The following is a 281,727-nucleotide window of genomic DNA, read 5'->3' on the forward strand; positions in this document are numbered from 1 at the left end:
CTGCCTGGGCAGCCTGCTCTGGCAGGGGGGTTGGACCCGATGATCTCTTGAGGTCCCTTCCAATCCCTACAATTCTGTGAAAAGCAGTGTGTGGTCCAAGTCTGGAGCTATATCGCCTCGTCTGTGCCCATACAGCTGAAATAAGGCAAGAAAACAGAGTATTCTCTCATCAGAACACATGACTCGTGTAGGTATTTACAGGTCACCGTCATTCTGTAAGATTCAGGCCCAGAGAGCTGCCTTTGTTTGCATTCATGCTCTTCATGTGCTCATACATGATGCATAAAGACATGCAAATGCCTTGGGGGGGAGGGGTTACGTCATTAGCATGCTGGTTTAATTATGTTCTTTACCACAGTGGTCGCTTGTGTCACCTCAGGACGTTCAAGCAAGTTTTCCTGACGTATGTGTGTATACATACATCTGCCATTAAACAGAACCCGATGTTTCCAAGGGTCATAAAGGGTTTCGCACTGTTAAAAGAAAGAAAACACCGGCTGCCTAGGAGTGACCGTTGGATACCAGGAGTGAAACTCCGGACTGAAAAAGCCCTGAGCAGCCCGGCCTGGTGTCCCAGCTGACCCCGCTCTGAGCACGAGGCTGGACTTCGTGCTCCAAGCAGAATTACCGGTGATTCACTGCTAGCTCACGTCAGGATCACGTCGCCTACATTACCAGTGCTTTAGCTGAGGTGTTGGATACTGGCCATTGTATTGCAGAATTACGCCTGCATGTTCAATCTCCTTCCTTTTGGCCGCTTGCAGATCGTAGGAAACATCCTCTAATTTAAAATCCCTCCGCATATAATTGCGTCGCCTGGCTGCTGACATTTTGTTTGGCCACTCTCCTACAAGTTTGTTGGTTTATTTAATGAGTATTGGTTAGTGGCAACTAAAATTTCATATCCTGCAGAAAAACGGTTGACACGCACCTGTGTTGTTTAAAATGTACATCCAGAGACTGTGTGTTGGTGAACTCCTAACAATTGAATGTGCAGAGCAGGCTGACTCATAGGAAGAGCAGGTTTCTGGTCGTTTAAACATTAGGCTGCTGAAATTTATCTTGGCACGCAGCAATATTTGAACTGCCCCAAACGAAGGGCACGATAATATTTTAACAGGGGAAGGGATGGAAGTAAGATTTTCAGTCTTCAGTTTTAGTGACTTCAGAGATGACAATACTTGTCTTCACGTTCCCAGCAGGAGGCTGAGTTTAGAAAGCAGATTATTGTCTACGCTCCCAGGCTGCACAGTCAGCAGCTGCTCGTAGGAGAGGACGGAGAGGAGGGGAACCCTCGCCATTTATCAGCGGGCAGCAGAGTCTTCAGATTTGGCTGGCTGACACGAAAAGACGGCTGTCCCAGTCCTCAGGATTTGCTCTCATTCCCTCATAAATCATAGTAAAATAATTTTGCTGCCAGCTTGGTGTAAAAGTGGATCCCCGCTTTGCTTTTTTTGGTTAAAAGGTGGAACTTATGTGCTTCATTCTCCTCACACTTGGAATATTTGCTCAGTGAGCACAGGACCGGCTGGCTGCTGACTGTTTAATATTGTTAATTAGGTAGAGTTAACCCCAGGGTCTTTAAAATGTCAGCGCGTGGCTTGTTTGTCTTCAGCCCAAATGAATTTTTAATTCACTGCTAAGGTATTTAAATTTTCCAGCTAATTAAAACTCCCCGAAAAGTTGTTTGCAGGTGACACGTCAACGACAGTCTGAGTTAGAGCTAGAAACAACAAACGAAACCAACTGCCGTGTATATAGCAGGAAATATAGCAGAAAATACAGCAGTACCAGCTTGGTGAGCTAAGGATGTAAAAGCAGGGAGGAAAAGACAGCCCAAAAACCTAGGAGAGGAGCAGCGCTAGTTCAGAAAGTCTTTCTCAGCATCCTGAAACATGAGCTGGAGGAAGGAAAAACCAAAGCTCTGTTAAGATGTCAACGCTCCTCAGCTTTGTACGAGCGCAGCCCTCGGAGCAGTTGGAAATAAATCTTTTTAGAGCCAGCATTTCAGCACAGAAACCCTTTGCCGGCTGCTTGGCTCCTTAGCTGCATCCCTTTTCTCTTCCAGGCCTTCGGCTAACTCCTCACCTGTGGGTCCTGGTCCTGCCCTGCTCCCCCTTGGCAGCCGTGCCCCGTCCCTCTCATTCCCGTTGCCTCTGCGCTTCTGCGTTCGCAGTTGCTTCGCTGTCGATTGTTCTGGAGGGGGTTGAATGGTGGTTTGAGACAATATTTTTACTTTCCTGAAACTACTCCAGGGTTTTGAGTTTTGGCAGCTGATGAGCTTAGCGTCTGCAGGGGACTCATCATCAGTTACCACTGGGGAATGTTAGGGATTGATTTAACTCAGCCCATGAGCAGTAGGAAATGACAGACTGGTGACAGCCTCCCCGGCAGTTGGTGCTGCAAATAGTTTAGCTGTGAGCCTAGACTTAATCGTTGCTAGGTGCTTCCCAGCCGGAGGAGGCAGAGTGTCCCTCGGCTGGAAGATACTGGGGAGAATCGCAGGGACCAGGTGGAGAGGGGACTGCGGCTCTCAACCAAAACCAACTGACCAAAACAACAAAAAGAACCTATTTTCTAACTAAAAAGAATCTGTTTTCTAACTAAAAAGGACCTGTTTTCTAACTAAAATACACAGGGTTGCTCTTCAGACCCCCTAGCTCCCAGCTCTTCCTCCCATCCCGCGCTCCGTGTACGCTTAAGCTGCTGACTTGAAACAAAAAGCGGAGAGATCAGGCAGCTTCTTGTAATGTGTGACCGAAGAAAAGGGTCTTTGTGAAGCTCTTGAAAAAGAAGAGAAGTGCGGCCTGGCGGTGGGTTTTCAGCGCTCCAGGAGAGCCTGCCTCTGGTCCTGCTGGCAGGTGCCGTGAAGTGTGCTTTTTATTGAAAGTCCTTTGGCTCTGCCAACTGCAGCAACAAAGCCGCTCTCCGTTCTGTTTTTGCCAAGGGGAAGGGATTCATCTTGTTGATGCTGCGCCACGGCCACCGTCTCGTTAGGGAGACCGACCCTTGCTCTGTCGAGGGGGGAATTTACAAAACCGCGGTGACTGAAGGAGAGGGCAGAGCTACAGCCCTCCCACAAGCTCCGTCCCTTGTTCCTCCGGTACGTTCTGTCCGAGCTCGCTTCAGATCACACCGAGCTGCTGAAATCCCTTTGTTTTCAACTGAGCAGCAGAGCTGGTGCAGCCCACCCTTTCCCCCTTTAGTCTTTACCACACCACATAAAAAGTACAAAGAATAAATAGAGTGTCTAGAAGCCTGTAAGGGCTTAGTTGTTGGGCAGCTACTTGTGCACTCTCTCCACTGTTCCCCTTTCCAGAAAATAAAATGAGGCTGTTGTAGAAGAAAAGTGTTGTGACGTTCTCAAGGTGGCCATCGCAGCTGCAAAAACAGAGGGGCTGAACCTGCGTCTGGGATGCCCAAGCTGGTTAGGATAAGGATGGGGAAAATAGAGGAAAAGCATAGCATTTTTCTTTCTTTTCTAGAGTGGTTGGCATTTTTTTTTCCTTTGTAATTCGTATCAGCATGCAGAGAACCCCCTAAATGTTTTTTAACAGTTCTGAGGAGCATGACCATTGAAATGCTTTCTGCAGGTCAATATTAATGCGTCTTCGTAAAATTCAATTTTATGCCTTAGTACAGAATTACTTAAGCATATGCACTCTGGGGGGTTGTCAGTATTTTTAAAATTAAGCCCTGCTATTTCTGTGTTTATGTGTATGAGTTGGCAATTTTAATGCAAATTACGGTTTCTTAAAATAACTGAACCTACAGAGGCGACGGTGAGCTGCTTTCAGAGGAGAGCCTTCATCTCAAAGACCAGGTGTGTTGCGAAGCTGCCGAAATCACCTCTTTACAGCCTTTCTCACGCTTCTTGTGCGGACTGGGGTTATTATTTGCAGAGCATCTCAACGTGGACCTATAAACACCACAGGTGCGAAGCACAGCGACAACATACATGTTTTCCAGGAGGTGCACTGCTCGCCCTTGGCTCTGTGGGGTGTGCTGCCTCCCCTGGGCTCCAGTCTCAAGGTGAGGGTGCCATGGGCGCAGGGGGATTTGGCCTGGAGGCAACCCGCAGACCCCACAGGACAGGTGGCAGCGGGCCACCAGCACCTCAGCCACCCCTTCCCGTTCTGTTACCTCCAAGCTACCCAAGCGCTCCGCTGGGTTACAGCTAGATAAACGCTTGTAGCTAATAAAAAGCCCCCATCTGGGCTTTAACTCGCCCAACCAAAGCCATCACGCTCCCGTTTTGCCCTTCCTCTTTATTTATTCAGCTCTGAACTCGCCGCCTAGGGCGGCCTCAGCCCCGCGGCACCCGAGGCACCGCAGCCCGGGCTCGGCGGGCGCGGCCGCCCCGCGGCGCTCGGCGGGGGCTCCCCGCGGCCCCGGGGGAGGGAAAGGGGAGGGAAGGGGAAGGAAGGGGCTGGAAGGGGAGGCCCCAGCCGTCCCCGCCCGCCGCCGTGCCCTCCCCGCACGTCACTTGTTATGTCTCCGCCGGCGGCCGCGGCTCCGCCGGGGCGGGGACAGCGGCGGGAGGGAGGCCGGGGGCCCGCAGCCCTCAACGCCCCGCGGCCGCCGGCTGCCGCCCCCTTCCCTCGCCCCGTTCCCCCCTCGTCTTCCTCCTCTTCCTCCTCCTCCTCCTCCTTCCCCAGCCCCAGCCCGCCGGGAAGATGTGGCTGAAGCTGTGCTTCTTGCTGCTGTATTTCCTGGTGCTCTTCGTCCTGGCCAGGGTGTTCGAGGCCGTGGTGTGGTACGAGACGGGCTTCTTCGCCACGCAGCTGGTGGACCCGGTGGCGCTGAGCTTCAGGAAGCTGCGCACCATCCTGGAGTGCCGGGGGCTGGGCCACTCGGGGCTGCCCGAGAAGAAGGATGTCCGGGAGCTGGTGGAGAAGTCAGGTAGGGCCTCCTTCCCTCCGGCCTCCCTCCTTTCCCTCCTGCCTCCCTCTTGCCACCCTGCCTCCCTCCTCCCTTCCCTCCTGCCTCCCTCCTTCCTTCCTTCCCTCCTGCCTCCTTCCCTCTCTCCTTTCCCCTCCTGCCTCCTTTCCTCCTTCCCTCCCTCCTGCCTCCAGGCCTCAGGCGGCCACGAAGCCTCCGCCGCCTGCGGTGCAGGCGCAGCCCCAGGGGCTCCGGCCAAGGGCATCAGGGCACGGCGCCTGCAACCGGGGGCTCGAAGCCGAGCCCGTGTTTAAAAATATCTCTATTTATGCGTTTTCACCGCTCTTTGCCACATCACTGCACCCAGGGAGAGGCCTGGCGTGACCCCCGCCTGGGCCGCTAGCCCCAAACTCCGGCGCACGGCGAGATGTCACAGCGGGTAAATGGAGGAAGGCTCGGGGAAGCTCCGGGCTCGTGACGTGAAAAAGCTCCGCGGCGTTTGAAACGCTGATAACGCCACACGCCGAGCGGGGAGAAGGCCTCCGCCAGGCTGCCAAGAAATGGTTTCTTCCCCCCCCGCACCCCTGGGGGGAAAGGGTTTTTTCTGATCAGCGAGCTCGGCCTGGCTGTGGGTGGTGTGGGTCGCAACGTTAGGTTTTGTTTCGCGGTTGAAAGCGAGTGTCATCTGCCGTGAAGAACGAGGAGGCAAGGATCCAAATATATGCAGGCTCGTGGGTTACTATTTACAGCTGCGGCCGGCTTTTGCTGCGTGCTCCTTTCCCTCCCGGCTCGCTCGTTTTCTTCCAGGTCTCGCTGTCAGGGTGGGCGCTGAGGGAAGCGGTGCTGCTGTAGGTGAGGAGCAGGAGAGATGGGCGCGGAGGAAGGCAGTGCTGTTGTAGAAGAGGAGCAGAAGTAGATCCTGCGTACTAAAGATGGCTTGGGAAAAGGCAGGGAAGCGTTTCAGAAGTTGGCAAAAAGCAGGTGAAAGAGGTGGGCTTTTGGGGGTTGCTGAGTAGCGAGGGCTGAGGAAGGATAAAGGTGGGCAGAGCTGCCGAAATGCCTTGAAAGTACGGCTCTTGGCGTGGGGCAGGCAGAGGGAGATGGCCCAAAGGGCTCGGGAGATGGGGCTGATGTAATAACTGTAGTGCCAGCCAAGCAGGAAAGCGTGAGTAGCTGCTGTTAAATCGATGATCAAAGGGCTGCCGATAGAGGAAAGAGAAACGTGCTGGTGCTCTGGGCAGGCAGCAAGGGGACTCGAAAGTCCAGACAGAAAAAGAGAAGGATTTGGATGAATATAGGCAGTGCCATAACCCTAAAATGCTAACTCGTTTTAATAATTGATATTAATGCTGGACACTTAAATCTAATTTGCTTTTATTGTTCATTGTTTATTTATGTTGTTTATTCACTTTGCTGCTTCCACAGTAAAAACCATTAGGCAGTTTCATTTTTGTTTCCAGTCACTTTCACTCCCTGGCTGTCACGTACTTCCATGATGTCATTATGTTTGGGCTGCAAATGCTGCAGGGAAGTGTTTAACTCCAAACAAACTGTATTAACTGACTTCTTGAAATGTCATGGAAACAGTTCTAGTACCGATAGGCTTTGCAGGTTTTTTTTTCTATAATTTTAAGTTGTATGTAACGTCAAGTATTTAATGTAAATTTTAAGTTCTGTGAATACTTTTTGAAAGCTCTCGAGGGTTTCCCCTGTAACACAACACTTTTTATTTTTGAGCATTTTGTAGGAAACAGCCTCTTTGAACAAGACTTCATTTCTTCAAGATTAATAGATTAGTTACCAAAATGCTGGTTGTCATTAACGGTGTTTGTAAGAACTGTGAAACAAAGCATGGGAAGGAAATGAGATTATGGAGGAAATATCAGAACGATTTTACCATGAGCTACTTCTGTCACTAGGACGGAGCTGACGGGAACTTTTTTGCAACTTTGCAAACAGAATCCAGCAGCTAAATTGTTCTGTGTTAGATTTTTCCTTGCGGTGGGACAACCAACGCGTCTTTCAGTACAAAATTATTGATTGAAATTCTGGAAGTCTGCTTGAGTTATCAGCGTTAAGAATTTGCTTGCTGCAAAATTATTGTCCTGTGAAACGAAAGCAAAGATACATGAATTAAAATTGCTGTCTGCCACTGAAATACTGTTATTTTCAGGTAGCGAGGCTTAGAGAATGTTCATTTACTCTTTGTGTGCTCAGTTGTGTGTGTGGTACATCTGTGTAACCAGAAGCGAAGTCAAATTGTTCACAGTCACGTTGCTGTGGATAGAATTAAAATAACTTTATAGTAAAGTTCAGTTGCCTTCGTACTGAAAAGGGTTTTGAGAAATTATTTTAAGTATCTCTAGAGAAACTGCTACTTTCTGAGATAAAATTGCCGTTAGTGGTAGGATTTGTCATTATTAAATCATCTTTCATAAGCGGCGTTTTAACTGCATTTCTCCAACTGTCTCTTTTTCAGGTGACCTTATGGAAGGAGAGCTTTATTCTGCTCTCAAGGAGGAAGAGGCCTCTGAATCAGTTTCAAGTACAAACTTCAGCGGCGAAATGCACTTCTATGAGCTCGTAGAAGATACGAAAGATGGGATCTGGCTGGTACAGGTACAGAAATTCTATCATTTGTTTTTATGCATTTATCACGTTCAATATATGTCTGGAAGGAGGAGTTTATGGGCGTGGTTAACTAGCAGGAAAAGTGGGCAACAGAGAGGTGGAGGCAAAGATGGATGATACCAGGAAGATCATAAGGAGCAAATCTGTTCTAAAAACCAAGCAAGGCTGGAAGTGACCGGGTTCCTACACAGAGAAGAAGAAAACCTGTTGTTCTGTGGACTGCTTTCTGAAAGCCAGGTACTTTACAACCAGAAAACAAACAAAGCAGCACACGCTTAACTCCATGAACTATGCAGGTACTTGGCCCTCGTTTGTGTGTTACATGAAGTAGGTGCACTAAGGATAGATGCTCCCAGCTGGCACAGGAGGGGTTCCTCTGGTTTCGCTCTTCTTTTGGTTTCTCCATGCTCAGCCCCAACTGGTTTAAGCGTCCGATTATCTCAGGGGCTTAGAGCACTTCTACAACCTCTCTTACCTCTTCGCGAAGGCAAGATCTGTGTGCTACTTCCCAGGCCAGCAGGCTGTTTGCACAATGTGTCCTGGTGGCTTGAAGTTTGCCTTTCCCCAAACCTTGTGGACTCGCTGATTTATGGCATGCTTCGCTAGGGCTGCTTGAGAATGAGAGAACATTTGGGGGGGGGAGTGGGGGAGAGGAGACACGGACTTCTGCGGATGGGGTTCTGAAACAATTTATCATCACTGCTGAGAACATACGAGAACATAAGATGAGTAATCCAGGCCAAAATGTAAAAACTACTTTTCTTCATCAACTTCTCCATTGATAAGAGACTTTGTTTAGGCAAAAGGTCACTGCTACCGGCCGCATCAGGCGACCAGAATTCTCCACCAGACCATTCATTGTTTAGTTGAGAGCTCTACTTCCTGGATTTAATGGTTTGTCTGGTCTCCTCTCTTCATGTTTTCTGTTTAAATAGATTTTCAGGATTTAATGACTTGCTGGTACTAGAGCTGCATCATTAACCACATCAGAGCTCACCCTAAAATAGATAACAAGAGGACAGACAACCTTCATGGTCGAAATGGCATTTGTATTTTGGAAAAGATCATTGAGACTAAGTTTCAGGCTTAAAGCATACAGAAGGGGATTCTTAAAGCAGAGAGAAGGTGTTGAAAGGAAATTTAGTTAACGTCTCCCAGCTTGCTGACAAATACATTTACAAATATACTATGAAAAACCTCCTCTCTTCTCAATACTGTTCACAGGAGTAAAATATGGCACTTCTCTGTTGTCAGTTGTTTGCAGAATTTTAATCATAACATATTTTCAGCTAGCTTTATAATAGCCAATCCAACAGGCTGCATTTTGATATCTCAAGTGTGATAAATGTTGTCATCGTTCTGGAAATATTTGAACAGCTATTCACTTGGTCACAATAGCTGTGGAAAAAAAAATACTGGAATTTACTGAATAATTTACTTGGTGAACGCTATTTGTCTCTTTGTCGACAATAAAACCACTAAAGATATCAAATTTCTTCTTTTCATTCTTGCCTTCACTCAAGTTTTCATCGCTGAGTTTTCGTTTGTTCCCTTCCCTACCCGAACTTCTCTCCTGCAGTAGATTCTTCATGTCCTTTCATGGATCTTTGCCTGCTCTTTTCACATTCCTCTCCTCTGCAAAGCTTTTTTTATCATCGCTTTCCACTTCTGACTCCGGATTGCTGTCCTCTGTCACTCTCCTTTACCATGAGGCATGCCATGGAAGCTTCACAGCTAACGAGCTCGGTGCTTAGCCAGGGGACAGTATGAGAGGAGGATGCCTCACGTCGCGGTTCAGTGAGCGCAGAGCCTTCGTTCCCCTGCTCTGTTGCTGCTGGCTGGGAAGCAGAAAGGAGCTCCAGCTTTCAGGATCCTGGCTGGGGATCTGTTCCACACGGGCTGCGAAAGCAGTGAAGGGAGAGGATGAGTTCTGGCTCGGCCGGTGCAGTGGTGGTTGGTTGAGGTGGCGTTGAAGGTTTCATGACGCTATATCAGAACGTGGAGGCTGGGAAGATGATTTTTGTTTTCCAGCGCGTGTAAATGAAATTTCTGGGGTGGCACAAGCTGGTGGTGTGATGGCAAACACTGTCTGCAGAGAATCAAAGAAAAAAGAGGAAACAACAATTATTTCCTGATATGTTTGACAAAATCAGAAGCGAATTTACCATTTAGAGCCAGGAAGGTGGATTTCATGGAGAAAGTTGAAGTCCATACACAAGTCAACAGAGTGTTTTGTGGCTGTGTTTCTTTCTCTGGAAGTCCCCAAGCAAAGCAGCCAGGTTCGGTGGTGATTTGTTTACCCACGTAGCTGTTCACGAGTGCCCTGTGCTCCTGTATGGAGCTTCCACAGACAGCAGCAAGTTCTCTCTCCTATTAGCTCATGATCTCAACGCTTTTCCTTTTATGTTTTTCGTCTTGCTTGCCAGCTGCCGTTACGCGCTTCTCTGGCTGGCAAGGAGAATGAGTGGTGGTTGCTGGAGCAGGGGCTGGTGCTGCTTGGCCTGGTGCTAGAGGAGTAACACAGAGCACTGGCTTTTTCACGGTCTGCTGTGGCTTATGTCCGGGGCTAGTCTCTGGAAGCGACATCTGACAATGTCATAGCCATTGTGGCTTTTTAAAAACGTACAATAAATGATCTACAGATAAAAATCCTCTTTGAGTGAAGTTAAAATCTAAACTTAGGTATGTTCTTTAAAAAACAGTCCTTGTTGTAACGTGGCAGTAGAGAGAAACAAAGGGAACTTTATTCCTGGCTTTGAAGCAGCAGGACAAACACCTTCAGCATGTCTGGAAGAGGTGCAAAGGGGATGTAAAATCACAGAATCATCTTGGTTGGAAAGGACCTTAAAGATCACCATGTCCAAGCATCGGCCTGACCTGCTGAGTCCCAGCACTAAACCATGCCCTTAGTGCCACGTCCACACATCTCTTGAGACCCAATCTGATCTGCACCTGAGCTTCTTGTTCAGGCGGTATAATCGCAGAGCGAGGGATGTTTGTGCAGGGGACAATGTAGATTTTTGCTTGTGTAGAGGAGTTTTCATATTTGCCTTTTCAAATGTGCCAGGTGACTGGCTGTTCTTGTTAGAGGGAACTTAAGTGGAAGCACTTAGCTAATTTCTAATACATTGTTCAGTATTTGTGCTGTTTCCAGTAGCCCTTCAGGACCATTTACCACAGGATACCCAATTTTAACTTTCAGTAGCCTTCTTGAGTCATCTTACCCAGCCAACGGTGTAGAATACCCTCAGCTAAAACATAACAGTTCTCAGATTGCCTTCATATGTTTGTTAATTGATTATGGCAGCTCATTCATTTTCAGCCTCTGTTCAGAACACCCCACCTTCCTTGAAAAACACATAATTATGAGGTAGTTAATTTTTGCATGCCACAATGGATTTAGTCTTCCATCTTTGCCCATTTTGATCAAATTTCTCATAGTCTTTCTCAGAAGAGAAAAGTTAAAAATAATAATAAAAAATCAGACACCTTTAATCCATATGGATGGATTCTGAGCCAGTTGTGAGTCCTTGGGACAGAGTGGCTGGGGAAATGGTTCCATCAGCACAATGCAGAGTAATAATCAGCGTGTGAAGTGTTTCACAATGAGTAAAGGTGCAGAGAGTCAAGCAGAAAGTATTGATGTTATCTTGAGTAACATAAAGGGGCCTTTTCCCATGCTTCTAATAAAGAACACACCAGTTCACTTTTAATTAGATGTATTTCTAAATGTGGATTGTCCCAGTATTTCTGCTTCTGTTTTGTCCATGGAAGGGTAGAGATATAACAGTTAATTACAAAAGGTTCTGTGAAAAATACATAGGAAGTTTAATAGACGAATGCTTTTTTTATATCTTTGTGGATACAAAGTCTTTCAGGGAGTGCATGGACTCTTTACAGCGATATGAAGCTTCCTCTGCTCATTTACCCTCTGCAGGCACCTTGGAAGAGTTCCTGGGCCTCCAGGGGTCTGGATATCTCCAACTGGAAACTGCTGAACCGGCCTGACAGCTCTCACACACACACAGCCCTACCAGTTCGTTAAATAAGTTAGAAATGAGTTTTGCTTTTGGCGAAATCAGGCAGGTTTTTCCAACTGGGATAGCTGTAGCGCTTCGTGCAGAGACCGACGTGCTGAGGCTGGGCGAGGGCTGGCTGCTCCTGGGAGGATTACCTGCATGTGTTTGTGTGCAGCGGGTAATGGTGCCTCTTCCCTCCCAGGTTTTGTTCTTCCTGATGATTTCAGCCTTGTTACAATTCCGTAGTGCCCGGTCCTGATGAGCACTTGGAGCTCTCCTTGTGGCCAAGCTCGAAAACCGAGTTTTGACTATTTGTGTGAACCAAGTTTTGACTGTTTGCGTGCATTCAGAATTTTGTGTGCTCTTAGGATGAGCAGGTGTGCCTGACACCTGGTGTCCTGGCTGAGTTCCAGCTTGGATAATGTCGGAGCTTCCCTTGGTGCTTTCACTTGGATACAGTTTTCTCTTCCTTTAATGGCACGTACTCGCATCCCATAATGGCTGAGAGATGCTGCCAAGGTGAATATTTTTCCATCACAGAAAAAAAAATAAATTAAAAAACGCATGTGCATCACGTAGCTCCGAGCTTCTGTTGTACTGTGACGATCTCACAATTCTGCCTTTCTGATTTGATTTCTTCTTTTTAGCGTTCCCGTCTCTGGTGCCACGTAACAAACACAAATAGCACGGCACTTAATCAAACCAGTGAGGCATGAGGGTTGTTAAATGTGCAAAGCAAATAAATCGTCGGGATGTTTTTGCTGTTACTGAGGTTGCTTTAGGTTTCTGAGACCATGAGACCGGGTAACAACTAGTTTTAAGGACTGATTTTTGGAATGTCCTCTTTAAAAAGCTGCTTGTGAAAAGCGTTCAGGTTCCATGTGAAATTACCCTTGCGTGTGCTGTGGTTTGCAAAGTGCTCAGGTTGCTGCAAGTTGTTGAGGTGGAAGCAACTTGTTAAAGAGTGTTGTGTTCATTCCAGGGCAAAGTCTTGTGTGTGGTACATGGCAAGGATTATTCCCCATTTAAAAAAACACTGTTTAATCCTATTTAGTGTCTTTGATATCAGGGTGTGTAGAAGCTCTTTCTTCCATCACGTGGCAGTAATTCTTATACATCAAGTGGTTAGTACGTTTCTGTCTCCTGTATGACTTCTCTATCAGAGGAGGAAGAGACAATAACTGAAGGAACTAGAATCAATTAAAGAAATGAGAGTTGGAATACCACGAAGTGTTGTTAGCTCTTCGTTTTGCCAATCTGACTCGAATTCTCGAGCCTTGTGATACTCAAACAGTCTCAGTCGTAAGCTTCAAGACTTACAGAGACCAATTCTTCTTATAATGACCCGCTTTGAAATCCCTACGTACCTGTCTAAAAGAGATTGAGCAAAATCTGATTTAAATGAGCAGAAAAATAGAAAAGTGCTCATATGAGGCTGTTACCATGTTGTGCTCAAATACTGCTGGGGCACCAGAAGAGGAATCCGTCTTTGCGTATTGTTAGAGCAAGCTCTTCAACAGCAGCAATGTGCCGTTGAGTCTCTTCGATATCTATGTCTTTTAATGGCATTTTAAGAATATGTTTCATAAAATAACTTATAAAAGACTTAACAATACCTGGGAAATCATGGTGCAGCTGCATCAGTGACAGTTACACAGTGGTCAGGGCGATATCTCTGCATCTACCTGAGAGGCTTTCGTTATGGATTAAGCAAGAGAGGCACGTTGCCCTATTTTTCAAATCATTTATATGCTTCTTTTTCTGGGATATTTATTTTTAAAGCCTGTTTGCTGCTTTAGTGTCATAAATGTGGCTATTTTAACATACAGATCAAATTGATTTTAATAATTAGGTTCTTGATTGGCATCATTTGGGACTGTTCTGCCTAACTCAAAGTAAGGAGAGCTCTTCACTGTGAAAACTACCTATGCAAACACCTGTTGAAATCATTAGGATAATACTTTCAGTATTATATGTCCTTAGATTAGGTTTTTGTTTTTTTTACCTGTTGTGTCTGAAAGTCGCCTTTCCAGTTATTTTGATATGCAGTGGAAAATAAAGAAGAAAATTAGAATACATGGATAGATGGGGTTTGGGAAGTCTCCTTTATTTCTGTTTGCTTTGCACATCTTGGTGGGATATCTTACCTGCAGTATTTCACAGTATTGAGAATCTTCTGACCTTTTGGTGTATTTTCTGGTCCTCCCAAATCCACAAATGCAGTACAAAGAGACTTGTGTCAGATTTCACAGGAAGCTTGTGGAGGGGTGCCCATTGAGAGCTTAACCTTCTCTCCAGTTCCTTCTTCAGTTCTAGTTCTTCCACTAAAACAGCATAAAATTCATACGTAGAGGAAGAATAGTAGTTCAGACCCAGTCCTCTGGCCTGGGTTGGGTGTACCTTAGGCAGCAGATCTATTCCGTGGTGTGGGATTGTGAAATGGCAGGGTTACTTTGATCCTATTGGATTCTCTTAGCCCGTTAAGATGATTAATGGATTAATTGGATTATCTCCATTGTATTATTTGTCACTCTGACAGTTGATATTTTGCAGAACGTGAAGGCAGCTAATAACGAGAGAAGCTTGAAGGGCTCGTGTTCCTGTAAATGTCAGAGTTGTTTCCCAGCAGTGCTAGTTAATTGCCTAAAAGATACCTGAGTTTTGTTTTGTTTTGTTCTGGATGAGCTTTGTCTTGACTTCTTCAATATGAAATAAAGCATGTGACTGAAAGGGGCCGTCTTGATTAGCGACTTCACCTCTGCCAGACCGTGGAATATGTGTTTATAAAACACCTTGCTCTCTCTCTTAAATCATAAGTTGCCCGTGTGTAATACTCCTATCGACCGTTCCACTCTTCTTGGAAATCTATCTGGCTTTTGGCCTGAGAGTTTTCATGGCTAATTTGTTCTTATTGTGCTTAAATTGACGTTACCCTGTGGTTTCTGTGACTCCTAATGCCTGCCCCGCTCCTCCCGATACCTGAGATCAGTCAGACGGTTTGTTTTTGTCAGGCCTAATATTTCCTAGGATTTGCTTATTTCGCAGCCAGTTAATATCGATGGCTTACAGTTCCTGTTGGATCAACTACGAGACCCGAGCTTTTCCTCTCGCCGTCGTTTCTAACTGATGAACTCCCCGAGTGTCCTGTTCATTATTGAATTCAATTTCATTTCTGACACTCTGCATTACGAGATTTGTGCAGCTCTTGCTGGACGGCATTATAATCCTCTTTTGTACCTAGACGTGCTTCCCAATTTTATGTCATCTACAAATGACTTTGGGAGCCTTCAGCTTTCTGCAGGAAGGGCATTAATAGGAATATATGCTCAACCGATCGCCGAGATAAATCCATTAAGAAGCCTGTTACTACCTCTCTGGCATTTTGATATTTTCTTGCCTTAGCCAATTTCTGATTCACTTTCAGATTTTTTTTTTTTACACACTATAAAAATTTATCTCCAGTCCTCTAGAAAATTTTCCACGTGGCATAATGCTAGACCCTCTGCCAAGATTACGACGTTTCCTTTGTCTTGAAACTCGGTTCTTTTTCTCCAGGAGAAGATTGATTTTTAACTCGCAGCTTAAGCAGGAATGATACAACTTCAGTAATTCCGTGCTGGAAGGGGATGGAAAATGTAATCATCTCTGTGCCTTTACGATTTGCCCTACAGTTTTGCATACCGTTGAGATCAAAGTAGTGGGATATTTTTTTTCATTCGCTCTTAAATATAGTTGCTCGCTCTCCGGTCAGAGCGTCAATTACCCTGACAGTGTTTTTATACAAAATCTTTGCAGGTGCATCTGCGGCTTTGCGTGCTGGGTGTATGACAGCTCGGTGACAGATAGCCTGCTTACTGATTTTAAGTGCATTAAGTTCTGCTTCCATCTTCAGGTGATAGGCTCTTTCCATACGCCTGCTGACCTGTCCATAGCCATCTCCTCATCATCTGAAAACTGAGCCAGAGCATTAATTTCACTTCTGAGACCCAAATTACCTTACGCTTCTACCTTCACTGTATCTCAAGCCTGTTTCTTTTTCCCATGTTCTGTTCTTATTCAGTTGGTTGAAAAGCCTTCTGGTGTAGCTTCTAATGTTTCTTTGCATAGTCTAACTTAAATTGCCCTTTGCCTTACTTGGTTTTCATTTCTTGCTTATCTTTCTTTGCTAGCTCTTCCTTTTTAATTAAATAATTTATTTATTCTGTTATTCCTTGTAGATTCTGACTGGTTCTAACATATTTTTGGAAGTCTTTGCTAGGAAGAAATGCAGGATTTGACATCTTTTCCCCCCTTGCTTAAAATATAAAATCCTGATAGCTTTGCCACCTTGGACTTGAAGAACTTGCAGGCATCTCTTGCATTCCAGCTCCCGGTTTCTTCAATCGCAGCTTTTTTTTAAGTTACATTTCTTAGCTTACCAAAAATCACACTTCTTAAATAAAGCCTGTTACAAGTGTTTGCAAGTTATCTTTAATTTCAACCGAATTACACTGTGATTGCTTAACCTCCAATTGCTTTCTCTGACCCCCCCCTTCCACAGAGACGATTGCTTTCCAAAATCCCTTGTCTGTGTGGTGCACTCCCAGTGCTGTAAGTGGGCGTTGTCTGCAACGAGCAGCTGCAATAGATGCCTCTTTTATTTTTTTAACTGTAATGACATAAAGCATGAGACCAAGACATTTTGCAAAGTGTGCAAAACCATAGTAAGGTTCTTGCTATCTAGTTTCTAAACAAAAAGTGCCAGTTCTGGCCTTGTCTTGCAACATAAACAGCTTTCTCCAAGGGAAACAGGCTTTTTTGGAGGATGGGAATTCATCTGATTTTAAAAAATACAAAAAAATACAAATAGCCCAATAACCATGCTAGGTTTTTGCTGAGCTCACGCAGGGTTTGGGGAGCAACTGATCTCTCAGTAGTTGTTCCAAAGAGTAAGAGCTACCAACGTTTTACTTGGATGCTTACTAATAAAGCTTAATGATTCCTTTCCATGTCAGGCGCGTTTGTCATGCTGTAGTGGCTCTGCAGATATATTGATATAAGTGTCTTAAGGTGTCCTTAGGAATGTGGTCTCTTTGTGGAAGCATACAAAAGGAAGACATTTAAAATATCCACGGTAATCGCTTCAGTTACAGTTCAGTTTTAGGGGATGTAAAGGAGCCTCAATGGTGCAGGAGGCTTCCCCAGCTGGTTATCTTGGTGCTTGAAGGTTACATTAAGCTAATCCCTGGGGAAGCAAGAAGCCTTTTCAGACTGACATGTACGTTTTGATAACAGCTTGAAGGACTGCTATCTAGATGTTCACCTGTGATTTCACTTAAACACGTTGGGCTCAGAGGAAGGGGAGTGTGATCTCCAACTGAAGTTTCACTTTGTTTCCCTATATAGGAGGTTGTGCTGAGTGAATCCTTACGTTTTTGGTTTCTGGGTGGATGCTGCTTACCACAAATCAGATAATTTTTTGAGCCTCAACAGCCAGACATGCTTTCCAGCTGTGTGTCTCAGCCTGTACGCAGAGAACTGTTAGTCGTGCTGCCAACATGACTTACCGAGGAATATTGACATTTCAGGTTATTAAGTCTGAGAACGATTGGGAGAAGTTTAATGGGGGGTAAACAAATACCTAACAAATGGAAATTTCAAAACTTAATTTAAAAACACATTTTCAAGTGGTTGCCAGTCAGTTTGCATAAGCACGTGAGGCATTTCTAAAATAGAAAGTGTGACTGCTGATGGAATAATGCATGATCGGTCATGTCATTCAGACTTACCTGCCAACTAAAGGCAGGCAGGTTTTTTTTTTCTCCCCCCCCCCCTTCTCTGTACAGTTATAAGTCAGAGGATGGTGCTTATTCGTTGTCATTTGCATCTGTAGAAGCTTACGTCTAGGCAACCAGAAGTACTTTTTTAATGTACTAGGTTATAAGGAATTAGACCTTGGGATCTATCACAGTGAATTATCATCCTGAAATTGCAGATGGGACATTTGGAGTTGGTGGAACAGTCACGTGAACTCACGGAGTGAGTCACTGGCAAAGGTGTAAAAAATAAAGATTTTTAGGCATTATCTGGGAGTTTGATCATTAGTTTCTGCTGCTCAGAAGCGGTTGTTGGCAGTCTAATCTGGTATCAAGTGCCGACATTATAACACATTTTACTTGCTCTGAGACAAGATTTCTTTGGTATGCTGTAACTTTAATGGAGCGTGGCGATAAAATAATTGTCTTTTTTAACTGCAAAGAAGAGGAACCTGCAATACAATTTCCCTGTGTCTCTTACAATGAACCAGTTAACAATAGCTTTGTTGTTTTTCCAAAGTTTTTAAGTGTCGCTGATTTTATTATCTTAGCAGGTACTTAAAATGATGGTGCACTTTTGCCTTTCTGCAGAAACTGTCAGCTTCACTTTCCAGAAACACTTAGCGTGATTACCTGTTGTGTGTTCCTATTGTATGCCCTAAGGGAAGGGGAAAACAGTAGGAAGGGTGACCAGATCTTTAATTTTGTAATATTTACTCTTTATTTTGGGAAGCAAACTTACTGTGATACTAAATGATTACCTCTTTTGTCACTAGGTCATAGCAAACGACAGAAGTCCACTGGTGGGTAAAGTCCACTGGGAGAAAATGGTGAAGAAAGTATCGAGATTCGGCATACGTACGGGCACTTTTAACTGTTCCAGTGACCCCAGGTATATTCTTAAAGGATTACCTAAATCCCCAGAACGTCTTAAGGCTTAGCCGTATTCTGGCAGCGGGGCTTCCTGCGTTGTAAAAGTAGCTGTGATAGAGGGTGGCTTTATTCGTGGTTTTTATCTCTGCTAAAGGCTGTTCTGAATATTGCATTATTTATCAACATCATCAGCACAGATCTGCAGCTTCCTGAAGCATCATGGGGAGGCGCGTGGTTAGACTCTGCAGAGCATAGTGCAGCAGTGGAAGGGAGTGAACAGGAGAATCTAGCCTTGTAGTCAAGGCAATCGGGGACAAGAGCTGTGCTTTCTTAGCACAAAGCTGAATATAGCCCGTACAGAAGAGCTGTATCAGTTGTAGAGTTGCTATCTTGCCATCTGGAAAGGGGAAACACAGGTTAGCGTGAACCTTGGAAGCGGTGCCTGCTTCTCAGGGTTGCTGACAAGCCCCGTTCCCTGACAAATACGCCTATGTTTATATATAAACCTGAACACGCCCTTTGACAACATACAGCGTGCTCTGCAAGACTCACTGATGTTTGCGTACGATTTGAAATGAGAAAGAAAAGCAGATTCAAAGAAGCTATTCATAATTCTGTGCCACCGTAAGAGCAATTGTTTCTACAATATTTTGCTGGAAGCGTTTGCTTCACATGACAAGAAACCTTGTCTAGAATTCGAGTCATATGCGTGGATATGCGCGTGTGTTACATATCTTAATCCTAAACGTTTGCAGAAATCATGAAGTTAATCATGAGGGAAAATTGGTAGACTTTGCAGTGTTTAGCAAAATAATCTTGTATAATCAAAACACTCACTGGTATTTGAGCATTTTACATGTTTGGCAGTGTTTCTCTTTGCATAGCTCCTAATTAGTCTTAGTATTATGATAAAATATTATATTTTAAATTAACACATAAATGGTATTTTTTGTAATACAAGAAGTGTCTTGTTTTCTTGAGTCAATCCTTGTGAATAGTTTTCATTAAGTTGCAGCTGAAATGCCAGAGAACACCCCATGCGATAGTAGACAGGATACCTTTACTAGGGGGCAATGTCGTGGGGCTCCTTCTGAAAATGCTACATTCAGATTCCTGAAATGAGGAGTTGTGCTTTTTTAACGCGATGTTGATAGACCCAGCCAAGAAAGAGCGCAGGTCAGTTGGCTGGTGAACGAGGCGGATGGCTCACGAGCTCGTCTCATCTCCGCGCTCTGCCAGGCAGTGAGAGTGTTCTTTCAGCCCAGACCATCTGGTGGCATGTGCCTGCTTCCTCCTCCGCTGGTTTTTGTGGTGAGCTCTCACCACACCTCTCAACCAATTCTTCCAAAGCAGCCCCGCTAGGAAGTGCATACCGGTCTCAGCTTCACTAAAGCAACTGTGAACAGAGCAACATCTTTTTAACTTCATCCTGCTGCCACCTGGCAAAAGTAGGATGGAAAGAAGCACTGGGAAAAGGTTATCTGCAGGTTTGGGAAAGCAGCGGGACGCTGACTTGTATTGTAATGGTTGTTTTCTTGGCCGGAATGCCTAGGAAAAATAGCTTCTCATACTAAAGCTTTGTAGTGAAGAGAAAAGCGTCTGCTAGCGTACTTTGCAAAGCCAGTTACAAAGCGTGAATGGCTGATGTATGGCCTCGTTTACTCTAATAACTGATGGAAATTAACACCACTCCTCTCCAGTGTTTACAAGTATATGTCTCTTTACAGCCTTCCTGTAAGATAGCAAACATAAAATAAATGTTCTTCGTCAGAGAATATTTGGGTGCCTGCATTTCCTGCTGTTATCTGTAAGAACTCCCAGGTGCTCACCGTGTTTAATTTTGGGGCTCATTAAGGAAATGTAAGGACTGCAGCTCCAGGAGTAGGAAACCGTAATCTAACTTGCCGTTTTCTTTGTAGGTACTGCAGGAGGAGGGGTTGGCTGAAATCCACCCTCATCATGTCAGTTCCGCAAACCAGCACCTCCAAGGGCAAAGTAATGCTCAAAGAATATAGTGGACGCAAGATTGAAGTGGAGCACATTTTCAAGTGGATCACAGCCCACGCTGCTTCTCGGATCAAAACCATCTACAACTCCGAACATTTAAGAGAAGAATGGAACAAAAGCGACCAGTATCGTGTCAAAATCTACCTGTTTGCCAACCTCGACCAGCCTCCGGCCTTCTTCTCTGCCCTAAGTGTAAAGTTTACTGGAAGAGTAGAGTTTATTTTTGTGAACGTGGAAAACTGGGACAACAAAAGTTACATGGCAGAAATCGGTGTCTACAAGACGCCGTCCTACATACTTAGGACTCCTGAGGGGATCTACAGGTATGGAAATAACACTGGTGAATTCATATCACTACGTGCCATGGATTCCTTTTTGCGCTCGCTGCAACCAGAAGTTAATGATTTGTTTGTTTTAAGCCTAGTTTTGGTTAATCTGATGGCTTGGATGGACCTGTTTATTACACAGGGCGCTACTATAAAGCGTTTTGTGGTTCTTATAAGCACTTTAGGGACGTATAATTCACTACTAATTATTTCCTGGCTACCCGTGTTGGGTTTTTTGCAACTACCTTACTTAGACAGCTTTTACGAGTACAGTTTAAAACTCTTCAGGTACTCTAACACAACTACTTTGGCTTCTTGGGTAAGAGCCGACTGGATGTTCTACTCCTCACACCCAGCCCTCTTCCTCAGCACGTACCTCGGTCATGGTTTACTCATCGACTACTTTGAGAAAAAAAGAAGGCGCAATAACAACAACGACGAAGTAAACGCGAATAATCTGGAGTGGCTGTCAAGTCTGTGGGACTGGTACACCAGCTACTTGTTTCATCCCATTGCTTCTTTCCAGCACTTCCCTTTTGACTCGGACTGGGACGAAGACCCAGACTTGTTCTTGGAGCGACTGGCCTTCCCCGATCTCTGGCTTCACCCTCTGATACCGACTGATTACATAAAAAACTTACCGATGTGGAGGTTTAAATGCCTCGGCGTCCATTCTGATGAGGAGACGCTGGAAACCAGTCAAGACAGCGAAAGTGACTCGGACAGCGAAAACAAAGAGGTCTTCAGCAGCGAAAAAGAAGTCTCGGAGGACGATGAGCCAAACGCATTTCATAGGCCCGGCGAGGGAGAGCGGCGGTGCCGTGCCGAGACCTGTTCGTGTGCCAGTAAATATTGTCACAGCGAGCCGTATGAACGGAAAGCGAGGTCGTACGGGTCGTACAGCACCGCAGGTGACACGGAGCCAGACTGGTCGGCGTGGCCCCCCGAGATGTTGCACTGTACAGAATGTGTTGTGTGTCTAGAGAATTTCGAGAACGGCTGCCTGCTCATGGGCTTGCCGTGCGGCCACGTCTTCCACCAGAATTGCATCGTGATGTGGCTGGCCGGGGGGCGGCACTGCTGCCCCGTCTGCAGGTGGGCTTCGTACAAAAAAAAGCAGCCATACACACATCCGCAGCCTTCGTCACACGATACCCCATCTTAGCTGTGCGCTGCCGTCCTTTGTAAGCTTTCAGGATATTACTGCTTGCCTTTTAAATGTTAGTCACTTAAAAGATTATGTGGTTTGAAGTTTTAGTTTAAATGTTAGTGCAGTGAACTAAAATATACATGATGCTAACGTTAACGACAGAATCATTTGGTTGCCTTGTATGTCGAACTGAATGCATACTTAATCGTACGGTAACTCTTCTTTTCAACATCCGGAAACTCGATGCTGTTTTTGTAAGCACAAAAATCAAGCCTACAACAGAAGCGTATTCCAGCAAACGTTTACACGTCAGGATGTGGGTGAAATCGAAATTCGAATCAGAGACAATTGCTTAATTTAAGTGTTTCTTATTTTAGAGTCTGTTCAGCACATCTTTGTTGAATAATGTATGTTGTAAGACAGTACCATTTAAAAAGAAATCCGTGAAATAAATTATTTTAAAAGGAGATTTGTAATGTTAATTGTTTTGATAAATATTTTGTGTGTATGGTTACAGATGTCTTGCTGGTCTGATTTATCTGTGAAGACAATAAAAATATAACACGACTTTTGTGACTAATAACTCGTCTCCTAGTGATGCTGGAATTCCTTCCTCCAGTGTTTGCCGCTGACCAGGCAGAAGGCAGTGGTGTTACACTGCAGGCTTCTTCATCCCTAAGTTTTCGGGGTTGAGGTGCTTCTCTGCTTGACCAGGGCTTTTCTAATTAACCACAAACGGCTTTATCAGGCAGAGATCCTCTTCTGAACCAACTGTCTCTCCAGTACCCCTAGCTGCAGACATCTAGGAAAACTTTAGAGCCTCCCTCTACAGCCTCAGAGGGAACCGTCATGAAGCAGCAGAACGGGATGCGGTGCCTGAAGCAGCTCGTAAAGGTAAAATTTGCCAGATTCCAAGTGGTTTTTTGGAAGTGACTTCAGATTTCTTGGAGAAGAGTGAGATGTTTGATGCCAGGAAAAAAAAAAAAAAAAGCAGTCTGGTTTCTTTGTGTTTCAGTAAGAAACTCTAGTTTTGGTTGTACCTTTCAGAAATTATCTGACTAAAATCTGAAGGATTTTTTTTTTTTGGGGGGGGGGGGGGGAGGAGTGATAATTTATGATGATGAAGTAGAAGAAAAGGTTAATAAACCAGAAGGGGGTTTTAATTTGTTTAACGTGTTAGAAGCAAGAGTGTCATTTTTATTTCCTTCCTGGCTCTTGCCCATGTGATACAAAAAGATAAATAAAGGTGTTGGTGGGAAATGTAAACGCAGGTCCCTCTTGCAGTTAGGATCTCTCTCTTTGCTGTCTCCCTGCAGCCATTTGGGAGGTTTGCGCTCACAGAGCTCTCTGGCATTGCTTCCTCTGTGCGGGAGACCCGGACACTCATTTTTTTTCCTAATCAACAAATGTTTCACACCTCCAGTCAGTCACCAGGTGTCATCGCAGGAGGACACTCTCCTAATAACCAGAGGAGCTGTTTTTAACTGTGAGTGTATTTTCTTTCCTCATTTCCTATTGCAGTAGAGAAGCAGGGAAGTAGAAGGGGCACGGTATCCGCCACCTCCCTCCTAGTGCAGACGGGAATTTTTACTCCATTTGAGGCCTGGCAGTACACGGCCTTTATCCCTCGCTGCTGAGGCAGAGCAGTGACAAGGCGTAACGGGGGCAAAGAGCACTTCTTTTAGCAGTGCATGAGCAGTGTGACGCTCAGTCATAGTCATGTGCCTCATTTAAAAAAAAAAAGGGGGGGAGGGGGCTGAAATCCACATTGCTGCACCTCACAGAGGCTTGGCCACCTCAAAGGAGGAAAACTTCAGTGAAAATAATTAATGCTGTAGCTGACGTACAAAAGTACACAAGTGAGGGTTCACTTTAGCACTAGTTTTCCCTGGTACCTCAGCATTTTGAAACACCACGAGGGGTGAGTTCAAGCGAGGCCGTGTCCTCGGGCACCGCGTGCCTCTGCTGCTGGAAATCCGACAGCTCCACGTGGGTGCGCGGGTCTGGCTTTATTTGCAAACTTCTCTGCACGCCCGGTTCAGCTGAAGACTGTTTTCGTGCCCTCCGTTGCTCTACCGATCCATTTCTTCTGATAAATGACACAAACTGCCGTTTAATTAGCAGAAAAGCCACGGAGGGCGCATCCATATGTGCGGATAATTATGACCAGTAGATGGTAGCGATGGAAGGCTTCGTCCCCTCGTGTCGGCCAGCCTGCCTTACATAAATTGTTGTGATCCAGTTCCTGCTGAATACATCTGCTTCAAAACCCACAGCAGCTGGCACAGCGTGTTGGTGGTCCCAGCAGCAGGGGTGTATTTCTTTTACCAAATGTTTGTGCCAGCGGCGGTGTCTGAGTGGGGGTTTTTATGGAGCGCAGGATCTCAGGCAACCCTTACCCAAACCTCTGACAGTTTTAAGGCTGGGGAGGAGAGAAAAGGGAGGTCAGGGTGTCACTGCTGGCTTGTTTCGCTGCGGTGTGCAAGTATTTAGGTGCCTTGAGTTATGGTGTGGGGTACGGGGCTGTGCCCTCTGGCACCTCAGGCCCGAAAGCTGGTGGCTGACTGACCACAAAATGGCGGATGACAAACCCACCAAGGGCTGCGCCTTAGTGAGGGGTTATGGAGGTGTGGGGCCGTCCCTCGGTTAGCAGGGGACGGATTTGGGTTGTGTTGGGGGTTCTGTCTGAGCCGTGGTGTGGTGCGCTGCCTGCTTGGTGCCGGGTCCGAAATGGTGGGCAAAGCTTGGGGGGGGGGGAGGAACGACAGGGGTGGGCTGGGCGTTACTGGGGCTGTTGGCGAAGTGGGGGCTTCGCCAGCAGGGTGTCTGTGGGGGCGAGCTGTTGGGGCTGGCGTCAGCTAACGGCACTTGGTCCTGCCTCGCCTTCTGCCCTGCGGCCCGCACGGCGGGCCCTGGCCCGGGGCTGCAGCGAGGGCGTGAGGGGACGCCGGGAGGCTGCTGTCCGGCCCCAGTGTGACGGGGGGGGCTTCTGCTGCCATCTGATATTTTATTTTAACTTATTCTAACTTTTTTTTAGAACTTTTTTTTAAACTTATTTTATTATTATTATTCATTTTATTATTATTTTTCTTCATTTTATTTTTCCCCCCCTCGCTTTCTCTTTTTTTCCCCCCTCGCTTTCTTTTTTTTTTCCCCGTCGCTTTATTTATTTCAATGTTCATCTATTTAATTTTATTATTACTGTCATTATTTTCAATTTAATTCTTTTTTGGCTGGCGCCGCCCACCGCCGCTTCCCGCCCCCCCCATTCCCTCAGCGAGCAGGGCGGGGGCGGGGGGGCGCGGCCTGAAGGCGCAGGGGGGCGTGGCCAACCGGAGGGGCGTGGCCGCTCGCGCCGTGCCCTCCCCGTCCCCGTAGCGGCGCTAGGGCGGTGCCTCTGGCGCACGCGCAGCCGGGCGGGGAGGGGCTTTGGCGCATGCGCAGCGGGCCCGCCCGCGGCCCGGGAGGTGAGGGCGGAAGTGGCGGGCGCTGCCATGGGGCTGTTCGGGAAGACCCCGGAGAAGCCGCCCAAGGAGATGGTGAGGGGCGGGGGGAGGGGGGGGTCCTGTGAGGGGGGGGGGTCCCGTGAGGGGCGGGGGGAGGGGGGGGGGTCCCGTGAGGGGCGGGGGGAGGGGGGGGTCCCGTGAGGGGCGGGGGGAGGGGGGGGTCCTGTGAGGGGCGGGGGAGGCCTCGCGGCTCGGCCTGACGGGGAGCTGGGGGCGGCCTCTGCTCACAGGTACCTGTGACAGGAACGGCCTCAGGCTGTGCCAGGGGAGGCTCAGGTTGGAAATGAGGAGACATTTCTTCTCAGCAAGAGCAGTCAGGCGTTGGGACGGGTTGCCCAGGGAGGTGGCGGCGTCACCGTCCCTGGGGGTGTTCGAGGAGAGGTTGGGCCTGGTGCTTGGGGACTTGGGTTAGTGGTGACATTGGTGGTTGGACCAGGTGGTCTTGGAGGCCTCCTCCAACGTTAACAGTTCTGTGATACTCTGTGAGCGTTGTCTGGCTTGAGTGAGCTGCAGAAGCGGCTCCCCTCCAGCCCAGTCAGAGCGGATTATTTCAGTTTATCGCTCCTCTGCCCCCCCGCTGCGGAACCTGTGTTTATCAGCACGGCAGGCAGCGAGGCTTCGCTCTTCACCGGGGGTGGTCGCACGCTGGAACAGGCTCCCCGGGGAAGCGGTCACTGCACCGAGCCTGTCTGAATTTAAGAGGAGATTGGACTGTGCACGTAGTCACACGGTCTGAACTTCTGGGCAGACCTGCGCGGTGCCAGGAGTTGGACTCGATGATCCTTACGGGTCCCTTCCAACTGGGGACGTTCTGTGGTGCTCGGGGCGGTGAGCCTTCCCCAGCTGGCCAACAGCGCTTCTGCCCCCAGCCCTCCGTGCTGCCGCGGTTTGCACCACATCCCCGCTGCCCTTCTTCGCTCTGCTGAATTGCCGTGTCTGATGCTCGAGGAGGGGACAGCGGCGTCTCCTCCTCCTAGACGCAAACCTGGTGACGAGCATCAGGAAGACCAGGGGACGCGGGAGCACCCAGCTCCGCACCTGCGAGGACAGTGGTGTAGGGAGGAGCTGGGGGTGCTGCCTAGGGCTGGCAGGGCAGCCTCTCTGTGGGAACGGGGCTTCTGTGGGCTTGGAGAAGAGAAGGCAAAGAGGAAAGCACCTAAAGCCTTCTGCTGCCTCTGGTGGGGTTATGGTGAGGGGAGAGCCGGACAATTTTGGGGTGCAACCGGTGAAATGACAAGGGGCTGCGGCCCCGGGTCGCCAGAGGAGGATTTTGAACTGGACGGGAGGAAAGCCTTTTACCGCAGGAGTGTTTAGGTGCTGGAGCAGAGTGCCAAAACTCAACGGATGAGGCCCCGAGCGACCCGTCTGAGCTTTGGGGTGGTCCTGCCTTGAGCAGGAGGCTGGCCGGGAGTCCTCCCCTGGTTCCTCGGTGCTCTCATCCAGGGCCAGTTTCTGCCTTGTGATGAAAGCCCCGAGGCGAGTTCCCTCTGCAGTGGCATCGGTTGCTGGCTCTGATGTGGAGGTAGCAAGGCAATCACAGGTCACGTCCTCCCTAACCCCTTGCCTAAATGTTAGGAGGATCGCAGTAACTGGTGGTATCTGATTTATTTTTTTAAAATTTGAATAATGAAATCTTTAATTGTCACTCATAACTTAAAGCTTGTACGTTTTTAAGTGCTTTCTTTTGATATTGAGTGGTTAAGTGGCAAGAAAGTACAAAAGGATAACGTTTCTTTTTAAGCTGAATTCCAAGTAACTCTCACGCTTTTCCTTTTTGAGGTCAATGAATGGTCCCTGAAGATAAGGAAAGAAATGAGGGTGATTGACAGACAGATCAGAGGTTTGTACTCCTGTCGCTTTTTTGTTCTTCCTTTCCCTGTCCTCCTTCAAGTTTTTTGCCTTAAAGCAGGGGAGGGGGCCGTGAAGTCGAATAACCCCGGGTACGTCACTGCCTCTGGAAGGAGGAACGACGTGATCCTGGGGCCAGGCTCGATCCGTGTTAGGAGAACGGCGTTGCCGTGGAGTTCTCCAAGTAAAATTTTCAAAAGAACCTGAATGTTGTTTGCTTCCAGTGAGACGTAACGTACCTCAGTCCCATTTGGTAAGAATTTGACTCGTCATGCAGAGTTTCACCTAGAAGCCCTGCGGGAAGTGCTGGTGAAGGCTGCTTTGTGTCAGCAGCCGTGGCCGGACGCTGCCTGTTTTGAGCGACTCCTCGAGGACGATGTTCTCCGTCCTCAGCCCCACGCCCTGGTGCGAGCTGGCAGGGTTCGTGTTTCCCCCCCCCTTGGCGGTTTGTACGAGGCGGTTGGAGGGAGGTGCTCGTGCAGCACAGTCCGGCTTTGTCCTCGTCTGTGGGATGAGGACAGGGCTTGTGCCTCTTCCGGGAACACTGATGCGTGGCGACGTTCGTTGCGCTTGTGAATCGTTTCGAGCTCGCCGAGGCACTTTGTGCGGCTGCGTCAGGCGCAGGCCAGCTGAGACGCGAGGCTGAGCGTGCAGCGAAGTGTTTTAGAGATCACATACTTCATGGGAACAAAGCACCCACGTGTTTGCTGCCGATGGCTTCGTGGACCTTGGGTTTTCTCTCAACTTCATGCCTGTTGTAGTACTTTCACCCGGGCAGTGGCTGTGCTCTTTGAGTAAGGATGCCGAGCTGGGACCTGCCTTCGTTTCCCTCGGAAAACACGTGGTTGGAGGCAGCACCACCCCAGTGCTCTCAGGCTGCTTTGTGCCGCCGTGTTGAGCTCGGGGGTGTTGCCACCCAGCTGCAGAGGGACCGACCGCCGCCGTGTTGGCTGTGTCTCCTGGGGGGGTGCAGGGCTGGCATTCACCCTCAGTTCACCATTCCGGCATGTTTGTGCCACAAATCTCGTATTCAGCAGTTAGTCGCACGAGTGTCAGCGTTCGCTCAAGTACGTGGCCACGCTGCCCTGGTTTGGATGTCGTAACAAAATATTTGTGGTCGTTTTTACCCTAACAAAGCGAATGCAGTTAATTTCTCAGTACTGCTGGGTTACTCCTGGTACTTTTTCTGTTGTAGCACTTCAGCTGTTTGTCTCACCTGGTCTGAGGAGCTGGGACTTGGCTCGCTCCCGTGCCTGACATATGAATGTCTGTGAGGTGGTGAAGTTTCTGCAGATAATACTGAGGAAGCAACAAGGAGTGTATCTGTCTGATTGCGGTCCTACAGATCTCTGCTGGTCCCGTAGGATAAAGAGCCGCTGAATGAGCCTGGGAGGGTGACTCGTCCTGAGTACAGGCAGGGCGCCTGAACTCCCATGGCAAAACCTATGCCAAAAAGTGTGTTTTGATGCTTTTTGTTTTTTGTAAAAGGTCATCTTTTAGTTCTTGCCTACGTGTAGCTTCTGGTATAAATCAAAAAGACTCGAACAAAGACATTTTGTTGCGGTCGTTTCCTTCAGCCCTTTGCAGGAAGGTGTGCCTAGCCCTTACTTACCCGAGTTCTTCCTTTGCTTTAGGACAGTGTTGTGCAGGCTGACTTAGCGCCGTGTTTCATCACTGGGTAACTCACTGCTGAGCCTGGAGAAGGAAGTAGCCCACGCTTGTTCCTGCATCTCTTACGTTGAGGTTTTTGAGGTACCTGGCTGCTTCTGTACGCAGCCAGCCTTGTCTCGCGAGGCAGATGTGTGGACAGTCACCACAGATCTGCTAGAGAAACCTTTATTGTTTAAGGACGCCTGTTTAATTTCAATTCCAGCTCTTTGTGCTCACTTGAAACAGGCTCAGTGCAGTACTCCTGCTCCAGCATGCCGTTATCGAAAGGTTTCGAATGAAGCTGGATGCTAGGAGAGTTTGAGCAGGCTCTTTAAAACTATACGTAAAGATTTGTTCGCATGTTTCCCCTGCTAAATATCCGTGGCTCTGGCAGCAGCCAGGCAGCTTATAATTTGTGTGCCAGCTCACACCTAATGCAGGTGCTTAAAGTACGAGCGGTGGAAACTCAAGACTGTAACTCTTTACGTACGAGTACAGACTTGGCTGGGTACCCACTTCAGGCTTAATGAGCTGCGCCTGATGGAGGGAATAATTAAGCTTGTCTGCAAGTGTGAAGAGTTGTGTGGCGGTAATGAAGCATCTAGTGGTTCCTTTATAAATTCGTTGTGTAAGTGGCCATGCTTCGTTGTTGTTAAGGGTAACATAAACCTTTTAGCCTCCGCGAGATCAGCCTTCTACAAACTTTCAGAGCATATTTTTTTCAGATAAATACGTTTCAGGGATTTAGAAATGGTGAGAACATTTTTTTTTTCCTCTAACATCCCTCAAATTCACACAAAAATAGGCATATTGGTTAAGCTTCGAATGTGGAGTCTGACAGGCGAGTATTTTCACTAATAACAATTCCTGTCCCTCTTCTGAGATAGTTTTTTGTCTCCTTGTGGTAACTTTGTTCCTTCTGGGTGAAGTGGAACAAGCTGGTGATGAACATGGAAGAGTTAATCTTGCAAGCAGCAAATCAGTATAGTAATTAAAGAGTGTGTATGTATATATGTGTATATATTTGTGTCAGGCTGGTGTAATAACGTAATCTCACTTGGTACGTAAGGTACTCATTTCACAGGGCTTTGTTCTTACTGGACCTTTTTTCCTTAAGAATTCATCTTAGCTCAGTTTCATGCAGTAATATTCTGGGCAGTCGTTTACAGTACTCTAATTACAAAGGAAATTACAGAGGTTGATGTTGAGTAAAGAGAATTTTGCTATTAATATGTAGCTGAATTAATCAGCTAATATGTAAATCAGCCTAGAGCAAGGTCTTTCAGTAACGTGAATCTGAGATTAACTAGAAACGATTCTTTGCACTGAAAATACGCTCCAGCAAATGACTGTTTTCTCTTCCAAATCCTCAGCAGCTTGTAACTGTTCGCTGTGTCTGTTTTTCCGTGCTCCAGATATTCAGAGAGAAGAGGAAAAGGTGAAACGGTCAATAAAGGATGCTGCCAAAAAGGGTCAGAAAGACGCGTGTGTGATCTTGGCAAAGGAACTGATCCGCTCTCGGAAGGCCGTAAGCAAACTCTACGCATCCAAAGCTCACATGAACTCTGTTCTCATGGGGATGAAGAACCAGCTTGGTAAGAACTCCTGAGCCCAACCACGGGAACTTTCCCCGCTCTAGAATTTCTATTTTCAGAACCACGGTTAAATACAGGATGAGCTGGGAGAGCTTGGATTTGGAAGCAGACCTGCTCTTGTTAAAGGCAGCTGCTACTGCTGGGCCTCAGGATCCAGGGAAATTCCTCCCGTGCCAGGCCTGCAGGCGTACGGCTGCTGCGGGTCCGCGTCCCCACGGCCAGCCAGGCTGGGCATGGCTCCCAGCAGGCAGGCACCCACACACTGACAGCAGTGACTTTACCCGTAATCACACACTGCTTTTGCACAAACCTGAGCACCACTGACAGCCTCGTCCTGGTGATATTCCTCTCCAGTTGATATTCACGAGTAGAATGAATACACATATACACATGTTTATATGTATGAACTCATACGGGGAAAGAATCCAGAATTGAGTCTGGAGTTTGTACTAACTTGCTTTTCAGCTCAAGCAATGACTGCAGAAGTCAAGATTTCTGTCAGTTCGGTAACATTTTAAGTGTAAGGTTCTTAATGCTAGAGAAATGAAGGATTAGTGTGAAAAATAACATGCTGTAACTTCATTTGCTTCATTAAGTTGTGACCATTTTAACCACAAACAGGTAAGTTATCCAGGGCTAGGAAGCTGCAAGTTCAGATGACAGAATTCAAGAACCTCAAAGAAGTGTTAACCATTACATTTTGATCGTTGTGTGTCAACATGCGTGAGAAAAGCCTATAAGCTATGGTAAGAGAACAGCTTCTGGAAAGGCTTTTTGTTAAATCCAGCTTAAACTACGCATTTTTAGTGTATCTACTTCAGGATTAATTTTCCAGCTTATCCTTTGCTGTGAAGCTATTTCACTAGAACTTCTGCCACAGCTAGTTTCCACTATACAGGCGGAAGGTCACTGCTTTGGTCAGCAGTCAGACGGGGAGCTGGACTGCAGCAGCGCTGGTGGACACCTCCGTAAGTCCTCTGGCAGCTGAGGAGTACGAGCAGGAGCTCCTCGGGGATCCCTCTTCTATGAACTGCGTCCACCTGGGCTGAAATCTCTGCTGGCAATCTGGCAACTCCAGCTAATTGTACAGGAGCACTTTGCTCGATGCTTGGTTTTTCAGATGTGTAAGGAGTTGAGCTTTTCCAGGAAGGCAGACAAGAACAAAACAGCAGGATATACCTTAAAGAATGCCCAAATGCGAATTTCTATCTACGCAGGGAGGATATAGTTTCTCTGCTGTCAGTGGTGCCCGGATTGTTCAAGATTTTTCTGCCTCTCCTTCACAGCCGTCCTCAGAGTAGCAGGCTCGTTGCAGAAGAGCACAGAAGTCATGAAAGCTATGCAGAACCTAGTAAAAATCCCTGAAATCCAAGCGACAATGAGAGAATTGTCCAAAGAGATGATGAAGGTAAGATCTGTAACGTAAATGAGACTTGGGTGAACAAGGGGTGGCCGAGCGGCGCGCTGGAGCGCTGTGCGCCTGCTTAGGTGGCAGCTGTCCGAAGGAGGGTGTCTGGTGTAGCTGTAAGCTGCAGAAGTGAAGTAGCACGTTACTAGCTGGGAACTTCGCGGTAAGTTGCTGTCTGTGGGGAGAACCGTGACTCGGTGACATCCGCAACGTGCTTGGTGCGAAGCTTAAAGCAGAAAAAAGCTGCTGAAGTAGAGGGTGGAAGGAGGAGGAATGGTTCCCATACACGGGGGTTGTGGTTGGTGCTCCTGGTCCCAGGGGCTTGGGGAACCAAGGCTTGAAGCAGGCTTCACAACTGCACCCCAGTGACTGCCTTTAACCCTGAGCTGTTCTGAGGGAGACCAAATTTCCTGCTCTCAAGGAGGACAATGTTTGTTACGGGACACCCACCACGGCCTGTTGTGGAGTGGGAACGTGAAAATCTATCCCATCTGAGGCAAAATAGCTATTTTGATGCTGGTTTTAGAGCACCTAGCATGGTGTCTCCATCGGATGGAAGTGCTCTGACTTTAAAGTATACTAGTTTATTGTGGTTATTTTCAACTGTCAAAATTTTGTTCTTTTCCCCTCTTAAATGCTGCTTAAGATTGGCTAGGTTAAACCAGCTTGTTTCTTAACAATTTTACAACTATGCACCAGAACAATTTGGCCTTATGCAGGCTGCAGGCCCTGCAGGGGGGTGTTTTTAAATTCAGATGGAAAAAAGGGAAGTTTATGTCAGACCTAAGCTGTAAAACAGGCTGTAAAATGTATGCTTTGTGACGGAAGCATGTGAAATACAGCTGCATCTGTGGCTGCACACTTGCAGTAACCGGGGTTGTAGATATTTAGAGATCTGCGCGGTCTGAATGTGGGAACACACAGGTAAGCTTCAGTTCTCTTACTGCTTTTCTTATGCACCAGTTGTACAGGTGCAGGCTTAAACTGTAGGCGAGCGTGTTGGGCAGCCCTCGTGCAACAGAGCAGCCTTGTTCAGGAAAGCTCAAGCAGCACATGAGCAGCACGCCTGCGGCCGTTGTTAAATGCCTGGGTAGGCATAATCTGACACTGACAGCGGGGCCTGTCCTCCCTGCTGCTTCCAAGGACATCACGTGCTGCCCTTTTGTTTCCTGGTAGGCTGGCATTATAGAGGAAATGCTAGAGGACACCTTTGAAAGCATGGAGGATGAGGACGAAATGGAGGAGGAAGCAGAGATGGAGATTGACAAAATCCTTTTTGAAATTACAGCGGGTGAGTCTGCGTGCATTTGCGGAGTGAGGAGTCTTGCTCCTGCTCTGTTAACTAAGAAGGTGCTACGATTTAAACTTTCGTCTGTCCTGACTTAACAACTGTGGCCTCCCAGAGGTGCCTTTGCCTTCCCTAAAGGCGAAGGAGTGCCTGGCAAACTGGTTTCAGGGAACGCGGGCGGTGCAGCCAGCGAGGTTCAGCGAAGCATAAAGCATCAGCTGAAGTCTGTGCAGTTTATCAGTTAGGCTTTAACAGATTCGTGTCTGTCTGTGTTGGCTCCTTTTATCAAGGTAAAATGTGTGTGCCAGGACAGATAGATACACCACTATTAATGAAGCCAGGAAATCAACTTTGCCTCGTTGCCTCAATTCCTAGGCTGCCCTGGGATTCCCGCCTGTAAAATGCTGTTAGCGACTTGAGCTGTTGAATAATAAATAAGCGAACAGAGCCTCCTGGCTTACACCTCACGAGGTGCTGGGCTGCTCTTTTAGCTGTTTGACGTAGGTAATGCTCAGACTGCTCTTCACCTGAATTTCTTGTGAAATGGGCTGGTGCCTTGAAGCGCCAGAGCAGTGTTCAGCTCTAACATCTTGACTGCCAAGTGGCCCAGCTCCTCACCTTGTGAGCTGCCGCTGGCATGTTGCCCTCGCTCGTTTCTTGTGTCCTGCTTTGCTTTCTTGCCTCCTGTTCCTCGCTCGGAGAAGCTCCCTTCCTGCTGGGCAGTGGGCTGTTGCAGTGGGGCGGTGAGGAGAACAAGAAGAAACGCAGAGCAGGAGCTCTTCTTATCAGAGCGGTGTCCTCAGGAGCCTGACAAATACAACAGCGTCAGCAGCAGGGCCTATAAACACAAACTGGCTGAATTATTTCAAATATCCATCCCTACAACATTCTGGCTATTAAATGAAGAGTTAATGCATGCTAAGGGGTCTTTTTATGTTGTTCGCAGGGGCCTTGGGTAAAGCACCCAGTAAAGTCACAGATGCTCTGCCGGAGCCCGAGCTCATGGGAGCGGTGGCTGCTGTTGACGAGGAGGAGGACATCGAAGCGATGCAGTCACGATTAGCTACCCTCCGCAGCTAAGGAGGGAACAAACGTGTACAGTTTGCCTTTTGTTTTGTGGTGGGATGTTCTGTCCTGCCTTCCAAATGCAAAAACTTAATACGTGAGAATACTTTGTGTAATATATATATTTTTTTTCTGCCTGGGGACTATATTCTCCAAGAAACTACTGTAATATACTTCTTGGGGACTGCAGTCTGGAGAGATTATTTTATCGTTTTCTGTTCAGCCTCTATCACCTGCGAAAGGTTACAGTGAAGTGGCAAGGGTGTTGTAATGTTGTGTGTTCTTAGTTATAAAGTCTTGGGAGTCTAGTCTTAGCTTCAAGTATCGTCTTTCCCTAAAAGGCACTTTGGCATAGTCTGCTACCAAAAACCCTTCAGTGGTGTAAGATCCGTGTTTTTCTGACTCACTACAACTTTTATTAAAGCTGCTCTTAAACTGATGCACAGGAGCAACCGTTAGTTTTCATGCCTTTAAATTCCCTTCACAAAACATGCCCACCTTTAACAGCTCCCTCTTGGTTTTACAAAACCCAATGCGTTTAGGATGTCACGGCCCAGTTAAAGGAAAGCTTTCAGTCAGAGCAGCTGTTAAATGGGTTCTCTTCCAGTGCTGTTCAGGCATCATCGTATGCGCACTGGGGGAGTCCTGGTTAGCGGAACAGCGTCAGGATGCCAGGTTCTACAAGTGTGTTTATTTCTCACTCCAGGCTACACGTGAATACGCAGTACTCCTAAGAGGCAGCTGGCAGCCCTTGGCACCAGGCTGGTAACAGGAGGAGAGAATCCGCACTGGCACAGGCCTGGCTTTCCTCTCCCTCAGCCCTGGAGGCGTAGGGACAGGTTAACACCTCCAGCTGTCCTTAGGTAGTCAGAGAACGGTACAGAGTGGGGGGCTGCACGCTATGAGGGGAATATCAGTGCTCTTCCCCGCCTCTTCCCCAGACGGAAGGCAACAAGAGCAGCCCTCTCCTTTCTGTTACCCAGCCCCTTGCACATGGGAGGAAAAAGGAGCCAAGCTGAAGAAGAGCAACACCTGGAACGGGCAACCTTAAACAGTGCAAAAGTGATGGTCAGTGAGGTGACAGAGGTAAAAGACCCCCCGCACTTGTGCTGGGGTTAACAGTTACCACCTCATCAGCCCCTGTTGCAGCCAGCAGTTTACCAGAACTGATCCCATCCAATTTAATGTTTCAGTCCTTCAAGGTTTATAAAAATTAAACCTGCTACCTACAAGACCACTGAGAAGAGCTGTGCCTTTCCCTGTCCCCCCGAGCAGAAGAGCAGCACCTGTTACCCACTCTGCTCATCTGCAAGTCCCGTAACTGGACAGGGCAGTTCTACAGCCAGTAGCCAGGCTGTAATAATTCACGTGGCAGTGTGGGACAGCGACTGAAGTGAAAGGGGAGCTCACTTCAGCTTAGTCATGTCAGGTGCGGCTGTGTCACCGCCCCCACAACCACAGCATGGTGTCAGCTGCTCTTTAAAGGGCACATTGCTAGGGCCAGAAGAGTCCAAAACACAAGGAGAGGGCTCTCTCCTCCCAGAGAAAGACTTCAGGCAGTGCTAGCATCTTGACTCACCAAAGGCAGAGTGCAAAGCAAATATCCCCTCGGTTCATCTCTCACCTGAAGAGGCTTGTGGTGCTCCTGCGGTGCTGACAAAAGAAACACTTGCTAAGACTTGCCACAAGAAAAGCCTGTAATGGTATTCCTACAGCAAGGGCAGAGGAACAGATAAGGCACACAAACAGAAACCTGGATGCTGCCCAACAATGTCCAGTTTCAGCCATAAAAGCAAGGAGGCGCCAAGCACCCTTCACTGTCATGCTGGAGAGTAGCAAAAGGTACCAGAGCAGCATAACCCTAGTGCTTCAGGCTTGGTACACCTTTGGAGTAACAAGCTCAAAGGTTCCCTCTTTGCTGCAAAAGTACCAAGAGCTGAAGCAGGACAATTTGTTTCTCCTGGTCTTAGCACCGCAGCCAGGACAGATCCCAGAGGAAGAAAAAGCACTTGGAGAGTCAGTCAGTAGGATGCCGGAGTTGAGAGCTGGGATAAAAACAGATTGCGTAACAGCAGTGGTAAAAAGGTTCAAAATCCAACTCCAGCGATACGTCTCTTCATACATCTGTGCACATTTGCATGCATAAAGTCAGCGTGACTCACTTCACTCGCTGGGTGGTGAGATACCTGTGTGCCAGCTCCCCACACATACTCTAACGAAGATCCAAGAAAAGCAATTAACTGCTTTATTTCATTTACTTTAAGCTTGCTACTGCACGAAAGAACGTTCATCTGAAACACTGCCTTGCCTTGAAGGATACGTAACTAGCTCAAAGTGCCAAATCAACCTTGTTTTTCCGTGCAGAAGCCAGCTCAGGCAACTAGGAACAGGCCAGGCTGTTTATTATCAAATAGAGACGGCAGCAAGTGAAGAGGGAGGGACGTGGAGTAGCTCAGCTGAATTTAAGCTCACAGCAGAAGCTCAGTGAACTGGAACGTTTCCCTGCCCCAGGAGCAGCACAGTACTGGTACTGACTCACAACTACCTAAATTCCTCACCCAGCGTTAGGGATCCGCTCCTGTCTTTTTGAATGCCTCTTCCTGAAAAAAACCAAGCAGCAGGAACCACTGGCTACCCCAGCTCTGAGTGGTCACAAAGATTGGTACAAGGAACTCCACCTAGAGGCAATAAACACAGGACTGAGTTAATTACATCTTCATTTTGCTTTAGTTCTGGGTGCCTCCTCCTGCCTCAGTTTTGAGGCAAAGTAAATGTACCTATTCGCAGCAGAAAAACCTTTCATCAGCCCACTGTACACTAAGTTGTTTAAGAGACTTACTCCCTGCAAGTCAGTACAGTCTCAGCTCCAGTTCCACTACTGAAGAATGTGTAAGAGGAAGTTTCTCTGGAAAAAAAAAAAAGCTGGCACCAAGACAGAATAGTTAACGCTGATCAACAGTAGCAGGTGAGTGTTGTGGGGAGGGGAATTTCCAGTTTGTCACCATGTAACAGGGTTCCCCTCCCTCCTGTCTCACCCCAGCAGCTATCCTCTGCATTTCAGTGCTGAAAAGGGCACTGAGGAACAGAAAAGTCGATTTTATTTCAGCTTGTTAGATGACAGATGCACTTCCCCTCTGCTTCTTTTTACAATTCGATTTTTTTTTTCAGTCTAAGTAATTTTAGAGCAACGTGCTTTTTAAGACTGAATCTGCAAAACTCACTTGATATAGACCATTGTACCAGTATTGGTTGAGAAACAGTAATCAAGCTAAACCACGTTTCGGTTAACCAAAAAAGCTATAAACAGATCTATCGCTAAATTAAATACCGTAAGCTTTCAGATAGTTAAAAAAAATGTATGAACAGTATGATACACAATTCGCTTTTGCATTTCAAAGCACTGCACGAAATTAATTACATTTTTCAAGAGTCAACTGAAGAAGCTGGGCAAGGAGCAATATCTGAAATAGAAGAATTTTATGTAGACCATTCAGTGTTAAAAACCAGAGAATCAAACATAAGTTCAAATTAAAGATCAGTTTCAAACAGAAGACATTTGATTAAAAGTTTCTTTTAACATTTAGAAATTTAAATACATTTACCTAAAGATGGTTAATCCCCACCTCTATGTTACTATACAATAGCTTAAAGCTACTTTTAAATGCTAGTTCTATGTTAATGTGAAATTACAGAACTGCATTCTTAAGTTTATTTTTATGTAAATCGCTTAGTAAATTGGGTGACTCCATACTTCCTCCCACCCTAAAATAAATTTTAAAAATTGGAGCTTTACAAGTCTTGGGTAATATTTTTCAAATGAGTAATTTGGAATAGTTTCCGACAGTTCTATAGGAGGTATTTTGTACAGTTTGGAGAGCAACTCCATATAAAGTTCTATTGCAACTGAGCATTCACAGTATGCCACAGTCCATACATATTACTACATATACATATCAGGTTTGTAAACATTGGAAGAATACACAGAACATAGTACCACGATCCTCTGGTACTGCTGAAAGGAAGATGAGGTAACATTCATATAATCTCAAAGTCCACAGAGGTCCTGACTGAGTAGTTAAAACAGCTGCCAGCGCTTCTGTTTCATAGTGTGTGGTTAAGGCTTTCTACGTTATGGTCTGCTAAGGCTGGATTCGTTCGCTCTCAGTATCCCAACTGCATCTTTAACCGCGTGGTATATGACATTCTTCACCTAGGAGGGAAAGAAAAGGCATTTAAAGTTAAACAGCGTGGTTTGGGGCAGTCTGGAAGACACTGACTGACACACAGAAGACACCTGCACAGCTTCCCCACCTTCTCTGCGCCCCTTGTGGCTCTCCTTTCAGGATCAACAGGCTCATCAGCACCAGCTTCCCTCACATCACTAACTTGTGAGAACAAGGTTCAAGTTCTAACAGGTTATAAACCGAAACTTAGTAGCCTGAGGAGAGCTTTGTGGGTTCAACCAGAGGAAAAACAGCCGAAATGGAAGAAGGTAACACTTCAAAAATCTCAGAAGGCCTCCTCAGAGCTACTGAACATGCGTAACAGTCCGTAAGCCTACTGAAATTCCTTTTTGAGGTCCACTGCATTAAAGCTGATCCAAACGTGAAACATTCTATAGATAGCTAAATCATTACTGCACGGGTTTGGTGAGGATATTTTTTTTAATTATTTTTTTTAAAGGGAGAAAGGGGACAGGGTTGTCCTTGAGCACTGGTACCTTACCTGCAATTTATCTTCGTGGTTTGTATGTGTATGTGACAGATATCTAAATTCCTGAGTGAGCCAGAAGCAATGCTTGACGTGCTCTGGGGATACAAAGTCTTCTGCAACTTTAATACAACTGTACAAGTTATGAACCTAGAGAGAACAGACAAGTATTAGCCACATGTGCAGAAGTCTGCCCAAGCAGTAAGACTGTAAACAGCATCACTGGTCCTTGCCTGGTGTGGAGCTCCTGCTGGAATGAAAACTACATCTCCTAGAAACTGTACAATAGCCCAGCCTTGAACTCCATACTCCTGGTGAAGGCGTTTTCTTAGAGATCTGTCCAAGTACCAACTTTGATCATGAATAGGATCGTGATCGACAGGATTTTCTTGACCTTGTTCTTCAGCAACCTGAAAAGTCAGGAAAAGAAACTTATTATAATATACCAGTCCTACTGGATAATCAAGGTGTGTGTGTGGTATGACTTATGCGCGCGTGCCAGATAGAGCGACTTGCACCACGTGGCCAGGTGTAAGAGTTGTCTGCAACTCCTGCTCAGTCCTTGGTTTGTGAAGGCTGCAGCAGTTTGCATTTCCACTTGCTTCGCAGACATGTTGCAAAGGTGGGTATAATAAATGCAAATAATTCCAATTTACAGTAAGAAAGAAGAAACAGAAGGGTTAAGCGACTCATGTTCACAACTTACACTACTATAGCCTGTCACTGGAAGAAAACATCATCAAATTCAGCAGGTGCCTGCCCCGAGGCCAGCACTAGCCAGCGTGCTCAGTGACCAAAACGGAGGACACTCACACAATTTTCAGCAGACACCATGCTGGGAAGCACAAGTACTTTGTAAGAGAAGTTTGAGGGGTAGGAGGATGCCGGGAGAGAACTGGACTGCAGCATGAAAACTCATTTGTTAGGAGCTGAACAGCTTCGTTCTACCCTAAGGTGAGCTGCTGAAAGCCTCACACCTGCAGGCAAGTAGACTGAGAAGAGGTGTGGGATACAGGCATCAAAACAGAAACCACCACTACTTATCAAGCTCAGCATCAAGTATATCACGTATAGCATTGTATAGTATTAGCAAAGAACAAATCTTAAACTGCTCTGGATTTTGTCCAAGACAGCAGTCAGGCTGACAAAGCCAACAGTTGCTCAGACCATTCCATTTATCTTAAACATTATTATTTTTTTTTTTTTATCTTAAACATTTTTTTTTTTTGCTTTTAGTGTGCCAAAGGAGTTCCAGAATTAGGAGGACCAAGAACTCTGGACCATTTGCGATAAATTAAATACTGAAACAAGCCCTTTTGGATGTAGTATCACATTCCTTTCCTCCGTTAAACCTTTTCAACCTTTTCTCTCCCATGAAAACCATCTGAAGAACCTTGTACTTCTCCCCTCAGTCCAAACCTCATAAAGGTATGGAAAAAAAAGTTGGAGAAGTGAAAGAACAAGGGAGAACTATAAACCACACATTACTCTGAGTAAAAGCATCTCATATACATGTTTTTTAAGACAGGTCTAGTTTAAAGTTAAACTTTTTGCTGAAATCTAACACCAATTCATCATCTAACATCAATTAATTCATTGCTTGTCCTATAAAAAGTGTGGACTAAAGCAGCGTATCTAGGTCCAGGGTAGCTTCAAACTTCATCTCATTACCCTCCTCAGATCCAACAAGATCCATGTCACCCAAGAATTTTTGTCTTTGATACAACCCAAGTACATTTGTTTCTGGTTTCTAGAATAAATGGGATAGGAAAGAGGTTTTAAAAAGAGTCCAAGGATGTATTTGTTAGTCTACACAGACAGCAAAACAGTTTCAGATATAATGTTGCCTACCTTTTTAAGGAATTCCCGGATCTTCTCTGTATCTTTAGCAGCATAAATGTGCCACAGAGCTCCAGGTTTTTCTCGACTTTCAGTGAAACGCTTAATTGTCAGTTCATCAGAATCACCATCTTGTATGGTTTTAAGCACTTCTGTTAAGAGTAAACACAAGCAGTTACAATAAAGTCATGCTTTCCTCCAACCACAGAAATAATCCCCTTCAGAAGGAAAGAAAGACTTTACCTTCTTCTTGATCAGCCTGCCCTTTGGGGATACCCACATAAACCATAACGTTAGCTGCATCAGACACATCTAAATGGAGATTTGTCGTGCCGTATTTTCTATCTTCTGGCGTTATTAAGCCTGAAAAAAATATCCACTATGTTAGCGAGACAAAAAGAAATGTTACACCACTCTAAGCAGAACAATCTGAAAAGCCCAGAGAGCTTTCATTTCCATAAGCAAATGCCCAAATGCCTCCAGGACAGCAATTTACTTTATTGCCAGGACCCTGCACCATACTGTTTGTGTCTTCCAGCGTTAAATTCATGGACTACCACATCAATCTGCACCTATACCCAGGCTGTATTATATATAAAGTCACATTTATGTCCAGCTACCAGAAGGTTTTACCAGAGCAATTTAGAATGAAGTATACTCAGCAACAGTTTCTTGTTCACTAAAGGCAGCTGCTGCAGCATTTACCAGTCAGAATCTCTTTACTGGTCGTGATCATACTGAAAGTTTTAAATGTTTTTTGTTTGTTTTTGAGTGACAGCAGAGGAGCCAGCCATGGAAACAACTTCTCAGGAAGAGACTGAAAACTAAATGATACAACCCAAAAAGGGGAAGTGTGCCAGAAATAACAGAACAAATAGCTATGGCCAGCTATAAGAAACAGAGGTATATACACGTGGAGCAAGCTGGAAGTTACTGGGAACAGGCTGTGACTGGCTTGAGCCTACCCAGACAAAAAACATTTTACATAACTACATAATGCTCCTGACATCAGTTAAAAACAAGCCAAAATTAAGTTTTCCGATTAAGTAATTAATCGGATGATCTACTACTAGGATTCTTCTAATTTATAGCAAGCTTATATGCAAATGTGTGTGCAGCATCACCTATAGTGTGAAAAACTCCTTACCGTATGCATTGTACATCTTGGGGCCCAAATCTGGTCGTACAAAGTAGTTGGGAAGGCGAGAGGCAAGGTTGAGCTTGCCGCCTCTCCTAGTGTATTCTGGCAATGGAATATTTTTCATCAAGTCATCAAACCTAAAGGAACACAGCACGATTTAGTGTCAGGAAATGATAAGAAGGCGGCAGACTGAAAAACAGCAGCAACAAAAACTTTCTTCAGTCAAGAAACCGTACTCCTTCCTCCAGTGGTAGTGGACAATGGTACACCAGGAAATGGAATTAAACAGGTAAGACAGGAGGAATTCAACAGGTGTACAATTTTTTTTATTGCATGTTGTAACTGCAATGTTGTTTTCTTGTGCAATTATCTCAACAAATACCAGATAAAGTATGTCAGAATACTTAAGACAGGTTGCACAAAAACCCTTCAACTAAACTTCAGCTTTTCTAGAAGCCTCATTTTGAAGTTTCGCAAGTTTAAGCGATCGTAACCAATTTTAGGCACCCATTTTATTTATCAATATATACAATTAGCTACTTAAACATTAATCATAGAACTTGGTTAGCATTTCTAGCTATGTCAGGCATCTCTGAGAAACAAAATGGTTCACACGTGACCAACTGCTTTTCAAAGCTGAAGCAGGTGTCAAAATGTAACAGGATTTCTACATTCTATTATTTTGGGGCTATACCACATAAATGAACAGTTTCTTTGTAAATTCATACCGAGAAGGCATCATGTCTCTGAAGTCTTCTCCTGGAGGCCAGTCTTTAAGCTTCAACACCATAGGCTCTCCTTCTTCTGTTCTCAGACGACCTATGATCAAATATTACCAAATCTTAGTTTTTACTTAGTTTTCAATAGCTTGTAAAACTCAAAATGTAAAGAATCAACTGCAGCGAAACCCAATTACCTTGTGAACGTCAACCTTAGACACGATTTTGTTCCGCTGTGCTGAGCAAAAAGCTAAGCGAACCTACTCACTAGGAAGATCCTAAACTTTTTCAGAATGCTTCCCCAAAAGACTAAAGGCAGCCAAACATGGCCCTCAAGGAGAGTCCTCAACGGGGCTGGCAAAATTTCTACCTAGTCCATCATCCTGCAGGCATACATGGTGAGAATTTCTTGCAGACACTGTCCGTGAAGACAAAGCTTGGAGTGTCTTTTATTCGGCTTAAGGCTGCTAAAGGACGGCAAGTTTATGCTAGGGCAAGATTACTGCTGCTGAATATTTTACCTACCGGAAAACCAAAACAACAACAAATAACAAAAAGCATAATAAACGAGCAAAAAGAACAAATCACACTTACTTGAAATATCTTCAAATCCATCCCAGAAATCCCCCACAGTAGCGCCAGTGATGATTTCGTTGGTCCTGCAGTTGACCAGATCTACTTCCTGTTGGCCAAATTCCTTCCTAAAGGACTCTGGCCTCCAGAGGTCTGCATTTAGCTTGTGATGCACTCCCGACACCATTACAGGCTATAAAGAAGAAGAAAGATATCCTGAAGAATTATTAAACACCAAAACCACTAATCCCAGACAAAATAGGGTAATCCATAAAAGATACTGAACGAGTATTAAGATCTAGATCCTTAGATAAAAGTATGGATAAACGTTCAGGTATTACATTTTATAAAGTTTTGGTGTTGGATATCATTGCAGTAAGTTTTAACCTGCCTTTTACATAAAAGTGCAAAGGATATGACTTGAAAATGGCCAAAGTAGCACATCTCAAATACCTGTCCCTGCTTCCAGCACTCCCTGAAGACATTCCAATTACTTTCATTGTTGGGATCTTGAAGACATAGCAAGCGGTTATCACACAGCCAGTAGTGAGGCGTATCAAAGCCCATTATTGTAGGCTTTATAGTCAATCCTTGAGGTTTCTTAGGCAAGTCTGTAAGGGTTCTGTTTTGCACCAGGGAAGCAAAAATGTCATCAAGGATTTTGGGTGTACTCTTGAGTCCATTGTCTGTCTGATTTAGGGGAAAAAAAAAAGAACAAAAAAAGTTGGTGTACTTCTGTCGTCTTGTTCTTTGTACTGCAGACTTTAAAGATGATATATTTAATGTTGCTGAATTGATAATATTTGCCACTTCAAAGATTTTTCACTCCAGCTCACAATCACAGAGCAAAAGAAACGCCTGCAGTAGTTCTGCTGTCTAAAAATTCACCATCACTAAATGCCAGTGTCACTTCTGATACTGACTACAGCGCTCTGGCAGAAGTAGTTCTACCCCGATTTCAGCAACAATGCAGAAACCAACGAAGTACAGCATGGAACAGGGCTTTCTTTATATCAAAGAACAGAAATGCAGGTTCATCAAGGAACCCTCCAGGCCAATATTTTACCCCACCACTTTGAAGTTGCATCTGTAAAAGCAAATAAAGCCCAGGAGTATCTGAAGCAAACCAGTCTGCAAGCCAAGTACAAGGAAGACAGTTACCCACCACAAAAAGTTTTTAGCTCCATCTCTAAGTTCCTTGATGGTTCTCTTTGAGATTACTGAGTGGACACACCAATTAATGCAGCTGCCTGACATTATCCCGAGTAAATTTGTCAGCTTTCTCACTTAGTTCTTAACTCTCGTCAAGCAAGACTTCCTGATAGCAGCATTAACTAACTGGAACACTGCAGCAGACACTCAATGAAGTCCTTTTTCCCAAATTAAGAAAAAAATTACCTACTGTGACAAACATCTATGATAGTTGATCACAGACTTAGAACAGTAACCTAAGCCTGGTGTCAACTCAAGCCACTAAAGCAAAAAAAATCATATACCTTTCCTCCAGAAGAATTCAGGAGATTCCGCAAGAAACCTGTGTTGTTGTTGCTTACAGGTGTTAATATTGCACTGTTGAATGTCTGCAGGGCTGCAGTAGGCTTGGCTAAACTAGGGAGTGTCTGAAGAGGCTTATTTTCATTCTTTGAAACAGGTACGAGGAGTTTTTCTGCAATGAAGAAAAGAAAGAAACATCTGAAAATGAAGCAAGGATTAATCCTCTGAACCACAACAAATTCTGTGATAAAAATTCAAAGCATGTATTTGTTATTTTATTTTTTTTTAAAGGAGGTTTAAGGAGATGAGATGCTCACATATACATATACGTATGTACATATATACACACACATCATCTCTCAATACACTCTGATGAATTATTCCTTTTGCTAAACTTCCTTAAAGATCTCAAAATTTTAAAATGATTATTTTAAAATAAACACCTACTCAAACTGAATTTGGAAAACACAAGCATCATTGGGATGTTAATCCAGTTTTCATTCCAGCAGGCAGACTTTATCGTTCTCAACATGACATACTGCTGCACCTTACCTATGTTTTCCTAACAAATAGGCAGAAAGGGTTTACTTTTATCAGTTCTGCACAAACCTTTGTTTTCTTTATTCACGTTTCCACTTGTTAGATTTGATAGCCAACTCAACGAAGGAGAAGTATTCACTGAAGCAGTTTGTTTACTTCCAACCGTCGATTTTACAGGAGGATCATGTGTAGTGACTTGTGGGCTCAGGACTAAGCTGGTATGCTGAAGGCTGGTCCTCTCTCCAGGTACCAAGTTCTGAAAAAAAAAAACCAAAGTGAGAACTCGATTAAATAAAAACACTACTCAAAAAGGGGTAAACCAAGCAATGACAACTCCTATTTTGTTGTTTTACAATAAATAAGTCAATAAAATAAAAGGGTTTGGCCCTCCATTAAGTAATCCGATCTCCACAAGAGGTCAGCATCGCATCTTCGTATGGGCGAGAGATGAAGATCCAGAAGAAACTGGCCTCCGAACTTGAAGAGCAGATGGAGTCCATCGCTCCTCAAGATAAATAAAGATAACTGAGTTTCCCAGATGCATTTTCTGGGACTACTTTGGGAACTAGATACAATTTTAATAGCTGCTCTCTCACAATGCTAGTAAAAGCTGATGTTCAGACCAGGGCTAAGCTGGAGGTCTACTTCACTACATTAAACGTGTATGTAGAGCTTCTAATTTTTTCTTAGGAAAGCAGCAAAAATCCACTTACCTACCAGGTCTAAAACACAGCTGTACATGAACGAGTGCAACTCTGCCCTGGCCACCAAAACACAAGCACAGGACCCACTGTGTATCTCCTAGGTGGCTGAGTTATCTATTTGTTTGGAACTTCAACATTGCCAGGCTAACCACAACTAGTGCTTTAGCCTGGGATTTCTGGCTAAATTTCTCTTCTCTGCTCAAAGACATCCAATCAAGAAATTATTCTTCACCTGCATCTACTTATTGCTACATTTATTTCACCTTTTAATGACTGCTGATAGTCGGTAAGAATTTCAAATATGGCATAATATAAAATGCCTCAAACTGTAATAAGCTTATCCCCACACAACCCGTGCAACAACGTAAAACAAATATTTGCCTCATTTTACAGAAAGGGATGTACAGAGAAATTTCAGTGCTGCTGTTTGTTCAGGGTCACATGGGAAATCTTGAGAACCAGAAGACCGGGGCTAGGTCAGTCATATGCTAGCTTTTAACTACATAACCAACTTTCTTGCTTTTAACACTTCACAATGTTCCTCACCTCTCCTGTGGATTACTACCAACACCAAAATCAAGGTCAGCCTGCTTCTCGGACTCAGGATACCATATTTATTCTCAAAATAAAGTTATAAGCATACAGAAAAATGAAATTACATAATTTAAAGGACTTAGCTTTCTTGCAACTCTTTGCAAAATTAAGTAATTCATTTGTGCGTATTTTGGAAAACCCTGGGTTGCCCAAAGCCCCATGCAGTCTGGCCTTGAACATTTCCAGGGATGGGGCGTCCACAGCTTCCCTGGGCAGCCTGTGCCAGTGCCTCACCACCCTCTGAGTACAGAATTTCCTCCTTATAGCTAAATCTAAACCTACCCTGTTCTAGTTCAAAGCCACGGAACAAAAACCTACATGGTGAGGTTAGCAGCAGCGGTCAGGACTGGCATATCTGTGGCAAGCCAATTACCACTGACTTCGGATATGGGTAGACTGAGGCAAACCTAGGGATTATTTCAGCAATATAGAAAACAGACAGTAGCAATACCTGTTTTGAATCCTCCTTTAGAGATGGCTTTGATAGTGCCTTGAATTGCTTATTTGCACAGGGACAATTTGCCTTTATTCCCCATTTCGTTCTTACAGAGTGGACAATATCACCAACATCATAGAGTGCTGAAGGAAAAGAGTAATTAATGAAGCTCACATTTAATTAGAACATTCAGCATTCAGTAACATTTTCAAAGTTGTCTAACTGCATGGTACATGCAATAGTACAGGAAACACTTCATCTTTACAAAGAAGTCACAAAACTTCATGTGTAAAGGTCAAAGACAATGGAATCGTACACAAGCAGTTCCAGGTTATGAAGTGAAACCTTTTGACAATAGGTACCAAGCTTTAACTACGTTTATATATCAAAAAAGTTGCTTATTGCAATATCAACAACATACAAAAGACAGCAGAAGCCAACAACCTTCTTTTCCCCTCCCAATCAAGTATTTTAAATACCTTTTCCAGGAATTATTTGTGTAGGCATTAGATTCTCTGGCTCATGTACCTGCCCCTTCACACATTTAAACCAGGAGAAAGTATCTGAGTCATCATCTGTAAAACAGAACCATGAGGTAGTTTTATTAGTATGCCTTTCATCTTCCTCTGGAAAGCTACAGCTTTTCTTACCCACCTCCTCCCCTTTGTGTAACCTAGCGATATGCATTCTCACCTTCATGTAAGCTTTTTTTCTTCATCCTGTAACAATCGACGCACACACCAAAGCCACACTTGGAGCAGACCCAGTGAAGGTTGAAGATTGTGGTGTCGCACACGTCACACATTTCTCGAACTCCACGAACTGCACGCTTCCAGGCTACCTGTTCTGTGGTAATCGACAGGTTAGGCAAAGCATTAGTTTAAACAAAGCCAAAGTTTGAATGCTAAATGTAGCAACATTAAAATACTTTGCTGATACAAGAAAGACTCGGTCTTGTTCTCTATCGGAATTCCAAAACAAATCCTTTGCAGTCACAGATTCGGAAAAAGCACGCCCAGAACAGTCTGACTAATCAAGACCATTTTGCTTTTTCCTTCGCAGCGCCCAACTACACCTATTACTCCCGACATGCTTTTGCTCGTGTTAACATGAAAATTGTTTACACTCTCCTAATGGGAAATTCCACAGCTGTCCTAAAAAAAGAAACCTAAGCTGCTACTAGCAAGCTAGGCTTAATGTCTAGCTTGTCACAGTCAGCTTGGACTTGTCCCTCTACTCTGCAGTAGAGAGAGCGTGTCATTCTCTCACTTTTAGTAAGTTTTCTACATGTTATGGTGTGTATCAGACCTTCTCAGAACAGCTACCTGCCCAGTTGTTCTCTCAGTTGTGCAATTGACCGTTCTGTTTAGGTTTATCACATACCCAAAATAATTCATCTTTTCTCGCTCCATGTCCCTTCAATTCCCACAAAAAATCCCAAATGATGACAGTGTCTTCCAGAACACTGCGGGCCCTCCCAGGGCTGCGTTATGTACATACTATTTATGCCTGTACTACATTTCGTCATGCAGACAGCTAGAAAACTAGACTAGACAAGAAACATCTTCTGCCTCCTGTCTCCTCCACACTTGTAACTTCTGAAACTTTTCTACCACGTTTCTTAATGTTACGAGCAAGCTATGACAGAACACCTCCTGAAGTCTGAAGTACGCTTTACAAAAAAAAGCAAAGAACACAAACACGCCAGGATTTAAGACATCTGTTCCTTTTCCTCTGCATATTACTCATTAACTATGTATGGAATGAAAGTAGAATAGTTCGGCACAAGTTGCTCTTAATGGGAGGTAAAAGTTGTTTGACTACTTGCTTCAAGATTCTTCTATAAACCCGAGGCCTGTCACCAGTTCCTTTCTTCTTCACCTCTTAAAAACTGTGTTACATTTACCATTTTCTATGCCAATCCTTCAATTCCCCAAACAGAGGATGAAGGTTTTTTTTTTTTTTTTTTTTTTTGCTATTTTACATATAATTTGACATTTCAGTTTCCTGACTTTGTCCTTTTACACTCCTCCCGTTCTTTCATTTCCTCCCTGTCATCTCACCCTGCCTTCTCTTTCTGTACGCCCCCTTTTTGCACTAGGTTGCCAAAGAGCTCTGTGACCTAACCAAGCCGTTCTTTCTACACTCAGTCTCCCACTACACAGCAATAATTGCACGGGTGCTTTTCCTGCTAAAGGAACTCTTTAAGGAAACTCTCTCAAATCATTTTCTCTCTCACGATTGTCTTGAGGCTCTACATACCTACCACCCCTGCCTGAAGGGCTGCTTTGCCCTATCCTCTCTATTGCTACATGACCTCAAATTCTTTCTTCACAGTCACTCTTACTCAAGCTGCCTCATACCTGGGTCCAGAAGCCTGTTTTCGAGAACCTTTTCCACCAGTGAACAGCAGCTCTTTTTAGAATTTGAGATTGATTACCTGCAATCAGCAGCAAATTCTGCAGCACCTGGCACAAGACAGAGGATGAACAATTCTATCTATGCCTTAAAAGCAGTAGCTCAGAGTCAACCCTTCTCTCTAACCACTAAGAAATACTGCAGAATACAAAAATATCCAAGAAAAAAGGACACCCCCCTCCAATGTAGTATCTGATCAAAAAGACTTCTACATTTTGGAAGAGGCCAGTTTGTCAGAGCCAGAATTTCTAAGAGGTATCACTTCAACTGAACTCTGCCAAGAGAAGTTTACCATAGCTTCAAATAAGGGTGGCAACTTTTTCTGATGCCAGCTGAGTGAGCAATCATACACTTGTCTTTGAGCAGCAAAAAGTTAGACACTAAACTTTCCTTCCTGCCCAGGGCATTAAAAGTCTCCTCTGTTTTCATGAAATTGAATTCCCTTACACGCACCAGCCAGGGCTATAAACAAGCAAAGAAGAAATCAAAACATTTTGCTCCTTTGAAATCAACTCCAGAACTGACATGCTGACATGTTTATTTTGTTGTTTTTTTTTCTTTTTTTTAAGCAGAGTGTATTTGTTGTTTGTATGCTAACAGATGCATTACCTGCTACTAAAAATACACACATACACCCTTTGTTTCATGATTTCCCCCCCCAAGATTTCATCCCTCCAAAGCTGTTTTGGTATTCTAGTCTGTATCTGTCACCCTAGCTATTGACACACCAACTCCAAAGGCCTGAAAGCATTCCAGTTCAAGTGAAGAGCAGAGCTTTCAGGTTCCAAGTAGCCCAGGGCAGGACCCCACAACAAGCATTTCTGAAATGTTTGAAGTCTTTCCTTCCCCTTTTGAAGGTATTAATACATATTTAATACAGTTCATTTTTTTTTTCTTCTATTCCAAACCTTGGAGTGACTGGTAAAACGACGTGACGTTTACGTAATGTCTACGCCACCCAGCATGCAGAAGAGGTCGACAGTTTTCTAAGCCGTATTGCTTCTGTCATGTGGTTATAACAATAACTAAAACCAAACAACACACACTCATAAGTTTAAGAGCCATTCTACTCTGAGGAGTGACTGTTAGCTCTCATTTGCTACAGAGGGATTCTGATGTGACCAAAGAGCTCTGTAATACACTGTGAGGTTAGCCCTGTCTGCGCCGATGGAGCTCTAGAAGCAGCTGCCCCACCAATAACATCTCTGGCCTGTCCTCAGTAGGGCTGGATTCACAGCTGCTTCAAACAGACCTACTGGAAACTGGTACTCCGCTTTTAGATGGAGGAGAAAGCTTTTTTTTTTTTTTATTTTACTGACTTGACAGGCAACGTTAGCTCCATAATGCACAAACAACAAAAAAGGAGCAAAACAACCTACCAGAATCTGTGCACTCAACAGGAAAGCTTTATTTTACTTGCATGCTAAAAATAGACGGTTGTCAGCTGCCTGCTGCTCTAGCTTTTTTTTTTTTTTTTAAACACTTCATTTCATAACAGCACTACACTTTCTCTGTAACATGAAAACAGAGTATTTCTGACAGAGAAGGGTAGAACTATGGTTTCCCCCCATCATGAGCAAAGAGCTGATAAAACTAGTCCATGCTAGATCCGAGCCTTCCTCTGAGAACAGAGGGCAACACTCGAGTCTTAAATGGCGTTACCAAATGCTTGCAATGCATTTTCACACAGGTCAAAACTTGAAGTTTCACGTAAAGTTATTAAGTTAGAGATATTTTAACACAAATGGCTCTTACTGTGTGGTTCGATCGTAGACATAACTTCCTTTTCAGATATTACTAGCTGACAGAAGTGGTCTCCGATGTTGGCTAGGATGTACTTCGCTGTGTCGAGATCCAGACCCACAACGTTTTTTGATAAAGGCAGCCACAAGCTAATAGCCTCAGGGTCATATTTGTTCGGAGTTAAGAAGCCTTCCTCACGCAGTAACCCATGCTTATTGAACTGCAACCTGTAGAAAGAGGGGGTACGGGGAAAGAGAAAAAACCCATTACTTCAAATATTTCATTACTTCACATTCATTCCAATGAGTCAATGTCTATACTGTAAATGTGTACACCGTATGTCGAGTTGAACACTTAATGATAGCAAAAGACATGAATAAATATACTTGTCATAAGTGCTAGACATGCTTAATATACTGCTCATTTAATGAAAAGGAAAAGGAGACTCATAACAGTTTCTGTAGTAAGGTAGGCTTCCTAAAGACTTTGTTTAATCACCCCAAATTATCAGGTTTAACATCATTTTAAAAATTGTGCTTGCTCTAAGTATCATATCCAGAGGAAACAATGGTAAGAGATTCATCTAGAACCAGGTACAACTCATAAATTAGAACACAAGTGTTACTTAAAAATACTATATATTTAAGTAACCATAGGTTTTGAAGTAGCTGCCAAAAAGGTTCGAAGAACCCATCTCTTTTCTACAGCAAAGTTTGAAGATATATTCTCCAGTGATTCTGACAGGCAGAAAGAATGAGATCTGCAGTTGTTAGTAGGTTATTAAATAAAAAAAGTGATCTAGAGTTATGCTTATGTTTTCAGGAACCTTTTTATTAAGTGCTATAGGGAAGTTGACTTCTGATGACAACACCTGCTCACTGTATCACTGTGAGTGGCTAGAAAACATGCTGGTAACTGATATTACATAGAACAGCAGTTTTCAGACTCTGCAGATTTCATATTCAATAAACACGGATTGTTCCATTGGCTTTGCCTTCCAAACTGAAGGATTCAGCTGCAGTCCAAGTTTGAATCTTCTATGCTGAGAAGATGAACTAACATGGCCCTGTTGTTACACACGTTTGAGCATTTCAACTGATGTCACAGTTATCCCAAGATTTACTACAGTAAATCTCTACCTGAGGATAAATCACAGATTAGTAATGCATCTTCATGTTTTTTAAGCTTTTAGCTACATGTCCTGTTGTTTGGGTGTTGAAGAAGAGAGAAAGAAACCTCAAGAAACAAACAAAATGAAAACGAACATTTTCTCGCCAATAAATTGTCTGTAACCTTTCCACTTCCAAGTTTTTCTCTTCAAAAGCTCTTCAGGCACATAGCTTTTTTCTTCTACCTAGAGACCCCCAAAAGAAACCCATTCCTCTGAAAATCAGAAGTAAAGCTAAGGATTTGTAAGCTTTCTGTCTCCCTTGGGGTAGCTGGTATTTGTTTTTCTTCTCTTATATAAGAAGCGTTACTTTTTCCCTACATAACACAGCCCATATCTCAAAACTTAAATGGGTTGGGGGAAAATAAGTAGAAGCACGCAACATCTGGACTTGAGATCAAACAGTTCATGGAAAAAATTTACACAACTTGAAAACAAAGGAAAGGACACGTTAAAAACAGCCAAACACAACAGTTTGACAACATCCACCCTGGGCTTACAAATGTGCTTCAAATAACAGCTTAAAACCCTTTTTGAAAGGGTTCCTTATGGTGGCTTAAGAACTAAAGAGAGAAAACAACCAGGGGCCTTGACTGTTCAGCTCAAAAAAAATAAAAATAAAAATCAGGCTCATAGGGGAGGATCTGAAGCTGCAGATCAGGTTTGGAGAAAGCGAACAGCACTCAGCAGTCACCGGGTTTTCCTCAAAGTTGCCTTGCTTCCCCTCCCTACGTACTCCTTGAAACCCAGTAAGCACGCTGATTAAACGTTTTTATAGCAAGCCTAAAGAAACAAACTCCCGAGCATAAAGTGGAAAAAAGAACGGAGCAACACAACATTAAGCCAGGGCTTTGCCCATCACTGTTCTATTGTTCTGGGCTGAAAGGCCACGGTCACTTACTGTAACTCTTCCCCAGCTGTAAATGTGCCTAACATTTCACGTGTCCCACTGCTGAACTCTGGGAGACACGCATGGAGTCTAACCTCTCGATAGCACCTCCAATACTACCAAGCCGAAGCACTCAAACTAAACTCCAGTTATCCCACTGGCATTCAGCCCAGAACAGCAAAACAAACAGCTCAAGCTCCTGCCAAAATATTTTCTATTCAAATGAAGTTGTTGTAAGTTTTCTAAGTGCTAGAAAAACACACGCAACCTCTCCTTGGTTAGGTGTCCTGGCCCTACAGCTTAACGGCTACACGCTGACAGCCAGCAGTTTTAAAACAGAGCCCTAAACGGGAACATGTCAACCACAAAGCTGTTCTTCACCTGGCCCAGAAAAAGAAGATCCATGTTACAGCTAACAGTGAGCACTCAACAGCCCTCCTTTCAGAGGAAAAACAAGGCGACAGATGCCCAACTCCTACAAGTGACTTGTTGTTCACGTTTAAATAATACCAAGACCTATACAGGGAATATTTCTCTTACCTTCTAAAGTGAAAGAATCGACAGAAGACAGTGGACTCTCTCTGATCTTTGTTCTTTCGGTAACTGTCCAAACGGCATTCCCTGCATTTATGCAGGTGAGGTGCGATATTATTGCAGGAGCCATCCTGCACAAACGCCTCTCCGCTCTGCTGCAGCTTCTTCACTTTAGAAGCATCTGCTAAAATTGACTTGCGAACAATGACTGTGGGGAAGAGCAGTGAAAATTACACAACCTTTACTAATTAGTTCATCATATAAAGGTACAAGCGAAGGTCTTCTCATGAAGCAGACCTATGTCAACCTTTCCTATACATGTCACATAACACTGAAACAAAGTAATCGTAAAATATTTGCTGTCTGTGGAAACTTTCTCAAGGTGGAGACCCATTTAGTCAAGTCATACAGCCTGGGGACCCAACCTTAACAGCCCCATTCACCCCTCACAGAAAACTATTTTGAAAGAGCAGCTGCTTGCAACAAAACTGCTTCTTCCACTATCAGGGCTTGAGTACCTGAGCACGGAATAGACTTCAGAAGTACCGAGGACAGAAGTACAACCCATCCATTTTGCAGCCCTCAAGGTGCAATGGATTTCAGCATCTCACCATAAGAGACGCCAAACATCTCCCTTCCTCCCACACTGCAGGTGAGACCCAGCGGTGACTGCTTGGCTGGCTGCCCACCCACGGCAGTTAAGGAACAGCACGTGGTAACGCAAGACCAAGCAACATGAGACTGGAAAGGAGGAGGTGGGCGTGCAGGGAGATTCCCAGAAGCCACGGCGATCAGCCGCACCATCTGATGCACAGCACAGACACATTTAAGGAGCTGGACTCCTGGTGAGAGCTACAGCAATTCCCATTCTGCCACTTGTGGAGTTCAGCAAGTGGAACCAGGCCACAAATAACACAAAGTGGCCTTTTTTTTTTATTTTTCTTCTTGACAAGTTATTAAAGGAAAGTCCCTTCTGAACAAAGCTGTGTTGAGAACATCCACTTCTCATTGCATTTACAAAATGTAGGGCCACAGCTAAAAAAGCAGTCTCATTACACCATCAGCTTCTGCATCCCAAACAGAACTGTGTTCCTGTAACCTGTTTTGCCATTCTGTTCTTGGAGATATTTTATAAAAAAACTTTATTTCTAGGAATTATTAGTCCTTTTTTCCTTTTTCAGGAAAAAACATTTCTGTTTTATTGCATTCACCTTGTAAAAGAACCCACAAATGACTCAAATACCAGATCACTCACTCGCTCAGTCTAAATTACTGTTTTTGTGTACGTTACAAAGGACATACTTGTTTTTGTGTGACTTCATACGACAAGGAATTTCAAATGACAGGAAGTTTTAAAAAATACTTGCCGTTATCCTGGACCTTGGCACTTCCAGTCCAGAAGTTTTCAGTTTCACTTCTCTCAAAAAGAGCCTCATTTGAATTTCTCCTAATAAAGCATTCCATGTCTGTGTGTTCATCAATCTTGTTTCCTTTTTGGCTGTTCTGGCTGTTACAGTTGCTTTGCGATTTAACTCCAGACTCAGGAAAAGAGAGAAGATGAGCATCGGAGGTTGAGGGCCTACAATCTAAAGTCCTCTGCAGTTCAACAGTGCTATTGACTCTTGGTATTGCTATGGGAGAGTTAAGGTGTTGCAACTGTTTTGCAGAAATGCATTCTTTTGGAAAGTTTGTTGTGGGCTTCATTAGAGGTTCGTTTACGTTTTTCAAGCTGGTTTCTTTTCCGTTAGCTGAATCAGTCAAAGATGAAGATCTTGAGGTTGTCAAAGAGGTATATTTACCATTCTGATCATTAGGATTTTGCGTTTGTTCTTTAGATATATACGTCACTTTTGGAAAGGCTATCAATTCGTCCTTCAATGGTTTAACTCCAGCGTTAAGACAAGAAGGATGAGTTTCTGGTAAGCTCCGTCTACATGTGCTGAAACATAACATGAAATACTTAGAGAAGTAGGTGTCAAATGAACCACAGCATCAGCTCTTCAAATCCAGTCAAGTTTAGATCTTGAAAGAAGAAATTTAATCATATACTTTTAATTCTGACATTCGAAGACGTAAAACTGTATGAAGTTCAATAGATTTGGGCCTGATTTTTATTATTATTTTTAAAAGCTGAAACCAAATGATAGAACTGTACAAGCACAGATGCACACACGTTTAGCTACTGCAGCTACTCCACTACCTTCTGACAGCTACAACTACTTTCATTTTCTCCATGTAACTGTATAACCAAATGCATTTCACTTGCATGCCTGTATTAGAAGGCTCCGATACTCAAGAAACTTCAGCAGGGACTGTGCTTCTGGCTGACACTACAAGACAGTAAAACTGCTCCCCCACAAAAAGAGCAGATGAAAAGTCACGTTTTCTGCAAGCCAACACCACTTCTTGTAAAGGAAACCCAAATTTTGTGTATCAGCTATCACACTGTTTGTACTATATACATTAATCTTTGTGACAGAACCGGGGGTAAAGGCACAACATTCTAACCTTCAAATTCTGCTTTTGGAAAGGAGCTGTGGTTTACACTCAGGAAAGAACAGTTACACGCTACAGTACAGTTCCCACACTTGCTCTAGTCAGAAAGTTGAATAAAGCACAGCTTTCGTTTCAGACCCCAACTGCCTTTCCTCCTGTCACAGCTGCTGTAGTAATTTGTATTTCAGAAACACCGATCTGATCGGAAAATGCTTTGACCATGAGTCTTAGAGTTAGTTTTATCACAGAAATGCAGCATCAGCTCCAATTTGCACAAGGAAAGTTTCGAGTGGTAAACTCAGTACTGGAAGGTTTTAAGCCCCATTGGATATCTTCTGGGCTCCAACAGATAACAAATAAGTTTAGAGCCAACATAAATACCTGTTGAACAGAGAAGTAATTGAGGGCCTGTACTTAATCTGCAAGTGGCTAGCCTATAAGACACCTGCTTGAAGGTGTCCTGTTTAGTTTTTCTTGGGAAGGCAGGTGGGGGACATGTCTGACAAAAAGTAGACACCAGACTCCTGTACTTCCCATCGGTCTGTGGATGGGTACAGTGACACAGGAACACCAGCTTGCAACACTGAAGGGCAACTACCTCAAGGACTTAAGGACAACCCCCCCCCCCAACACATACACAGACACATGGCACAAGCAAGAAAGTTACTTTAAAAGTGCAATTAAATCTATCACTTTTCTATGCCAATGTTACAGAAGACTTGAGTTACTACAGTTCCTTAAAAATTACTTCTGGGTTTACTCTAAGAACCTGAATTATTTTTGGAGGAGAAAAGTCCATGGAAGTGTAAACTGATTCCTTACCCCTGAGGAGTTTCTGCACCAAGATTGGGAGGAGAGTTAGCTGGCAGGGGCAAGCCTTGATGCCTTTGGTCTTTATTAGCAGGAGTACATCCTAGCAATGCTTCACCAAACACTGTTGGTACTGACTGCACATGTCCCTGACTCTGAGAAACCTGTAAGATTTTAACAGTTATAAATACTTAAAACACACACACACACAAAAAAATACTGCTTTACAGGGTTAAGCTTAAAAAGAAAAGTACATTAATGATTGTTTAAAAGCTTGAAGACCATTCCTCACTCCATCCAAAACACAGAAAGACCTTTTAAACCTTATAGCTTCTAAGAAACATTGTTCCTGTTAATTTGTTCCCTCCTCCTCCCAGTTATCATCATAGACTTCAGGTGGTACACGTAACATTAAGGTGGAAAGGAAGATAGAAAGCTCTGCTCTTCCTCGTTACCATTGGTGCAATGATCTTTCAAAGCTGGTTGCAGTAATCAAAATTCAGAAATAGCTTTCAGAGCTCTTCTGAAAATCCCAGAGGAAATTAAAACTGTGAAGTTAGAGTTTACCAAAAATCTATACGTGAACTTCCCTGCAGTGAGCAAGTCTTTGTACCAGGATTCTACGGTGTTAAGTGAAGAGATCTTGTGCTGATTAAGTAACCAGCTTTATAAAGCTATGCTTCGTTTAGGAATACAACAGGCCTATCGAATTAGCAAGAGTCCTTAGAAACAGTTGTTTTCCATGAGACTCCCTCCTCAGCTCTCAAACCCATAGCCCACTCCCACATGCTCAACTTACTGCTGGAAGTTACACTAGGCTCATTAACATCAACTCTAAAATATTTCCTTTCTGCTTTGTACAACACAGCTGTCAGACATCAAGGCAAGCTCTCAGAAAAACCCTGGAGTTTATTAACTCCACATTACAAGTCAGAGTACTATCACACAGTGAGTTTAAAAAACAAGTTACAGCTTCAGCTTACCAATCCAATACATTCACTCCACCAAAATCAAAGAAAGAGAGCTTATTTTCCTTATCCAAGTACACTCACTTGCAACTATTTGCTCAAAATGCTTACAAGGCATTTCCCGAAGAGTAAAAAAGTGATGAAAGATCCAGTCCTTAGAAGGAAGGCAGACCAGAAAAGCAGAACTAAATAAACAGCAGCACCGCTTTAAGGAAAAGCGAGCCATGAATTCAGATCATGGTAACTCTGCTGTAGTACATTTGGAATATGAAATAAAGACTGGCTTTGTATGCATTGAGCGCGTGGCTCAATGGCTGGATATGCAGAAAGCTCAAGAATGGCAAATTGAGTGCCTGAAAGACACTAAAGGTACTCAGGCATGAGCTATAGCAACAACATAAGCAGAGTATGATTGCAGTGCGCGAGCTACTTCATGCTGATTTGTGGCACAAACACTCTTCCACCTCAGTAAATACAAGACGGATCACTCTTGTCATTGAGGAATCTTATCTCGTACTTGCTACCTCCCTGCTAAGCTGTTGAAGATTTCTAATAATGATATCCAGGCATTAACTAAATCTACATATTGACTCAGCACAGGATTGACCGCACAGAAGCCAATAATCAAAATACGAAACAAAAACACAAATAAAAACCTCCGCTTCTACCACCACTGAAGAGCTTCCACAAGGCTAGCCCCACCTACAATGCGATTTTTGAAGCACCAGGGCAAAAGTATAGGGTAAGTCTGAAGTACTGTTCTTTAGTCAAGCCAGTATGTTTCATTTACATTTCTATACTGAAGTTACTCAGGTCTTCTCTTGGCCTTTCAGAGAGCTTTCTTACAGAATCATCTAGGTTGGAAGAGACCTCCAAGATCACCTAGTCCAACCTCTGAAGGTTAGGACAGATACCTCCCAGCTCACTCACAAAATAAAATAATAAATATTGACACACAGGTACCCATATTCCCTTTTTGTACTGACACAACACTCTTCCAGACCATTGTCTGCGTAGCTTGAATCCTCAAAGCACGCAAGTGTCGCTAGAGTTTTGGGGCTTACCTACAAAACTAAATAGTTAAAGAATGAATGCAAAAAGCAAAGGCTGCGCACCTGAGAACTGCCTTGTGTTTAATTGCACTACAGAATACGTGACTAGGCAAGCCGATACCTGAGCACAAGGAGGAGGCAAAAAATTCAGAAAAAGAAAACCTGAACGTCAAGGTTTAGTAGCTTTCTCTCTGATTACTGCAAGGCGAGATGTTTTTACCCATGCCTAGACAAGTTTCAGTGAACACAACATATCCTCCCAGGGATTAGGTTCATTATTCCACTTCTATACCTAATCCTTATTTAAGGCCATTCTGAGAAATGGCATGACTCAGTTATATAACACAGACACATGCAACACAGTAAGACATTACCTCGAGAGAAGATTTTGTGTGTTTAGCATCAACACTTCCACTATTCTCTGTGGATTTCCTTTTCACGCCCCCGATTTTTTTAGATTTATCTGCAATGGCAAGTCATCAAGATTAGTCCATTTTAGCACAAGTTTCCAACTTGGTATCTGAAGTACAAACATTAACAGCTCTTACCACATCTCCCATTATTGTCATATATGATTTCGACGTGAATCAACTCTGGATCAAGAGTTTTTAAAGCTGGAATCTTGGAAAGGAACAAAAAACACAGGAGTCAGATGTGAAAGTTACAGTTTGAATGTATTTATCTTAGGTGTTATGGTATAGGCTATGCTTAGATACTTGACATTTGTTAGTTGACAGTTCTACCAGCAGCGTGAAGTAATACAGAAACACTTTGGGGTAGCAGATCGCACTGCACCACATTGATCCCTGCTTTCTCCTAGCTTAAAACACAAAGGACAGAATTACAACTGGTGCTGGTGGGGGTACAAATAGAAGATCCCAGCTGTTCCCCCCGCTCCATCTGTAAACCCACCTCAGCCAGTTCTTACCTCCTCACAGTTGACTTCTAGAGTTCGCGTAGCTGGATTACCATTCACAACAACTGCTGTGAACCACTGGGTAGATGGATCCAGGCTATAAATTCTAATTTTTGAACCAATGATATTTTTTCCACCTTAAAAATTGAAAAAAAAAAATGCTTAAGAAAAAGGGTGCACGAAGACCATCACGTTATCCAGATATCAACATGAATTTGCCAACAGTACTGGATGCAAGATGAGTACGTAAAACAAACGGAGAACCTTGAGACAACTTCCGCATAGCTGAGAGAGTAAAATAAAAGCATGATAAAACTATGTTCCAGCTATCTGCTTCTCTCAAATAGTTCAATTAAGCTTCCTGGCTGTTCCGACATGCAGCAGGAGCCAGGCCGACCTCCAAATTTCAGGCAGTAAGACAGATCAATGGACAGGGAAGCAGAGATTCTCTGATTAGATGGGGAATTTTCCCCTCTTTACAGTATTGGAAATGACAACTAAGCCGTAATATTTTCCTTTCCACAAAAGCAAGATGTTTCTCGCATAAGCAAACACGACTAACAAAGACACTTGTATGTATCAGTAAGCAAGAATTTGAGGCCAGCAAATCTAAAGACAACAATTTCAATTTGACTAATTAGCAGCCTCTGTGTAAAGCTTTGAAAGTTTAAAGAAATCACTACTTGAAAACAGCAAGTAACTCCCAGTAATTTCAGAGGGAATTGCTCCACATTTGATCTCTTTCGCAAGTGTCAGGACACCTATACATGCCTAAATTATGCACCAACTCTTACAACAGAAAGACTTAACATTGAATTCTCCATAATTCCTCACATTTTCCATTCATTGCTGCAAAAGCAGAACCAGTATTTTTTCTTCTACAAAAAAGCTTTCATTCCTAGAACAGACTGTTATAATTTATACCATCAGCGCAAAGATTTCCCTTTTGATTTCGGTATTTAGTGACGAAGTTTTTTGCTACAGAGCATGCTCATACCTTGTACCAAGCGTGTTTCATCTAAGTGTTTCTTCACCAAAGCCTGAATTTCCTCATTAACATTTTGATCGTCCTTAAGATGAAGCCTGGAACTGTCCACATCCTATTTAGAAGCAAAGTACAGAAGTTGGTATTAAGGATAAAGCTTTTGATTAACAAAAAGGCGTGAGTATTTAGAAACAAGACAGCAGCAATTCATACAAGTCCAACAAGTTTCTCATTGTTCCTTCAGTTCCCAGGATATCATATTTATTAAAGCAGACATCACTTCCTTACCACTAACCTGGAACAACGATCAACAAGCCAGCCTGGAGGGAGCTCTCCAGATCCACTTTAATATTGCTCTAACAAACAAACAATCTAGCTTGGTTTTACTACATCGCTAATGAGAACTAAGTTTAACCAAACTATGTTTTAATTTAGGATTAGGTTCTTAGAACCAGCGGATACACATTTTATAGTAGTCCCAAACAGTTGTAAATGCAGACACTTCGAGTTTTATGTTTCTATTTATGTTATGGCAATAGCGCCTGGATCCAGTGCAAGGCAAGACACCATTATACATTATAAAACGTTCATATGAATGAAAACAGAGGCAGCTACATTTAAATTGTTCATAATTGTTTAGCACCATGTATTTACATCCCCTCCTTCTATTTTTTTTTTAAACTAAAATAAGCTCCTCAACAACATTTAAAATTCCTAAATCGGAAGTTGAGAGTGAGTTTTTAACAATGGCTCAGAGTACCAGTAAAAAAAAGATTACTTTTTTTTTTTTTTTAAATATCCAAAGCACTGCTCTGGTATTTGTAAGAAGCAGAAGGCTCGACAGCCAGCAGTGAAAGAACTGTTATTCAAGATGCCAGAAAATTAGCTTTCTCCATTGCAATATTGAGATGAGGCTTCCATATAAAGAAATCTTTACTTGCTTTTTGAGCCAACGCAGGCAAGCTGACAATCTGCAACTCGCATTTAGTTTTAAGACGGTTTTTTGTCAGTTCCTCAGAAAAAGTGGTCTACTTGCTGACTGGTAACAAGTTAAAGTAGTAGAACATTAATGGTGGCACTACTAGCGGGCTCTACGTGGGACATCTACTACTAATTTCACTCAGGGTTTCATGGGTCTTTTCTAGAAAGGTTGAATCCTTTCCCAGCAGCAGATCCTATTCCTCGTAATGCCTGACCAGTCAGTCACGCAGGGCAATTGTTTCAGCCTGCCTCTGCCTAATTTTCACTAACAAATTTTCCTCCTGGTGCTCAACAAAGGCATTATAATTCAACCACCTCATTTACATCCTGCCCACTTCCACAATGGTTTCAGATTAGAAGTCATGTGTTTCCATTGAGTAGCAAGATTTATTCCAGACATCTCTGCGATTCTTTTCACAGCAATGGCAGTCATGGTCACAAAAGGGAAACATTCCAGATTATCCCCTGCCAACAACATGCTGCAACTGCTGCCACCTGAGCTGAATCTCCCTCCTGCTACACTCCCTCATCCAGCTGCCTTACGTGTGTCCTGGACACACACATCACACCCAGACTGATATTTACGAGTTGTGGCAATACACACCTACTCCAAGTTTTTACCCGTCTAAAGCCTTGCATTTAGAATACATTAACTTCAGATATCTTAAATACCAAGACGAGAAGATTTACATTTCACGTTTATGATGCCATACAAAGTTACCTGGATGGGTGTCAAAAGGTCTTTAGAAAGAAAAACACATCTCTCTTCGCCCAGGTAGCGCACCGAAACCATTGATCCCAAACCAGCTTTGTCCACTAAGGATTTGTAAGTCTAGAAAAGTGATAAGCATTTTCTTAGAAGCAGAGTAAGATCTCACCATGTCTCACGTTCGTTTTAATTAAAATAATTTTAGCTTTGCATCTGTTACCCTGTTAAGGTCTCCCATCTACATGTGACTCTTGAAACAAAGTAAGTGTCTAATAAACTTTCTCATACAAGCCTAATAAAGACGTTACTGGGTTATACTTGAAATTCATTTCATTTATTAGAAAGAGTAAAGAATTGACTTTAGGTGGCTGTCATTAACAATCATTACCAGCTCATCCCAACATGAATAATTTACTAGCATGAGGAGTTCCAACTGGGGACATGTTCATGAAAACCCCTCCTCATGGTAGGGCAGGGAGATATCTAGCAAAGCACTGCAGGGCTGCTGCAGGGCTTGCAGGTAAGTTCACAAAGCTCACGCACCACTGATAACACAGCAAACCCTTAGTTTAGGCACGTATGACGACTTAGAGAGCCTCAGAGTTATACTGCTCCAGTCCAACGATGTTGTCTTCAGGTAAACCGAAGGCTTTAAGAGCAGCCACGAAACAAAGACTTCCTTAAGAAGCTTCTGAACTCATCTTAATATGCGCAAGATTAAATTTTGTCTAGCCCTTCAGCTAACAGACCTGAGTGGGTACATATGTGGAGCCTGGAACGTCACAAGCAGCAAGAATAACTCCTCTATATGCATCTTTTTATGCCCCATTTAAAAAGAAGAGAAAAAAAAATCATTCTGATAGAGTATGTGTGTGGGTTTCTGAAGGACTGGTCATGCAAAGAAAGATTTTCTTCCCCTTTGCTGCTTTAACTTGAGTTACAACAGCACTAGGAAAGGGGCAGTATCACTGTAAGAACAAAAGCAGTCGCTCCAGGAGCTACTGGGCATTACAAGTTTTGCAAAGCCATTCTATTTGTCAGCAACATACTCTCCTATACACTCAAATCAATTGCTGTAATCAAAATTTAAATAAATAAATCCCCATGTGCCTTTTGTGACCTTTCTTTCATCCCTTCACTGGTAGGAAAGGGGGGAAAAACATCCTTGCCAAGGTAAGTTCCAACATCGTGCTTTACTTTATCCTACCTCACTCCTACAACGAGCCACCTAACAGGTACACTGCATGAACTGACCCCTTAAACACAGCAGGGAAGGAAACCTCGTGCATAAAATGGAGGTGAGAACTGTTCAGATGCACGTAAAGAGACAACAGCTACGTTGAAATAAGCAGGATTTCAGAACATCGTATCGGCAAGATCTAGTAGCAGATATACTGATATTACTGCAAGGGGAAGGAAATAAAGTTAAGGACTCCTCTCTCCACTTCTTCTCCCACCCTGTTTAGCTCTATATCTGACCAGTATATCTGTTTAGATCAGCTTTGCTTAAGACAAACCTCAGCTAAAACACAGCAATATGAACTACCCTGTGCACATTATACCCAGCAAAGTTAAGAGTATTAAACATGGCCTACACCTTCATCATAATTAAAGTACGGCAAATTTACATCTTTGTTTATTTCACAACTACCCCAGGAGTAGCAACATCCAAAGCAGTCAAGTAAAACTATACTGCCTGAATATATTTGCAAAGACAAATCCTCTGTTCACCTCCGCTGGCTGATCTGCACTGCCAGCCATGCATGGCACTTGCAGGAAGCTTAGATTTCTGGCTTGGGAACTGTAGCTCAGGTTTTTATATGCACAAAAACTAGATCGCGCAAGTGATCCGTGGCAGACAGCCATCACGTCAGAGTCATTCAAATTATTTTTGTCTCAGATCATGAATTACTGAAGAATTAGCAGTACTTGAGGCAAAGTACAAAGAACCTAAGATAAAAGTACAGGCTATCCTTAGAAACCTTAGAATTTGTTCTTTTTCTCTCTATTCTTAACCATAATGTCATGAAACAAGAAACAGAAGGAATCAACATGGTACAGAACAGTAGCTTGGGAAGAAAGCAGTGTCATAAAAACACATCCCTGCATCTCTAGGCACAACATAGTGACTCTGAACACCGACAAGCTCTGTCTAGCTCTCGCTGTACCAAGAGTTTTTACCCTCCCTTCACTTTACACATGCGGGTGCACAACACGAGCAAAGCTGTACTTGAGAAGCCCCCACTCGTAGCGAGCAGAAAGCCCTGTGCTTAGAAGATGGCCATGCAGAGCCCAAGCGAGTCAGGCCAACCGTGTACTTGCCATCGCAGGCCACTGGATAGGCGTTATAGAACTGCCTTGAGTTTTTCTTTCGGCCAGCACCAGCTTCTGCTCCACCAGGAATGCTTTCATCTTATGGCAGTAGACCTCTATCCATCTTCTTTTTTCCCATGACTCATCATCAAATTCCACGCAAATCTACAAAAGGAGGAGAAGTAAATAACTTAATATTCCATCACATACAAGATGAACATGATAAACGACAATTTCTTCTAAAAAATTAATTAGAAACATAACGAAAATAAGAATATTGCCCTTCTGTCATACAATTAAGCGATCACTAAAGCATATTGGACTGACTTAGTATTTTATAAGTGTAGTTAAGGTTAACTGGCTCGTCAACATTACTGTCACATAAAACATTCCCATTCCTATTTAACTCGATGACCTTCCCATCTCAAAAAGCCCTCTATTGATCAAGGCCAGTTAACTGGGTTAGTTGGCCCACCAGTGTTTACAGTCAGGGGAAAAAAGCAAACAAGCAAAAACAACCTTTAAAGGACCACGCGGTACAGTAGCACATGCATTTTCCACTAAATTGAGGCTGTCTGATGACTTGTTTTTCCAGAAATATTTTCAGAATAAGAGTCCCAAAGAATAACTTCAGTTATTTTATTGGAAGCCCAAGTGAGAGTAAGCCAGTAAAGGAGGTGAAATTATATAGCGTGGTCACTTCCTGCCTGCTTTTAATTGGTATTCGTCTCTACAAATCTCTGAAGCACGTACACAAACTTTTCAAGAGGAAAGCAGTTGTCACTGTGTGATGAAAACATGTTTTCTCGGCCAATTTCTTTGAGGTGGCATTGCCATTCTTTGATAAGCAACATAGAGATGATCAAAAGATTGGGAAAAAAACACACATAAAACCCTGCCTGACTACAGGGATTTAAATAACTCAGTAGAGAACGACACCTTCAGAGATCTCTCCTCCTTCCCATAAAATATCACTGTCCTAAATATAGCACCTAACTCATTTACCCTACAAGTGGAGAAGCCTTAATTGAGCGAATCTTAGAAACTTCCCCTTGTGTTCAGCTTCCCTGCGAGGGGAGAGGCAAGGAAGAGCACGCACGCCGAGTGGCGTTATCGCAGGCAGGAACCGCAGACCTGACGGGTGCAGAACCGAATTTAGTCATTCTGAAGTTCACGGAAACGGTGAAAGAGATAAGCAAACAGCACAACTACCAGAACCAGAATGGCTTGTTCTGGTTGGAGTATCAACACTGCACAAACAGGAAAATAGGGTTGAGAAAAGGCTTTCCAACATCGCTAGCAGTCGTTCGTTTCTGTAGCTCGCTCCTGACATTCTATGAGAAGCAAGGTGGGAAAGATTAAGGATTTCTACTCTTCTGGATGCTTTTTTCAATCCATCACTATTTCGGGCATTCCTAGACATTCCTCTTCCTTGCGACAGAGGAAAGGAGGTAGCACGTATTTTGGTACGAGAAGTTCATTACGCCTCGATTGTCTGCTTCACAACTTCTACACTTTTACCAGAGAACGCACGAAGGTAATCGCTTCTGGCGGCACCGTAACCAGCTACAAGGCACACAGCAGAGCACTGAAGTCCCTGAGAGCACCTGCTCCTTCTCCCTTTTAGTCCCAGAGAAGGCCCCGAAGAAGTTATCTGCAACAACATCTTCCTCCACACACCAAGCAAGGGATGGGCACGGCCCCGTGGGGCAAGCTCCACCCCAGGTACTCGCATGGGACAAGAAGCTCAGCCTCCAACAACTCGGGACTCTCCACAACACACCCCAAAGTTTGCACGCTCAAGAAATAAATGTAAAGCTGAGCCGCCTTCTTGTTCAGAAAGGTGCTTCCTCGGTTAACCAGGGGTCACAAAACTCTCCCCGTTAATAAAAAAAAAAAAAGGGAAACAATTTTAATGGGAAGACCTGGTGTCACAGGACAGCCTGCCCAGATCCCCTGCAGAAACAAACGGGAGTACCAAGATTCTGTTACTGTAATGGAGTTTTGGCCTCAGCAAATACTTTATATCCTAAAAATACTTTTAGACGTGCTTGGATAGCTTTCCTGGCTACAGTTCCTAAAGAGGTGCTTACGAGCTTCTGTCAGTCTCCGATTTCCCCCCAGAACATACAGTTAATGAATTACACCAAGCCTGCAATAATTGATGGTGCACACAAGAAGCCCACCAGTAACCGTCATTAAGACACAGCCACCACACGAGAAGAGCCTGAGGAGCCTCCAACCCCACACACACATTTGCTACGTCTGCGGCACTGATTGAAGACAACAGAAACATTTGTTCCTTATCGCCTTCTCCAAAGAAGAAGAAAGGAGAGCCACCACTCCAACAAGGAGCATTTCAGTTCCATAAGCAGCTCCGGGGAAGAAAACTGTTTACAAACAAGGTCTCCAACCATACTTGGGAAACACGCAAACAGAAAATCTCTGCAAATGGGTTACAACAAAAAGTTCTGAAAGCGCTGGCGGAACGCAACCCGTCTCCAATTAGTTTGGGGCCGTTTCCGGCAACAGCGCGAGCACCTCGGGGACTTTAGCCGGGGGCGCACATGTCTGCCGGCGTGCCAGCTGGGCAGGGGGCTCCCTGGGTCAGGTCTTCTCCTTCTTCCAGCGACCTCTCCCCCCAAAAGCAGGGGGTGTTTACGGGCTGCGACACCCCGCGTGCCTCGTACCCAGAGGCACGCAGCGGGTCTCCAGGCGGCGAGGCGAGCAGCCCGGCCTCCCGAAGGCCTCTGGGCCGGCTCCCCATTACCTTAAGGTCAGGCTTGGATATGTCGGTGTGCGAGACGGCGCGGATCCTGCCCGCCTTCCAGGGCCATTCCGCCACGCGCTCCGTGTCCCAGGGCCCGTCGTCGTCGCCGAGCAGGCTGAGGAAGCGCTTGCCCACCAGCAGCGACCAGCTGCCCTCCAGCCTCAGCACCATCTTAACTCATGGGGGGGAGGATGGGGCCGAAGAAACGGAGGCGGCGGCCTCCCCCTTCCTCCTCGCAGCCCCCCCCTCGTTAATTAAGCAGAGCGGAGGGACCCCCCCCCCCTCAAAGCGGAGGCCCCCGCGGCCTCTTTGTTCCTGCCTCTCCCCTCAGGAGCCCCCCGAACGGGGAAGGAGGCGGCCGGGCTCCCCGCCGAGCGCCCCTCAGCCGAGCCTCGCCCGCTTCCTCCCCTCAGCCTCGCCTCCCCCCCCCCTCCCCGCCCCCCCGCGGCCTCCACACAGCGCCGAGCGCGATCGCGCCGCTCCCCCTCAGCCGCCGCCGCCGCCGCCGCTCCTTAGCCCCGCCCCCGCCGCGCCGCCCGCCGCGCCCATTGGCTGCCCGTCGCGGAGCCTCCCGCTGCGATTGGTGCGGAGGGGCGGCGCCCGCGGCTCGCCGGCCCCGCCCCCAAACGGTCTCCTCGATGTGTGTGGAGGAATGGTATCCCTCCGCAAAGAGTCCCCCCGGACAACCGCCTCCGCGGAGGGGCTCGGGTGGGGCCCAGAGGGAAAACCGGCACACTTGAGGCCGTTCCGCGCCGCAGCGCTTCTATCGGTGCGGCAGCCGAGCCGAGCTTTAACCCACAAGTGCCTTTTTTGGAGCCGGCGGAAGGATCCGTGGCAGGCTGAGGGGCGTGCTGCGGCCCCTTATACGTGCGATCCGCGGCGTACTCAGATATAGCACGGGGGGAGGGGGCACCTGGCGGGCGGTCGTGCGCATGCGCGCGGTGGCAAGGTGCACCTGCGGGGGCGCTGCGGGACGCCTGCTGCGCATGCGCACAGGGCGCGGGGCACCGCCACCTGCCCACCGGCCGCTCCTACGCATGCGCGCTGCGGCCCAAGGGCGGGCGGGGGCGCCTCGTGGCCGCCATCTTGTGTGGTGGTTTGGGGCTGGGTGGAATGGGGAAAGGGGGCTCGTGGGCGGCAGGAGCACGTTCAGGGGGGGAAATTAAGTCTTCTAGAGGTTCCTTAAGGGTGTGGAGAGCTTTTCGTGTGGTTTATGTAGCCATGTTTAAAAGCTAATGGGTTCTGTCACCTCACATCCTCTGTTCCTTTCATGGTGGACCTCCATGCTGTTGTGAAAGGCTGTGGCAGAGGTCATGAAACCAAGAAGTTCAACTGATAAAATGGTGACAAGCAAGCTGGTTGTGTCGTGAAGTAACCTAGCAAGACACAGCACTCATCTTTTACCACAAGACTTTCCTAAATGATGACGTGGGAGGAAGAAGAACAAAAATGAAGTACCTAAGGCAAAGAAGCTATTGAGTCATCCTGCTCGGGGAAAGCAGAGAGCATTTACCTCATGTTTTCTGCTGGTTCCTCCCATGACCAGGAACTTACCTGGCCCCGAACACCCACCAGCTCTGCTGCAGACAGGTTGGATGCTCCTGCCATGGTCAGATCTCTTCCACCATTTTCTCAAGAACGTAGCACTACTTGTGCTAAGTGTTTTCACAGAATCACTAAGGTGGGAAAAGACCTTCAAGATCATCTGGTCCAACCACCAATGTCACCACTAACCCATGTCCCCAAGCACCAGGACCAACCTTTCCTCGAACACCCCCAGGGACGGTGACGCCGCCACCTCCCTGGGCAACCCGTCCCAACGCCTGACTGCTCTTTCTGAGAAGAAATGTCTCCTCATTTCCAACCTGAACCTCCCCTGGCACAACTTGAGGCCATTCCCTCTAGTCCTATCACTGGTTATCTGTGAGAAGAGGCCGACCCCCAGCTCTCTACATTTAAAAGCTTTTCCCACCAGTTTGCTGTAGGATTCTGCATTGGACGCTTAACTACTACATTCAAACACTCTCACGTATGGCACAAAAATTCCTTGCTCACCATGATGAGGGAATTCCTGTCCTTCGCACTGGGGATCAGGCAGCCCAAATACCCCGGTAACTTTAAGACTTCTTCAGTGATTCCTAGCAGTGAGATGAACTTGGCACTGTGCAGCATTTTCAGCAGGGAAAATAAACAAAAGTGGATAGTAGAAAACGAATCTAATATATGAGCAACCACACAAAGCCTGGAGAAATACTCGTTAACAGCCATGAAAAGGAAGAATGGGTAAGTTTGCTTCTCAGATTTAAATATTTAGCATATAGACCAGGCCTACAACATGGAACTTGCGATGAGATACTGTATAAAGCAAACTGTATTTGAAACTACCAAATTACTTGTTTTGCTATTGTAACAGCAGTTGTACACAATGTATTGTACATCCTACAGTGTGTATTGTATACCCTCCTTATTTAAAGCCCTTAGTTTTTATGCATGGAAAACACTTGGCCTCAAAGGGTAGCTGATTAATACAGGAAGAGAAGTGTTAGGCAATAAAGAAACAGTATTAGCTGATACAATAGACCTAACTGTTGGTAGCATACCAGTTGCCGAAGGGTAAACATTTTCTGCAGGCACCATAAGAAAGAAAAGCTTTAAGGAGGGATTTGAAAGACAACAACGTGGGTTTTGTGAATAGCCAACTCCCACGTGCAAAGAGTAGGGTGAACATCAGGAGTGGTTGTTTGAAAAATGGCACGGTTTGGGTAGGATACCAGCCTGGAGGGCCAAGAGTAAGAGAGTAAGGACAGGATGGCAGCTGGGGTGATGTTGTCCATGAATGACATTGGAAGTTAACTTACACTTTTGAAGTTAACTCACATTTTTGAAATAACAGATGAGCCAATAGCAGGGTGCTAAGAGAAGAGTCATCTGACCAAAATGCAACATTCTGAATATAAATAAAGTAAAAAAATCAGCAAAGACCAGATGAGAAGATGGCAAAGTAGACAAAGTACAAGTTGAGAGGAGTCTGGACAGGTTAAGTAAATAAATAAATAAAAATCAAGCATTCCGGGTGCAAAGAAGCTTTCCATCCTGGAAGAGCAGAGGTATCCAAAACTCGGGGGCTAGAAGCTGAAGGCAGTTAAGTTTTTTATTATTATCATTATAAGTAGGGAAGATAATTAGCTACTCGCTTCACTTCCCTAGGATTCTTTATCCCTTGAAGGATTTAGATCAAGACCAAATATATTTTTAAAATTATCTATACCCTTTAGGAGATATAAACTTGGGGTAACCAGTGAAATTTTACAAGAATTGGAAGATGTAAGATGTTAAATTGTGGCTATAAATATCTGTGAATTTGTTGCATAATTTGAGAATATATTTCCCAATCTACTTAGACAGGATTTTAATCATACAATACAGAAAAATAAATACTTACGGGTTTTTTAGCCGATTATTTTATCGCTACTCACAATAGTCTCCACAAAAGCTTACATCTACTAGAAAAATTGAATGTATAAATGTATACTCACTCACACCGTGTGCCAATAGAAATACCAAAATGTTCAGAAATAGCTTTCAAACAGACTATCACTGTGATAATGGCACAGATGCAAGTATCTCACTCTGGTTTATATACCTCTGAGGAGCAAAATGCTATTCGAAGTATCTGCAAAACAAACTCTTGCTATAAATACGCAGAACCGATTAAATTACAAAGCAGTACGTTTCCACCTGTTCTGCAGCCTGCACGGAGTCTTTAACATGCTTTTTTTACAGCCAGTTCTACCTACTGGGTTGAGATGCTAATAAGTAAACCTTTACCTCCTATTTGAGCAAGGAGTAATCTGTGCAAACAGGTGCTCTTTAAACAGTAAGCGCAGAAAACACTTGAATAAATTCTTTCTTTCAGCCACCATTTAGTAGGTAACAGCAGGTTTCTCTTGTTTTAGTAGGAAAAAAAAAATGAGTAAGAGGCTTTGGGTGAAGAGACTTTTGCGTTTAACAGTACGCGTGGTAGAAGTTCTCAATAGCCAATTTTGTAACTTTCAATGCTGAAAAATTTCCATATTTAGGAATTTAAGCCTACTTCTCTGCATATAATATCTGGGCATGCTATTCAAATATTTGTGCTTGAAAGTTGGGGTCCCACTATCTAAAAGTGTTTGATATCATCAAACACTAAAAAAAAAAATCTAAAAATCTAAACCACTAAAAATCTAAAAAAAAAAAAAGTCTACGCTAAAAATCTAAAAGTGTTTGATATCATTCCCTGATAAATGAGGGCAGGTGGTTTTTCAGCACTCTCCTCCTGCATTTCCAAGTTCAGCCTTCAAGTCTGCATGCAGTTCGGAAAAATGCTTAATGGTCAGCGCGAGATCTTATGGATGCTGTTTTTACTTAAACCTCTCCAGTAGCAACATTTAAAGGTCTAAGGTCTCAACCAAGTGCCCTTGGGTAAAGGGCTGTACAAGCAGAGGAAAAGAATGTGAGTACTTCACCTCCTCCCGTGATTAATGATGAAGGTGTAAGGACACGTACGAAAAGATGAAAGCACATCTGGTCAAACTACTACAGTGCCGGTCAGGCTAACTAGAAGCATGGATTTGGGGGATGCTTAACAGCTTAATTTCCTCAGCGTGTCTTGAAATAAAGCCCTAAAGAACGAGCGGTAACAGATTACTAGAGGCTTTGTTATTCACTAGCGCCCAAACTGATGTAGTTTAATTATTTCTTTAACAGATAAAGTCGGTTGGTTACTGCTCCTGTTCAATCCAGCTCTAGCTGTTGGGTGAAAAGATAAAAGCCTGAGTGATCTCATTTCTGTGGCTCAGTCACGTTACCTCAGCACATCTCACACGGATGAGCTTTGCAGAGTAGCAGAACTAGTTTCTGCTCTTTTTTCCATACTGCTCTCTTCACCATAAGTTAAAGTGAAATAATTTGCCTTACGTTGGTTAATACCCTCTCCTCATGTAAAGGTAAAGGAAGCTTGTATTCGGGCACAAAGTGCATTGCAATGCTCCACAAATAAGTTTATTTACTTATCGAAAAGTCCCATAAGGAATGTTAAATTCACTCTTTTCCATTGCCATACGTGCTCTGTAGTGGAGGGTAATTTGCTTTTCTTTTGCTAACGATGAGTTAATCGGGTTTAGATTTGCTATCACAACTGTAGAAACAGGGAATTGCGAGAGGACTTTTAGGATAGCAAATCAGGATTGACTATTAAGTTTTGATTGACCATTAATGTAACATTTAATTATTAAATTGGATGTAAAGTAATGCCCAGGGATTGGGACTGGATGTTAATTTTTTTTCAGATGAATTATAAAGTCAAACAGGTATTCATAGACAGAGTGATGCAATAGCAACCTTTAAAAAATAACCATGAGCAAACATTAGACGTGAGAAGTGTGGTTAGTAGTTACGTGCAGATTTGATTTTTCTTTGGAAAAAAAAAAGGTTCAGGATATAATTATTTTAATTAAAGAATGCAAATCAATATTGCCTTGAGGCATAGAGTTGGATCAAATCTTAGAGAGCAGCAACGCAGCAGGAACGTCGTGGTGATATCGCTACCCGTGTACGCAATGAGCTGAGAAAGCTGAGGCAAGTTATGCCGTGAACTGTAAGCAACGTTATTTAATGAAGTGAAGGAAATTGTACTTTGTTAATTATTCACTTCCAAGAGCCCCACAACAAACTGAAAACAAGTCACGTTATTCGTATTCTGCTTCTTAGCAATGTCCAGGCTCTTTCACTGCTGAAATAACTTACCGTGGGGTCGGTGAAGGCCAGTTAGCCATTGCTTCATTCCCTGCCAGTGCTGGAGAGGCTCTTAAGGTATGTTACAAAGTGCTGCCTCCTGTCTCTTTTAAACAACACTCTCTTGTGACTGAGTTTCTTCCCTTGGCAAAAAAGTTACACCTTTCCCTAGGACAGGAATTTTCAGCAACTCAGGCTCGTGGGAGGTGTAGCAAGGTCAGTGAATGCTAGTGTGCTTGGTAGGAATGTTACTCATATTGATGGAGCCTGCTACGTACTTCCGCAGGACTGCTTGGACAAAATTTGTAGTGCTGTATTTGTTTTTTGAAAACTGTATCTGTCTTTTGTTGGAAGTATTTGGGATGCTTTTGACCTTAGTAATTGGATGTAATTTTTGACAAAGTAGTAAACACAAAGACGCAGTGATTGTTGTGAATTACAAAGTATGTGCAATTTGGAGAAGAGCTTTGCTTGGTTTTGAATGTACGTTCACTAAAAAGAGGCTCGACGTGAAGAAGGCAGTAGGGAGTCATCATCGTGGGTATGTTGTTTATATTTGAACCTTACCTGACGCGCTGTAAATCCTTCTGCTCCCCACAGAGGATGCTGACTTTTCTTGACTCTAATTCTTTCATCCAGCCACTTACCAGCTGTCCTTTGAACTGGAGCAATGGGTGTTTGGTAGAGAGTGTTAGCTCTTTTATCTACTAGCGTAATACCTCTGATTCCTGTAGGAAAATACAGGATCTTCTAACGTCAAGGGTCAACTGAGAAATAGCTTTCTTGGAAATTTTTCATGCGGTGCTGCTACCACGCTAACAAAGTAATGTTGTTAGCTTCAGTGTCACTTAAAAAAGGGGGAGAGAGGGGGGGAATATAACGATCCTAGGTACTGGTGAATGTAGAAGAACTGGGAAGATTTTAAAATTGTAGATTTCTAAATGTGACCTAGTTGCTATAGCACAGAACTGGGAGCCAGATCTGGAATCTAACACTGAGTGTATTATTAGGCAGATAATTTAATTCATTTCGTTTCTCTCTAAGATGGGGATGACAGTAATCATTCTTGAATCTGTAATTCTTATGAATTGCTTTGTGTTGTGCACCTGAAAGATGATGAGCTACTAATTAAACATTATTTTAATCCTCAAATTTCCTTTTAAACTTTAATAAGTGTTTACACTCCCTAATGGCAGGGAGGGAAAAAAAAAGCGTGATTGTGAAGCAGCTGCTAAGAATTTTTCCCCGAAGATGTTTAATATTAAATGGGGATTGAGTCATCTGTTTCAGATACAGGGAGGACGCAAGAAATAATATATAAGCAAGAGGAGAGATGGATTCAAAGCAACAAAGAAGCTGGAACCCCTGTCCCTTCGAAGGAGCTTCCACCTTCCCCCTGCTCTCAGCCCGAGCTGGAAATACGCCCCGTGACTGCTCGGCAGCTTAGGTGCAGCTGGGAGTTTTGGGGAGTTTTTCGGTCTCACCTCTCCTGCCGCGTGCTGTGGCCAGGCAGAGGGGAGCCCTGGCCAGTCCTAGGGGATGACAGCTGGGTTCCGACCTGAAGCCTGCGGCGCAGCGGGGCATCGCTGCTGGTGCTGGTAATTCTGATGCGCTTGGCTGTGTTTATCGCTGTAAAACTCGCAGTAATTTCCTGCTCCTCGCTGTGAAGCTCCCCGCATCAATCGCACGTCAGTAAAACTAACAGATTCCTCAATCATCGCTCTTCACAGTTGTCAAAGACTAATGCCTGTTCTCCTAACGCTAGATTTTTTTTTTTTGCCTAAAGTTAAAACAACAGATTCAAGGCAAAATCCTGGCTTCAATGAAATCAGGAATTTCATCCGTGTTTTTTTTAAGAGGCTATGTTAATCCCGTCTTCTCCTGAAAGGAAGATTGCAAACTGTCTTGTCCCTTATCTCTTCTAAAAAGCGCAAGAACTCAAAATTGAACTTCTGTTGCTTCCTAATATCTAATGCTCTTACGAAGCATGGTTACTAAACTGCAGTTCTCAAAAACAAAACAAAAAACAAATAAAAACATGCAAAACAAAGCAACAACAAAAATCAAACACCACCTACATAAACAACATTTCCCACTTTCCTTTGCAGAGGACCTTGTGCTGTAGCATAGGCTTCTAGTGCTGCTTCTAATTCTTATTTCCTATGCGTAAATCATCACAGATTAAAATGTACAGTTGAAGTTTTCTAATGAACATGTAAGAGGCACCTCCGAGTCACTCCCAGCTCTCTGTTGTCCGGCAGACTTGGACACACAAACAATAAGGTGTGGCTTAAAACCTGCGTGTCTGCCTCGGGACAGCCAGAGGTGGATTGTGGGTTTGTCTCAGAAGGAAGCAGGAAAATACTTTAGGTGATTGGAGATGCTTGGTAAAGCTGAAGGGGATTTTATAAAAGCAATGTTGGAAAAACACAACTCAGCAGATCACTGAGGACTTTGAATTTTGGAGGGCACGGCTGCACGTCAGGTGCTGGTTTCCCTGCCTCCCACCATGGAGCTGATTAGCAGTTGTGCCTCCGGTTGCAGCAGCCGTAGGATGTGTCTCACTCTGTGGGACGTGTGGGGCACAAGCTGCCGATACAAAAAAAAAAAAAATGCACATTTAACGAACTTCATCTGCCGGCAGGCATCCAGTTGTCTGGGCATACTCCGTAGGGAGGGGAGGGAAGCGTCTCCAGAAGGAGATTCATGCTGAAATAGGTGTCTAGAATAAGTGGGACAAATCACCCCCTAGAGATGTCTTATCTTCCCCAGCTTCTGCAGAGGTCCCTGATTACTGACTTACGCTCCACCCTTTCGTTTAGGGTAAATGCTGAACTAGATGCTAACATAAGGTGGGATGGAGTCGGTGCAGCTCTTAGGTTCAGACATTGCTGCCTGAATTAGGTAGGCACTGAATTCATTTTCTTTGTCACTGAAAGCTTCTGTGAATGAATGTCAGTGCGAGACGCTGGTGAGCAATACAGTGTATTTTCAGGGCAATACAGTGTATTTTCAGGGCAATACAGTGTATTTTCAGGGCAATACAGTGTATTTTCAGGGTTCACAGGTTTCCCGTGGGACAAATGACCTTATGAATACTAGAAGAATGATGTCTTAAGACGGGAGTCACAAGAATCGGTTGTGGCCATAAAAGATCTTTTAAAGAGGGAAAAAGAGAAAGCATTACTCTTAAAGTTCATTCTTGTATCAGAATATTTCAAACCACCTCTACTGTTTGTACGCGGAGTGCAAAATAGTAATTTATGCTCACAGGCTATAAAAGATACCAAATAAATTAATCCCATGTAAGAATTCTGAGCACTTATGTTCCCTAGCACGGTGTGTTTGTTAGACGTGCTGCAGCATGAAGGAAGGAACCTTTTCGACGTTTGCCATCTTAATCCAAAAGTTTGCTCCCCAGATTTATCTTCTGTGGACTTTCAAAGTTAACAAAAAGTGAGTAGGGAAAATGGAAGCTTAACTAGCAATAGAAATAGTGCTCTGTAAGCACGCTGTTAGCGTAAGAGACCAGGATGTGCTGTAATTGCTAGGACTTCGTGAGCTGGTCGTGGCATCCGATGGCTTACAAATGCTGCGCTCGAGCATGCGACAGGGCTGTTGCTACACGTTCACCCTGGGACTGGCGTTATTTCCGAATCTCTTTGCACTTTCATTTTCCTCTCTGGGATTAGCAAATATTTACCCACCTTTAGAAAGTACCTTCCCTTCTTGAGAAAAGTACCGAATTAAAGCAGGGCAGCATTACCGCCAGCAGCAGGTAATCCTGTTAATCTAACACACGCCCTATGGGTATATTAATTATGCTCAATACCACTTGATCGCTGTGGTTAGATTTACAAAGGCTATTAGAGGGATTAACTCTTCATGTCTGCAGCTGCCCACCGTGCATGTTTACTGTAGCCCCAAACCAAGGACTGGAATCCTCCTCCTCGCAGCGATTAGGAGGAATGCACTCGACTTCTGCAGAACCAGTTTTCCATTCAGAGAAGCGATGTCTTGACCCAGTTGCCAGCAAGAGGCTCGTCACGCAGAGGGTTGCGGAGCTCTCCGATAGCTGCCACGCTGCTGCCACCAGGAGAGACAACTTCAGCGCTAACTTCTGGTCTCCGACTGCCGTACCAGTTCTGCAGAGGTGTTGTCAGGTTAAAACTGTCTCACGTTGCACTCTGCTGCGATAGCCGCAGCTCCCAAAGTCACGTCTAGACTGCTTTATAAAATCTTAGCCGGAGACGAGGCTCTCTCCAGCGTGCTGTAGCTTCAAAGCTGGCCCTGCTTTGAACTAGAGCTCGGAGCAGATGACCTCCAGAGGCTACTTGCAGCCTAAATTATTCAGATATTCTACAAAGTCAGGTGTAGCCTCAGCGGCGTGGAGCTCAGCATAAATTGAAAATCACCCCCTGGATACCGAGGACGTACTTGTGTAGCTGTGTCGGAGAAAGCTCCGTGTTGCTACAGCAACACCTTTATCGGTGCCCTAACTGCTTTCAGGGTAATGCTGGGAAGTCGGTGTGATTCGCTGGCACGTTTCTCGTGGAGCGTAGATGCATTTTCACAGTCCTGCCGTTGGCAGTGAGAGGTTCATTGGCTTTCTTTTGTCCGTTTCATTCCATTTCAGTGGTACTTGGGAGAATCTCCAAGCTGTAATAGCCACTGGAAGTATTTTCAACAGAGGGTGGCTGAAATGGGGTCTGAGGGAGAAGAGAGTACAGAAAAAACCACCACCTGCATGCATTGCAATTAAGAGTCTCTTACTGGAGCTGGGAGGGAGGGTCTGTGCTCGCACATGCTTCTCTTAGCAGCTCGAGAGGTTAGATCTCGTAGTCTTCCAGCTGGAGCATGGCTGGAAACTGATACGAAAAATGGAGCTCCAGAACTAAGTCTTCTCTTGTTCTGGTTTTGTGGTACCAAAGCAGAGACTTTCAGGAGTCCCAGTTTCCGTTTCCAGCTGTAGGCTTTTGCTAAGCAGTCAGACTGGAGGACTCTGTGTGTGGGAAAACTGCTGTCACTTTCCTTGGGCAGCCACGCGTCGCTCAGAGATGTGTTTGAACATTATCACGTCTCAGTACCAAAGGCTGGGAGTGCTCAGCGTGCTGTTCCCACACCGCTCGCTCTGGCCGTTGTTGTAAGCAGGTACAAGCCAAGAAACCATTATTTGGTCCCATTAAGACTGGCATTAAAGCGAGTTGTTACAAGTCTTCAAAATGGAGGAACGTTTGTGGAGATCGGGTCCTCTCTAAATACCCCCTAGAAGATGACTTGGAAACTCTTATCCCAGTAGGTGTATTTTCCCTTTGTTTTCTGAAGCCTTTCAATTGTTTGTTTGGATCCTGCCTTTGTTCCTTTTCAGTTTTGGAGCTCAGCCTTGTAATCCCTGGGAAGGCTATTAATTCTTGTTTGTTCTGCCACGTAACGACAGAGAGAAGCAGGATGATACTGCAAGTTTTCTTATCCCCTGACTGCGGGGAAAAAAAGAAGTTATATAATACATCCATATAAAGAAACTTTTTCTCTGGCATCGCTTTTACTGTTTCTATGATTAAATAGAGCTGGATCTAGCTGCTTTTAGGGTGTTAGGATTTCATACTCATAATTACATTTATGGTACAAGAGTCAGCATCTTTAATGTGCCCTGTGCTCTGACACTCACCATTTCTCTTTGCACTTATAGCTGAGGAGAAAGCAGGCATAAGGCTTACACACCTCGAGAGGAACAAAACGAGGCGCCCATGGAAGAGGCATTGGCGTACAGGAAGAGATGGCAAGCTGTGCTAGGAGGACGGGAAAAGCCCTGGAGAAATTAGAGCTCTCCCAGCGAGGTTGCTGCTCACCTGCAGGTACTCCCGAGTAGCTGCCGTGGGGAGGCACCTCGGGCAGGTGTGCCCGCACAGCTAGCTCCCTTCTGCCTCCCCAGGGGCTCTTTGCACAAAATTGAAGTCTGGAGTCGCCACGTCCTGGTTTGTGCTGGGATTTACATTGAGCCTGAGGGCCAGTAGCAGCTCTTTATTAAAACTCCCAGTGAAGTAGCACACAGTTACGAAAGCTTGATTTTACAACCCCCCGGTAGTTTGGTAATCGCTGGGTAATTTCACCTGTACAAGGAGCACCTCTAAGCAGAGCAGTGCCTGCGATATCACACGGGTTGGTTAAAGGCCATCAGCAAGGGCTGGCGAAGAACCCCACTTTGCTTTCCTCTCTTATTGCCTTCAGTTCTTTTATTGCATCAGTCTGTGAAGACAGCCTGTCTCTAGAAACTGCCAAGACCAGGCTGCAGCAGTCCTTTAGCTTCCCCCTGGCATAACTGAGGCTGTCCATAGCCTCCCTCACATTCCTTGGTTTCCTTGGAGGAAGCCTTGTCTCTTCTGCCCATGAGAGGGGCCCCTTCACTCATTATTTACAGCTTCTGGTTATCTTTAGCATTCCCATCTGCATGGCGCCTCGGTGAAAGCTCAAGGCCGTGCACTGACCATATTTCTCTCAACATCCCTCTTTAACGAATCTCATGTTCACACTAATGCTTAATTTCCTTCCTCCTGTCTCTCCGTGTCTGCTTTAAGGGCAGGAGCGCGGATGAGTCATCCTCTGGTACATTCACTGTTCTCTTGTAGTCATTGTTAAGCACTGTACAGGAACAAAATTAAAAAATCTCATCCTTCCAGTGCAAGAATATAAGAATTGATACACTGGATCACTCTGAAGCTCCATATGTCTTGGTATCTTCTCTGTAGCTGATACTTGGGACTCAGGAAGGCACACACCAGCAAATTCAGAGAGTAACCTTCCCCTGGTCTTGACTCAGTACGCATCGGTCACAGCAATTCGCCCTTTCCTTTTTCAGAATGATCAAATGTCCCTTTTTAAAACAAAATAAGCTTGGTCTTGCTGCTGATTTCCAGCCTTGAGAGTACATCTTATTATTAGAAGTCACTATTGCAGTTCTCCTTTTAGCAGTTTCCTTTCCCTAGCAGGATGAGCACCTCTGTCACACACGACTCCTCACTCCAGCAGCCATGCAGACGTTTTGTGTTCAAGAAGAAGAAAAGCCTAAAGAGGAAGATGGTCGGGATCTGAACCTGCTACGGGGAAATCGCAAGCTGACATTCCCCAAGCACCCAACCAAGGTATCTGAGCAGCTTGTCCTCTGTTTGTAGCCTTTGTCAAATCTGTATGTCCTTGTGTGGCAGGGACAGGGGGAGAAGAACTTCATAAAAATAAGGGAGGTGTATGTCACATCCCTGAGAGGAGGTGGCATCTCTTCTTTCCTGCTGTAACAGGAGGCTCTATGCTTTGATCAGAAAACAGTTTGTTGGAAGGGAGATCATTTCCTTTGTTCATGCATCATTTTTTTTAGTGATGTTTTCTTTCTTTTTTTTTTTTTTACATTCCTTTTGTGAGCTGTCCACAGCAGAGTGTTTAGGAGTGACAGGCAGATCATTTGGATACCTGGAGTAGACCTGTGGGTGTACATGCCTGGGCTGAGGCGGAGAGGTGGCGGTAGGTAACAAGGGGCAAAGAGACTAATTTGACTGTCGGAAGGACTCTCATAACAGTGGTAACTTATTAGGGTCTTTATTGGAATTCCAGGCAGAAGGAATGAGTTCCTGTCCTTTTTTCACTGATTTATAAAATGCTATAATCCAAGAATTTTCTTCATCCTGAAATGGCCGAATGGAAAACATGCTAAATTGGGATAGTTTTCCACAGAGCTGGAGGGCCTGCAGATGCCTCACAGTCACTAATGAATTAATCTAAGACACATGGATATATTCCAAGGGAAAGAAATCTTGTAACGTGTCAGTTACAGGACAGGGCATGGGGAACACAGAGCAGACTTCTCAGAAACTTCTGGTGCACAACTTGTGGTGTTCTGAGCTTAATACTCGGAGATACTGAGCACCACTCGCTGATCTTCGTGCAGTAGAGTTTCATACGAGAATATCTGGGGCCAAGCTGTCTCATTTTGGTTACCCAAAGTTAAACGATACATTCAGGCGTGCTGGTCTCCACGTTGTGTGGATCCCCAAGCTCTTGTAGTGAGTCACTGAGAGCGCAGAGTGGTTCTTAGCAGTCACAGTTCCCAGCGCGAATGCCAGACCACATCGCTTTTCAGTCACATAGGCATTTCTTAATCTCTCTTTGCTAATGGCCATGGCTCTAAAGCAAGTAATTCAATAAGAAGGCTGGAAATGGCAGCCAGGAAATGCTGACTGTCTCCTCATGCTTTAACAATGCTCCCCGCAGAATATTATTAACCTCTCATACCTAGTTCATATCTGTTGGTGTGAAGCTATAGTTTAAGAAACCGGCATTTTTTCCTTGTGTTGAGGAGCTGCATTCTTCTTGGATTTTGCTCTAAATGTCCACGTTGTCTTTTTAGGTTATTTTTTCCTTCTTACGCTTTGCAAGTGGAATTCAGGAGGTAAATTGAAGAGGTCACTGAGAAGAAAACATCTCTCTTCCCAAAGGCTGGCTAAATGTATCTATATATGTGTGTATGTGTATGTATATATATCCACATGATCTTTGATAGGTTGCAGAATGTCTATTTCCTCATCAAACTGTCTTTCCTCTTCTGGTACTTTTTAGGTAGTGTAGCCATCCTGTACAGGATAAGTATGCATGGGTGGTACATGTATACTTTATTTATATTTGTATTCATTTTGTTTATTATTTTATTTTCTTCACACGAACCTCAGCACCTAAGCATCACCACAGGTTTCCTGTCTGGTATTTTTCTCTATGCCTGGGGACGTTTCCTAACTAGGTCATTCGTTCATCTCAAGATATTCTGAAATGCCTCTAGAATCATCTAATCTTGTGTAGGTTTGATCTGTTGAAGGATTCTTTGTCTTCCTCTCTGCACTGGCAATTTCCTGACCTTTTCTGGATTTGGTAGCCAGCTGAGAGCCCCACACATATATGTTAGGCCCTCTTCTTGTCATGGCTTGGCAGTTGCTGTTCAGCTGTGAGGCTGACATCCCCTCTCCCTGGAGCCAAAGAGGAATGAGTCTGATTCTCATCGTGCTTTTTGTGGGGTCTCTCTTTTCCATGGCAGTGAACTCCTTGGGAAAAGTAGTTGCTGTTAAGAGAAGGCTGCAGAGTGTTTAGGGCGGGGTGGTGGCTCTCCCATCCCTAACAAAGCTGTTTTATTTTGTTATTGTATTTGGCCAACAGAGCTGAAATCATCCAATGGTGCAATCTGCCTAAGATTTTTTTACTGCCTGACCTTCTTCCACTTCTAAAGCTGTTCCAAAATGTTCCATTAAGCATCAAGTGGCATCACTACGCAGTCGGCTGAGTAAATTAATTCATATCTACCCCTGCAGCTTTAACTCTTCTCGTGTCTCTTCATTATTTCTTTACAAACTGTGTCAGGCAGCGTAATAGCAAAAGAATCCTCTTTGCAGGATGCTTGGAATATCACGCGCATAGTCATGGGGCTGCGACTTATCCTAAGACAGAGCCCATGAAGAGAAGGTAGGGGGCATTGTCACCCTTCCACTGGTGACTCGGTGGCGTTTAATTTCTCCCCTTCACCTTCTGTTTACCAAATAGCCCTTGAAGTAAAGCCCCGTGCGTTCCCATGGACAGGCTCATTAGGTTCTCCATCACCAGACCTACTTTGTGACCCATCTCTGCGCATTTGTTTGAGGCCCAAGATCAGTCCGCAACCATCAGGTAGTGATGGTGTCAGCTGCTACAAAGCGGCAGCGCAGGAGGGGTCTGTGTGCTGCTTACCCTGCTTACACAAATATTTGTGCACAGAGATCTGTGCCATCCACTTGATGTTATCACGTCATTAGCTGTCAAAATGTGCTGGAGTGTCTGCCAACTTCCAGTCTAAAATCCCACGCTAAACAATCCTGATACATGAAAAATCTTTGATAACAGGTTTCTGAGAACTTCTTTGGCTAGAATATACCAGCAAGACAGCTACAGGCTGATTCACTGCCTTAGACTTTGGGCTAGATGGCCTCATGGCTTCTTCTGGAGAGAAGGCAGTTCTTCCAGAGAGCAGTTTTGTCGGAGAAGATGACTAATTTACACTTGCTCGTAGCAACAGACCACCCGGTCCCGTCTTTGTGATGCCTGCAGAGCAGTAACAATGCCGTCTGTAGCGACGCTACCGCCGCATGCCCGGCGGCAGGGATGTTTGTTGGTGGCCCCAAACCCCATTTGTGGTTCCCAGCTTGTCCGTAACCGGCAAATACCGGCGTTTCTCCTGGAAATGCTGCTGCGAGCCAGTGGACGAGGAGGTGGGAGCCTGTTGTGGGGCCCAGCGTGGGGTGGAAGTTCCCTCTGGTGGAGGAACGCACCCACTACAGAGGTTAGAGCCGCACGGCGGTGCAGGTGCGTGACTCTTTGAAGCTGCACCTGGAAGATCGCTTTTCAAGGTGCCAAACTTCACGTGTGTCTGTACTGCAGCTTTAGCTTTTAATAAAACTATAGATTTTCTGGAAATCAGGTTGAGAGAGCCTACGTGGGACATGATGGGACAGCCGTTATGGAGGACTTTGAGCTGAGAAGGGGAAAGGTGTTGGGTAAGGGCTGGGTGCTGCAAGATGAGCTTCCCCCGGCGGAGATGGACAGGAGGATGGCTGGGGCTGACGAGGTCTGTGATCAGCTCCTCGCTCTGCTGCCTCCACTTTGACATATTGAGTGTCGCCCTAGTTCCTCGCAGTTTATTCATGAAGCAGGAAATTCAGTCGCTTTCTGCTACGCTGTCCCAGGATGCTGGGGCAGCTGGGTCCCTGGCCTCCATGCCTGACTATAAAACACACCTTGAATTTCCACAGGAGGGTCGTGTCTTTCTGGTAGAGGAAAAAATCAAAGCAGAGACAGATGCTTTTTGACAGTCTAGTTGCATTTGAAACAATGTGCCGATGCAGAGAAGGACAGCAGAGCCCAAACGAAACCCAGGGAAGAACGAGCCTTCAGGCTAAGCCAATGTCTGTTGATCTGCATGTGGGCGAATGTTCCTGGTGGAGATTGGACCTGAGAGCTGCGCGAGGTGCCGCGAGGAGAAGCAGTGTGCTGGCTGCCCTCGTTTGGCAGTGACGGGGACTCACCTGGGCTAATGCCCTTGCCACTTGTGCCTGCTGCCTTTGGGCTGTGGAGAGGGATCTGCCTCTTCCTATACATCCAGCACTGTGTCTTAGTGTAGGGGCTAGTCTGACATGAATGGTTTGTAGGGTTTTGCGTGGTGTCCTGTGTACAGTGCTGGGCCCCCCAGTGCAAGAGAGCCATGGGCATACTGGGGAGAGCCCAGCAGAGGGTCCCTGAGATGATGAAGGGCCTGGAGCACCTCTGCTGTGAGGAGAGGCTGGGAGAGCTTGGAGAAGGGAGGCTCGGGGGGTCCCATCCGTGTCCCTAAACCCCCGAGGGGAGGCTGCAGGGAGCACGGGGCCAGGCCCTTGTCATGGAGCCCGGGGCCAGGCCGAGAGGCGCTGGGCACAGCCCGGGGCCCAGGAGCTCGCTGTGAACACCAGGCAGCCCTGCTGGGCTGGGCGGGGATGGAGCCTGGCACAGGCTGCCCAGAGCCTGGGGGGCTCCTCCTGGGGGGCTCCAGGAGCCGCCTGGACGTGGGGCTGGGCCCCCAGCTCGGGCTGACCCTGCTGGGCCAAGTCTCCAAGCCCGAATCCCCCCAACCCCCTTTCCCACCCCGTTAGAGCCCCCCCGCACCCCAACCTCCCCCATCCCACCGGGGCTCCGACACCGGGGTGGGGGGGGGGCCGAGAGAGCAAGTCGTTGTGGGGGGGCTCGGGCTCCTCCTTCCTCCACCTCCCTCCACCTCCTCCTCCTCCCGGAGCCCCGGGGCCCTCCCCGCTCCCCTCGGCCGGGCCCCGCCGCGCGTTGGCTGCCGCCGGGGCCGCCAGTGAGGCTGCGCTGCGGCTGCGGGGCCGGATGGCCGAGCCCGCCCGCCCCGCTCCCCTCACTCGGGCGGCGGCCGGCGGCGGGCGAGGAGCCGGGGCCGGGCCGGGAGGAGCAGCGCCATGGTGTCATGGATCATCTCCAGGCTAGTGGTGTGAGTAGCTGCCCGGGCGGGGGGGTGGCAGCGTGGGGACACGGCGGAGGGGGTGAGCAACGTCCCCTTGGTGTCCCAGAGGTAGGGGACGCGGGAGGCAGCGGCTTGTGGGCACCTTTGTTGGTGCTTTCCTTCCCTCCTCCCTTCTTTCTTTCCTTCTTCCCTTCTTTCCTTCTTCCCTTCTTTCCTTCCCTCCTCCCTTCTTTCCTCCCTTCCTCCCTTCTTTCCTCCCTTCTTCCTTTCTTTCCTTCCTTCCTCCCTTCTTTCCTTCCTTCCATCCTTCCTTTTTTCCTTCCATCCTTCCTTTTTCCTTCCATCCTTCCTTTTTTTCTTCCATCCTTCCTTTTTTCCTTCCATCCTTCCTTTTTTTCTTCCATCCTTCCTTTTTTTCTTCCATCCTTCCTTTTTTCCTTCCATCCTTCTTTTTTTCCTTCCATCCTTCCTTTTTTCCTTCCCTCCCTCCCTCCCGCAGCGTCCCCCCCCCCAGCCGCAGACAAGGAGCGTGAGGCTCCCCGCACCTGTCCCCCAGCATCGCCCTGGCTGCTGGGTGGGAAGAGAAATAGCCCTGGAAATGCTTCCCAGCAAACCGGGGGGGGGGGGGAAAAACAACACGCTCGAGATGTGCCATTCGCCCGCCCCACCTGCCGAGAGATTCAGGGAGAAAAACGGCGTTTTCGATGCCGCTAGCAGAAGGAGCGAGTGGTTTGTGCACAAGGTGGGGCAGCGGGATGGCCGACCTGTCACACACGCTCCCCTCTGGAAACGTGGCTGGGCAAGGCTGGGACACGCAGCCACGGCCATCGCTCGCCCCTTTTCTCCGTCCGGTAACACAGCCACCAGCCCAGAACATCTGTTGTGCTCTGAAGGCATTACGGAGGATCTGCGAGGGCCTGCCACTTTTCTTTGTCTGGGAGAAACGTGCTGTGGGGTTGCACCGTCAGCACGGCCCCAGGGAGGCGTTTGCAAGGTCTCCTTTTTTGCCTTACAAGATGAAGCATCAAAAGAAAAAATCGGCTTGATTTTAGCTCTTGATTTAGCTCAGAGGTGTTGTGTGGCTGTTGGATTTGAAAGATTTGGAGGTTTCTAGAGGTGAATTTAGCCCCCGGAGCTTTATGATCTGGATTCAGCTGCAGCTGTTGCTGGCCGGTTTGGGGTTTGCACTTCATTCCGAGAAAGCATCTGAAATATTTAAATGATTTAACGTGAGCAGTATAACTCTGCAGATATCTCTGTTGATAGCAATGCAAGGTGTAGCGTGCGTTGCCCATGGCTGCTTTCCTTTCCTCCCTACCAGACTAATTTCCACTTTGAAAATAGCTGTCATCATGTAATCCGAGTAATCCTCAAGAACAAGGCGTGTCTGAAGAGAGACGGTAATTGAACTTGCCGTAGTGCACACGTACATAGGTGATTTCATCTAAGGCACATGGACGGGGTAAAAATCAGGTAGGGGCAGGACGAAGAGCAGTTGCCATCTGCATTCAGGTAATTAGCTGAGCACACGAACCCTCCCGATCTCTTCAGCTGTATCCGAACAGCATGTCACGGCCTGAAATATCTGTGCAGAGGGTGGTACCAATTGTTTGTTATACCTGAATGTCACTAGCAAATAATGATTTGAAAATGCAATTTAAATGTTGGGCATTTAGTAGTCACAGTCATAATTTAAAAGGAAATCTTGTGCAAGCCAGGCTTGGTCAGCACTTTCTTTGCACCACCACTTCGTATATATCCATCCTTTGGGGATGTTTTGCACCAGGAGGTGCTGGTTTGTTACGATCCCAGCAAGAAACTCAGATGCTGTGTTGCTTCAAATGCCGCTTACGGGCAGTAACATTATAAAGAAAAAGAGGAGAGGGTAGATAACCTCATGTCCCCTCAGTGCGGGCGGCTGTGTGATGCGGAACAGCCCTCTGGTCTGGGTAGATCTGTCTGGGAAGAGCTTACCTGGCAGTTTGGTCTTCTGAGCCCTTGGGGGATTCCTTTAGGGGGGAAAAAAAATAATAAAAAAAAAAAGCAATTGCAAATTCATCATTTATACTGTCAATACATTGCCAAGTGCAAGGGATGTTCGCAGGAGAACCTGTTGCTGCACCTTTTGGGTGACCACAGGGACAGGTGCTGTAGTTGCTGGTGACCGCTGTGAGCTTCCTACGGGCTCCTTTGTTCCAGCTAGCCAGCCCTGCTCCTCCTGCAGCCAGGGGCCGAGGACAGCTCAGCGCGGCTCCTTGGAAGGCCGCGCTATGCGTGCCCTGCAGCACAGGCCTGCACCTGGGTTAACTGTTGTGCGGCCACGGGCTCCTCTACACGCGCCGTCTTCAGATGAGGATCGCTACAAAGATGTCATTTATCTAATCCGATTCCCCCATCTGATTATGAATCGCCAACTCATCCATCACCGCGGCTGGCTCTAAGCAGAACGGCCACCTGGTTGGGCTTTTCTTTTCCTGCCCATGCCTGTTCAGCAGTTTTTTTCCTCCAATCTTGTTAGCTGGTAAGGGTTATGAGGGGAAGCGTCACGGGGTGGTTTAGTCCTGCTGTGAATCCTGCCGTCTGCTCTCGGGGCTTGTGCTTATCTCCGGGGGGGGGTTTGCTGATATGACTCAGGAGCCAACCTCAGCTTTGGCTCCTGAATGCTTTGTCACTTCCGTTATCCCCGTCATTTATCTGTGCCATTTATTTATTATTATTTTTAAGTAGCGGCTATGTGTTCCAGTGCCTTTTTACGTGCGGGGCTTGGACACAGGTTCACTGAGCAGACTGCTGCGGTGGTTTTGGGCATCGGTAACACCCGTGGTTTGATTGTTGCCGTCTCAGTCCTGGCGATTTCTATTTGCAAAATGGTGCTGAAGGAGAGGAGGGCTCCTCACCGCCTCGGTGTGAAGTCAGGCAGGTGACTGCAGACCATCTCCTAGGTCGCTCGGCGTTTAGACTTTGCGCTAATGCTGGTTGGGAGTGCTTGCTTGTTCTGTCCTCCAGCAGAACTGATGGCTGGTAGCCTCCAGAAGGGAAACGATAGACATTTTGGAGCAACACCTTACACTGCCGTGGCTGTGTGCTAAAGCCGAAGGCTTTATTATTTTCGGGATCTGCTCTGGGTACCGTACAAATACCAGACAAAAAGATAATCATATCCCTGGACACCTTTTCCTTTGAAGACCTCAGGTCTCAGCCTAGCTGCAGTCCAGGTGTTTGGGGTTTTCTTCCACTCGCTTCAATGACTACAAAATCAGGATGCCCTTTTTCTCGTGGTGGCAGATTACAGGTGACAAAGGGATGTCTGGGGTTACTGTAACTGCAGTTGTTGCATCTTGGAGTTCTTTGATGCTTTGTCTCTTACAATGACTGGAGTGGGGCAGCATCGGTGCCCAGGGGTTGATAACAAACCCTTATTTATTCATCCTCTCTGAGTACATCTCCAAGGACATCCTGACACACCCGTATTTCGGTTTATATGTTTGGCTGTGGTCTAAAAGTATCTCAAAGTTAGAAGTGGCGTATGTAAACGAAGCCTGCTGTGCGACATGGAAGTTTTATTCTTTTCCAAGAGCTACGGAACTTGCTTGTTGTGCCCGGGCTCGTACAGAGCACAGGTACAGCTTTGTGGAAGTCAGGTGTCTCACGTTGCCCCTGAGAGCCTTTCGGCCGGGAAGACGTGGCAGAGGAAGGAGGCGGCAGTGAAATGAGGCAGGATCTGACAGGTCATCGATACGTGGTGGTGCCGTGGGGCTTAAGCGTTTGAACTCCTGCTGTGACGAGCTGAAGGGTGCATTGCAAATGTATGTATGGTGAATTAGCACGCCTTAATTACGCTTTTTTTTTTTCCTGCATTTGTTTTCTTTTAAAGAAAAATGTCAGTAGCGGCTTTTCCGGTCTCTTATGGTTTGCTGTGAAATGGGGTGGAGGCCTCAGGGGTGTTCCCTGGGAAGTCCCAATCCCGTGGGGCAGTGACAGAGATTTGGGGGTCTATCAGAAGCAGCCTTTTGTCCGCCTGCCGCTGCAAGTAGGCAGGGTGAACAACACCAAAGAGGACCCAGAGAATTCTTTAAGCCGATGAGGGAAGCTTCCTCCCGTCATGTCTTCTCAGCTTTCCCTTTCTTGGTTAGCGTGGTGCCGTTTTAGCAAGGGTAGGTGAGATCGGCCACCCCCGTCCTCAGCTGCTGTAAACCCCCGGCACTACTGAGTCAGCCCTTGATTTAATCCACACTCACTGCTCGCATCGGGAATGAGTTTCCGTTACAGACAAACCTGGCGGATCCTTCCTCCTCCCGTTTTCCCTGCGTATGGGAGGCCTGAGGAGATTTATGAATGAAGGCCCAAAGTGCTATAACGGAGATTATACGACGGCAGAAACCGGTAACCTGGGTCCTCTCTACCAGGAGCACGCAGCCGCAGGATCTGCGCAGGCGGGGGAGAGCTGTTCTCGGGAAGGAAAGCAGAGCCCCGTGCTTCTGGTCGTTTTGGTTGGTGATGTGTCAGCGTCAGCCTCTCGCTTGACAGATCACGTGTACGACAGCCCTTCTTTGCAGTCCCCGGCGCTGTGACAACACACGCCACAAAGCGTGAGCTCTCGGCTGAGGCTGCGGGACGAGGGCAGGCGGCCTGCCACGCCTGCAGAAGGTGCCACGAGACGCTAGCCCTTTGGTAAGGTGCTGCAAGCCCTCGGTAACAGATCCTGCAGGCTCACGCTGCCGCTCCCCCTCGCACGAAGAGCCCCCAGCCTGCGGGGGCAGAACCTGCTGGCGCCAGGAACTTGACAGAGGAGCATCCAGCGCAGGTGCGACATTTGCTCTGCCCTTGGTATGAAATGCGAGCGCGCCGGGCGTGCTGCAGGGGGTAACGCTGCCTGCTGCTTCGTCAGCTGTGACCCAGATTTCCCTGCGCGAGCACAGATGTGCTGGAAACGCCCTGAGCCCCAGTGGGGAAGGTTGTCTTGCGTGCACATGGATCCGTCGCAGGTGTTACCAGTCCGGGTTTGGTAAGGCAGGATGGTTTACCAGGCTACAAGTCGTGGATCACTGTATTAAAGTACTTCCAAGCAATAATTTAGGCTTGTCCTCTCAGAGTGGTTTTTACTGTCATTTTACTCGTAAGGGCACTGGGACACAGACAGATCGAGCGGTGTATCCAGTACGCCACAGGAAACCTCTGGTAACCTGTAGCATCTTTCCTCCGTGCTCCTCGAGCAAGAAATTAATGAAAGAGAATCAGGCGTTGGGTTTGTGGCTTGTTTTTAGGGTTGGTGACGGCTGTGGGAGGGGGAGAGCAAAAATACGGACTTAAATAGGTGCTACCTGAAGCAGTTAACCAAGGGCTTAAATCTTCTGAATAATGATGTATTTCCTTCCATTGCTGTCATCAGTGTTAGAGGCAGCAGAAGGCAGTAGCCAAAGTGCCTAGCTTAGGCTACTGAGTCAGGCATCGCACTACCTAAAGCTGGTTCCTGAGTCCCAGCAAGGAGATTCAGGTGCCAGTTACCCAGCCTATGGTCTCCAGATGGCTGGCAGCCCGTGAAAGCACTGCAGCTCTACACCAGAACCCCTCCTGCAGGCAGTTGTTAGTTATGTATAAACCGATTGCATCGGGTGATAATATTTTTTGCTATATTTTAAGTTACAAGGTTTGTAATTACAGCTACTGAATTACGGTTTTATAAAGTGTTTCTGCAAACTGTTCGTATTTCAACGTTTTACGAATTCCAAGTGCCTTTGATGTCATCTATCCTTAAGCAGCAGCGTAATATCAAACGAGCTGTGTGTTTCTGTCAAAGGGTCAGCTGGCCCAGGGATTAGAAAAGGGTGAGGCAAAACTCTTCCATGCTCTTATTGCAGTTAATGGAGGGAGACAGGCATCCCTAAGAAGCTTCCATTAAAGGTAATTAGCCGAATAAAGGGCTGTTTGGCCACAAGGAAACACTCTGTACCGAGAAGATAAGGGAGGGTACGTAATCACACCTCCTGCTTCCAGGTACTGGGCAGAGCATTCGCCTCTCTGCTTTCAGCAGGCAGAGGTGGCATCGTGGAAACTTCCAGGCTGGTCAAAAAGATGGGTGAAGGGTAGAGCATTGCAGGAGTGCTGGCCAGCTTGGGTTGCTGTAGAACCGTCGTATGACGCGATTTCTTCTGTGTCCTCGTTGAGCAGCTAGGATCCGAGTCAGATTTCATTTTGTCTGACTGTAGCAAAAAGCGAGGGCCGCTCAGCAGATTTCGGGTAGTTCCTGTTGAGATGAGATGGCTCAGTGGAGGGAGGCGTCCAAGTAATCAAGCAAAGCACTTACCTGGCAAAATCTCGCTTAAGTCGTCTGTGTACTTGAGCTTAATCACGTGCTGCTTTCTGCAGAGGGAGGCGTCACGTCCTTTCCTTAGCGCTCATGTGCTTTTTAGATTGTAAACTCCTTGGGGTGGGAACCCTCACTTTGGTTGCATGGCACCCTCGGCAATAGGGTTTGGTCTCTGTTTGGTTCTCCCAAGTTCTGTGGTAATATAAAAATAAATAACTTGGATAAATGCAACTGTGCCTTCCGGACAGATCGTTTAAGATCCCGTGCTCCCTGATAATTTTGCTGTGACGTTATTAGTGGTACGGCGCTCACGGTCTGTTTTGGTGTTTCACTCGCGTGTAATGAGACAAGATTTTTGCTCCGAGGAGCTCCTCATGTAAATCATTGAAATACAAAACAGACGGTGAGCTGAGCGATGAGAGGGAACTAGAAGAAGGAACAAAATGAAAACTGGGGTTTGTCTGTCCGTGATTTGCGTGCTCCTGAAGAGAAGGACTGAGGTAACAGGATGCTCCTGCCAATCCTGCAGCCGGACCCAGGAAGGCACTCTGGACCCGGAGCGGCATGCCAGAACTAGGAAATCGGTGGTGCACAAAACAACTCCATCGTTTTGGTATGAAATACAGAGCAGGCATTTCCCTTCAGTGGTTTGTTTTTTTGTAGGCACATTTTGTAGGGTCTACGAGGGGAAGACAAGGGATTTTAATTTGATCTGAGGGGTAAAGCAGGGATCTGCAGACTGGCAGAAGCTGCCAGATTGCCTGAAGAAGGGCAAGGATGGTACTGGAGGAGAGAAGATGGTTGTACAGTAAAAAGAAACGAAGAATAAGCAGTATGTCTCAGAAGAGACGCGTTTATATGGAGGCAGAAGGTTTGATGTCAACTTGGAGAATGACTTTTAGGAGTGACGGGGGACAGCTGGCAGCACAGGCCTGGTGTCATGCTTCGTAAAGGCTTGTTTCTCCTGATGCTGCTCACTTGCTTGCTGCATCCCTTCCTATTAATGCACTAATTGCTAATAAATAAACGAACACCCAATTCCAAAGGAGGAATCAATCAGCCAGTCAATAAGGCTGCATTCTGCCTTTCCCTCTCCTCTCCCACGGAGCCGGCAGCAACCTTTCGCTTTGCAAAGCGACAAATTTTACAGGACAACAAAAACAGTTAGTTATTGAAGAACCTCTTGGTGAGGAGCTAGGAGGAATGCCCCTCACGTCTGGAATTTTCTGCCTTTTTGGACGTGTCCCAGGGATGCCAAGGCAACGTGTGCAGCCTGCCTTTGAGCCGACGGAACAATTCGGTCCTATCAGCATCGACAAGCAGCCGCAGCTCCCGCTCAAGAAGCACTTCTGTTCTGTCCAGTTCATGCTGTTGCCTCCTTTCATTCAGCTCGGTTGAGCTCATTCATTCTCTTCTTTGTTTCCAGCCTCTAAATAAGTATTTTTAGAGAAAACCAGAAACTGGAAGAAACTTCTTGCCTCGTGTTTTGGAGGGAGGCTCATGAGCAATACCAGCTTCGTGTGTGGGAGGAGGGAAGGACTTGTGCAGCAGGTGTTGTATGGGAATAGCGAGAGTCTGCAGGCTCCCTGTGGGAAGAGGGCAGGTTATTTTATTCTTTCTTGAGGTGGTACCTGTAAAATAGGCTTAACTGATTGTTTAGATGGACACCAGTTGTCTTTACATGTGGCGTACCCTGCTGGGGGCACGAGGAGCACTCTCGGGGGTAGAATTGGCATGTGATATAAATATTAATTTTGAGCTGAAATTTTCCAAGCCAAATGGTCAAAAGCTTGGAGGTGCTCTGGGGTGTTTGGTGTAGGCTGGCCTCTCGTGGGGCAGAGCTCTCCTGATTCTGTCGGTCTCTGAGAAGCAGCGATGGAGGAGCGAAACCAGGAATCTCCAACGGCAGCTCATGAAGCAAGAGGAAGACCGTTGGGGAGGGTAGATTGGAAGCCCCCATCTCAGGATTAAAAGCCAAGCCACCACAGGAAGAAGACTTCGTCCTGTCTTTGGCTACCTTTGTCTTGCTGCCTTGAGCATGTGTTGAGAGCAGCTTACCCAGGTGGCATCAAACAGCCGCAGGGGTAAGGGGGCTGTTCAGCCTCGGGGAGATCCCTCAGGGCTGCTCTGGGCCCTGCTCTGCCTTGGGCCCTTCTGTGGAAGAGCAATTCAAGGCTCTCAAGCCACATTCTGCTTGTAGAAGGATTCTGCTTGTCCTGTTGACACGGAAAACCCAAGAGCTGGGCTGCATCTGTGCATGTCTAAGCTTAGACCTCTGAGCCACCCCTATTCTGTGACCCACAAGCAATGATTTAGCCAATCCCCGTTGGTAGATAATCCCAAGTAACACTGTCTGGCTCCTAAGATCTACCTGCAGAACTCGTGGTGACACTTGAAGGAGAAAGATGGATGCTGGAGCTGCGCTGAGGCGGAAAGGCTCTGAGCTTGGTGATGTACTCGGTGGGGAAGGATTGAGTGGGTTCGCTGGGTACGTGTGGCTGGAGGATGAGCACGAGATGGGTGGCTGGATGGAAATGAGTTGGTGGTTAGTGTTTAGATTCCACAGAACACGTGCTTCTGCAAAAACAAACACAAACCACTGCTCCAGCTGGTATTTTTGCTGCAAATCACAGCAGAGAGGCCAGGGACATAACAGACACAGGCTCTGAAATGAGATACTTTCTCCCTTCAGAAGATCCATCTAGCTCTGAGCTGGGGGCTGTTTGCATCTTCCCTGGCTTAATTGCACCCCTTTTGCAGTTGAACAAAGGATTCCACTTTCCGGGTTTACTGTTCTCGCTCCGCTTATAGAGATTTCAGTCAAAACAGAAAGATGTTGCTATTTAGAAAGAACATTAATAATTAAGTTGAGATACTCAAGAGAATATACCCCATAAGGCTGGATTTGTTGAATTTAAGTAGATCATCATTTCCATGGCAACACGCTCTGCTGTCCTATATACAGAAAGGGTCTTTCGTGTAGGATCAAACACAGGGAAAGCTGTTATTTAAAGCAGATACCTTAAAAGCACAGACAATGAAATAAAAGTAAATAGCTGCCTGCACGAATGTTGACATTTTCTCTTGTTTGTAATGTTGGGCTAACCTCTTCTTGTAGCTGTCACCCTGCAATCGGTTAAACCAGTCTTCTTGTAGGAAGAAACCATGGCCTAATGATCCTTTCATAGTATATCATCTCTCTATGGATGTATTATAGATATATCCATACCTGTAGATGTATATAGATATAATTGGCATATATCTATAACAGACTACCATGCTAATCTTGAACAGGTCACCTAGAATCTCTGTGCCTTACTGTCTGTAATTGTGTCTATGGCAGTCATCTCCCATCTCACAGCATTAGATAAAGCTTGTTTCATCGATATTTGGGTAGCCTGTTGAGATCCTTGTGCCTGGTGTGTTACAGCTGACTGTTAGGCGGGAGTCTGTGAGGACAGCCTAGCACCTGAAGGCTTAGAGGTAATTGAATAACCACACGTTCGCTTAGAAGAATTGGAGATTTTTAGAGAGGAACCGCACCAAATCTTTTTCTCTAGTCTAGCGATCAGTAAGTGTATCATTTCATACAGTAAAAAAGGAGGCCAGAGTGATCAGAGTACAGAATTCTTGTGAAATACGAAGACATCAACCGAACAACACCACAGAAAAGGTGGAATTTAATAGAGAAGTTCGCAATGTAATCTAAAAAAAGTAACAGTCAGCGAGGGAAACAAATCAGTTCATCTCTGAGATAATTGCAGGCCCTCTCTTCTGCCAGTGGAGTCAGACTAAGTGGTGCATTGCCAGATGTTAACAAGAACTGCCACAAAAACTCCCAATCCTAGCTTGTGGTAAACCTGAAAGGATCAAGGGTGGATGTTTTGCAGACAGAGGGAATAAATAGCTGGAAAATGCTGATTCAGTGCAAACCTCAATCGTTTTCTTATTCCTAAGGCAACACGAGGGCTTCAAGTTGTATAAGCTGGGGCAGCGAGCGATGTGAATCTGCCCAGGTGAGAATCCCAAGGCTGTGTTTGGTGCCTAGAAAGGAGGATGCCGGCTGGGTCCTGGAGGATTGGGTGTTACGTGATGGAAATTGGCCAGTTCAGGACAACAGAAGACTTTTGTTCCTTCTGAGCCCCAAGGTAATCTGTGTCTTTGGGGGGTGACTGGCTGAGGACAGAGGGCTCCCAAATATACATTTCTGTCGGGACGGTTATCCTATCCTTTTCCCTTAGTGTTGGCAATTTCATCACTAGATTGTCGTGTGGCTTAGCTTGTGCTTCAGCAACCAAAGCCCATCAGGTGTGCCAGCCCAAGCGCTGTCATCAAGACGTGTGGCTTCAGATCTGGAGCTCTCCGTGGAGCTTCACCGCTGAGCTTCTGAAAAGCATTAGTACCCACTGAAAGCTGGCGGGGAGGACTGCGACTGCCTTCTTTTTAAATCAGCTGAAAGAATCGTAATGACTTATTGCAGACCACCCAAGCATGTGTATTTTAAAAACTACTTGATGTTGGACAGGGAGAAACTCTTCATCTCTCACACTTCATCCCTGCACCTTTACACACAGACCTGTTACAGAGGGTGCCACACACCGTGGCGTGCTGGCTAACCACAGCCTGCTGCAGTTTGCTCTTAGCTGGGGTGATTTAAAGTCCTGGCTATCCTAAATCCATCTCAGTGCTGCTTTGCAGAATTGGGAATCACAGGGACCTTCTGACAGCCATTTCCAAGGGCCAAGAGGATGCGACATACGTCACCGATGATACGAACCCCATGCATATTTCTACAGATCATTCCTAGATCAGTGCTGAAGGAGCAGAGCTGGTTAAGAGACTACACAGAGCCAGAACCGAAGGTCTTTCCTGCTCTCCACGAGGCAGGACATGCATTATAAGTGCGTAAACATTACGCCAGATTTTGCATGGTACTGAAATCCGAACTACTTGGCTTTCCTTGTGGTTTGTCTATGATTCATAGCTAATCCCATGTAAATCTGCTCTGTACGACATCTCTCTCTCCCTCCTCTAGAATTTAGATATAGACTAGAGAGTTTTCCTCTTACTGCTTGTAGCGTGCCCTGAGGTTTTTGCACTCAGACGTCCTGTACAGCCCCTGGGATAGCTCTGTCTTCTTTTTCAATTACTATTCTGCTGGGGTTTGCAGATACTTGGCTGTAACAAATCAGATCCCCATTCAAAACACCATTGTGCTTTAGGTATATTCTTGAAACCAAGAAAACCTCCATCCGGGCTGTCAGTCCATAAATGGGTGCAGTCTCTAAAGAGCCAGTTCACAGGGCACGTTTCAGCCCCATGCTGCAGTTGAAACAATTAACCATTTCACTTCAAACAGCAGGGCTTTGTTTCTGGAGAGTGGCAGTGGTCATGCTTCTGTGTGAATCTTCTTGTCTGGGAAGGAGAACAAGCACCGGACTGTGGCATTTAAACCAGCATGTTACAATGGATAAGAAGCGATGGAAAAACATAGATAAGATAGCAGTGTGGGTGTTCCCACAAAAAGTACAAGCTGCCTTCTCAAGCAGCTGCTTGCTTAGAAATTTCTCTAGTGGGCTTGGAAGCACTGGCTGCCTTTCCCTTTGCTTTCCTCTAAAGTTATTTCTGCGAAGTCTCCATCTGGCTCCTAAGCCTCAGTTTATATTTCATGTTATATTCTGAGCAGCTGCCAGCTGCAAGTTATATATGTGGAAGAGAAGGTGAGAAGGGAAAGAAGGTGAAGTCACTATGCCAAAACCTTTACCATTCTGAATTGTACAATACGCTGTTTCTTTATTTTTTTATTTTTTATTCAAGCCCTAAACAAAGAGGTATTCCTCGCAGCGTAAGGACAGAGTGTCACAGGCCTTGCTCTGAATGCATTTGTGTTTGGGGAAATGCAGCGCAGAACAGGGTGCCATGGCTCACCACTCTTACTGCCTAATGCTCTCAGCCAAAGCCTACAATTCAGGAAGATGCAAGAAGTCTGGGAGAGAGCAAAATTGAATGCAAATGGCAACATGACATCTTCTGTCAGAACGACGACTGAATGTCTGGGTAGCAGCCTTGCTATCTGAAGCATTTAAAAAAAAACTTAGTCAAAACCCTGCACCAAATCCTGAGACTGGATTTAAAATCCTGACTTTTATTATGTGTACTTACATATTATGCACCAGGTCCTCTGATTTATCTTCTAGACCTGCAAGAGCGTTTGCATGCTCTTTTCTGGGAAACCATTAAGTCTGAGAATTTATTTTGAACTGAGATGTTCCTATAAGCGCTTCCAAGAAATCACCTGATGAGATTAAATGAACAAATGTGCATCTTGGCAGTACCAAAGTACTAAGCAGGGCTCACAGAGTGAGCTCATCCAAGCCTAATGATGGAGGTGGTAAAGCCTAGCACAGAAGAAGAGCCTGGAAACTGCACCTTCTGTTCCCAAGTTTCACGTTGACTCCACTTGGGCCGTGACCAAGCTGCTGATTTCCAGTGGGGAAAGCATTTAATTTTCAGTGAGATCAGTGGAACCTGTGGATATTCATCATCTCTGAACGCTGCATGGCATCTTGGGCTTCTCTAAAGATTTTTACCTGGCGAATCTCTTGAAGCAAAGTCTCTGAATTCTGGTTGATGTGGTGAAGTTCTCGGTATGAAGCGCTGGGCCATGAGATGCTTCGTGCTCGTCCTCACAATGAAGGTTTTCCTGCACTCTGTGTAGTAGATGGTTGTTAAATTTATAAACCATAATGCAAATGAATAGTAGTAGTGCTAGAAAAATGAGTGAAAGTTGAAAGAACCCCCTTCCTCTGTCTTATCTTTAAAGACCCAATGTTGACTTACTGAACACTGCAGGGACTGAAATCTACAGTCCTTGGTGTAACGGGAATGTGTTTAAACTGGGAGAAGCTACGGTAAGGTAGGAAAGCACTAGGAATGAAACAAAGAAATCAGATGTTGGTCCGGAAGTATAAAACCTGGAGATAGTTAATGAGATAAAAAGATTTGGGAGGAGCCGGGAGTCAGCTTTTTGTAGCACAAGAATATTCACTTGGGGATGAGGTAGGAAAGTTAAATAGAAATGAAGAGATCAGAGATGCCAAGGCTCAGAAGAGAAGCTTTGTATCTTATGAAACACCCCAGAGTGCTGAGGAAATGTGTCTAGGTTCTGATATTTCTATCTTAATGTATACATTTGTACATCCATACTCTTTGTTGAACAAGGAACAAAGGTATTTTGCACAATCCTGTGCAAACCACTTGAGTTATATCTGACACACGTACCTGGAGAGTGAATTGTAAATTAGAAATTTTTAACTTTTACTGTGGTTCTGAACAACATGCAAGCGTTGCTGAGGGAGAGACTTGGATTTTAGAGGCTGCATCTCCTCCTAAGAGGTGTGTTAGGCACGAGATGTTCGCCCACGCAGTATGCTGGTGTGCTCCAAGCGGGAACAAGTGGTGATATCCTGCTCAAAATGAACCAGTTAAAGGCACAACGGATGCCTGTCAGTACTGCGTGATGAATTACTGCATGATGAATGTCCCAGCTGGGGAGTACTCGGCTGAACTTACCTATTTCCCAAAGGCTTGGAGAGAAATAACTGAGGATGGTAAGACTTTTAAAGACATTGATATTTCTGTGCCTGGGGTCTTGCTATGCACCCAGCTATAGTCCTGAAAATCCTCTTAGAATTGGTAGGTGAGAGAAATTAAAGCTTCCTAAATCCTGGGGTGTGGAGTTGTCCTCTTACGAACATAGCTGAACCCTTTCAAAATGCTGAGTATAAATCTTCTTAGGCTCAGTTTCATTTCACCTTTCAGCATTTAACCTGGAAGATACAATTCTCCAGCTTCTAAAGGTTAAATTTAGACACTGTGCTGGAGACGGTCATTTAAGGAAGTCCTTTAAATCCTATTTCTGTTCAAGTGAAGCTTTTCTGGACATTACAGCCCCGATCCTTTAAAAAATGATCACAGCATGGCTATTAGGCACGTGTATGGATAATTAACTTTTGCTATGATGTTCCCAGCTCCAGCAAAAGAAAGGACGTGTCGTTTTATCTCCAAATACATGCCACGGGCTATGGAGTTTGGCACACAAGTGAATAAACTGATAATGACCTCCCGACTGGGGGCTTTATGCAAGAGTAGACCCTGCATTACCATAAAGCCATTACATTTTGCGGTGAAGCTGCCCAGCAAACGACCCGAGAGCTTACACTGTAAATATGTAGTGTCGAGATAAGGGGAAATCTCGCTGTTCTTCGAGCTCACAAGAGAAAGCAAGAAGCGCTCATAAATATTCATTTTATCTCCCTCGCTCCCTTTTTTAATGCTCTTGCTAATGGCAAACAAGTCCGCGTTAAACCCCAGAATTGCGACAGTGTGGGGCTGTTCTTCAAGCATTTCCCTTGGCTGTCGGGTTTTGTTTTACAGGTGGCTGAGGGAGGTTCGTGCGCGGCTCATTTGGAGCAGGTGAAAGGAGCGGTTTCAGAGTCCTTGCAGTACTGCCCCAGCAGGACTCCTGCTTGGCTCCTGCAGGGGAAAGGACGCGGTGTGCCTCAGCGGTCCCCCTAGCAGCACAAAGAGTCTCTTCAGAGGGTCTTCTGCTCCTCTGGAGAAGGGAAGGGTATGGTGAGGTTCTCCAGATGAGGGTACAGGGGTTGGTTTAGTGACAGGGTTAACCAGCAGATTCAGAGATGTTTTTTCCCTTCTGTCTGGCAATTGAGAGGCAGCGTGTGTCTGGAGTGTGTGTCTCCCTGGTACAAGAAGAGTCAGCAATGTGGCCTTCCTGCTAAGGAGGTCAATGGTACTCTTGGCTGCCTCAGCAGAGTGTTGCCAGCAGGTCAAGAGGGGAGATCCTTGCCCTCTACTCAGCTCTGCTGAGGCTGTATACGGAGAGCTGGGCCCAGTGCTGGGCCTCCTAGTACAAGAGAGCCATGGGCATACTGGGGAGAGCCCAGCAGAGGGTCCCTGAGATGATGAAGGGCCTGGAGCACCCCTGCTGTGAGGAGAGGCTGGGAGAGCTTGGAGAAGGGAGGCTCGGGGGGTCCCATCCGTGTCCCTAAACCCCCTGAGGGGAGGCTGCAGGGAGCACGGGGCCAGGCCCTTGTCACGGTGCCCGGGGCCAGGCCGAGAGGCGCTGGGCACAGCCTGGGGCCCAGGAGCTCGCTGTGAGCACCAGGCAGCCCTGCCGGGCTGGGCGGGGATGGAGCCTGGCACAGGCTGCCCAGAGCCTGGGGGGCTCCTCCTGGGGGGCTCCAGGAGCCGCCTGGACGTGGGGCTGGGCCCCCAGCTCGGGCTGACCCTGCTGGGGCAAGACACGAAGCAGAAGGCCCTAGAGGCCCCGTCCCACCTAGTGGGAACAATGGGCACAAATTGCAGCAAATGAAATTCAATTTAGATGTAAAGGAAAAACGTTCTTCAAGGTGAGGATAATCAAACACTAGAACAGGGGTCCAAAACTGATGAAATCTTGAATATATGGAAAATGTGACTGGACAAGATCCTGAGCAACCTGATATAACCTCGAAGTTGGCCGTTTTGGATTAAAGACTTGGATTTTGGATTAAATTTGGATTAAAATTAAATTTGGATGAAAGATTTGGATTAAATTTCTCACATTCCTACCTAAATTTCTCCGTGGTTCTGTCCTAACAGACACGTTTCTATTTCTTGGCTCACACCCACCGTTCTTTCACTTGAGCAATTTCCAGTAGCACACTAAATCGTATCTGTGACATGGGTTTTGCTCTTCTCAGACGGATGAGTGGGGGGCAGAGGGGTGTTTACCCTGGTTCGGTTCGGTGGATGGCCGTTTTAAACACCTGCTCTGCCGTTTGTTGTTGCTAGAGAGAACGCACTAAAGATGTACAGCTGGCAGGGGATCTGTGGATATCTGCCAGGGATCTGGCAGGGGATCTGTGCTGCTCCTTGGGTGCTGGGTGAGCCTGGTTCCTCTGGTGTCCACCCTGGAGGAAGTTCTGCACTCCACCGAGCCCTTAGTGGCGACGCTCCTTGGTAGCTCGGAAGCCATCCCTTGTATTCTTCAGGAGAAAATGAGGAAATTGAGTAGGTATTTTACCTCCTGACCGCTGTGGGCTGCCGAGTGTAGGAGTAAGATGTGAAACAAGACTAAACAGGGTGCTGCTGCACCCTCATGTTGGCTCGCTCTTTGTTTCCCCTGTGAGCCTTAGTCCCCCATCTGCCCGTGCATCCCATAATGAGTCTCATATCCCCATAGGCAGAAACTGCCCTGCTGTAGGGTGCTGTGGAGAGCCTGTCCCATGTATTCCCTGGGATGGGAGCCGATGCTGCCCTGGGACAGCCCCCGGGGTGCTGGGTGTTAGCTGGGCTCCCCCACCCGCCCTTGTGCCTCCGTGCTCCTTTGTGTGTACGGAGCCCATTTTGTTATCCCGAACCCTAACACCGCGACTTCGGGTCATCCACTAAATGGTCGTTTTCCTTCTAATTTATTTTAATTGGAGACAAATAATTTTGCTGGTAGTTGAAGCTAAATTCGGAGGTGTCGCTAGGAGCTCTGATTGATTATTCATTAGCGATCCGTGGCTTCGGTACAGAGCCTTGTTTCCTTCTGATTTCCTCTCCTTTATGCTTGGGTTTGACTGGAAGCTGCTCTGTATCAGCTTAGCTCCAGCTGGGGATCTCTCCCTCCTTGTTTATCTCAGCTGTACCATGCATTTCATTAAGAAGCTGTTATTATCCATATAAAATGGAAGGATTAAAAAGGATGAATGAAATGAGAAATGACCCTAGAGGAAGGAACTCTATTAAATCCACACTAGAAATTCTTGTTAAATGCAGACAAGAAAAGACTAGGAGTCTGTCTTTTTCAAGCTGTATGACAGTATTTAATTTTCCTTTCGTTCTTTTACTTTTTATAAATTTTGCAGCTCCTAGTAAAAAGGTAGGTGCCCAGCCTCTCCCTGAAATGCTGCTGTAGTAGCCAGAAGAAATACCAATCCGTGTCTTTGGGCCATAAAGAAATGTGTTTTGCATAGCCTGTGAACTCCCTGCAATGTCACAGCTGTTAAATATAGCACGTGGCATCTGATGCCACCACTACTGGCAGGGTTGAGGTGGTCTGAATATTGTGAAATTATCTGTACAATCATCTTGCCTTAGTTTTCCTACAGTCTTGCTTTAAAACTGGAGTTTAGAACTGGGTGTCATCCATGTCCTGTATATTTTCAAGTGGGTCTCACTCCCTCTCTCATTTAAAATCAAGATAAAACACTGATGAAATAGAAATAATCAGAAACCAATGAACGTGCTTTGCTTCTCACGTCACTGATATTTATAAAGCACTTTGAAATCCTTCCTTGAAATGTGTTATCAAAGTGAGAAGAGGCGTTTTAAAGGGGTTTCTTGCTTTGTTTTCATTTTTTAAACTTAACTAGGGGTTAGATGCCCCGGTCTGGAAGAACAAAGTGCTTAGGACCAAGGTGGGTCCCGCGTGTTTTCTGCATGGCTGGTCTCTCCAAATGTTTGGTTTTCTAGGTTTTTTTGGGTTCATGTTGTGGAATCATCAGAGATGCGAGAATTTAAGGTCAGTTACTGATGGAAGGAGTTACACTGGTTATTGTTCATTGACTAGCGTATTTATAGAAATGTCCCGACAACAGTAAGACTTTCTCCTCGTGCTGTTTGGCACCAAGCTGACTGTGACCATACCTGATAGGCGTTCCCATACCAAAGTGCTCTTCCGGGCTAATGCAGAGATCTAACCGGGGTTTCATGTCCTCTTCCCACAACTTGTGGAGGTCTGTGTGACCTTGTGCCTCTCAGAGCAGCCTGCTTGATGTGTGTCAGTGGATTGAACCATTGGTAGCCCAGGACTGCTTGTGATTCCATGAGAAATCAACATTTCTCATGGCTTTAGCTGAATATTTGGAGTCTTTTAGTCTCTTTTTTAAATTATATCAGTCAGCTAAAATATTCCTTGCACTTAGTTAAGAGCTTCTGTATTCAGTCTCTGGGAAGGCAGAGCAATGTGACTCTGAGGAGACCACGTTGCAACTAATTTGGATGAGTTATAGTTTGATGTGATGTTTTACTCCTGTTTTCTGTCCCACGAGTACAACACTGGAAGTCTGAAGCTGTCTTTCAGCGAGGAACAGACAAACGGGAGCTTCTGTGTCTCTCACCCTCTCCTCAGCCAGCGGCATTACTTGAGGTTTGATGGCAAAAGTCTTCCGTGCTCTGAGTTTAAGGAGACACGGAGCGTACAATTATGCTCTAAATTAGGATTCCTGTATGTGATTTAAGTGTGCTAACAGTTGATTCGCGTAGCATCCGTTCAAATAACTCCAGAATAATACTTGTAGCACGATCTGTGTGGTTTTATATGAAAATAATTAAGAGCTTCTTTGTTGCTGTGCGTTCCGTGTTTTATAACCCTTTTAGCTTAAAAATTAGTTTGGTTAGGTTATATATCTCTTTCCTTTCCTTTTTGTACCACGAGCCTACCATAAATCTGTAGGCTAACTCACAAAACAGATTTTAAACCATCTGTCATCTCTGGAATTTAATGTCAGTGCTTCTAAAAAAGCCTTTTTCCACATAAACATCCCCCTCTCCAGAGTCAGAAAAAAACCCAGCCCTTCCCATGTCAAACATACTGTTTGGTTTTCAAATTGCCATTTGTTTGGCTTGGAAAAGAAGCAGGGGTCTCAGAGCAGGAAATATGGGGACAGTGCCGAGCAGGGAAAACATCACAGCACGTGGATGCGGAGCCCTGCCCTTGGGGAGCTGCGAAGATCCCGACCCGGTCCCGTAGCAGAGAACGTTTCTCTTCCAAAAGGCACAGGTTTTATTCCCAGCGTCCCATGCTAATGAATTATTTCTTCTCCTCCAAAAAGGTCTGAATGAAGCAGAGGGCTGCGAAGGGCTGGGACAAAGCTCAGCGCTTTCTCCTCTGCTCCCGCCGAGCCGAAGGACCGACAGGGGAGGAGCGGCGACGGGGCGAGTGCCTCCGCTGAGGCCCCCGAAACACTATCTCTCGCAGGCAGCTGCTCAGGGCCTCGTGGCATGTGCCAACACAGCGTTCCTATCGGCCCGCAGCTTCCCACCGACGGCTGGGGGGCCCCACACCAGCCCCGCACGCAGATCCTTTGAAATTTTGCCTCGGTGGCAAACAAATCCCCCTTGCTCCCCAGCAGCCCTTCTCCACCGGGCCGGGCAGCGCAGAGGGGAACAGAGCAGCCTCGCGACCCATCTACCTGCAGTAAATTCGCTTCCTAAAATAGCTGCAGAGCCGTGAGGTATTTTTATGGCAGTCACGCAGCCTTTTTCTGTCCTGAAGGGCTGTAAGGAGAGCCTGGAGTTGTTAGCTTGTGTGCAAACTGGTGCAGTTCTGCCCGAGTCTGAAGACAGCCCGGAGCAATAGCTGGGAAGAGGGACGTAGCTGCTTGATCTTGGTTGGGTTTGAGGTCTGACACCGAAGGGTGTCGGTGTAAATGTCAGCACTGTGCGATCCTGCACTGCTGGTAGGTTCAGTAGCAGCACTCATCAGGTGCATTGTCTTAACGACCCCGATAATTCATAAGGTCTCCCCATCCGTGGTGCATTTTAGCATTTCTGTCTGCTGCGAGTCGAGTGGGGAAAAGGAAATCACGTCTGCCATCCTCAGCCACGTCCCGACGGGGGGATCTCGAAGCCAGTAAATGTAAGAGCAGTGTGAAAGCCCCAGGCTGGCCAAGGCCGCTCTGCCTGCCCGGACCCCTCGCTCACGGCTCTTCACCTCTTTGTGCCTCCCGTGTGAGCAGTGCCCTGGCTGAGCCGGGGAAAAACGTGGCGTCAACTGGAGAGGAGCGTGCTCTGCTTTGGGAGGATCAAGAGAGCTTAAATTAGAAGCGCCAAGGACAGCCCTCGCCCCTGCTATTTCTGCTGTAAGGACAGGCGGGCGGCCCTTTGCCCCGCAGCTTCCCCAAGAGGAGCAGATCGGTTTCACCAGCCCTTTGGTTCCCTCGGCCGGGTTGAAGCGTGCAGTTCGCGTCTGCAGACGCCGAAATCTCCTGCGTGGAAACCCGAGTGGGGACAGTGCCAGCTGTCACCCCCAGGGTGAAGGGGACGGTTCCTGGAGGCACCGTGCAGGACGCATTCTGCTGCAAAATGACCACGAGGGATCTGCAGGAGCCATCGCCCAGGGAATACCAGCCTGGAGCCTCCTCCTCTGCAGCTGGTGCTTCCCGGGCCCCAGTCCCTTCGTGGCTCTCAGGGTTTGGCCTGTCAAGTGACCCCCGTCAGCCCCTTCCCTGACCTCGTGCCCTGCTTATTTTTGCATCTGCAGCTGGTGGATTCAAACCGAGGACCCCGGGCGCAAAGACGGTGCCGTTTATTTTTAATCCGTGGCGCTGTGCGAGCGTTAATTGGGGCTGATAATCAGGGACCCGAACCTACTGGCACCCTTCTCGGCGGTTTCAGCTAGGGATGCTGGCGTGGTGACAGCTCAGCTGCTGCTCCGCGTGCAAGAAGCATGCACCAGCCACTGAACATGCTGAGGAAATAGGAAATATTTCAGCAATTCCTACACGTGTCCATCCCTGCGTTTGAGCAGAAGCTTGTCGGCTTGGCTGCTGGGTGCCGATGATAGGCAAACATGAGTTATTTGGGGGAAAATAAGGGCTGTTGTGTTTAACGCTACGATGTACCAAATGTTTGGGCAGCTCGACCAGCACGGGGGGCACGGTAATTAGACGAGCACAACTTGGATGGCTTGGGATGCGGCTGGTGCTGTGCGGGTATGTTTGTAAGAGCAGGCTGCCGTTCAGAAAATACGGATATGCAGGTGTTTCTGGAGGTTTTCTCAGTCCTGGTCAGTGCCTGTGGGAATTGCTGAGTTTGTCCATGTGTTTCAGTGGCTGCTGTACCGGTGTAAGTTAGTGTTACACGTACGCGGCTGTAGGACCAGGCCCCTGACGAGGAAAGTAGCACCGCCAAGTCATCAGCACTCGAGATGTCGTGTGAAGCCCTGCCAGCCCCTCGCGCCAGCTCCGGTGCCGCTCCCCAGGCTGTAAGGTACGCGCCGTTAGTAGGAGTATTGTCACATCCTCTGAAGGTCAGATCGCTGCACTGGGAGAGCCACAGAAGGAAGAGGAAGGACGTAATAGCCAGGGTGGAGTGTGGCTGTGCTGGTAAGCGGAGGCAGGAGGAGGTTTGGTGGTGGTGCAGCTGCTCCCCTGCAACGTGCCAGAGGCTGCTGAAGAGAAGCCAGCAGTTCAGTTGCTTCAGTATTCCCCCGGTGATCAGGAAACCCCGTGATACAGGAAGCTTTGTCCTTTTCCTGTGTCATTTAGTGGCGAACTTGAATAACGAAAACAAAAAACAATCCCAATCCTATGTCGTGTAACTACATAAACAAATACAGTTGGCTCCACAGATTAACTCGGCGTGATAGAGTTTCTCCCCTCCTCTTTGTCTCAGTTCTCTTGATTTAGTTGAGCATCCCCTCAAGCTGCATCAAAAGCAGGAGCAGTAGGGGCACCTGCATCTCCTTTTCCACGCTCTTTGGGCATTTTGGTGCTTCCCTCTTCTGACCTCAGTTGTCTTTGCTGTAGGAGAAACGATTTGCAGAGCATTTAGCTGCTTTTATGGATCTTCCCCAGTGCACTTGCACGCACTTTCATTGCCCTTCTCCTTTCCCCTTCTGCATCTGTTGTGTCCCTTTGGACAAACACCGACCACAAGTGCACACAGCAGTCCAGACTGGGGCCTGCTGCTGATGTGCCTAATAGGATTATAAGATTTTCAGCATTAATCCTTGTCCTACTCTTTAGGCAGGCTAACCTTTTCCTTAGATTTTTGCCTCCTGTTGCACAATTAGCTGACTCTTCGGCGGTTTCTTTCCAGCTGCTCTTCTGGCCTTTTTCAAGGCAATTGCAATGGGTGTGGACCTCTTCCTACCTCACTGACAAATGCCACAACTCCCTTGCCTTTTCCTACACCCTGAGGGTGTCTGCTATCCCCAGCCTGCAGGGATTCACCTCCGTAGCTTTAGATACAGCAGCTGCCGTGCGAAGCTCTGGGGGTCCCTGGCTGGCTGGTCAGGATGCCTGCTTCTGCTTTTGCACAGGGGGGTGAAAGGGCCGGGGCTTCCCAGGTACACGGCTCGGTCAGAAGAGATCTGAAGGATGGAAATGGGTGGGGAGGAGAGGCTGGCTGTCTTCGTAGCCTGGCTTCCTAAGGAAACGGGGCGTAAGCAGTCTGGTTTATTCCACTGCTCCCAACTTGGATCCGCGGAGCAATTTCAGCCAAACCAGGTGGGTCAGAGAGGTTTCAAATATTAAGTTTCTACGTTATGCCGAAAGATCAGCTGCTCGTAGCAGTGTCCACTGGGAGGTAAGAGCTGCCGTGCTGACTCCGCAGTAGTTCAGGGAACGTCAGGTAGAACTGGAGCGTTGCAGAAGAAGATTGGAGGCACGAGGAGGACCTGGGGAGCAGCAGGGGTGGAATTTGTGTGGTTTGGGCTGCTGCCCCTCAGATTTGGGCTGCCACAGTAACTTCGTCAGGCAACAGCGTGATTTAGGGGCGATGGGTTGGCACACAACGGAGAAACAAGGAGCACGGGAGGCCCAGCACATGGGAGGAGACCCAAGGAAGAGCAGAGTAAGAAGCTGGTGGCACTGCAGCCACTAAAGGAGAGGGGGGACAGAGCGGGACCTGCTAAAGGACCAAGCCAAGGGTTGGTAGGAGTAAAGGTTTTCAGGCACTGGAAGGGGAAGGTGGGAATATTGATCAGCAAAGCACGCAGGGAGGCTGGAAGGGAGACTTAGACAGGGAATGGCTTAGTGGCTCGGGCGGAGGGACAAAGAGTCAGGCTTGTTTGTGTGTGTGCTGTACAGAAGGAGCAATTTGGCAGCGGTTCGAGTGTGGGGATGGAGGAAGGCAGGAATCAAAGATAACTAATTGCGCAGGAAACTTGGATGAGGGGGAAGAGACGAGTATTGTCTTCAGCAGAGGGAGGAACTGGGGGAGGAGATAAAGGGCTGATGTGTGTGTATGAGTTAAATCTGCTGTACTCGAGCCTGATCCAAAGCCTGGCGAAGGCAATAACCTCGGAAGATGCTGGAACACGTCCGTGTGCAGGTGTTTGTCTCCGTAACCCTGAGCGGGCCTTCCAGAAATGCCCGACCATCTTTCGTTTTCAGTTTGCGCGGCGTACACAGAGGTGAAGTGACTCCGGGCCACGTAGTAAGCTGCAGCAGCGACGGGCCGGGATCCAACATTCCCTAAACCAGCTTTCAGGCTGGTGAACCGTGGCAGTTGTGGATGTCCTTATATGCACACAGCACGCTGCAAAGCACATCAGTCAAACTCGCGATCTCCAATTTAGGCAGGGCACATCGTCTTATTACCGCTCCTTTGCTTTGCGTATGCAAAAGTACCGCAGGGTTTCCTTCCCTTGCAGGAATTTTTTCAAGTGTTTATTGTCTGCAGCTAATTCGGGTCTAGCGATCCCATAAACTGTTTTGCTTCTTCGGGATCCAGTTACTTTCTGTTTCCAGCATAAACCGAGGAAATGGATATCAATCACTCGGTGATTATTTGCAGGAAATAAAAGCGTGATACAGCAGCCTGGCCGGGCCAAGAAGGAAGGGCAGAAATGTGGTATTTTTTCTAAGCAGAGCCAAAAATATTATTTATGTCTTTGTCCATTTTTTTGGAATATTGTGGATTTTTTTTTCTTTCGGAGCACTAATTCCTTGGGTTAGCTCCTGCTGCCATTGAACTCGGAGGGAATATTTGTTATTAGCTTCAGTGAGAACAGCATCAAGCCACTGTCTGTGTGTTCCTCCTCGCCTTAACCGATGTTTCTTAAGATATTTCAAGGGTGAACAATGCAGTTGGTTTCCCAAAATCTTTCTGAGCATTCGTATCTAATCCTTACAGATAGCACGGCCCCTGTGGGCGCGAAACAGGTTCGGAGCTGTTTCCAGCAAACCTTTCTGAAGCCAGTGTGAAGCCTTTGTGAAATGCTCATTCCCCTCACCTGGTAGCTGCTTTTCTGAAGTCTGCTTTGTGCTTCAGGTTTTGCTAAGCTATGCTACAGCGGGCATGATGAATAGCAGGCAGATTGTCTTCGGTCGCTGCTCTGGAAATCAAGACGCGTGCTGGCTCACTCCCTTTTTTCACAAATACCTTCTTGAGCTATGGGAAGTACAACGGCACGCCACATCCCGGAGTATTAATTTTTAATGTCTTACGCACAGTAATGGACTCAGCTGTAATTACGGGTCCCGCGGCACACAAACACTCCTGGCAGAATGGAAAAGACAACTGCGGCTCCGCGCGGCTCCGCAATTAGGGGCTGAAGCATTGATCGTTTCCATTCCCAAGAGCGACAGAGCCAGCCATATGGATTTAAAGCAAGAGCTCCGGCGGAAAGGGGGGGGATTTGCAAGCCAATAAACGTTCCCCTGCAGTCTGTTAAATTCAGACTTTGCAGCATCATCCTGCTGCAATGAATAAAACCTGGGCAGGGCAAAGTGGTTCTGACAAGCCTATGCCTACGTCGAGAATAATCGAAGTGAATACGCAGCCAGGCAGCGATGCAGAGAAGAGTTAGGATAGAATTTTTTTTTTTTTCTCTGCGGTGCTATTTTTAACTTAAGGATCCTTGTTTCTTTCTTACATGAAATCTGGAAGCTGACAGCCCCCCTTTCAGACTTGGAACTGGAAGGAAACTATCTGAAAGGAGATCTGGGGGTTTTAGGGGTGGTCCTGTTGGCATATCTTGGGCAAATTCCTCCTTCTGTGATGAGCTGAAATGGACTTTACACAACAGTGCAGAGTTATTCTCTTTAGCAGGTTAAATGTAGGATAAGGCCCCAGCAATCAAACCCTCTGGCCAGTGCCACTTGGATGCTACTTTGTTCTCTACCAGCTTTTCAGAGTTCTGAATAGAGATTTTGAAGGGATTTTAGATAAACAAATCTCGTTTTGTCCTGCCTCTGAAAGCAATATTCCTGCATTCCTGGTGTCACACTGGATTATTTCAAAACCAGGTTTTTCATTTCCTTTTTAAAGCGTGGTGGTGGTCCTTTTTTGTGTGTGTAACTCATAAAGTACAGCTCTAGAAGCCATTCCAAAAGGAAAGACAACCTGAATTCCTCAATTCATGTCAATGGCAACATGTTCTCTGAATGCAATGGTGCAAAATGTGCCTTGTCCTCTACTTAGTGCACTCAAGCTTAAAGTGGATCCTAACATTTTTTACTAATGCAAAAAATACATTTAACAAATCAAAAAAATAATACTTGTCTGAGAGGAAGTCAATTTAATTATTTTTTCCTTCTCTTTTTTTTTTCCAGGCTTATATTTGGCACTCTTTACCCAGCGTATTACTCTTACAAAGCCGTGAAATCGAAGGACATCAAAGAATATGTGAGTAATGAGATCTGGGGCTGTGCTGCAGGGTTCGTTTTCTAAGATTGCTCCTGACCACCTTGTAAAGGTGTCACCTGTACGCTGGGAAAGCTCGCAAGGGGCTGTCTGTCCTGAAGGTGGACTGCCCGACTGCTAGGCAAAGTCTCAAATAAAATGACTTGGGTTCCTGCTTCTGGCTCCTCTGCCGGATTGGTGCGCCCTTTGACAAACGCATGCCATTTCTCTGGTGGTGCGAGCTATATGCAGCAGACATAAAAGGCGTTTGGCACCCCGAGCTTGGCGTGTTTTCCTTTGTTTCTGAGGAGCAGTATAAATCAAAGCCTTTTCAAAAAGCCTTGAAGCTTTAGCTGCTCATTCAAAACAAGGATCAGAAGAGGCAGCTTGAAGTGCCTATGACTGAATCTGCAGACAGAAACATCCTTCCTTGTGGAGTGACCTATTTACGGACACGGCTGGCAGCTGGCTGTGCTGTCTTGTCCTTTTATTAAAAAAATCTTCCTGGGCTCCCAGTTTCTCAAAGCAGAATTTAGGGAAAGTGAAACTGGGGAGAATCAGAACCACTTGGGCGCTGTTGGAGTCCTATAGGATTTGCACAACCTAGCCCCGTTAAGTTCGCTGAACCCAGCTCAGCTTCCTGATCCTGACTTTTCAATCCTCTTAGCATCCCAGGGGTAACAAGGCCATTTTCTCCTCTGGGAAACAGCCGAGATGGCTATCCCATTAAGTCCTTAGTGCGAGCTCAATCTGGGGCTCACCGTGGCTGCTTAGATTTTTCCTTTTTATTGTTCATCAGATAACAGTTTTTGATATTTTGAGGATCAGAAGTGTTCCAGAACACATCAGATACTGAAGGCAAAATGTCCCCGCAGCCCTTGTGCAGCTGTGCTGCTCCAGGTTTGTGCACCCCTGGCGTGGAAGTGCTGAGATCCCCAGTGTCTGCCACTGATACGCAACACCTCCATAAGTCCCTCCTGGAAAATTTTTAGTTTAAGGGTCCAATTCCTGTTAGAAATTCAATTGCAAAAGAGGAACTCACATATGAAGTCATGACCCAAATGTGGGAACAACTGGTCCAAGACCTGGTCTACACTTAAAATTGTTTTTCAGTTGGCACACCAGTTGTGGAGGTAGGTTAGTCAGCAGTCTGCTTAAAAAGAAAAAAAGCTATTTACACTGACACAGTACAAACCCCCATGTACTAGTCAAAACTTCTATCACTGTGGTTTATTTTTATTCTGCTTAGTAACAGCCGTTTTGATAGATGTTGTTTTAGGCCGATCTAGGCCCATCCACACCAGATCTCGGGCAGTGTTTAAAAGCTTTGCTGGCATTAACGTGGAGCTGACAGAACTGTGCTGGCAGCGAGGCTTTGAGGGAGTCACAGTTATGTAAAAAGTCTGGCAGAAGCTGCCCTGGGAAGACAACTCTCCCATGCGTTTGGCACTGCCACTCTACTGCTGTAACACTAAATATAAATATATAAATATAAATGCAGGGGGAGCAGGCATACAGCTGGGTGACCGGTGCTCGGGGAGTAATTTCAGTACTTGTAGCCAGATGGAGAGACACTACAGGCACTGTCCCCACTATCGGGAGGGGCCGGAGCAAGCCGTTTCAGATTTATTGCCATCTCAAGTGTCCTTCCCCAGGGCAGCACCTGGTTTAGGTGTCCCTCTTGCGCTGCCTTCTTTCCAGCCTTCTCTCATTCTGTTGCAGTTATCCCAGCAGTTGGTGTTGGTGGTGATGTGTTTTTTTTAAATTAAAACAGAAAATTCCATAGGAATATACATTTTTAAATATAACCAACTAGACAACAATTTCAGTTAATTTAACAACTTTTGTCTTACCATCGTTTTTTCTTTGGAGATGCAGATTCTTAAAGCTTTCTGAACCGTAGCTTTTACAATTTTTGATTGGAAAAAAAATGTTGAGGGAGGGCAAAAAGTTTCTCTCTCATCCCCAGTACTTGGAAATTACTCCTCACATCCCCTCGGTGGGATGTGCTGCAGGAGAGGAGCACCACGTTGCTTGATAAGAACGAGTGGAAGTGCTGATGGCATGAGGCGGGTAATGTTTCTTTCCAGCCCTAGCAGAACCAGTACCGCAGACATCAGGATGGCTTAGCTGTGCCTCTAAATTTCACTTACTGATCAGTGACCACAATCCCCAGGTTCTTGAATTTCTCAAGACACTGCAGCTTCCCTGACCAAGTCTCCAGAGACCCTTTCCACGTCTGTCGCTGTCAAGGGAGTCAAGTGCAGTCACCCTAGGTGAACACAGTGACGGCACAGCGTGTGCTTTTGCCACCAGTGTGAGGCAAAATGCTCTCACCTAAGCCCTGAGCAGGGGATTTAAGCTGAAGCACTTGCTCTTGTCCCTGCAATGTCCCTGCTAAGGGTATGTACGTGGGCAGGCACCCCTGCTCAGCTGCTGCATGCTAATTCCGTGAGCTGTGCTGCCATGACTGTGCTCCTGAGCCCTGGATCGTGGGCTGGGCAGTCACCTCTCTGCCTCCTCCTGGATACTTTCCCCTGCCTGTAGATATTATGTAAGTAAGTACAATTTGTCTTAATTGCAGTTTAGTCCACACCCTAGTACTAAGCTTTGTTGTTAAGATGAGCCAAGTGAGGTTTTTAATACCCTGTGACAGGGCTGTGGTCCTTTCCTGGCCAGTGGAGCTTCCTCTGTAGGGACTCTTCAGTGTGTCAAGCTGTCCTCCTTGTCATGAGACCAGGCCCAAAGGCCAGATTCTTCCTTCCCAAGGGTTTGCGTGGAAATCTGATGTGTGTTATGAGGTGGGGAGAGCCCTGGCTTCTTGAAGTCCGTAGGGATTGTTAAATATAAAGCTTTTTTTTCTGTGCAGGTTGGTCTCTGCACTTGTGCCTGTACAAGATGCTTTGAGGGTCTTGGGGCAAAATGGCTGTTACTGAAAGCTTCCTGTTTCTTTTGCCAGGTCAAATGGATGATGTACTGGATCATATTTGCGCTCTTCACAACAGCAGAGACATTCACTGATATCTTTCTTTGCTGGTGAGTACCACGTGGGAAGGAGTCTTTGAAATGAGCTGGAAAGAAAATGGAAATGATAGTAAGGGAAAAAACGGAGCCCAAGAGCGCGCTGTCTCCTGAACTTGGGATTAGCACCTCCAGGTGCACAGAGGTGTTTTGCCTAGGAAAGCCATGTTTGCTTTCTCAGTGCTGTCATGAAGTGGAAGAAAAAGGGTAGAACCCCTCAGTAATATCTCCTTAGTAAGAAATCATTATGGGAGTCTCTGTCCCCTGGCTTTAGGAAATAGGCCTCTGTCAGATGCACATCTGATGGCTGAACTGGATGCTCACGGAGATCATCACATAAAAACCAGTAGCTTTAGCTACAGGCACACTTCTGGGCTTGTGTAGATGTGTCCTACTGTAACTACACTGACTCTGGGATCAGGCAGAAACAGCCCTGCAGCACAGGACTTTGCTTCTAGGTTTCTGCATGGGTTGTTGCTCTTCAGATGTCTTGCCAGGCCCTTTCCTGGGCAGGCTGGGTTTACAGTTCGATGGAGAACGGTGACAGTCCTTACTGCCGAGGGCTCGCTAGTGCCAGCGGAGGGATGCTGGTGACCTCCGTCAGGGTGAGAGCACATGAATGCCCATTTACCAGATTCAGTTCCTTAAATTTGGCTGCTCAACTTTGGAAATGTTTTTTGCTTCACTGCCCTTTTTAGTAAAGCCTCTTCTAAGCTAGGGGAAACCAGTGAGCTCCGTAGACTTGAGGCTGAAGGTTTAACGGTGGTGCATGGCCCCCACCACAGCACTGCTTGCCTCCAGTGAGTCCTCCCCGCCAGAGAGTCGGGGGGACTTGGCAGCATGTCAGATCCCTTGAAAAGGAGATAAGACATTTTCTCTTTATCTGATCTGCACACAGATCTACCTGCCCTGTGCTCATCTGGAGTCTTTTTTTTATGGAGGATGTATGATATGGGTCTCTCTGAAGGAATTACAGGGGTCTTGCCCAGCCTGTGAAATCAAGTATGCCACAGAGATCCCCACGGAGGTGCAGGACCAATTTGCCAGGTCCGTGCTCACGGCGGAGCATCACAGAGGCCCATTGGGTCAGGCCTGGATGCTGCGTGGCCCGGCTGGCTCAGTCGTGGTTTAACACACGGCCAGCTGTTTGCTTGCTCCCTACCACAGTGGGAAGGGGGAGAGAATCGAAAAAGGTAAAAGTGCAAGAACTCGTGGGTTGAGATAAGGGCAGTTTAATAGGAAAGAGAGAAGAAAGAGTAAAAAAAACAAACAAGTGAAGCACATTGAAATTGCTCACCGCTAGCCCAGCCAGTCCCCAAGCGACTCTCCCCAGCTTTATTGTTGGGCGTGACGTTGTATGGTGCGGGATAGTCCTTTGGTCAGTTTGGGTCAGCAGAAAAGAGAAGCAGAAAATTCCTTGACCCAGTGTAAGCACTGCTCAGCAACAACTAAAACATCTCTGTGTTGTCAATGCTATTTTCATCCTAAATACAAAACACAGGGCCATACCAGCTACTATGAAGAAAATTAACTCCATTCCAGCTGAAACCAGGACAAAGCAGAAAGGCAGAGAGATGAAAGGTGCATAAATATATCAATGAAATACCGATCTGTTGGTTTGCTCTGTGCTTCCTCTGGCAATGCTATGGAGGCAGCATCTGTGCTCTCTGCAGAGGCTCTTCCAGACCATTAACTAATGGCTCTGATAGCTGAGTAAAGTTAGGACTAGCTGCGATGTGTGCAAAGGTGAGAGGATGTCTTTTGGTCTTTGGATTCTTTGGTGAGCAGAAGCTGCCCAGAACTAGACTGGCCAGTCCCACTAGACTGTGCTGAGCATCTCTAATCAAGAGCAGTGGTTGAACTGGGAGAGGACATTAACAGCTCTTTTTTCTTCTAGGTTTCCATTCTACTATGAACTCAAAATAGCTTTTGTAGCTTGGCTGCTGTCTCCATACACAAAAGGCTCCAGCCTCCTGTACAGGAAATTTGTTCACCCAACACTGTCTTCAAAAGAAAAGGTAAGCCCAGGTGCCCAAATCCTGCTTGGGTGGAAACAATCTGCAGTGCGTTTGCTCCATCTTCATATCACTCCTTTTCATTGAAGGACTGGGAGCTGCTGATTCTCTTCCCCTGTCATTTGATCATCTCTTTTTGGTCGGTGTTTTTGTCCTTTGTGGTGGTTGTTTTTTTTAAATACTGGCGTCTGTTCAGCTCGCTCACACATGTTAGTTCATCTTCATGCACTTGAGAAGCTGGGAGGGAGGGGAATGAAAACGCTTCCTGAGCTGCTTTGCACGTACTAGCTGAATATAGCTGGAGAGCTGTGTTGTGGCTGGACATAATGATTTAGAGAGGCAGGGTCTGGCAGCCAGGGCTCCTTTATTTTGTTCCCAGCTCTGTGCAGCAATGAGACAAATAGTCCAGCCTGCCAGAAAGGGGCTTAGCAAGCACTTGCCTGGCTGGGAGAGATGCAGCTTGTTGAAGTGAGGCACGTAGCATGTTGAGGTCCTGGTTTGAGAAATGGCCTGCTGAAATTCACGATGTTAATTTCAGAGGAGACATCACAGCTTGAATCATTTGCCTGCCTAGGAGACTCCTGTGGCTGTGAACGGGACTTTGTCAGGCAGATCCATTTGGCTCACGTGAATCTGTGGGCTGAGAATAGCTATCAGTCACACATCAACGTACACACTACCAAGCAGTGAATAACCCTTTCCCACATTGCCAGCTACGGCAGTGAAAGATCTCTGTTTAAGCCATAAGCAGTACATGAACAGTTGTATCTCGGTCCTGTCCAAGGACAGTGGGGATCAGTCCCCTTTTTGCTTCCTGGGAACTTCTGCTTAGGCATCTCACAAACAGCACTCGTGCATTTTGGGTTACCACCTCTTATCTACTAGAAATAGGGGAGGGAACACTAATAAGCCAAGAGCTTCTCACAGTCTGCAGCTCTTGCTAACCCAGCACATCTAGTAGCTAAGCACTGAAACTCATTGTCATCCATCATCATTCAGACCCCTGCGTACTGGGGTGGGGAGCACGAGGGCAGGGACTTTCCCTGCATGTTGAGCAGCACCGAAATCCAGAACCCCTGAACCAACCATTTCCATGGGCATGTTGGAGCCGAACACTGCAGTGATGTGCAAAGACATCTCAGATCCTTCTGAGAGCATCAGTCCTGGACTCAGGGCAGTAGAGCTGCAGCTGCCCAGCATCATACCGTGACTCCTTTTTAACCATAGGGCAATCCAATTTGCCTTCAGGCTCTATAGATTGCCACCAGCTCCTGCTGTACCCTGGCCCATTCTGCCCAGGATGTGTCTGTCCTGCCTCCGGGACCTCTGCACAGTGGTTGCATTGTGCAAATGTATCCCAGCTTTGGGTCCTGATCTTCCATTCACAGAATAAGGCTGAAATGGAAGCTTCTACTCCCCTGCAAACCCTTCCTCTTTGCAAATGCTGGCTCTGAACTCTCCAGCCAAGGTGGGGGATATGGAGCACGTCTACCTCCATGACAGATGACCTGGCCCTGCCGAGAATCTGAGGCTGGGACCACTCTGATTTTGTCCCTCATGTGCTTTTTTTGTTCGTTTGTTTATTTCATTGTCTGCTGTGACAGGAGATCGATGACTGCCTCGTCCAGGCAAAAGACCGGAGCTACGATGCCCTTGTGCACTTTGGGAAGCGGGGCCTGAACGTCGCGGCCACGGCAGCTGTCATGGCAGCTTCCAAGGTAAGGGTGTGGGTCGGGGTGGAGGCGTTAACATCTCACCCGCATCCACTGCCAACGGCAGCCACAGTGTGGAGGGGGAGATATAGCGGTGGTAGGGATCCTATCGCCGATTTTGATCATGCCTCCCGCTCTCCCATCACCAGCCACACAGGTGCCCCTTGGGATAAAGACCCTTAAGTACGTGTGGTGCTCAGGAAGCCTCTATGAGGTTGGAAAATGCAGGATTTAAGGCTAGGGGCTGCCTCAGGCCTCTGCTGAATTTTTAAATGTTCCATGCCATTTAGCAGCCAGGTGACAGGGATAGCAATGCTGTTCATCACAGCTCTTAGTTTTCATTGCCAAAATAGGAGCGTGGAAGATGCTGACTCTAGGTGGACACAGCACCCTGTGTGGGGCATAGTTTTTTGGTCAGTACCTTGCTGGGGAAGGGAAAGGCCACCTGCCCTGCAGTTTGTCAGTTGTTACGCTGAATTGTTGAGAAATCTGGAGCATCTGCTGAGCTCTAATTCAGGTACCGACAGGCTGCAAGGTTTACACAGGGCATACCTGGTGTATAATTCTCTGGAGACGTGCTTAGGTTATGTAAGAGTGAATGGGACGTGGCATTAGGTGTTTTTGGAAGAGTGGCCTCATCCGAAGAGGCGTAGCCTGTGCTCTGTTCCTGGCTTCTAGCCAGAACCTGAAAGCAGCTTTTATCTCTTTCTTTGCATAAAAGCTGCGAGGACTTGATAACTGCGTTTGGTGCTTCTGCTCTCTGGCCATGGATTACCATGGCTGAGCATGGACGTGCAGCTACAGCAACTGTACTTTGAGGTTTTGGGGGCAAAACTTGCATAAAAGGTAGAGTTCCTGTGCAGTCAAATACAATGCCTCTTGCAAAAGGACAGTAGAAACATGCGGGCAAGATGGATGTTGATATTAGGAAAAACTCATGAATGGGAGTTGAAGGAAACTATTTTCCTCTGCCAAATGCTTTTTGTATGACCTTGGGCACATCATTTAGTATTTCCTGGCCTTAGCTCCTGTAAAAATGAGTAATACATCCTTGGGATGCTAAGTATGTGCAGGCTATTAAGTGTGTTGAACTGAAGGCGTTATAGAAGTGGGAGCCCCTGGGATATGCCACATACATACAGGATGACAAGGATATGCAAGAACTGTTCCGAAGAAAAGCCCCAAATTGCCACTCTTTACCCTGCTGTCAGGCCTGGCTCGGTTCTTCTGAGCTGTTGCTCTTCAGCGGGGAGGCTCTGCTAAACAGGGACTGCTGGCTAATCCAAACCCGGCCTGAAAGCTAGGATAAACGTGGCGCTGAGGCGAAGCTGTGCGCTTTATGCCCAGGGCCACAACATTTGTGTGATACCTCCGTGACAGCAGTGCTTTCAGTGCCGTTACGTAAACCTGAAGAAGTCACACCACGGACGTAAACAGGCTCTGGGAAAGCCCGTTCTGCAGCACTGCCTTTGCTTCCTACAACGTGTTGCAGACTCTTTGTGCTAGAGCTGTCTTTCAGGACAGAGTGAGAAACAATGTGCGAATCCCAAAGAAACCGATTCCTTTTTGGGTAGCCCCGGAACATGCAAAGCTCAGTGGTGCTCGGGCCCACAGTGCCCACCTGTTCGTCTCGGGACTGAAGCAGTGTCTTCATCGGCTCTTCAGCCTGAAACAAAAGCCAGCACCACAGTTTTATTTCCTACTGTTCCGCTTCGTTCTGCTTTTCTGGCGTATTTCTTAAGATTCTCACTGCCGTGAAATGCGGCTCCAGTGGCAGCAGGAAGCTGGGCAGAAGGGAGAAGACCCCCCAGGGTACAAGGAAGCTGTTGCTTTGCTTGAGATAATGAAGCTCCCTTTCATTGCTGGAAGAAACCAACACATGCTGTGACTCCTGTGGTACTGTTATATGGCACACCTGCCAGCCTAACCGGAGAGAAAACAGATGAAATATTGCTGCCTGTGATGGACCAGAAGAGTCTCTCCTGCACACTACCTTGGGGATGGGAAAATGAGCGAGAGGTAGTCGTTGGATTGAATAATTTATTTTTACGCCAAACCAAGGACTCTTCTTGTCTTTGCTTCAACCTTGAGATTTAAGTGACTGCGAATACCTGAGGAAAAACAGGACTCCTGACTTCCTTCACCACTTCGGCGTGTGGCCTCCAGCAAGTTGCTTGCTTCTGTGCTCCTCAGGGTGCGATGCCAGGGACAGGGTGAGCTAAAAAACAGCTCTCCTCTTCCCAAATGGGGCAATGCTCCTACTCCCAGTGGGTCACGCTGCACCAGCCGCTTGGACCTCCTCAGGTTCTCTCTAACGTATCATAAAGCTAATCCAGAAAGAGAATGAAAGGGAGTTCTGGTTTTCTTAGTAAGCGAAAGAGTCCACAAGTGTGTCTCATGAGAGCCTGAGCCAGCACAAGGGACGGGACAGAGCTGCATCGTGAGGAGCGTGGCTGGAGGAAAGGAAAGCGAGATCCCCCCGTCCTGGTGGTGGGAAGGAGGCAGTTCAGCTCTGCTGCTCACAGGACCACACCCTTAATATCTTTGCACTCTTCACGGTGCAATAGTCAGGAATTGTTGAGACAGTTTCTGTCCCTGCCCTCCTCGGACTGAATTCGCCATCTTTTGGGCAGGGAGAGTTGCATGGCTGTTTTCCAGCCCGATGTGCTGCAGTACAGAACTGCTGAGCTCGGGCTCCTCGAATATTCAGGACGTAAAGCGCGGTGGGTCGGCTGTGGATGTGTTTCCGTGTAGCTGTCCCTGCTGCGGAGCGTGCTGTTTCCAAGAAGGTACGGGTGGGAACAGCTTCTGTTGCTCTGCTTTTCAGCTGCTGTTGAATGTATGTCACCACCCTTCCTTGCCCACTTGAGAGAGAGGTGTAACAGAGGGAGATTATCCTGCGTGAGCGAAGTTTAGAGGACTAATTATCTAGAAAACACTCTGAGCTGGCAGATGCCAAGTAAGACTGCAGTGCTGTCCTCTGGGAAAAGTTTCTTGGGAAGGGGAAAGAGCATACTATTTGTAAGCCTTATCCTGGCTTTCCCTGTGCCGAGGTTTAAGGGTATCCAGCTAGCCTGTGGTAAGGTGGGGTGTGGATTGGGAAGTGAGCTCTGAAGAGAGCCGCTGCGTTTCAGCCTTTAACAAGCCAACATGTTAAAATTGGGACCTAGGGCGATGACCATATATCCAGTGGGAAACATGTCTTTTACCAGCAAGCAAATTGAGGATCTCTCTTATTTCCTACTTCACTCGCATTAATGGGTGAGGAAAAGGATGTTCTTTGATATTAAGAAATGGGCCCTTAGACTTTGCAAATAATCTTCTGCTGGCAAATACACAGTGAGATGTGGGCTGAAAGCGTGCTCTGTACAGGCCTGTTCTGAGTAGATGAGCTTCGATCTAAAGGCATCTAAAATGATCTTAAAAAAGGCATCTAAAAGGATCTAAAGGCATCTAAAAGGATCTAAAGGCATCTAAAGGATCTAAAGGCATCTAAAGGTTCTAAATCTAAAAGGATCTAAAATGATCGTAGATCTAAAGTTCTTGGAGGTACATCTCCCAGCCTCTCCTGTCTGTCTGAGCTGCGGTAACTGATCTTCTTGTGGTCACAGTGGTCCAGATCCATCACGATCTCTTCCCTGTGGTGATTAGATCTTCGCTCAAGGCCCGTGTTTTCATTCTTCTTATCCCCACTGCAACACGGGGAGGCTGGCTCCCCGATCACTGTACATGACAGGCTGCTACTTAGATATTTATCCCGGGCTAAGGTGCTGCAAGCTGAGCACAGCCACGTGCATGTTCCTTATCTCTGATCCCCCGGCCCTTTCCCCTTTCTGTCTTAAACAACAGCCATAGTTAGCCAAGTGCAGGCTTCTTTCCCTTCCCCTTCCTTCTGCTCCCCTCCCCTGCTCTGGTTTGTTTGGAAGCCACAGCTGTGCTAACCCTGGCACCGACCGGTGCCAGGTCATTTTACAGGCTGAGGAGCTGTCAGTGTCCCAAGTACCCCGAGTCTGCCCAGCTGGCTCCCTTGGGTGTTTTCTCTCTCTCAGGAGAATCTATTTTTGATGATCTCTCAGCAGACAGAGCATTAGGTAGCCGGTCTTATTCCCCCTGCGTCGGTGCTCAGCACAGATCCTTTCCCTGCCCCCAGCAGCCCCTCCAGGGAGCATAATCCCATTTGGGGCTCCGTAATCCTGTCCTCGTTGCTTGGTCATCCTGTCACACGCTGTGACTTCAAGTGGGTCAGTGCTAAGTGGCGGGATTAGATGACCAGGCAGTAAATCCTGCTGCTCTTTGCATGTTTTCAATTAGTTCCAGCTCGTTCAGCCATTCCTGGTCTCTCTGGGCACTGAGCACCTTCTTTCCAGCTCAGCTTACGGCAGCGGAGGACGAGCCGAAGAGGAACCTGCTCTGGGTTCTGAGCAGCTCCCCTCCCATCCTCTGTCACGGCAGCAGCAGGACAGCGGCAGGGCTGTTACAGCTCGGTTTTGGGGCAGCAGAGCCATCAGCTGGAGCCCTGGGCACAAACGGGCTTTTTGTCGGCAGCGGTCAGGTTTCTGACGTGAGCATCTGGGACTCGCATATGGCTGCAGTGGGGAGTGGCGCTGATGGCTTCAAGGCAGCATCGGCCTCCTCCAGCACACCCGTATGTGCTCCCTCGCTGTCACCACCCCCAGCACTTGCTCATCCTCCTCCCATCACCCTGAGTTTCCCACCACCCGCTGCCTTGCCCTGTCCCCAGTCCCCAGCTCCTCTCCCTCCTTCCCTTCCCAAGAGCCTGCCAAGCCCTGCCGTCGCCTCCTTTGTCCCTATAACCCTCCCATCACCACTTCTACACTCTCCCCAGCTCACAGACCCTCTCCCTAAGGTCCTGTTTTTCCCAAATTCCCTTATTCCTCCCCCTGGATAAACGAATCCAGCCAAACAGGTCAGTGCCATTTTCCCCCAGGACAAATTAATTAATTTCCCCCAGCTCATTAACCACCTCAAACTAGTCACAACTCTGCTCTTCAAAAGGAGAGCTGCAGAAAACATCCTGCAGCCATCACAAGGCCAGGGTTGCTGATAAGGTACCTTCCTCGGCCCTTCCTCTTCCCCCCTGTGTGTAGGGCAGGGAGTGCTGGCACAGCAGCTGGTGCTGTGGCGTGCTGTGTGCCCCCTGGTGCAGCCTGCCCTCGGGACGGGGAGCGCCAGTGGGCACGGAGCGTCGGCAGGAGATGATAAATGGGGTGGAGGGAGCAGGCACGCATGACTGGTGGCGATGAAAAGCCCGTTTGTGCCTAATAAGCCTGAGAAACCGTCCAGGAGCCTTTCACGCGTGGGGAAATAGGGCTTGCGGTGCTGCCAGAGCTAGCAGTCATCCCGCGTGTCTGGTAGAAGGGCCAGGCATGCAGATGTAGGTGGGAGGGTCTCGGTGCTCACGTCCGCCTCCTTCACGCTCAGGAGTGCAGCATCAGCAGGTCCCAAACTGCTTCAAATCGCAGCCACCCAAGTGCTCCGGCAGCCTGGCTTCCATTCCCACCTTTGGGCTCAGCACCCCGTGGGGGTTGCAGCTCTGCTGGTTTAGGTTCCCCGAGCCCAAGAAATTTATCGGAAAGCGTCACCGTGTGTTTTTGCTGTTTTTTAAGCCAGGAGATTAAAACAAGATAATCATTTGGATTTTATCCTCACCAGCACCACCACCTTTTCCTTAGATTTTAGTACCTGGCTGATGCAGCCAGTGCAACTGCCCAGAAGTCAGAAGTGTTTAGCTCTAACTCCCCATGACGACTGACAGCCTGGTACGGTGAGAATTTGAAGCCCAGACTCGTGGGGGAGAGATGCTGCCTGTGTGCCACGGCAGTGGAGAACTGCACTTCTACTTCAGCTGGGAAGGAGGGAGGCAGGGAGCATCCTTCCCTGTCAGAGAAGGGATTTGTAACAGGATTTCGTAACGATGAGATCCCACTGCTTGCAGGGAGAGCGTTACTTTGCTCACCAAGTGTGTCGTAGGACACTTCTGTCCAGTCTGCTTAGTGCTGCTTCTGGTCTGTAACAGGGCCAAGAGCTGTGGAGGTCAGGAGTGATTCAGAGTACAGAGTCTGAGAAACTTCTGTGGACCTGTCAGTGTTATCTGCGCACTCCTCTTGAAAATAGCATCCTTTAAAGGATCGCCACGTGGGGTCCAAAATCAGCGATCTCTTGGCTGAACTATATTAAACCATCAAAGGGGGATAACACACGGCTTTCTTGAAACGTGGTGCCACTGGTGACTATTTCATGAATTGTTCCTGTCACGGTGTAATGCGTTTTTCACTCCGAAATCTCAAGAAACTGACTTCCCCCCAAATCAATAACACCTCAACGCAGAGCTGCAATCCAAGCGGCTGATCCCAGTTTTTCCATCTCGTTGGCTCTTGCGTCGGTATCTCGAGGAGCAGACAATAGCCAGTGAATGCACAGGACCAAACAATAAATTCATACAGAGCCCAGGCTGGGAGAGACAGCAACAAGCAGTTCCCAGAAGAGGAAATGGACTACGCAAACAAAAAGGGTGGATGAAATTAAGTTTCCACCATCAGCTTTAAAGCCGGCTGATTTCCGCTGGAGTCTTTATTCCTGCCTGACATCCCCAAAGTGCGTAGCTGCTCTCAGCCAGGCGTGGCATGCGGGCCCTGGCCGTAAGGATATTGCTTGTAGGTTATTTGCGTTCGTGTGGTTTGACAATGGCAGAAAGAAAAATTGCCCCCTTCAGCCCACAAAGCCGGTGGGTTTGCTCTTAGCGGGACCTTCTGCAGGTAGGCACCATAAGCTTGGGCGTGAGCATTGCCCCGTTTCGCAGAAGAACCTTCAGTCACCGGGTCTAAAATGATTGCTGAGCGTCCTTCAGCTAACCCTGCCTGAATTAGTCATAAATACGCTCTGTCCTTAATGGTTTTAAGTCTGGAGGTGGCCAGACGCTGGGGGTTTCTCCGGTGGGAAGCGCCTGTGAAGTGCAAAGAGCGGCAGCCCGTTGCTTTTATAATTTGCTGAACTCTTTACGCGCACTTGCTAGGTTACACCCTGTCAGCTGGGGTTGTGGAGTGGCTTCTTCATCTCTCTGGGAGAGCTGAGGAAGGGAGAACCTACGTTCAGAGGTGTAGTGCACAGGTGGGTGTCCCTGCTTGTTGTGTGTGTGTGAGTCCCTGTGCATCAGCGCCCAGCCTCGTGCTCACGGCTCACCTCGGTTACTTGTGCTTCAAACAGATCTTATCGTCAAAGCTCGTATGTTTGTTGCCACATTCGCTCTCTTTTTCCCTTGCTAGGTCTCTCAGCTACTTCATTTGCACTTGTATTTGGACCAGAAAAAAGGGCAGGTAATCTGCTGAGTGCTTCTGTTAATCTCTAACCAACATCTGCCTCTCCGTAGGAGTAGTTTGAGCTGTTTTCAGCTGAGGTTGGTCTGAGGCCAGATGCTGTCTGCTCTGCTTCTCGTAGGTAGATCCTGTGTGCTGTGCTCTAAAAGCCTCTCCTTGTTCACATCAGCAAAACGCCTTCCAAGTCCTCTGCTGGCAATCAGAGGGATGCCAGCAGCCAGGCGGGGAGCTGTGTTTGTGGAAAACCCATCTAACTCAGGTTGTTGCTACCGTGGTGGCCGAGCTGCCGTGTTTGCTTCTGTTTTCTCACTGGTGGGCAAAAGGGAGCCTTGCCCTGCCACTGCTGCGATCCCATTAGCATGGTTGGGGTTGAGGTGGAGCCAGTGAGGCCAGGACTTGGCTCAAAGGTGGAGAAGCATCTCTGCAAGCATGTCCTAGGAGCGTGTGCCACACCTCGTAGTGAACATCTGCAGGCTGGTGGCTGTCGTATGCATGCAGACACGTCTGCTGCTGGGGAGGAGATGTGCTAACCACAGTTACAGCAGAGAGAGACCATTAACAGGGCTAGTATTGTGCTGGAAGTGCAGTGAGCGTGGCTTAGCGTTCCCTTGCCTGTCCATTAACTGCTGATCCGGAGATGCGAGAGGCCAGAAGGTGCCCTCCTGTATTAACACTGAGCATATTAAAAGCTTCTCTTCTATGACTTGACGCTTTTTGATTCCTGATTCGTGTCACTTCCCCACGCTGTTACAGCAGCAAAACGGAGTATCTAGTTACTACATGTGTTTTGAAGCCTAAATAATGTCTACAGAATTCTTTCAGATCGTCAGCCTGACGGTATGATAAAATCTAGAGACTGTTGTTTGTTTATATTTGGATCATAGTTAATGGGACTTTGTTATATAAACAGCAGGTTTTAAAATGATGTGCCTAATTGCATTTTCCTAGAGCCTACGTAAAGCTACCTACATATGTGGAGGAATTTCTGTGAATAATTCCGCTGTATTTAAGCTCAGTTTTTCCAGACTTCTAAGTCCATCTCCCTCTAAAAGGTTTCACTTCAGATGTGAGCGCAGAGATTAATTATAGAAGCCAAGTAATTAAGACACCGCCAGCTATTTCTGATGCAGTGCCTTTCAGAGTACCTGTCGCAGTACCGGCTTCAGCTTTTGGATCCTTCCAAGATTTCTGATCCTTCCAAACCACGTTGGTTGGGTCGGTGTCTGTGGCCTGGGCGTGCAGAGATTAACATCACTTCTGGAGATAAGTCTGCCACGGTTAGGGGCAGGTAGCACGCGGGTTAGCTTGCTTTGAAAGCTCACTATTTGGGTATTTTGTCCCGCTCTTTAAAGCAAAAATAAGGAGAGAATGTGCCAGGTGTGAGATGTAAGGAAAGCCTGTACTACAGCTACTGTTGTGACCGAAGCAGGTAGAGGTGTACCTAAATGAGTTTTAGCTTAATTACTATGCCAGACGGATGAGAGCTTTAACTTCCCTTGGAATCCCAGAGAAGCTTGTGCAGCTTAAAAGGCCACGTGTTGGTGGGCGATGACCTAGTATCTCTGGTAGATCACACCTGAGTGAGGTTGATACCAACTGATATCAGTTACCAGGAGGTGATACTGCCTTTTTACTGTTTGCCTTTTGTCCTGTTCAGTGCCATCGAGGGCTGGCCCTTCTCTGCCCCTGTCCCTGAGAAAACCAAAGCAAAGAGAAAACTGTCCCGCGTACGATGAGGTTGGTGAGTCCTGGCAGAAGAGGTGAAGGAACCCTACAGAGGTCCACTTTCAGCTCGTGCCTTACCTCCACTGTGGGATGAGCTTTCCTAGGGACCAGAAGATCAGATGAATTTGGTAGCGGATGCCCTGTAGTGAACAGGGAAGAAAGACACACCTGCACCCGCTTGTTGCCACCGAAACCTCACTGTCTGGCAAAATACTGGGTCAGAAGTGCCGTGCACGTGGGGATGGACCGTGTCCTACAGGAGACACGGGTGAGGCAGAAGTTGAGTCTAGGCAGGAAGTCTTGTGCCCGGGGGGAGTGAGGCTCGTGTTCATCCTGATCATTCTGACCTGTCGTGGTATTACTCCTCGCTAGCTCACTAGGATAAAACTAGCCCAAGTCCACATGTATGTGCCTGTAAATACGTCTCAGGCCTCCAGTGTAGACGTAACCTCAGGATCTGGATCTTCCCCCTGTGCAGACACACGTTCTGCTGAAATCTCTGGGACATCTCTTGTGTCCGTAGCACTTGGAAGAGCATCTGTGTGATCACGGACAAAATGGTAAACAAAAATCCCCCAAATAGCTGCTCTTGATCTGCCACTTGTCTGTTTTTACCAAACATAGTCCGAGATGTCTGCTATGTTAGATCTATTATGATCTTGGTTTTTCTTTTGTTAATAAGTGATGTCTTATTGTGGATTTATTGTCTCTACAGCTGGATGAAGACTTCATTGCTAAAATATAACTACAGCAGGGCAAGCCCTCGCAGTGTTGTCCCTTCAAATGTTTGTGATTTCATAATACAGCAGCTGCTTATGTGACAGGGAAATTAGGGCTGGTAATGGCATTGCCGTTTTACTTTGAAACTGTCCTGGTTCCATTGTAATGATAATTTCTGTCGTGTTTCCATTTGGGTTCAAGTAGAAATGTGGCAACTGGGAAAGAATTGCGATTGAAGTGTTATTTTGTGCCCTACGAGCATTGAAATCCAGCCTGTTCCTGCAAAGTCTGAAGGTGCAAAAATCTGAAAGAAGAAGACTGGAAGTGAGCAGGATTTCACGTGTTCACTGTCATCGCTCAGCCTAAGCCATTCCTATTCCTGCTGTTTCTAAGGTTTGGACAAACTGTTTCATGGCACGGTAGCAGCGGTAATGTTGGCTGTTACCCGTGTGATAAGCAGCCTTCGTCCTTGCTGTAACAAGCTCAGGTAAAATTAAAGCAGAAATCAAGAAAAGACAGGCGTGTATCAGGTCCTTATTTTAAAGCTCTCTCTGGGGCCTTTGATCATTTTATGCCACTCTATTTCAAGTTGCAATTCGAGAATATTAGTAAAACTTCTTCCTTTTCAATGCAAAATAGTACATTGGTGTCACCTTCCCTGCCAGGTTGGTCCGATGCACAAATCTCATCTCCAGTCTGACTCACGGCCACATCCATCAGTCACTCTCTGGAATTAAGTAATATTTGGGCGAGCCGGCTGAGCAAAGCGGCTGGGAGGAGGTTAAAAGCTGGCGTGCTGCTGACACTTGAGCTGGTAGTGCAGGAGGAATACAGCGCTCGTGTTACAGCAGCTTATCGATTGCTAAGCCCCTGGCTTTGCTGCTCCAGTCATTCTGCAGCAGCAAAATATTGTTTGGTGGTCTGATTGCTCCCAGCTGTCTCTTGCTAGGGACCTGTCTGCTGTAGTCGTACTGCGGGGTAGGATGTCTTGTGTTTGCCTTTGAATCAGAACTGTGAATAGGGTGGCTGTGCACGAGTTCACAGAACCATAGCCACCAAGAATCACCAAGTGAAGGCAGCGTGTGAATTGCTACAACGTGCATTGACCGTTTTTTATTTAGCGGGGCAATCCTCACTGCTCTTCGTCTTCAGACTTTCTGATCTCACCTCGGTCAAAACACCCGCTGAATTTTTCTTAATTGACACTACCAGCAATAATTTTAGAGCCAGGCTCTGTGTAAAACCAAAACCCAAGTGTACTTTTTATCAGTTATGTTATTTATACGCTGAATATCACCTAATGCAGCCAACAGAGAAGGATAGATAGGTTCGGTATTGATTGTAATTCTGGCATTCTTGCTCTGTGGCAGTTGTGTTGTGTGAGGATCACAGAATTCAAGAAGATGTGCACTGATAACCAACCTTTTGATAGGATGTAGTTTTAATATAAGGTGTCCTTTAAGTAAGCCGTCATTTAGGAAGAACAGCTATATTCCTTTCACCAAGGAATATGTTTTTTTCTTGATTGAGAGCTAGTCTAAGAAGAAATGAAATAGGGTGTGAGTTTATTTATTCCTAAACTGCATGAAAAAAGTACCAAAATATTTCTTTGCATTTAAGAATAGCTTTTTATTACCTTAAAATTTCAAATTTTCTGTGCTCTGGAAATTCTCTGTATGTCTGAGAACTGTTGGGCAAATATCATGGGGGATTACCTTTAAAAGGAAGTTATTTTGATGTAGACCATTAAATTGCATTTCTGAAGCTAAGAACCTCTTTATCTAAGATATTAATGAAGAACAGTACCTACTAGAGAGACTCAGCAACATCCTGCTCCTTCAGATGTGGCCAAGGCTGCTCGGAGCTCAAATGACTGCATTGAAGAATCAGAGATGCTGTCCATCAAAATTTTGAATGATCACAATGTGTGTGTAGAACCACTGCAAAAAGAAGGGCAAAGAGAGTGAAATAATGCATTTAACAACCCATTTATGTCCTTTCTAGGTTACTGGACCAGGCAATATTTTCTCTTCCTATTGTCCTGATGGATTTCAATGAGCTAGGGAGGAGAAAAGTTCAAAATGCACTGTTTAATCTAATCTTTGTGTGTGTTATTTGCTTGCTTGTTTAACTAGGGACAGGGAGCCTTGTCCGAGAGACTAAGGAGCTTTAGCATGCAGGATCTCTCGACCATTCGTGGAGACAGCAGCAGCACTGTTCCCCCGTCGGTCACTGTACGAACAAGTAGCAAACAGAGCCAGCCAAAACCATCCAGAAGTGCATCGGAAGGCACTGGCAGCTCAGGTAAGTGCCAGCGTTATTTTCAGCGGTGTGTTGTCTGGAATATCACCCAGCTGAATGAAGTCATGCCGTTGGCAGCAATATATAGAAACAGACATCGCAGGCAGCACATACCAGAACTCACAGGACACAGGCACACTGTACACTTAAGAGAGAACAGTATCATCGTTTGTTGGTTGCTATTCCTGGCTGGTATCAAGGACTGGACGTGAGCACACAAGGGGGCCAGCGTCAGTCTTTGCAACTTGAGCTGTGAAGTTGAAGTGCAAGCAGCGGTGGGTTTTCAAAGAGAGGCGCTAATGGAAGTGCCAAAAGCAGGGGTAAGAATGCGCAGTAGTGGGCAAGGGTCATTATTATCATCAGTGCCTCCATATGGTGATACAACCTCCCTCTGTTATGCTATCTAAACATAAATGCAAGTTGTAATGGATATCTGGGTTGAATTAGTCCCACTCCTTCTTCTGAACTGTACAGTAGCTGTCCCTCAACAGCTCTAGGTCTAGAACTTCATCACTGATGAAGCCTACTGAAAAATAAAACCTGTACAAAGCACTCCTAGAAACAGAAGCCAAGGTCTGACAGCTATTTTTAATATGAAGGATGTCTGCATATGCGCTGTTATGGAAAGCAAGTGTCCCTGAAAAGCAAAGGTTTGTTTTCAGATTCTGAAAAAACAAAGGGAAGAAGCAGCATGTTGGGAATAAAATCCGTTCCTGAGGATTTGGTTGTGAAAATTTATTTCAAGCTCAGTTAAAGAAATCTTAGTGAACCCAGATCCGAAACATTTAATTGGGGATGACTGTGCAGATTAGTTCTGCTAAAAAATTGAGAGATGGAGTGTTGTCCCAAGCAGGAATTCGCAGACACTGCCAAAGATCATGCAACTCGGCTGCTAGGGTGAGAAACCAAAGAAAGTTGCAGGCGTGTCTTGATAGTTTTTGAAATGTGGGCTGGTAAATTTGAAGTTTAAAAGTTTCAGTGTGTTGAAGCCCATGCAGAGATACACTGTGTTTCAAGCCTGTGTAGTTTTCTACCCCTCGTAGTTTGCTTTCATTTTGGAAAGTGTTAGAAATGGGGTTTTCTTCCTTCCTAAAAAGTATCCTCCAAGCCCTTTACAGATGCTGAGAATTATAGCTCATAGACTTCTCTTCAGTTTTTTAGCATCATCTGTTGAATACATTTTCTTTATAGGTAAACTGAAACAGCTAATTTTATTGCAGCTTTGCAGTGGTTTCATTTCATATATTTCATATATTTATGTAGGGTCTTGTGTGCACGTAGCAAATTTTGCTTTCACTTGTAGTAATCAGTCCGAAGGTAAAGTATTCACACAGAATAGAAAACTTCTACTCAAAAAATAAAGATTAAAACCAAATCACATATAATTTAGAGCAAAATAACAAATGGCACAACTAAAGCATAATTTACTTACCTTAATTCCAGGTGTGTAGAGCAGTCTTTGTAGTTTTTTTTTTTTTTCTCAAGGCAGCAATCTCAGCTCTTAACATGTACAATTTTCTGATTTTGATCTGGTTTCCGTACTGCAGGAGGAAATGTCAAAGGGGATCTCTGAAAAATTGATCTGCTCGTAGACTTTTCAAACAGAGTGTAGTATTTATCAGATATTTTTTTTTGATCTGAAAAATTTGAGATTTTGGTTTTAATTCTTCTTTTAATGAAATCGACACAGATTTTCAAAATCTTCCGAGACCTCTCTCTGTCCCATCTCCCTTAGTGACCTCCCTGAGGTCCCTCATCCAGTACAGCCGGGCATCTCCAGGCGGTGATATCAGCCATGGGCGGCTGCGTCGTGCTGGGTGGAAGACTGTGGCCAGAGTTTTGCTGTCACTTTTAATCAGATTAATTGAAAGAAGAGGTCCTGATCTCTCCTGTTTTGTACGGGCACAATTATGTGTGTAGCCAGAACGATTCGAGGGGAGAACTGATCAAAGTCACGACTATTGTGTGTGGGTATGGAAGGGTGTGAACTCTCAGTCAGACTGTATCAGGCCCTGAGGGCCCTATTCTGGGTGAGCCAACATTTTATAGGCATGCCAAGCCCAGACGTGGTCTTATTGCTTCACCTTCCGTGTTACTTTAGATGGATTTTGATGGATTTTGTTTTCTCACTGAAACTTTAGACTTCTCCTTTATATTCCTGGCTTAGAGATAATGGGACTTACTCGGTCTGACATCAGAGAGAGTCAGCAAAAATACCCCGGCCTGTTTGACACGAGGGTGACTCAGCTGAAGGTCTCTGCTTTCTTGAAAAGGGTCTTGGGAGCCACCAGCCCCTGGAAGGTCTGACAGCAGTAGCTGGGATACATAAAACCAGCTTACGTTAACAGAGAGCCCGGCTGGGACCGCAGATGCTGCCTGCAGTAGAAATCCTGCTTTCTGGAGGCTTTTAGGGGAGTCTTGAAGAAACAGGTCCTGCGTATGCAAGAGAGGCAGAGTTGTGCTCAGGAGGAAGGGTCTAGGAGACCTGAATTCAGAGCCTGCTTTATTGCAGTACACTGGAGCATATCTTTGCCCCTCCGTGTGTCTGTAAAGCAGAACAAATTGTAATTCTCGGGGGCAGATCCTGAAAGCCATGTGTGATAGACGATTTTCATGTATTTCAGGGTCAATGCCTTAGAGTATTTCTCATGTGGCTTTCCTGTATACCTGCCTTCAGTGAATATACCCTGTAAAATACCTGATCAGCGGAAAAGTGCTGTCTGTGGATCGATCCCCATTTCTCAAGGAGGTTTCTCAGTCGTAGTAGCAGTGCTCTGTCTTGTCACTACCTCCTGAGAAGTTTCTAGACAACCAAAATGTCCCTTTTTATGTTTTCTTTTATTCTAGCCTTTATTTTCCAATCCAGGCATCCGAGGAACTGCATGTGGGTGTGCTGGGATCTTGACGATTCGGGTGCCGTGCCTGTAGCCCTTCTTCTGCCATTTGTTCATTCCGGTGCTCCCACACTCACCCATTTCCCTGCACCCTCCGTTCCTACCAACCCACTACAATCCTCTGCAAGTGCAGCTCCCACAGCCACTGAGTTTACAAAGGATCAGTAGCAGGGACAGGAACCCGAAGCGTTATTTTGTCTGGATGTGCTGAGAAGCGCTGAGGTCCGTGGGGTTTGCTCGAGGAAGGAGGCATTGCTAGGCCATAGCCAACCTTGCAGATGGGAAAGCCAAGCACCGCTGTAGCAGTTGTAACCCTTTTTACTTTGAGACTGGCATCTCCGCGCCTGGGAGCGTGTGGGAGCACCACTCACTTCTGCAGGGGTCACAGGCTTTGATGAAGTACATACACATACTGCCTGCAGCAGTGCTTTTGTAACGTTTCTGAAAACTCCCTTTATTTCTCTCCTGTGGCTCTCAGGGATGCACAAAGGCTGAAGAATCTGTTTTCCATCTAGCACAGGCTCTTAATTTTCTCAGGATGAGAGGTAGCAGTGCCAAGGAGAGATCAGGAGCCTTACGAAAACAAGAAGTGCTGCCCTCAGGCCATGGAGCAGGCCAGCTGAGGTCACTCGAGACATCCCCTGGTAAAGAGCTATAGGCTTGGGAAGAAATCCTGAAAATGGTGTAGCTGGGCTCCTAAGGCAGCCAGCCCTGCGAATATCAGGCGTTATTTTCTCATGCTGTCAGGCATCTCTTGGGTCCTGGGGAAGCAGTGCTGCTGCATGCCCTCCTATATACACTGCCCCGCACTGCTGCCAGCTGCTGGCAGAGACAGGCCTGACCAGAGCTCTGAGCTGACCTAGCGCTGCTGTTCTTGATTTCTTGAGTGTTCACTTTTCTATTTACACGTCTATATTTTTTCTTGTTGGTTAAGCCAGGGACTTGTGGGACCCGCAATACATTAATTCAGCGTTTGATTCAGATAAAAAAATACTTTCTTTTACAGTTTCTATGGGATTATTTTAAACTCAGACCAATTTGCTGATAAACCTCACAGGGGAGCTCCAAAACGACTCTGTTAAGGCACCTTTGGAGAGATGTAGTGTGAAGCCAAGTGGTGAGGAACGGGAAGCTCCTCAAGCCAGCTTTGCCACTGAACGACTGGTACATGCCTCACTTAAAACAATGTGGCAAAGACAAGAGATGGCTCTGTAGGTCAAGATTACAGTTTAGATGAATCCCTATACCCTAAGCACTGGAAAAACAGCCAGATGTGCCGTGGGACTTGGTGTTACTCAGTTCCAGTCCTGTTGCATGACTGTGTATAAGAGCAGATGCCATATTTAAAGGAAAGTGATTCGGAAGGACAGGGATAGAGAGAGGTCTGCTGCCTTCACTGCACAGAGGAGACAGCTGAAACTCAGGTTTGTTGGTATGAAAACCCGCTCCCACAGTGAGCACTAGGAGGGGCTTGGGTTCTGCTTTCACATCTCTCGGGCGTGCTTCCAAGCCCACCGAGAAAACCCTCCTGACACCGGTGGGCTTTGGCTCTGGCCAAAAGCTGGCTGCAGGACCACGCTATACCCTGACTGCATTAAGTAACTGCTCGGCTTGTTTCATTTCCACTGTTGTGATTCTTTATAACGTGACTGGTGCTGGTTAGATTGATTTGTGAATTCCCTTTTGGCAGAAGGGAATCGCTGTGTGAAGAGCTTGGCATTCGGTTAGCAAGGACCACGGGCAGACACAGCAAAGGGTTATTTTTGCCCGGTGAAGAGTGTCTTGTGAGGTCAAGACATAGAATGTGCCAGAGTCTGAGACAAGGGGAATTAGCTCTTCCTTTCCTGTACCTTTTGCTGCTTTTTCAGTAGCTGCATCCACCCCTTGGCCTGGCACCGAAGGCAGCTGTGCTGTTGCTTGAGCAATAGCTGAGATGCTCGGCGAGCTTAACCCGCCGTCTCTGCTGCCTTTTGTGCCGACAGCTGAGCCATATTCACACCCATCCCACAGAAAGACCCCGCTCCTCCTCCTCCTCCTCCCTGCACCCAGCCAAAAACCACACGCAGACGACACGAGGAGCAACGTCTGCCTCGCCGTGCCTTGAAACACGTGCGTGAAACACGCGCACCTTCCTTCAGCACACGCCGAGGAAACACGGGGGTTGCCCCTCCTGCGTGTAACGGGCCGACCACCTGTCCTCTTGATCTGAGCCCTCACTTTGCTCCTAGCTCAGCGTTTCTCCATTTAGCCTCTTGGCAGCCCGATGGTAGCCTGTGGTATTTCAGCCTCGATGCATGTTCCAAGCCGTGCTTCTCCTCCGGGCAGAACTGCCCCTTTCGTTTGGGAACTGTAAATGTCGCATGGCTGCTCGTCATTATAGAGATCTGGGAGCTCCAGAAAAGCATTTCTGAATACTTTTCAAGGCAATGCTGTTTTTCTGGCAAATGCCCAGGTACAACCCACATACAGATGTGTCTGTATTAACAGTGGGGGCTTTTTGCACTTTATAACGTTGCGTTACTGCCTTGGAGACATCCCGGACAGCTCAGGTAAAACTTGTTCCCTTCCGCTGTGACTTGAGGGGTGGGATGCTGGCCGCAGAGCTCAGTCCCACAGTTGATGCAAACGTACGGGGTGGTTGCTGATGTCAGCTGAAACCTCCAGTGTGGGCTGAGCACTGAAGCCAGCCTTTATTTTGGGACAGTCAGGGGGACATCCTCCAGCAAGCACATTTGCACTGCTTCACGGGACATCGGTGTCCAGAACTGACGCTGCCTGGGCCAGAGTATCACGTCCTCCGAAGGCACCGTATTGCCCGGACCGAGTGCCCTTTCTGCTGAAGCTTACCTCAGGCAGAGATCGTCCTTAGCTGGGGTGATCTCAAAGCAGAAACATGCAGTGTGCCTTCTGACACTCCTCTGTGCAGGAGAGTCAGGGCTTAAGTCCAACTTAAGCTCTAAAGGCTTTGCAGGACAGAGCAGAAGTGTGGGAATATCAGTACTCAGGATATTCCTGGATATCTCTGTCTCCACTCTCCAGAAAAACTCGAGAAAGATGTATGAGAACAGCCCGTATACATACGTTGTACGAGCTCTCCGAAAATAAATTGTCGTGAAATTGAGATCAGTTACCTTCTATGTAAAATCAGAAGCTAAACTCACAGAAATCAAAAATCAGCAGACTCTATGTAAAATCAGAAGCTAAATCCACTAAAAATCCCTTGAGCTGGCCCAGCCTCCTGTCTTTTGTACAAAGACCACTGACTTCATGGCAGCATCAAGCTAATACGAGCCAGCAGACCTGCTGAAATGATACGACCCAGCTGCTTGCTTCTGCCCCGTACTGTCCTTTCCTTTGGACACGTATGAATCCTGTTTGCATACCCTGACCCCAGTCGGGGATTTGGTGCAGATTAAATGCTGCTTCTTGCTTCCAGGCAGCTCTCGGCCTGGGACAGGTCCTCAGACCTGTGAACAGCAGCAGACACCAGCACTGGGGCAGGGAAGGTGGAGGCTGCAGCGGGACTTCTTGCAGCAGCAGTGCTGGCTTGGGCTGGTTTAAAATGTCTGTGGGACCGTGGGGGAGCTGTCAGTGCAGTGCGGGATAATCGGGACCAAAGAAACCACACAAAACTCAGACCTTTTTCCTCCAAAAGCTGCTTTTATCACTTATGTCGCTGTGAGGATTAAAGCGGAGGGCTCAGACTGGACGTGGTTCCTAGGCTGCTTCCTGAGGCAGAAACCAGCCACGAGGTGAAGCTGCAAAGGTCACAAATTTACGACACCTGTGAGTCACCCGCACTGAAGGACACAGAGCAGCTCCCTTGTTACTTGCATTACTGCAATTCCGCTGCAAAGCTCCTCGGTGTGTCCCTGATTTAAGAAGGTCGGGGATCTAGGAATGTGTTTTAAAGGTTGGACCAGATGATCTCAGAGGTCTTTTCCAACCTCAGTGATTCTGTGGTTCTGGGTTCCTTCAGAAGCCATGAGTGACTGCACCAGTGCGTGCGAATGTCCTGCCTCAGCCCACTGAACAAAACATCCAGGCACGCAGCAATACAAGCCCCAGGACTGCACCCTGTGTTTGTCAGCATGCAACCTTATACATTGCTTCTCCACGCTCCCGGTCCCCTCTAGCCAGGAGTTATTTCTGTTTCGTGATGTGAGAGCAGGGCCAGGGTACGCAGTGCCAGCCTCAGCACCCGTTAGCACAGCCTCAGGTGAGCCCCGAGCTTTGTGCTGGCGAAGAGAAACGATCGTCCCCACACAGACAGGAGCCCTGGAGTCCACCTCGGGACTTTCCAGCAGAGGAAGCCACGCTAAGCGTTATCTGAGAGGCAGTGGCTTACCTGGGTGAGTTCCTAATGCTCAGCTCCTCTTTCAGTGTGCACGTGTTGCTCGGTGTGCCGACTCCTCAGAGGTGAGTGCCGGATTCCCTGCGCCCCGATACCCACGCGTCCCTTCTGGGCATGGCCGCGTTCCCCAGCCTGGCTTGCTCCTGCCGCCCCTACTCACCGCGTGTCCTAACACCAGCGAGTGAGCGAGGGGAAGGCCAGGCCGCGAGCCCCTGTGTGAGCCGTGTGTGCGCTGATGGCAATACTGCGGTGCTGCTCACCTTACTGACCCGGGGTACCCAAAGGAGCGTTTCCCTGGAGAAAACCCTCCCTCCTTTCTCTTCTGGAGGCTGTGCCGCTGTCCTCGCTGCACCGGTGTCACTCCCCCACCTCATAGCATCAGTCAGACTAGTGCAAAACCACGGGCAACTCAGCAAGAGCATCCCTCCCTCGGCCCCAGCCCTGTCGTGCTCTGTCCCTGAAGGCTTGGCACACGTTATTGGCAGGACATTTGTGTTTGGGGCAGGCAGGATAAATGGCAAAGCCTAGAAGCAGGCCCTGGTATGATGAAATACACTTGAACGGACTCTCCCTGCTTCGGTTTGTGCTAGAGATGTTTTTGTAAAACGTCCTGCACTGCTCACGTTTATAAACTTAGGGGCGTAGCAGACAGCTCGGCTGCTGGTGGTCTTCTCAGCACTGTGGCAGCCAGCGAGGCTGTGAAGGGCCGAGCCGCAGCCCCTCTGCGTTCTGTCCCCGCGGCAGATGAAAGGAGAGGGAGGCCTCTGCTGTGGGCGTGCCGGAGGATGGGGCTGCCAAGCACATTGTCCGGGAAGGAAGAAGAAACCCAGACGGGCAGCGTCTCGTTGGTGGAAACAGACTTCGGTAATCCCTGCGCACCTCAGCTCATGTGCTTCTTGTTTGCTGTGCACGCTGCGGGCAGCCCGGGGCCTGAAGGCAGCCCGGGGACTGAAGGCAGCCCGGGAACTGAAGGATCGCGGGGCTGCCACCGTGCTGCAGCCGCTGCTGTCCGTGACAAGGCAGTGTCACTCCCAGAGCGGCCGGCTGTGCCGCGCAGCATCGTGCAGCGGTGATGTCTGGCGATCCCAGCCCGACCCTCTGTCTCCTCGCACACCGTGTAGGTGGCGAGCCGAGCCCTGCGCCTGGGTTGTCACCCTCCCTGTTCTCCTTTTCCAACTCTTTGCACTAGCATATCGAGTGTGCCACTGTGCAGGAGAACGAAGCCCGTTTAAAGCTGCATCTGCTTACACAAACCTGAAACACTTGGATTCGTGGGACATTTTTAGTAGCACCCTTCTAATCTGAGCCTAAACCGATTTTATGGATTTGCCTCTTTAGGGGGTATTTATAAAAGAATCGTTGAATCCCTAAGTGCTTAATCAGCACGAATTAATCTCAGGGAAGTCATTCAATGATGCTACAGCGGTAATTAGCCCAGTGTGTTTACGAATCGGGCCCAAAGTCATGTTGGTCTGGTTTAAATTGAGTGCTCTGTCTCTCAGATTGGCCTGCCTTTGGTTTTTTTTTCCTTGACATAATGCAGTCGCTCAGGCCGTGTCAATAGCAATGCGCCGAGGCTCCATCTCCGAGGGTTCATTCTGCCTGCACGGGCTGCCCGCTCTCTGTCTCCAGGGCGATGGAAGCATTAATGCACTCAGACAAAGGCCTGCCATCGCCAGTGCTCCTTTGTCAGGGCGGCTTTGGTCGCTCGGGGACGGCTCCCTGGCTACGTAATGTGAACGTTTTTCCTCAAAGCCGAAAAGAAGGAAGGTGAAGAAAGAAGCCGAGTTTGCTTAGCCAGGACTGAATCGTTCTGCGCTGTTGGCTCAGATCTTCCCTTGGTTCAAACCTTTGTGTGGCCACTTTCAGGACGCAAACTTTACAAGTACTCGTTGCCAAAGAGTTTATAATCTGAGCGGGCAGATAGTCAAGCCTTACATCAAGCAGGATACTAGAGGCTGTCGTAGGGCTGTCAGGCGGCCTTCTTGGCAGGAGCAGTTCCCTCAGTGCTCTTGCAGGTGGAACGGAATTGTTTCTCTTGCTGCCTGACTCACAAAAACCCCACAGCTCTTAGGAGAGCACAGAAGTCCGCCCACCCAGCTCCTAGGTAATATCCTGAGAGAGGCACCGACGTGTTAACAACAGCTTGGGCCAAAGCCCGGCGGTGTCCTGAGGCTGTGGCCCCCGGGTGCCGTGCAGCGGCTGGAGACCAGGCTGAGTGCGGCACGAGGTGTGGGAACAGATCTGTCCCTGTCACGGTGGGCTCCTCTGCTGCTGAAGCTGTTTGCTTCACCAGAGAGGAGCTTTTCGGTGCCCAGCCGGCTCACCACAGCTGGTCTGCACGTGACGAGGTATCGACACAGCTCAGGACGGTCATCTTCTGCTCTGGTGCCTTCACGAAACACAAGCGTGTTCCTCTGGGCGTCCTCCCACATCTTCTTAAGAGCTTCTGTATCAGCTCCTCTTGCTCTTGTTCGGCGCCTTGTTCAAAAACCTTGTTCCAAGCTCCTCCCAAGCCTTTACCCACGTTTCTGACGAATCCCTTCTACGTCCAAGGCCTGTGGAAAGCCAGCCCGCAGCCCTCAGGAACAGCAAGGCAATTCTGTGAGTGCTTGCTTTCCCCTTCGGGGAGGGCAGGGTGAAAATCTCCAGGGATGCCTGTTTGTCTTTTGGCAGTGCCCGGTGAATGCTTAAGTGCTGGGCAACGTCCAGCAAGCCTGCTTGGGCCTTGCGTTTCAGAAATAACAAGTTTTCCAGTCAGCGCTGTGATCGCAACTAACTCAGGTGCTGCTGGGGACGGCTTCCATGGCATGGCTGAGAGGGGGGAACGGTTTTAGTCTTTGTAGAGAGTAAAGGTATTTAAAATCCATTGTATATCAGGAAAACCGTGGCTGCATGTGTCCGAGGGGGGATTTAATACTGGAATGCTGATCAGGTGCCTCAGGCGTTGTAAGAGACGTGCAGGGTCTTCAGAGGTGACCAACGGGAGTGTTTTGGGGACGTGCACCGCAGGGCTGTGCTCCGTGTCAGCCACCGATACCGTAACGCACGCCTTCGACGCTACAGACTGACAGCCAGCCTAGCCTAGGCGTTGCCAGCCCTACACAAGGCGTTGCAGCAGAAGGCCAGCCCCGGAGCTTTCCCAGTAAAATAACGTGGGATCTTCTCCTGCACCGTCACCCTGCAGGCAAGGTGACAGAGCGCACACGGCCAGCTGGCCCGTAGGACGTTCACTTAATCGTGTTTTAAACCAGCCACCTTACCGCTGTATCAGATGTGCCCAGCCCCTTCTTCGTGGTGTGCTGCTGTTCTTAAAAACAAATCGACTTTTCACCAGGGGAGCTGTTTGTGTGTCCCTGAACAAAACCATTTAAATGGTCTGGGTGAGTTCATTCTTGTTCGTCGCTAGTTTTGCTTCCAGCTCTCGCGCTGGGGATTTACAGATTTTTTTTTTTAACCTTTCTTTCACTGAGCTTAAAGACCAAGCAACTGCTTTCTGTTGCTCCAGGCATTTTATTCCTCAAAATTTCCCTTTTAAATGCTGAATCGATTTTTTACAGGCGTGATTTGTGTCAATTTGCACCACTACCTCTGAATGGCAGTTTGGGAGTTTCTCCAGTATTTAAAAATATTTTAATATTTATGTTAGTAATTTCAGGGCAGGAAACATTTCCATAGAAAATCAGTAGGCTCTTCAAGTACATTTGCATTTTAGCAACCAAGTTCAAATATTCATGGCTGTTTAATAACCTCCACTTCAACCACAGATGTTATGAAAGCAAAGGTGAAGATTTCTGTGCTCTGAACCAATGTTCCTTCCCCTTCTACACCCAAATGCTTTCCCCTAACAGTTTATTCTTTCCTTTTCTCTATGTAAATATTATGGGACTTGGATGTAAGTGTTACAGATTGCATGGGTTTTCTTCTGAGGTGTCTGGAATAGCCTAGCACTTAACAACCTAATCACTTGTGGGATGTGTTTTCGTTAACCGGTGACTTTGTTGACAATGCGATTGGACTGGTTTGCTTTGGTTGCACTTGACTTCAGCTTCGGAAAGTTGAGCTCCTGTCTGCCCCTGTTTTGTGGCTGGTCGAGTTGGCTGCTTCTAATTTCTTGGTTTGGCAATGAGAAGTGTTGGGGAAGGACGTGACTTGGGTCAATGCCTTTTGGAAATGATGGCAAATTTGTCTTTGTTTCAGGGAAACGAAGCTGATCACCAGTGTACAATAAATATCCGCTCTCTTGCTCTTACTAAGTGCTGTGCAAAGCTCCTTACATGAAGGATCCCCCACAAAGGCTTAGCTTTGGAGTGACTTCGTCTTCCTTTCCAATAATACACCACCTTGTTCCTGCTGCTGTAGTGGCTGTGGTTTGTCCGAGTGCCCCGAGGACTTACAGTGATGGGAGCAAGAAGTATTACCTAGGAAAATAAAGGGGGTCCACCTCTCAAAAGCTTTGGGGAGCCTGATTCCCGCTGTATTTCCATGTCCAAACATTTCAGTGTCCAGATATTTATTTATCAAAGTCCTTTGCTCATCTGGAGCTAGTGGGCAAGGCCCTGACCTCTGTTACACTCGTGTAAACCCACAGGAGGTGATCCGTAGCCACACGGCAGCACCGGTCAGAGCCTAGTCAATAACAGAGCAAGCGCTGGCAAAGCAGCCTGCTGCAGAATCATTGTGTTGTGCTGGAAGGGTTTTGCCAGGGAGATTTTTCAGCCATGTGTAGAATCACCGAGAGTAACGATGACGAAGATCTGGCCCCACGTTTCCTTGCCCATGCAGGGTTGCTCCCTGTGGTGCATTTAATAGCTTTGATCCCACCTCTGCAAATTGCTCAGGCATCTACTCCAGCTTGCAATATGCCCAACTTCAGGACTTCCCACCCAACGTGTTGCTTATATTATATGGGTTCCCTTGGAAGGAATTAGGACAGGGTGATAGGAACTGGAATTAAGGGCTCTTTAGACTGTATACAGTCAGGTTTTGCCTTGCCTTAGAGAGGAGAGGAGTATAATCTGGTCTGGATGCTGAAAAGACATGTTTGCAGGAGGCAGCAGCAGCTTCAGCCTGGGACAGCAGCGGTTTTCCCATCTCTGCAATGATTCTGCTCCTCCCCGCAGAGGTGTGGAGGCAGAAACGTGGGAGGTGAAGGCACCCCAAAGGTACTGGGCTCTGAGGTGGGCAGTGAGGGCCTCCTGAAGGCGACCGAGCCAGGGGAGGCCCTCGGACTTACACAGCCCCCTCCTGGCTGTGAAGCACTGCCTGGAGCAGCACACGCTGCTGGCTCGGCCTCTTTGGGGACGTCTGATGGTGGCCTGAGGCCCCAGAGCCTCAGATCCTAGAGACAGCTCTTAGAAACACCCAGGAGCTGACTCGAGGCCAAGCGCTGCCCTCGAGAAGCTTGTGCCAGCCCTGACAGCGTTTTGCTCTTTGATCTGCCCCTTCTCCAGAGCCAAACCTCGGTGGCCCAGACCCCTTCTGTTCACTGTAAGCCTCCTTCCCCGCTAATTCCTCACATCTGCTCGGTGTTCTGGTTCATTCCCCGCCTTACTCCCGTTTTCTCCTCCTGCAGAGGGCTCACTCTTGGTGTAGCAGTTAGTTTTCATCCTGTAATTGCCCCATTTGCAGACAACCAACATCAGAGCTGGTGCCCCTGCTCCGCAGCCCTTCTGAGACGAGTTGCTCCCATCCCACAGCAGCGCGATGCTCCCACAACCACGGGACAAAGTCTGGCACCCCAGCTCAGTACGAGGTAGGGATTCCTGCAGTAGTGATGTCCTGAGCCAGGACGGGCAGGGGATCCTCCCTTCTCCCCCCAGCTCCCGGGGGATGCCTGCACTCAAGATCTGCTCCCACCGGCGCTCAGAAGCTTTCACTCTTCCAGGTCAGTGAGGCTGAAGCAAAACTGGTTCCCACATGGGTGTTTCTTGGTGCCTCATTCCCAGTGACATGGAGCAGGGGAGAAGAGGGCCTCCGCCCAGCTTCCAGGGGACTTTGGGAACCTCTCTGCTGTGGGGTCAAAGCAGCATGTGCCAGCTTGGGGACTGAGCTCTCCCCCAGGCTTCAAAGAACAGCTCCAGGCCAGGGACGTGGTGCTCGGGGTGCTGGGGGGAGTGGAGGAGCCCACGGGAGCGCTGCGCGTCTGCCCTGCTGCTCGGGGAGGCACGACACAGCTGGCAGCGCTTCCTGGACGTCTTTGTGACCCAGCACCCAGTTCAGGAGAAAAAAGTAATGGGGAAGCAGTGTAGGCTGGAAAGCGTGGGGCTCCTGGGAGCGTTATCAGGGCGACGCTTCCCTCTGTCTCCTTTGGCGGCGAGTGGCTGACAGCAGGAGAAAGGCAGCAGAGCACCTCTGCCTGATCCTCTGTGCTCCTGCTTCAGCAGCTGGTGTCTCCACAGGGAAGCTCTACTTCTGGTTCCCCAGCATCCTCTGGCCTGTTCCCTTTTCCCCTTATCTCCCCGCAGCGGCACAGGGCTGGGTGGGTGTTGGGAGTGCCTCAGGGAGGCACTTCGAAGAAGTCCCGGCCCATTTTTGGCACCAGCCTGCCCGGAGTCCAGCCTGCAGTCTGTATCTGAGGGAGCTCTGGGGAGGTGACACATGGACTGGTGTCGGGGCAGCGCTTGGCCTACAGGCTGCAGATCTGGGCACGCTTGGTTCAGGCTGTGTCCAAGCTCTGAACAAACAGCTTTTAAAACAAGCTTGACTCCTTTTGTCCTCGGCGTACAGAGGCACCAAGGGCCATCTCCTGCACCCAAGATGACCTAAGCTAGGCTCCTCCTGGATGTCTCACTTCCCAAGTGGAAGGATAGAACTGGAAATGAAATAGAATGTCCCTGGACTGTTTTGCCAAGTGATTTGAAGAACATTTAGTATTATCCTTACAGTCCTATACAGAAAAAAATAAAAATTCAGCATCATCCCAGGCCTCTCTGCAGTGCGACTGTCAGCATTTTCGGTACCGCTGGGATAAAAGTCAAATTCCAGCTCTTCTGAGAACCTGTGTCGGTGTGTCCCAGCCTGCCCACGGGAGCGGCGATCCAGGGGAAGAGACACAGGGGCAGCAGCCAGAGGACGGCGTGCACTGCTCTCCTGCAGCATCCGTACCCTGAGCTGAGATCTCATCTCACAGGCTCTCAGACTTGAGTCTGGCACTGGCGAGAGCCCCGGTCACCTGCTTGTGAACGCGGTGCTGCTGCAGCCAGGTCGCTTCCCCTCGTCTCTCCATAACCTGGCTGAAAGAGCTTTTTGGTTACTCATTTATGTGGTGCTTTAAGGATCTGAACAGATTAACAGTGATCAGACATTTAGGAATCCTTTCGCTGAAGTCTTTGGTCCAGCAGAGTCTTGCAGCGAGGCTGAGACAAGAAGTACATTATTTCTGTGAGACAAGAAGAACATCATTTCTATGTATGCTTGTAGCACAGTCTAGTCAGAGACCCAGCAATTGTGATTCATGTCGTCTAAGCACCAAACACTTCCACTCCTGCCATATTTTAGAATAAAAAAAAAAAAAAAGTGTGACTGTCAGTTAAACCAAGAAAGCTCCAGCCCTGCTGGGAAGAAACTGCCCGCAGAGATGCAGGGAGCTTGGTCGCGCTGGGTGTCCCTTTTATAGCTCGTGCTTTGGACTGGCCGCTGAAAATACCGTCTTTTTTCACTGCCTGGATTTGAGGCAGCAAATGCATCGTCCAAATGACCAGCCCCGCAAAGATCATGTTGTAAATCACAAGGGTGAGAACAGCCACGCAGGTGTTAGTGAGCTGTAGTCATGGTCCCGCACTCTGCCTGCAGATCCATCAGTGGCAGCAGGCTGTAGGGTTTGCTCTAGTGACAGGAGAGGACTTTTCCCCACTGGTCTTGTAACAACACAACCTACTGAGAGCCCCTTCAACGCCCGTTGAAGTTTTTGGTTAACTTCAGTGGATCTTAGCCTGGGCTCTTGGCTGGAGCTCTCCCAGCCTCCAGTCAGTTATGGCTGCTGCACTTTCTGCACCCCAGGGAGCTGTCTCCAGGCTGCCCGCAGGGCTTCAGCACTCACTTGGTGTCTTCCAGCGGACGCTCCTTCTAGAAACGGCACCTGTAGGAACGACGGATGGAATCAGCAATTCAAGAAATCAATTATTTCATTTATCCCTGAGCCAAACAACCAAATTTCTTTCTAGAGTCAACCTCCAGAAAATCAGAGACCGTGAATTTAGCCTAAATTCCACATAAATAGTCCATATAGAGCTTATAATGCCTTTGCAAATGAGGTCATTTTGATTTCTAACCCCACAGCTGCTGTTACTGGCGTGTGAAGTGTGAACTTTCCTATTAATCCCTGGAAGATGCATGGCTTTGCAGTGAGCTGGGGTTTGGTGGGGCGTGAATCAAACCGTCACTGATCTTCCTCGTCCTTTGTCTTCACGTTTAGCCCATAAACGGCCACGTTAAATAGATGTGAACGATAAATATGAAAAGCCGCGGCAGGCAAACTGTGAAACGAGAGGCTCTGTGTTCTCAGATGATGAGGAGAACGATTTGTTGGATTGCGCATCCATGAACAAAAGGCCCAAAAAGAAGGATCAGCCCCTTGAGGTACTGCCTGCTGCCAAGGTTCCTCCTTCTGTGAAGTTCTTTGAATATCTGAATGAACATCTTTCTTTGGTCTAAAAAGAGAGTCCCAAAGCAGTACATGTCCAGTCTTTCAGGGGTGAGTCTTGCTGGGGGAACACTCAGTTTCCTACGTGTGGATTCCCTGATAGAAGCTTGAATCCACACCTGTGGAAATAATGATTACACAAGGTTTCGCAGTTAGATTTTGAAGTGCAAAACTTGGATCTAGCTCTAAACCACGTCATAATATGAAGGTATTTTGGTGAGAGGATGTGGATATCAACCACTCATTTTTCCTGTCTGTAGAGGAATTATTATTTTCGTCCCTGAGACAAGGCACTGGGGGTGAGAACTGCCAGCACCCACAGCCAGGGAGCTCCCAGTTCAGAGCCCGCTCCCTCTTGCTTGAGTATGCACCTGGCCAACCCCACCAAAACCAGTGACTTCAGGATTTCAACAGCTTTTGAATCAGGCCTGGTATTAACAAATACGGTTTGTTAATGCCCTGGGCAGGGGGGGGACGGAGCCACTCCTGCAGCCCTGATGTAGCACTGGGATTTGAGCCAGATCTCCACCGTGGGGGAGGTGGTCTGGTCCCCCCTCCCCCGGGGTGGTTTGGCTAGCAGTCACACCTCCTCCTGGTGGGATGCTGTAGACTCAGAGACTCACTTAGGTTGGAAACGATCTGTAAGATGCTCAGATCCACCCATTAACCCAGCACTGCCAAGTCTACCACGAAACCATGTCCGTAAGCACCACATCGTGTAAATACCTCTGGGGGCGGTGAGTCAGCCACTCCCCTGGGCAGCCTGTTCCAATGCCTCACGACCCTTTCAGTAAAGAGATTTTTTTTTTTTCTTCCTCATTTCCAACCTGAACCTCCCCTGGCACAACTTGAGGCCATTCCCTCTAGTCCTGTCACTGGTTACCTGTGAGAAGAGGCCGACCCCCAGCTCCCCACATTTCCTCTCAGGCAGTTGCAGAGAGCAATGAGGCCTCCCCTGAGCCTCCTCTTCTCCAGACCAAACTTCTCCAGACCCAGGCGCAGGACCCTGCTCTGCTCTGACCGTGAGAAGGCGCAGCCTCGGGAGCTGCTCTCCCAGCTGCCAGGCGGCCTCCCAGGGGAGGCAGAGCTCCTCGTTCCTGATTTAGGATATCTACCGGGCAGCTGATGGCTGCTTTGCTGTAAGAGCGGGCTGGCTTCCCAAAGAAGCCCTCTTCCAAGCTGCAGGAGGTACTGCTCGAGCTGTCGGGCTGCGTCGCAGGGCTCCTGCTTTGCAGATGGAGACTGAGGCAGCAGCTCAGGGCCTGGGTGGATCTGTGGCTGTGGCAGGATCCCTGACGGCTGCGCACAGCAGCTTCCTTCCCCAGCTCTGCTCTGCCGGCCGTGCCTTGCTGGGTACAGCCAGCCCACCCTGGTCCCCGGTGCTTCTCGGGGCTTGGGGTAAAATTTCAGAGAAGCTGTGCTCCTCTGCAGCACCTGGTAACCGTTTCTTTCTGCGAATCTGACGAGACCCAGGGCCAAGCCAAAGCTTTTCAGAGAGACTTATGCAATGCAAACGATTATTTTTGTTGTTTGCTTTCTTTTCTAACCAATTTCTGTCTCAGTCAGTTCGGTCTGGGGAACGGGGCTAATGAGAGTAAGCCGATTTCACGGGGTTGGTCTGGCTCCTCTGGGGCGTTCGGCGGCTCTTGTGGGCACTTGGCCTGGGAGTCTGTCCGTGCAGCTCCACGCTTGAGCCTGCTGCTCAATTTTTTTAAAGCCCTCCGCATGAGCTGGCTGCAAGGCACAATTGCAGCAGTCCTCCTCCAGAACGATGTCAGCGGAGCGTGCCTGCGGCCTCCCCAGCAAGAAGCGGATCTTTGGCAAGCGCTCTGCCTGGTGGGAGGGAGAGGCGCAGCGTGTTCCACCTCGGGGACCCTCCGTGCTTCGCGGTGCCCCGAGGAGCTGTGCCCCCAGAGGGGCTGGACGGAGCAAGGTGGGTGGGAAACACCAGAGCGGGCTTCCTACCAGCGCTTTGCTCTCTGGATCCAGTGGCTGCAGGAGTTTGCACCGATTTAACCCGGTTGCTTTGACCACTGTGTGACTGGCGAGCTTTAGCCATGCCTTTAACCAGGTGCCAGAGGTGCCAGGTGTTGGTTTGACTCGGGTGAGGGTCTACAAAGGTTTTCTGAAAGGGTTTAGTCCTCAGCTGGTGCTTCATTATTGAGCTTCAGGGCCGAGATGTGCCTCTCTCTTTCTTCATGCCTGAAACAGGATCGTTACCGCAGAGGTGCCACAAAGACAGGTGAGTTTTAAGGCAAGAAAACGACATTTCCTAACGCGCCGATGATGTTTCCTCTCGTCTCCCTGCAGGCACCGCCTAGGACCCTTAGACCTCGCTTCAGGAAGAAAAGTACCTCGTCCTCTGCCACTGAAACAATGTGAGTGCAACGAGCCAATAGCACCAAGATCCACAGAATGTCTCTCTTCTGCCTTAAAGAGCTACTCGATAATAACGTAGGAAACAGCAGCGGGATGGATGTGCTTCGATGTACAGCGTTGTAGACATGGCCTTTCTCTCTCCTCTCTCTGTACCCCGTTCCATGCTTCTCGCGTTTGTCGGTGACGTGGTTAGGCCAGCCTGACAGAGCCCTGCAGATTCAGAGCCCTCGCTTTGTTTGCAGAGCGTCCCCCCCACTCGTGCTAACCCTGTCGGGCTGTACATTTACACCTCTCACTTGTGTCTGCATAGCTCTGGCCCTGTGAATGCACAGCGAAGGCGAAAATAATCAGTTGCTCATGATGATGCATCGACAGTGTATTTATTTGTGGCTTTATCATTAAGGAAGTGGGTTTGCAGGAGCCATGGATTTCTCTTCCCTCCCTTCCTCCTCAAGGCAGCGGCGATGTAACAAGTATCTCGGTGTTCTGGCTGTTCAAAATGCCCAGGACTCGTTAGGGAAGGCTGAGCTGCGATGCCGTTTCTCTTCCTGCAAGTAGCTCACTTGTATTTTGAGCCAACCATTGCGCTAAAGAGACAGAACTTAGAGAGGACGAGGAAGAGAGGTGCAAGATGAATGGTTTCAACAAGGTAAGGAAAGGGGAGTCTTAATTTTGATCAGCCTGAGCCAGGAGAGTATTGTGTGGAGGACGACGGAGCGTATTGCTTGTGGCAAATGTTCCACCGACAGTTCTGAAGCGTGAGCGAGGCGGTCGTGTGCTAGCTGCGGCAACACGCATTAGAATCGCTTTAGCGACTTGCTTCCGGGGGAAAACGAACCCCTCTCCCCTGCAGGTAACGGCACCGGCCCCGGCGTTCTGCTCTCCTGGTGGGGTGCTGGAGTTTCGCTTACACGAGCAGAGCAGGGCGCCGGGGGCCGAGCTGCTTTTGGAGTTCCGCCTGTAGCGTGGGGTTTGGGTAGAGCCGCAGGACCCAGGCGGCGCGCTGTGTTTGTATCCATATATACATGAGACGTGTACAAGAAGAGGAAGACGTTGTAGGGTTTGTGTGTTTGTGCTTCGAGTTGGTGTCTCTTGTAAGTGTTCCGCATGTGAAATTCACACACCAGTTAAGTGCGTGGCCCTTTGTGTTTGCTCTCGGACCTAGCTCCTAGACTAGACGAAACGTTTAGCGTTACCTAGAACTGCCCTCACTGACGGATCCGTGCGCAGCCCGGACCACGAGTAGGACTATGTGGCTAGTGCGGGTGCAGCCCAGGATGCCAACAGCCGGTTGGAGTGCGGCAGGCTCAGAGAGAAAGCTGACGTGGCCTTTACAGCCTTTTCTCTGCTGGATGTGCATCGATATCCCGGCTGTCCCTGCCTGACGCAGCCTCGAGCTTTCCCCCAGAGCTCCCTAGGTATGTGGGGAAGAGAAAAACGGGCTACGTGCGCGCACAAATATTTTTCTGACCCGGCTAGGAAGTGGGGAAAGCAAGTAGGTGCTTCCTGAGTCTGCCACAATATCTGGCCCCATTGCCGGAGAATTTTATTTCCTTTACACGTGCTAATTAATCATGTTTTGCAATGGGCAAGGAGGAAGAAGTCCTCGGAAAGTAAATTGTAAAAAACCCCACAGTCCTAAATAGCAGTTACAGAAGAGTCAGTCCTTATAATGTAGTCAGCAAATGCTTTGAGGAGCTCAGCTTGTGTGTTTTATTTTTAAGCAGCTTTGGAGTTTGATTTATTTTGGCAAGCATTAAAAAGAAAGAGAAGAACTGCCTGCAGTGTTAGCAGAAATAAAATCCTGTTGCAAGCAAGCTACGTTTCCCTGCGATGCAATAGGCTGCCATAAGATAAAAAGCTGACAAGTTTGCACTCAATTATGCCAAAAAAACCAAACCATAGAGCTACACAGCATCTGACAAATTCTGTTCTCAGACACGCTGCATTAACATTGATTCTCACTGAAAATATTAATTGTGTCTAATCTGCTGTTTTATTGTAAACTTGACTGTTTAGATTTTCTTAAGTGCTGAGGTGAAATCGTTGAAAAGGGAGTTGCCTTATATCTCTCAAAACATTCACTGTATAAAGGAGAAAAATAAACCTTTTCGTATGTCTGGCAAAAAAAATAATGTATTAAATTATCAACTGAGCTGTATATTTGTGTATAGATAGACGAGAAATGTGAACGCCTCACCACGTCCACGTAGTGCCGTAGCGTTCTGTACCCAGGAGACCCGTCGCGTGCTTTTGATTTCTCCTCGTCCCGCACAGGTTGTTTGCAGGTGTTGCCCCAGGTCTGTCCTTTCACCCTTCGGCTATTTACGTTTATTTCAAATAAACACCAGACATGAAGTCCTTTGTCCAGCTTTTCTTTGGAGCCTGTGCCAGAGGAAGGAGCCTGATTCAGTAAGCGGCCTTCCCGCACCGATGCTGACCCCTCGTGGCAAACAGTTTGCAGGACGTGGCCAAACAGATGCAGAGGTGGAGGCTCCTTGGGCACGTGTAGGTGAGCCGCAGTTCTCAGCTTGCCCCTCCCAGGACATGCCCCCAGCCCTGTTACGGCTTTGTCGCCCTCCTCTGGGTGCTTTCAAGGCCCTTAACGTCCCTTTTATATTGCGGAGCCCAGAACAGCCCGCAACGTTCAAGGGGAGGCTGCCCCAACGCTGCTGGTGAGCAGCCGGCCCTCAGAAACCCGGCCTCTAGAGCTTGCAGCCTTTAGCCAGCACAAGGCTCAAGCGTAACGTGCGTTATTTTAAGTGAAATTGGGGCTGAAGGGAAACTGCATCTGATCTGTGGTAAATGGGGCTGTAATTACTTCACAGATTCACCATAAATTCACCTCAGCTATGAAGACATGAGGTTCAGAGCAGCCCAGTGCCATCCTGTGCCTCTGTTCTTGGCACAGCAGCATCAGTGCAGTTACAGTGGTTGCCAACTACTGAATCAGGATCACATCAACTTCAGGGACTTCATGTTTGTCGCTGTAACCGCAGAACAACCCCCCACTAATCTAAATTGTGTAGGCGCAAACCCAGCACGGAAGGAAAATGGGGTTATTTATTGCTAGTGAGAGGGAGAAAGCTGCTGGAAGGGATACAGTGCTCCTCAGCCTCGTGTAAACAACCTGCTGCCTCCCACTGCTCCCTGAACTCCATGTTCCCGCGTAACGAAGCCCTTGTACTCGTGACAGAGCGCTCGTTAATCACAGTCTCCTTCCTGCTGTTTGTTTCGGGTACCTGTTACGCATCTGGCATTGTACTTGAAGTAGAGAACACGGTGTCGGGCTTTGCGTTTATCCAAACTAAGTAAGGATCATCGCTGTGCACCCCATGTGATTTCTTTGCTGCGACCAGCAGAAAAGCCCTGTGCTGAAATGGTCCAGCCGACGCCTCCCGAGAACGGCCGTCACGGTTCCAAAGGCTGACGTTTTGCTGGTTTTGTTACACTGCTCGATATACATCTGGAATAAAGTCTTAATCTTTTCTTTAAGGAAAATAAAGAAGACAACATCCTTAGTCTGTTCAATGTATCTGGCAGGCCAGAATAATTACTTTGACTGCTGTATGATTTTTATCTCGATTCTGGCTGACTGTATATAGATGTATTCACTAAGTGCTGCATGTCCTTCAGAACTTTTCTGTATGATGAACTGGAAAAAAAATACAGCTACTGAACACTCTGCGTAACCAGTGAATTCATTGAAATCTACAGCCTCGTGTAGCCAGCCATCTCCTGCTGTGCAGGTGGCTCTGGAGCTGACAAACAGGGAGCACCTAATTAATAAGGGGTTAATTATTAGGAAATGTTTCGAAGCAACTGTATTTCACACAATTGCTGAAGTTACCAGCTTTACAGAGAAAGCCTTTTACAGAGAAAGCTTCCTTACTGAAACCAGAGACGAGCTGCAACTTACATTGCCAGAGGGCCCCATAATAAATCCGTGGTAGTCTTTTGTACGCACACGAGCAGAGATGTGCAGTGTGTAAAAAACAAGAAAATACTCAGAGCTGACTGCTTGCGGGTGTAGAACAGGACCCAATGAAGCAATTCCACTACTCAAAAACCAATACAAAATACAAAATTCCAGTCCCATAATGGAGTTCTGCTATGAAATCTGGCTAATGTGTTTTTAATCGGTTATCAAAACCACAAGTAACCATGAAGCACCATCTTTCCTATGCTAACACGGAGACATGGCAACAATTCATATGGTACCCTAACAGGCAGCAACACCAAAACAAAATCCCACTCTTCTTTCTCTCCTTGGTAGCAAGCTACCAACAAGTAGGGACAAAAAATATCCTGAGGTTAAACGTGTTTCTTTAAAAAAAATTAAGTAATTTGAGTTATCTGCTACCTTTTATTTTAGGCTGCATTCATCCACATATACAATCTTACACACAACCGCATGAAACCAGCAGACTGCAGAACACTTAGGTGACAAGTTCAGCTCTCACCCTCTGTTAAGTAAAACACAAATTGGTGCTCCAAGTAGTCTTGAATATTCCTTTATTTTGGGCCCCAATACCCAGAATTCTGATCCAATGATACGCGTATGTTTATTTATAAAAGTAACACATTAGATTTATGATCTAAAATTAAGATACCGGGGCCATACCACACAAGACACCGCCTCTTTCGTAGAAAGATGCAAAAAATAACAATTTCTACACACGAAGATTTGTGCGGTCATGGTACTTCTGGTAGGGATCATCAACATACCAGTTTCTTCTTTTCCAGAAAGAAGTGGTCATTTTATCGAGGAGCTTACATTGCGTTCTAGTGCACAGCACCATCTCTCTCAAACGCTTCTTCTGGGCAGAAGACTTCTTCCACAATTTCTTCTTGTACCCAGACTGTCAGAAGAAAATACAGAAGAAATTAAGCAGGTTGCTGCCAGCCGATATGCATATATAGCAATACTGATAAGCAAACCTGGATAAATCCCCCACTTTCAGGAAGTCAGGAGTCTCCCTGTGCACACTTCCATACTAGCTACTGCCTCCTGATGGAAGGAAAACAGCCTGCTGTCTGTGAACACAAAGCTTGTGTTCCTTGAAAAAAAATCTTACCTTTCTCCTCACCCAAAGGCCATTATGCAGCCGGAGAAACCTGTCGATGACAGCTTTCACAGTTTTCCTCTTTCCTTTCCGTAAACTGTAGTAAGTGACGGTCCTCACTGGCTGCTGAAGTATAGTTGGAAGTAGAGGTGTGACTCTAAAGGAAAAAAAAGGGGGGAAATAGAACAGGAATGAAACAACTCTTTCATTAAGCCAGTCATTGGATTTTTCACATAATGAGAAATCAGAAGTGCTCTGACTTGTTTGAGGGTTAACAAAAATTCAGCTCACATTGCAACATGTCATTCAACAAGCGTTAGGTATCAATGCTAACTGAATTCCAAATGAAATAAATTCATCTTGAAGCTACTGTAGAACAGCTTTTCCATCTACTAAAAGCGTGGTTAAATACTCAAGAGCAAACATACTCAACTGTTATTGGCATTCAGAACTTTTAGAACGTTAACGATCAGCAAAGGAAAGCGATTACAACAAACCTATTTGTAAAGTCAAGTCTACACCTACCAAAGCACATTCTGTTTTACATCCTCCTTCAAACATTATGCTCAATACAAGTGGAAGACTTGGGATTATAATTGTTTTGAGATACCAAAAAGCAGTAAGAAGCTTCTCAGCCAAGAAAGAGGCCACCTGCTTCTTTGCTGAGGTGCCAAGGAGGGGCTAAACTTGGTGAAAACAACTGCCTGAAAGGGGAGAGCTGTGGGGAGCTGGGGGTCGGCCTCTTCTCACAGAGTAACTAGTGATAGGACTAGAGGGAATGGCCTCAAGTTGTGCCAGGGGAGGTTCAGGTTGGAAATGAGGAGACATTTCTTCTCAGAAAGAGCAGTCAGGCATTGGGACGGGTTGCCCAGGGAGGTGGTGGCGTCACTGCCCCTGGGAGTGTTCGAGGAGAGGTTGGGCCTGGTGCCTGGGGACATGGGTTAGTGGTGACATTGGTGGTAGGGGGGTGGTTGGACCAGGTGGTCTTGAAAATCTCTTCCAGGATCAATGATTCTGTGAAGATCTGTTCCTCGCCTCTTCCATCCTTCCCTTGCTTTGCTGGTGAGCTCTCGCTGAGGGGAGGCAGCACAGCGCAGCGCCTACCTGCCTCCTGACCCCACCGCACCCCCAGAGGCTTCACCCCCACACCAGAATCGCTCCAGCACCGCGCAGGCCATACCCTACCTGCCGAGGACGGAGGGGAAGCCCCCAGCGGGCAGGCTCCCGAGGGGCCCCAGCCCCTTCCCGAGCGGCGCCGCCTCCCGCAGCCGCCCGAATCCCCTCAGGGGCACACCTCGCCCCGCGCCGACACCTCGGGCTGCCCGCGGGGCCCAGCTGCCGAGCGGCCGGAGGAGCCCTGCGGAGAAGCACAGCCCTCACAGGCGGCGGCCCTGAGGCGAGGCCAGGCGAGGCGCCGCCATTTCGAAGGCGCCGCGCTGCCCCCCCCCCACAACATGGCCGCCGCCACCGCCCCCCTCCCTCAGCCACCGACCCGCCACAGCCCCGCGCAGCGCCGCCGCCATGTCCCGGCCGCCGCAGGAGGAGGCGGAGCGGCGCCAGGGGAGGGCCCCGGGAGCCCCGCGCTGGGGGCGGCGCTGACGGGCCCGGGAGGAGCCGCGGCCCCGCTCCGCCTCACGCCGCGCTCTAAAATGGCGGCCGCCCTCCTCCTGGCTGCGTCATCACCTCCTCGCCTTCTGATTGGCCACGCTGCCCGTCACTCTCTTCCCGCTCTGCCCGCCCCCCCGCGCATGCGCGCTGCCCGGTTCCTGGCGGTGAGGGGCGGAGGCGGGCGGTGCCGGCGGCGGAGGCGCACACGGGGCGATGCTGCGGGCGTGGCGGCGGGCGGGCGGCGCGGTGGCCGCGCAGGTGAGCGGGGGGGAGCGCGGCGAGGCGGGGGAGCCCCGGGCCGCCCGCCGCGGGGCCGAGGCACGGCACGTCCTCTGAGCGCCGCTCCGTCGTCTCGCAATGACTCCGCGCGCGCGGGCCGCCATTGGCTGCCGGGCTGCTGAGGGACAGCCGCGGGAGCCAATGAGGCGGCTCGGGGGGCGGGCGCGTTGATGGGGCGCACTACAAATCCCGGCGAGCAGCGCGCGGGGTCTGCTTGGTGCTGAGCGGAGCCGGGCGCGCGAGGCATGCCGGGCCTTGTAGTCCCCCGCCCGTCTCCGACCGGGCGTAGCGGGGGCTGACGGGTGCCGCGCTGCATGCTGGGTGTTGTAGTCCGTTGGGCGCAGGGCCTGTGGTGGCTTCCTTGAAGGGGGGGTCCCCGAGGGGGGCCGGGGCCGCGCTGGGGGGCGGCCGACACCGGCGGGGCCCGGCCGGGGCACACGGCGGGGCTGGCGGCGGGGGGCCGGGCCCGTGGGGCGGCGGGGAAGGACGTGACCTTGGGCCGGGGCGTCTAGCAGCTGGCTGCCGGAGGGGGCTGTGAGGAGACCTAAGGGGGTCGCGAGGGGTCTGAGGGGTGCCCGCGGTCGCTGCCGTCCCCCCTCGTATGTGGTGCCCGTGGGTACAACGCAAAAAAGGAGCAGGAGGGATGCCAGGGTGAAAAATTCCCCCTGTGCGCTTCTCTTCTGGGCCTTTCCTGTCCTCACGATGCTCTCCCCACGTGGTTGTGGGGTATGAAGCCTTTTTAAAGCAGCCACTCGCTTCTGGAAGATGGAAGGGTTCGTAGACGAGGCTAACACCTCCACAAAGGCCTCGGCTTCTATTTCGGGGATCTGCCTAACAGTAGTACACAAAAATAAAAAGATCAAATCACTTTTATATTCGACTCTATTCCAGTTTCGTTACTCTTCCTATCCACGCGCTCTGTGGATGAAGTGTGTCCCGTTACAGCCTCTCCCACCCCAGCAGCCGGCGTTTCCTCTTGCAGCTTTATAAGGCCGGGAGAGTTCTGCCCAGGTCATCCGATGCCTGCTGAAGCGAGGGCCTGGGGAAGGTTTGAGCCAGGAGATGAGAAGACAGAAAGCAGGCTGTCACAGATGTTTGTCTCTCACATCCCTGTGCACGTGTTCAGTCTGTAAGGGTACATCTAGAATGACTGTGCAGCTCTGGAGAATGGGGTGTTGTGCTCTGGAGTTTGGAAGCGTGCCTTCAGTCTATAAAAGTTCGATGGAAAAGCTGCAGACACGGAGATGCCAGAGCATTCCGTGGAGCTTTTTTATCCGTACCCTTGCAATTTCTTTCCTTACTTTAAAAAATGAGTTTTTTTCTTCATCCCTAATCATGTTTCTCGATTGCTTGATAAAGGAGACTTAGTTTGAATAGCAGAGGCGTGTTTGCAGGCAAGTGGGATCACCTGAGCGTTCACCTGGTGGGGAAGCTCTCAGCACTCCATTACACGTACGTGTACAGGCAGCTGCTGGTCCCCTGGGGTTTCTGCAGCTAAAAGCTGTCCCTTTCGGTTGGCAAAAAAAGAAACTAGGTGTAAGAAACGAATGTGTTACAGCGCTGGTTTTGCAGGAGATGCAGAATTGTGGCCTCTAGCCTGATGTGAGGTGACGTTAAGGAATTTCTCACAAGGAGGGAGAACTCTGTTGGCAGTAATGCCATGTAACGCCTGTGGGGCCTGTGGGCACCAGCGGGGTGATAGAGGGTGCTCCCTGTGGCTGGCCTGCGTTGCGTTGCTTTTGGGGAAAGATCCTCGCTGCTGATGCTCCTGTCGGAGCTGCAGCCTTGGGTTATTTTCCCCAATTGCACGATTGTGAAGTTCGGTTCTGCAGTCAGATGCCCTTGTTGCACATAACCTCTCTCATTACGCGGACCGACTTCCCCTGAAGTTTCTCTTTTGCTCTTATTTAAGCACACAAATCCCGCGTTGTGCCCTGCGGGCTGCCTCCTGCGCAGATGCAGCGTGGAGAACGAGGACGGCTTTAGCTCGGGCTGAATGAACTCGGAGGGTGGCGTGCCCTTGAGCTCTGTCTGGGTATTTGAACTTGTGCCTGAAGTCTACGTTCAAGGCGGGGGTGGTTTCTCTAATGAAGTCCTGCTGTGCCCTGCCTGCCCCGAGCGCCTTGCCAGGGAGACAATCTCCCGTGGGTAACCCCAAATGCTGGACTCACTGGGTTCTGTATGCTGCCTGCACTGAAGGTACGAAGTGCTCTGCAAAGTGGTCTTGCAATGACTTAACAGTGGATAAAAAATGTGAAATAATGAGTATTAAAGGAGTTAGGTGAAGGAAACAGCACATGGGAGTGCTGGAGGGGGAGGAAATGGCCGCAGCTGCTCTCAGTGCCCTGCTGCAGGGATGTGTGCTCCCTGCTGGGTTCCCTACTGAGGGGATTTTTTATTGGTAATAAGCACCTGCTAATGATTCAATGGGGAGATGAGAAACTCCTCCTGATTTTCCAAATTAGGGCGATGTAGTGGATTTAAGCAAGATTTTTAGTGGCAAAAGGCAAGCAGTACAGCTTTAAAAAATTGCCGCTGTTTTTTTTGGAGGGAATAGTGTATTTTGGTGAGAGGGAAGAAAACGAGAGTGGGTTTCTGCTTATAAAATACCGGCAGTTAAAGGTTGTAGTTTGCTGCTCCTGTGGCCTGCATTTGGCTTGCTCTCATCTTGCTGCACTGTGAAGAAGCTTGACGAGGCTCTGGGCGAAGGCTCATTTCCAGGTGAGGGCTGGTCACGGCGCCACAGACCCAGGGTTTTAGAAGGGAGTGGAAATTCAGCCAGAAAACCAACCCAGAAAACGTTGTCTCCCTTACTCTGTTGTAAATGAGAAGATCAGCTAAGGCTTGCGAAGGACTCAGGGGTAAGAAATGCTGGTTTCCTCTCACCGTCCACGCCCTCCTGTTACTAATCAGAGAGTTTTGGCTGACTTTCTGGAAAAAAATAGGAGTTCAGCGTGCCTGCCTTTCCTCTGCGGTGTCGGATAAGGATGGGACCTGACCCCCAAGACGCGTGCTTGTTACGTGTTGCCCTACGCAGAAGGAAACAGAGAAGGCTTTCTTCTTGGGTCGGGGTTTAGCGAAGCATCCCCTGATTCTTGTTCATTGATTTTTATTTTTATTTTGTAATTTTCTAGTTGCCCAAAGTACTGCAGCTGTGGGAAGCGATCCTTTTGTGAGTCGTGCACGGATCTCCCTTGAGCCCTGTGTTCCTCTTTTAGCAATTGACATGTGGAAAAAGAAAAACGGAGGGGGCAGTGCTTCTCCTCATTCTCAGGATTAGAGTATCTTAAGCAGTCTTTCTGGTAAATCTGCTTTTTGGGCTAAAACAGGAGATAAACATCTTGGGTCGTGTTATTTGTGTTAAGTAGAATGTGGCGATGTATCGCCCCTCATACAGTAACTTCATTTCTATTATAATCCCGTCTCTGTTTCGATAGAGGTGTGTTCGTAGTTCTTTTAGAGAAAGTCTTGGTGTGGGAGCTGAAGAAGAAATTGTGCCTTCAAAGCAAGGCATAAGTGTTTAAGCAGCTCTGGTGTTTTGCAGTCACAGCTGAGCTGTGGTAGCTCGTGAGGCTGCTGGAGAGAACCCAAACTGATGCAGTTGTGCCACACGGACGGGAGGAAGGGAACACAAACAGGGAAAACAGTAGCAGAAATATCTTGGGATGTTCTTTGCTTGTTTTTCAAAATGACTAATTATTTCTTAAGATGCCCTTAAGCTGCTCTTGCGAAAAGTCTGTTGTCTGGGGGGAGAAAAAACTCCAGCATCGCTGCCCTTGCGCTGGCTGCTGCCTGCCTTTGGAGCCCGCGTGAGACGTGGCGGTGGAACAAGCTGACCTGAAACGGGAGCGAAGGTGAGGAGGCGCTTCGGGGTGCCCGCTAACTCTTCTCTCCTCCACCCCTCACAGAGTTGCCGGTGTGGGAGAGCATCGCTGCGTCCGTCACGAGTGAGCCGTGGATATGCGACCCCGTCGGGAGAGTCGGGGTGCGTAGAAGGATTTGGGGGGGGTGGGCTCTTGTCTCCTGTTCCTTCTGCCGAGGGTGAACCTGCTCCTGGAGTTCATGTGAGAGCAAGCCGATGGTGGGGGTGGGATTTCTCCGGTTAGTAGCTTTTATTCTCCTGGTTCCTTGTGTTCCTTGCTTGATTGACTCGGATCTAAATGAATCTTACCGAGGTGAGTGCTGTCGAGAAGGGAGGTTGGGGGTGGTCACCTTGAACCAAGCTGTGATGCGATTTACGTCATTTTCACTCTTTCCCCCCCCCAACAGTGTTTCTGTAGGCAAAATTATTGGTGCCAGTGTCTTGTTTGTGGGTGGAGGAGTAGGGGGAACTGTCCTGTACGCCAGCTATGACACGCAGTTCCGGGAGAACGTAGAGAAAGCCATCCCCTACTCTGATAAACTCTTTGAGATGGCACTTGGTCCCGCACCTTACAGTGCACCACTGCCAAAGAAACCGGTAAGTGTTTCCCCCACGGCACGCTTCATTCTTCCTTTTTCAGAGAGAGCACCTGCTCTTAGCTTTCAAATTCCAGTAAGTTTTGTTGTGCATCGTTTAAGAATTACGAGCTCAGCATTTTTGTTGCAGTTTTTTGCTTTTCTTTGAAAAGACACTGAAGGACTCTGTAGATCCTTTCCTGTTTCAAACTCCTCTTTTCTTATGAGTTGCCTGATTAATAGAAGCACTATTTAGTGCTTAGTAACAGCGCTGCTTGTCCATTTCCCATTTCATCTTGTGATTGTTGCCTGTGGCTTGTAATACTGTTATTTACAATAAAAAACAATCTGTTAGGCTCCTAACCAAACAGCTGGTTTGCTTATAGGTAAATCGGGGGGAGAGCTGTAGGTGACACTGGAGTTTAACTAATTTTACCGTGGCTGGAGGTTTAGTGTAGTTAGCGAGACTGCAGGATTAGAAAACTTCTGATCTAAGCTGAACTTAATTTAAAGAGATCTGAGAACTTGTTGGATCAATAAAGCTTTGAACAGTGCAGAGTCGTGCATGGGTATGAAACCTTAGTGATGTGACCCTGCAGAAAGGAAAACCTGATACTGCCTTCTGCACCGCACTGGAAATCGAATCTGGAAGTTTCTGTTAGTGCATCTGACAGAAAACGCTCCCTGCTTAAACAAGAATGCTGAAAGGCTTCTCTGGCCGTGGCTTTTCGGAGCTATCAGAAGGTTTTTGACCTTTGAGAAACCCAAAATATTTTTAGTTTAAGAAAGCTGTCTTTAACAAACAGCACAGGAGTTAACCAGAATTGTGTCTCTTCTGTTTTCAGCTGCAGGCACTTGTGATAAGCTCTTGCTGCCTCCCAAGCACTGAGTAGCTCTTGCACAAAACAGACTGGTCAGACTAAAATCATCATCTGCCTAGCTATGGCTCCAACTCAGATGTTTTTAGTATTACCTTGTGGCTTTACATGATGGATGTTAAAGAATTAATGTCATAAATCCTTGCAGTAATTTACACTCGAGTTAGTGCTCATCTGTCCTGAAAACCAGCATCCGAGCCCTTTCACAGAGCAGTCAGTGAGGTCACCCTGTCAAACCCACGCCGTGCCTGTGGCATCTTCGGCCATTACCTTGTGTTCTGTAAAGATTCCTTCTAAATTAAAAATTAAAACAAGCAATTACATGGCCTTGCTGCTATTTTCATGCTGTAGTTTGAAGTTTAGATTTATGATTCAGTTGTCTAGACGTGGAAATGTTCTTCTGTGTTTTAATGGGATTGGTGACATGCAGGCTCTTTGAAAACTGGTGATATTTCTTATTTTTGCTTTTCAAGATACAGCAAGGCCCCCTGAAGATCTCTTCTGTAGCAGAAGTAATGAAAGAATCTAAGCAGCCCGTTACCAAATCCCCCATAAGCAAACCAGAAGCTGTTCCTCCTGCAGAGGAAAAAGAAGGTAACCTTACACAATGTCATGCAGAGGAAACAAAAGAGCTCGTGTTCTCTTGTTTTGTACGTCCCATAGTAGATTAAAATAGTCTTTGGGAGTGGTTGAAGATGAGTATGTTAGAGTTTCTTCAAATTAATATTATTTTCTTCTCAGCCATAAGAATATTCGTCTAAAAAGGCTTAAACTATTTTTGCTTAGGTTTTATGAAGTTTATTTACGCTAGAATATTTGGAATGTAATACAAATAATGACTGTCCTGCATAGCTTTGGATGTGAGACTCATCAGGAAGAACACTTTTGGGTGCCTGACTTGGAGAGGATTTCTCTCTTTTTCTTAAGCAAATGCAAGAAACTTCACTTAGGATAACTGCTGGGCTGCTTTTAAAGCCAGATCAAATGGAATCGGTTTAGAGAGGAGCAGCTGGCACCTTTGTTCCTTCATCTGCTGCATCGAGTGAAGTTCTGTGTGCACGTGTGTGTGTGTAATAACTGAGTGCTGTCTGTCCAGGAAATTCCCCTTTTTACGGATACAGTAATGTGAATGCCCAACTAATGATTTAACAGAGGAAAAAAGAAAGTCTGTATCTCCCTGTTCTGACGTTGAGCATGTGCATACTAACTGTTGTAGTTCTGTAACTGTACTTAACAGCAGGCACAGCTGCAGCACAGATCATCTCTGCAACAGGTGTAGCCGTGTCGGTGCCAGCTCCAGGGATACAGCCTGAAGAAGGTGAAAAAGATCATACAAACACACTGAAGAAAGCCCAAATCCTACAGCTTTAAGTGCATAAATTATTTCTGTGTTGGTATTTGTCATTTTAAAGGCACTATTCTGTGTGCCTTTTGCAGATGAAAGAACTTGCATCATGTTAACAGGTTTTTAGCATGCTGAGACTCTGAGATAGATAGCTGGGGCAGGCACAGGGAGGGATGTAGGAGGAAAGCCTGCCTTCATGCTGGACTGGAACGTGCATGGTCCAGTTTGCCTCTGCTGCTTGTGGCTTTCTGATTGTGGTTCAGAAAAGCTTGTCTGTGCAGGGCTAAGTGAAGCAACTTCATTTACTGCTTAACTGAACAGGAAACACTAGTTTCTCGCTGATGGGCTATTTCAGATGAGAGTATATTAATTTCTTCCCCTATTAACATGCCCATTTCATAAGCTTATGCGAGCAAGAAGTGAATACGTTCTTCAGTTAGCAACAACATTATTAAAAGGTAACCTCATTTTTTTTTTTTTTTAGATGCAGCATGAGTCTGAGATCTGGGTTCTCTCCTCAGTTTATAGGCAGCCTTAGAGAGAATTAGCTCGATGTTAATTCCCTGTTTTGGAGAGTAACAACATTTTAAGCAGCCTTAGGCTAAGGCATAGAGTGTAATCTTGACTCACCTTCTTTACATTGGCTGAACTTTCCAAGCATGCCAAAGGGGAACTGAAAAAAAAGTGGAGAGAGATTTACTGAAAACTTAAACGTGGCTCCATACGTTTTTTAATTCTTGCTTTGCCTTTGCCTTTGAATTTTGTGTATCTTTGTAACTAGACAACGTAAAATCTACAGATTGCATGTGAGGTATCCGTGCTATTGTCTTTAATTTTAAGAAGCTTTGTGACAGTCCTTTGCAATTATGAGTATAATAAGAAAGCTTGATGCAGTTTTGGCATAGCTTCGTGCAGAAGTCAGATTTATAAAATGATACTAACTCTGCAAATCGATTTTGAAAAGAAAGTTACTTCCCTACAAGTAATCCAAATAGTAATTTGGGCTCTCCACTGAAACAGTTTTACTCTCTGCTTTTGTAGATAAAGAACATGAAGTTTCCCATGCTATAAAAGAACGCTCACCAGAAGAAGTTGCGGCCCGCCTTGCCCAGCAAGACAAGGAGGAACAAGAGAAGATATCGGGTAAGTCCTTACCATCAGTTTTCCTGTGCATGTTGTACGTGACAAAAAAGACTCTGTTGGCTTATGCAGCTGTCTTTTACCCATGTCGTGCTGGCAGAGAATGAGTGCTGGTGAAGAACACTCCACCCACTCACAAATAACTGATGGCCAGAGAAGGATGAAAAAAAAAAAAAAGGGGGTGGAACAAACCTCTGAGCTCTCTGGTCCGAGCCTCAGCTTGGAGAGCTCGGGCAGGCTGCTCAGGGCCTTCTCCCCTGGAGTTTTGAAATTTTCCAAGGATAGAGAAAGATTGTCCCACCTCTCTGAACATCTTTGCCAGGACTTCTGTGGTGGAGAGCTTGTTACATACAATTAATTTCTGTTGTTTCTACTTTAATTATTGCCTCTTGGCATTTCTGTGGGCACTTCAGAGAAGTCTGGTTCATTTTTTTTCTGTAACCTCTCTAGTTTCCCCTGTAGACTTCTTCAGGCTAGAATAAGACCTCCAGTCCCCTAACCATCCTAGTGGTTCTCCGCTGTTGTGTCCCAGTTTGTTTGCATCTTGCTTATGCTGAAGATCTCAGGAAGGGATGCAGTATTCCACATGTGGTCTTGTAAATGCTGGCTAGAGGGAGATGGTTCCTTCGTTTGGTCTGTGTCGTGACCTGTTGTTTGATGCAGCCCAGTGCAGTCAGGTGTCACTGCTGGGATGCACAGGTCCTTGTCTACAGAGCTGCTACCTAGGCTTGTTCCGTAGTGACCCAGGACTGCTATGTCAAGGGACCATGAAATGTTGCTTGTAGGTTCTGGATTGGGAACTAACAATTCCTTGTGTGGCTTCGAAGCAACACTTCCATTAATCCAGGTGCACCAGGAGTAGCTGTATTGTGAAGAGGTTGTTTGGCTTTCCATGTGTCCCCAAAACTCACATCCTCGTGCATCTTGCTCAAATAAATTATATTTGCATCCTGCCCCCTCACCTCTCCAGTGTAGTTTGTTAGGTGTCTACATGATTTATTGGATTTAAAATACCTTGGAGCTGTTGTTTGGTCTTGGTTTTGCTGCACGATTGTTTAAATTGGGAGTTTTGGGTCCTTTCCTTATTTGCCTCAGAGGAAGCCAGAAAAACGGAGAAATGTTTCTTGGCAGGTGGTGTTTTGCCCTCTGGTAAGGCTTGGCAAGCTGTGGCCAGCTACCTTCTGAAACCAAACCCAGCTCCGACTGCAGGCTGCTTGCGGTGTTGGGAGGTTTCTGTGCTGTCCTTCAGGCAGCACTGACCAGGATGACGGGGAGACCAGTCTGGGAGAAACGGGTGGGTGTTGCAGGACTAGTTCTGACTTGGGGAAATGCAGGGACGGGTGGGTGCAGTGGCTCTGCAGGCCTTCTCTGAAGGAGTTTTTGGGGAATTGGTAGGCTAGAGACATCGACTACAAGGATGCTGAACACTGTATCCAATCCGACCCATCCAAAACCCTGCATCTGTGCACGGTGTTGGCACGTTTGTCAGCCCCACTTACTTTCTCTGAGTGGTTTGTACCTCCCCCAGAGCCTGGGCTTGGCCTGTTGGTGCACGAGGGATGAGATTTTTAAATCACAGTAGACTTGTTTGTTGTGGCTTGCTGCTGCTTGTTTCTGTTCAGAGCCGTGGTGCTCTGAGCCCCAGCAACATTGAGCAGGAAGGAGAGGTTAGGCGTTATTTGTCTGCTTCATACAAGGACTCCTTTGCAAGTGAGGTAGTTGAGGTCTTACCCAGAAAAAGTCCAGAGGAGAATTTACTGGGAAGGTGGATTTACCTGCCCCGCTACTTAGAGATAAATAGCTGGCTCCAGTAAGACAGAGTTTGTTCTGTTTAACTATGCCAATTTGGTTCCTGCTTGAATAATTGGTAGGTCGTTTGGGCTTGTATCCCGACAGGAGCAGATAGTTGCCGCCGTCACCTTCTGGGCTGGGAAGAATAACTTTGTGGCTCGAATATATCTGTCCTGGGGAAAACAGGAATATTTTCTTGTTTCCTCTTGATAACCACTGCAGAAAGTAAAGATGGAAAATGTCTTCTGGACTAAATGCGCCCCTCTGCAAACGCATGGCATCCACTGAGTAGTCCTACTGCTCTAAGTGCAGGCTTGCATCTTAGCACTCGTTTTCTGAATTAGGAATGTGTTCTGATGGCATTTCTTCTTCCATAGGCTGCAGCGTATTTTCCAAACTGACCAACTCTTTTGGGTCACAGAAGATAACGTGAGGAGATGCAGAGGATGTAACGTGTCACTTTACTAATTAGAGTTTAATTCAGTTAATTCTTTTTTTTTTTTTTCCAGCCCTTGCAGCAACATTAGAAGGAGCCCTGAGCTCTACAGCTCGTGTAACTCTCCAGGCGATTACGGCACAGGAATCTGCTGTGCAAGCAGTGAATGCCCACTTACAAATACTGAAGGAGGCAATGGACAATTCTGAGGTAAATTGGACAAATGGGGACTCTGCATATTCTGTTCAGCAAAACTTGCCATCTCACAATTAAAGTTGGAAGCTTTTCATGCACTGTCTTAATGTTTATCACAGTTTTAACTAATCTTCCCACTTCTGAAATGTGTAATTTAATAATAAAATGCTTCTGCTTTTGACTTTTTTTTCCCTCCAATTCATTTATTCCCTTTTTGCGAGCAGTTATGCGAGTAGTTCAAGTTATGCTGCTAGTCTTCGCAGGTAATGCAGAGGGTATAACTGAGTGGTTAATCAAATGAACAGGGGCATACAGACAACTAAACTTAATCTTGCGCTGAGTAAAACAAACGCCTTAAGAATTTGTTCTTTAACTTGATGCTTAAATGTCCTGTATTACTTTAAAATTGCTTTTAAGTGTAATACATATAGAGATTTGCCCCAAAATGTTGTGGCACCATACAGTGATCCTCACATGTGCCCTGCTGTGTGTACATGTATCTGTTGCTCAGTTGGAACAAAATGTTAAGGATCAAGGAAAACAACATAAAACATTGAAAGGAAGAAATTCTTAAAGCTTCCAGCTATGTTGCTGGTAAAACAAAACCATGTTGGTCAGCCAGCGTGAAACGAGTGTAGCAAACTCTGAATCTTTACAGGCTATTATTTCCTGGGTAACTTTATTGTAGCGATTGTGATAACCCTAATGAAAAATCTATACTTCTTAGACTGCTGGGGAGAAAAAATCCGCTCAGTGGCGCACTCTGGAGGAAGCACTGAAAGATCGGAGGAGAGCAGTGGATGAAGCCGCTGATGCCCTTCTGAAAGCCAAGTACGTTGCCTGGTTTTAAGACTTACGGAGTAAAAAGGTAACGCCACCCATGAGGGCTGGCAGGCATTAGATGAGTGCTGGGACAGTCTGTAAGGCTAGATTTTTCTGAGATGTGTGGTTAGTGAAAACCTGAATTCTAAAGCGGAGCCTGCTCATAATGTCAGGTTCTGAATAAATTGCAGTGGTGTGCACTAAGTCTGGTGTGCAGGCTCATTACCTAATGGTTGTAACAGCAAAAGTAAGCTGATGGAACAAAAATATCTCCAAGTTGTTTTGGTAATGAGGGTAGAAATAAGTTTGGAAGCTCTTTAATGATTCTGAGGCTGAGGGGGCAATGGGAGGAAGAGGGGAACATCCTTGAAGTTGCACAGTTGTTAAGTTACAAACTCCTCTTACCTTGGAAGTTGCTGTGCTGACTGGAAACAGGTAGGAGGAGTAACGGAGGGTTGCAAAGAGTAAAACCAAGCTAGCCAAAACCCCAGATGTGCTCCAAGGTTATTGCTAACCAAAACTGCAGATGCTCAAAGGTTATTGCTAGCTTTCATTCTCTGTCTCTCTACTGGATGCCTCCACTTTCAATGAGTTACTTATTTTAAAAAGCTTGTTCCTTGCTCCAGAGAGTTTATTAGAAATCTCTGTTGGTTTGAATGGATTTGGAAAAAGGACACTTGTTCCTTGATTTCCTAGAGGAAAAATGGTTCTCAATTAAAAAAAAAAAAATTTAAAAAATCTTTTACAGAGCTCTATAAATTTTCTCCATCCTCATTTATCTCTACCAGTCACCATGTCTAAAACACTTCTGCAAGAATAAGCCATCTATATTAAAAATGTTTCTTTGATACTCTCCTGTGTGCTGGAAATGTCTGCCTTCTAATACTAACTTAGCTTTGCTAATTACTGTCAGTGAGCTTTCATTCATCTTCCCTCTCCGGCTATGTCTTGAGTCCCAAGTTGTAATTATACCATACGTAATTCTCATTTTACGTGGAATGGAGCCAGTGACGTCTCTAGGCTTCAGGCTGCAGAAAAAAATCTTTAATCTCAGCATTTTTGCTATAGAACTGGTACATGGGAAACATGAGAGTTATCAGGTGGTTCTTCCTATAAAGACGGACGGTGTCAAGTAAACTTTTCTCTGGGGTTGTGTTGTAAGACCTGCACGTGTTATAATTAGCAGCTGCTTCTCTTTTCAGAGAAGAGTTAGAGAAGACAAAAGGTGTAATTGAGAATGCCAAGAAGTCTCAGATCACAGGAGCCAAATCTCACATTGTTGCTGCAGAAGAAAATCTTCATCATATGATCGTCGACTTGGACAACGTAGTGAAAAAGGTAATGCTTCCACACACTGTTTTTAATCATCATTAGAATAACAACTACTTGGCAGCTTGTGCAGAATTCCCTTTCCAAAGTCCTCTGTAGCAGATTAAATACTTTTAGTTTGAATTCTGGCTTTTTTTAGCTATGGTCAGTCCTTGAACTGATTATACTACCAGTGAATAGTCCTGACAAGAACTTTTTGAGGAAAACCTGGTCTCTGTCCTGAAAGTCTCCAGACAGTTTGATTGGTGCCGTGCTTTCTTTGGGCAACTTGTAGTTCTTCCTGTCTGATGTGGAGTGGAATTTGAAAGATTCAGACAAAACATTAAACGTGTGGTTTGATGTGGTGTGCCTTCCACACAGTGTTTTAATGTTCTGCTGGTGGTGGCTTTTCCTTGGCAGGGCACGGGAGACTTAAGAGTCACTGAGTGCTGCTTTTTAACCTTGAAAGGAAACTTTGGAAGCTCTGATATAAGACACGCCTCTGTAATCACTGTAATCAATGTGTGCTAATGGCGTTGTGGGGAAATGACTTTACAACTCAGAAGACGGGAAGAAAAGTAAAGTTGAAATTTGGCTCCCTTTGCAGGCCAGTTCCTGCAAAAGGAGACAAATTCCAATTCCATCCCTCAGGTGTAATTTCAGTGGTGAATTTACCTTGATAGTGGGAGCATCAGGAATTAGTGAGAGGAGGGCAGCTCTCTTAGGACCAACTTGCTAGGCCTGCACAATAGCCGCAGGCAACAAGCGCTCAGTAACGGAGGAAAAGAGCTGGACATCTTTAATGATAAATTCAGTATTTAAGATGCTGCTTTGATCCTGTCTAGGCTACAGGCTGACTGTTGTTAGTGTGCGTGTGAGAGGAAATGGAGTTGTGTAGCTGAAGCAAATAATGATTGTACACAAGAGGTTTGATAGCACAGGCTGTTTTTTCTTTTCCCCAAGCGTGTTTGTTTTAGTTGGGCTGGAGGATAAAGATCTCTGCCACTAACACAAGGCCTTCTCTTAAATTACGTGTGTCTCTGTTTTTGGTAATTCGCCTTGAAAAATAAAACTAATTCATTTTGTTTGTTACAGGTTCAGGCAGCACAGTCCGAGGCCAAGATAGTAGCTCAGTATCACGAGCTTGTGGCTACAGCTCGAGAGGAGTTTCAGCGAGAACTCGACAGCATCACTCCGGACGTCCAGCCCGGCTGGAAGGGGCTGAGTAAGTCTGGCACTGCGGCGGTACTCCTGGCTGGTTACCCTGACCTTGTAGTGCTTCTGTAGTTCTGCCTGCTGGACTGAGTGTTCAGTGTCCTTTTTCCCCTCGTTTGGTTGAAGTGAAAATGAGCTCACAGTTGGAAGTAGTAGGCTAAAGCAGGTGTTAGTGCGTCGGTGCCTTATGGCTCCTGCATGACACGGAGTGCTGATTTGGTGTGCTTTTTTCAAAGTTAGCTGGGGTGTTTTCTTGTTTTGTTTTGGTTTTGTAATCCATGCACTATATTCTATCGGTTATACTATTGTGAGAAGGCAATACCTACACACACAGTGAAGTCAGCATGGCCTTTCACGTGCTCTGCTTGAGAAACAGCCCCGGTCACTCCAGATTTGGATCAAATGTGTGTTGCTCGCTGATCAAGTATTTCTCTGGTTGATTCTGTCGTTATAGGTATTCTCATAGACTGTTGTAACAGAGGAGTGAAGAGCTCCCTGAATTTTTCTAGGTCATCACTGAAATGATAAAATGAAAGAGATTGACTGCTCTTTATGTACCCTACATACCCCAGGATGTTACTTTTAAATTAAATTGACACAGGAACTGATCTTGAAGCTAATACTCTTACAGTTCTTTGCCTGAGATCTGACATCTCACGCACTCATATTTTTGAGGTGCTTGGGTTTTTTCAACTTGAGCTCTTTTCCTTATAGCAGAAAAAAGAGAAATGAGAAATGTGATTCAAAAGTGTCGTTAGAATCTCTCTTCCTAGAGGGATAAATGTATTACTTCGAGTTGTTGGAAGGTTCATGTACTACAGTGTTTTAACAGAAAATGTGCTAAATGATCTTGTGTTTCTAGTCGCAGTGTTTAGAAGGACCGTGTCTGAGTTATAGTACATTTCCCTCTAGTTATAATACGGATTGTTTGTAAAATCATCTCTGGAAAGGTCCTTTTGTTTTGTTTTTTAAAGTTGGGAAAACATTTTTAGATTAATGACCTGTTTGCAGTTTGCTGTGCTGTCTTACATGCACAGTCTTCTGGGGTATTAGTTCTGAAGAAAACTTTATTTGGCACCCTGGAGTGGAGCTGCCATCCCTAATGCAGGCTAAAGGGTGAACATCCTGGTTTTGTGATCACTGCACTTTGGTGGGAGGCGAGGGAATCTCCTGGTAGCTTCCAAGCATTCAGCTTCATGCTGATGGGCCCCACTGAAGTATACGGGACTGACTTTTTAGCGACTCATTGCTGCTTGGGAATTTGGTTCTTACCAACTGCTTCTAAGAACCTGGAGACATCAGACTAAAACTTTCAGTGTCCTGTTGCACTTCTCTACTCCCAGTTCGTATTCCTTGCTTTGACTAAACTTAAAGGTTAACCTGGGGGTTTCCAAAGGTGGGTGTAGTGACTGGGATGTTTCGGGCTACATCTTGCTTGTAATGTGGCGAGGTTTCTATCATCAGCATGCTGTTCTTCTTACATTCCTGAAGACTTGGACTCAAGACTAAGGTGCTCTAGATAAGAAGCTATTTTCAATTTTTCTTTTGCATGACTGACTTGCAGCAGTGAATGTGCATTAACTTTTCCAACCTCTCCTCTTTCTGTTTGCAGAGATAACTGATTTAGGTGAGTTCCTCTAACTTTTTTTGGTCTTGTGAACGTCTTCTCTTTTCTCTTTGTCCTTTTTTATGTGTGGTGCACCACTGTAAATTACATGCAGTATTAACAAAGAGGTGAAATGTTGCATTCCTAAAATACTCCTGACTGAGTTATGCTTTGGGATCTGTTCCACCAGTTTTGCATGTGCTGCTTAAACCACAAACTCTTTGTCTAACAGCGCTCGCTTGCCAGGGGAGTGGGATTGTTGGCTTCTGAAAACCAAGCTTGCTTTTTCATTGAGAATTTAAGCTGTTCAGTAGCTGCTGCTGAGATTCCAATGAGAAATAGAAACTTAGATCAATTCTAATTAAGCTGCGTGACAGGGTTTTTCCTCAAGTAGGCCCAGCTTGCAGTGCTCCTTGCTCGCGTGAGGTGCTGGATGCGCCAGCTCCTGGTGATACTGCTAAAATGCCCAGGTACTTCGTATGCTTGAAAAGCCACATAGGGGCACTCTGAGCTGGGTCACCAAAAAAGGATTGGTTTAATTTGAATTTAATCATGATTGATTAACTCTTTGATTCTGAGGATGATTGTTTTCCTTTGGAAAGAAACCTAATTTAAAGCTCAAGTGCAGTAAAGCCTAGCTCTGTTTTTGACAGCAGTAATTTCAGTGGCTGAGCTTCTTAGTGCTGCTGGCTTTCCTAGAAGAAAAGTATCAAACTTCCTCGCAGATCCACATCTAGTTACGAGCACTACTGCTCTTCAAATAGCCAAACCTGAAAGATACAGATTTGGATAACAAATCTGATCCTGAATAGTTGGCCTGGAGGACTGTTGAAGAGAGAACCTTGTTTTGGTTCTCAGCGTGCCTTCAGATGTTCACAGGATCCCATTTCTGTGAGCTTGTACCCAGCTAGCTGTATCAGTCAGCATGGGGCTTTTACGTATCCTGCTGCTCTGTGTGCTGTCAGAGGGAAACACATGGTGGCGTAAAGACCAAGAAAGGGACAGAGTTGTCGACAGTCTCCTCTAACTGTAATTACAGGAGTGTAAATCATAGGTGCGAATAATTTCAAAGAAATGAAGGTTGTTTCTCTCCTGCTTGCGTTTGGTTTGGTTCAGAAAGGAACATTGGCTGGGCATTAGCACCGGTCAAGGGCTTGAAGTGCTCAGAAACATCTCATAAAATGTGCTCCCATTTTCCATAAACCACGCGTGGAGCCTTAGGTGGGAAAGCACTGCTGTTGGCAGTTTCTCACCGCCCTGCCTAACGCCCCGTGTTTTCTTCAGCTGGGCAGCTATCGACGGACGACCTGAATTCTCTCATCGCACATGCCCATCGGCGCATTGACCAGCTGAACAAGGAGCTGGCCGAGCAGCGGGTGAGGGAACAGCAGCACATCGAGCTGGCCCTGGAGAAGCAGAAACTGGAAGACAAAAAGGCACTTGAGGCAGCTGTGGCCAAAGCGCTGGAGCATCACAAAAGTGAGATCGAGATCGAACAGGAGAAGAAGGTAAAGTGGCATAACCCGCACGTTTCAATCTCCAGTGCAAAAAGAATGTAGAAGAGCTAGAGAGAGCACACAGGAGGGCAACTAGGGTGTTGTGAGTGACGGGAGACTTCAGCTAGGAGCCCTAATACTCTAAGCATGGAAAGGAGATTTTGAGCAGGAAAACTTCTTCAAATTTAGAAGGGTGGTGTTGTACAGTAAATTCAGGAATTACTTTTGTTTTTCACATTACTAAGGATTTCACCTACAGCCTATTACTTCAAAGCATTGCAGTGACTGCTATTAGTTTACAGCTGTCATCTTTGTACTGTCATCTTTGCATTTAGTGGAAGAGTGGAAATGGCACAGTCCTTAAATTATAAGCCAGAAAATGCTTCAGGTGCTTCTAATTAAACCTGCACCATACATCTTGTCCTAGCTTGCACTCTCCACAGTGGATAAATGTTTTATCATAGATCAGGGAAAATGAAAGGGTATCACAATTTTATTAAACTGTTTAATAGTATTACAGCGTATAGGGAAAAGGGAAGGCATGTTTTGTTTGGAAGCTGACTTACAAGTGCCAGAGTACTTAGTCTGTCGTGTTACTGTATTTTTTTGTATAATATTTTGATACCAGCGTGTACACATTATTGGGGCTGGGGGTTGTGAGGTGGTTCTACTCCATGTGATCCCTGATGGCTGACAGTCACGGTGCGTGTCGGGCCGTGGGAAGGGGTGGTGTAATGGCAGCTGCTCGCTTGTGTGCAGGTTGAAGAAGTCCGAGAGGTGATGGAGAGCGAAATGAGGACCCAGCTGCGGCGGCAGGCTGCTGCCCACACCGACCATCTGAGAGACGTTCTTAAGATCCAGGAGCAGGAGCTGAAGGTGGAGTTTGAGCAGGTAAGGGGGAGAGGCCTCGAGGAATGGGGTGGATTTGGTTCAGTGCTGCTGTTGAAGCCTTGCAAAGCATGAACGTTGCAGGGTGAGAGTTGTGAACTGTCTTCCAGATGGGGGGCTAGGGAGGGGAGCCTGCCCATCTTGTATAGATGAAGAAGTACTTGAACAGAGAAGTCTTATTCTGACTTGCCTTAAAAGCTTCTACTTTAGGTGAGAAGCTTGCGACAATTACAAATGCAGAAACTTAATTTCACCCTAATAAGGCTTCTTACTGCTATAATGTATTTACTATATAGATGGTCTCTAGCAAGGAAAAAAAACCTATAGCAGCATTTCCTAAAAAGAGGCTGAATACAGTTCAGCAGTTGTTACTGGCCTGATGATAAGTGTTTCTATTTCAGAACTTATCGGAGAAGCTCAGCGAACAAGAAATGCAATTCAGACGCCTTACTCAGGAGCAGCTTGACAACTTCACCTTGGACATCAACACCGCCTACGCCAGGCTGAAAGGAATTGAGCAAGCAGTTGAGAGTGAGCACTGACATTGAAATTGCATCTTGTTGAGGACTAGAGTCAACAGCCCCCAGGCGTGTTACCAAACCTAAACACAGGATTAGATGTAGCTTGTGGGCCGTGGGTTGTTACAGCCGAGTACCCAGCGCCTCCCAGCTGCACGAGCCCAGAGGCGGTTCTGCCAAAAGCTGTCCTAGGGCTCTGTGTGCAGGGACCACCTGACACTGGAGCATGGAACTGGCTTGCTGTGAGCACTAAGGGCAAGGGGAGGGCTGGGTTAGGGGGATGGCTTTTGGTGCTTGTGTTCAAACACTTCGGTGTTACTTTTCCTGTATGTCTGACCCCTTCTGAGTGTCCCGTTCTTGACTTCTCAGGCCATGCAGTAGCAGAAGAGGAGGCCAGGAAGGCCCACCAGCTGTGGCTTTCTGTGGAAGCACTCAAGTACTGCATGAGAACAGCCTCCGGGGACAGCCCCACAGAGCCCCTGGAGAGCGCGGTGAAGGCCATCAAGGCCAGCTGTTCCGACAACGCCTTCACAGAGGCCTTAACGGCAGCTCTGCCCCAGGAGTCCCTGACGCGGGGAGTGTACAGCGAGGAGGCCCTCCGAGCGCGCTTCTACACCGTGCAGAAACTGGCCAAAAGGGTGGCTATGATCGATGAAACGAGAAACAGCTTGTACCAGTACTTCCTCTCTTACCTGCAGTCGCTTCTCATGTTTCACCCCCAGCAGCTGAAGCCGCCTGCTGAGCTCAGCCCCGAAGACCTGGATACGTTTAAGTTACTGTCGTACGCTTCCTACTGCATCGAACACGGAGACCTGGAGCTGGCAGCCAAGTTTGTCAACCAGCTGAAGGGAGAGTCCAGGAGAGTGGCGCACGACTGGCTGACCGAAGCTCGAATGACCCTAGAAACGAAACAGATTGTGGATATCCTGACAGCATACGCCAGCGCTGTGGGGTTAGGGACAACTCAGGTGCAGTGAGCTAGGATTGGCACTTCGGAGGCAGTTGGGCACTTGTTTGTGCTGCAGGGAAATCCACTGATCTCCTGAGGGTTGCAAACCGAGCGGCTGGCGGGGGGCTGGAGGCGTGAAATCCAAGCACGGGTACTGCCCTGATTCCTTGCACTGTATTTAACTTTACCACCTGTTGTACTGGGGTTGGGTTGAGTTATCATGACAACCAACTTCAGGAAGCTTCTCTACCGTTTGTGTAAAAATTTTGTTTCCCTGTCTTACCAAGCCAGCTCGTGATCCAACCAAAATGATGTTTGTAACCTCCTGATGATTTGCCACATTGTCAGCTGAATAAAACCAGACTTCAACCACCTCCCTCCTGCTTTTCAGTTTCCTATTTAATATCAAACACAGCTGAGCCATGCAAGGACCGCCTCTTTGCATGATCTGAGGAAACAGCAAAATTTAACCTCTGTACTACTCTCAAGGAGTAAGATTTCACTGATAAGATCAATTCAGCAAAATTCAATTCAGCAATTGATTTATTTACACCTGTGTGTAAATAAAACAATATTTATGAGTACAGGTTTAAGCAGACAAAAATTAAGTGTCAGAGCATGTAGTATGGTGGATATCTACCTTGTGTTTCCTATTAGAGCTGTACTGCAGCTTTAGGACAGGTACACCTATCCAGAAGCCAGACTTCAGTTCAACCATGAGAATCCATAAAAAGAACAAGCTCCTTCCTTCTCTCTCTCTCACCATCTCCTTAATTCTTACCCTCAGTGAAGAAAGATGAGATCTGCTTAGTACCCGGGCTTTCTCTACTCACTGCTCCAACTTTGAGGTGTTAGAATGCTAAAGCACAGCATGAGCTACCCTGTGAAACGCCTCTGCAAGTCCTTTGTCTTCACTCTTCTCTCCCTTCGCTGGCACTAAGCTCACGTTCCTGGCACAAGGCCTGTTTACCTCCTGAAGCAAGCCCTGCCTTCAACCAGCTTTACTGCAAATCTTACTAGAACATGAGCAGCACCTTACTTTTAGCCCTTAAGCTGGAGTTGTGCCTGCAGCAGCTGTTGTGTCCCAAGCTCGTTACTGGATTATCCCTCAAGTGCCTCCCACAGCAGTGAGCTCTTGACTTGCCCTGCAGCATTGGGCACACCAAGGTCAAAGGCAGGCAGGCAGGCAGCTGTTAACTCCTCCACCACTAGGACAGGGTTTTAGCACAGTCAGGAGCTTCTTTGCAAGTTCACAAACTATCTCAGAAAAAAACCCTTCCACAATTCCGGTACGAGCTGAGCCCAGGTGCAGTAACACTGCCACGAGGGCTGGCTAACTGCACAGCAGAGAACAGAACAGCAGTTGTCTGTCTTTCCAGTCTCCTCCTCAGCTTTTTTGCTGCGTTCTGTACAAACTTCACTTAGTGGTCTCCCACAGACCAGCAGCAGCGCTGTAATCAACAGCTTTTGCTCAGGGACGATCACAAGGTGGCTGTATTTAGTGTCAGACATTTATTAGATGCAGCAAGCTCCAGCTGTACAGAGCAGCTTTTTAGCCTCTGGAGTCCAAAGCCTGTCCCCAAACAAGATGAGGAAAAACACCACAGGTGACAAACGCTGTGTTACTTACTTACACTGTTTATGTACAGAGTGAACATCATTTGAAGTCATTCATGAACATTAGCATGAAAGGAATTAAATCCAGCACAGCTTCACATCACAGGAGGCCCAGGAAAGGTGTTGCTCAAGGAGCTGCACCTGCTGAGCAGCTACCAGAAAGCGGCACTCCTCTCCCTCCCCGCAGCCCCCGGCGCTTCAGGCACGCTGCGTGAGAGGTGTGGAAGGGACCGCAGGGTAGCCCAGCCCACCTTGAACTTCCCCAGACCGTGAAAGAGGACAGCATCTCAGCTGCTCTGCAGAGGACAACGTCCTCTTGCCAAGAGGTTACCGGTGGGAAGGGTCTGGAGTGCTGCAGCACTGGGTAGAAATCAGTTTTTGGCAGTTCCCCGAAGCCGCCTCTTCAGTGGTTTCACTTCTCGTGGGAGCCTCCCAACACCACGGCCGTGCTGCTCCCCGATTTCCCAAAGGGAAGGCAGGAGGGACAGCTAGTCGCTGTCGCTGTCACTGTCGCTGTCACTGTTGCTATCGCTGCTGTCGCTGTCCGGCTGGATGCTCTCCAAGGCCTTCCTGTAAATTTTAAACCCTTCAGTCAACATCAGTCCCCTGTTGTAGCCTTTTGTAACCCCCTCCCCAAAGGGAGCATTATGGGCTGCCTATCATCCGCAAGGGACAGGCCCAGCAGCAGTTGCCAGAGGCACGCCCCTCTCCTTTTGGAAAAGCAGACTTGGGTTACCCAGACATCAGAGAGCCAAGGAAACCTGGTTATTTGTTCCTTTGGACCAAACGTGGCTCTACCGAACAGCTCTCGAGGCTAGGTGCATCCCGGGTGTGCCTGTGTCAGCTCAGCAGCCAGCTGTGGTGGCTGCCCAGGTGTGCTGGAGGCTGACCACGAGCCTCAGAGCCTGCAGGACACGCAGGGCTGTCTGTCCTGTGCCGCTTCCCTGCTTTTACGTGCCTGGAATCAGCATCTGAAGCGGGCAGACTCAGCTGGGAGAAGACGCTAGGAAATGAAGGCAATAACAGAGCTGAGCACCAGGCACAGGTAGCCCCATAATGGGGGGTTTCATCTCCTCCCAGGGGAGATAGGATTGAAAACTGAGCGGTTATTTTTTGGGGTGTGAATCCATCAGCCAATATAAAGGCATGTTATTCTGAAAGCCAGTTCTCTCTGCCACCCCAGCAGAAGAGAAGCCTCTGCACAGGAATTACCCCTCTAACACCCCGCCTACTACACCCCTTTAGCAGTAGGGATAGGGTCCAACTTACCTCTGGCTTTCAGAGAGTTCAAATTCCTTCTCTGCTCTGCTTTTAAGCCTCTGTGCTGAAGACAGACCGAGGGACGCTGCCAGCTTTACCAGCTTAATTGCCTCGTCGGGGGAATTGGTTTGTTTAGCACAGTTCAAGAACTCATCCATCACCCGGTCACTGCAAGAGGAAAGGAAAGAGTGACTGCTCGTGGGGCCCCAGGCGAGGTGGCCATTAACTCACAGCAGGAAAGGAAGTGAGGGATTTTTCTGATCAACCAGCCCAATTCTGCTCCTGCCAGAGGTGTTAAAACTCCACCCCAGCCTTCATCCACATCAATGTGGTGTGCTGGGAGCTCCTGTCCTTCCAGGAAGCAGGCCTTCTCCTTGCACCAAAGTCTACTTTGGGTAGCAGCTCACTGCTCAGGATAGGGACCCAACCTTAGCAGCAGCCTAAACAACCCTCCCCTCTAGCTAACTCGCTCTGCTCCTCCGGCCCCACCTCATGTCCAAGTGCTGGCTCTGCCCCTCCATCGCCCGTGGCAGTTGCTGGAGACACCTTTCTTGCCTCTCAGCAGGGAAACAAGTAAGGGTCTGCAGCTCGTGCTGCAGGGAGCAAGGGACATTTCAACCAGGAGAGCCCTCAGACCCATTTGCTAACAGCAGGGGAAACTCTTTCCTTACACATCCATAACCCATGGCAGCCACAAACCACCAACTGCAGCACAACTTCACAAGGAGAATTCTTCTCCTCCCCTTATTCCCCGAACCGAGACAGGGCTCTGAGGTGGCTTGGCAGCATCAAATCTTCCCTGGCCACACTGGCAGATGTCTGCAGAACAGCAAAGTGCCGTTACCAGCTGCCCTCGGTACAAAACACCCTAAGGGGTGCAGGAGGCCACAGAGAACGTGACATCTCCAACACCACATCTGAGGTGTTCCTTTATGTAAGCACCAGGCAGGTTTTTTTTTCCCTAAAACACATTATATTCCTTAGAAGTTGTTTGCTTCTTCAAAAAGATAATTTTTCCCCAAAAATCCTTAGAAAAAAAGCTAACTGTTGGAGCTTAACAGGGTGACATGTAAAATTTAGGATGTGGCTTGATAAACTTGCTTTCAGAAATCCAGACACCTCTGAAGCACCAGTGCTTGCTTAACACATTAGATTTTTTTTTTGAGCACATGGGAAATGAGATGTTCCCAGGAATGCTGCTTAAACTGACTTCCAACGCATACGATCAGTGACACCGTTCTCCATGTCCCACAGCTCCATTCAATGACATCTTGAGGATCAACCCCACAAACCTCCCTTTGCATCTTCACCTTTTCTGGGAGGCAGGAAGGTCTCAGAATGTATCAGCTGGATAAACAAACACCCGTGCTCACAGGGACAAACACACGCACTTTGGCAGTAAGATACGGAGCACTACTGCTGGTTGTAACAGAAACGCAAGATGCCAACCAAAGGGGGACTCGGCACGCCAAGTCAGAACCAAGGCGTACTCACGTGGGAATCCTGTTGACTTGCTGGAACCGCTCCATCACCTTCCTGTTCAAAAGGACAAAAACAATAAAACAAACAAAACAAACACATGGGGAAAAAACAGGTATTAAATCTCTTAGAGAAACCCTTGCTGAGACCCAGGCAAGCTCTGTGTTTCCTGAAGACATTCCCCCAGGTTTGGAACAGCTCCCATGCCGTATTCTCACAGATGCGACGTACACCAGCTAACATCACTGAACAGCTTAACACAGAACATCTTAAACGCTGCACGAAACATCGGAAGGGTGACTGGTGACAAGTTTGAAGTCTTTAGAAAGGTACTTGTCACTTCTTTGTTTCAAAGAAACCAGCACAAAGAAAGCATGTTAAACAACAGAAAACCAGTCACTGATGTTTGATTTCTGTGGTTAAGCCCTGAGCTACAGCACCAGCGAGCAAAGAGCTCCCGACAGCCGCACACGCACCAAGCGTCCTGCGTTCTCCCAACCCTGGAGAACAGCACGGCGACGTGGCCCAGCGCGCTGCCTGTCCACGCCAACGGGGCCTGCTCCCTCCAGGATTGCTCGTGGACGTTTTTGATGTCTTCAGCACACTTGGCAAACGCCAGCTGAGTCTGTGAAAAGATCATGCTGTTAATTCAAACGTCTCCTCAATGCCATTCTCCAACACCCTCTGCATACACTACAGGTCTGTCCCGATGTGATTTAATGCTGTGAATTAACAGCAGTTAATCCTGGCAAAAAAAAAAAAAAAAAAAAAAAAAGAAAACCCTCTTCTCTGAGGATGCTTGTTTCCACTAGGCAGGCTCCAAAACAGCTTTTGGGGAGGGAGAGCTTCATTTAGAGACCTCCGCAGCATGCAAAAGCCTTCAGCCCTCCTCAGCTTGAGAAACCATTCGTTGCACTGACATATTTGGCAAAAATTGCCAAGTTCTGCCATCCCCAGAGATGTGTTAGGCTCTGGCTCGGCAGCCCTCACTGCTGGGCTGGATTCCTCTTCCAGAACTTGGTATGGAAGTGATCTTCCTCTTCTGTGTCAGTGTGAGGTTTCTCTACAAGTTGAGCACAATCTGGAGAGCTTAGCAGACCTGCACAAGCTCACACAGATCTGAGAATTTGTAACAGCATATGCACAGCAATGGGATTTCTAAGGTACATTGACAATAACACAGCTCAAATACCGTCTGTGTGTCACATACAGAAACACGGATACGCCTCTACTCTCTTTTCACTGGGCTCTCTTACCTCTTCAGGATGCGTCTCTCTGCTCATCAAAGACAAAATCTCTTCCAGCAGGTCTTGTCTCCTATTAAACCCGAGCAGTTTCGTATCTGTTTAGATAAAGACAGCAGTTAGTAGGGTATTTTCGACATGCTAAAGCCCCTATCTGTGCTTGTCTCCCCTGCTTAAGGTGCAAAGAATTTAAACGGAATTAAACGTGGACTGTTGGTTAAGGTGCTATCTGGTGAGCATTCAGTTTTCCAAGATGCTGACATTTAACCGTTACCAACCTTTACAGCATGATATGGCACAGCCAGGCTCTCTCTGATAGGCAGAGCTGATAGCACACTTTTTCTAATAATGTAATCTCACCACTGTACTCAGCAACAACGTCCCTCACGACAAAGCATCTCACTGTGGCTATTCTGAGCGCTAGGAAGTTCTCCCACTGCTCATTCCTCCAGCCTCTACCAGAGGAGCTGGCTGAGGGACCACGTGGCTATCACTGACCTTCCCAGACCGACGGAATCGCTTCCAAGTGATTGGCTGCATCCAGCGCTTGAAGGAGGTCCAAGATATTTTTGGGAGTCGGATAGAAGAGCTGAGGAAGGAAGAATCACTTCAATGAACTGTAACCGTACCCTTTCTTCATTCTAAAGCTTGAAAGCCTGCTTACAATAAGATACACTTACCGAAGGGGGCATTTCTCTGTACCATTTCAACACAACATCGATTTGTTCCATCATACACAACAGTGAAAAGAATTTTGACCTACAGGAAGGAAAAAATGCTGATTCAGTAACAATTAGATCATCGGAACCAGAGAAGGGCCAGCAAATGATGGTGCTCTGATCATACTTGTGTTGCACATCATGGAGCTTCACTGTACGACTGCAATACTCAGTACAATTAAAACAAGCAGTAGCATTTTTGGGGGGAGAACTTTGCGGTGACAGCAGGTAATTGGCAGAATTAGAAGTGGGCCACTGCATTTTAAAATCCCTAAATAATGCACCCTTTCTGCCTGACACCAAGTTTGATGTATCTGAACCCCCCTCAAATTCAATTTCAGGTTAGGAACCACTTGATATTACTTTCCATTACTTTTTCTTGATTTACTTACAAGCTAAATGAGGCCAGATCATAAGAATCACCCCACCTCTGAAACTGCATCTTATTTTGATGGTAATTATTTTCATGAACCTACTGGAGCATTCTAGTTGCAATGCCTTAGCAAGCTTTCCTTCAAATCAGTCTAACCCAAGTCCTTAATTACATTCAGTGACTGCAGCAGTTGATGACATTGGTCAGCATGATCTAGATGCCTTGGTTACACAGGCAAGTAGTAAAATCATTTGAGTTTGGTGCCTAGATACACCTGGAGCACTGCAGCCTCTCTCTACAGCAGTGAGCAGAGAGCTAGTCCTGCTGTGCATGCTGGCTTGGTGTATCCACCACAGCCACCTCCTGAATTGCCATGTTAAGTAGCGAACAGGACTGTAGAAAATTCAGCTGGTTAATGGAGTTGTGGGAGGGGGATTAAGCTAAGCCGAGGCAGTGGAGGGTCTGGGTTACAGACTTGTGTTCCTTCCCTGTCCCCTTGGCTGGATAACAGTTTTCCTGTAACACACGAGGGACCACTAAAGAGGCATGACTTTGTTAACAGAGTTTGATGATCATCTATGATCTGTTTTACACATTTAGCCTTCTGACATTTATGAGCTGATGAATTCATCTGATTTCTCATGCTCCAAGACACTTTCAGTTCGGAAAAGGCAACAAGCCAAAAATAAATCCTAAGCTATCACTGTTCTTAAGAGGTACTTTGTCACCTAATTCCCAAACCGCACACATAATGGCTAGCTGATATGCAACAAAAAGCAGCGTTCTGCGCGAGGTCTGAATTCTAGTTTACATTCAAATCAACAACAATACACAAGACACCAAACATGAAGTGCACTTCACTCACCAGTAGGAATTTAACTGAGCCATGTCCAAGAATTTCCAGTTATCTCCCGTCTCCATTGCCTTATTTAACCGATAGGCAAGCTTGATATCCTTAAGATCGCAGCACTGCAATAAACCAGTCAGATTTTAAAGCTACCAAATGTAACACAATACATTCTTCTGAGAATCACTTTCAAGAAGTACGAAGAATAATAAGCTGGCAGTTTTTAATGGGAAGCAATTCTATGCAGTGACTGCGTAGGCGTTGTGTTTAGTTGAGAAAAATGAATGACTCCCTCAGGGGGCAAAAGCCAGAGCTGCTTTCTAACCTAAACTGAAACTGCACAGGCTGTCTGACTGCTGCAGGGTCACTAGAAGCAGGAAGCAGGGCACAGGAGACAAGAGCTGTGTAGCTGTCTCTATCAAGAGACGCACACAGACACACAAGTTACCATCTTTGAAAGTATCAAGCAAAAAAAAAATGAAAAACACAACATAGAATTACAGAGAAAAGTTACAGGAGGTGACAAACACAGGTGAAGAAAGGAAAGATGCTGAGAGCTAAATCTTGTGAGACAGGCTGGAAATCTCACAGGCAATTCTGAAACAGCTGGAGGGCTCAAAGGAACTGTGACCGCAGGGAAGAGGTACTTACCACTTGCATAGCGGTGGCAAAAAAATTGGCTGAAATGGAAAAAATGAACTGTTAGATTCCTGCTTTCAAGGAGACATACAGTAGCTCATTAACCCAGCCTCCCACGGGACAGATGAGACATCTTCAATCAGAAAGCTGAATCTGTAGCTAAATTTGACAACACAGCAGGGATTCTGACTTTATACGTGGAAACTCTGCCATGGTTGCCAGCCAGTGTTCTGGGGGCAGTTATACTGCTGGGCTTTTGGAGCCAGATTTCAGATTTAAGCAGCTGATCTGTTTGAATGTGGGTGGTTTTACAAAAGCTACATTCTCATTTGACCCAAACCAGCAATATTTGTTAAATGGGCAAGTTTAAAAATAAAAGAATGTCAGCCATTTCACCCTCCTCCTTCGTTATGCAACAGAGATAAGTGTTCAGGCAGGTCACCCACTTCTTTAGTACACCCCAGAGCTGCCCAAAAATATAAAAATGTATCAGAAAGGGTTGGTAAAAGCAAGCTGCACACATTCTTTCCAGCCAGCTAGAAGTACTTGAAATCCACTAGCTAACTCTTCAGAGATGTTTAAGCAATGCAAGTTGTCAGATATATTGAAGTTCATACCATCATCAGGGTCCTGGGCAGTGAAACTCCTCTTTTCAACGTCCTCTAGCACCTCAGATATGATGCCTGATGGGCCAAGATCAACTGCGGGACAAACAGACGAGCAATATGACAGTTGTACTACGTGCTCCATTAGTAAAGAGTTTGCAAAGATACTATGGAAATGGAAGCAAGCACCAGAAATTCAGAACAAGTGTCAAGATTCTCCTATCTGTACCCCTATTTGTGGTGTTCCACACGAGCTGCAGTTTTATTTGCACTACAGATTGCCCCAGTATCACCGCATTTCCACAGAAAAACAGGGCAGGCTCAGGCAGAGACGAGTACTTTCTAGCAAGGAGTCCAACAGGCCAGGAAGTTTGTTTGAAGACAGTTCTGGGAAAAGCAATACATTTCAAAAACAAGTGTCTATTCTCTTCCCATGCCAAAGGATTTGTAGCTAAAGGATCTCCAACAGTTGGGCTCCTGCCTTCTACCACAACTATTTCAAGACAGCTCCAAAGCACAGAACTGTTTCAGGAAAGCAGAATCCTTGTGCGTTTTCTTTCCTGTGAGTAAACAGTCTATAAAATCACGTTACACTCAGACCCAGCCTCCACAGAGACTGAGTAGCATTTGCTCTTTAGCTATACCGACTTGAAGCTACGAATGGAAAGGAAAGGGGCTTTCTTTCCAGTTTTGCCAGTTCTCAAAGCACGAGGACTCTTTCTTCCCTATCTTCTTAGATACTTTCTTTTTCTTCACTCAAGTAGAATCAGACAGAACAGTTAACACTAGGACTGCGCACATAAGAAACCGTATTTGATGTCCTAAATCAACAGCTTTCATCCATGACATTTGGAAAGCATTTAAAGCAGGTGTTAGACAGGACACACTCACAGACAAGCTGATACTGCACCTACCAGCTCTATAAAAAATAGAGAGAAGATGTTCATACGTTGCGAGGCTAGGCTCTGAAAAGAAAAAACATTGAGGTTACTTTGGTATTCTTGGCTGAGCTTTATGCCCAAGCTAACTCAGTCTCCATGCCTTCCAGTCATGCAGAATTTGCTCTATCATTGCTCTCCCTTTCCACCCTAATGCTGGACCAGCCCTCACCCACACACGTTACAACTCTGAGAAACGTTATCTGAGGGTGGACTGTCAGCTGGAGCATCACGTTGCTGCAGGACAAGCAGCCAGGCTTCCCTGCTCTAAATTAACAGCAGCAACATTCCAGACCTAGTTTTCCATTCTGCTCGTTAGCATCTCTCTACTGTATCAGCAGGCATTTTACCAGGGTAAAGTGCACTCTACAACGCATCACATCAGCTGTGCAGATATTCCCTGCTTTTTAAAAAGTTGACTTGACATCACCAGAACATCATCTACACCAAAAGCTTTTCTGCTGTACAATGTAGATACATAGACCTCAAATGGCTTGGGTGGCTTGTCAGATTTACTCCTTGATCCATAGGAAGCTAACAGACTCAGCTGACTGCTGTGAGTATATTTATATTATTTACTATTTCTACAACAACACTGCAGTAAGGACACAGCTGAGAAATAGCGCATAGGCTAGGACCTACTTCCCACTGCATAAACGCACCTGTCCTCGAGCAGCTAGATGTAACTACAGCTAACAAAGTAATGACAAACATGCTCCTCAACTAAGGGACTGTAGCACCAAAATGCTTCATTACTTGTCCCATCACTTGTCCCAAGTGCTAAATGCACCCACGATGTTGTAATTAGTAATCAATAGAGAACAGAGACTCTGGACAACAATTCAGTTTAAAGTCTGCAGGCCACAACTCAAAAATTACACCTTTTTCTGTCTCAGTTCTCTCGCAAAAGGAAACAAACAGCAAAATCAAGAACACAGCGAGAAATATTTTTCCACTGGCCTTAAACTTTTTCCCTACAGCTGGAAATGCTGAGCTCTTAAGCTAACTATTCTGGAGGTGATGTTCTGGTTCTCTTACCAATTTCGAGCGCTTCCATCTCCTTTATTACTGATATAGCCACACTTCTGCCTATGCCGCCACACCGCCTCAGAGTCTTCAGCACAGCATTAAACGTTAGCACATTTGGCTGCACTTCCTGCTGCACCATGTGATTCAAGAAGACCTTCAAAGACAACAAAACACAAATCCTCAGGGTTTCATACATCACACATCACAGTTCCACTTTCAAGCAGATACAGATGCAATTCACCAACCTAATCCTTCTCACACCCTGCAAGTGAAAACACTGCCTCAACTATCATTTATTAAGGAAGTACTGTCTAATCTTTAATTAATTTCAAGAAGAAACAAGACTACAAAGTTGCATCACATTTGATCTTGGAGGTTTGTGTCCAGAGTATCAGGGAAATTGTTAAGTTTCCTTACTAACCTTCCTTACCACTGTTATTAGAACTGGAACCTCTAATGTTACCCCTCAAAATTCCATTTCCACCATAACACTATGCATTGCAATTCAGAGAGGAGTTTTTAATTATCTCCCATCATAATTTCCCCAATTACTTTCTGGCTTGGCAGCTCTCGGATCAGTAAGTTCTCAGAAGGCAGAACTGTTCTGCAAGGACAAGGTCGGGTTTTGTACGTTTTTCACTCCTTCACAGTTAGTTTGCATGCTTAAACTAGCATAATTCCTTTGCAGCAGATATTAGTATCTTACAAAACCGATGCTAAAAAATGAGCTTCGTAACAACTGCAAACTTGTACCAATAACGGAGAGCCAGCCCCCACGCTCCTACCTCTTCCTCTCTACCTCCTTACCTTGACTAATTCCCATCTTTCTGGGGACCTGTCCTTCAGAAACGGGACTGCTGCGATCAGTGCATTGAACGTGTGCACATCGGCTGAAAAACGTAAGATAATTCACTTTAACTGACAACTGTAGTCTAAAGAGAACAGTTTGTTACAACATGGCTCAGCTTCTGGCGAAGTTCTCATGCAAATCTGTTTCCAGTGAGCCAGCCACACGCCAGCTGCACTGAAATAAAGAGTTTGCATTCAGCTCCCATGATCTAGCTGAGGTCCGTACCCCTGCGCCAATCATCATTGCCATGAAAGAAATATTCACACACCCAACAACTCATTTCTGCTACTCAGAAGCCCATAAACCAAAAGAAGCAGGCACTTACCCTTGTGCCTTTCATTCAGCAAGTCTGTATACACGTCGTAAGCTTTAGCAGAAGCCCCATGCTGGAAAAAAAACAATAAACAAAGAAAATAAACCATCTGTGTGAGACTTCAGAAAGTTAAAAAAAAACACCTCTCAGCACTAAAAGGTGACTTTACCTTGACCATCCCACGGATCATTGTGCAATAGGAGTGTGCATTCCTCTCTGGCATTATCTTAAATATCCTTTCAGCATTGTTGTTCTCCCTAGAATCAACAAACAAGCTGGATGTTACAGAACTCAATTTAAGATACCTTTATGAAAACAATTTGAAATACAAAACAAAATTACGGGCTGTACTTCTAGGGGCTGACATATTAGTCCTCATCCTTTGAGCTATTCTACAATCGCTTACTAGACCTCCACCAGCACTTTTAAAGGAGCTGTATTTAACAAGTAATGCCTGCAAGCATGGGCTTTAAGTCAGTTTTATAACAATACAAATGCACAGTGAACTGAATGCAAGAATATCAGCAACATTTTCTATACCTCCATCTAGAGCCAGACGAGCGTGGACCTCTTTGGAGTGGTCTCTTTGGAGTTTTCTGCTCTGAAGCATTCACCTGAAGAGATTTTTTTGCAGAAATGAGTTCCTCAGAATTCAAAGTTATCGACAGACATCAAACAATATGTTTCGGTAACAACGCAGAAGTTCAGTAGCAATTTATAAACTACCAAAGCTGTTGTTTTTTAAAAATTAGTTACATTAAAACGATTTGCATTATAATGTTTGGGAAACTAGTTAAGTTAAGAACCCTGTTTATGCTACTAAACACACTGATGAGGCAGATTATATATATAATTTGTGGAACTGTTGAAAATACTTAGACTGTATCACATCACGTATAAAACCCTTTCTCCCTCAACCCCCCAAGGACAGGTCGTGTGTAACACATTTCCTGCTGATCCAGTGACCCGATACTCCGAGCTCTCAACTTCACTAAAACCCAGATTTTAGGGTTTGGGCTGGAATAAAATGGCCATGCTCATCTATGTTAGATGTACTAGAAGCTGTCACTGGAGGTGAGCTACGAAACCAAAGCTGGCAGTGGGAAAAATGTATTTAAACACAGGTCAGCAGAACTAAGCTGATGCAGGGTTCTGGCTGCAAAGTTCATCTTTATGGAAACTACTTTTGCTAGTAGGTCAGACACAGGATTTTTATAGCTACTGTACTTCTAGGGAATGTTGGCTGCATCTGACCCACCTCACGCCATCTTCCTGTTAGGGAATCACAGTACAAAAATCTCGACATCACCTCCATACACTCTAACAACTTATGAAGAGAAATAAATAGAACTCAACATGTTTTTCATACCCCCGATTCTTCCAAATCCTCTTTCTCTGCACGTTGTTCTTCCTGAGCAGATTCTCCATCTCCGTAGAAGCATAACAAATCTAAAAGGCTGTTTGTGGTCTCCAGAGATACAGGGGTACCTACAGAAAATAACGATGTACAGCAGTCAGAGAGAGTGAAAAGCACACTATTCAATGTACAGCCCTATCAGAGCACCTTTGAACACCACTTGGTTCTCTTCTGACAAAGATGTTCTCTAGCGAGTCTGTAAAACTGAGGTATGAAATTAAAATTTCCTTGGAACCACTTATAGCAGAAGATGATTTTAAGTAAACAGGCGTATCTGTTTTTCTGTTAATGCCACAGAAAGGGTAGAGCTTTCCTGACCAAGTGGGAGAAGGGAGTTGCAGCTAGCAACTGAAACTGTGAATCAGCACAGGCACAAACAACACTGCAACTAGAAAGTGCTTTTCACAACTACTCCAAGGATACATTTCCTATGAAACAGATTTAAAACCAACAAAAGAGTGATTTGATGGAATCTTCTTTCCATCTTTCAGTGGGTATGGGAAGGTCTCACCTTCCCACTAAGTTTTCCTCCTTCAGAGGCTGTGGCAGTTTGTTTTCTTCTGCTTCCTTCTCATTTGCCCACGACAGAGGTAAGATCCAGAATAAGGAGGAACCAAGAAAGACTCATTAACTGCGGGCAGGGCACAGACGGGGCACTCCGCTGGTATGCTGTAACAGTGCACCACAGCAGTACAGAGCTTAGTACCACCTTGTATCATCTGTCTCTTGGTCAGGAAACTCCTTGTTCTCTGTGTCACCAAAGCGACATCAGACAAGCCGTGGATAGGGAGGGCCTGATAATTCTGGAGAACCAGTTCGCCAGACCAAAGACAGTCACAAAAAAATTAGCAACATGGTCATGAAAACTGCCTCCATATGAAGCTTTGGCCTCCACACACGCTCTGGATGTGGTTACACCAAGCAGCAGGGAGTTCTGTCATTATGCATGGGTTAAACTACGCTCCCTGACAGCCAAATTCAAGCGGACAGGATGAATGTGAACACATGAAGCAGTTACCTCTCCAGTTCCAATTGAATGTGACTAACTTGTGTTAACCTGCGCCAACTACTAAAACACTTTTTTAACAACTTAAGTAGAGCTCCAGCTCAGAACGTGGCAGGCAGCCACACACCTGCTTGCAGGAGCTGATCGAACAGGTCCACGGAGGCTTTCACCATCCTGAGGTTGATGCGCTCTCTTAGAGCTTCCTCGTTCACTCCTTCAAGCTGAGGTGTGAGAGACACGGGCATCAAGCACTGAAAGCACAGAGGACAAGTTAAGCTCATGCTCAAACCTTCTCATAGGTAAAACACTAACCGAGTACGTTTAATTCTTCACCCACTACACTGCTTTGATAATCTTTCATTGGCTAAGAGCCTTTATTAGGCCCCCCCAGCCCAACAGCAGCAGCCCTTGTGGTGATGAAGAACCACACATCCTCACCTCCCACTTTCCTCCACAGAAGTCAATATCTACACAGCATTTCTTTCCTTACTTTTATCTGAAAAACCTGCATGATGTTGAATCTACTTTAGTTTCACTTGGAAAACACTGAAAACACAGCATTTCTTCCATAGCTGTCTGCAAACCAGTTATCAACATTATCTTTTTTACATTAGTTTCTGCCCAGTCTAACAGTTGATTTCACTACCTGACACAGCACAAATATAATGAAAATGAAAAGCAAAAAGCTTACTGCTACGTTAGGTTCTGCAAGAATCTTGTCAAAATATTGAGGAAATTGCTTAATGATGTATTTTGCAGCATTTCTCCCCGACTCCTTTGACAATGAAAGCAGACGCTGCATAGGAAGGAGAGAACAAGAGTTTGATGAAGAAACACATAACTAAAAGAATCAGAGCAACAAAAAACAGCTTCTGTAACACTCAGCGTTCTGATGGGATCAAATTAAACGCACATATTTTCAGCTCTTAGTAAAAACACAAGGACAGGAACAACATGTCGCATAAATCTTCTGGTATTATGCCAAGGTAAGGATGTCTGTTCTTTAAATGAGACAGTTCTACGGTATTAAGGAATGAAGTTCTGTATCAAATGCATCTGAACTTTGCTTTACTACCTCAAGGTCAAGCTCTTCTCTCTTTTTAGAGGTATGACATGAAGTTTCTCTCTGGTTTTCGTTTTCAAGAGCATCACTGGCATCACCCAATTCTCATTTGCAGCCTTTCCTCAAGTTCTAGAGTCGGCCCCTCCTTCACCGCTTCTTTTAAAACTTTGGACATTTGAAAGCCTCCTTCACCTTCCTCTGGCCTCACTACACGGCTGGTATGCCAAAGAACTGCTGAAGTCCTCTCCTAGTCCTATCACTGACTTGCCAAAACATATCTTACTATCACGCACAGCACTTTCTTCTTGCCCTTATTTTCAGTTCTGCTTTCTCCTGCCTCAGCTTCACACTCTTTAATCTTAGGCAAAGGTAACATCACGGACAGACTCCTTTCCTTCTTCCTTTTATTACTACCTCATTACTATTTCCAAAAACCTATGTTACCAAATAGCTGTTCTGTGGATAAAAGTCCTGGCAGTTGGCCACAACAACTAATTAATCGCATGCAGTAACAGGCACACTAGTAACCATCCGTGTTTTATTTCGCATATAATTCAAATCCAACTAAACTATAAGCACAAAACCTCAACACTTGCAATATCACTTATTCAGGAATGTTAACGGAACTATGTCAGACAAAAGGTCCCTACAGTGCAGGAAAGAAAAAGAAGTAACTTTGTGTAGGCAGGGTAGCTTTGTCTAGAAAAGCATTACAGTTACTATGTGTTCAGACATACACAGAGGGGAAACAAGAACAGGAATTCTGATATTTCACTTTCTTCTGTAATTAAAACAAGACTTCAAATAGATAACATTCTCACAGGGCAAAGGAGGATTTCAAGGATTTCAGAGGAAATACTCACAGCATTAGCTGAATTTTTTGGCATAAGGAAAGGGTCATCCTGGAACATATAATGAGCAGCAGTAGGATCCTGTAGAAAGGAGAACCCAGGACTGAAACGCTTTCAGTTATGTAAGCAGGCATGCTGTGATGTATCACACTGCTTCAAGGGACAGAAGGCACGATGAACAGTTCCATCATAACCACCTGATCTGCATTTTACAAGAACTCCACTTGTACAATAGGCTGTTTGGGAACCATTTAAAAGGCGTTTCTGTTATGCATCTACATGCAGGCTAACACAGTGACCACAAAGGGGCCTTACTGGTGTATGACAAGCAGCGACCTTAAAGCAAGTAGGATCCCCAGCTTTAATCGCCTCAGGAGATCTGAGGGACTTGCAGGATCAGATTCAATTTCCAGAGTTCCAGACAGTGTTAAAGAAATGCATCACAGCATTAATTGTTGCCCAGCAGGAGTAGACACTGATTGCTCTTTGGAAGGTTTATGTTCTAGACTGAGATGGGCAAGAGGCAGAGTGGACTGGAAAGCTAAACTGGTAAGAGAACTTGCTCTCGATTTTAGCAAAAGCCTTATCAAAATATTAAAGCCTTTCCTGTAATATTTTTAACTATGATAAGTTACAGCTCTCTTTTCACTAGAAAAAGAGACTTTAAGGACACAGCAAAAAGTTTGAGCAGAAGAGAAGACCCTGTAAAAACCAAATGCAAAAATCCTGTCTTTCATTTCTGGCCAAGGCAGAAGTAAAAGCCTCCAGCGTAATAGGCCAACACGCAGGAGGATGAACAGTCTGACCCGTATCCATGATCGTAACAAAGCTACTTACCCTATTCACAGTAGAAGCCAATGTTTGGAGAACTGCTAGTTTATCCCTAAATGCAAAAGAAGCTTTGATTAATGCTGGGTTGCAGATTTTTAGTGCTACATATTACAGAATAAGCAAAGGATTATTGCAGCCTGTAAGGATTTTCAGTTCTAGAAAATAGTGCGTTTGCTTCACTTAGAAAACAGCACTTTTCTCAAGAGATAGAAAATTTAAATGCAAAAACGCTCCTGGAACTATGGGGAAAAGGCAAGACTTTGAGGAAAACCAGAAATATTTGTGTATTTCCTGCTACCACCAGTTACCTTGCTATACATTATGAAAGAGAAAACACAGGGAAGGTACAGAAAAAATTCCCTGGAAAGCTCCTCTCAGAGCCCCTTAGGGCTACCCCAGCTCTGAGGGACAGGATACACGAGGCCTTCTCCCTAAGAGGAATCTTGGGAGGGGAACAAAAGCAACAAAACAACCTATACTGCTTGCAACTCCCCTGTCTGTTGATCCTTAAGACTTGGGTTGTGTTTCAAGCACACAAAGAAAAGGCCACTAACAGTGTTTAGGTGAATGTGGTCTTGTTTGGGGTTTGTATACAGACGTCAGTTAGCTATCAATTTATTTTTTGTGGTACAGTCGTGCAATTTCAGCTTAACTGCTTTAGAGTACTAGGAGAATCACAACAAAATAGATTTTGTTCAGCTGTATCATTTCTAAACAGCATTTTATTCAGCAGGCTATCAATGGCCGTGTTTATTTTGCTGAAAGAAACATTCCTACATGCAGACAGCCAAATTAAATTGATTTTGCAGATTTCTAGCAAATGTAATCTTTTGCAAAGTAACTGAACTGTGCTTACAATTCTTCTAATGTTTTTTTGAAAGAGAGGGCAGAAACAGATTGTACATACTCTGCACTAAGGGGAAGAGTTGGGAATATTCCCAGAGCTTCCAGTCAGCAGCAACCGTCCCTCCTGGAGCATTAAATCTAAGATTACAGCAACCCTATTTTTCCTTTTCATCTTTGTTGTACACTTTCAAGTGAAGTACTGATCATAACTAAGACAAACAGCATGTTTTTTCCTAGGGGAAAAAACAAAATCTCTTGTAGCAGGCAGCAATGCCTGACTGGTTTTGGTACAGCCATGCTCCATTCTCATTCACAGACAGGTTACATTCAGCTGTCTAGCAATGATTTATTTTTTTGCAGGCCAAGAGATATTCCAACAGTAAACACTCACCAGGTTTTCCTTCGTGGAAGCACAATTTCTTCTTGAGTAACTATGAGAAACAATATTAAAGTTATTATTAAAAGCTAACAGGTGTCCAGAGAAAACCCTGGCCTAATCAAAATTGATGATTTGAGCTAATATAGTTGAAAAGATTTCAGCAAAGTCTTCAAAACCACAGATTGGCATAGGCCACAATTTATTGCAGTGGTAACAGAAACGGCTGGCAGGCAGATCAGCAGTCCTGCGCAGAGACAGGATCAGGGCCCTGAGGTTTCTTCTTGCCTCAGAGACCTATCCACTTACTCACCCACATTTCCTCAGCCATCCTTCTCCCGCACCTTCCAGCTTGAGCTCCAACCTTCCCCAGTCCTTTGCTTTCCTGCTCTCAGTCCCCCACTTTTAAGTCTGCTGCCTCTGCCCATTTGTCCTCCCCAATCCAGCTTGCCTGGGAACTGCAGCAAAGCACCCTCCCCACTTCCAGCTCCTCCGGCCTGACACCAACTGACAGCATAAAGAGCTGAACAAAGCCAGCCCTCCCAGCTTTCCCAGAGAAGATAAAGAGACAACGCCAAAGGAACCTGGGGGTAGTTAGCAAAGCCCTGTAGCAAGCTCATTCACAAAGGAATACGCAGGAAGTCCTGATCACAAACCCCAGAGGCACTTTCCCCACTGCCTCTGTATCGATTCTTCCAAGAGCTGTCCACTCCTCTTCCCACAGCCTGTAGCAGCAGTATGGTACAGAACGTGGAGAAGAAAACTCTGAGGATTAAGGTGAAAAATTCCTTGCTGTTGGATGCTGTCAATATCAATTTTATTCTGTTTCAAAGAGCAACTGGACAGCTGATGGAAGTGCACAACTCAGTTCACGCTCTCTGATCAGAGCTGCGTGGTGGTAAGGGTAATCAAGCAAATTAAGCCAGGACATCTCTTCACAACGAAGATGAGGGTAAAGAAAAAGTAATAAAGGCAAAGAGGGCATTCAGTGCCTTCTTTATCTCATGACAGCGCATACAGTGTGGGAAAAAAAAATAAGGGAAGAAACAAGTAATTGAAATATCATACCTTCTATGTTTTCAGCAGCCTTCTGAGCTGTACTACTGGAAGAGCACCTATAAACCAAACAGAGTTTTCAGTGTATACAGCAAGACCAGATTAATGAGATTCTGGACTACAAGTCAAAATTGATTAAAACATTAATGAGGAACAGGTAACTGGAAACGCTGTATTGTTAGTAACCCCAAATGACTACTATAAAACTCACATTTGATGTCTCTCTTACGGCCCTAATTTCTGGAGACGAGAGGGTATGGAAATAAAATTGCATTGGATAAGTTTCGTGATTTTTTTGGGGGGGGGGGGGGGGGTATCATGGTTTTAAGGTAGTTTTCATGAATGGCTGCATCTTAGAAAGAAAATCCTGAATGTAAATTAGAAAAACCAATCTGTGTTTTAGAGGTGGGACCCAGCTAAAAGCAGGACCTTTCCTTAAGTACTTTAGACAGGCACGGTGTGTTTATGCAAGTGGAATACCACAAAATGGGATGTAGTGAATGCAGACCCATTTACTTCCAGCTGCCCAGCTGCTACAGGGCTGCAGAGCTCACTCACATACCCACGGCTGTAGAAGACAGATTCTCATGAACTTGCTCCTGCTGTGCTTGCACCCAGGTCAGAGCTGGACACAACGCCTTCTTACAATTGCTCAAAAAGGTTTTGCTGCTTTTAACGTAAAAACCCTTACATTAAGACACTTTTTCCGCCCCTCATGGAGCATTCCAACACTAAAGCCTTACAGCAACTCTGACAGGGAAACATGCTTTAATGCTGACCTTGACCCTAACAGGGACACTGTTACGGTGTTTTTTGTGCTTTGAAGTGCCGTGATTAGCTACAACTGCTCCTTATCAATTCACACATTGATATGACTGGCTATGATTCCCTTATCTCAGAATCTGGCCCCCAAGCACCTAGTACAGCTGGCGCAGGACCCTTTCACTCGAGCTGCCCCGTTTTCAGCACTAAGAACCACTTTAACACCTCAAACCCCCTCCAGGGACGAAAAGGAACCTCAAAGCCCCCAACACCTGACAGAAACGCCTCACAAAAACACCCCCAATGCCCCCTCAGGGGGCAACCCCGAGGCCGCGCATGCGCAGAGCCCAGCGGCGCGGACCAACCCCAGGGCGCATGCGCGGCGTTTCCCGCCTCACTCTCCCCTCACAGCGCCCCCCCCCCTTCCCTCAGGGGCTTCTTCCCCACGGCTCCCCGCCCCCGTCCCCTTTCCCCCCGCCGAGGGCTCGCCCTTACCGGCAGCCCGCCCTTACCGGTAGCCCCTTCGCCTGCTCAGCGCCACCGCCTGCCGCCAGGAGCGCGCGACCAGCCGCCCCGCCGCCATGCCGGCCGTCATGCCGCGCAGCGCCTCCTGGGCGGCGGGGCGGTACCACTGCCGCGGCGGGGAGGGGACGCCAGCCCTGCCCCCGCCGCCTCCCCTCAGCCGTGGTACGTCCCGGCGCCGCCTCGCCCCTTCCTGTCCCCCCCCCCCCTTCCCCGCGTGGTTCCGTCCGTGGCGCAGCGGCTGCAGAGCGGCCGGGGGAGGCTCGCCCGTTCGCCATGAGGCCGCCCAAGGTGGTGCCGTGGTGGAGGTTCGCCAGGGTGTCCTTCGGGATGTACACGGCTGAGGAGATCAGGTGAGGAGCCGAGGCAGGCTTGTGCCTTTTCCCCCCGCCGTGCCCTGAGCAGGTTTACATGTGGGATGGAGGACTACAACTCCCATGGTACCTTGCGCGGGAGCGCCGGCCGGGCTCAATGGGCTGCGGGCGTGAGGCATGCTGGGAGGCGTAGTCCCGGTGCGACCTGGCCGTCACTGATGGTGGCCCATGGATTCGCCCCGGGTTCTGGGCTCCCTGTGGGGCTGTGGGGGCAAGGAGACGGCAAATACAGGTTATTAGTAAAGATTTAAAATAAATACTTACTGAGCTATGAGCAATTGTACCCAGACAATGTAGTTAACCATACATAAATCCCTGTTGTGTGTCCAATGTGCCCTCAAAAAGATGTTTTTATCACTAAAAAGTCACCCAGGTGCAAAATGTCAATGCTGATTCTAACATTCAAGTGTATGTGGCATGGCTGTTTGCTGCAGCTGATTTTTGTCCTTTTCTTTCATCTTCAGGAAGCTGAGCGTGAAAGCCATAACAGATCCTCAGTATTTGGATAGCGTGGGCAATCCTTCTGTTAACGGGCTGTACGACTTGGCTTTGGGACCTCCGGATTCCAAAGAAGCCTGTGCAACGTGCATGCAGAACTTCAGCAACTGCCCGGGTCATTTTGGCCATATAGAGCTGCCTCTGACTGTCTACAACCCTCTGTTTTTTGATGTAAGTATGCTTAATTATTGTCTCACAGGTGAAATGGCTGATGGTGTTCAAGCTGCGATAGTTGGTAGTCCTTAAAAATAGAAAAGGTACCAAGATCTGTTTTTTCTCTTATTTTAACTGTAGGTCTATTTAATAACCAGTAAATGTAGTAGAAAAGCTTTATTGTGTCGTGATAGTTCAATGTAAATAGACTTTTGCAAAATACATACTTTTCTGTAGCTATTATTTTATGCACTATTGATAAGCAAGAGGGGAGAGTGTTGATCACTAACCTGTATCACCAACTGCAGGGTGCTAACACTTAATTAAATGCATGGCACAGTAACAACTATTAGTTGTTTTCTTTAAATTGCTACTACAAACTTACGTGAACAGCTACCTACTTTTACCTTAGAATCTCCAAGTGCTTCCTGAACGTTCAGGAGTTGTTTGAACTCGAAATAGCAATATTTGTATATTTGTCCCTCTTATTCCAGAATAACTTATTCCAGAAAACTGTGCCAGTGTGGATAAGACTCAACAACCTGCCCAGCAATGTACTGAGTGACAACCTGTGTGCGAGCCAATATATCTACTAGGATAACCTCTTCCTCTTTTCTTCGCAGAAATTATACCTTCTAATTCGAGGTTCTTGTTTGAACTGTCACATGCTGACATGTACTCGAGCTGTGGTTCACTTACTGCTAAGTCAACTGAAGGTTCTGGAGAATGGGCTGCTTCATGCTGTCCATGATCTTGAAGTCGTCCTGAACAGGGCAAGTACTCTGTCTTTCTCCGTTACTTTTTGAATTGATAATACTGTAAATATAGACTTATCTATTCCTTTTTTTTCAGTTTTTAGAGCAAAGTGCAGATGCAACAGCTCTAGAAATTGAAGAAGAGTTAAACCGCCACGTCCATGAAATATTGCAAAGTCAAGAACCAAGCGATCAGTGTTCAAATGTAAGTAGAATCAGTGATCTTCTTAGCATATCAGATTTTGTCCTTTTAATACAGCAATGTGCAAAAGAAAGTCTCTGTTTGACTATGTAGACTTTAGATTTTGTCCCTGAGTTCTGAAGTGTGTTACATTTACAGTGTAATGTCCAAAGTCAAGCTTAAAAATATTTTCTTTGCTGGCCCATAAAAACTTAGAGTAACTATTAGGTTTATAAAATATGATTTGTTTTCTGCTAATGGAGATGTCTTTATAGTACGCATAGAATATAGTCTCATTTTTCTGTCAGTATGTTACCTGCAGATAGTCATACCTCTGTACAATGTGCCAGCTGTTTTGAGCTGCAGAACATTTTTTAACTCAGGCATCCAGCAGTTTTGCAGCATAACGCACATTAAAAATTGTTAAATTACATGATTGTAATTGAATTCTTCTTTTCTTTTAAATGCAGTTTAATGTACGATGTTAGTAAAGGGAAATATTACTAAGTTTTAACATCTTAGAGCAGATTTGCTTATAAGCCAAATTTAGTTCCTTAAACTCTTTTTTTGAAACCAACCTGAAACCCTTTGGAACTCGTGTATTCGTGAGCTGTCAAAAGAAAAGTGATTTTGGTCAATCTTCTGGCTTTTAGATTAGAGAAGACCTCTAATGAGAGAAAAGCTCTAAAATTTAGCACTGACTTGAAGATTAAAGATTATTGATAAAATAAATTTTAAAAGCAAGGAGATAAATGTTGGGATTGTGTGTGTAATGCTGAGTTTGATGTAAATTAGGTAGTTTAATGAACTTGTGTCAAATGTTTTAAATTATTTTTATTATTTTTAATATTTTTAATTCCTCTCTATCAGGTAAAAAACGTTTGTGAGTGTAGAAATAAACTGATAGCACAGTTCTGGAAAGCACATATGACTTCAAAGAGATGCCCAAACTGCAAGTAAGTTTAACTACACGAGGAAGTAAATAGGTGGCATAGAGTAAAATGTTGTAAGTGTTTGTATTAACGCTTTTTTTTACCTTTGCTTTTTTTCTTTTATTTCTTTTTTTCTTTTAGATCTAGAAGATCACTGGTGCGAAAAGAGCATAACAGCAAGCTGACAGTAACTTATCCTTCCACGGTGTATCGTAAGTCAGGAGAGAAAGGCACCGTGGATGAGCCAGCAGGTAAAATATTTGTCTTCTACTCTAATGTGTTTGCCCATATTTAAGATGCACAGTTTCCTAGCAACAAATATGCACTTGTATATTTAAACAAAACACTAGGCTCAGCAGTAGGGGAGTATACAATTTCCATTAAATTCCTCTAACTTCTGTAGGTTTGAGTGTCTTTATGCGTGCCAGGGAAAGAAGTACAAAGGTGTAATCTCTGTCAACTGGTTTTGGGACACTGTGTTTTTGGGGGGTTAGCAGATTTTCTGCTACGTTTTAAACTAGAGAGACTAGATGAAAAATGAACCCGGAGGAGGGCCAACCTTCAGAAAGAAAAATCAGGTAATCTGATCTTTTACGGAAGGATTTCCTCCTAAAGAGGAAAAGACAAGAAAGTAGCGACACTTTCCAGGCTTAACTAACCCGGTGTTTGAATCTCTCAAAACTTCTTTTTCCCTCATGTTGTATCCTTGATCCTTTACACAGCCATGTAGAATTAATGGGGATTTGTGTGAGTTATTTAGCACTTGGAAAAGATTTATAAATAGAGCTTATTCTGTTTGCTTGCCAGTAAGTTAAATAATAGATTACAGTTGTGGAGTTGTGCCTGGAGAGGCATAGCATCAGTGATAGGTTTTCAAGCAGAAATTTCAGGTCTCTGCTTTAGCATCCTTTCCCTTGCACATTCAAGAAAGGCAGGAAAGTTTGGATATCCCAATATTTTTACTTTTGAGCGATATCTGTGACTGCACTCCATGAAATTGCAGGGTGCTACTTTGGGATTTCTGTTTGAAACTCTTTGACAGTCAAAAGTCTGGGGGCATGTTTTATTACGCTAGTAATTAAAATAACTGTTCTGGATGGTCAGGTGAATTGTCAGAATAGCTTGCCTTACAACAGAAAGCTTCAAAACCAGACATGTTCTTGCAGAAGCTGTTATCATTCACATGTGAAGTACAGGTAAGAAATATCTTCCTCCTGCCAATTTTCAAAGACCAGGGCTGTAACGCCACTTGATTATTTTATTTCAGTCATACATCTGCTGGAGTGGGATGGACCGTATAGTTATGTACATTCTGTACAGCCTGTGCCATGGTTGCTCGTTGTGTTGCACCTTGGAGGGAGTACTTTGGCTTTGATGCATTTATGCTTGAGGAGTGGAAAGGTTTTCCATGTGAAATAACAAAAAGAAACTTTATTTGAGGTCACGGGAAAATTGTTCTTCCTTAATCATATACCCTAGTTTCACTGGGACATGAGGGGCTCACCTGCAAGAGGAGGAGAAGCTGACACTATGGTTTTTCACATATTTCTGCTTTTCAGTAGCAAAACCATACGGTGTTTTCCTTCCTCTCAGAAATACAGCTAGCCCAAGTCTTGAACTTAAAATATACGTGCCATCCTGACTGTAGCTGTTGTCTCATCCAGTCGGGTATTTCATATGAACCTCGGTCTCACTGGTAATATGTGAGTCCCACTTGTCTTTCTCAGCTGTAGGTTGACTCTTGTTTTTTGTTTTGGTCAGTGGATGAGATCACAATTCACCATTAATAAATAAATCAAATAAATATGATCAAATAAAGCATACACTTTAGCTGTAAAGAATGAGTTTTGTTTCAGCTACATATTGGTATTCACTAGTCACATAAATGGCTTATTTATTCCATACTGAGAAGGCTCACTTTATTTAATTTCAAATCCCAAAAGCAAAGTTAATGATGCTTTAAAGTAGATGTTAGCCAGTGTATTTTGTGTTATTTCCACTCCTTTTCTTTGCTGGAAACACTGATCGTTGTAAGCCAAGAAAACCTTTTGAAATAACCCTGTGTTTTTGTTTTTTATTTATTTTTAAGCTATTGATGAAACCCAGTTAGGGAAGAGAGGCTACCTGACACCAATGACTGCCAAGGAGTTCATCATGTCTCTGTGGAAGAATGAAGGTAATGCTTGTTAAGAGCAGCGTTGTCTCCTGTTTTCTTTGTCCTTTAGTGGACAAAGTCTGCAAACGTTTGTCTCCATATTAAATCCTTTTCAAATCTTTACCTTTTGCCTGGAGGGCTCCTGGTTTCAAGATAAATGTTTATGACAGAAGGGCTGGTACCTAGCGAAGGCAGAGAACTGAATTCAGTAAACTAGTTTGATCAGCTGTTCTCAAATTGTGGCTTCTCACAAAGCTTGGTTGTTGTTCAGGGAAAATATGATCTTCACATGGTGCTGTGTCTGCTATTCCCCACAGTCACCTTGGTTAAAGACAGAGTGTATTTAGTAGTCTCTTCTTTTGAGTCACCTGTACACTAAAAGTGTCTACAGTTGTCAGGAAAAATCAAAGGGTTTCATGTATCAGTCATAGTCAGTGACAAAAATGACCAAAGAGAACAATAAAATTCTTTCTAAAGTATTTATGCCTAAATGTTTTTATTTTAAACAAGCTCTCTAGTATTTAACTTAGCAGCTTCTTTTGATTGACCAATTGCATCTGGGGTTGGGGGAGGGTTAGATTCCAAAAAAAAAAAAAAAAAGCAGCAATAATGTATTTATCTTTTCTATTTTATCTTTTCAGGCTTCTTTTTGCGTTACCTCTTTCCTGGGATGGATTCCCATAAGAGTTCAGGATTTAGTCCAGATATGTTTTTTTTAGATCTGCTTGTGGTTCCACCTTCAAGGTAAAAAATCCCTGAAACAAATTCAAAGCAAATCATGGGTTTTACCACATACTCTTCTCAGGAGTCAGAGATGCAAACACCTCTAGTACATACACTGGTATACTAAAATGTTGGTGGAGACTTTAAAAAAACAAAAGTGACAGCAGTAACTGATGATAATTTTACCAAACTCCTTTGAAGTTATCCTAAAGGAGTGAAATAGTAGTTTTGAAAAAAGTGTATTTTGTTATTAGTATTTCAAATTACTGCAGAATATTAGGATGTTATAGCAGTAGAGTGCTGGTAGGATGTCTTAAGGAATCGTTCCTCTTATGACTGTGCCAGTATAATAAATGAAGTTTCACGTGCTCGCTGTTAGGGGCTTATTTTTCCTGCATTGAAGACTTAGCTTAGTATGTTTGAGATTTATTACGCTGCTTTTTGGTGACGCTGATGTGCTAAAATGATCTTGATCTCCTGGAGGTATCGTCCCGTGAATCGTATTGGAGACCGGATGTTTACGAATGGTCAGACTGTCAACCTGCAGGCTGTCATGAAAGATGCCAAACTGATACGGAAGCTCTTGGTTTTCATGGCAAAAGAACAATGTCAGCCAATTAAAACTGTAGGAGACGAAACCCAAACAGTAAGAGTTGCTGGTTATCTTATTGTTTAATATTTGGGTATGTGGGGTGCAGTTTGGGTAGGTTCTTGTGTAAACTGTTTCAGTAACATTTTTTGCCTAGGCTGTTGGAATATATGCTGTTAGACATGTTCTCCATAGGTATTTTTGCTCACGTCTTTCCACTCAGCTATCTAGTGCAAAGGAACTATCATTTTATGCGGACTTCTTATTTGTGGTTTTTATATTAGCCTACTGTATGTGAAACGTGGGCTCCTGTTGCTGGAAAATGAAATATGTACAGCAGAAGTAGTTTATGATAAAACTTTCCCAGCATCTTACCAAATGAAAAATGGTGGTGGAAAAAAGACGCTTTATGTTTTAAGCGCAGTAGAGCCAATTGTGATCCTGGTTATTTTTAACCATTGATGTCTAGATGAACTAAAAAATTTCCAAATAACCATAATTAGTAACAATGCTTGCTTACAACCAGCCAGTTCACATGGTAATGATGTGTCACCACCATTCATCCAGGCTATGTGGCCTCATGCTGTTTTCCTATATTTGTTTTGAGAAAGCTTCAAGGAGAAAGCTAGGGACACCTCAGCTTCTGTGTTTAGGCCGTGAATCATGGCGTTTGCTTACAGAGGGAACTTTCTGCATGGTACATTGGACTGTGAATTTGCAGAGTACTAAATATGTGCATGCTCACTCATAGTTAAGTAATAAGTGCCCTTTTCTAATCACAATTGACATACAGAACGCAACTCTGTGGAGTTTTAAGGTTTGGGACATGTATCTCTTGCCATTGAAATCCCCATTCTGAGAATGTAACTGTGAAGAAAACTTAAGGTAGATTCAGTCTGGATATCCCAAGCTTTTTGCATTTTGCATTTTTTTCTTCTGTAATAACGGTTATACCCTTGTTTTGGAGTGTCACCTGTATTCCAACTATTTTTCCTCTGCTGATAAGAAGCCTAATGTTTTTCTGACAGCCTTCAGACAGCCTAACGTGCTCTTTCTCCATGGTGTTTCGGCTGGAGGAAATTCTGTGTTTCTGGCAGACGTGTTCACTCCAATGTACTGCTCTACAAGAGAACAAAAGAAACATCTTGTATCTAATTTGAAAAATAGTGCAGGTTAACCAACACACTTAACCTACGGAGCAGAAATTGATCATAAACGTACTGAAAACCTCTTTTCATATTTACTCATGAATTGTGTTATTAAGGGTTCTTTGATACCAGGCTTAGTTTCAGCTGGACTTGGTTTACATCCTGAAGTTTACGGTTTTTTTTAAACATTTTACTTTAGTTACTGAGAGTTTGGCCACTAGGTGGAGATGTGCTCTTAAAATGTTTGAGGTGACAATGTGAAAAAATGTGTTTTGGAGATGAGTGGTATACAGCCTCCTAGACTGTGAGAACAAAGTGATGTAAGTGCTGCAAGCTCTTGGATTTGTATTTTCAGATGAAAATAGGGCTTCCCGGTAGAACAGTGGTTCTTAGCCTACACTGATTAACCAGTAAAAAGCTAATTTGGAAAGAGGACTGTCACTTACCAAGCAATCAGCTAGTAAAATGCCACTGGAATATGTAGATGTGGTCTTTGGAGATACCCAAGTCAGTTTCTAAATCTTGACAGCAGACCAGTCCGAAACACTTAGGTGTAATAACAGTGTAAACGTATCTTTAATTTTATTTTTTGATTTGGTTTCTTCAGTGAGGTGCAAAATAGTGGTCAATGTTTTGTTTGTTATTTAATGCTGTGATTTCAGCTTGGTATATAGTAGGTATTTCTTGGTAAGTCCAAGTTCCTATTTTCTGTTTCTGCAGGAGACCGGTGAGAGTAATGAACCTCTGGACCGTTCTGTCCTGGCAACGATTCCAGGACAGACCATTGCAGATAAGCTTTACAACACTTGGATTCGTCTTCAGACTCATGTCAACATTGTCTTTGACAGTGACATGGACAAACTAATGACTGAAAAATACCCTGGTATTCGTCAGGTGGGTGGCAGGGAGAGTGTTAGAGACTTTGTGTGTCACAGACTGTTAAAGCAAAAGAAATGGATGGAGTAAGAAATAAGTGTTTTATTTTGTGCTTATTATGTAGGGGTTTTCATGATGATCATTACTGCAACGTCTTAAGAATCTGTCTCACGTTGCATGTTTTTGTCTTTTGCATTTTAGTCATTAACTTTTGTTTTCAAAGCTATTAGAGAAAAAGGAAGGACTCTTCCGCAAGCACATGATGGGAAAACGTGTGGATTTTGCAGCTCGATCAGTCATTTGCCCTGATATGTACATTGGCACCAATGAGATTGGCATTCCCATGGTAAGAAGAAAGAAAGGAGTATTTCTTTATGGTACAGCTGGGGACTGAGCTATACTTTAGTGTTTTCAGCTACTCAGTAAACAGTTTAAAATGTAGAGATTTACTGACCCGTCTGGACCTTTTCCTCCTTAGTGCGTCACAGTTGTATCTTACCGTTGGATGTTAATGAAGAAGCAACGTTGAAGAGCAGGAAATTCTTACCATTATACTGAACACTAAGTCTAGGAAAGAGGATGTTAAAAGAAAAAAGCTTCCTTGGTTTATGAATTAGTGCAAACTTTCTAAGTAGGTTCTGTTTCTCCCTTCATCTTTGTACAGTATCTTGTAACAGGCCTGGCAGCCTTTAAGAAACAGCCATAGATATGTCTCAACCTTCATCTTTAATAACTCCCAGAGATTATACCAATCCTGAACTTGAACTTCTCATAACCAGTCTTTTCTGCTTGCCTATCTGAGAACAGTGAGCCCGGTGGTTATACGTTTTTCCCCTGTATTGTCAGTTTGTTTGCAGAATCTAAAATCACGCTTGTTTTTTAAATTGCTAATTCAGTTTTCATTTTCTGCTCCACTTGAAAATCTTAAAAAGTGCATAGTTATTACAGTAGCGGCTTTTGAAAGAGAAGCATGTCCATTTGGCATGACAATAGGTTGAGGGGATGCACCCAAAATCTTCAAATAATTTATGTTTACATTGTCTGAATTAACGTTTGACCCTGTTTCCTCAGTGACTTCTGTTCTAAATGAAAGCTGAACAACTAGTTATTTCTCTTTTTTTTTTTTTTTTTTCTTTCCTGTCTAGGTATTTGCTACCAAACTGACCTACCCTCAGCCGGTCACTCCCTGGAATGTCAAAGAGCTGAGGCAAGCTGTCATAAACGGCCCAAAGGTTCACCCTGGGGCCTCCATGGTCATTAACGAGGACGGGTCTCGTACGGTGCTGAGTGCCAGCAGCCTGACCCAGAGGGAAGCCATAGCTAAGCAGCTTCTTACCCCTTCTTCAGGGGCACCCCCGACAGGACTGAAGATTGTGAGTATGACAAAGACTTGGCTTGGCAGAACCATCCTACCTGTGTGGTGGGTTTTTTAAGTAATAATACTGCCTATGGTAGTGGTTCTAACAAGCTCCAAAAGACTCCCTGAGCAGCACTGTCTTGTCTTTTAGTAGGTGGCTTGGAAAAGGTTGAGGGAGTATGTGAGAAGAAAAGCTTGATACCTTTTTCAAATTTTAATAACCATTTTTCCATCCTCAATTTCACTCATCTCTTAATGTGCAGTGTGTGGTGTTCCTCTTGTCAAGATGCTGACGAGTCTTTCGCTTACAGCTGGCTATTCTTGGAAAGTCTCAGTAGTATGAAAGATATTCTTATGCTTTTGTGTTCCCCTGCCTCCCTGCCCTTCTCAGCCAATTTTAGAGTTTTTTCATTCCCTTTAGAACTACTGAAATGTTCTGTATTTGGAGCAGTTTCGTGGCGGTCGCCGAAATTCAGTGTGTTTGTAGAGTAGGTGCACCACAAGCAGCTGATGTGACCTGTGTGCCACGATGGGTGCCCATGATCAAGTACGGAATCGAGTCCTCCCATTTTTTCATCAGCCATGCTGGGAGTGGCACAGACTAGGGGAGGCGTGTTGTTTTTTTTGGTACTGCCTGCTGTAACCTAGGATCCCTCTCCCCTTCACCATCTCATTTTGCAGATGGCAAAGCAAAAACCAACCCCACTGATGCCCATCTGTTCGTAAGGACGTTAACATTTGTGCAGTGCTTGGTGCTAACATCAGTTGTTTCTCTGGAGCTGCTGGAGGATTTGAGTTCTCTGTGCTGCCGCTTAATCAACCTTGGAAACTTCTCAGTCATGATATTTCCCCACCTTGCAAGCATTGACAACGTGCTGCTTAGGCGCTGGGGAGAATTGGTGTGGAAATGGCAAATGGTCTTTTCACACTGCTATTCACCCATGTCTCTAGTAGAAGTGGGGTATAGATTTGATATTTAAGACTGAGCATTTCTGTGATGTCTCTTCTTTCAGAACCTATCACAGAGATAAACGTAATAGTACAGTGCTCTTGCAAATTCTGTATTGCTTCTGTTTCCTGGATGAGCCTGAAGCCTTTTAAGAAGAGGTCTATTTTCAGACAAGAAGAACCCATGCGCTTCTGGCTTCCAGCCTAGGTGGCTGTTAAGTAAAAGTGGTGGTTGAGCTTTCACCTTCAAAAGCCATCCTCTCTCCTCAGGGTTCATCAGGGCAAACAGTATGTGCAGACCTCTGGCAGAGGTTTATATCCAAGACAGCGAGTAAAAGGAGCTGCTTTTGGTATCATGTGAAGCAGAAGGGCAAGAGCAAGAAGAGGGAATATCCTGTTGAACACTACAGTGGTTCAGGGAGAGGGCGTTAGCTCCCAAGTGCTTTCATGAACTGTACAGGTGGAGCAGTTTTTTCCTTGGCATCGTAATTTGTTTTAATTTGGGTGGCATTTGAAAGTAGTTCTCACAGTTGTGTGCTATGGCAGAAAAGCATCTGTGAATTGCAGTGCTAAAGCTAAGGTTTTTCCAGTAATAACTGGGTAGCATGCTTTGCAAATGTATAACTGTGGCTATCTGGTGAGGAAAATAACATACAGGATTGTCAGATTTACGTGATTGTCAGGTTATAAAAGTATCCTAAAGGTTAGAATTTGGTCAGTTCTGACTCAAATAAATGCATGTAGGAAGCTCATTAAATGGAGTAGTAAATCGTTGGACAGCTCAGTTCTCACTGTTTTCTTCTCTTACCTGAATTTCTGCAAAGAGCCCCTCTTATAGTGTATATTTTTCAGGCTGAGAATAACCCTCCAGGGCTACACAGAATCCTACACATGGAAAATACACAGTGAAGGAAAACAGGTTTTTGGAGGGCCTCCAAACGTCAGGGCTCGGGTGTTTTAAGTTTTGGCTCCAATTCTGAACTTGGTGGGCATTTCCAAACAAAGCATTGGATAAAGTCAATCTAAAGGTTCTTTACTTGCAAGGAATAAATTATCTCCCCCTTACATTCCACACTGTTACGAGGCCCCAGACTGAGTGTCTCAGTGGGATCAGCAAGGATGCCACCCGGTCTCCTCGCATACAGGGTGGTGCTTGAGGCTTACAAAGCGTTGGTGTGATTCATGAGGGCTGGAGAGGACATTAGTAATTCCTTGGGTGCTTACTGAACCAGAGACTGCAAAATTGCATCCGTCACAGCTGCAGAGTTCTTTGGATTTAGGGTTGTCAGTCCTGCTCAGGAAGAAGAACTTCAGATTTTCACGTTGGCATTTTTTTTTACTGGGATGATGACCTGCAAAACAGATGTGAAAATTGAGCTCACTGATAAAATAGATGCTGGAGGCTCCCACAAACCAGGCTGTGAATGCATTCTGTAATGTTAAGCACAACGTGTTTAAGCTCTGTTTGCTCCTAACTCCTGGAAATAGCAGCATGCCTGCTGAAATCTTCATATATTGAATAAGCACTGAGTATTTAGACTGTACGAACAGGTTATCTGGAGCTGTTGATGATCACTTTGATGGATTTATTATAGCATGTGTATACTGACAGACATTAAAGTGAGACTGTTTTGAGAGGCTGTGTTCTAGATGAGAATTTGTTGTGTGACCTCCACCCTGTGCTTTATTCAAACATGAAGTTAGAACTCAGGGCTCCCTGCCTCTGCTCCAGCTACCTGGTCATACTATCTTGTTCCAAGCTGTCCAGCACTGGCTGTATGGTGACAGGTACTATCAGTTTGGGTAAATTTGGTTTATTTTCTCACTTACAAATAACGGAATTTCCCTTTTTCAGTCTTTGATGCCCGTATTGCCAGGGGAGAGGGGAGCCTGGTAGGGTGTGGCTTGCACGCGGCTACCTTGGTTTGATTGCTGTGGTTTGTGGGTGTTAATGGAGCACAAAGCAGGCTTAGACTGTGGTTTGGTAGAGAGCAGAGAGCTTCGGGAGTAAGTAGTCTTGATTGATTCTCTTAAACCTTTTGCACGGGATGTTAATACTAGAAAGAAAATGCTTTGAATGCACGTGTGTTTTAAGATCCATTCTTTCCAGAGGCACGCATGGAAATGTTTTATAGACATCAGCTGGAATTCTCTTGCAGGTTTGTCGTCACATTAAAACTGGAGACGTCCTCTTGCTGAACCGCCAGCCCACTCTTCACAGACCCTCCATCCAAGCTCACCGGGCCAGAATCCTGCCTGGAGAAAAAGTGCTGAGGCTTCACTATGCCAACTGCAAGGCTTACAACGCTGATTTTGACGGTGACGAAATGAATGCCCATTTTCCACAAAGCGAGCTGGGTAGAGCAGAGGCCTACACTTTAGCCTTTACTGATGAACAGTATCTAGTTCCAAAGGTAAATAAAACTGTCAAACAAACTTCTTCGTATATGAAATCGCATTGTTTAAAATGTTTTGTTGTTGGTCTTTCTATGGATAAACGAGATGAAATTTGTTCTTTTTAGTTTTGTTTTTTATTATTATTTCCAGTTTTCTTTCCTGTTCCCATTTTTTACCGGATATGCTCTTTCCTTCAGTGGATTTTTGTTGTTCAGGCATTATTAACTGCTTCTCATCTCCCCAAACTGAGTTGTTCTCTCTCTTTTAGAGAGGGCACATCACATCTAAACAATCCTGTTCCTTTTAATTGTCAATGCCTAGGAGAGATTTAAAAGAGAGCTGTACAGTAATGAAGCGTTCTTCAGAAGGGACTTTGGTGCTTGTATCCAGCTGGATTAATCTGGGGAGCTGCTAACACTTGACCCCCACCAAACCTTTTTTCTTCCAAATTTCTTTAGGATGGCAAGCCGCTTCCTGGGTTGATCCAGGATCACATGATATCTGGAGTCAGCATGACAACCCGGGGCTGCTTCTTCACGAGAGAGCAATACATGGAGCTCGTTTACCGGGGACTGACGGACAAAAAAGGAAGAATTAAAGTATTTCCTCCTGCCATTATGAAACCACAACGGCTATGGACAGGGAAGCAGGTAGTTTATGGTTTATTGGGTTAAAGAACGCTGGTGGTTCCAAAGCAAGCAGAACACTAGTGTTAAAATCAGTGCTGATGGGGACTGTTGAAAAGCTGGATCCTGTTGTCTAAGCAAAACCAGATCTTGGTTGTATTCTCACCAAGGCTATGAGAGTCTCTTTACATTTAAAATGACAGAATTGGCATAGTACTTTTACCTGTAGCTCTTAACAGTGCTGCAGATAGAAACAATGCTGCAGTTTACAAGCATCAGAGCAGAGAAGGAATTTGTCGATCACAGTGAGCAGAGCTTGCTGAGAGTGGAAGAGTAAAGTTACACCAGCTGCTGCTTTTAAACCTCTGAGCTGAAGGTTTTAGGTAAATACTCTGGTATTTGAATTCTTTGTTGAGATCATCATTATGTTGATGTAGTATCTGAGAAGCCCAAGTGGATGGACAGTTATTTTTCCCAGTAACAAGGAAACAAAAAAAGCACTGGTGCCGTTTGTTTCTGAGTAACTGTGTCTCATTGATCTTGCAGATGCTAGAGTTGCAAGAGCATATTCCTGTCTTGTAAGCATGAGATTTTTGAGCTTTTAAAGATTTGTTGTCAGTGAAAAATACATGCATAGATTGTTGGTTTCCTCCTCTTTGCCAAATTCTTTACAGTGAGAAAGGAATATGGGAAATAAATACTTCCTGCCATTCTTTCTGCTTCTTTACAGGTTGTTTCTACGTTGTTAATAAACATAATTCCAGAAAACCATGTTCCACTGAATTTGACTGGAAAAGCGAAGATTGGTGGAAGAGCCTGGATAAAGGGACCTGCAAACAGATGTCTAAATCTTGATTCAATGTGTGAATCGCAGGTATGCTGGTGCTGCAACTCTGGAGGCTGGGCTGGGATGCGTTTTAATCTGAATGTGTATGGAGTGGAGGAATGAGGAGGGAAGCAGGAAGATGATGAAGTTAAAAACAGGAATTGAAAGATACTTACTGACAGAAGGTGGTAATTAGAGAATTGGCTTGGGTATAAAGAAAAACTCTCTTCTAGTCCTGCCTGATGCAGATTCCATTTAAGTACAGGTAAATAGGTAGTATTGGTGAATATGTTTAACTGTTCGCCAATATGGCGGCTTTTAAAGCTTTTGACCTAAAGCCTCTTTTTCATGTGTCTTTCTTACTCAGGAAATCCTGAAAAGGTCATATGGGGATCAAAATTTCCTTTTTCCTGAAGAGTTGTGTTTTCTTTTTCAGGTTATTATTAAAAATGGGGAATTACTTTGTGGCGTGTTGGACAAAGCTCATTTTGGCAGCTCTGCCTATGGCCTGGTCCACTGTTGCTATGAAATCTACGGGGGTGAAACGAGTGGGAAAGTGCTAACGTGTCTGGGACGTCTCTTTACTGCTTATCTGCAGCTTTACAGGGGATTTACAATGGGTGAGTAACACAAGGACTAATTCACCAGGGTGCTGCAACACCTCATGAGGTATAAAACAGACAGTGTTGGGTAGAATACACGCCAAGAGTTCTGTAAATAAACTTCCACAAGACAGTGTCTTTGACTGGGATCACCGTTTGCCAACTTTTTTTTTCCCCTCACTCCTGTTTTTTTACATAGCTGGCCTTTTAAGCATAAAGGGAAAGTATGATCTTAAGGATGTCCATTAAATTCTCTCATCTGTCCTGCCTGATCAAAGTGTGAAGAGTGTAAATGTCCTGCGTTTAAATTTTATTTTGACAAAACCTCCTATGAGGCTCCATGTTTTTTTTACTTCTCTGAAAAGAATGATTTGACAGAAACCGTAACAACTGATAAGTGAGATGGGAGGACTTTGAGGGGTTATTAGTCAAGTCTTGCCTACCTCATTCTACTGTAAAACTTTTGGTAAATATTTGACTTTCATTACAGCTTTGCAAACTCATACAAAAACGCACTTGGCAGTCAATAAAAAATTGACCCTTACTCTGCTCCCTCTTCTTGCAGTAGTTAAAATATTTCAAATGACCATGTAGAGCTTTGCAGGATGTTCTTATGCTAATGAAAAATTTATAGTATGTAGCATCAGGAGAGTTTAAATTCACTTGTGAAGGCACAACATAATCACTTGGAGTTACGTAGAGCAGTAGTAAGCTTTGGCAGCAGTGAGGAAACACTGGTCTTCTGTGAACCAGGGAAAAGGGGGAGATGTGTTGAAGAAAGACGATTAATTGCCTCTAAGATACAGAAAATATTTCTTGAGAGCAAGGGCGCAAAAGCTCATTTGACGGAGATAATGAGTGAAGAGCCTGGGATCATTAGATTTTTAAAACATCAGAAAAAGGGAAGTGGGCCTGGAGCAGGAGCCTAGTGTTTGGTGAAGATGAGATGATTTAGGACTGACAAAATGAGTCTTAGAGATGAGATGAGTGAGGTTCAGAAGGAGTCCCTGAAGAGGAGACAAGTTTGTAATGGGAAGAGGAGAGCAAGGACTGGACAGTGAAGAGCCTTGTAATGGGATCATAAGCTCCTTTGCTTTATAAACCCATGCGCAACTCAATACTAGAGTCCACTGGTCCCCATAGAAGTGCTGAACATGTAGAGCCTTGGAATAATTTAGCCTGGGAGGGACCCATGGAGGTGATGTAATGCAGCTCTCTGCTCAAAGCAAGTCCTGCCAGGTGAGCTTGTGCAGGGCTGTGTCCAGTCAAGTGAGTACCTTCAGGGATGGCAGTTCTGCAATCTCTCTTGGCCAGCATTTGATCTTGGATACTGTGATATTTTTTTTTCCTCTTGAAGAAATTTTTATTTCTGTCTATCTTTAAAAGCCAAACAAATGCATCTCTTTCAGTCTCTCCGCATCCATCATGTATTCTATCCATTTTAGTGACCATTTTTGGTGACTTCTGCAGGAAGTGGTGAATACCTTCTCAATTGTTTCTCTGGCTGGATTATTATGTGGTCTGTCTGTCTTCTTTAACAGGGATTGAAGATATCTTGGTTAAACCTGAAGCAGACCAGAAAAGACAAAAAATCATCGAAAAATCAAACCAGCATGGTATTGAAGTAAGTCGTTTTTGCAGAACTTTTTTTCATAATAATTTAAAAAATTAGAAAATCTGCTGTACGTAATCATGTGTGCTTGGCACCTAAAAAACCCCTTGTTTTATTTTCAGGCTGTTAGAGCTGCTCTTAATTTGCCAGAAGCAACATCATGTGAGGAGGTCCAAGGGAAGTGGCAGGATGCCCATCTCTGCAAAGACCAGAGGGATTTTAACATGGTTGATCTGAAATTCAAGGAGGAAGTAAACAATTATAACAATGAAGTTAACAAGGTTGGCATCGAGGCATCTGTATATACTAATCTTGTTTGGAAAGTTAATTTCATGTTGATGAGGGGTGCCTGACTGTTCTGGAGGCTGGAGCTTTCCATCTGTCCCCAGCTTAGGCGTCGCATACTGCCTTGCCCAGTACCTCAACCTTGTCCTCCCTGAATAAGATGGCTTAATATTCAAGATGCTTTCAAAATGATAAATAGGACTGCCTGTGATTTGTCCTGGTTTTACTTTTTAAAGCCTTTGACAGGAATTGCTTTGGTTCATTGTTTTATTACTAATAGTTTTGTTTTGTTCCCCTCGCCACGATTCCAACTCTTTAGGTTTGTATGCCCCTTGGTCTGCACAGGAGCTTTCCGGAGAACAATTTGCAATTGATGGTACAGTCAGGAGCCAAAGGGTCCACTGTAAATACAGTACAGGTAATGACAGTTATAATTACTGAGCAGCTACGTATATTGATGTAATTTGTCCAAGAGTGCAAGTTACTGAGTAGGTCTTGTGTGACTCTCTAATTGCAATGCAAGATTTTTATTGTGGGCTTTGGGAATGCAAGTTCTTGCATGGAAAAATTTGGGAAGAACATAATAAAGACCTCAGCAGATAATTTTACTGTTTTTTTTTTTTTTTGCAGCAGTTCTTAGTACATTAGGATTTACAGAAACTGCAGGCCTCCTTGTTGGAAGGAATGCTGCAGATAATACAAACAAACCTGCAGGAGAAAGAACTTCCCCTGGCTCTTGCTGGAAACTGACCCCTCAGTTTCCTTCTTCCACTGCTAAATAGGAACAACAAAATCTTACTTTGAACTTAGTGGAAATGGCAACAATGCTTTTTCATTTTGCCTTCTGCAATGCAGAAACACACACCAAATACACTGTATAAAAAGGCTATCTACAGTACCAAAGGTCAAGAGAGGTTTTGTTTGGTTGGCTGATTGTGGGTTTTTTTGTTTTATTTTGTTTTGTTCTGTTTTTAGTTCACTGCTGGGAGGTGGTGATGGTAATGAAGGGAACTAATTATTTAAAACATTTTAGTTTTACATCTATTTGTATTAAAATATTCATACAGAACATGAATCGAAGTGTTGAGGGTGAGTCAAGGGGCTGGAATAACTTTATTTAAAAAGACCAGATGAGATCCACATGCCGTTACTGTCCATCAGTAGCAAGAACACTTAATGAACATAACATTTAGCGTACACGTAATTGCTTTATTAAGTTTTTCAAGAAGAAGCATTGCACTTACGTGAGCAAAAAGTTTAATGGAAGAGTGATGTTTCCTTTTTTTTTTTTTCTTGCCTGTGCTCTTGCTGTCCACACGTAGATTTCTTGTTTGCTGGGCCAGATTGAGTTGGAAGGTCGAAGACCCCCGCTGATGGCATCTGGCAAGTCTTTGCCGTGTTTCCAACCTTACGATTTCTCACCTAGCTCAGGAGGATTCGTGACTGGCAGATTTCTCACTGGAATCAAACCATCTGTAAGCTTAATACTCATTCTGCTTATACTGAAATTTATTCAGATCTTGCTATTTTAATACAGAGTTTTTGCAGTGATAGATAAATCAGCTATGTTTACCCTGCTTTCAAATGCAGCTTTTCAGAAAGAGTATGAATTACCACTCTTTGTGTACTTGTCAGCAGAATGCTCATGGGATTGTGCTTATGTTTAGGAATTCTTCTTTCACTGCATGGCTGGCAGGGAAGGTCTTGTGGATACAGCTGTCAAAACCAGCCGTTCTGGGTACCTGCAAAGGTAAGGGGCTTATTAAAGAATTCCAGCCTTTAAAATGTACTTTTTCCTAAAGTATTGTAGACTGGAGCAAGCACTTAAGTAGCTTAGATTAGCTTCATAGCGTACTCACTTTTCACAAAAAGTTTGCTGTTAGAAATGTTTGGTCTAAGGTGACTTTCTAGAAGACTTGGTGAAGTGGAGCTTTATTATCTTTAACTTATCTCTGGCACGTAGCAGCAGCAGAAGCTTCTCCTTGTGGAGAATTCTCTTTCCTGGGAAGAGGAAAGATGCACATATTCCTGGCAACTCAGTTTTTTAGGCCACATTGTGGGGCTCATCTTTATTCAGGCCACACCTGCAGTATATAGAAGAAGGTGGGAATTCTAAATTGTTTTGGAGGGTAGTGAGGAATTCTAAAAGAGGGCTGCCTTCTTGCACACAGCTGTTCGTGTGATAACAGAAATAGCAAATAACTTGCTGTTTTGTTCTAAGGTTCTTCAGTCCAAGGAAGTTGGATAGAGCAACATGCAGAAAACATTGCAATATCATTACATGTTTTGTTTGTATGTCATGTCTAAGATTTTTTGCTTGTAGAATTCCTGATAGGTCCTTAAGTGCAATTAACATTTTAGTGAAAACAGTATTTGTCGTGTTAGAGTTATCATCCTTGTTACTGTGTAGCCTCAACATTTTTTAATTTTCTTTGAGATAGGTGTATCATAAAACATCTGGAAGGACTGGTGGTTCAGTATGACCTGACTGTACGTGATAGTGATGGCAGTGTTGTGCAGTTTCTATATGGAGAAGATGGCCTTGATATCCCTAAAACTCAATTCTTACAGCCCAAGCAGTTTCCTTTCATTGCTGAAAACTATGAGGTAGAGCACTTAAATCTTAACTATTTATATGGTGTAAAGGGGAAGACTGAAATGTGTGGTTAAGTTTTGGCATGTCCGTTAGTGATCTAGTGGCATAGGTGTTTGCATGTCACTTTCAGACTATGCTACATTTTTATTTGCCGTTGTTTTTGACTTATGGAAGTGATTATTAAGTCTGTAGAATGATTTAAGAAGTTTGAAATTCATTAGAGCATCACATGCTCTCCATACTGTCTCTTCTATTTGCACTCTGCAGTTGGATTCTTATCAACTCAGACAATGTTACAGTTCAGCCTCTCAAGTTTGATAACTTCCTTTTACCAGTGTCATTTCAGTTGCTACTTAGAGAAGAGTGGCACTAGTCACATAAAAATATATGGATTTGAAAATTGTTTTACTGCAGCTGAACCTTTTGAATTGCAGTAAATACCTATTCAGTTTGCTCTGCCTGTTCAGCTACCACGAGTATAGAAAGGAAAGTAATCATAAAGGTAACTTTCTTGTAGGTGATCCAGAAGACAAACCATCTGGATGAAGCTTTAGCAAGGATGGAGTCTCACCAAGCCAATCAGCAGTTCAAAGCCATCAGAAAGTGGCAAGCCAGGCACCAGAACTCTGTGCAAAGAGAAGGAGGTTTTCTGATGTTTTCCCAGAAGAAAATGGCAAGTGTAAAAGCACAGATGCCAGGAGGAGAAAGCAAAAATGGAAGAGATCCTGCTACTTTACAGGTAACATGGAAGCAGTTGAATTGACCTAGCCCTTTTTTTTTTTTTTTTAATAAAGTTGCAGAATTCAGTGACTTTTTTGTTGTTCCAATGTGTTTCAAGGTCTACTTAAACAAGCTATCTTTTGAAGGGATCATATGTCAGCTGTGTGAGTAATGAAACTGAGATTCATTTGTTACTGCTTAAAGTCTGTGGGCCGTAGAGCTAGGACAGAGGCCAAAAATTGAGGTAAAACTGGTTTTAGAAAACAGCCCATAGGGGTATTTTTGCGTGTTTTACACAGAGTAGATCTCTTGAGCCAGCCCTGCTGTTTCAAAAAGTAAGCTTGTGTATTCTTGTACACCAGGGCACTAATATATATGGCTTCTATCAAAGAATGAATATATGGCCACAAAATGCAAACGGGTGCTGCTTCACAGCCTTGCTTTCACAATGAATTTGCCCTGTTGTGGTGTGGACAGTTTGCATGAAACTCCAAACTGAAGGTGTTGAGATAAACTTAAGTGTCTGCAAATGTTAGGCCTTGTCACTGGTATATTTACTCAGCTATGCTGAATTTATGTTGCTATTGGTGCATCTGATACCACCCAGAACAATTTGGCATGGGGATTCGTTTGCTTTTTTCTTTCAGCAGTAAGTAGGAAAGGATATATATTTATCTTTGTCTCAGTATATTATAAAGCTCAGTGGACAGATTACTATGTCACAAGGCAGCTTCTCCTTCATTAGCAGCAAAGCTTGTAAAAGCTCATTTTCTGTCCTGTTTTTTTTTTTTTTTTGAAGTCAGCGTTAACTTTTTCCTCTCTTAAATGCAACATATGAAGTGTTACCTGAAAGACTAGCCAACTGAAGAATAGAAAAAAGAAAGATGAGCATGTATAAGATGCAAGCTGTGTTTAAGGTTTCTTCTGGACTCCTGAGGTTGAGTGTAGACAACTGAAAACAAGAAAAGCTCTTCTGTCATGCTAGCTTTGGACGGGTGAGGTGCTAGTCAGCTAGAAATAAAGATTAAAGTGAGTCAAGGGGTTTCACTTCCAAGTTAAAAGCATTCTTAGTTGTATTTCACTGGTTTCTGAAGTAGTTACTATGGGTATATATTTGATTTCAAGTGTATAGAGAATTTTGAAGACATTTGGGGTTAAAATTGTAAGTACCAAAAAATGGAGAATGCTGTATTTGTAGCTGAGTTGTTCTCTACTGTGTGTTCCATACACCCTTAACTGTTTTGCAGGTAGTCTTTTCCTCCTTCTCTATTGCTAGATTGCTGGTGGAAGCGGTGATATTTTGCTTTGGTCTTACTGTGGCTGAACCAGCCAGCTTAAAAATTCTCTCTTTTTGCCAGTTATTGAAGATGTGGTATGAACTAGATGAGAAGAAGCGAAGAAAATACCAAAAGAAGACAAATAAGTGTCCTGACCCAAGTCTTGCAGTTTGGCGTCCAGATACACATTTTGCATCTGTTTCAGAAACATTCGAAAATGGAGTCAAAGATTATATCAAGAAATGGGAATGTGAGAACAGAGGAAGTTGCATGCAACCAGCACTTCCTTCTGATAGGTAGTAACTTCTCTATGCTTACTTTTCTGTGCTGAGCCCCAAAAAAGTATTTTTGGACTGAGTTTGCTCATAAAGATGAAAAGTCTTTCTCAAATCATGTTTTTTGTTGTGACCTTTGTGAAGCAAAGTTGAGGGTTTCAGAATGGTTCCTGAAAGCAAAGTGTGCCTAGAGGAGAGGCTCAGGTTGTCTGTTCCAAACCTGAGTTTTCCATGCTGGTAAGAACTTTGGCAAAGACTGTAGAATAAAAGCAACAAAGGGGCGTTCCCATATGCAACGGTTAAAAATGAAAATATGCTCTTGCCACATCTTGGAGTCAGCAAGACAGTTGAGATGAGGAAATGAGTGTAAATAATTCTCTTTTGACAATGTGGGAATTAGCAGTAGAAGACAGTTTGTCCTAAACTCACAGTTCTGCGTTAATGAGCTGTGCTTGTCAGATCAAATTAGGATCAAATACAGTTTTACAGTTCCTGAAGTGTATTTATCCATAGCCTACCAATAGAAATTGGCTGAAAGAGGTAACTTCACTGAACTGGGAATGTTTCAGTCTGCACTGAGTTTTTTATGTTGAGCTAAACATCTGCTTATTTAATGCCTTTCAGATTAAAGGATTTGTTGTATTTAAAGTGGCAACGATCTCTTTGTGACCCAGGAGAAGCTGTGGGTCTTCTTGCAGCTCAGAGTATTGGGGAACCTTCCACACAGATGACTCTGAACACCTTCCATTTTGCTGGCAGAGGTGAAATGAATGTGACTTTGGGTATTCCAAGGTGAGTAACCTGTTTTCTCAATGGGTCCTTTGCCATTTTTGGCACTTAAATAATTTTTTACCGTACTGGCAGGTGTGTGTGATCTGGAGAGCAAATGATCCTTTAGTTTAACTGCGCATTGTACCTGTTCAGAAATATCTTCATGTCATACAATTTTATGGGTGTTTTGGCTCACTTTCCAGACACAAAAGACCTATGGAGATCTCTTACTGGGTGTATAACAAATGACTTCTTTTGTTTCTGTTTTTTATTCGGCACAGCAAAAGCCTAAAGAAGCCATGCTTTGTGGGTTTGCCCTCTGCTCACCTTTTCTTCCCCCTAGTATCTTGTAAGCCTGTTCGGCTTTCACACGAAAAATTTCACTGCAAATGACTACAAAGTCTTGCAGGATTATCATCACCTTGACAGAAGGAGACCTGTTTTATAGCGGCAAGGTTTCTCCTGGCTCTTCCGTGCACTGACAGGCACTTTGCAAGCACACACACGTTTACCAGCCAGTCACCAGCTTGTTCTGAATAGCATGGGTGCTGACCATGGCCTTGTAAATGGGTGTGAGGGATGAGGTGGCAGACGGCTGTGTCACTTTAGTGCAGCAGGGGAGAGGGAGAAGGCATGAGGAGCATACATTATGCATCTGTAGGAAACAGGCTTCATTAGTTCTTCTGTTCTGGGAACAACTTATTACCATCTCTGTTTTTTTTTTCCCGTAATTGGAGCGATAATCTAATGGAGTCAGTAAAGCTGTGCCTGGTGAGGAACCAGGGAAGTGGAGAGGAGTGGTGCAATGGTAACCACAACTCCCGATATGTATGGTTTTGGTGGGACTGGCAGTTGCTGCATGCTGGTTTATTTGATAAGCATGCTGCTGCATGCTGTCTTATTAAATGAAGTAGATGTTTATTTGATTGTGGAGTGCTTTTATTGCTTCATTTGAAGGATCATTCTTTATTTAAAGGTTGCGGGAAATACTGATGGTAGCCAGTGCAAATATTAAAACACCAACAATGAGCGTTCCTGTGCTTAATACCAAGAAAGCTCACAAGAAGGTGAAGCAGCTTAAGAAACAGCTCACAAGAGTGAGCTTAGCTGAGGTGAGCCACCTATTCAGTGTATCCTTAGAGAGTCTGCAAAACACAATTTCTGCTTTGAGCTTATGGATTTGTCTGGCTTTGCAGCAGTTTCCATTTTTGCAGGCTCACCTGTGGGTGCGAGATAAGGTGGGTCCTTTCTTTTCACCTCTTGCCTACTGAACGTATGAGACATTGAGAGGAGCTGGAGTTACCGTGGCCATATGAGACGTAAGATCAATTTAATCTGTAGAGCATCATCACAGGATGCAAACTGTAGAGTGTAAAGCAAGTGTAATAGCTTTGGCATAGCAATAGTATAATGCAGGGGAGGATTTGTATTTACTGCTGAAGTCTTGTTTGGCTTTTCCTTGGACTCATGCCTGCATGCCCTGTCCTCTTCTGTCTTATTTCAAGTTAGGAAGCAGCAAGGATAGAATTAAGTCAGCTTCACTTGAAATACTCTCATGTTTGATGAGCAAGTAACATGCTGCAATAAAACGAAGCTGTTGAACCCCTAAGAAGTGTGGCCTCTTGTACAGAAGTGGGACAGGAGGTGAGCCTGTTCTCCCAGCATTGTCTAAATTAATTGCTGGGAGCAGCTTAAGCCAGAAAGATTGCAGTAAGGTAGTCATCTTCCCTAGGAGCTGCCACAAAGCCCACAGAAAAGTTTTCCAGTTAGTCTTGTGTAATTCTGGTCTCATGAAAGGCACTGGAGTTGCAGGAAGTAAATAAAGTGCCTTCACCAAAGGAGTTATATTCCTACTTGTTGCTTCTGTAGGTTTTGCAGAAAGTTGAGTTAGAGGAATGCCTGCGAGTGAAGAGCAAGCAGGACAGGCACCGCCTCTACAAAATCAAATTCCATTTCTTGCCCCATGAGTATTACCGGGAGGAGAAATGTGTGAAGCCCAGGGACATCTTGCACTTTATGGAAACAAGGTTAGTTTGCTTTCAGATGCTCTCATGTTTGTTTTTCCTTTGCCCTTCTGTGGGCTCTAGGGGTCATTATTTGTTGTTTATTATTGCTGTTATGGCTCTCAGAGCAGCAGTGTCCTGAAGACATGCTTGCAGAAGCATCTACATGGTGGATTTTTGTCTCGAGTAAGGTTGTGTATCTGTGGCTTGGCTACAGTGCAGAATTCTGTTGAGGCAGATCTTTCTTGTGTCTCTGATATACTCAAGAGAAGAGCCTGTATAAGCAATGTTGCATTCCTCATCTTTGGATGCTTACGTGTTTATTAGCAGCAAAAATGTTTGAATGCTTTAAGTATCCCTTGCTCTCATAAAGAATAAATAAAACTTTTGGGTTTTTTGTTTGTTTTCAAAGAAGAAAGTAAAAAAAAAAAACACTTCACTGATTTGTTCTTCATTCAAGCTGAGTTACTTTATATAACAATGTTGGATGTGCTTGTTGGTTTAAAAAAATAATTTTAAATGTCCAAAAGTAAGCTATCTCTTCTGAAGGTCAATATGATGTGCTGAATTTATGTCTAGATGAGGTTATAACCTTTCGATGCATCACTACATCTGTAATTGTAAGAGAGGTGATGCCAAACTTTTATTCCCAAGGAAATGGGAAAGGGACAAGAAAAAAAATCAATTGTCTTACCCTAGAAACATTTTTGTATGCACCAAGGAATATGTTATGTCATGAGCTGACCGGCTTCTTAAAATACATTCTGTTTATGATAGTTCAAAATTGACTGCAGTATTGCTGAACTTGGACCTCTTGGGTTGCTGCTTCTTTCAGATTCTTTAAAATTGTCCTGGAAACAATTAAACGGAAGAATGCGAAGATGGCATCTTTTACTGAAGTCAGTACACGGAAAGCAACTCGGAAGGATTTAGATGGTGATGGAGACAAGGTACAGAAAAACATTACCTGAAATGTGCCTCCCTTTCCTTACCCATTTTTGAGAACTGGAATTTGACATCGCTTGTTTTGATGTGAATACTTATTGTGTGAATACTAAATTACTTCTTAATCAGTTTCTTTATGTATAAATTCTCTTTGTATCCTTATCAAATTAACAAGGAAATAGTCGTTTCATATAATCCTAATTTACTTACACATTCTCAGCATGTGATAATACTTGTTTTAGTTGCACTGAGATAAAAACTTAGCACTCTCTGCCATCAGAACAAGATCCTTTCACAGCACTGCCTGTCAAAACCTTTGGGGGAAGGTCCTTTATTCGTTGAAAAGCTTTTGCATGTTCCTTCTGCCACCCTTTTCCCAATATGGACTGTCATATAAGCAGAGCAATAGCTTATATATTTTGTAGAAATTCTGGTTTAACATGACAGCTATCACTAATACGAGGTTTTTTGTTTGTTTTTTACAGTAGTGTTATTTTAGAAATTAGTTTGTTCTTAAAGGTAGAACAGGGGATGTCTGCCATAAAGATGGACAGGGGATTTTTAAATTACGAATGTTTGCCTAAAGCCTTTGGATACAGTTCATGCTTTACCGCAGAGTCAGCCTGATTGTCTCATCTGTTATGGATTTCTAGGCACAAAATAGTCAGGAAGCTCCCGAAGAGGAAGAGAAGATTGTTGATGCAGAAGCTGATGAAGGGGATGGTGATGCTACAGAAGCAAAACGGAGGAAGAACCAGGAAGAAGAGGTAATGATTTCATAGGTGCTCAGTACTGCACTTGAATTCTGTTTCCACTGTTTTGGTCTGAGTTTGAGAAGGATAATGTCTATAGAAGCTAAACGCCAGCAAGAAAGCCAATAATAATAAAGTAAAAGGCTTAGGGAAGTCATTGGTTTGTGCTGATCAGTTTTAATTTGGATGGGGGGAGAAATCTGTAGCAGGAAATGTGGGCTGAGACTTCTGGTGATGTGCTTATTATGGTTGGGCCTGGTCCCTGTAGTTCTTTAAGAACTCTTATTTTACTAATTACTCTTTTAAGAGCAGTAAAGAACTGTGCAAGTTAGAGATGGAAGAGATCTTTCAGATTTTATTCAAAGCCCCCTTCTTCAGCTATTGGATAGATGCGTCAGGTTGTCTGTGCTGTAGTTCAACTTAACCTTATGTCTTGCTATTTTCACGTCATTAGTTGTGTTTAAAACTACAGTGTAGTTGTTATAAATATTCTGGCTGTGAGTGTTCATTCCATGCTTACTACTTCATAATTATTGTACAAAGAATGGTCAGCTGCAGTTTCAGCAAGAGTAAAATCCTGAGGGACTCCAATCATCAAAGCTAGATTATGGGAAGAGCCTTTTGGGGCTTAAAAAAATAAATAATAATAATAATTCTGCCACAGTGGCAATAAGCTATAGCATCCACGATTGCATCGAGAAATAACAGCAAGAGAAATAGAGACTGAACTGAATCCTGCTGTATTCTCTTTGTAACAGGATGACATTTTCATTGTGTCATAGGCAAGGTACTTGCAACTCATCTGTCAAGAATATTCATGAATAAAACTGCTTCATAGTGTGTTTGTTTCTGCATGTGCTCTGGCCTACGTAATTACATCATTGTTTCTTTTAGGTTGATTATGAGAGTGAGGAAGAGAATGCGGAAGAAAACGTTGCTGAGAATCCAGAAGATGAAGAGGTTGAATCAGACAAAGAAGAGAGGGCTCAAGGTGCTGAGGAAGGAGATCAGAACGGAGCAGATGGTGATGATCCTCAACATCTTTCCTTTACGTCTCAGACTAAAAAAGAGAGAAATCTATTACTCAAGTCAGCGGAGATGCGAATAAATGCTGTTCTGAACAGTCACCCGTCAATTCAGGATTACACGTTTGACACTGAAAACGAACTTTGGTGTGAGGTAAGCTGGTGGTGCCTGGAAGCAGCTGTGTGTGGTTGCACAACAGTTGCACGTAGCCCTTGTAACAGGGCTCTCTTCAGTGGAGTGCTGCTGTTTTGTCTCATCAGCAGTCCCCTATTAGTACAGAGGAGTGGAAGTGCGTGCCTCAGCACAAATGTTCTTCTTGACGCAATTATTTACAGCTGACTTTCAAAACCCCAATGAAACTTTTTTAAAAGACAATTGACATGTTTGTTTATAAATAAATATATTTATGACTATAATTCTAGTCAGACATTTACGTTCCTAAAACACACAATTAGGATAATCCTATTTGTCTGCTTTTTGCCTAAGAAGAAGTAGGTTATTGAGCCTAATGCTCAAGCGTTTTTACAGAAAAACACCACTTTTGTTTTTTTCTCTTTTTAGGTTTCCTTGACACTTCCATTGATGAAGGCGTACTTCGATCTCTCCTCTTTGCTTCTCTCTCTGACACGAAACACGGTCATCCATGAAGTGAAGGGGATCACCCGGTGCTTGTTGAATGAAAGTACCAATAAGCAAGGAGAGAAGGAACTCATTCTGCATACTGAAGGGATAAATCTTGCAGAGCTGTTCAGATACTCTGATGTACGTAGTCTATTTATAATCCTGAACTGGAGTGATCTTCTGTGCTCTACGGAGAGGGGGTGGATGATAGGTGTTAGCAGGGTTGACGTGTAGCCTTTTCAGCTCTTAGGCTTCCTTCCTTCTCCTTTTTTCCCCCAGCTGCGTTCAGAGTTCAGTGAAGCCTTTTCTCAAGGGTAAATTGCAAATTGTTTTTTTGTGCAGCAGCCCAGTATCTAATGACAGATAATTCCACACTATGCTTGTAACTGTCTCTATAAATGTTACTTGAGGGAATTCTTCCATCTAAATGAATTGCAGTACTTGGAGATGAATAGTTCTGTTATGCCATCTAGCCCATAACTCTACAAATAGAGGATTGTTTTATGCTACATATTTTCTACTGCTTTTGTTAAGAGTTCTGGTTGGTTGAGACAGACTGGGCATTACATTTCTTGGAAGACTTCAACATGTCCTTCTGCTGCTAGGAATGGTTAGTTGGTTTGTTTGTTTTCTAAACTCAGGTCAGTTATTTCTGTGCTGAATTTTGATTCCGACCTGTGTATAAACCACAATGATCACTTGCCTAAACATAAATCTCCAGTGTCATTTTTGTCTGTATTTGGCTCTGAGCTACTGTCTTGTTTTTGTGCAACTTTTGGTGGTGTTTAAGCTAATGAAAGGTGGAGGGAAAAAAACTACGTTAGCTTGCTTAGCTTAGCTTAAGCTACTTGGAAAAAATAGAGTAGTTACTGTGCTAGTTTATATCTGTGTTTTGTTTTTTTTGTCTTTCAGATTTTGGACCTGAACAGGCTTTATTCCAATGATATTCATGCCATGGCTAAGCATTACGGTATTGAGTCTGCCCTGAGGGTCCTTATAAAGGAAATAAAAGATGTGTTTGCTGTATATGGTAGGTTTTGTTTGCATCTTTGAAGATGGCCTTTATTATAATTGCCACATTGCTCACAGTTATGTCTCTTCATTTTTTCATCATTCTGATGATTATAGTGCCTTCTGTGAAGAATTCATTATTCAAGTTCTGTTTAATCTGTAGAAAATGCCCTAGACAAGGTTTTTTTTCCATGCATCACAGATTTTTTTCTATTCCATTACTGTGCAAGCTGGAAAGTCCAGAGGAATTAATTATTAACATCTGAGGAACCTTAACTATGTTAGACCAGTGCATAGTGGCCCTGAGAATAGGATTAATCTTGTCTCATTCTAGCTTTTTTAACGATAAGAGTCTAGGGTCCTTTTATAGTTAAATGTATGTAATTCCTAAAATGATAGAAGCTGCATTGATACTGCATTGTCTGAGGGTTTGTCCCTCTGCACTACTGAGAGTCCCAGTTCAGGGAGGATGCCTGGCTTGTTAGGCTGCTAAAGCTTGGCGTGTTGCATTTGCCTTAAGTGAGCTAAGTCACGCTATGAATTAAACTCTTGAAAAGAGGGAAGATTAATGCAGTGGGAGTTTTAGCAACCAGTCTCATCCAACAAATTTTTCGGCTGGCAGCCCAGAATGGTCCAACCTTCAAGTTGTTCAAGAACTGGTAGGTAAATGTTGACAGAACTGTTAATGATCTCCCATCGCACTTGCCACCGCAGTGTTACTTAAAAATAAGTACTGTTTCTTTTTAGACTGAATGTTTTTGTTTGTTTGTCTGTTTTTTTTGTGGATGCCTAACGTCGTAAACAGAAAATACCAGAACCTTGCTGCTTCCAGTGCCTAGCTAATACAGGCCATGAGTGAGAAGATAAAAGCTCTGTCCTGTCACAACTGGCTGGATGCATGTAAACAAAAATGACGTAGATCTTACTGATTTTATGTAGAGTGAAACGCTGCCTTGTTGCAGCATTCTTGACATCTTAGTTGCCTTGCAGAAGTACTGTTTTATATTAAAATGAGGAGTGCCCAGCTTGGATAATTGAGGGGAGCAGCCACACCAGCTACATACAAAGATTTGCAGTCGCCATAAGGATGTTAAAAGAGATGTTCTCCATGTTGATTAGATCCAGGGGATTAATTTAGATCAGATTTCTTTTTTAGACAGGAATACCTTAGCACTTGAGTGCTCTGATGATTGCTCTTTCCTGTGTTCTTAGGCATTGTGGTAGACCCTCGGCACCTTTCACTTGTGGCAGATTACATGTGTTTTGAAGGAGTTTATAAACCACTGAATCGCTTTGGAATCCAGTCCAGCTCCTCCCCTCTGCAACAGATGACGTTTGAAACCAGTTACAAATTCTTGAAGGAAGCAACCATGATGGGTAAGTGGTTTAGTTTGAACTATATCGCTGCAGAATTTCACATATGCTTTGTTTTCATCATAAATTTCCACTATTTCAAGTACTGCATAATTGTGTTAGAAAAAAGGCCAGAGGCTAACATTTTAATTAAGTCCTTGCCTAGGAAAATGTTCCAGACATTTTTAATAAAATTCTGTCAGCTTAAATGAAGTCAGCTCCCACATGTAATTTGTGGGGTCTGTGATTCCTGTCTTTAAGAATTAGATAGGCTTTTTTATAACAAACCTTAAAACTGTTACGGTTTGTTATAGCAAAGCCTTATAACAGACTATTAAATCTGCCTTTTTCTGTCTCTGCTTAGACCATTAAAGTTGTCATCTCTGCTTGGTTTTCCTGTCTCTGTTATTACTCCCACGTTTTCATCTCTTCTGCTTTAAAATTGCTGTTTTATTGTGAGAACAGTCTTCCTGGTTCTTAATTTGATTCTGGATTTCTTCTGCTTTGTAGAACTTTACTGTCTTTGGGGTCTCCCCCCAACCACAGACAAAGGGTCACATTCATTTGGCTAATGGTAGGATTCCGGTGCCATTTTGGATAACCGAGAGTACGGTAGCCTTTTCTGGCCCCTATTTGCTATTCTGGAAGTTGTGCAAATCTCTTGGGTTCTCTGCCTTGTCCAACAGACGACATATCTGCATGGATCCTTTAGGGCATTTAAATGGCACTAGCCATCTGTATTTTGGGGTCCTGTCCAAAGAAGTTATGTTTTAAGTGTCACTGAACAGTTTGATCTTATTTTTTGGATACTAACTACACGTCCTTTTTGCTCTTGTTTTTTGTCACTTGCCTGTTGGATGCTCCTTCTTGGATGCTCCTGTGTCACCATTTTGTTACCTAATACAAATGGGAAAAGCTGTCAACACGGTCTCTTCAGCTAGTGTCTTAAGCTGCCTGGCACAGATGTCAGGGAGGGAAACTTTGTCACTTAATTCCTTTCTCTTAATGCTGTTTTGCACCTTGTCTGGGAAGGTAACTTGGGTTTTACTGAATAGTATTGGTTACAAGTGACTTAGAAATCATCTGAAAATCAGAAAGGAAAGGCGTAAATTTGGAGAGAAATGGAGCAGAAGAGGAAGATTCTTGCACAGTCGCTTTCTCAGGATATACATCGTAGCACATGTTGACTTAGAAATAAGATAAAGTTTTTGTCAGGTGAAACATGATTACATTTACGGATAATATTACAAATAAAGACACAAAGTGCATGCTAACAGAAGGGCATGGTGAATTTGCAGGAAAGCCGCACTGGTTGCAAGTGCAGGGATTTATTGATTTCCCCAAGATGGAAACCAAGTCATAATGTGGATTACAGCAGTCTGGATCTAATTTGCTTTAATGCAGCTGATATCTCGAGTGTACATTTAAATAGATACTGTGCCTACTTACGGCCTGAATCAGTAAGACAGAAATAGGAAGGGCTGCGACCACGGGGCACTGCTAACAGAGCAGGAAGTGCCGCGAGAGCTCAGGTGTGACCCAGCAGATTGCTGATCAGGATTTGGTGCAAGAGCACATCTGCATCGGAAGCGAGATCCTTCTGGCTGTTTGCTCAGAGAATAACTCTTTGTGAACGTCACGTGAGCGAACAGGACAGTTACGCCTTTGACCTAACAAAGAACCTTTTTTTTTTTTTCCCCTTTTCTCAGTTGGCACACATTTAGGAGCAGCGGTTTACTTGTACAGCTGTAGCTGAGATCCAAGCAGCAAGCACACACCATACGCTGCTGTGGCCCAGCACCTTCCCCTGCATCCTCTGTATAATAAAAAGTTAGTTCATAGTAGAATAAAGATGACCCCAAGAGTTTAACAGTTGTTTTTTTTAACCAATTTTCCAACATACTTTACTAAAAAAATCGCAGCTTGCTGATATTTAGGATGAATGCAAACCAGCCTGGTTGCTTATAAATAAATAAATAAATAATAATAATAAAAAAAAACAACAGTGAAAGCAAAATGCAGCAAGCATTGACCAGCCGTGTCATCTGGAGAGCTTCCAAATTTCTGTGACAGTATTTCGCTACAATGAGTAACCACAAAATCAAAGGAATTCAGGGAATGTCTCTCCAGTGAAAAGTTCTCTTCGTATCTTGTCAGAAGGGTTTAAAATCCATATCAAAAGGATTCACTCTAACAAAGAAAAAAGGCTCCACGGGAGAAAGGCAGCAAATGAAAAGGGTTTCTTTTTGGTTTTGCTTCACTGATGTGTTTTTTTTTTTTTTAAGCAGTTTACTTAATCAGCAAAATGTGTTCACTGGAAGGTCAAATCTGTGTTCTCTTGGAATTGGGAATGTATTATCTTTTCCTGGGAAGAATTATCTTTCCTAGGAAGAGTTTAGAAATGTGTAGCCTAATTCTCTGCTTATACACAGACTGGGAATAGAAAAGTGTTGTTGGAGGGGAGAGGCAGGAAGAGTTTTGGAGCTCTGCTCTCAGAAATATAAATTCAGTCTGAACAGTAGATGGCAATGCCTTTCTGGAGCTAGGGAGGCTGAACCAGATGAGTATGTAAACTCATCTGAACCAGATAAGCATGTAAAATAAACTGCTTTCTCTTCAGCACTGACCTTTGAGAAACCTTTGGAAACATCTAATTCGACTTTGTCTGAATTCTGTTGTAGGTGCTTACGACGAACTGAGATCCCCTTCTGCGTGCCTGGTGCTTGGAAAAGTTGTTAAAGGAGGGACTGGTTTGTTTGACCTCAAGCAACCGCTTACATAGCGTTTTGTCTATAACTTAAGGATTCTGTTTAAAGTATTCACTGTAAGGTGCATACGTATGTATGTGCCTACAGTACCTGTAACGAGTGCACACACTGCGTTTCCAGTTGTCTTCCCTGTGCCAACAGATGTGTTAAGCTGGATGCCTGATGGACCTAATCTATTTAATGAAAATGTTTGCACCTATAGGAGCTGTCCCTTGGCCCAAAGAAACATGTATTTACTGTTCGTTGATGTAAAAAATGAGATTATTGGCGTACATGGAAAAGAATAAGATGAAATAGACTGGCTGGGTTTCAGACAGGCTACACAGCAGCCTTGGCAGGCAGAAATCAAAGTAGAATCTGTTTATGCCGTCTGAATTCTGTGGGGCAGAATTCCATCTGGGTGAGTGGTGCCAGTTGCCACGTGGTTGTGATACAGTAGATTTCTTTATTAGCCAAAGACATGAATTGAGAACTTTCCTGGGTTCTCCACGCATCTTCCAATGTCTGCCCTTGCAGCTTCATTGTACGGAACAGATCCTGGCACAGCGAGAAACGAGACATTTGTGAAGGTTTTAATCCTTAAATGGCAGCGTGAGCAGCTGTGACAGTGACTGTACAAAATAGTCCTGTGAGAATTACTTAAAACAGAGTTTTCAAACTATTTTTGCTTAAAGTTTTATATCGAAAAGGATACTTAATAAAAGACATTACAAAGAAATATTATAGACGTGGTGTTTTGTGACTGTGTTTCTGAGGGAATTTTGTCACGCGGCCAACAGCCATCGCTTTGATGTCTGCTAAATAGCCGAGAGCTATTACCCGCTCTTCAGAAATCAGGCTTTCTTGCTTATACATTTGTTTTAAATCAGACTGAAATGTTAAAATTCTTTGGAGTTTGCTCACTACCGTATGGGCGCGTTTTCTGACTGGTTTTGACCCTCTGCCATTCCCCGCGGCACCCCTGAGCTAGCAGCTAAGTGCCAGGGCTCACTTAACCAGCTGAGGAGGAGCTCCTGCTTCCAGTGGAGCTGCACGAAAGGGATTTCATCAGATAGTGGGAGACGTTGGCTGGGGATTGTGAAAGAGCCTCTGTGGGATATGTCGGTTGACTCCATTCTGCTTCAGACCCTTAAAACTGTGTCAAATGCACTGCAAATTGAACCGAAGCTTAACAAATGCATTAGACCAGTAGTTCTCCAGTTTCATGCTGCTGATCTCTTCGCCAAAGGCTTCCTTGTGTCTTTCTCCAGTCTTAACACCTGCTAAGCATTTCTCAAAAATGTGTCATCACAGGAAATAATTACTTGGATGCAGTTTTTCAAATGGTGAGATGGGAAGGAGCAAATGTAGTAACAAAAGATTCTTAATTTCAGACTGTAGTCCGTAGTGTTACAGACCACTTGCTGAGAAGTATCCCTAAGAGGTCCTGCTGTGAACATCACCTGCGCCACATTTTCTACGTGGAGATGTGGTATTCTTTAGCTCTGTAAAGAATTTAAGGTAACTCATTCACCCCAGTGTTCCTGTCACTTCTAAGTGAAACGAAGAGGTCGTTGTGATTGTGTCGTAGTGATGAGCTGCCCTCATAGCTATGGAGTCACGAAATAAAGGAGAACCTAGCGGTCTTACACTTGGGGTTTATAAATCCAACTACGGGTTTTGCATATTTGAAAAATGTGTGTGCGTGAAATGATTCTGAAGAGGTGGTGGGTCTTCTGAGTGATTCGAGGATGTCCTTTCTGAGGCACTAGCTTCCTTTTCTGTTGCTGCTTGCTTCTTCTGTGGTGAGCAGTACTGCTGCGTGCTGGTGGAGCAGCAGCCAGCGAGGTGCTTTAGGGGAACGACAGGGGTGGACACCAAGTGGGCAGGGCAGTGAGGTGCCTGTAAATGTTGCACAGTCACGTTCTGAGAAAAGATACCGAAATGATTGTCCTTCGGTGAACGTTGTCAAAGAGCTGGTTCTTGGTCCCTGCAGAATCCGTTGAGCAGGAAACTGATGAATTCAGCAGGCAGGCATGCCACCGGGCTAATAGTGAGGAGACCTTAAATAGAGCCCTTGGAAAGTCTGCTCTGGCTGGGGCCGGATGAGCCGAGCTTTGCTTTCAGTTCTGTGTTGTCTTTAAAATTTAGGTACGGGCCAGTATTTCTTATTGGTACTGTCAGACTTACTTCTCCAGGAAAGCCCCTAACACTACAGTCCATTAACTGATGTCTGCTGAGAAAAACAAAGTAGGTGGCTGCTCCTGGGGACAAAAGGGATAGGGGAAGGAGTATGGCAGGGCCTCAGCTGTGTCTAGGGACAGAGAAACGGGCATATTTTGGCATAGAAGTGGGGTTGGTTTACACTGTGATTCTTCATGCTCTGTAGTGGAAGAAGGGCAGCTGAGGTAGCAATTACTGCTAGTCCGTAGGGTGAGCGTGTTGGCTAGGGGCTCGACTGCACTCTCTTCTGAGACAGGAAGAGTTTGAATTTTCTTGACATTCATGCGTGCAGAAAAAAATAGAAGCAATGTCTGGCTTCCTGTGCTCAGAAAATGTGTTTCTATTCGTATGACACGTAGCTCTCCACAGCTAGACCTCGCACATCTTACAGTTTTTTCTTCCTTGCTCCTCACAACAATTCCTGGTGCCGTACAGTTCTTTTTGAGGATGTGAGCTACCTGCCCTCAGCCTCCTGGGAGAGGGCTCTAATAATGTTTGGTGCTCTTGCTGCTTTTGTAATTGTACAAAACAGACGAGCAGGGTCAGTTTTGGAGTAAACGGCCCTTAAGAGTTGAGAGTAGATGTGATTTCATAGAGGAGAGGAGATTGTGATTGAAAAGGATGGCAGAATGGCTAGAAAGCCCCTTTGAAGCTTTCAGAATGAGAATCAAGCTTTGCAAATATTTAAATAAAATCAGAATTCGTAACTGGGATGGCATACGCACAAGATGTCTTACTGCTCTGGATCAGAATTCGGTGTAAATTTTTTTTTTTCCCTGCAGATTTCCTTTTTTCTGTTTTCTGTCCTGGTTCTCTCTAGTGGCAGATGAAGCTCGATTAGTAAGAAGTGGTGAAGAACCACGACAAATAGCACTGAGAATCCCTCCTGCTATTTCTGATTGTTTTCCGCAGGCTCAGTTTGAACGCACACTATTTATGAGTCTTTCTTCAAATGTCTTTGACTTCGTGATTTTTTTATCAAAAATAATGCAAGACTAGTACTCAATGGTCAAACTGTGATGATTTCCTGTGGTTTATGCGTATATGCTGCACTTCCTTTTGTAGGTGATTTCGCAGTCAGATGCAGGTGGCATTGTAATGCTTTTTCCACGGGAACCAACCGCTCTCTTAATCATCTGCTGCGCTGTATGGTGCCAAGTTACCCTAAAACTGTGAAAACGCAGTGAGAGAAGAAAAAGTAGCTTACAGAGTTGCTTTCTAAATGCGTTCTCTCCATTAATGGTACCATACGATCTGTCTGGCACGCTGAAGGTTTTAAGCTTGGCTGAATGTGCGCTCCAGGAATTGGTAGGTTAGCATATGCAGATATGAAAGCTGGGGGAAGAGGATGTAATAGATTTAAAAATATTTAAAACTGTAGTGAAAGGAACTTGCAGTTATTGAGACAGGAAGGGAAGTAGTAATTCCCAAAAACTGTGTTTCTGTGATTCTGTGAAATCCGGGACATCTCCTTGTTGTGCTTGCTTTGACGTGTCCTGGTTGCGTGGTGCAAAAGACCAACCAACTAGTTCAGATTTGCTGCAGACAAGACAGGGCTAACAAATATTTCCCTTTTGTTGGTAATGTTCAATCAGTTTGCCTTTGTTTGTACAGCAGTTGGAAAGTGAGCTACACTGAAGCTTAATAAATCATAACCAGAGACATGGTCTTGTCAGTACGCCATAAAAAATAAATCCAAATCAGGCAACAAGAACACTTACAAATAGGAATTAGTGCTTCTTTCATCTCAGAAGTGAAGCTGAACGTTAGAAGACGAGGAGCAGCAAAGTTTGTTTGTGTGGTGGTTGTTGCGCTTGTGCATGTCAGTGACCGAGCAGTGGCAGCGGCACAGCTCTGAAAGATCTTCAATCATCCGGAGCCTTTCTTGCACAAGCCACTTGAAGTGTGCTGGTAAGCGCTGAAGCTTGGATGCTAAATCCTCAGCAGATGAGCTAAGGGTTTTGGCAAGCACCCGGGCGTGTGGCACTTCGGGGACACTTCGCACAAGGTCACACTGGGGTGGCCGGACCACACGCCGGGCTCCAGCTGGTGCAGCTGGCTGCAGGCAGGTCGGGCCAAGGCAAAACCTTTCTCTTCTCCGGGGTTGGGTGACACGGGACAGCTCGTGGACATCGCTCACAAGGGTGGAGGTTTGGAAAGTGTTTTGGTTTCCGTGCTGACCATGGCAATCTTGACCTTGAGGTAGCTGTGAAGGCTGCGGCCCTTAGGTGTGAAGACAAGCACTGTGTGGTAGGTGAGAAGGAGACCTGTGGCTTAGCCAGACAGGAGTGCTGGAAACCTTGTTCGGCTTCAGCCTCTGCTTTTCCTGCAGTTTATGCAGCGTGGATGCTTCCTCACCGTAAACACTTCCACTGATCTGGTGGGAGGTGTCCCTGCCCCTGGCAAAGTGGGGTGGAACTGGATGATCCTTAAGGTCTCTGCCAACCCAAACCGTGCTGAGACTGATGCTGAGACTCCCGAGGTTGTGTTTTAGGCAAGGGCATAATAATAATATAACTAAAAAAGAGCAAATGCAACTTCTAAGTACAGCCAGGGGAGAGGAGGCGTGGTTACGCATGGTTGTTCCTAAAAGCCCCCAGCGTTGAGAGCAGTCACTGAGGATGTGGGAGGCTGGGTTTTGGCTCTCTGTGGTGCCCCGTGGGGATTCAGCCTGCCTCCTGAGCACCCCAGCCACCAGCTTGAGGCCCAGCATGGCACAGGGAAGCTTCAGGTTTCCTGCTGTGAAGCTCCGTGCTGCTGCTGGAAGTAACATACTGGTTGTAGGGATAGGAAAGGGGGGAGTTAGTTCCCTGTTCCCAAGGGAAGGCAGGGAAAATTAGGCCATGCGGTCCCTTGGGCTTTCTTGGAAGATGAGAAATCTTTTTCCTTGTGCTGCCTCATCCAAAAGGGCAGAGAGAAATCCAGCCTCCGGACAAGATTATGGTAATCTTTTTTTTTCCCTCCCAGGGTTTTAAGGCACTCTGCTGGGATGTGAAAGACGAGGGTTTGAGGCCTCGCAGGCAGAAGAGGGTTACTGAAGCCCCGTGTTACAGACGAAGCTCTGACCCCTAGGTGAGGCAGCCGCCCAGCTGCTCCACCTTCGCCTCTCTGTGTTGCTCCCAGTTCGCTCTGCAGCGTCGTACTGGTTTGGTGAGACCCAGAGGATGCTCCTGGTGGGAGGTGGGCAGTGCTAGAGCAACACAGGTGCCTGGATGCTGAGCCATTGGGGTGTTTGGGGGTATGACGGGGTGTTTGGGGTATGATGGGGTGCTCAGTGCTGTAGGATGAGAAGTCATGGTACTTACAGAGCTCTGGTGGTTGCAGAGCCAAGGGGCAGAGGCTTGTAGCAATGTAGCATTGACCAAGGTTGCCCAGCGAGGCTGAGGAGTCTCCCCCCCCAAACTGGGGATCTCCAGGAGCCGCCTGGACGTGGGGCTGGGCCCCCTGCTCGGGGTGGCCCTGCTGGGGCAGGGCTCGGAGCAGAAGGCCCCAGAGGCCCCTGCCAGCCTCAGGCATCCTGCGGTTGTGTGCAGGATTCCTCCCGGGGAGGCGGAGGGTGCAGGTGTTGCAGCACATCTCCCCTGGAGGTCCGTGCCACCCCGTGCAGCCGCCGAACCAAGCGGAGCAGTTGGCAAGAGCAAGCTGGAGAGCCTGCTCCCGCTCCAGCGGATGTCACAGAGCCAGGATTAAGCAAGCTGCTCGTTAATGATCTTTTACAGTTTTCTGGCTGGGATCCCTCAGAAGAGTCGACGATGCAATTGCCCTGGAAAAGCCGAGGATTGACGGCGGAGCCGGTGAGGATGTCGGGCTGTTCCCATCTTCTGGGTGCAGCGTGCTCGGCCAGCTTTGGGAACAGGAATGCCCCCGACCTCCCCGTGGGGCTGCGCCGGGTCTGGTGGGGCTGCAGCCTGCTCCCTAGGATCGCTGCCGCAGTTGTTTGGGTTCTGGAGCCCTGCCTAGCGCTACGGCGAGGGTAACGAGTGATCAAGGAGTACGAGCGGAACATTAACGCGAGCTGCAATAAATACGCAGATGCATTATTAATGGCACATTAAAACCAAGAGGGTGAGTAGAGCAAATCGTGCGCTGACAGCACAGCAGCTCTGCAGAAAACTCCCAGGGCAATACCTTGGACAGAAATCAATGCTCTGTAAAACACTTCAATCCGGGGTGCTTCTGCTTTCCATTATCCTGTATTTCCGCTGCACGGGAGCCTGCGTTATTTCTGGAAGGTGCAGAATTTTAGGGAAGCGGTTCGGCTCCGCCGGCCTCGTGAGTGTAAATAATTCTGCAAAACGGGGCTGCGCCCTCAATCAATAGCAACGTAATGGATGTTCTTTAATTTGGGACGGAGCTCCGGACCCGAATTTCGATGGGAGGGGGAAGACGGCTGGGGCTGGGCTCCTGCTCTCGCCAAGCCGGGGCTGGGCAGCGTTTGGGGCTGGCTGCAGACTTTCCTCTTGCCTTGGAGCTTCGTGGTGCAGCTGGGGCCGAGTGAGGTTGAGTAGCAAACGGGCTTTTGCTACATAATTTTACAACATCCCCGTTGCGAAATTGCCCACGCAGGTTGCTGCCAGCCCTTCTAGGACCAGAAAGATCCCGCAGGGCCTTAGGAACAAGAAGCACTGCTGACCGGCTCAGGGGAACGAGGAGGTCTGGGTGCTGCCCCTGCTGTTTCAGGGCTCGGCTCTGCCGCTGCTGCCCTGCGGGCGTGAGGCTGGAAGCTGAAGTCACGGCGCTGTAACCCTTTGGGTGAGCTCTTCCCCGCTGCTCGGCGAGGAGCGAAGGCGGTAACCGAAGCTCACGCGGCAGCTCTCGCGTTTTGCATCGTGTTTTGGGGCCAGGCCAGGGCTCGGGGGGGGGATGGATGAGTGGTGCTGAAGCAGCTGTTTTAAGATGCTGCCGCCTCCGCTCCTCCACCCAGCGGGGCTGCTCCCTTATCTGTGTGTACGATTACAAGCCCGGGAGCTGGTTTTCCCTTCATTCATCTGAGCCGGAGCTGATGCCCGCCCGCCTGCTCCGGCTCCCTTTCAGTAGGAAGCCAAAACCCTGCACCCACGCTGCTGGCCGAGAGATCTTCTGGAGGGCTCCAGCTCCCGCCTAGGACAACTTAAACGGCCCCGCTAAAAATGGTGGGGCAGGACATCCCTCTTTGGTTTTATTTGCCCCATGACTGACTCAAATCATCTCCCTGTGGCCCAGCCCCGTCGATGTTGGGTTGGCCTAGGTCCTCGCTGGGATGGGGCTGGGGGACAGCCCGCACAGCTGAGTGGTGCTGGTGTGGGTGAGGAGCCACAGAGTGCCCAAATTCCTTCCCTGCCTCTCCTCCATCGCTCCTGAGCCCTCGGCTGCTTGGGCCGTGACCGCAGGAGGCCCCTGCTCCCTCAGGGCCCCGGGGCAGTTAGGAGAACTGGAAGTGACACACGTTTCATTCCTTTCTGTCTGGGGAAATCCCCTTCCTCCAGCTTTACAGCCTGGGGAGACAAACTGAAATAGAAGCTGAGGATTTTGTTGTGCTGCTGGCCGGCCCCACGCGCGGCGTGGGGCTTTGCGGCACCGCAAGGGAAGTGCAGGTGGGAAGGGAGAGGGCTGGGGCTGCTGTACACAGCCTCACGGGATCAACGTTTTCTGCTCCTCGGCTCTCTGCTAGTTTGTAAAGGAAATATTTAAGATGAGATGTGAGTTTTTGACACAAAATTGCTGTAGCTAGGAAAAACGCCTGGAAAAGCAGAGTTGTTCCAGGGAAAACTGTTACTAAGCAAAGCTTTCTTCAGCATGATGAAATGAGAGTGCAATAGGATTTGGACTCCCCAGCGCCGCATCTTATGTCAAATAGGGTTTTACAGACAAGAAAGCTGGAACACCGAGGGGAGGAACGCAGCCGTTCTCAAGGGTCAGCTTGACTTTGGCTTTTCACCTCCTTGGGTCACAACAACAACAAAAAAACAAACCCAAACAAACCCCAGAGCACGATCCCAGTTTTCCGGGTACAACGCAACCAGACATTTTGTTTACTGTCAACCAAAGGATTTCAGCTGAGCCTGGGTGCAGGGGAGGTATTAGAAAACCTGTGATCTTAGATATGAGAAGGTTTGTACAATTTTTGAAGTGATCTTAGATGTGAGAAGGTTTGTACAGACCAGAATAAAACCAGTTTTCAACATTTTCACTTCTCTTTCATTTTTTTTCCCCCCCAGCATTATTTTCTAAATCCGGCTTCAGTCTCGTGGATATGAGAGAGTTCATTCACTGCGTAATAAATCATTTGGAAAACATCCGCATGCAATTAAATAAGGAAAACTTGAGATGGATGGATGCTGCTGGGGCTCGAGTCGCTTGGAAAAATGCAGCTTGCCCTTCCTGGGGCTGTTTGTCCCTCCTGGAAAATCGATATTAAGCATTTTTGTGCTAATCAGCCGGAATCCCCCTACTAGAGCCTCAAACCCACCCAAAAACACGCTCCTCGCCACCATCGCTCCGGCCACCACCTCTGTCCTTGCTCGGGGACGCCTCGGCGTGGGCAAGTGGGACGTGCTGGCTCGGCGAGAGGGAGGCCAGCCTCTTCCCAGGAGAGAAGCGGGAAGGGGAGGCTGGAAAGCCACAACCTCTTCCCCTTCCCACCCGCCTGCCAAACGTGGGGAAGGCTGCACCCCTCTGCCCTGCTAGGCTGCTCGGTGGTTCCTCGCTGCTGTTACGTGCCTCTTCCCGACACGTTGAAACGCTTTGGGCTTCCCCCAGAGCCTGCAGAAGTCCACCGCAGGGCTTTCACCTCTGCTTTCTGCCGTGGCAGTGCCAGGAATCGACTCCTTCACACCCAGCTGCTGCTTCTGGCTGGCGGTGGAGAGCAGCCCTGCGCCCAGCTGCAGGGAACTGCTGCTTTGGCTGCTCAGGGAAGGCTTTAAGTGATCCCAGGGGAGGAGGTGATGCAATTTCCTTCTCTTCCCCATTTCCTTGGAGGCTGCACTCAGTCTTAACTCTTTTTTTTTTTTTTTTCCCAATGCAAATGTAAAAATCAAGACTTTTTTTTATTATTATTATTATTTTTTTTTTTTCATGGGAAAGTATTTCTTGAGAAGCTCTCTCCTTAGGCTGAGACCTTTATATTATGTTACTGGTAGCCACCAGCTACTGGGATGCAAACAACTTATTCAGGCTTTAACCAGGACACTTAAATTTGATCAGAGGGCTGGTGAGGATGCCTGCAGTCCTGCATGGTGCCAACAGCACCATCACAGTCACTACATCCTGCGTTGCGGCCCTGGTGTCCTCGTGAGACCTTACACGACTTAGAAACTGAGTTTTCAGCCGTGGTGCGACTGAAAGTGGTATGAATTTAGAGGGGTAGAAGTTGAATGGTGTGTTACAGAGGCTGTTTGGGACAACAGGCTGGGAAACGCTGGGTAAACATGCTGAGATAAGCAGTGGGAGAAAAAAGAGTGGAAAGGATGAGTGGCGTCCTGGCACTGCCATTACAGCCAAGCTGCTGGGTTTAGAGTCTTCAATGGGGTGAAGGTTGCTCTGTCACTGCCAGGCTTTTCCCCTTGTGTCAGAAAAATACATCAGCGACCGACTCTTACGTGCTTCCATGAAGCCTTCCAAGCCTACCAAAAGGCTCCCAAGACTTCTTAACCATGCATCTTTGCAGTGACACGAACGTATGCCAGCCAAGCGGCGAATACCACAGTGCACGACCCGAAAACGGGACGAAGTGCTGGATGTGGGGTAACACAAAGGTGAGCTCTTAGCCAGCGTGGGCGTTTTTGTGCTGCGGTTTGCATTGCCTTTTTTATTTGTCTGGCTCAACAGCAGCAGCGCCGCTACAAATAAAATGCTGTCTCTGGTTAGCTGAGGACTGGTGCAGAGCATCTCAGGCTCCCTTTCCACACGGTGAGGCCAGAGCCCCTCCAAGTTGCCCAGATGCTAAGGGGAAGGGGAAAGCTGTGTGCTCAGAGCAAGTGTTCGTAATGCTCACAAGATCTGGGCTCTGTTCCCAGCTCAAACACAGATGTCTCATGTGATCCCAGACAAATCACATCACTTCTCATGCACGGGGGGGAGATGCAGTCGATACTCCTCTAACAGTTCGCAGCACGCTTTAAGGTTTGCCAGCAGAAGCCACTGCTTCTAAGTAAGGGGTAATAAACCTGCTTCCTGACTGCATTTGCTGTGCATTTCAGCTTCAATTCTGGTTGCCTCAGAGACACAGCGTGCTGTTTGTGCTGAACTCTGAGAGCCCCGTGAAGAGTGTCTGGCACTGTTGAGTCAGTTCTTGTTTTAGCACCCTGCGAACCAGAGTCATCCTGCGTTTTGCTCAGCTTGGCAAGAACAGAATGATGGCTAGGAAGCAGTCTGTCCAAGCTCCTTACTATATTGTCTGATTAAGACAGATGAGGCATTTCTGTAAGCATTTCTGTCTTTGTCATGCACAAGTCCTTTGCTCTGCTGGTCCAAGGAAGAGGGAACATTTCCTAGCACGAGAGCAGCCACCACCTGCAAGCACCAGCTGTGCTTTTAGAGTAAGTGTTCTCAGTTCTCTTTCCTGCCTTCCAGCCACTGGGAATTGTCTTGGTCCAGACTCCGAGATGTTGGGTCCAAGGAGGATCTGGAGCCTAACAAACCACTGCCCTTTCCTCTTTGCTGTTTGCATTTGCTGTTCAGTTCGGGGCCAGTCCAGAAAGCCCCAAGGATGTGTGATTCTGTGCCTGCAAACCTTGACGGCGTGGCAGAGGACTCGGGTGTTTTTGCGGCAGTCCATGCTTTAGCATCCTGCAGACTGCTATAATCTGCTCTGCCCCTCCTGACAAGAAGAGTAGGGTGTTTGGGAAGCAGGCAGTCCATCCGAATGCAGCTCCGTCTGCCAGATAATCCCCTTCCGGGAGAGGGAGGTGTGATGAGGCACTGACGAGGTTTAACTCAATTCCCAGACATCGATTACACTTGTCTCTGTAGTGTTTTACAGGCAGTTACTCCTTACACTAAACTTTGCAAAGGACAAAATACTGAGGAAGCAACCGAGTCCCCGAGGGAAAGGATCAGAGGAATATTTTTAGGTTTCCTCAGTCGCTAGGTAGACCCCCCAGCCCGATCTGTACCCATAGCTGCACTGCTTAAAGCTGGGCTTGGTGTCGCAGTGCAAGATGCTGGCTTAGGTGCCTTCTCTATTTTTAATCAGTTTCAGCTGATGACTCCAGTGCAGAAACCCAAACCACGTCTTCCCCATGGCAGGAAGTCCCCATGAGATCACAGAATCACAGAATTGTAGGGGTTGGAAGGGACCTCCAGAGACCATCGGGTCCAACCCCCCTGCCAAAGCAGGTTCCCTAGAGCAGGCTGCCCAGGCAGGCGTTCAGACGGGCCTTGAATATCTCCAGAGAAGGAGACCCCACAACCTCCCTGGGCAGCCTGTCCCAGTGCTCTGTCACCCTCACCGTGAAGAAGTTCTTTCGCATGGTGTGGAACTTCCTGGGCTCCATTTTGTGGCCATTGCCCCTTGTCCTGTCCCCACAAACCACTGAAAAAAGGTTAGCCAAATCCCTCTGTCTCGCACACTTAAGATATTTGTAAACATTGATAAGATCCCCTCTCAGTCTTCTCCTCTCCAGGCTGAACAGACCCAGGTCTCGCAGCCTTTCCTCATAGGGAAGATGCTCCAGGCCCCGTATCGTCTTTGTGGCCCTCCGCTGGACTCTATCCAGGAGATCCCTGTCTTTTTTTGTACTGGGGAGAAAATGCAGACCACCCGCACAGGGGCACAGTACGTGTGGGTGCCGACGGACAGGGAAATCTCCAGAAGCCAGGCAGTACGAGCCTGGCAATTCCTGAGAGAAACCCCTGCTCTGCCAGGTCACTGCCAGCATAGCCCTTCCTCTCCCCATCGACCCATAGGCCTGGTCCTCCCCAGCCCCGTGCTTTTTTGTCTCCTGTGTGCCTCACAAGGCTCAGGGGGTCCCATCCGTGTCCCTAAACCCCCAAGGGGAGGCTGCAGGGAGCACGGGGCCAGGCCCTTGTCACGGTGCCCGGGGCCAGGCCGAGAGGCGCTGGGCACAGCCCGGGGCCCAGGAGCTCGCTGTGAGCACCAGGCAGCCCTGCTGGGTCCCTGAATTTGCTCACCCATTAGCCAGTTGGGCTTTGGTTGTTTTCGGTTTTCTAACGGGAATTTCACTAGTTTGAAGTGTGAACTCGTGTATTTCCCCCGCCTCTTCAATGACCCTATGGAGAATTTGGAAACAGGTAGGACTGAATGGCTTCATCCAACAGCAGACTCTGATCAGGCTCTTCCCTTCTCTCAGTATGAAATCACAGCTCGCCCCAAAGGCTTGGGTGACAAAGGAACGGCAATTTTCTAAATCTGCTCCGAAATCTGCAAGGTCTGTGTTTGATTCTCCAGCTGTGATTGCTTCCCCCTCTTAAAAAGCCACAAAGGTGATAACAGTCATGGCTTTATGTCACGCAGCGACGGGAGCTTTCTCATGGAGGTCTGAGTTCTTGAAAACTGTTTTTGTTTGTGAAAGAGGAAGTTTCTTACTGTGAAAGTTACAGGGAAGGACTTCAACATCAGAACTCGGATCACCGAAGGCAGAAAACAAAGTAAACTCCCCGTGTGTTACTTTTAGGAAATCTTACGGTATTGGCTAGCCTCAGATTATGATTTTCTGGGATAATTAATACTAAAAGCAAGGAAACACCTCATTTGTTTAGTAGTAAAGAGCTAGAAAGATGAAAAAAGATACAGATGAATGAATGGGAGGAAGGAATTAATGATTTGGGTTTCCAATCAGCAAATCCATGGATATCTTTTCAATGGAAACGTGGAAATTATTCCTGAGTAACCAGAGGCCAAACCATCGAGCTGGGTTGTATCCCGCGTCACTTTTGTCACCACCACCTCCTGCTGAGAGGTTTGTCACCAGGCTCGGCGAGCCATTGCCCTCCACCAGCATCTCTGCCTGCCCATCGCCCTTGGCTGCTGGCTTGGATGGAGCTACAAGGAAGGTGGGATTCCCAGCTAAGGATGTTTTTTCCTGCTTGGATGGGTTTGGTATTTTTTTGTCTGATTCCCCGACCAGTGTCTCTGAGGCTCCAAGGTCCAGGATACACTTTTGGGAACGCTGAACTTGCCATGCAGGGAGGAAAGTGGGGACAAGGACACATCTGTGATAGCTCCGCAGGGCAGTGCCACCGTGAAAACACACCCAAGGCTGCACGGAAGGAGGAAGGTGGCGATTTCCTACAGATAACGTGAAGAAGCACGGTGTTTGCAGCAGGTCTGTGAGCTTCCCCGCTGGTGTGGCCCTGGGACAAGAGCTCTGGGGTCACCAACGGGGAAGGGAAAGCCAGTGTCACCCCTCCTCCTTCTCCTGCCGCTGCTGGGTTGGGGATGAGTCCTTTGGACCCCAGGGCAACGTGAGAGAGCTAATCATTAACTGCCGGAACAAAATGCCCTCTCCTTAGGTGAGGTTTTACTGCCTGGGAAATACCAATGTATGGGGTTTACTTTGGAAATATCAGAGAGGAATGGTGGTTAACACAGCTCTGTCATCGTTCTGTGCAGGATTGGCCGGACAGTCAGAGAGGGGACGGCAAGGGCTGGAGGGCCCTGATCAATGTCCTGAATCCCGATGTCCCTCTGCCCCGCTACCTCTGTGTCTTCCCACCCTGAAACATTTCCTTCTGCCTCTGCATCCTTCAGTCCGCCTCTCAGCATGTTCCCCATTCCCCAGCTCCTCCTAATGGTGCCAGCCTCCTTGGTTTTTGGTTTTTGGTTGTTTTTGTGAGGGGCAGCTGGCTGAGGTCCAGCATCTGCTGAGGCTGTCCCAGATGCTCATCCAACATCCCTGTGGCCCTAGCCACTTGCGAACTAAGCCCCCCAAAACAGAGTCTTTCCACTACAGAGCTGCCTGAAACCAGCTCCTAGACCTAAAACATACCGGGACTGGGAACCAAATATGAAGGGCTGCTTTTGAAGATGGAACCAGTCTTAAAAATATATATATGTGTGATGAGGGTTTGATACTGGCTTCAAGCAGGGCTTAAATGTTGTTAGCAAGGAAAAAGAAGGCAAAGATATAGGGGAGGAAAGTGCCCTTAGAAAGGGCTCTGCTCCCACCTGTACCCCAACACTAACAATTTAACGTACATACCCTGAGCCGTTGCATTGCATACAGAACTCACTGTCGGCTCTTTCAGTCCTGTTGGAGGACAACCCAAACCCATCGCAGCCCTGGGCCAGTCTGGGAGATGGGTTCTGCAGGTGTAAATAAAGCCTACCCCTCCTCAGCACAGCTGGTGAGAAGAGGACACCTCCACTGGTGCTCCATGGCCAGAAGATAAAAGAGCTCACAACAAATTAAGAACAAGCAGGCAGAATCTGGAGGCTTTTCTCACTCCCCACAAGCAATCATTCATCACACTGGGCTGGGACCACATTTTCCCATCCCATTCCAAACTACCTGCATGCTCTCCATCCCACGTCAATCCCATATGGATCAATGGAGCGGTTAGGAGCAGGTGGGGACATCCCTGGGGACATTCCATGGTCGGTGTCTGTAGGGTGAGACCATTGGCACTCCGCAGCTGCTGTCAGCTCCCCAGCTTAGCAGTGGTGTGACTGATTAACAGGCTGTTTGTATTGCACCAGGGGATTTTTAAAAGTCTTATCTCCAGGCTGAGAGACAAACCTTTTTGTTCTTCTGGCTGCTACAAAGGAGACACGCTGCTTTCTCATGGATCCTTCCCTTCTTCTTTTTTTTTTTTTTTTTTTCTCCATAGATTTATATTTGTGATGTGGTTAACTTCTTGTTAGCGGAAGCACAGCAGTTATCTCCAACCTGTTATCTCTAAAACATTCGTCAGTATGTATTTTTTTTTCTTCCTCTTCCACAGGGGAGGAGGCATTGTATCACTTCAGTTTTTCAGGAAAGATTTAGATGCAAATAATACTCCTGGTGAGCAAACAAGAAGTGTTGGACCCAATGACCCACCTTTAAAAAAAATTGCACAGCTGTGAGCATGCAGACAATTAGGCATATGAAAACATATAATAAAACCTAGTCCACCTAGTCGTGAAGAAATTAATTGCAGTGGTTTCTTTGCTGAGCAAGACTAACAATTCCTGCAAACAACGAGGTTGAGGTTTGCCTGGACATCTGCATGTTCAGTTATACTGACTATGTGTGCAATGAGACCGGTGGCTGCATTTGCAGTGCCTTTAGGAGGCTGTGAATAAGTAGCTGGGAAGGATTAGAGAGCAACGTCCCTATGGCCCCACACATGCAGTTGTCTTTACATCCATCCAGACCAACAATAGAGCAAGGCTTCCCTCTGAGAAACCAAAGCTGCAGCTTTTCTGGCTCTGATGAAGACATATCAAAAAGCAGAGCCTGGATCTGGAGGAGACACGTCTCAGTGATGGAGAGCTGTGGGAAATGAAGTGTGATTTATGAGGAGATTTAGAGGTTTCAGCCAGGGAGTTTGGCTGAGGGCAGAGAAAAAGCTGCTCCAGTCACTGAGAGATGAGAGGTCTCTCCCCAGAGAGAGTACTGGTTCCCCACAGATCTCACCCCACAGAAGTACTTGTTCCCAAATGCTTAGTTGGCTGAGAATTCAAAACCACCACAGTTCTGGGTTAAGCAAATTAATTGTTGCCTATCTATTAGGAAAGATGCCTTCACCAGAGTACCTGCTTTTGGCGAAATAAAACACGCTTGGAAAATGATGCAAAGTTTGACCTGGGAAACACTGGCTTCCCACAGCAGTGTGGCTTTGAAGTGCAGGGCTAGCTGCAGCCAGCAGCCGTGGGGCAGGTCAGGCTGCCAAAGGAGGGATTTCAGGAAAGGCAGCAGTGTCTGGCTCAAGCAGCAGCTGTGAAGAGTCCAAACTGATGCTCAGGGGATGGCCAGGACAGTTTCACGGCAGGAGCCACCTCTCACTTTTCTCTTCAATCACCCTCTCTCTGCTCCAGGTGCAGGATGAATGAATTCCCACTCCTTTTCCTCACCAATTCGTTCAAATATCAGCTGAGCAGCTGCGACTTGATTGGAGACCAATATTGGGCTACCGAGCTTTTTGTCCCAACGCAATGTGACTGTTTTTAGAAAGTCTCCAGAGCAAACCCTTGTGCCCAGTCCTGTTGCATATTGCTCTTAGAACCTGGGCTTCTGAGTTACTGGACTGATTTTCCCCTGGTTTATTATCATTGCTTAATGTGGGCATGGTTAGCTGGTTCAGGGCAATACTGACTTGCCCCATACATGACTACAAGGACGTCCAGTTTATAGTATCACCCCTCTGCATAGCAGTGGTGACAAGAACCTGCACTCACCATGCAAACCAACAGTGGTTCCTGCTTCTCACCCCGCTACAAAAAAAGTAAACAACAACAACAACAAAAGTCTTGAAGGTCAGAGGGAGACTTGTCCCCATTTTAGCACAGCCTGCAGTGTACACGTGCAACTCCCCTGAGCAAATCCCTTCAACAGGAAACCAATTCTCTCACTCAGCTGAATGCCAGCAAGCTCCTGGGAGAAAGGGTTTGAGGGATTTGAAGTCCAGCTGTTGAATGCAAATTAATTCTGGTACAGATTTAAGTTTTTCTGTCTTTTATTTGTATTTTGGCTCACACTGCTGGGCGATATGCTGCAGAAGCCGCAGAGTTTATGCGTGCCGGTCCTTGTAGCTTCTCTCCATCACCTTCATCACCTTCCTGGCAGGTTAAGCTCTACCTGTCACCCATTGCCAGGAAGACAATCAATGTAGTTAATATTGGCTGGAGGTGGAATAGATGATTTATCTCAGTTCTTCAGCTTTATCTTATATACTTCTTCCCATTTAGGATTTGTGGTCCATTCGGTGGAGAGGTGAATTTATGGTGAGCGCTGTCTGCTGGCCTTCCCTTCCTCTGGGCCCATTAGTGACCCAGTGCAGTGGTGGGGAGGAGCTGCAGAAGCAGGTGATTCTGGAAGCCCTTTATACCAAGATTTAGTACCACGAGGATGCTTTCACCTTCAGGTCTGACCTTCACCACCCGTGACACCAGGTTGCTGGCAATAAACACACACAAATCGCAGGGCAGGTCTTGCTTCAGCAGGCGTCCTGGTGGAGGCCTGGAGCAGGCCTGGAGCAGGCTGACTGGGTGTAGGTCGTGCAGCAGGTCGCAGAGCTGCGATCACCTCATTTTAGGGTTTGGCTGCTGTCTCTGTCACTCGCAGGAACATCTGTAACCTCAAACAGGCAGGCCAAACCCAGACAGGCCTGAGTCTTAAGGCCTCGTGTAGGGACAAACTGTTTTCAGCTAATCCCCCCCCTCCCCAGCACACAGGCATGTCCCAGCGGAGCCGGGCTTACCAACACCATAAATTTAGGCCGGAGACCATCCGACATCTGGTCATAAAAAAATGAGGAATTGATGACTCAGTGAATTATTTTGCTCTTTCGCCATATCTAGATTCTGATCTACATTAGCTAAACCAGCCGGGGCAAGTTTTCTAAATTGATTGTAAATTGACCTAATTAGAGCATTAAGAGCACATAATGGAGATGTACTTAACCCAATTTAACCCTTCCTTAAATCAATTACACTAGAATTTAGTAATTTGCAGACAAGCTAAACCAATTTAAGAAAGAGTTAAGACAAGTTATGTACCCTTGTAGTGCAGGTCCATATCACTTCAGGCAAATTAAATTCCATATAGTGCATATTTCCCTGTAGCCAGACCCCAGCCAATGTCACCCAATAATATATGCTTAATTGATTCATAAACTCAAGCCTTTAAGGCCAGAAGTGCCAATGACTGCCAGGCCATCACAAACCACAGCATCTCATTTTGTTCCAGCTACATCTCACCCACTACTTCTTGTCTGAGTAAACCAGTCATGCCGAACTCCCCTTCTTTAGGAACTTGAGGGTCTTCTGCCCCAGCCTGTGAACCGATGTGCTCCCATCCCACATGGATACTGCAGGTGGCCTCCAGTCAAGTGATCACAGAATCATACAGGTTGGAAAAGACCTTCAAGACCACCTGGTCCAACCACTCCCCTACCACCAATGTCACCACTAACCCATGTCCCCAGGCACCAGGACCAACCTTTCCTTGAACACCCCCAGGGACGGTGACCCCACCACCTCCCTGGGCAACCCGTCCCAATGCCTGACTGCTCTTTCTGAGAATAAATGTCTCCTCATTTCCAACCTGAACCTCCCCTGGCACAACTTGAGGCCATTCCCTCTAGTCCTATCACTGGTTACCTGTGAGAAGAGGCCGACCCCCAGCTCCCCACACCTTCCTTTCAGGCAGTTGCAGAGAACAATAAGGTCTGCCCTGAGCCTCCTCTTCTCCAGACTAAACAAACCTAGCTCCCTCAGCCGCTCCTCAAAGGACTTGTGATTTGATGTGAAAGCCCCAACGTTAAACTGTGATGGCATGTGATAGATATCTGAGAAGCCATGCTGTGTGGGAGAAGTCATTCTGCTTCAGGGCAGGAGGACAGCAGATAATCTATTAAAACACTCCTTTCAGAGAGCATCTGTCTTAATCTGAAGACCTCAGAAGAATGGGGAAAACATTGGTGCAAACTACCTGTGGACCTGTGTCTATAGCTGCAAACATCAGCTGAGATTCCCATCTGAATTAGTCTGGCCTCAGCTTACACTCACTTGCTCTTCCGCTGCCTTTTCTGCCTGTTTTGAAGAGCACTTTATATGGGTTTTGTTTGCAGTTATTTTTTTTCTTCCCTGTGAAGGCATGTCAGCTTTTTAATCATTATAAGCAATGTTACCATCCATGACTAGTAATTGCTGTTGTTAAAGATAATAGGGAAAGACAAAATTATGCGTGCATCAGGCAGTGGGCAGGACAGATGGGTGCTTTCCAAGCTGCTAAGTCTTGGTTAATTAGGGGCTGCATACATTTTCTGAGGAATGGCTCTGAGCTTGGAAAGAGTAAGTTGAAGGGAGCAGGAAATCCTTGCTGTGGCACTCCACCCCTCTGAAAATGGCAGTTCCATCACTCGACTCCTCCTGCTTCCTTTTATGAACTGAATTCTCCTCCAACTTTTCTGTATAGGCACTGCCCCTAGCCCCTTGAGTCCTCCTTCCAGCCAAGTATGGTCCTGCTCTTCCAGAAAACAAGAACAAAAACATAAACCCAAGGGATAAGGAGAAGCGAAGCTCTGAGGAACGCAGCCAGCACAGATTTCCTGGGAGGCCAAGTATGTGGAGATGCAGCTCCAGGGGACCCCAGCAGTGAAGCAGAAGCAATGAGTGAGGAGGAAAATGGGAGATGGCATTGGGACACTCAGAAGTGTCCTGCAGGTCAGATAGACACCTACCTGCTGCTGGTCTTTATAAGAAAGCATCTGGATGGAAAACTGTGGCTAGCACAAGCCTGCAGCCCGTGCACATGCAGCTGAGTCAGTGGGGCATCAGGTGCAGCATCATGATCCAGCCAGCTGGAGCAAGAAACTGGCTGAGATGATAATGCTCCTTCCTGTAAATGGGATAGAAACCAGACAGGAAGAAAATGATTTGGGAGGCAGAGTGCTGGGGGAGGTTAAGCATCAGCAGCTCCTTTTGCAGACCATGGCACTGCAGGGGCAATGAGGCTAGCACACTTTGCTATCAGAACAGCATCAGGGAACTACATGTGAAGTCGAACAAGGTCATGGTACAGAGAAAACAAGTTCTGGTGCAGTGTTTTTGACTGTCTATGAACAAAATGACCTGGGGAAACAGAGATGGCAGTGAGCTACTCCAGTCACAGAAACACAGCTTGGGGATGGGGGATATAAGGAAGAAGGGTGCTGCTGCAAGACAAGTTGCTCAATGCTCCAGGTCTACAGCCAGACAGGGAAGAAGAAAGTAAACACTTTCTGTCTGAGCTATGTCCTGCATCTGCTCTGCAGCAGGGCAAAGAAAGCATCCAGGAGGCACGGCCAGAAAAGTACTGGAGCGGGGGCCAGGCACTCAGGGTGGTCCGGGCATGCCAGCACCAGCCACTGCACAGGCTGGGAAGCAGCATGGTTAATGCAGAAGACACAACCGTGGCAGCAGAACGAGAGGAGAGACGCCAAACTGTGATGAGGAACTAAATAGCATCGGGAAGGTGAGATTTCTTGTCTCCATCGTATACTGAAATCTCACATCGTATACTGAAATCTCCAGCACTGCCAGAGGCTTGAAAAGTGGCCAAACCCAGTAGAGGTTTATGCAGGACCAGGACTTGCCTTCCTGTAGGAACAGTGCTCTAAGAGTCCTTTTCCAAGGTCTATCACCTGCCAAAGAGGATTCTTCCTTCTGTGTATTTGATTTTCTTTGAGTGCCCAGGTTATAAATTTTTCCACATCCTTGGAGGTATTAGGGATACGTGTGGACTTGATAGGTCAGGTTGATGGTTGGACTTGGTGATCCTGAAGGTCTTTGCCAACCTCGATGGTGCTCTGACTCTATGATTCAAAAAGTAAACATCAGAGATCTCCATGTGCCCAGCTGGCAAATCTGAACAAAGCAAACTCTTTCCTTCATAATAAAAGTGAGGCTAATTCTTGAATTATTTTTAGTATTATTTCCATAGAAACAATAACAACTGTCAGGGGGAAGAGCAAACTGCATGTCACGTGGAGCTCGCCGCTCACAGAGCTGCAGCATCTCGCTTGCACCTTCCTGCAGACCACCAAGGAGCTCTCAGCCTTTGTACCAGCGGAGGCAGAGCGAAGGCAATGGTCAACCAGGGTGCTGGGAGGGGAACGCTTCGCCCTTGGCATCGACGTGGAGCATCAGATAAGAGCAAGGGTAAAACAGTGAAGTGGTCATCTGTAGTGGATCCTCACGGCTGAGTCCTGTGGTTGGAAATGGTTTTGGCAGTGTTATTTGGTGTAGGGAGCTGGAGGAGCATGATACCAGTCCTGTCACAATTTGTTATGGGATAACTGAAGAAACATCAGCAAACAGGACACGTGAAAACATGGGTTTTAGGGCATTACTGATGCAAAGCAGGCTTAAAATTGGCACTTTTTTCCTTTTAGATATCCTTTGTCTAACGAAAAACTATGGCAGATTTACTGCTAAGCAAATCGTTGACATTTGTGGTTAAAAAGAAGATGAAGCGGCAGCTCTTAAGGTGCTAAGACAAGGTTATGTATCAACAGCAGCACTCCTTACCCAGTCTGCACCCACTGAACATGGGGGCTGTGAAGCTGAGGACTACCAGACGCAGAGCAGTGCCCATGGCCTGAGCCTCGTCCAGAAGGAGGACGAAAACCACAACCCCGCCGAGCAGCTGGAGCAGACACCGAGCACCGGGAAGCTGGGCAGACGTCACTTCTACACGGGGCTGGACCCAGCCCGTCTTTGCCGGGGCTGGCACGGGACCCGGCATTGAGCTTAGCATTTGCTTTTGGATCCCTGGCAGCTGCATCGCTCCAGCAAAGGCAGATGGGCAAAAGATTATTTATAGAAATGATTACAGAAATGCGGTCCGGCATCAGTTGTTTTTTTCTTTTCTTTCCATTGTCTCTGAGCAGACATGGAAATTCTGTGCCAAAAACCTCTTCATTCCACCTTCATCCCCACAAACGAGGAATGTCACATCGTGTCACTTCCAAGTATAGAAAGGACTAAGGGTGTCTCTGAGGTAATTACATCTTCAGCAGACCTTCCAGAAGTTGTTCTGTATTAAAAGCCCATTTTTTCACTAGCAATAAGTAAAGAAGGCTGAGGCGAGTACACCGAGCTCTGTCTTCTCACCGCTAATTAACTAGTAGCAATATTAGTTTAGCAGAAAGCCAAAGACCTGATTTTCCAAGGCAGTAACCCACCTTACTCTCCATAACTTTCATTAGAAGCAATAAAACATTTACCCTCCCCAGCACAGTGTAAACGATCAGGTGAACCTATATATGAATGCAATTACCAGAGAAAGGTATATTATCAAAGAAAACAAATAAGCTACCAGCAAAGTTTACAATTGCTTCCCAATTTGATTTAAATAACCCCCAGTTTGTGGCTCATCTGTGTGGTTTACAAATAGGCTGTATCGTGAGAAATCAGATAAATGACTTCTGCGCGCTGCTGCTGCTGAAGGAAGGCTGCAGATAGGTGACTCACATCCTCGTTCATGTGCGTGTCAGCTGAAACATCACAGTTTTTTTGCCTCCAGTTCTGCAGATCCCTGTTACTGTCCGTCAGGGTTTGTAATGCCTGATTAAACGAGCTTTTCATTTTCTTGCCCTCTTCTAGTCTTTTAATATCGTTCAGACTTGCTGATGGCGAGGTCTGTGTATCTGCTTGCCTGACGTTATTTATCTGAAATCTGATGCTGTTTTTCCCTGAGTTTTGTCAGACCCAACCTCCAGGCCTCCCATCACGATGAGGATATTTGAGTCAGGCGCTCAGGGATTCCTGTTGCAGCAGCCAGAAGAAATAGACGTATTTAAGGCAGGATCCACCGCCCATCGCAGAGCGATGTAGGGTGAAAAGACCCTGTGCTGGCCATACGAAGGAGACCCACTATCATTTGTGACTCCTTCAAACGGCTCCTAAAACCAGCAGGAACTTTTCCAGCGAGTTTTAGAAGGGCTTTTCAATATAGGCTATGGCAGAAACGTTTGTCAGCATAGCCACAGCAAGTGTGGCTCCCACCGGCCAAAAATGCTCCAGGAAATTCTGCAGGGAAGTCATCTCACCAATACCTCAGCTAAAATAGAAAAATCACAGAAAACACTCATCTTTTCACTCCACAAGCCTAAAACTGAGCCTGGCCCCTATGGCCACAGCAGTGGTGAATATCCTTAGTGCTTGGTGTTCGTTATTGGACAGAAACTGAGGATAATGTGCAAGTTCTGTATTTCTTCTGAAGCCATTTCATCCTCCCACTTGTTAATGCATTGCTTTATCTCTAATGCTTTCAAACTAGTAAACTTTAAAGTGGTAAGTATTTAATAGTGATATAAGTGCACTTCCATTTGGGGAGGGAAATTAAATATAATGATACAAGCGTGTTTATACTAATAATATTTGTGGCTTTTCCTGGTAGATGCCTCCGCAAAGCAAACAAACAGTCAGAGGAGTTCATACCCCTAATGAAAGCAGTTAACGGTGTTTATACGTGATTATAACATCAAAAGCCAGGCTGACATAACCAAAGTCCTACCAACAGAGCTCGCTGCCTGCTGCACTGCAACCCTCTGGTGAGTGAGCTGAAGCCACGTCCAGAAGCAGAAGTGCTGGGTAGTTTGGCTGCCCCCACGTGCGCCCGGCTGCGGTACCCGTACGGCAGCGCTGCTCCTGCATCAGCGATGCTGCAGCATCTCAGCTCTGCAGCAAGCTCTGCTCTGGCTGAGGTTTTGCATGCTGCCCCACGGTTAGAAGGGGAAGTGTTTTAAAAACTAGCTTCGCTGGGGCTACGAGGGGAACCACAGGAGAGAGGAAAGTCTGTAAAAGGGCATTCAAGCAACCAGCTCCTCTTCTACCTTAAGATTTGCCATGGGTTTGGAGAGATCTGTCTTCCTGCTAGCATTCTCAGCACATAGATTCATGGACAGTTAAAGGCCCAGCTAAAAATAAAAAAGCTTGGGTTAACCTCAGGCATCTTCCTGGAGAAGGAAATGCCCTGGCTCTGCTCAGCTTGCAAGGGAAGAGAGCACTGCAAGGCCAGATGTGGCATGGCCAGAGGATGGGAAGAGCAGTTTGGATAGAAGGGATAACAGGAAAAGGGGATAATGGGAAAAGGCAAAGCCAGGAAAAGCCCAGGTCTCTCCCTCAGGCTTGGCGCTGCATTGGAGGGCAAGAGTGGGCAGCCCTTGTATGTTCCAAGGGACATCCTCTTCCATCTGCAAAGCACAAGGCTCTCAGCAAAGCAAGGCAACGTTTTGGTGGGGTTCCCACAACTGCTGTCACGTTCCTAGGTGGCAACGAGGGACACATCACGTTTGGCCATGGCAGCAGCTTCACCAGCTAGTGCTAGCTCAGTTCTCTTTTCAGCTCAGTGTACTTGTCCTCTATACACGAGGTGTTCCTCAGGATGGAAGTTCATATGCATGGAGACCTGCTCTATGGAAAGATTTGGGGATTTAGTCATTCTGCTGCTCGTTTCTGGGAGAGAGCAGCTAAAGCCTGTGAGCTCCTGGGTGTTCAGATACCGCCTGAGTGAACCAAAAATATAAATACAGCTCTGTGGTCAGACCAAGAGGGAACATTGCCAGCCTAGTCTTTGCTTAGTGTTGAATGAGAAACTCCTGAAATAATTTGTGTGCAGAATACTGTGGTTTAGAAGATAATCATAAATAAATGTTGATGTCCAAGAGCTGACAGCTACGGGACACTAGCTCTACAGGAACAGTGAATACTTAGGATGGACTGATGTGCCCTTGGAGCATCCAATTCCTATAATGCTATGGGCATTTTCAAGAGCTGGGGAGGGTCACTACCACGTCTGATAATGCTAAACACCAACATGGGAAGACCTCTAATGGCAAGTGCCAGCAGGGTGCAGAAGTGAAGCTTAGAGATGCTAGAGTATCCCAAAACTGCACGGTGAGTAAGGGTTTGCTGAGAAGAGAGAAGAAAAATGCAAAATCCAAGTCTTCTGGATCCAGTCAAGATGCTTTTACCTAAGTCTAGAGGTAAAATAACATTAAGGAAGGACAGCGAAGTCTGGAAAAGGGAGCTTAAAGCAGCCATAGTGAATGACATTTTTACAAGTTCTCCTTACGACTCTTGTAATCTTTCCCTCCTTCCCTTCAAATAGACGCTGAAGATGACATGGACAAAGGAGTTGCCTTCAATTTCAAGATTGTGCACTGGCAAAAAATATTAAAATATATTTTGGCAGAAAGAGAGTGTTCAGAATTTGACATGCACTCCAAAGATTTTATTTTTTATTTTTTTTTCCAACAGAAATGCAAACAAAGTGCAATAAATAGAAAGAAATAGACAATGCAAACCTAAGTCAAAATGAAGACATGTCACAACACACTCAGTATCCGAAACATGGAGAAGGTCCAAAGGTGCCTCCAAGCAATTCTGCAGCTGGGTATTCAGGTTACATGCTTTTGCAGGAAGAATTCTCTATAAATCTATTACATAGTCAAAAACACATTATTTCTGTTTCTCAACCTGAAATACCACATCTTAAGCAAGTCATTTGGCAGCAGCTGGAAGGGTAGAAATGGCATGTGTTGGCTCAGGGCACTTGGTTTCGAGCTGGCAAGTAACGCTGTTCTCTGTTGTCAGCGTTGATTTATCTTGGCCCAGGCTTCTCTTTTGTTCTCTGGCACAACTTCAGCAATATTAGCAAGCGAGCGTGATTTAACATTTGTACATTTCTAGGAAGAGCAGCTTTATTTCTCCTGTCAAGATAAGACATTCTCCACGTGCAGGAAATGTTGGTGGTCTCCCTGCAGTGAAGAGGCTGGCAGGTGACTCCCACGTCCAGAGCAGGACCTAAAAGCGCTGCTGAGCTCTACGTGCACACCCCTGCCTCCTGCCTCCGTGTCATTAGGCAAGACGTGGGCACCCACTGGCCCTTCTTGTAATATCTATATGGATTTCCAGAGAAAAAGTGGAAGGCAGCTCTTTTTTGAATCCCAAATACCTGGTTTTGCAGTGACTTGGACTGGTCTCCTTTTGATGATTACTCCTCAAAGAAAAACTGATCCTGACAACTGGGGAGAAGACCAAAAGACAGAAGGAGATGCTGTGGACCTGCTCAGGAGGTGCTCTGGTCGTATATGCGGCACATGTCTGACAACATGATGGCAGACAGAGGCACACGGACACCACGCGTGGTGGGTCCCAGACCATGCTGTCCTGCTGGACTGCGCTTGGGGCAAAGGAACAGACATGCGTTGGGGTAAATTGTTGAGAAAACAGCCTTGTTCCTGGAGAGGAGGCATCACCCGTGGGATTGTTACCTTCCGTATGCGAGACTTGTCAAAACTGCTCAGCGTGGTGTGGATAACCTCTGCTCTCAGAGCGCCTGGCCACATCTCCCCAGAATGAAAAAGGGGCTGTTTTGGCTGCTTTGGCCCGGATCTGTCCCTGCACAGCCTCCATCTTGCCTGTTCTTTTTCAAAGTTTTTAATTGTTTTGTCCTCCTCCGTTTCCTATTATGGCACAATAAAGCTGTGTGCTGCGGAGAGCGCACTTTATTTAATTTGTTATGCAGTTCAGAGAAGTAAAAGAAACTCTTAGATGACAGATCCTCAGCAGATCCTGAAAACCCTGTATAAACTCATGACACGGCCAGGCCCTATTTATTCACGAAGTAATACAAAGCAGGACCCTGTCTGCTTATGGCACATTGTCAAAATACACTCTTCACGCTTTCCTCAGCTGAGAAAAGCCTCCACGGGCTCTGGTAATTGCTCTTGTGTCTGTCAAGCAACTTTAAATCCGCTTTCCTCCTCCTCTTTGCTACTTCAGGCTTGCAAAGCAAAACAAACACATAAAAACAGAGAAAATAAAACACATTGCTGTACAAACAGCAATGTTTGGGCATGTTCGGTTGTTCGGAGGTCAGCGATTACCGTTCAGCAGCTTCCATAAGTAAAAATCCCCCTCCTCCCAAAGCAAAAGCCTTAGGCTTCAGCTCCAGGGCAGGTCCCTGCCTGCAGACGTGACAGGAGTGCGGCAGCTGGTTACGAGAGCAGGGTTAACTTCTGATGTTTTGGTAGGTAGGAACACTGCTGGGAAAGCATACAACAAAGCGATCAACAGCTCGCACGTCCACGCAGTTTCCCAGATATTACCAAGCCTGAGGAGAAGTCTTTTCAGGCCGGGCGCAGAGCAGGACTTGAGCTAATAAGCACTCTCCCCTTCTGCAGCATCTTCGTATCTTCTACATCACCCTGACTTACAGTTTGTGCCTGGCAGCCTTGGTGCAGTTCTCTATTTTGTCTATTCAGCAGCTTAGCCTTACTTACAATTTCCCATTCTGCTGCTCACACGAGGTATGGTTTTTTAAACACAGCTCTCTGGCTTGTCTTGAACGTAGCCTGGGTACCAGGAAGGTGCTCTTGGAAGCTGCAGAGAGTGAGGGGCCAGAGGTTTCCTTCAGTCACAGCCTCATTTTTATTTTTATTTATTTTTATTTTTATTTTTATTTTTATTTTTATTTTTATTTTTATTTTTATTTTTATTTTTATTTTTATTTTTATTTTTATTTTTATTTTTATTTTTATTTTTATTTTTTTATTTTTATTTTTATTTTTATTTTTATTTTTATTTTTATTTTTATTTTTATTTTTTATTTATTTATTTTTCACTCACTACATATCTGGTGTACCTCAAGCAAAGCTGCTGTGAAGATTACAGCAGTGGCTTCCTCAGCAGCGTGGTGCTTCGTTATGAGCTCACAGCAGGCTGAATCAGTGAAGACATCGGTTCTGCTTTGCCAGGTTGCCACCCAAGACCGACAGCGTTTTGTGTGTCCGAGCATCTGCATGAGTGAACGTAGTCTTGCCGTGACTTATCTGGGAAATAGGAATGTGACTCATACCAACATCCGCAGGGTGTAACTTACCCAGCAATGGATGAAGGTCAAGCTGAGGTTTGGCTGAGAGAACCTGACGCACACAGGTCCACGGGACCTGAGAGGCTGTGTCCACGGTGCTGAGAACGTTCTTGCAAGGCCACTCCATAATCTTCAAAAGGGCATGGAGGTTGGTGGGCAACTGGAAAAGGCAAATGCCAAACCTGTTTTCAAAAAAGGCTAAAGAATCAACCTGGGGAAAACAACTGGGTCAGTCTCACTTCAGACCCTGAGAAAATCATGGAGCATGGCCTCATGGAGCGTGTTTCTGGACACCTGAAGGAGAAAGGTCTAGCAAAAGGTCTGGATTTACCAAGAGTAAATCATGCCTGATCAACCTGATTCCCTTCTGAAATAAAATGACTGGATTTGTGGATGAGGGGAGAGCAGCAGATCCCACTTACTTTGACTTCAGCTTGCTTTCAACAGCATCTCTAATGATATTCTTGTATCCAAGTTAAGATGTTATGGTCTGGATTGGGGGGCAACGGGATGGCTGAAGACTTGGTTGGATGATCAGGGTCAGAGGGTGGCTGAAGACGTGTGCTCCTGGTGGTTGCTAACAGATGGGGTAATGCGGGGGTCTATCCTGGGACCCATCCTGTTTAACATTATCCGTGTTATCCGTGACCTGGAGGAGGTGACAGAGTGCTCTCTCATCAGGCCTGCAGGAGACACAAGGCCGGGAGGACCAGCCCATATTACTGAGGGCAGGGCTGCCGCTCAGAAAGACCTACAACACTGGAGGGGAACCTTTAAGAGTCAACAGAAGCTTTATGAAATCCCACAAGAACTTGTGCAAAGCCCTGCCGCTGGGGAAGGAAGCACGCCTGGCAATGACACAGGCTGGGGAAAGACCAGGTGGGGAGCAGCTCTCCTGGGCAAAACTTGAGAAGATGGAGCCAGGATCTTCACTGAGGTGCATGGAGGGGGAATGAAGAGACGTTGATTAATTGGAACATGAAACCTTCTGACTAGATATAAGGAAACCCTTTCTCACCGTGACGAGAGTCAAATAGCAGGGCAGGTTGCCCAGAGATGTTGTAAAAACTCCGTTCTTTGACATTTTCAAGGCCTGACTGGGTAACGTCTTGAGCAACCTGGTCTGACCTCAGAGCTGACGCTGGAGCAGAAGTTTGGAGAAGCGATCTCCTGAGGGCCCATCTCATATGAATTGCCCTATGTTCCCAATGTATGTAATTTAAGTATATCTGCAGAGTAGCTTATTTACAAAAGGGAATGTTTGCTTAACTGATAAAGAATGGCACAGAAATAGTGTGGTGTGTGGCATATATGTACTTCCAGAGAAACAACCTTTTATTACGTTCCCTCCTCAGAGAGACGCCAAAGGTTACGGGAGATACGCTAAGTAAACAGGCTAATCAAAACCACAATGTTGGAATTTAAACCAGCGACTGATAAGTGCTAATACTTAACTCCGAAGAAAACTGCTAATCCGCCTAAACAAAATGCAGGAAAAATAAATGGTACCAGTGATTTTTATTGGGTGTTAAAGATTAAAAGTTCCATTTTAACGTGCCATCCTGGTAGAAGTTTCCATGAAGGTCTGGGGCAGGGGAGGAAGAGGGGGACGAAAGAAGCCAGAAGAGTCTTCCTCCTGGCTCAGGCTGGTGTGATAGCATTTTATCTTCTCTGGAGCGGCAGTCTGCAGACAGCCCTGTGGCCAAGATACGCCTCCCGGCTAGCTGAGCCATGGGGCTCGCCTTGTTACAGCCTCCCAGGGCTGTTTGGCACAGCAGGCTGGGCGCTCTTCTCCTCCCGGATTACTTTTCCCCACATGCTCTTCAAAACTACTCTCAGACAACTGCAGTCTCATAAAATGATTTAAGGTTATACTTGCTCTCTATCACTAATGTTTTGTGGCATTAGGTAATTGCTTAATTGAGCATTCAGGAAAGCATTAATATATTTTTCTCTGCAAATGCATTATTAATATATACATTACAATCTCTGCTGTTAAGGCTTTGTACAATTATTAATAGACTTACAATGATATGAACTGGACGAAAATATTTTCTTCGAGGAAAAAAGTGCAAAAGGTTACAGATTGTAACTGGTCTACCATCATTATAAGTTACATATTTGTATTAAAACTCCTTTACACCAATAGTCCCAAGCCTGTCTGCACCAGTCAAAGTGGAAAGCATGAATGTTTCTGTCCTGTTCCCCTTCAGTTCACAATGCCAGCTTGGGTGTTTGAGGAATAACGAACTGCTTCGTATCTACCCATTTTGACAACTGACTTGGCTGCAATACAGTGTTGTTTCTTTTCCCCAGAAGAGCACACCGTACAAAACACTGCCCCGTTCTTTCATGCTCTATTTAGGATTGCACTGACAACCTGTCTTCCCTGAAAGTGGGAAAGGCAGTACATCTGTGTGCATTAATTTGTTTTTAATGCTTCTGGGAAGAACACATTAAACACTTTTAATGAGATTTTTTTTTTTTTCAAAATAGCGTGGAGTGCTGAAAATGTAAGTGTCCTTAAATATAATACCGAGGTACAGGAAATGGTGAAGGGATCAAGGCAAAGACAAAAAGGAGCTGCAGAAGAAAAAAAAATGCTTGGGAAGATTATAGCAGCCGGGTGTCTCAGGGCTGGGAAGCAATATTCTGAGGCTGACTGTTAAAATAATCGTTAAAATGTAAAAACTGGGTAAGATACTTTTACTGATACTTTTTAAGATACTTTTACTGATACTTTACTGATACTTTTTACTGACCGTAAAAACTGGGTCAGATCAAAGCGACATCTAGCCCAGCCACCTTCTGTCAGTGGCTGATAGTGTGTGAATGGGAAGAGTGTAAGAACAGGGCAAGCACGTTCTGTATTTCCCCCCAGATACTTTCCCAGCTCTAGCAACTTGCCAGTCAGGAACTTGCTGAGCTAGAGCAAGAGTCTTTGATGATTTTTCAGTTTCTTTTAAAGCCCGTGTAAAGTTTTGGTATCTACGATATCCTAAAGCAACAACAACCGATAGCTTAACTAGAGGCTATGTGAAGAATTATCTCCTTTTGTTTGTTTTGAGCCTTCGAAGGTCTGCTTTCATTTGATGTACCCCAGTTCTTGTACTTGATAAGCTAGAGAACAATCCCGATTCCTGCTCCTTATTTGGACCACTGAAAATGTTATAGGCTGTGATCTTACCCCACAGCTGCAGACTGAAGAGACCCAGTCGAGTTAGCCATGCCCCACCTGGAAGCCCTCCTGCTATTTCTGATCATTCTGTTAAATGTCTTGAGTCTTTTCCAGTTCTACAATATTATTTCTGAGAAGGGGTACTACACCTGCGCAAGGAATTCAAGACATAGGTGCATCAGGGATTTATACAATGACGTTGCATAAAACTATTCTTTCTGGTTTGATCTCTCTTTCTCTCCTAATATTTTTTAACACAATTGTAACAATTCTCAATTTATATTTTGATCACTCCTGAGCCCTGAGCTGAGGTTATCACAGCATCACCTCTTGTTACCTCACAATTTTTTTTCCTCAGTGGTAAAAGTCAACTCAAAGCTCCTCAGTATATATATATATATAAAGCCAGGATTATTTTTTCTCATACATTACCCTTTCATATTTATCTGATTTGAATTTCACCTGCCGTTTAGTCCCTGAATCAATACAGTTATTCGCAGCTCTTCACAATTAGCCCTACCATGCAGAGCTTAAGTATCATCAGCATGTTTTGTAAGTCACTATTCACCTCTATTTCTATCGGTTATTTGTCCATATCTCATAACCCTTAGCAACCTATTTTTTTTAAAAGTTCCTTTCAGGATCTTACTGAGTGCTTTTCCTCAGAAGCAGTTCATTGAATCTCTCCTGGTCCATGAGCTTGCTGTGAGACACTAATTTTCTCTACCAAAGCTATACTGACTTCCCCTAATGTGTCCTCTTCATGTGTTCACTAAGTTTCTTCCGTTCTTCAGCATAATTTTTACTTATTTGTCTAGTAAGGATGTCAGGCTTCTGGTTCAACAGTTTCCAAAATCCTCACTGAAATCCCTTCAATAACCTGATGTCCCATGAGCAACCTTTCAGTGCCCTGTGATGCCGAGGTAGTTTTAAGTGAGAAGTTAGAGATAGAAGTTAGTACCTGCTCTTCCTCATCTCTGAGCTGCTTGAAAACTCCTGGCTGAACGCCACCTGGCCTCAGCAGTCTGCTACTGTTCAGTTTTCAAACATTCCACCCTCTTTTCTAGTTACACTTCACCTTGAGACACGTCTTCCAATCACTCCCCTTAAAGAAGCTTCCCAGTATTGGAATTTGCCCCAGTTCACCCATGCCATTCGTAAACGCAAAAATCCATTTAGTATTTATTCTGTGGCTGTATCTTTGCCACGTGATCCTTCTGCATCTTTGCTATCTATTAGCCTTACAGACTGGTCAAACTCTCTGGCAGGCTTCCTGATTTTTGATTTGCTCAGAGAAAGATTTATTATTATTATTATCTTTTCTATCTTTTCTGAGTTGCTCCCAAATCTTCTTTTCTGACTTATCATGTTTTGGGATTGAACCCATCAGAGCTTATAGTCCTTTCTTTTCCTACTTTGGATACAACTTCTACTTGTTGAAGGAAGACATCTTCATCCTGTAATGTTCCTCACCACGCTTTCAGTTGTACAGTCTGCCTTGTAGAAATGCTCTGTTCTGGTGCAGTTCTTCTTCCTCCAGAACAGCGTCTTTAAACAGTCTCCATGCCACCCTTAAATATTTAAATATTTTAGATATTCCTTTTAGTCTCCTTTTATTGAAAAGTCTTTTTTAAAAAAATATTACTCCTCTTTTCTGAAAAGAAAGCAGAGTAGTACTGATTTTCTTTTTCCCCGTGCTACAAGGGTTTTGAATCTAAGGACATTATGGTTGCTGTTACAGTGTGATTCTTTGTCAAGAGCATTATTATGGTAATAATATTATGGTATCTTCCCACTGAGATTAATAACGTCTTGGCTCCTGCCTCTGTTTGGAAGAAGACTGACAGGCCATAGTTTTACATGCTGTCCACGGGATATAGGCGTACTGCATAATTTTTCTGGTAATTGGTCCTCTATTAGCATAGCTAAGGTGTGTGGGCTTCTATGGTTGATTCCTCTCTCCATGCCTCTCTCCTTAACCATTTCTGGAATATATTTCAACTTCTTTGTGCTGGTGTTAAGCATCTTCCATCAACAGTATCAGACAACATCATCTTCCAGGCATGAGTGTCATATAGGACGTGAAGATAATAAATATCTATGTGATTTTGCTTTTGTCTTCCATGTAAATTGGACAGATTCCAGCTATACAGATGACTAATGTCATTAGATGCACTGTTCTAGCTATACAATTTATGTGTAACAACAGGAGAAACGTCACCTTTTTAAATTACTGTGGAAAATGCAGCCTGCTTTTATAGCAAAAAGCACCTAGTTACAGAAGCCCTCTGTTGAGAAAATGCTTTTCCTGTGAAATACAGCATGGCTGTCTAAGCATTTCTTCTCTAGTACAACAGCAGTGCCACTATTCTGTAATTCAATCATCAATCAGAATAAACATTAAAGCATAACACAGCTTAATAAAACCATTAGACTGTGCCACAGAAATAATTACAAAGGCTGGTAATAAGAGAGAGCCATTTACTTAAATGGAGCATCATTTACCTTACCCCACCCAATCCCAGTAAGACAGCTAGGACGTGGTAGACAGCAGAATCCATGATTCAGACTCTTTCCTAGAGGGCAAAATTGACCATTAAACCTGAAAACAGGTCTTGGTGTGGATCTAATTATGCCCAGAGCTGAGATCTTTGATTCACCATTAAAAACCAAAAGGTTTCCAAGGTCCTAGTTACACTACAGGAAATTTTACAGAAATTGTTAGGCAGAAACTCACCCAGCAGGCAGTTAAAATAGCAATCCAGGTGGAGTAAGAAGGCAATTAAACAAACAAACAAACAAATGACAAACACAAAACTTGGAAAATAACACAAGAGCACAAACCTAAAACCAGACCCAAATAAATAATTTTCTTTGAGCAGATGATGCGTATGTCAAAGGGATGGTGCTCTCAGGGTTGTTTAAATAAAGATATTGAGGACAAACAAATTGTGAGGCTTTCAGAAGTGCTCTGGTGCCTAACTCCCATTGATTCAGCAAAGAATTGACCAGATGCACTTAAAACTCCCTTTCCATGCCTACCTATATGTTTAAGCATCTAAATGTCTCTGAGCATCGCTATGTCTGTAACCACAGATCTCAGAGATCATGGGAATAGTCCTATTATAATGTCTGATGAGATTCTGCCCATCTCTCCCCCGTCTACTCTCCCAGCATGGCCCCACAGTTTGAGCTACGTGCACACCGCCGATCCACTGAGATCACTCCTGCAGTTTTCTGAGAAAGGAAGAACATAATGCATCTTTGTTGCGGCTGCTCTTCTTCGAAGCTGCTTGCAAAGCCTGGTTGTTTCCCGGCCGAAGCCTGATGTGACGGGCCCTGTGACACCCTGGGGCATGCCTGGCTGCACAGTCGGGGTCTTTATTTGCATCTTCTGGCTTCATCTGTAAGTCTGAAGCAATGAATGGTTCCTTGCAGTCACAGAGGAGCAGAGATAAAAGCTGATCCCAACGAATCTTCTGTGTTTGGTTATGGCAACGGCTGAAAAAATGGAGAAGGATTTTTTTTTTTGTGTGTGTGTGAAACATATATTTTCCTAGAATTGTACACGCAGTGATCAAGAATCTGTCCTGACTATAAATCTAACACCAACAGCCAACAGAACACAAAAGCGATGTAGTATCTGTTGTAGAGATCAAGCGACACAGTTCAGCAAGAGCTGTAAAGGAGAAGCCAACATACAGTGAAAAAGTGCTTCTGCATTTACGTTAAGCTTACAGTTTCAAAGAATTTTAGTCTTCCTGCTTTGGGACACCGCTAATCCCATACACCCCAGAGGAAACACCACATGAGTGCAATTTCCCCCCTCCGGTTGCCTGTCGCCGATCTCCACCCACCCGATACCCCCGTCCCTCCTCTGATCCCTCCAATAACCCTCGGCCGATGCAGGATGCCACCCCGCTCTCCCGACACCCCCTCCACGGCTCCATTTTGCGTGCGGGACTGCTCCAGGAGCCTTCCGAAGAATGTTTTGGAAAGGGGAGGTCACCCCCATGGACAGACGTTCCCCCTTTGCCTGAGGGCCGGCACATCGGCCCGCTGGGCGCCCTACGCCACAACACTGCTGCTCGGAGACCAGTGGCTGCCCCAGCCACGATCGTTGTTCCTGTTTTGCAGTAATCCTCGAGATTTGGGGATAATTTTTAAAAATTTTTTTTAGACACCACAGCGATAAGCACGCTATCAAAAAGAGAAGCTCCTAGCTAGCACGATCTGTAATGGTTTAACCTGTTTCCTTGCTTAATCAGCTCTTGCCCACAGCTGGTGCACAGCCTATTTAGCTTCGCTCCAGTGTTTTGTTTTATTTTTTTTTCCCCAGATCATTTCTTTTCCTTTTTTTTTTTTTTTTCCTTGTGGCTCACGGTGTTACTGATAGTGCCATGGTAACGTCAGATGGGGCTGCAGGGTGGCTTCTCCTCTCTTGTAGGTTAAGCACCCGCTGGATGCCTGCAGTGTACCACTGAATCAGGTGCATTTTTACGCTGCCTGTGGCAGGGTTTATGCGACTCTTGTTGAAAATAAAAGGTCCCTAGCAACTGCAGGGGGAGGGCTGAAAACCTTCACGCACCCGAGGCGTGGGGATTACGGAGCCAAACAAAAGCAATTAAAATTTCATGATTTCGGTGAGCAGATCTCTCAATTCCCCTCGGCTTCCCAACAGAAGAAGGCTGAAAACGTTGCGTAGAAAAGCGAGAAACAAAGGGGGAGAGAGAGCGGGGAGCCAGCCCCGGGCGCTGCTGTCCTCTGCCGGCACGACGTGCCCCCGCACTTGGCCGTGAGGGCGAAAAAAAAAACCCACACAAACCACCCACCCACGCGCGCGTTTTTATCATTTTATTATTTCCTAAAAGAGGAGAAACAGGCGTTAAGGGGAAGAAAGAAGCCCTAAAACGGGGAGCAGACCCAACCCAAACGTCGCCCCCCTCAGGGGGCGGCGGAGCGCTCCCCCGTCAGGGGCGGAGAGCTCCCCTCAGGGCCGCAGAGCGCAGGCCCCGCCGCCGGCCGCCTCCGCCCGCCCCTCGGCCGCGGTGCGGGGCCCATTGGCTGCGCTCCGCCACGTGCCGCCGCCGCCGCCGCCGCTGCCCCCGGCGGGGCCGTTACCTGCGGCGGGGCCGCGCCGCCCGCCCCGATGCGGAGGCAGGGCGCCCGGGCCGAGCCCAGCGCAGGTGGGTAGGGGCGGCGAGGCGGGTATGGGGGAGCGGGGAGGCGGGAGGGGGCTTTGATGGGGGGGAAATAGAGGCGGTTTCAGGGGTTTGGGGCGCTGCGTGGCTCGGAGGGGGGTTTATTGCCTCAGAGAGGGGGTCTTTTACCTCAGAAGGGGGCTTTTTCTCTCAGAGGGGGGGCTTATTCCCTCAAAGAGCGGGTTTATTCCCTCAGGGAGGGGTTTATTCCCTCAGACGGGGGTCTTTTTCCCTCAGAGAAGGGCTTTTTCCCTCAGAAGGGGGGGCTTTTTCCCTCAGAGAGGGGGGCGTTTTCCCTCAGAGGGCTGCTTTCCCCTCACAGGCGCTGCCCTCCTCCCCCGCGGTGCCCGCCGAGGCGTGAAGGCTCCGATCTCTCTGTGGTGTTGTTTTTTTTTTTTTTAAATTTAAATTTTTATTTTTTATTATTATTTTTGAGGGTGGGGTCGCTTCCACCACGCCAGGTGCGGGGCCCTGCCGGGGGGGTCAGGGCTGGGCGAGGAGAGGCCTCGCAGCGCCGGGGGAGCGCCGTGCCGCCGCCCCCTTCCCTCCCTCCTGCCCCCTTCCCTCCCCGTCCCTGCCCCTATTTCAGCCCCTTCCCTGCCCCTGTCTCATCCCCTTCCCTGCCCCCTATTTAAAGCTGGCCCCGCGGCAGCCCTGGCTTCGGAGAGCTGGCCCCCGGGGAAGGCGCGGAGATGCAGGTATTCCCCAGCTTTACACCATCTCGGGCCTCTTCCCAGCGCCAGGAATGCGGCTGGGGCTGTTTGGAGTCATTCTGCCGAAATAAAGCGTATAGGCTTCTGCTTGCCTGTGGCTTGCGATGGTGTTTTTGCGGGTGATTTTCATTTTTTTCCTCCGCGCTGGAGCGATCGGGAGGCAAACCAGCAATTATTTCTGGTGTCGCTGCCAAAACCTTCCTGTCTTCTTCAGCGCTGCTCAGGGAGAGGAGTTCTCGTGCTGAGTTGGTTTGTTTCTTTCTATTTTGGTAGATAAGATCGAAATACAAGGGTGATGGAGGAGAGTTGATTATTGTACGTCTTTCTTTAGTTATGGAAATTAATGGGAAATGTTCATAAAATCGGTGGGGGTAAATGGCTTTCCCACGGCTGGCTTTGCCGTAACTCGGAGATTAAGGGAAAATACAGATGCGTATTTCTTTTTGTCCTGAAGACAGCTTTTTGAGGTAAATGCTCTTGTGTGGATATATGTTTATGTGTCTAAAGTGGATGTGGATTTTTAAACCCAGCTTACGGTGGGGCCGTTCAGACGCAGCGCCTGGCTTAGACGTGCGCGCCGGTTCCCCGCAGACCGTGCGTTACTCCGTTTTGCTGCAGCAAGGTTGCTATCTCCCTCCTAGCTCAAGCGCCAGGAAGCCTTGAGCTGTCTGCCGACCCCTCTGCTGAGGCAGCAAAATCAGGGAATTTGACTGAAAGGTCAAAATGCAGCTGAGGAGTTAGAGCGTGTGTGAATGGTTTGGTGCTTTGGCCGCTTCCTTTGGGCTGGTGAGGAACAGGCTCACCTGGGCTGTGGTTTCCTGGAGCTGCTGGGGACGTAACCTCTGTCCTTCTGTGGAGCGCGATTAAGTCAGCCAAATGGTTGACAGACAGGGGCAGGATGTAGGAAAAGAGAGCGTGGTAGCAGCAACTTCCTTTCAGCGAGGAAAACGGGAAAATGTTTAATTTTGTTTGTTTTACGGGTATCTGGAGATGAGAGATGTGGAAAGGGCTGTTACATGCTAAGATTGCTGCAGAGCTCTGGTATTTGATGTGAAGGTTGTTTTGCTTGAGGAAGAAATCCTGGAAAACTTAAGAAGGTCTTGAGCTTTGATCAAGGCGAAGTTATTGAACAAGACTCAACCAATACTTGAAATTTGTCGTAGAGTGATTTTCACATTACAGGCGAGTCTGGACAAAACTTGATCAAACACAGCAGCTTAAAGCACCTGCAGCGGGTGCATCCGATGCCTTGAAACCGCACAGCGCTGATTCAGATGAAGGGCCTGATGACAGAGATGTCTCCCCTGCTGCAGGCAACTCTCTCGTGAGGTCGTTCATGAATTATTAAGGACTTTCTTAAAACGTCTCATAGGCTCTTGCCTTCCAATAGGACTAAGGGAAGATTATTCCTCTGCTGCCCAGGAGTCCTATGCTCCTAGTCCGTATATATTTATGACCAGTTTTTCCTGCGTGCTGATATTCTCCTGGTGTTTGATTTGTTTTCCTCTTTGGTGTTTACGTGCTTGGTGTATCTAAAGACGAACTCATAACCTGTTGTGTGAAGCTAAAAAAGTTGAGCCCTCGGTTCTCCTTGGGAGCAGCTCATCATTCCCTGCTCGCTCTGCAACCTGTTAAGTCCTGAAGGTTTGACTTCAGAAGTTAGCCACTAAAATTGATTCTAGCAACTTTTTTTTCTATATTGCAATTAATTTTAAGCCTTTTCTTCACGGGACACGTCTGGCATGGACTCTTCTGCTTGTATAGCCTCAAGTGTGAGTTTTGCCATGATCTCTTAGGGTGTTAGATGATACTGTGGTAAAAATGCTGCTGTACCATTAACATTGCTCCATAATTACTAGTTGTTCGGTGCTATTCTGCTGCATAATTCAGATGTAATATGAAACATCTTGGCCGTGGAAGTCTGCTGGCATGTTTCCTTAGCCCAGTAAAGATTAATGCTATGCCCTGTCTTTTCTGACCGTTTCTTCTAGGGATGATTTATTCTCCGAGCTTCCCATGTAAGGGGAAAGATCTCGTTTGTTTTGGCTTCCTTGCAGGGGCTCAGAAATACCTTCCACTGAGCGAGATGAACTTGCGCGGCTAGGGGTGGGTGCCGTGCCGATGCGCCGTGCTCTCTTCCTCCCCTCTGGGCTGCTGAGCTCGTCCACAAAGCACCGGCTGGTGCTCGCGCAGATGTAGGGCTTGCGGTTCGGAGAGGAGAACGCGTGGCAGAAAGGAGCGTGCGAGATGTGCCTGGGAGGGGTGGCTGAGTGCTGGCTGGGGACACTCCGCTTTGCTCTTTGTGCACGTTGCCCTGCTTCGGCTCAAGTTCAGAGGAGCGCCTGACCTCGGGTTCTGAACATCCTGTGCAGACAGGCTACCGTTTCTTACGCTGGTAACCTATACAACGAAAAACTGCCATTTGCTGGCTGCATTCTTTTTTTAAATTTTGTTTAAATTAAAAAAGGGAGGGGGAAGCTCAAAAGTTTCCTTTGCAGGAAAGAAATCTATCTTTTTAATACCACACTGTTCACAACAGCAGTTCTTTGACTCACCTGTTGGTTCCTGTTTGGCTGGAACGCTGTCCTTTTGTGTAGCTCATTTGAGAGTCAGAAAAAATCCAAATTCAGGCAGTTTTCTTCTGTCACAGAGCACCGGTTGCCTCCGTAGGCATTGCAAGGACATCTTGTTAATTCTTGTGTTTGTGTTGGAGATAATTTGCTGTCACTTACTTCGGAGTACCTGAGATAGGTTTCACAGCAAGGCTTAGAAAAGTTTGGAGAGCTGGACTAGAGGAGAGGGTGCCAAGGCAGGAATGAAACCGTGAGGGTGAGCCCGGTTTTGAACGTCTTTGCCCATAACATTATTTTAGCAGAAGCTCTTAATATCCAGAAAGCTTCCTGGGAATGCTGCTGGAAGGAAGCCTTCCTTCAGGAGGTGTTAGCCTCTGAATAACTCTAATTGCGTCAGTAATTGAACCGGATTTGAGCTGGAACAAATTTTTGTGTGTTGGGGTCTGGCTGACCCAAGGTTAAGAGCAAGTCGTAGCCTAACTATGTGTATCCTTCCTAGAGGAAAAGACTGGGCAAATAGACCTGATAATTTCAGGTTATTAATGATTTCATGAGCTAGTTGTGGCTGATGTTGCAAAGAGGATGTAGGAATCTGCCATTAAACAATTAAAAGAAAACGCAAGGAGAGAAAAATGATGTTGCCTCTGAGTTGCTCTTGCTCCTTGCTGGTTTTTCTGGCTTCAGGCAAAACAAAAACTCCTGCCCGTGAACCTCTCTCTGGCAGTGCCTGCTAACTGCCCTGAAGTTTTCCTTGACTCCTCCTTTTGCTTTTTTGCCAATTCCGTCCACACGTGTAGGATGCATTACTGCATTCTGGTTTTCTGAGAAGACGGATCTTGACCAAATGAATTGGAGATTGCACAGAGTACGTTGTTTTTTTTTTTTTTACTTTCTATTGTCTGATTAAAAAGCCTTAACAGTCAAAGTTCATTTGGTAAGACACATTATACAGTAATGTAATCAACGTCTGTTGTAGGTGCTTATAACCGTATTACAGGCTAAACTTCTCTTTGCCATCAAGGAAGTATTGTTTCTACTGACTTTATTAAATTAGCTGCAACAACGGACTCTACTGCTCATCAGAAGAGGCATGTCTGTCAAATACTCATTCTTTATGTCGTTCAGTAGTAATATGTACTAAGCTGATAATATTTAAATAAGGTTTATCAAATGTCTGAGTATGTTAAAGTACCCACGTTACCGTGGGGTTTATATAGTGGCAACAGAAGAAATATTTGACAGAAGTCTCCAATTTTGTACCTTTAGTTCCATTTTTTTCCCTGCTCTGGTAAGAAATTGCAACAGCTCTTAGACTACTCTCTTCTTATTTACGACCATTTCTGCTAAGAAGTGGTAAGGTGATGATCAGAGGATTATTTGAAGATAAATGTACAATAGTTAGTCCACTGCTACGGATTGTAACCCAACAGTCTTTCATGCTGCTGCAAGTCCCTGATAAGTCTGCCTCAGATCTTTAATATCTCAGGAATTTTTCCTCATGCTTCTGGTTTTAAGGGATTATTGTCATGTGCTGCTGGAAAAAAACAAAAAAAAAAGTCTTAAGGAAGATATTCAAAACTTTAATGTGTTACAGAAAGAGATTTCCCAGTCAGAAACAGTTCCTTTAGAACAAATTGTCTGTTTCTTTTCATTTCCCACACTTTCCTGTGTATTTTGTTACTCTAGACAAGTGGGCCCATTCAGATAAAAGGATTTTTACTTCCATTGTGTAGGTTTGAGATCCAATTTCAGCATCTGGGCAACTTTTCAATTGGCCTTTAAAACCTGTGTTTGAGATTTGGCTTAAAAATTTGGATTCACTTCTGCAGCTGCCATTGGAAAGAAAGGCAGTCCTTCGCTGGCGTGCAGTTTCTTGAGTTTCTCGTGCTGCAGAACGCTCGTATGTTGTTCTAAGCTGGTTGATTACGAACAAATTCTTGTAAGTCACAAGAGAGTGTATTTCCAAACTGGTTTTATATTTAAGAAAAAAACTCGGTGTTTTGGGTGGATAAAAATAGTCTACTTTATTGCAGTTGTAAGGTAGGAGTGTGACTTAGCTTCAACTCTTTTATTCTTTGCATCATCTTTTTTGTCCCTGAATGTCGTAGGGAGGGGGCTTCATCCACTGTCGATTAAAAGAGAAGACTGTTTATAATGATTTCTTTTCAACAGGACAGAGCTTATTTGCAAAGTTTCTTTCATGATGGTTTATTCTTTCCAGTCAAGAGATGGTGAAGTTTGAAAGCATAGGAAGGCTCTGAAGGAGTCACGGATTGATGCAGGAGGCCTGGGAGGGAAAGCACATTGAGCATAAATGAGGGGGTCTTGTAGCAGAGGGAGCCTGGGTGGGCCACGATGTTCGCCAGCTTGTTCGGAAACGTGTAAATAACCCACAGGTGCCAAAACCTCTGGTCGGAAGAGCTGATGGTGACCCTGCTCAGACGTTTTCAAGAGCAAGCAGAAGCCATGAGGGGCAGGAGATGCTCTGGGGGACACGGCCCCCACTCCTGCACTGCCTGTTTCCTCCCCAGAGGAGCTGGGGTGGGATTCGTGTGCAGCCTGGGGCAAAAGGAAGGGAAACGGAGATGAGGAAGTCTGGGAAAGGGAAGAGAGAGGTGTTTACTCGTGGGTTAATTATTTTTTTTCCCCCTCAATGTTTGAGTCTGTGGTTAGAAGTTGCATTAATTAGAAATAAATTCAGCTAAGTAGAAATTCCTCAAGTCAAGTCTGTTTTGCCCACTACAGTGAGCTCGGCAGGTTTGGAGGATGTGGGATGGAACTGTGAGTGCTTTCCAAGTTTTCCAAAATCTGCATAATTTCAATTTTTTAAAAAATGTATTTATTGACTTTTTTAATCTTCTTTTCTTTTAAAAAAATTTTAATTTCTTAGGTGTTTTTTTCAGCTGAGAGGCTCTGCTTAACAGATGGCTCTTAAACTTATTTTGTACATCTCAAAAGAAGAAAAATAAAAAGGCAAACCACAAACTACTAGCCAGTTAATAATTTTCCCTTGTGGATTTTTTTTTTCTTTGGATTTTAGATCTTATCTTCTTTGATCTCTGGGGTTTAGTACTGCAGAAGCAAACAAAATTTATCCTAACTATAAATTTTACCAAAGTAACTTTCCTTTTGTTACTTAATAGCATTCTATTTGCGTATTGCTCTTCATTAAGGCTTTCAAGATGAATATGGTATCTCAGCTATTTGGTCAATAACGAAGACAGACAAAATGTGTGATCTGTTCCATGGGCACAACCCTGGCAAGCAGTCACAGAGGTTAGTGGTGTAGTTGTCTCTTAGTTTTTGTCATCTGTTTTCCTCAAATCTGTCCCAGGAAACAATCTGTAAGCGATTAAAGCTTCCTTAAAGGTACTCTTCTAACGCTTTGCATGAATTTTTGGAGTGTGTCTGTGTTTAAAAAAGCAAAACGCAATTCCAACAACAAGCCTTAAACAGGGCATGCAGAATTCATCAGTGATAATGTGCGCAGCATCTTAATGAAGAATATCTTGCTAGAGTTCCCTTTGTGTGCAAACACCTCTTCCTTTTACATTTCACCTTTGTTTTCTGAAGCATAAATGTTGCTTAAAACCAAGTAAGTTTCATTTTATCATTTACAGTTCTAAAAGTATGTTTCTAAAGTAAATTGTGCGTATCTGATTTACAGAAGGGGACATGAAATGAGCAGGTGCTTCTGGGGTGTTTAGTGTTAGTTTTACTACCTGATTTACTGCCTGTTCAAGCCATATTGCTCTTGACTAGTGATTACTTTATATAGGGTGTGTCTTTCTTCTGTTGCCCTGGACTTTATACTGCAACTTTCCAGTCTTCATAGATGAACTTCAAAAGCTGTGCACCAAGACCTTGAGATGGACTGTCTTGTGGATGACTCATAAAGCTTGCTGTTTCTACTCCTGGTAGTACTAGGAGAGAGAATATTGATTTGTATTTTCAACTCTTACAGATTTCAGGTGTAGTTAATGTTGAGCTAGATGCTATACAGCTGTAAAACAAGATATCTCTTGTCCTTCTGCCTAGGGCAGCTTCCTCATGGACTCAGTGATCCTTGTGGGTCCCTTCCAGCTCGGGATATCCCGTGTGCAATTGCATGCTGCTGATATCTGTCCATGTGCAGGTACTTGCTGAGGTTGGATGGATAAATTCCTGCACGAATGGAGTTACTGCCTAACAGTAAGAATGTGGCTCCAGTCCCTGCCTACACGGAGATTATTTTGGAACAGTAACTGCTAACGTGAAATGCTGAGCTCAGTCGTGGAGGCTGTTAACGGGACCCTCAGCGTGTGAGGAGACAGGAGTGTCCTTGAATTGGACAGATGAGGGAGGTAAGTGGAAACTGCATCCACTGAGTGGGGTTACAGCTCAGGGTCCTTAATAAGAGGATGGTGAGGGTTGTAAGCGTGCCTCCTGCACTGCTTTGCAGGCTGCTTTGGTTCGGTCTCAGCGCTTGAACGATGGGGCTGAGTGTCCTTCCCTTTGTCCTCGGGTATATGCAGGTGCTCGACATAACCAAATGCAATTGTTCAGGGTGTGGCAGTGGTTGTGCTCGACTCGACACACGCTGCTTTTTGTTGCTTAGCATTTCCACATAAAAAGACTAAGTCCCAAAGACTTAAATTAATTGCTTCTGAGATATTCTAAGTGTGGAAATCTTGTCTACTTAAGAATAACAATGAGACAAAAGTAAATTATGGTGAGAAGAATAACACCACAAAAAGCTTTGGAGTGTGCTCCTACTGATGGACAATTTAGCTTTCACAGCAGCTTTACAGGGATCACTTAAGTTCAGTAGATGAAAAGCAAATTTAAGTCCCTTGAGTCTTCACTAATTACACCACAATGGGTAGCTATGGGAATGTCAATGCAAAATGTGATTGTAAGGCAGCATTACTACTGAGACATCTTTTGTAAGCAAATTGAGACACTTACGGCTCTCAAAGCAAATGTAGCACTGTCCCTTTCTGAAGGGGCATAGTGGCATTTAAATGCAAATGGAAACATCGGAATATATGTACTGTGCTGCAGGCATAGCTGCTCGGCACTGCTTGCTTTCTTAACTGCCAGCTTAACTGGTTTTCTCTGTAAACTTGAAGACTTTTAGTTTTTTTTTTTTTTTTTTTGAAGCTTATGAAGATTGTGGGAGAGGTGCCTTCTCTGGTGTTTGTTACTGCCTGCCTTGCTTTTTTAAGCACTCTTATGCTATTCCAGTTAGTGGAAGGCACTTATTCATAGAATCGTAGAAAGGTTTGGGTTGGAAGGGACCTTAAAGCCTATCCAGTTCTAAGCCCCTGCCATGGGCAGGGACACCTCCCACCAGCCCAGGCCACCCAAAGCCCCATCCAGCCTGGACTTGGCACCTCCAGGGATGGGGCATCCACAGCTCCTCTGGGCAGCCTGTTCCTGTCTCACTCCCCTTACAGTGAAGAATTTCTTCCTAATGTCTAATCTAAATCTATCCTCTTTGAGTTTAAGACCATTCCCCCTTCTTCTGTCATCCACCACAACCCCCAAGTCCTTCTCTGCAGCGCTGCTCTCCATGAGTTCTTCTCCAAGTCTGGGATTGCCCCCACCCAGGTGCAGCACCTTGCCCTTGGACTTGTTGAACCTCATTTGGTTCACATGGGCCCACTTCGCTGGCCTGTCCAGGTCCCTTTGGATGACATCTATTCCTTCTTTGGTATCAACTCAGCTTGGTACCCTCTGCAAACGTGCTGATGTGCCCTCAGTCCCATTTTCTCTGTCATTGATGAAGATACTGAAAAGTACCGGTCCCAGGACAGCCCCCTGAGGGACACTGCTTGTCACCAACCTCCACCCGGATATGGAACCATTGACCAGCACTTTCTGCGTGCAGCCATCGAGCCAATTCCACAGGATGGTCCACCCTTCAAATCTGTCTCTTTCCAATTTAGAGATTAGGTTGTTGTGTGGGATTGTTCCAAAGGTCTTACAGAAGTCCAAGTAGATGCCATCAGTCGGTCTTCCCTTGTGGACTGATGCAGTCCCTCCACCACAGAAGGCCACCAGATGGGGCAGGCATGATTTGCCCTTGGGGAAGCCTTGCCTTATTGACTCAGTTCAAAGTGCAGGATCAAACTCCAAACAATTTGTAAAAAAAAAACACTGCACTGAACATAGATATGTATATTTTTACTTCATCAGCAAAGGGATCATCTTAAGTAAACAGAACTGACAAAAGTCAGCCTGAAGTCGACTGTTGCAGATGAAATGAAAACTGACATTATTTGTCATATAAACAGACTAAATAAAAATACTGAGTATGCTAAACAATAAGAGTTGGACTCAAAGAGACTGTGCCGAGATGATTAATGAAATTCTCTGCCTTGTTTAATAAGCTCGCTTTCTTGCACATCCAGGATGAGTGAGGCGAACTGGAATTTATTTTCCTCAGAGGTAGGGAAGACTGATAGTACCTGTTCATTGCAGCCTTGCATTCCTCGCTAATCCCCTTCTGTCTTCACCGCTTTCCATCTCTTCGGTTCCTTCTCTTTCAGATCTCTGCAGCCTTCCCATTTCTTAGTTTTGAAAGGCTTCGTGAAATGTGTGTCTGTTGTAGGAGCTCTGTGTGCAGTGCTGTAGTAGGAGGTTCTCGTCCCTGGAAATTCTTGAAAGCTGACTGCTTGCAGACTGCTTTTTGATGATTTATGCTGCAGAGGAGATTGGCCGTGGCGTTCCATGCTGCAGGAGCATGTTGTTACATTAGGCAATATCATGTTTTATATACATCAGATGGGTTTTCACAAGTATTGTTGTCAAATTGCAACGAAACCTGGGTCCTAGGGTAGGAAAGACTGATCTGCAAACAAATAAAAATCTGCTTTGAACAAAGCAAAGGCAGCAAGGCTTTCATCCTACCCTTGTATTTCAAGCCATAAAACTTTATGGATTTGATTCAAACTGCTGGATAATGTGTGCTTAATCTGGAGCGTATTCCTTCATAAATTCTGCAGGTACTAGGGCCAGAACTCCCTGCATCACTTGGTGTGTTGTTGTAATACTTTCCTTGCAGCAGGATCCTTCCGTACCTAGTCTGGCAGTGGTTCTTCCATGCAGAATGCTCTGCTCTAGTGTCCTATGGACTATGACCAAATCTCCTCTTTATATTGCTTATCCAAGAGATAATTAGTACATTGTTCCGTAGTGCAAATTGCTGAAGCTTGTTACCTGTTTTTTAATCAACCTTTTTTTCCTTTTCAAAGAAAGGCTTCCTATTTTATACTTTGCCCCAGCTGTGTCTGTGGAAGCACCAGATGGAATTATTGTTTTATTGTACGTGCAGCACCGGGTGATCAGGTCCGTGCCGTAAAGCCATCCGTATCAGGGAGTGATCTGCTTCCCTCTTGTCAAACAGCGCCGAGTGCCCCTTGCTCGTGCTGCTCCGAGCCAGTCTCCGCGGTGACCTGGCTCCGTGTGCGTGGAGCAATCCTGGACTTTGCACGTGTCCTGCAAGCCTTTGCTCAAGCCCTCCTCCCACTCTGCAGCAGGCTCTGATCACCGCTCGCCTCCTGCACCCTGTGGGACCATGCTGGCCCTGAGCCGGGGCTGCTCCCAGTGCGTGCTGGCAACGTGATCTCCGTGTGATAGCTGGTCTCCAGGACACGTGGGTATAAATTTCTGGGTCCACGATGATGAGGGGTGCTTAGCTGTGGTGTCTGCGTAGCGTGGTGGGAAGGATGTGTTTGGGATGTAAGGTGATCGGGCAGCTCCTGTTGGGGTAGTGTTGGACGTCTCAAGGCAGGGCAGGTCAGCTCGGTAATCCATCCTGGCTCTGGGCTATGGTCCTGCGAGCAAATTTTCCTGATGCTTGCTGAGTCTCTACCCCCGTGGGCTTTGGTGAGAGCAAAATGGACTTGTAGGTGCCTGGTGGTGTCAACAGCCATTTTTCCTCTTCTGTGTTGATTTTTTCAATTGTGTAGATGCAGTCAGAAGAGACAAGATATTGCTCCATTGATTGATTCCCTTGATCGATTCCCTGTGACCTGCGGCCGTGTGTCCTCGTAGGTGGTGTGAGAGCTGGAATTGATTTCCAGCTTAACTGTTAGCATTCTGGGGGACTTTGGCCATTGCTTAACCCTTGGGTTTTGGTTTGCCTTGTTCCATGGCAAGCATAATGATACCGACCTGTTTGTTCAGTGCTTTCAGACCTACTGGAGCATTGTTTTGAGTAAGGTGTTGCTGCTTTGTTACAAAGGTCTGCAAATGCTTGTGACAGCTCAGAGAGTCTGTGGCATTGAGAAAGACAGCTAGGTGGGTGTTTTGAGGTTCTTAGGCAGCTTGGTTATTTCAATATTGTTATGTTAGAGGTAAGTGGTGAAATCTGCTGCTGGCAAAAAAAATAAGACTTCTTTTTAAACTGTTTTGTGGTATGTGACTGCTTGCAGGTGGCTCTAGAGAGCATCACTTAACCGTTGTCTGCTCTTCAAAGGATGGAAGATGCTGGCATTGATCTCTGCCCTGCTATTACCGTTTGTGGCTTTTGACCTACTGTGGTGAATCTTGGATTCGTTACTGAGAAACAATGTGTGGTGGTGCGAAGAGGAAGCCTTTGTGTCGTCTGCTGAACTAGATTTTAGTGGGCTGGATTGGAGGACTGGAGGGGACCTGTCTGTCTCACCAGCTCCTTCATCCTTGTGTCTGAGAACATCGGTTGGCTGTTCGAATAGGCAGTGGTTCAGAGTGGCAGTGCAGGCTAATTTAAACGGGCAATATCCCCATATAAAGTCAAACGAGGTGGAGCAGAAAAGAGAGAATTGGGAATTGCCTCTAGATAAAAGCCTTCTCTTAGACCTGCTTTTTTTTTTTTTTCCAATAAAAAAAAACTTCCCTGTGACAGAGTTCTTGGCAAGAGAGCAGGAGTGTGAACGTCCTCGCAGTGGAGAGCAGGGAGCCTTAAGCGCTGAGATCAAAGGCAGTGAGTAGGGCTGAGCTCTGCTGCAGAGGATCAGGCTGTTTGTCCTGTGGATGGCTGATCAAAGGGAGCTGCTTCAGGAGGTCAGTAAGGCCCTAAAAACTTTGCCTGTGTCCCTTCTCTGTTCAGTGCAAAGACAGCAAACTTGTACAGTTAGGCTTTGCATAGCGTTTCTGTGTTTGCTCCCATCTTAGATTAATGGCAGCAGCCTATGAGAAGTTGGCGTGCCAGCCTGCGTTTTTCTTTCCAAAATCAGAATTGGAGCACGCCGATAGAAGCTCGCGGGAGCTTACAAACTGCCTCCTGCAAAGTGGTGAGATTGCTTCTCCTTAGCTACTGATGAGTGACTTGCCCATCTGTGCGGGAGGGCTGTGCACCCCTGCTGGGCTCGTGGTGTTCTGGGGGGAGCTGCTGCTGGGCGCAGAAACTGCTGCTGTGCTGGCAGCCTCCCGGCCCTGCTGCCCTCCAGGCAGAGTTTTCTGTGTGTCCCTTCTGGTGCTTGCTGCTGAAGTTGCTGACCGTGTTGCTGGGGCTTCTGAAGAGGTCAGACTAATGATCAGAGAGATCTCCATGGGCTAGAGGGCTGGGCAATCACCGACCACGGCATGACTAGCTGGCTGAGGGCAGGGATAATCCTGCTCTGATCTGTGCTGGGGCAGCCTCACCTTGAGCATTGGGTGCAGTTTTGGGTGCCACAGTATAAGAAGGACATAAAACTATGAGTGCCCAAAGGAGGGCTATGAAGGTGGGGAAGGGTCTAGAGGGAAAGGTGTGTGAGGAGCGGCAGAGGGCCCTTGATTTGTTCAGCCCAGAGCAGAGCAGGCCGAGGGGAGGCCTCATGGCGGCCTGCAGCTCCCTCACGAGGGGAGCGGGAGGGGCAGGCGCTGAGCTCTGCTCTCTGGGGACAGTGACAGGACCCGAGGGAACGGCATGGAGCTGGGACAGGGGAGGGTCAGGCTGGGGGTTAGGAAAAGGTTCTGCACCCAGAGGGTGGTCGGGCACTGGGACAGGCTGCCCAGGGCAGTGGTCACAGCATTGAGCTGCTGGAGTTCAAGAAGTGTTTGGACAACGCTGTCAGACACATGGGCAGATTGCTGGGTGGTCCTGTGTGGAGCCAGGAGTTGGGCTTGATGATCTTAGTGGGTCTCTTCCAACTCAGGATATTCTGTGATTCTAGGTTCAATTAACCCTGGGAAATTGATGGGAGCTGTGGGCTCCGGTTCTGGGGATGGGGTGGTGCTCACGGGTTTTGCGTGCTGGGAGCATGCTTGAAGCCTGCAGGGTATCACAGTACTTGGACGTCTTGATTCAGGCATCCTAAATAACACTAAGCATACCACGCGGATTTTTCTGTCTGAATTGTAATGAATGCTCAAACAAACTGGTGTTTGACTGAGATCAAACAAGTGTCTGACAAGAGTTGCAGTTATTAGACTTTTATACATAGAAACATTTACATATTTTTAGGACCATTTCCTGGCACTACATCCAAAATGAGTATGTTCCCGATCATAAGGATGTCAAGAGTGATTCAGTATTCCTGACGTGATAATCACAGAAAGAAGGAATCAGTCTTTGCTGGCAAATGGAGCAAGCTGAGTCATTTGAACATTTGAGTGTCCTTTGAACTTCACTATTCAGAAAAAGTCGTGATAAAACCTTTTTTTCCTCTTTTTTTTTTTTTTTACAGCAATGCTGAGTGACAATAACTCTGTAAAGCTGAAAAGTGATCGTTCGCCTCCTGTGCAATGGTGTAAGGTAGTTGCACATGAAGATGAGAAGACCAATCTGGTTTTTAAAAGGTACTCCCAAGTAAGTGTCATTGCAGTGGTAATATAGAGGCAGTTGCTCTCCCCCTAGCTTGAGCAGTTACAAAAAGGATGCAGAAATCAAGGTATGGGATTTCCACAGGACCTAAATGGAGGGTTAGGCACCCAGCTTTTGTTGGGGTGCCTAAAATACTTGGAGGAGCCTCGACTCTCTCTTAGTATTACACGTTTTCCCTAGCTAGTGTGAGATCCCCATATTTTGCTCGAGTGCTTCCAGTCTTTTTTGGATCCAAATAAGTAACAATGTTAAGTCCTTTGTAAGGTCTGATAATTGGGGAAAATGAAAGGCAGTGAGGTTTAGTGGGTTTATTTATGTATACAAGCTTTTTATGTTTCCCTCCCTAAAATCTCAGGAACCTCTATTTAAATTTGTCTGAATGAGTTTCAAGAAGCACTGAACACTTTGCAGCTTATAAATTTTTTTAGAACATTTAAACAAATGTGCAGTCCTTAGGCAACCATAGGAAATAATTAATTTAAAATGAAAATCAATGATAAGGCTCAAACTATATACCTGAGCGACAACCACAATCTAACCAAATAATTATGTAATTCTTGCAAATCAGTTTGGATGTCACATGAGTCAACACTGGAGATCAACACTGAGATTCCTTAGTAATGAGTAGATCAAAAATACAGATAACCCTTTAAAACTGAGTGAAATAAGCCCCCAAAATGTGCAGAAGAAAAAAGAATTAAACTAAGTTTCTTAGCACAAACCCGAGCATCTAAATTCTGCGGTCTGGCCTGCCAGAGAGCTGAAATTTTGTTTGTGAGCAGTGGTTGTTATCTGAAAACCTCGCAATTTGCGGTTCTTTTGTTTGCTTAAAAAAAAAAACAACACAACTTGCATGAAAATGCATATTTCGAAATAGCGTTTCCTTTATAGTAGGAAAAGTCACTTTATGGTTTCTTTGTATGATCAGAGGTGTTTGGATCCATCAGAGATGCATTTAAAATATATGATGCAGGTACAGAAATATGTAAAATCAGTATGCGGGGGTTTTCTTATCAAAGCATCTGTATATTTTCATACTTCCCTGCAAGTAGCTCTAAAGAGTTGTGAAAGACTTGGAGGAAACAAAGCCATCAGTTATCTTGGTTTGAATCAAATGCAAATATTCACCTGAAATTCTTCAAGTGTCTTGAAATTGTTTAAAAATACTATTTAGGAGTTAGTGGATTGCTTTTTTCCCCTTCTCCTAACCCATACATGAACTTGTTTGTTTCTAGACTTCTTGTACTGTTTGTGGTTGGAGGGTGCTTCCTTTATATCCTCAAGTTACACTTTTACCCTGAAGAATGTGACAGAACAAAAACACCGTATGTGGACCTCGATCGTGTAAGGGTTGGTATTTTTTGGTATTTTCTACTTGGTTAAAACAAAAACATTTTATTAGTCCTCAGTATGAGTGTTATAAGGGTTTGTAACAAAGGACTTGAATGCTGAGATCATCCTGTGAGAGGAAAATATATTTTGTTCATGTTTTCTTCATGACGTAGAACTGTTTTTTTTTGTTGTTGTTTGTCTGTTTTCTACTTCCTGTGGAAGTGCAAAAGGAAACTAGATTTTTAGGGGTAAAATGATCCAACTGTGTGACTTAAGATTAATGTATGAAATGGCCACGCCTTCCTAGCATGGTTACTGCGTGAGACCAAGCTTCAGAAAAGCAAAGAGCAGCGAGCCTGTCGGGTTGTTCCAGTCCCCTGGGAACTGGGTGAGCCACAAAGGCACCTGCAGCTGGGCTCCCACACCGGGGGTGCTTTGAGCCCCCAGCCATGGTCACAGCTCCTCAGCGCTGGGCCCACCTGGCGTGGTGCCTCAGCAGGAGCAGAGGCATTGCCTGATTGCCACCAGGCGAGTGCTGCCTAGAGGGGACAGCCCCAGGGGAGGCTAATGCTTTCAGCTTTCAGCTGACGCTCCGTTTCAGGGAGCTGTCTCCTCTGCTCCTTGCTTGCTACCTTTCTGTGGTGTCGGTGCAAAGCTCTCGTGATCAGGAAATTAATGCAAATGGAAAGTAACGCTTTTTTAAAATCAGACCCAACACGTTTAACCAAAAGGTTGTAGTCACCTAAGCCAGTTCCCCGGTCTGCTTTACCTTGTAGCCGCTCAGATGTTTTTGGAATCACAAGTCTAATGTGCAGGAGGGTGCAGCTCTTTATTTAATTGTGCATTTACTATTAATTTAAGGTAGCACATACTTCTGCTGCAGTTTTGCATGTGTCTTTTAAGCAGAAGCCAATAAAGCTTTCTTAGAGTTCTTGCTGACACTTCTCTGCCTTTGGTACTTAACCTGCTTGCTCTTTACAATGCAGTATTTACCTTGGCTTAGAATTGTTACTTTTCTGTGTTTGAATGGTTTACATTCATACCTCAGACACAGTTTACATGTAGCGGAAGCCCTGATTTAATATCTCAGCATCACTGTGTGTGTGTCTTTCCTTCCCCACCTTCTTCAGTAGGCTTTTTACAGGTTCACCTTGGGAACCTCTTCGCCTCCCCTTCGCGTTTCATTTGACTTACTTCTTTTCTCAGGAACACGTTCTTGCCTCCAAACAACCACCACCTTAATCCAAGCAAGCCTAAAGACTGCGTGGATGCGTATTTATTGCCGTCCCACAATTCCGTTTGTTTGTGTTAGATGCGGGATGAGGAAAGGGTGTTGCTTTTTGTCTAGCAAGGCAGTAGCCATTTGTAAACTGTTTGGGGGCAGTTGTCTGCTGACTGGCCTTAGCTTTCACTGGTTGGCTGCACATCTGTCAGCCTGCAAAATGAGGCTCTCCCAAAGATGCACTTGGTGAAATGCAGCCTGAAGCTGCTCAGTTGTACTTTGCCGAGGAAGAAGTTTGGTGTTTATGCCTGGATTTGCAGAGCCTTTTGTGGCAGAGGTAGTTCTGTAGAGTCATCTTTTTTAAAAATAAAATATATACAAAACTTGCTTCCCGTGCCACCCTTTGTATACCCAGATAGGCACTTCCCTTTCTGTAGCAGTACAAAAGGGGAACTGCGTTAGCACTAGATTTGAATCTTTCTCTGACCTGTGTGTTTGCCTAATGTAGTTTTTTTTTGTTTGTTTTGATTAAAGTGGAGGAAAGATAAGCAGGGAAGAAGATATGCAAAAGGATTATTTTCAGTGACTAAAAACAATATCTTTGCTATTTCTCTTCTTCCTTGCTTCAGTTACCGATTTGCCCCTATGGATTTCTGAAATATATGTATGATTAACTTTTACAGAGCAATTTCTGTGGCTTATCTTACAGCTTAATATTTTTTATGGAGTTTGTTACCACAACCTTTAATTTTGGTGACATGTCTTTGAAAGAAGACCTAAAACTCCCCCACTCCCCATCCCCCTTGCATTCTTTGAGTTGTGGTTTAGTCATTAGCAATACCATTAGCAACACTTCTGGAAGAAGCCGCTGCTTTATTTTGATTAGTAAGCAAGTCCAACCTGCCATTTGACAGAACTTCTAACCAGCTGGTGTGTGTCTGGTATAAACCTACGACAGGCAAAATTCGGGTCATGCAGTTGAGCAGCGGCGTAGAATTCCTCTTGCTGTCTCACTGCTGAATTGGATGGGTGAAGGTAATTTTACATTTAATTTTTCTGTGTAAGTAACAGTGCAGGCATTCTGCAGCAGCCTTTGGGGCAGATCTTTCTTGA

At 46.0% G+C, this 281,727-nt stretch overlaps 8 protein-coding genes, 1 long non-coding RNA gene and 1 other non-coding gene across 40 annotated transcripts in view; 5 read left to right on the forward strand and 5 right to left on the reverse strand.

Moving 5' to 3' along the window:
• Positions 1 to 3,804: 3,804 nt before the first annotated feature.
• On the forward strand, positions 3,805 to 34,481 carry LOC106034014 (charged multivesicular body protein 3). Of its 6 annotated transcripts, XM_013177920.3 has the most exons (8): positions 3,944 to 4,032; positions 4,736 to 4,902; positions 7,361 to 7,500; positions 26,968 to 27,028; positions 30,102 to 30,281; positions 31,568 to 31,689; positions 32,866 to 32,980; positions 33,924 to 34,481. In XM_013177920.3, the coding sequence occupies exons 1-8, from the start codon at positions 3,959 to 3,961 to the stop codon at positions 34,055 to 34,057; spliced, it is 993 nt and encodes a 330-aa protein (XP_013033374.3). In that variant the 5' UTR covers positions 3,944 to 3,958; the 3' UTR covers positions 34,058 to 34,481. The 6 variants fall into 6 exon arrangements, with proteins under 6 accessions (XP_066851660.1, XP_066851659.1, XP_066851658.1 ...); XM_066995560.1 differs by lacking the exons at positions 3,944 to 4,032; positions 4,736 to 4,902; positions 7,361 to 7,500 and adding an exon at positions 25,070 to 25,221; XM_066995558.1 differs by lacking the exons at positions 3,944 to 4,032; positions 26,968 to 27,028; positions 30,102 to 30,281; ... (1 more) ...; positions 32,866 to 32,980; positions 33,924 to 34,481 and adding exons at positions 3,848 to 3,934; positions 18,103 to 18,218; positions 20,119 to 22,249.
• A 2,641-nt stretch (positions 34,482 to 37,122) lies between these two features.
• On the reverse strand, positions 37,123 to 67,969 carry KDM3A (lysine demethylase 3A). Its single transcript, XM_013177845.3, has 25 exons — positions 67,545 to 67,969; positions 64,784 to 64,939; positions 62,474 to 62,584; positions 60,784 to 60,886; positions 59,799 to 59,923; positions 59,419 to 59,491; positions 59,245 to 59,333; positions 56,863 to 57,014; positions 54,912 to 55,483; positions 53,551 to 53,752; positions 50,966 to 51,180; positions 47,486 to 47,638; positions 47,272 to 47,367; positions 46,808 to 46,935; positions 45,128 to 45,314; positions 44,521 to 44,690; positions 43,478 to 43,714; positions 43,046 to 43,217; positions 42,461 to 42,551; positions 41,739 to 41,869; positions 40,835 to 40,954; positions 40,604 to 40,743; positions 38,986 to 39,162; positions 38,768 to 38,902; positions 37,123 to 38,252 (listed from the first exon to the last, which is right to left on the reverse strand). The coding sequence occupies exons 1-25, from the start codon at positions 67,713 to 67,715 to the stop codon at positions 38,172 to 38,174; spliced, it is 3,987 nt and encodes a 1,328-aa protein (XP_013033299.3). The 5' UTR covers positions 67,716 to 67,969; the 3' UTR covers positions 37,123 to 38,171.
• Positions 67,970 to 85,133: 17,164 nt separating this feature from the next.
• On the forward strand, positions 85,134 to 151,826 carry REEP1 (receptor accessory protein 1). 12 transcript variants are annotated; one of them, XM_066995563.1, is made up of 10 exons: positions 85,134 to 85,359; positions 110,971 to 111,043; positions 114,000 to 114,076; positions 115,959 to 116,079; positions 117,681 to 117,794; positions 125,072 to 125,122; positions 129,703 to 129,871; positions 137,146 to 137,181; positions 145,557 to 145,811; positions 148,071 to 151,826. In XM_066995563.1, exons 1-9 carry the CDS (start codon positions 85,328 to 85,330, stop codon positions 145,769 to 145,771), a joined length of 888 nt encoding a protein of 295 aa, XP_066851664.1. In that variant the 5' UTR covers positions 85,134 to 85,327; the 3' UTR covers positions 145,772 to 145,811; positions 148,071 to 151,826. The 12 variants fall into 12 exon arrangements, with proteins under 12 accessions (XP_066851664.1, XP_066851669.1, XP_066851665.1 ...); XM_066995568.1 differs by lacking the exon at positions 85,134 to 85,359 and adding an exon at positions 89,896 to 90,136; XM_066995561.1 differs by lacking the exon at positions 85,134 to 85,359 and adding an exon at positions 105,620 to 106,678.
• An 811-nt stretch (positions 151,827 to 152,637) lies between these two features.
• On the reverse strand, positions 152,638 to 154,856 carry MRPL35 (mitochondrial ribosomal protein L35). Its single transcript, XM_048047898.2, has 4 exons — positions 154,698 to 154,856; positions 154,391 to 154,562; positions 153,218 to 153,362; positions 152,638 to 153,001 (listed from the first exon to the last, which is right to left on the reverse strand). The coding sequence occupies exons 1-4, from the start codon at positions 154,726 to 154,728 to the stop codon at positions 152,813 to 152,815; spliced, it is 537 nt and encodes a 178-aa protein (XP_047903855.2). The 5' UTR covers positions 154,729 to 154,856; the 3' UTR covers positions 152,638 to 152,812.
• Positions 154,857 to 154,914: 58 nt separating this feature from the next.
• IMMT (inner membrane mitochondrial protein) lies at positions 154,915 to 174,490 on the forward strand. Of its 6 annotated transcripts, XM_048047799.2 has the most exons (15): positions 154,916 to 155,071; positions 159,001 to 159,077; positions 159,362 to 159,551; positions 160,881 to 161,001; positions 161,645 to 161,725; positions 162,794 to 162,895; positions 165,193 to 165,329; positions 166,042 to 166,145; positions 167,339 to 167,474; positions 168,540 to 168,669; positions 170,272 to 170,286; positions 171,550 to 171,773; positions 172,521 to 172,652; positions 173,051 to 173,180; positions 173,537 to 174,490. In XM_048047799.2, the coding sequence occupies exons 1-15, from the start codon at positions 155,027 to 155,029 to the stop codon at positions 174,142 to 174,144; spliced, it is 2,232 nt and encodes a 743-aa protein (XP_047903756.2). In that variant the 5' UTR covers positions 154,916 to 155,026; the 3' UTR covers positions 174,145 to 174,490. The 6 variants fall into 6 exon arrangements, with proteins under 6 accessions (XP_066851655.1, XP_066851657.1, XP_047903756.2 ...); XM_066995554.1 differs by lacking the exon at positions 159,362 to 159,551 and having other exon boundaries at positions 154,915 to 155,071; XM_048047806.2 differs by lacking the exon at positions 170,272 to 170,286.
• Positions 174,491 to 175,609: 1,119 nt separating this feature from the next.
• On the reverse strand, positions 175,610 to 194,893 carry PTCD3 (pentatricopeptide repeat domain 3). Its single transcript, XM_048047848.2, has 24 exons — positions 194,750 to 194,893; positions 193,488 to 193,534; positions 192,435 to 192,474; positions 191,204 to 191,249; positions 190,379 to 190,447; positions 189,144 to 189,248; positions 188,580 to 188,703; positions 187,399 to 187,517; positions 186,570 to 186,643; positions 186,199 to 186,286; positions 186,042 to 186,102; positions 185,674 to 185,756; positions 184,876 to 185,020; positions 183,814 to 183,864; positions 182,912 to 182,995; positions 182,307 to 182,335; positions 181,674 to 181,777; positions 180,397 to 180,475; positions 180,215 to 180,305; positions 179,729 to 179,814; positions 178,949 to 179,097; positions 178,488 to 178,529; positions 177,003 to 177,161; positions 175,610 to 176,303 (listed from the first exon to the last, which is right to left on the reverse strand). Exons 1-24 carry the CDS (start codon positions 194,830 to 194,832, stop codon positions 176,222 to 176,224), a joined length of 2,040 nt encoding a protein of 679 aa, XP_047903805.2. The 5' UTR covers positions 194,833 to 194,893; the 3' UTR covers positions 175,610 to 176,221.
• LOC125180113 (small nucleolar RNA SNORD94) lies at positions 185,823 to 185,965 on the reverse strand. Its single transcript, XR_007158386.1, has one exon. It is a non-coding gene; the product is annotated as a small nucleolar RNA SNORD94 (small nucleolar RNA).
• A 69-nt stretch (positions 194,894 to 194,962) lies between the features above and the next one.
• On the forward strand, positions 194,963 to 228,639 carry POLR1A (RNA polymerase I subunit A). The gene is made up of 34 exons (XM_048047789.2): positions 194,963 to 195,112; positions 195,598 to 195,802; positions 196,408 to 196,557; positions 196,637 to 196,744; positions 197,591 to 197,676; positions 197,794 to 197,903; positions 199,742 to 199,828; positions 200,449 to 200,551; positions 201,014 to 201,176; positions 202,988 to 203,161; positions 203,367 to 203,489; positions 204,289 to 204,516; positions 207,608 to 207,862; positions 208,304 to 208,495; positions 209,202 to 209,345; positions 209,734 to 209,917; positions 211,441 to 211,523; positions 211,634 to 211,792; positions 212,116 to 212,214; positions 213,119 to 213,271; positions 213,464 to 213,546; positions 214,238 to 214,403; positions 214,910 to 215,131; positions 216,471 to 216,685; positions 217,289 to 217,456; positions 218,412 to 218,547; positions 219,305 to 219,462; positions 220,274 to 220,388; positions 221,037 to 221,150; positions 222,030 to 222,314; positions 222,723 to 222,923; positions 223,695 to 223,812; positions 225,006 to 225,170; positions 227,828 to 228,639. The coding sequence occupies exons 1-34, from the start codon at positions 195,036 to 195,038 to the stop codon at positions 227,926 to 227,928; spliced, it is 5,130 nt and encodes a 1,709-aa protein (XP_047903746.2). The 5' UTR covers positions 194,963 to 195,035; the 3' UTR covers positions 227,929 to 228,639.
• On the reverse strand, positions 200,436 to 203,713 carry LOC106034100 (uncharacterized). The gene is made up of 3 exons (XR_001205800.3): positions 203,598 to 203,713; positions 202,093 to 202,240; positions 200,436 to 200,562 (listed from the first exon to the last, which is right to left on the reverse strand). It is a non-coding gene; the product is annotated as an uncharacterized lncRNA (long non-coding RNA).
• Positions 228,640 to 263,831: 35,192 nt separating the features above from the next.
• ST3GAL5 (ST3 beta-galactoside alpha-2,3-sialyltransferase 5) overlaps positions 263,832 to 281,727 on the forward strand; it is a 26,683-nt gene continuing 8,787 nt past the window's right edge. Inside the window, exons 1-4 of one of the 10 annotated variants that reach the window (XM_066995572.1) lie at positions 276,129 to 276,316; positions 276,428 to 276,546; positions 277,924 to 278,035; positions 279,296 to 279,404. In XM_066995572.1, coding sequence (XP_066851673.1) covers positions 276,432 to 276,546; positions 277,924 to 278,035; positions 279,296 to 279,404 — 336 coding nt within the window. In that variant the 5' untranslated portion in view covers positions 276,129 to 276,316; positions 276,428 to 276,431. Of the gene's footprint in view, positions 263,986 to 264,615; positions 264,699 to 270,513; positions 271,630 to 274,109; positions 274,926 to 276,128; positions 276,317 to 276,427; positions 276,547 to 277,923; positions 278,046 to 279,295; positions 279,411 to 281,727 lie in introns of those variants that run through there. The other 9 variants (XM_066995575.1, XM_066995573.1, XM_066995574.1 and 6 more) reach the window with 9 other exon arrangements.

This window comes from Anser cygnoides, chromosome 4 (assembly GCF_040182565.1).
Source record: "Anser cygnoides isolate HZ-2024a breed goose chromosome 4, Taihu_goose_T2T_genome, whole genome shotgun sequence".
Classification (NCBI taxonomy): domain Eukaryota; kingdom Metazoa; phylum Chordata; class Aves; order Anseriformes; family Anatidae; genus Anser; species Anser cygnoides.

Coding starts and splice junctions, on each gene's coding strand:
- LOC106034014 (XM_066995557.1), top strand. CDS start 3,959: ATGTTTTCCAGGAGGTGCACTGCTCGCCCTTGGCTCTGTGGGGTGTGC. Junction 7,501..18,102: donor ATGGGATCTGGCTGGTACAG/GTACAGAAATTC, acceptor TTTTGTCACTAG/GTCATAGCAAACGACAGAAG. Junction 18,219..20,118: donor AACTGTTCCAGTGACCCCAG/GTATATTCTTAA, acceptor TTTTCTTTGTAG/GTACTGCAGGAGGAGGGGTT.
- KDM3A (XM_013177845.3), bottom strand. CDS start 67,715: ATGGTGCTGAGGCTGGAGGGCAGCTGGTCGCTGCTGGTGGGCAAGCGC. Junction 45,315..46,807: donor TAAAGGAGGATTCAAAACAG/GTATTGCTACTG, acceptor TTTTTTTTTCAG/AACTTGGTACCTGGAGAGAG. Junction 41,870..42,460: donor AGAGACATGATGCCTTCTCG/GTATGAATTTAC, acceptor GTGTTCCTTTAG/GTTTGATGACTTGATGAAAA.
- REEP1 (XM_066995561.1), top strand. CDS start 106,617: ATGTCGTGTGAAGCCCTGCCAGCCCCTCGCGCCAGCTCCGGTGCCGCT. Junction 111,044..113,999: donor CGAAGGACATCAAAGAATAT/GTGAGTAATGAG, acceptor TTCTTTTGCCAG/GTCAAATGGATGATGTACTG. Junction 114,077..115,958: donor ACTGATATCTTTCTTTGCTG/GTGAGTACCACG, acceptor TTTTTCTTCTAG/GTTTCCATTCTACTATGAAC.
- MRPL35 (XM_048047898.2), bottom strand. CDS start 154,728: ATGGCGGCGGCGCTGCGCGGGGCTGTGGCGG. Junction 154,563..154,697: donor GCTGCGCGGGGCTGTGGCGG/GTCGGTGGCTGA, acceptor GCTTCTCCGCAG/GGCTCCTCCGGCCGCTCGGC. Junction 153,002..153,217: donor GCCTTTGGGTGAGGAGAAAG/GTAAGATTTTTT, acceptor TTCTTCTGACAG/TCTGGGTACAAGAAGAAATT.
- IMMT (XM_048047799.2), top strand. CDS start 155,027: ATGCTGCGGGCGTGGCGGCGGGCGGGCGGCGCGGTGGCCGCGCAG. Junction 159,078..159,361: donor ACCCCGTCGGGAGAGTCGGG/GTGCGTAGAAGG, acceptor CCCCCCCAACAG/TGTTTCTGTAGGCAAAATTA. Junction 165,330..166,041: donor AGGCAATGGACAATTCTGAG/GTAAATTGGACA, acceptor TATACTTCTTAG/ACTGCTGGGGAGAAAAAATC.
- PTCD3 (XM_048047848.2), bottom strand. CDS start 194,832: ATGACGGCCGGCATGGCGGCGGGGCGGCTGGTCGCGCGCTCCTGGCGG. Junction 182,996..183,813: donor CTCTATTTTTTATAGAGCTG/GTAGGTGCAGTA, acceptor TTTGTCCCGCAG/TTGATCTTGGCCCATCAGGC. Junction 181,778..182,306: donor TTGCCACCGCTATGCAAGTG/GTAAGTACCTCT, acceptor GGTTTATTGCAG/TGCTGCGATCTTAAGGATAT.
- POLR1A (XM_048047789.2), top strand. CDS start 195,036: ATGAGGCCGCCCAAGGTGGTGCCGTGGTGGAGGTTCGCCAGGGTGTCC. Junction 200,552..201,013: donor CTTGTGGTTCCACCTTCAAG/GTAAAAAATCCC, acceptor GATCTCCTGGAG/GTATCGTCCCGTGAATCGTA. Junction 215,132..216,470: donor GAGATCCTGCTACTTTACAG/GTAACATGGAAG, acceptor TCTTTTTGCCAG/TTATTGAAGATGTGGTATGA.